Source organism: Salvia splendens, chromosome 16, assembly GCF_004379255.2.
Source record: "Salvia splendens isolate huo1 chromosome 16, SspV2, whole genome shotgun sequence".
NCBI classification, from domain to species: domain Eukaryota; kingdom Viridiplantae; phylum Streptophyta; class Magnoliopsida; order Lamiales; family Lamiaceae; genus Salvia; species Salvia splendens.
The window spans coordinates 13,949,514-14,219,859 of NC_056047.1; the positions used below are offsets into that span (position 1 = coordinate 13,949,514).

General features: G+C 39.4%; 27 protein-coding genes, 1 non-coding gene and 4 pseudogenes across 46 annotated transcripts; 19 read left to right on the plus strand and 13 right to left on the minus strand.

The window, feature by feature from the left end:
- Positions 1–23,470: 23,470 nt before the first annotated feature.
- Positions 23,471–27,419, plus strand: LOC121772073 (vesicle-associated protein 1-2-like). Of its 2 annotated transcripts, XR_006044266.1 has the most exons (11): positions 23,471–23,667; positions 23,785–23,855; positions 23,963–24,044; positions 24,162–24,274; positions 24,715–24,837; positions 24,917–24,958; positions 25,058–25,099; positions 25,204–25,245; positions 25,869–26,014; positions 26,722–27,085; positions 27,177–27,419. XR_006044266.1 is itself a non-coding variant. In XM_042169023.1 (10 exons), the coding sequence occupies exons 1-10, from the start codon at positions 23,616–23,618 to the stop codon at positions 26,867–26,869; spliced, it is 861 nt and encodes a 286-aa protein (XP_042024957.1). In that variant the 5' UTR covers positions 23,471–23,615; the 3' UTR covers positions 26,870–27,419. The 2 variants fall into 2 exon arrangements, 1 of the variants encoding a protein (XP_042024957.1); XM_042169023.1 differs by having other exon boundaries at positions 26,722–27,419.
- A 496-nt stretch (positions 27,420–27,915) lies between these two features.
- LOC121772661 (pyruvate dehydrogenase E1 component subunit beta-like) lies at positions 27,916–30,706 on the minus strand. Its single transcript, XM_042169850.1, has 4 exons — positions 30,343–30,706; positions 30,068–30,150; positions 29,907–29,947; positions 27,916–29,186 (listed from the first exon to the last, which is right to left on the minus strand). The coding sequence occupies exons 1-4, from the start codon at positions 30,422–30,424 to the stop codon at positions 28,214–28,216; spliced, it is 1,179 nt and encodes a 392-aa protein (XP_042025784.1). The 5' UTR covers positions 30,425–30,706; the 3' UTR covers positions 27,916–28,213.
- A 7,661-nt stretch (positions 30,707–38,367) lies between these two features.
- On the plus strand, positions 38,368–42,349 carry LOC121769853 (FAM10 family protein At4g22670-like). Its single transcript, XM_042166618.1, has 11 exons — positions 38,368–38,634; positions 38,825–38,867; positions 39,102–39,257; positions 39,351–39,438; positions 39,531–39,611; positions 39,702–39,766; positions 40,202–40,342; positions 40,425–40,541; positions 40,622–40,918; positions 41,094–41,151; positions 41,886–42,349. Exons 1-11 carry the CDS (start codon positions 38,525–38,527, stop codon positions 41,981–41,983), a joined length of 1,254 nt encoding a protein of 417 aa, XP_042022552.1. The 5' UTR covers positions 38,368–38,524; the 3' UTR covers positions 41,984–42,349.
- A 2,480-nt stretch (positions 42,350–44,829) lies between these two features.
- Positions 44,830–47,478, plus strand: LOC121770212 (annotated as a pseudogene).
- Positions 47,479–48,305: 827 nt separating this feature from the next.
- On the plus strand, positions 48,306–50,312 carry LOC121772340 (non-specific lipid transfer protein GPI-anchored 7-like). Its single transcript, XM_042169402.1, has 3 exons — positions 48,306–48,848; positions 49,126–49,167; positions 50,064–50,312. The coding sequence occupies exons 1-3, from the start codon at positions 48,317–48,319 to the stop codon at positions 50,159–50,161; spliced, it is 672 nt and encodes a 223-aa protein (XP_042025336.1). The 5' UTR covers positions 48,306–48,316; the 3' UTR covers positions 50,162–50,312.
- Positions 50,313–54,182: 3,870 nt separating this feature from the next.
- On the plus strand, positions 54,183–60,992 carry LOC121772202 (transaldolase-like). Of its 2 annotated transcripts, XM_042169211.1 has the most exons (13): positions 54,183–54,366; positions 54,471–54,585; positions 54,671–54,749; positions 54,888–54,963; positions 55,694–55,777; positions 55,892–55,996; positions 56,235–56,315; positions 56,442–56,506; positions 58,837–58,906; positions 58,986–59,063; positions 59,488–59,585; positions 59,657–59,792; positions 60,553–60,992. In XM_042169211.1, the coding sequence occupies exons 1-13, from the start codon at positions 54,205–54,207 to the stop codon at positions 60,697–60,699; spliced, it is 1,296 nt and encodes a 431-aa protein (XP_042025145.1). In that variant the 5' UTR covers positions 54,183–54,204; the 3' UTR covers positions 60,700–60,992. The 2 variants fall into 2 exon arrangements, with proteins under 2 accessions (XP_042025145.1, XP_042025146.1); XM_042169212.1 differs by lacking the exon at positions 56,235–56,315.
- Positions 60,993–65,062: 4,070 nt separating this feature from the next.
- Positions 65,063–71,621, plus strand: LOC121772433 (maspardin-like). 3 transcript variants are annotated; one of them, XM_042169547.1, is made up of 9 exons: positions 65,063–65,303; positions 66,335–66,460; positions 67,990–68,042; positions 68,146–68,244; positions 68,496–68,638; positions 69,383–69,486; positions 70,116–70,223; positions 70,834–70,974; positions 71,097–71,621. In XM_042169547.1, exons 1-9 carry the CDS (start codon positions 65,232–65,234, stop codon positions 71,367–71,369), a joined length of 1,119 nt encoding a protein of 372 aa, XP_042025481.1. In that variant the 5' UTR covers positions 65,063–65,231; the 3' UTR covers positions 71,370–71,621. The 3 variants fall into 3 exon arrangements, with proteins under 3 accessions (XP_042025481.1, XP_042025482.1, XP_042025483.1); XM_042169548.1 differs by lacking the exon at positions 67,990–68,042 and having other exon boundaries at positions 65,065–65,303; positions 69,378–69,486; XM_042169549.1 differs by lacking the exon at positions 67,990–68,042 and having other exon boundaries at positions 65,068–65,303.
- Positions 71,622–72,112: 491 nt separating this feature from the next.
- On the plus strand, positions 72,113–85,224 carry LOC121771806 (SNARE-interacting protein KEULE-like). 2 transcript variants are annotated; one of them, XM_042168690.1, is made up of 21 exons: positions 72,113–72,345; positions 74,646–74,704; positions 75,557–75,638; positions 76,563–76,641; positions 78,757–78,807; positions 78,958–79,054; positions 79,154–79,186; positions 79,245–79,370; positions 79,453–79,644; positions 79,732–79,815; positions 79,897–79,995; positions 80,084–80,157; positions 81,021–81,117; positions 81,477–81,602; positions 81,689–81,784; positions 82,980–83,099; positions 83,179–83,256; positions 83,827–84,023; positions 84,246–84,336; positions 84,410–84,499; positions 84,936–85,224. In XM_042168690.1, the coding sequence occupies exons 1-21, from the start codon at positions 72,273–72,275 to the stop codon at positions 84,987–84,989; spliced, it is 1,998 nt and encodes a 665-aa protein (XP_042024624.1). In that variant the 5' UTR covers positions 72,113–72,272; the 3' UTR covers positions 84,990–85,224. The 2 variants fall into 2 exon arrangements, with proteins under 2 accessions (XP_042024624.1, XP_042024626.1); XM_042168692.1 differs by having other exon boundaries at positions 72,267–72,345; positions 75,582–75,638.
- A 5,066-nt stretch (positions 85,225–90,290) lies between these two features.
- LOC121770859 (KHG/KDPG aldolase-like) lies at positions 90,291–92,323 on the plus strand. 5 transcript variants are annotated; one of them, XM_042167639.1, is made up of 9 exons: positions 90,291–90,540; positions 90,616–90,670; positions 90,853–90,888; positions 90,958–91,002; positions 91,181–91,264; positions 91,344–91,448; positions 91,565–91,664; positions 91,756–91,903; positions 91,969–92,323. In XM_042167639.1, exons 1-9 carry the CDS (start codon positions 90,374–90,376, stop codon positions 91,991–91,993), a joined length of 765 nt encoding a protein of 254 aa, XP_042023573.1. In that variant the 5' UTR covers positions 90,291–90,373; the 3' UTR covers positions 91,994–92,323. The 5 variants fall into 5 exon arrangements, with proteins under 5 accessions (XP_042023573.1, XP_042023572.1, XP_042023574.1 ...); XM_042167643.1 differs by having other exon boundaries at positions 90,405–90,540; positions 90,621–90,670; positions 90,837–90,888; XM_042167642.1 differs by having other exon boundaries at positions 90,405–90,540; positions 90,621–90,670.
- Positions 92,324–92,679: 356 nt separating this feature from the next.
- On the minus strand, positions 92,680–92,752 carry TRNAQ-CUG. The gene has a single exon. It is a non-coding gene; the product is annotated as a tRNA-Gln (tRNA).
- Positions 92,753–93,307: 555 nt separating this feature from the next.
- Positions 93,308–97,245, minus strand: LOC121770559 (phosphatidylinositol N-acetylglucosaminyltransferase subunit A-like). 2 transcript variants are annotated; one of them, XM_042167292.1, is made up of 10 exons: positions 97,018–97,245; positions 96,268–96,408; positions 95,583–96,155; positions 95,172–95,326; positions 94,621–94,711; positions 94,341–94,457; positions 93,990–94,093; positions 93,823–93,913; positions 93,639–93,750; positions 93,308–93,542 (listed from the first exon to the last, which is right to left on the minus strand). In XM_042167292.1, the coding sequence occupies exons 2-9, from the start codon at positions 96,385–96,387 to the stop codon at positions 93,652–93,654; spliced, it is 1,350 nt and encodes a 449-aa protein (XP_042023226.1). In that variant the 5' UTR covers positions 96,388–96,408; positions 97,018–97,245; the 3' UTR covers positions 93,308–93,542; positions 93,639–93,651. The 2 variants fall into 2 exon arrangements, with proteins under 2 accessions (XP_042023226.1, XP_042023225.1); XM_042167291.1 differs by having other exon boundaries at positions 93,308–93,750.
- Positions 97,246–99,500: 2,255 nt separating this feature from the next.
- LOC121770214 (zinc finger MYM-type protein 1-like) lies at positions 99,501–107,251 on the minus strand. The gene is made up of 3 exons (XM_042166985.1): positions 106,755–107,251; positions 99,619–101,849; positions 99,501–99,523 (listed from the first exon to the last, which is right to left on the minus strand). The coding sequence occupies exons 2-3, from the start codon at positions 101,843–101,845 to the stop codon at positions 99,501–99,503; spliced, it is 2,250 nt and encodes a 749-aa protein (XP_042022919.1). The 5' UTR covers positions 101,846–101,849; positions 106,755–107,251.
- A 2,474-nt stretch (positions 107,252–109,725) lies between these two features.
- On the minus strand, positions 109,726–113,417 carry LOC121772078. 5 transcript variants are annotated; one of them, XM_042169035.1, is made up of 2 exons: positions 110,818–113,417; positions 109,726–109,971 (listed from the first exon to the last, which is right to left on the minus strand). In XM_042169035.1, exons 1-2 carry the CDS (start codon positions 113,066–113,068, stop codon positions 109,958–109,960), a joined length of 2,265 nt encoding a protein of 754 aa, XP_042024969.1. In that variant the 5' UTR covers positions 113,069–113,417; the 3' UTR covers positions 109,726–109,957. The 5 variants fall into 5 exon arrangements, with proteins under 5 accessions (XP_042024969.1, XP_042024968.1, XP_042024966.1 ...); XM_042169034.1 differs by lacking the exon at positions 109,726–109,971 and adding an exon at positions 110,017–110,451; XM_042169032.1 differs by lacking the exon at positions 109,726–109,971 and adding an exon at positions 110,017–110,448 and having other exon boundaries at positions 110,772–113,417.
- Positions 113,418–118,593: 5,176 nt separating this feature from the next.
- On the minus strand, positions 118,594–122,346 carry LOC121770215. The gene has a single exon (XM_042166986.1). The coding sequence runs from the start codon at positions 122,344–122,346 to the stop codon at positions 118,594–118,596; it is 3,753 nt and encodes a 1,250-aa protein (XP_042022920.1).
- Positions 122,347–126,699: 4,353 nt separating this feature from the next.
- Positions 126,700–133,126, minus strand: LOC121771942 (AT-hook motif nuclear-localized protein 1-like). 2 transcript variants are annotated; one of them, XM_042168844.1, is made up of 5 exons: positions 132,078–133,122; positions 131,225–131,292; positions 130,821–130,952; positions 127,695–127,856; positions 126,700–127,362 (listed from the first exon to the last, which is right to left on the minus strand). In XM_042168844.1, the coding sequence occupies exons 1-5, from the start codon at positions 132,487–132,489 to the stop codon at positions 127,138–127,140; spliced, it is 999 nt and encodes a 332-aa protein (XP_042024778.1). In that variant the 5' UTR covers positions 132,490–133,122; the 3' UTR covers positions 126,700–127,137. The 2 variants fall into 2 exon arrangements, with proteins under 2 accessions (XP_042024778.1, XP_042024779.1); XM_042168845.1 differs by lacking the exon at positions 130,821–130,952 and having other exon boundaries at positions 132,078–133,126.
- A 13,158-nt stretch (positions 133,127–146,284) lies between these two features.
- LOC121770734 lies at positions 146,285–148,063 on the plus strand. Its single transcript, XM_042167500.1, has 5 exons — positions 146,285–146,418; positions 146,484–146,600; positions 146,682–146,749; positions 146,827–147,014; positions 147,787–148,063. The coding sequence occupies exons 1-5, from the start codon at positions 146,297–146,299 to the stop codon at positions 147,856–147,858; spliced, it is 567 nt and encodes a 188-aa protein (XP_042023434.1). The 5' UTR covers positions 146,285–146,296; the 3' UTR covers positions 147,859–148,063.
- A 401-nt stretch (positions 148,064–148,464) lies between these two features.
- On the minus strand, positions 148,465–151,996 carry LOC121772765 (transmembrane protein 64-like). Of its 2 annotated transcripts, XM_042169982.1 has the most exons (5): positions 151,260–151,996; positions 150,062–150,298; positions 149,751–149,968; positions 149,315–149,477; positions 148,465–148,818 (listed from the first exon to the last, which is right to left on the minus strand). In XM_042169982.1, exons 1-5 carry the CDS (start codon positions 151,494–151,496, stop codon positions 148,774–148,776), a joined length of 900 nt encoding a protein of 299 aa, XP_042025916.1. In that variant the 5' UTR covers positions 151,497–151,996; the 3' UTR covers positions 148,465–148,773. The 2 variants fall into 2 exon arrangements, with proteins under 2 accessions (XP_042025916.1, XP_042025917.1); XM_042169983.1 differs by lacking the exon at positions 148,465–148,818 and having other exon boundaries at positions 148,931–149,477; positions 151,260–151,995.
- An 8,310-nt stretch (positions 151,997–160,306) lies between these two features.
- On the plus strand, positions 160,307–163,851 carry LOC121770917 (probable LRR receptor-like serine/threonine-protein kinase At1g12460). Its single transcript, XM_042167694.1, has 2 exons — positions 160,307–162,067; positions 162,195–163,851. The coding sequence occupies exons 1-2, from the start codon at positions 160,899–160,901 to the stop codon at positions 163,678–163,680; spliced, it is 2,655 nt and encodes an 884-aa protein (XP_042023628.1). The 5' UTR covers positions 160,307–160,898; the 3' UTR covers positions 163,681–163,851.
- A 2,643-nt stretch (positions 163,852–166,494) lies between these two features.
- LOC121770216 (protein FAR-RED IMPAIRED RESPONSE 1-like) lies at positions 166,495–167,643 on the plus strand. Its single transcript, XM_042166987.1, has one exon. It carries the CDS (start codon positions 166,495–166,497, stop codon positions 167,641–167,643), a length of 1,149 nt encoding a protein of 382 aa, XP_042022921.1.
- A 3,449-nt stretch (positions 167,644–171,092) lies between these two features.
- LOC121770217 (extensin-3-like) lies at positions 171,093–171,779 on the plus strand. Its single transcript, XM_042166989.1, has one exon. The coding sequence runs from the start codon at positions 171,093–171,095 to the stop codon at positions 171,777–171,779; it is 687 nt and encodes a 228-aa protein (XP_042022923.1).
- Positions 171,780–176,912: 5,133 nt separating this feature from the next.
- LOC121770997 (guard cell S-type anion channel SLAC1-like) lies at positions 176,913–178,904 on the plus strand. Its single transcript, XM_042167793.1, has 2 exons — positions 176,913–177,458; positions 177,632–178,904. Exons 1-2 carry the CDS (start codon positions 176,922–176,924, stop codon positions 178,802–178,804), a joined length of 1,710 nt encoding a protein of 569 aa, XP_042023727.1. The 5' UTR covers positions 176,913–176,921; the 3' UTR covers positions 178,805–178,904.
- A 4,019-nt stretch (positions 178,905–182,923) lies between these two features.
- LOC121770218 (mavicyanin-like) lies at positions 182,924–183,479 on the plus strand. Its single transcript, XM_042166990.1, has 2 exons — positions 182,924–183,083; positions 183,172–183,479. Exons 1-2 carry the CDS (start codon positions 182,924–182,926, stop codon positions 183,477–183,479), a joined length of 468 nt encoding a protein of 155 aa, XP_042022924.1.
- An 8,582-nt stretch (positions 183,480–192,061) lies between these two features.
- LOC121772459 (probable sugar phosphate/phosphate translocator At1g12500) lies at positions 192,062–193,653 on the minus strand. The gene has a single exon (XM_042169577.1). It carries the CDS (start codon positions 193,396–193,398, stop codon positions 192,346–192,348), a length of 1,053 nt encoding a protein of 350 aa, XP_042025511.1. The 5' UTR covers positions 193,399–193,653; the 3' UTR covers positions 192,062–192,345.
- A 3,454-nt stretch (positions 193,654–197,107) lies between these two features.
- LOC121770683 (pentatricopeptide repeat-containing protein At1g74900, mitochondrial-like) lies at positions 197,108–200,173 on the plus strand. Of its 2 annotated transcripts, none has more exons than XM_042167449.1 (2): positions 197,108–197,205; positions 198,158–200,173. In XM_042167449.1, the coding sequence occupies exon 2, from the start codon at positions 198,208–198,210 to the stop codon at positions 199,651–199,653; it is 1,446 nt and encodes a 481-aa protein (XP_042023383.1). In that variant the 5' UTR covers positions 197,108–197,205; positions 198,158–198,207; the 3' UTR covers positions 199,654–200,173. The 2 variants fall into 2 exon arrangements, with proteins under 2 accessions (XP_042023383.1, XP_042023382.1); XM_042167448.1 differs by having other exon boundaries at positions 197,133–197,315.
- A 2,050-nt stretch (positions 200,174–202,223) lies between these two features.
- Positions 202,224–206,295, plus strand: LOC121769972 (syntaxin-81-like). Of its 2 annotated transcripts, none has more exons than XM_042166758.1 (8): positions 202,224–202,384; positions 202,662–202,777; positions 202,914–202,997; positions 203,114–203,218; positions 204,720–204,863; positions 205,301–205,564; positions 205,669–205,800; positions 206,025–206,295. In XM_042166758.1, the coding sequence occupies exons 2-8, from the start codon at positions 202,700–202,702 to the stop codon at positions 206,166–206,168; spliced, it is 951 nt and encodes a 316-aa protein (XP_042022692.1). In that variant the 5' UTR covers positions 202,224–202,384; positions 202,662–202,699; the 3' UTR covers positions 206,169–206,295. The 2 variants fall into 2 exon arrangements, with proteins under 2 accessions (XP_042022692.1, XP_042022693.1); XM_042166759.1 differs by having other exon boundaries at positions 202,241–202,357.
- Positions 206,296–209,300: 3,005 nt separating this feature from the next.
- On the plus strand, positions 209,301–211,691 carry LOC121770988 (annotated as a pseudogene).
- A 1,097-nt stretch (positions 211,692–212,788) lies between these two features.
- LOC121770219 lies at positions 212,789–222,005 on the minus strand (annotated as a pseudogene).
- Positions 222,006–225,702: 3,697 nt separating this feature from the next.
- On the plus strand, positions 225,703–226,230 carry LOC121770220 (secreted RxLR effector protein 161-like). Its single transcript, XM_042166991.1, has one exon. The coding sequence runs from the start codon at positions 225,703–225,705 to the stop codon at positions 226,228–226,230; it is 528 nt and encodes a 175-aa protein (XP_042022925.1).
- Positions 226,231–232,223: 5,993 nt separating this feature from the next.
- Positions 232,224–234,482, plus strand: LOC121771074 (annotated as a pseudogene).
- Positions 234,483–235,114: 632 nt separating this feature from the next.
- LOC121771997 lies at positions 235,115–239,164 on the minus strand. The gene is made up of 3 exons (XM_042168909.1): positions 238,828–239,164; positions 236,449–236,564; positions 235,115–236,305 (listed from the first exon to the last, which is right to left on the minus strand). The coding sequence occupies exons 1-3, from the start codon at positions 238,951–238,953 to the stop codon at positions 235,726–235,728; spliced, it is 822 nt and encodes a 273-aa protein (XP_042024843.1). The 5' UTR covers positions 238,954–239,164; the 3' UTR covers positions 235,115–235,725.
- Positions 239,165–240,269: 1,105 nt separating this feature from the next.
- On the minus strand, positions 240,270–241,951 carry LOC121771996 (leucoanthocyanidin dioxygenase-like). The gene is made up of 2 exons (XM_042168908.1): positions 241,378–241,951; positions 240,270–241,009 (listed from the first exon to the last, which is right to left on the minus strand). Exons 1-2 carry the CDS (start codon positions 241,887–241,889, stop codon positions 240,385–240,387), a joined length of 1,137 nt encoding a protein of 378 aa, XP_042024842.1. The 5' UTR covers positions 241,890–241,951; the 3' UTR covers positions 240,270–240,384.
- A 4,006-nt stretch (positions 241,952–245,957) lies between these two features.
- LOC121770221 (disease resistance RPP13-like protein 4) lies at positions 245,958–246,521 on the minus strand. The gene has a single exon (XM_042166992.1). The coding sequence runs from the start codon at positions 246,519–246,521 to the stop codon at positions 245,958–245,960; it is 564 nt and encodes a 187-aa protein (XP_042022926.1).
- Positions 246,522–270,346: the final 23,825 nt, after the last annotated feature.

Consider the following 270,346-nt stretch of genomic DNA (forward strand, 5'->3'; position numbering starts at 1 on the left):
TTTTAGGTTTACTGCTTAAAATGATAGTTTTGCTTCATAGAATGATATTCTGAGTTGATAAAATGATACTTTTGCCGATAGAATGATACTCTGAGTAGATAAAATGATACTTTTACCTTATAAATGTTAGGTTTAATGCATAAAATGATAGGTTTGCCGCATAGAATGATACTCTGAGATGATAAAATGATACTTTTGCCTATAAAATGATAGTCTAAGTTGATAAAATGATAGTTTTGCTTGATAGAATGCTACTCTGAGTAGATAAAATGATACTCTGAGTTGATAAAATGATACTTTTGTCGGATAGAATGATACTCTGAGCTGATAAAATGATACCCCTAAATATCGTAATAACCCTATAACCAAATCTGAACCACACATATTTTCTTATCTTGTGGTTGAGATTCAAACTTAGATTTACTTCATAAAAAAAAGCGCGGGAGTAAAACTGTCATTTCCCTCATTTAATTTCTGAATTTCGCCAAATATCACGTAAAATGATAAAATGATAGGTTTATTGCATAGAATGATAGTTTTGCCGGATAGAATGATACTCTAAGTTGATAAAATGATACTTTTGACTGACTGATAAAATGATAAAATGATATATGTTAGGTTTATTGCATAGAAAGATAGTTTTTCCGGATAGAATGATACTCTGAGTTGATAAAATGATACTTTTAGCTTATAAATGTTAGGTTTAGTGCATAAAATGATAGTTTTGCCGGATAGAATGATATTTTCAGCCGATAGAATGATAGTTTTGCCGGGTAGAATGATACTTTCAGCCGGTAGAATGATAGGTATTTTTGGTGTATAAAATTAGCGCTGGCAATTTTCGACACGACACGATAATCTTACACGAATCCGTACGAAATTATTGGGTTGGGTCAAGTCTTATTGGATCCGTGTCCTTATCGGGTTGACCCATTAAGAACCCGATAATTTCGGGTTGGGTTCAGGTCGGATGCGGGTCGGATACGGGTAACCCATTAAGAAATAATATTATTATTTTTATTATTATTTAAAAAAAATATATTACTTTAATTTTGTTATTTCTTATAAATTAGGTTTAAATAGTATAAAAAGAATTTTAATTGTGTAAATTAGGTTAAAAATTAAGGTTTAATCGTGTAATATTAGATTTTAATAGTGTAATATCAGGTTCGGGTTGTTATCGTGTCGTGTCAACCCATATTATATCGTGTCGATAACGGGTTCGTGTCGGGTGCGGGTCGTGTTCGGATTTGAAGGTAGCAGGTCGGGTTCGTGTTCGGATTTACAGTTTCCTTAACAGGTCGGGTTCAGGTTAGGCCTTATTGGGTTAGGTCATTATCAGGTTGACCTGATAACGACCCAATCCGCACGATTTGTCAGCCCTCTATAAAATGACATTTTTGTTTAATAAAATGATACTTTTACCTGATAAAATGATAATCTAAGCTGATAAAATGACAGTAACCTTATAAAATGATACTCTGAGTTGATAAAATGATACGTTTACTGCTTTATGATAAAATGATAGGTTTATTGCATAGAATGATAGTTTTGCCGGATAGAATGATACTCTGATTTGACTGACTGATAAAATGATAAAATGATAGTTTTGCCGGATAGAATGATACTTTCAGCCGATAGAATGATAGTTTTACCGGGTAGAATGATACTTTCAGCCGATAGAATGATAGGTATTTTTGGTGCATAAAATTACATTTTTGTTTAATAAAATGATACTTTTACCTGATAAAATGATAATCTAAGCGGATAAAATGACAGTAACCTTATAAAAATGATACTCTAAGTAGATAAAATGATACGTTTACTGCTTTGTGATAAAATGATAGGTTTATTTCATAGAATGATAGTTTTGCCGGATAGAATGATACTCTGAGTTGATAAAATGATACTTTTGACTGACTGATAAAATGATATATGTTAGGTTTATTGCATAGAATGATAGTTTTGCTGGATAGAATGATACTCTGAGTTGATAAAATGATACTTTTGACTGACTGATAAAATGATAAAATGAGCGAAATTTGGATACGTAAATTTTATCATGAGAGAAATGACATATTTACCCCCGTGTTTTTTTTTATCAAGTAAATCTAAGTTTGAATCTAGACCACGTGATTTTAAAAATGTGTGGTCCAGATTTAGTTATAGGGTTATTACGCAAATTGGGGTTATCATAATAATGCACCCCTATATATATATATATATATATATAAACGCAGAACAATATCATACGTAGGGCACTTTTAGGTCATAGTTAGTTAATTTTTAGGTCATGCTAACAAAGCATGACCTAAAATGATCTTAGCATGACATTAAACTCAAATATTATAATATGACCTAAAATTGCTTAATTATGACCTTCCGTTTTTTGGTTAATTATTGACCATTAGATCATTTAATCCCAGGGCCAAGATTTGGGCTGCATTTCTGGATTTAAATGCATTTTTATTTTGATCATCTCCCTATATATATATATATATAGGGGGTGCTGTTAGGTTGAGATTATTTAGCTAAATTGAGAAATGAGATGCAATCTCAGCCACTAATCCACAAGATTAACGAACTGTCAACAACTTAAAATCTCAATTGATCATGGACCTATATATAGGTGTATAAAAAGCGTTTAACTTTTAAAAGCTTATTTCCTTGCAAAGTGCATTGTAATATTAAAGTCGATTTTTGTACCACATGACAAATAGGTAACTTTCTTATAAATAAAAAAAATCATATTTTCGACTCTATTGAATTGCTTTGTTGTATCAATAATATTTATTTTTTTATAGAACTAATACATACCCTATTATTTGTTTTATCTTGTGAGTACATGACAACTCGTGACTAGCAAGTTGCGATTGTGGTTGTTGAAGGGCTACGGTCTGGTAGTAGTGTGGTTTCACACGGAGTAAGCAAGTGTGCACAGAGAAAACTAATGCAAGTGCTCGGTCAAGACACCACGCTCCTTAAATCTACTGGATCACCAGGTCCAGGAACTCAAGAGAACATAGAGTGTTTTTGTCGTTGGACACACTCGACTTCCCTTCATATATAAATCCCTCAACCCAAATACTATAAATTAGCATAGGGTCGATCCCACGAAGATGGATTCGTGAAGTAGTGCTTTGAGACTCTGGAAACAAGCGGTTGCTGCCACGCAAAAGGGTTGAGAATTTTAACTACCTCTAGATCTAGGCACGAAATGTAAATGCTACACCTAAGACACAGAAAATGTAATAGAATCAGACTTCAATACTGAGAGACACATTTTACTTCCTAGATTAAGTAAACGACTAACTAACTAAGACTAGACAGGGAAAATAAAACAGTAGGGACCATGACTCCAAATATAGCAAGTACGGCTAAAGCTGCAAATAACAAACTCATGCTCCAACTAACAACGACATGCAATTTCCTAACCGATTCAAGCACGCAAATGGAGAAAACAGAGCATATATCTAGATTCGAACAGAATATAAAGATTTGGATGCCGGAAACTTGCTATGAACCGGAAATACATCAGATCTACGTAAACTAGGCGAAATGAAATGAAAACACATAAACTAGGCATAAAATTAAATAAATCTTGCTCAGATTCACGTTGGGTGCTTAATCCACTCCGGATCCAAGCGATCTGAACCCAACAACAGACACAATCGACTCCATAACTCCGGTTTTCACAGATCTGCTCCGATCAACTCCGAATTCAAACAATCACAGACAACTCCACAACACCAGCGAACTCAACCCTCCGATTCATCCAGAAACAGACTCTGATCACCCAGATCCAACCACAAACCTGCATAAATTCAGAAAACAACTGCGAAACGCACCCAACTCGAACAATCCAACTCCAAAATTCCGAAAATCAACATAACAGAAGTAACAGTAAATCAAACTTCTATTAAAATAAGAGAATATTCGGCAAAAGCAAACAGAGGTCCGAGCTTCGAACAGCGAAGCTCGGCAAAATCAGCAAAGTATGAAAGCGGAAATTAAATTGTTTCTTCGCCCCCCACCGAAGGACGGTGTTACAACCTAATCAAAAATATATGAAAGCTCAAAGTAAACCCCAGTGCATGACCCCCCTGAATCTCCCCACGAAAAGAACCCAAGTGTGTGAAAAGTGAACTAAGCTACAGGCTGTTAGCGAGGCCTCCAACCCAGGAGATCCCTCCAGCGTGCATGCTTCTGCCTTTTATAGACGCGGACATAGCCTTCTAGAGTCTTCGTAGAAATCTCTATTCTACCCTTCAACTCCGAAGCTTCCTCTGTCAAGCAATTTTCAGCATAATGTCCATTCATTCGCCTATTTCCTAGGTCCACGCAACTGTCCTCCTACTTTCCTAGACCTGGCAAAAATCTTCACACACCTGGCTTAAAACGTGCGTTAGACCCAGAAATTTTACGAATTAAAACCCTAGACCTATACATGAAATTAGCCTTATCAAACTACTCACACTTAAACCATGCTTGTCCTCAAGTATGAAAGACAAGAAAAAGAAATAAGGCAAATTTCTATGCACGATTCCCAAGAACGACTCTACAAACAAGATACTAACACAAAAACAGACTCTTAAACCTAGACAACTACAGACTCAGAAAAGAAAAGAACACACAAAGAACACAAAACACAACAAATAAGCATGCACTAGTTTCAACTTTTAGGCGACTGTCCCCACAAGCTTAAGTTCTCTCTGATCGTCTACAGTCTTTAAATCCTCCTTCTTCCTTCGTCGACCTAAACGGTCTGTCAGTTTGTCAAGAAACCTATGGATTTCCTAGCGGTTAGGTTTGCTCGATCACTCATTCCTTACCAGGGATGTTAGGATCAAAACGCTCCAAAGTTAAAGTTACACCACTGATGCGTTGGGTTTTGAGAGTTTCTCCTTTCTATCATCTTCTTTTTCCCTATCCTCTTTTTTTTATTCTTGGGTCAGGTAATTTTTTACTTCCTGCCCTTAGGTAGTTAACCGTCTTTTTCTTTTCTTTTTCCCAATTTCCCCCTGGACTTCGTCCAGCTTATACCACCAGCTCCTGGACTTCGTCCAGTTTATACCTCCATAACCCATTTTTTCTCCTTTATACTCTATTCCCTAAGCATCAAGTGGTTGCCCATTTTTCACATGTTAGCTCAAAGCGTTTAGGCTTATAACTCACTTTTATAGTAGGGCTACACAGCTAGGTTATCTAAGGCATTTTCCATCGTCCTTACTTCATCCAGACCGCTTTTAGTTTATTAAGGAAAAAGGCATCAAAGTTGACGTGCATCCTTTCTTCAATTGCTCTTACTAAGGGAATTTTTGCCTTATTGTATCCACTAGCTCATGCAACACGCAACACACAGAAATAAAAAAAAAAACTGAAGACTCTAAGACTCTCATTCACAGAAAAAAAAAAACAAAACAAATACTGCACCTATTCCCTCCCCCTCCTACTTCACTCAAGCTTGTCCCCAAGCTATCCTAGTGAAGGGGGGGAATAGGGAAGTATAAACAACACAAAACAGACCACAAAACAAACAAACAACATTCTAAAAACAAAACAAACTTCCCACACTTAGACCGTACACCGGGCTAAGTGGGAGAAAACTCAACAACCAAAACCAAACATGCAAAAACAGCACAACCCCTTCTCACACTTAGACCAAAGATTGGGCTAAGTGTGGGAAGGTGCAACACATAGATACAGAACGAAGCATGCTGGCACAGATAATCATAAACAGAAAGCAATAAAAGATGAAAAGTAAAAGTTACTTGGGTTGGGGGAAATCAATTAAAAAAACAATCTTCCAAAAATATTTTCGGAAAACCAGACTCCTTAGGCATGATTTTGATACTGTCATACCCAAGACCCGGGGAGTCTGGCGTTTCATTTTTAGTTTGATGTTTTTTTTTTAATTTGTTTGGATTTTTTTCCTTGAATTAAAGAAAACAATTAAATATTTACAAATTGTGTTCAAGTGTTCTCAAGATTCCCTAGGTCAGGTCATGGTAAAACTTCTTGGTTACTGGACCTAGGAAATCTCTAAGAATACTCACTTCCCAGACCGATTAGACGATATCAGGGAATGCGCGTAGTGGCATTTCATCCACTACACACATCTCCGAGTTATCCCTAAATACCTTCACATGATGACCGTTGACAAGAAAAGAAGTCGAGTTTGAAGTACTTCCCTGGATCTCTACTGCTCCATTTGCACGAACACTCACAATAGTGTATGGTCCAGTCCATTTGGACTTCAGCTTACCAGGCATCAACTTTAGGCGGGATTGGAATAGGAGAACTTTTTGACCTACTCTCAATTCTTTGACCCCGTAGGTTCTTGTCATGCTAGAGTCTTGTTTTCTCTTTGTACCACATTGTCGATTCATATGACTCCAGCCTTAACTCCTCCAACTGCTGCAGCTGCAATTTTCTCTCTTCCTCATAGGACTCGGGTCTCATGTTAATCTCCTTGACCGCCCAATATGCTCGGTGTTCTAATCCCACGGGCAAGTGACACATTTTTCCGAACACAAGCCTATAAGGTGACATCCCAATAGGCATCTTGTACGCTGTCCTGTAAGCTCATAGTGCATCTCCAAGCCTCTTACTCCAGTCCTTCCTAGACGGATTAACCGTCTTCTCCAGTATCGCATTTATCTCCCTGTTGGAGATCTCTGCTTGCCCATTTGATTGAGGGTGGTATGGTGTGGAAAGGCTATGGTGAACTTTGTACTTTCTCATTAGAGCTTCAATAGTCCGGTTACGGAAATGCGTCCCATTGTCAGATATTATAGCTCTGGGCACTCCGTACCTATTAAAAATGTTAGCCCTAAGGAATTTCGCTACCTCTTTGGCTTCACAAGATGTGGTCGCCTTGGCCTCTATCCACTTTGAAACATAATCAACTGCCACAAGTATGTATGTGTTCCCGTATGAAGACGGAAATGGACCCATGAAGTCCATTCCCCAGACATCGAAGATCTCACACACAATCACTGGAACTTGTGGCATTTCGTCCCTCCTGGAGATTCCCTCGGTCTGTTGACACCTCTCACAGTTCTGACAAAACTCGAAAGCATCTTTATGCAATGTAGGCCAGAAAAAACCGCTATCTAACACCTTCCTTGCGGTCTTCCTAGGTCCAAAGTGACCTCCACAAGCTAGGGCATGGCAATGATTTAGTACATCCCTCTGTTCCCACTCCGGGATACACCTCCGGATTACTTGGGCAGCTCCCATTCTCCACAAATACGAATCGTCCCAGAAATAATACTTGGCTTCGCTTTTGAGCTTCTTCTCTGGGCCCGGGAGATTTCCTGCGAACTAGGCACATCTCCAGTGACCAAGTAATTTGCCAGGTCTGCGAACCATGGCTCATTGTTTAGATGACATTTACCTTTCTCAGAATCTCATGGACCTGTTAACGCCTTGATTTTTTCCCAATTGATAGGTCTAGGAAATTCCCCTAAATAATACAAATGTTCCTCGGGGAATGCATCTGGTATTGCTTCCTCGGTCTCCCCTTGAAAAATACGACTAAGGTGGTCAGCCACCTGGTTCTCAGTTCCTTTCTTATCCTTAACCTCCCAATCAAATTCTTGTAAAAGTAACACCCAACGGATTAATCTTGGTTTAGACTCCTTCTTCGCCAGCATGTACTTAATGGCCGCGTGGTCGGTGAAAACGATCACCTTCGACCCCAGCAAGTACGGGCGAAATTTCTCAAATGAATATACCACCGCCAGCATTTCTTATTCGATGGTGTCATAGTTCTTCTGGGCTTGATTTAGCGTCTTGGATGCAGAAAAAATCACGTAGCTATTCCCATCAACTCTTTGACCTAGCACCGCTCCCACGGCATAGTCGCTTGCGTCACACATGATTTCAAAAGGTAGATTCCAGTCGGACGCTCTAATAATGGGAGCAGAAACTAACCTATCCTTCAACAACTGAAAAGCTTTTTTGCACTCCTTATCGAAAACAAACTCCACATCGTTATGCAATAAGTGAGTGAGTGGTTGAGCGATCCTTGCGAAGTCCTTTATAAACCTCCTATAGAATCCTGCGTGCCCTAGGAATCCTCTCACCTCTTTCTGATTCGTCGGGTAAGGCAGTTTTGAGATAACATCAATTTTTGCTTAATCTACTTGTATGCCTCTTTCTGACACCACATGCCCTAGGACAATTCCCTCAGGGACAATAAAGTGGCATTTCTTGAAATTCAAAACCAAATGCTTCTCCTGGCACCTCCTCAGCACTATATCCAAACTTGCCAAACACGAGTCAAATGAATTCCCGTACACAGTGAAGTCGTCCATAAAAATCTCGATGCAATCTTCCAGGAGATCCGAGAAGATACTCATCATACACCGCTGAAAAGTACCTGGCGCATTGCACAGGCCAAATGGCATCCTTCTGTAAGCATACGTTCCAAAGGGACACGTGAAAGTTGTCTTCTCCTGATCCTCGGGATCCACATAGATTTGAAAATACCCACTATATCCATCCAGGAAACAAAAATATTGCTTGCCCGCCAACCTTTCCAACATCTGGTCAATGAAAGGTAATGGGAAGTGATCCTTCTTGGTAGCCTCGTTCAGCTTCCGGTAGTCAATACACATCCTCCACCCAGTAACAAGTCGAGTAGGGACCAACTCATTTTTATCATTCTTAACCACCTGTATTCCTGAGTTCTTTGGTACCATATGTACTGGACTAACCCATTCACTGTCTGGTATGGAATATATGATTCCTAGGGATAGCAACTTCAATACTTCCTTCAGCACTTCTTCCCTCATGTTTAGATTCAACTTGCGTTGTGGGTCCCTACAGGCTTTTGCTTCTTCTTCTAGGCGAATGTGATGCTTGCACAGATCTGGACTGATCCCAACCAAGTCAGAGAGTGTCCACCCAATAGCCTTCTTGTTTCTCCTGATTACATTCAGCAATTTCTCTTCTTGTCCCTCGGTCAAGCTGCTGTTAATAATCACCGGGAAATTTTCATTCTCCTCCAGATACGCATACTTGAGCCCAGGTGGAAGCGTTTTCAACTCTTTCTTGGGAACATCTTTTTCCTGGGGCAAGGGATTTTTCTCTGTCGACTCAGTTGTTATTCCCTTCTTAGACTCAGTAGAACTGTCCACGCTCGCCACATAAGGTGCCTTCCTTGATCTGGCTAGCTCCGGGTTCGTACAGAATTCTAGAATCGCTTCAGCTAGCTCATCATCTTATAACTCACTCGTGTTCATTGCTTGACACCAACTAGCTACTTCTCTATCAATGTCATGACTTATTTCAGAATTCTCGATCTGTTCCTGCATTAACTCTGTCTCAAGATATTCTTGGACTAAGGGGTTAATAACATCTATAGCATGCAAATTTTCAACGTCAAGAGGTTTTTTCATTGCCTCATCTATGCTGAATGTATATTTCTCCCCATTATAATCAAGGCAGATGGTACCATCAAAAACATCAATGATAGTCTTAGCGGTACGCAGGAAAGGTCTCCCTAAAAGTACTCCACCAGACTCTGTAGATTCATTATCACTCATTCTAATCACATGGAAATCTGCTGGGTACAAGAAGTCATGTACCTTTACTATCACGTTCTCAAGCACTCCTTCAGGACAAATGCATGACCTGTCTGCCAATTGGATCACAACTTTGGTGTCCACCATGCCTACCCCTACTAACTTCTTGTATATAGACAGTGGTAACACATTTATGGATGCACCTAAATCACACATAGCATGCTCGATTTTTACATCACCAATAGAGATGGGTAAGGTAAACATACCTGGATCATTGCATTTTCCCACTAGGTCTACCCTTCCCAGCTATAAATTCCTTGATGAACTTGCTAAACACCGGCAATTTCAAAACCTGTAAGAATGGTAGATTAATCTCCAATTTCCCAAAAATATCCATGAAATCCACCGGCTCTTCCTTCTTCTTCTTAGCTTCCCCCCGGCTTGGGAAAGGCTTCAGTCGCTTCCCTGCTCCGATAGAGCTTTCAGCTGAGAATTCTCCAGTTTCCTCCCTTACTGCCTCGTTTTCCAACTCCGGCTCTGGATCGAGGAAAAATGGTTCAGTTGACTTAGGCAGGGGTTTCTCCAAATCTCCTGTTTCAAGGTCATCCTTGACCAAGGAATTTTCTCCCTCCAAGTTCCTGGATCTAGGAATAGTATCCTCGTACTTCTTGTCTTCCTTGGAACCTGTCACTTCCTTCGTTCTTACCACTGGCCCTTCATATCCCTTCCCGGATCTCAAGGTAATCTGACTTATATTCGCTCTATCTGGTGGCCTTACTGAGGCGGGAATCTTTCTTTCCCCTCATATCACTCAAAGAAGTGGCTATCTGCGATAATTGCTTGGCCAGCATATCCATGGCCGCCTTTTGCTCCTGTTGAGCATCTTGAAGCTTGTGCACTACGTCATTGTTTGATTGCAGGTTGTTTTGCATATGTTGCTAAGAACTGACGAGATCGTGCACCATATCATCGATACTCTTTTGTGGCTTTGGTGGCTGACTGGGTCCTGGCCCTATATTCAGAGTCGGTCCACTCATCTGATTCTGACGAGCATTTCCTTGACCTCCTGAAGAGTTGTTGTATTGATTTCCTTGACCCTGGTAATTGTTCTGAAAATTCCTTTGGTGCGGTGGTACATAAGAGTTCCCTTGATTGTTCTGATTTCTGTTTCCCCAGCTCGAGTGGTCTCCTTGGTTCCGATTGATCCAGCTGCCCTGTCCCTCTTGATTCCTTCCTGACCAGTTACCTTGTCTTTCGGGCTGAGGTGCAAACTGCTGACTTTGTTGTGGTGCTGGCTGATTCTGCTCATTGTCAGTCCATCTGAAATTTGGATGGTTTCTCCAGGGCGCATCTCTCTGTCTCTCTGGATTCCAGCTCCCATCGGGATTCCAACTTCTCATTGCATTGACCTGGGCCTGATAATCTCCTTCCTGGGTCCCGTAATATTGCTGAATTTGATTATCTTCTGGACCAAGAGATTTCTCATTCCCTTGTGAAACTGGTGGATTTGTTTTTTCAATTGAGTTCAATAGAGCTTTCTCGAGCCTGTCAATCCTTGCTTCTACCTTATCATCTTCTTGCTCTCTCACAGCATGCACCGATTTTCTCCTCACTGCATTTCTAGGGTTATCGTACGCCTTCTTAGCGTCGATCAACTTCCCCAGGATTTCTCTTGCCTCACTTCCCCTCTTCCTTGTGAAATTCCCCCCACTCGAGGAGTTCATTAAGTCCTTTGACTCAGGAGTTGCCCCTTCGTAAAACAGAGAGTAGGTCTCTGCCTCTATCATTCGGTGATTCGGGCATGCATCCTACAATCCCTTGAATCTCGACCAATACTGACTCAAGGATTCATCGTAATCCTGCTTACACTCTAGTATTTCTTTTTTCAGTGCATTCGTCTTGTTGGATGGGAAGAAATAATCTAAGAATTCCAACTTGAAGTCCCTCCATGTGCGGATAGAATCCGGGGGCAACCTCAATAACCACGTATTAGCTTCCCCCTTCAAGGTAAACGGAATTGCCCGTAGGCGATAATCCTCCTCTGTTGCTTTATTCGGCCTCTTTTGAATACCACACAACTTACTGAATTCATTTAAGAACTCATACGGACACTCATTTCTGCGCCCAGAGAACATTGGCAAGATGTTGAGTACATTTGTCTTGATCTCAATAGTCCTCTGGCGCTGGTTCATTACTATGGCTTGGGCCGGCTCTCCATCTAAATGAGTTGTCAGCGACCCAATCTCTGGATCTGGATCTACCACTTGCGCCATGACTACTTCCTCTGCTTCCCCTGTTTCTGACTCTGTTTCTGATTCGGGTGGTGACTCTGGATCTTCACGTCCTGACGACGTCCAAGATTCGTTGCTAGTAAATTCACTCGGAAACGGATCTCCCGTGGTGAACCCTGATCTGGTGGTCACAGTAGAGACTGTATACTTAACCTGCCAATTAAACTGGTCATGCTTCCACCTAGATGAGTTGCTCCAGTGGGCAGATCTTGAGTCTCTGCTCATAAACTACAAATAAAAAAAGAAAGAAAATAAATCAAAACTATTTACACCACAGACTCTGAACACTAACACAAAGCACGCCATCCATCCCCGGCAACGGCGCCATTTGAAGAGCTACGGTCTGGTAGTAGTGTGGTTTCACACGGAGTAAGCAAGTGTGCACAGAGAAAACTAATGCAAGTGCTCGGTCAAGACACCACGCTCCTTAAATCCACTGGATCACCAGGTCCAGGAACTCAAGAGAACACAGAGCGTTTTTGTCGTTGGACACACTCGACTCCCCTTCAAAAATAAATCCCTCAGCCCGAATACTATAAATTAGCATAGGGAAACGGGGTCGATCCCACGAAGATGGATTCGTGAAGTAGTGCTTAGAGACTCTGGAAACAAGCGGCTGCTACCACGCAAAAGGGTTGAGAATTTTAACTACCTCTAGATCTAGGCACGAAATGAAAATGCTAGACCTAAGACACAGAAAATGTAATAGAATCAGACTTCAATACTGAGAGATACATTTTACTTCCTAGATTAAGTAAGTGACTAACTAACTAAGACTAGACAGGGAAAATAAAACAGTGGGGACCATGACTCCAAATATAGCAAGTACGGCTAAAGCTGCAAATAACAAACTCATGCTCCAACTAACAACGACATGCAATTTCCTAACCGATTCAAGCACGCAAATGGAGAAAACAGAGCATATATCTAGATTCGAACAAAATATAAAGATTTGGATGCCGAAAACTTGCTATGAACCGGAAATACATCAGATCTACGTAAACTAGGCAAAATGAAATGAAAACACGTAAACTAGGCATAAAATTAAATAAATCTTGCTCAGATTCACATTGGGTGCTTAATCCACTCCGGATCCAAGCGATCCGAACCCAACAACAGACACAATCGACTCCATAACTCCGGTTTTCACAGATCTGCTCCGATCAACTCCGAATTCAAACAATCACAGACAACTCCACAACACCAGCGAACTCAACCCTCCGATTCATCCACAAACAGACTCCGATCACCCAGATCCAACCTCAAACCTGCATAAATTCAGAAAACAACTGCGAAACGCACCCAACTCGAACAATCCAACTCCAAAATTCCGAAAATCAACATAACAGACGTAACAAAAAATCAAACTTGTATTAAAATAAGAGAATATTCGGCAAAAGGAAACAGAGGTCCAAGCTTCGAACAGCGAAGCTCGGCAAAATCAGCAAAGTATGAAAGCGGAAATTAAATTGTTTCTTCACCCCCACCGAAGGACGGTGTTACGACCCAATCGAAAATATATGAAAGCTCAAAGTAAACCCCAGAGCATGACCCCCCTAAATCTCCCCACGAAAAGAACCCAAGTGTGTGAAAAGTGAACTAAGCTACAGGCTGTTAGCGAGGCCTCCAACCCAGGAGATCCCTCCAGCGTGCATGCTTCTGCCTTTTATATACGCGGACATAGCCTTCTAGAGTCTTCGTAGAAATCTCTATTCTACCCTTCAACTCCGAGGCTTCCTCCGTCAAGCAATTTTCCACATAATGTCCATTCATTCGCCTATTTCCTAGGTCCACGCAACTGTCCTCCTCCTTTCTGGACCTGGCGAAAATCTTCACACACTTGGCTTAAAACGTGCGTTAGACCTAGAAATTTTACGAATTAAAACCCTAGACCTATGCATGAAATTAGCCTTATCAGTTATCAATCAAGCCAACATGCTAGCTATATTTTTGTAACGAGATACTTATATTCTCATCAAAATAATACTACTAAAAAACAAACCAATACACTTCTTACCCTTCCGGTGGATCTTTTATATCTTGAGGTACAAAATATTGCAATAATCAAGCTGGTATTCATATAACCAAGCAAGAATCAATTAGTATCTCACAAGAGAAAGAATTTAACAGTTGGATATAAATTGTCACTTGATCTCAGCTCACTTTGGTGCTGGCTTTTAGGTTGTGATTGCATGTACCTATCAACTAGCTTGCTGAGTGGTGGGGGACAATACAACACTTTTTGTCTTGGTGTCTCACACTTGTGTCTAGCGAGTGGGCAACACCTCGCGCTATGATTGGAGGAGAAGGGCGCCGCGAGCGCGTGGAGAGCTCGTTCACCCGCTTTTACTCTCTTTGGCGCGGTCTTGCTGCTCATTGTTGATGTGAGAATCCAACACTTAAATTAGTAGTACTATTATTCACTTTCGCTTGAATCTAAAATTTTGATAATCAAATTAGTTAGTGCATAAGTTTTCAATTTGTAAATACATTGATTGATTCTAACACTATATATGTTGGCAAGAATTATGACTTTTGGAAATTTTTGTACTGAATCTTTTTTAGTACTAGGTAATCAATGATCAATTACTCCACTTTTTCTAATAAAAAAGTTGTTTTAAATTACTTGAAAAGAAACTCAGCACAAAGGTTCTGATTGGACGGGAATCCATAGCTAGGGACCATCTATGCAAGAGTCAATTTTTGCTAAAGTAATTGCAAAAAATCTTGTTGAAAAGTGGTACCAACATTTAAGGCCACCCGCAACGCGTCACGCGGGTGGCCCGTAATCCGTCACGCCGGGACGAGACGGCGGCGTGACGCGTTGCAGCGCCCCGTCTCGTCCCCAGCCCGCCAAGAGTTCCGTTCCGCCGAGACGGATGGCGAGACGTCTCGCCACGCTCCGGCGCCATGCGTGACGCCCACTCGCCGGTCCGCGAGTAGGCATCGTCACGCTGACGCAATAAATCATTTTTAAAAAAATTGAATTAAAAAAAATTAAAATGAAAAACGGTAATATTACCATTTTTTATTATTTTTTTATTTTTTTACTCTATAAATACTTCTAATTCATCCCCATTTCACACACAAATACACATCTATTCTTCCCAAATCATCTCCATTTCCTCTCCAATTTTCATCTAACCTCTCATCATAAAATGTCCGGCGACGGAAACTCTAGCGGTGGCGGCTCCGGCGGGTTCGACATCAACGCGTTCGGGGACTGGGGGCATGTACAATGTCCTGGGTGGTGGTTCCGGTTCGTCGACGCTGGGGGGTACCAACCACCCTATTTTGATGTGGATGCATATGCCCGTCCCTCCGCCCCGAGGTATTCGCAGCGATTATCCCAGATTCGGGAGTATTATTCCGTTGAACCCACTCCGGAAGAAGGCCGAGGCGGTGGAGGAGGCCGAGGCGGTGGAAGCTCCAAGGCGGAGGCGGACGAGGAGGAGAAGGAGGATCTAGGCCGGCATCCGTACAACCCCAAAGAAACACTGGCGGTGTACAACGCCTGGATCAGCGTCTCGTACGATCCCATCGTCGGGAATCAACAATCCCGGAAGTGCTTCTGGGAAAAGGTCACCGAGGCCTACCACGAGATTAAGCCTAAGGGGTCCCGCCGCCGCACATATAAGATGCTCCGCGCTCACTTTGACCGAGTCGACAAAGAGGTCAAAAAATTCTGCTCCATCTACAAGAGTGAAGCGGCTCATTACCAAAGCGGAGACACGGGAGCCGACATTCTGAGGTCGGCTTTGCGAGTCTACTTCGACGACACCGCCAAACAATTCAAACATGTCGATGTTTGGGAGGTCGTCAAAGACGAGGAAAGGTGGGCCGGCGGTGTCCGGTCCAGCTCGGGCTCGACCTCGAAGCGCACGAAGCACACGGCGGGTGGCCTATACTCGTCTAGTGAGGACGGTTCAGGCAGCGCCGCACAAGAGTTTGCCTCGCAGGAGGTTGAGGGCACGATAGACGTTGCCGGGGGGTCCTCCCGTGGGCGCCGTTGGCCGCAAGGGAGAAATGCGGCGAAAGCAGCTAGAGGGAGGAGGGGCCGAGCCGAATCAAGCCAGGCAGGCTCGGGCTCGGGGGCACCCTCGAACTCCCTAATGTCCATGTACATGACCGCCACAATGGCGCACACTTCCGGCATAACGCTTCCCCAATACCAAGCCTATCTTGCCGGAATTGAGTTTATGGCAAGACAACTTGGTATTCTGCCTCCAGGTGGCTTCAGTGCACCTCCACCGCCTTCGGGGGGATGATTCGCCGGCGGAGTAGTTTTTTTTATTTTCTATAAAATTGTCTTTTAAGTTATGTAATTTTTATTTTTTTAGGATTTTAATTATGTATTTTTTTATTTTTTTGAATTTTAAGTTGTATTTTTATCTTATGTTGTAATTTTATTTTATTTAATGAAGTGTGTTTTTATTAATTGAATTTGGTTGGAAATAAAAATAAAAAATAAAATTGAATGAATAGTAATTTAAGAGACGCTTAAGGGACGGATAAGAGATTGAGGGTTGCAGGTTACGTCCCTTAGTTAAGAGATGGAGTAAAAAAGTACAGTGGGGCCCATGAATAGTAATTTAAGGGACGGTTAAGGGACGGATAAGAGACAACGATGCAGATGGCCTAAGAATAATGACACAAATTCGTGAAAATGAGTATAGTACTATAACCGATGGTTTCTTCATTGAAATGAATAATCACTAAATGGACATTTATTCTTTTTCCCTATCCATAAAAATAGACAACTTTTTTCATCCTACACAAAATTAATTACTTATAGTTATTATTCAACTAACCATAATTAAAGCACGTTAATTACAACATGAAAGTACTATAAATTAATCTCTCAGAACACGAGTTTCAATTTTATTTTTAGAATTTATACTTTTATTTTATAGTAATTAATAAGACATGGTAGCAGCATGGCGCTGGTATCATCTTTGGACATATCATATAGCTAGTATGATTCATTAAATAAGGAATCCTTTTTATATTTCATAGAATATGGGAAGAATGTGAATAGAATCACGTTTTTATGGATTGGACAAGTGGCAAAAGAAGAATCATATATTTCTCTTTTCGATTTAAGAAATCAACAATGTAGAAATTTGAGATGAATTTAGGAAATCAAAGAGGAAACGATAATCTATTTAAAAAATATTGGTACAGATACATACCACACAATGTGTAGCTGCCCAACTAAAGAATCAGTTTTCCAATGGTGTTGACTTGTGACAATAATTTATAAAGGTGAGGTGGATTCGAGTTCTGACTTTTTATTGGTCAGTAACACCAGGACCCAATAAATCATAATCTACCTTTCTGATTATGAATCAGTTTTTCATTAATTAACTTATTCTTAATTTCAATAACTTAAGCAAGAAAACCTTTTATGACTAATGCAAGGGTTAGTCTGTCTTATTCTTAATTTCAATAACTTAAGCAAGAAAACCTTTTATGACTAATGCAAGGGTTAGTTTGTCCATACCCAAAAAGATATTATCCATTTTGAGCTAAACTTTTACTGTTTGTTTTTTTGTTATTTTCTTAAACTAATGGTGTCAGGGTACCTTATATATATTGCTTGCAATTTTTACTTATTTTCTGAGTACATATGACTCGATCAAGACTTGCGATAGCATATGGCCTGTGTAGTATGATCTTAATTTGAGGTGAGGTTTGTTGGATTTCAAACCACATCTCACAATTCACATGGATAAATAAGTAAAGTTGAAAGAAATATATATGATCTACCACCAACTCCATTAGGATAAAGCCTTTTGGAATGCATCTCAAGAACAAAATCGTGAAGGCTTAGCCCATAAAAAACAATATCATACGAGTTCAGATATGCATCGACGAATCCGATTAAATTTACTACTAATTTATATGCCCACACTATAGGATAATTTCATCTATATATGATCCAATTAAAAGAGTTTAGGCCTAATAATATTGCCTTCATTTTAACGATGCCACGAATTTGATTTTTTATGTGTATAAAAGTTGAAAACTTATCCAAAATATATTTGGTTTTCAATAAGTTTAGTTCTACTTCTATGTATCACGGACCTTAGCATTAAAATAAAGCAGAAAAGAGTGGGTTATGGATACTTAGAATATTTTTGATGGAGGAGTGACTATTACGTGCATATTCTGCCCTTTCATGCAATGCTGGCCCTCAGCAGTATTTAATCCGGGGTTGAATAAATCATTTTAAATTCAAGGGTGACCATTTTTTTCTATATTGTTGAATATTTAAACTACAATGATTGGTGCAATGTCACATACTTAGATTCAAATTGGAGTAGAATATTATTTCTCCGCATGCCTTGAGGCTTGAGGATCTCCAAAAGCCAGCCTCTAGGCTGACGTGACAACTAGACTCTGCTTAAAATCTTTAAAAAAATCCCTTTGCTTTGGAGGATAATAGGATGATAATGTCATGTAAATTGGCCCTTTGATTTTCTATACCAATAAATATGTGTTATAATTGATGAGAGAGATTGAGAAAGTCTCTTATCCACCTTGTGAAGAAAAAAATAGATGTCGTGTTAGGCCACGTTAGACGTTCAAGAAACGTTGTCATCGTAGAAAGTGAGGTTATTAGTAAAGAAAGGACTACATATATAGTTACTTTTACTTAAATAAAGCTATAATACTTGTTTAATATAGTTAGCTAGGTTGTGTTTGTTTTGGTCATTTGATGTATTAATTTACTAGTAATTTATAATACTTGGATAAAATAAATTCCAAACTTACCGTATAGAACTCCGGTGATCACCTTTTTCCCTTTCTAAAGGCTAAAAAGGCACACAACACAATATATAGTGCCCCTTTCCTATTTCGCTTTTTCACCTTTTCATGAATAGCTAGGTCCCCATGATCTATCGCTTTATATATGAAAAAGGTTTTATGATTTTATATAGTTTAATATTTATTTTTGATATAATATAAAAATGAGAAGTATATTATTATTCAAATCATTATAAGATACTACTGTTGGTATACAACGCATCCCTCATGCAATAAAAGTTATAATTTGACTCATCGATCACTGGATTTAAAGGAAAAAAAGTTAAAAAGGTTACTAATAGAATATAAATCTCACTTTTATATTAGTCTTAAAATAAAATGCTAGCGAAGTGAATTAATAGAGTATGAGACTTATTTGCTATTTATAATAGAAAAGTGAAATGGAACTCTTGAAGTGAAATGAACCAAAATTGCAAAAGGGAGAGGGCTGTCAATTTTCGACATAACACGAAAACCTGACATTAACATGCATGAAGGTAATGAACTTGAATCGCACCTTATTTGGTTTGGGTCCCAACCGATGATTTCAAGTTGGATCAGGTTAGTTTCGGATTACCCGTTAAAAAAATAAAATTATTATTTTTAATTTTTTTTTATTATTTAAAAAATATTATACTTTAATTTTATTATTTAGATTTAAATCGTGATAAAATTTTAACCATTTTGTTATAATTTTAAATTTTGTAATATTAGATTTAATTGTATGATACCATGTTTAATCGTGTAATATCATTACTAGATCATTATTGGTGTCAAGCTAAAATGCATCACCCTAAAAAAGACTTAGGGTAGAGAATAATTAACTTTGTTGTAATCAGAATAAAATTTACTAGCATAAAGTATTTTAACTCATTGATAATTCATTAACTGATAGAAGATTGATCAGGGGCTATGTATGACTCAGTTTGATAACTTATAGTCTTATATAATGCTTAAATATTTTTCTAGGAAGCCATTACTTGAATTATCAACGTTAGGTAACTGAATAAATCAAATTGACAAGGGTCGTCTTACCAGTGGAATAAAAAATGCCATTTATTTTTAAAATCAATATGAAGCTTAGGGAATTGTCACATATATATTTATATCGGTCCACGTAATTCCTTATCGTTACAGATTATGACTCCTTAATTATAAAATGTAAGGTAGCATGCTAGCCATTAGAATGCAATTAAAAAATTCAGTAACTTGTATTTTTATTGTAAATAAAAGGCATTGTTAAATTAGCGAAAACAAAGCCATTCGATTTTGACTTACTCGGCTTCCTTTTTTTTGTTTTGTTTTGTTTTGAATTTTTTAGTAACTAATTTACTATGTAAATATACAACTAAACCACCAAATGAATTGGAGCCACAAGTCGGCCGTCAGGTCCAAAACATTGCAGGCCTAGAAAACCATACATATAACTAAAATAATTAAATGTTTGATTTGTTTATCTATGGCTAATATATTATGCTATGATTTTTCTAATCATTTTAGGATGAAATGTATTAACTGTCATTTAACTTTAAATGAAAATAAATAAACTCATTTTTCGCATTTTTGCGATGCACTATTTTTATTAGATTTAAAAATTGACTTCGAGTGAATATGCTAATAAAATGTAAGTGGAATAAGCTGGTGGAATGTAAGGCCTACTTATCATTTATGGTAAAAGTGATATACGACTTTTATTGTGGGACGTACCGAAATGACAAAATAGGACTCTTATTGTGAGACGGAGGGAGTTATTATAATATAGTTTAAAGGTAAAGTACGCGTACCGTATCAAAATAGATTATATGAGACTCTAAATAACGCTACTCGGATCTCTTACGCTATCTGGATAACGAATAAATAGGAGTTCTTATTACCTAATATTAACAAAATGATAAAAGATAATTGAGATGGAACACTTAAACAAAGAAATTATAGGATAAAGATTTCATTAATTTTCAATTACATAACCTATTAATTAAATGTCTAGTAACATCAAAAGTACTAGTTGATCACTTTCTTAGTTAAATGATAGACTATATCTTCCAACCGACGTTCCTGTCTTGATAACAAAATACACTTTCAAAAAGCATCTCATATCAATGCCCTTTAGGCTCTCAAGTCTTTGAGTGGGTCATCTGATCCCATCAAGTATCAACTATTGATCATGTAGCATTGTGTAGTAGTGTGTACATTCCATATCTACACATGCATGTTTAAACTAATATTCTATCTGCCCCAATAAATATGAAAACTACTAGCATTGTGTAGTAGTGTGTACATTCCATATCTACACATGCATGTTTAAACTAATATTCTATCTGCCCCAATAAATATGAAAACTACACATACATGTATAATACTCCATATGTCACAATAAATACGAAACATTTAGTTTTTGACACGTAATTTTGTAACTCCACAAACTCATTAATATATTGAATGGTTAAAATACTGGCAATAACAAAAAAAATATTGTAAACAAATTAAGTTAAATCTGACCCTTAAAAACACATAATTTACAAGTGAATAAGAGTGACATGTATTTTAAGCACTTTTTCCTTTTCTTTTTTAGAGCAACACATACAAAATCTTAAACCAACCAAGTCATGCATTGAATATTCACATTTATTATTCTCGACAACTGACGTGGTAAAACATAAATTACTCCCCACAACAACAAAAAATGGCTTCATTTGGAAGCACGCCAAAAACTGGAAGAACAAATGTTCCATTATGCTAATTTTGAAAATTGATGCATGTTTTCAGAACACGACATATGTTCCTAAAAACACAAATTCCTTTTCCAATTGACATGTTATATTTGTGATTTTTAATTTATCTAATAATACATTTACGTTTATCCGATGAAATTTTAGTGTTGAGAACATAGTTTATGGTTTACATGAACGCATGATTAATTTAGGGGTTTAAGGATACACAGTAGTGTGCATGACACACTAAGTTTATTAAGGTGGCGTTCGGTTGTCATAACTAATATCATGAGAATATCCATCTAGGATTAAGTTGTGGGATTATTTTAGTTGGAGAGGGGAGGCTATGACTAATTATCATGAGACTATCCATCTAGGATTAAGTTAGAAGGGTTCAATCTTATGAACCAAACATGATACATATTTAATCATGAGATTTAATCTTAACAACCGAACACCCCCTAAGTGTATGACCGTGCCCATCCTTGTCCGGTCGTATTCCACCTTTGGATTTCTGTATATTTTGAATTATTAGTATTTTGTGTTTGTGTATGTCTTGGACCAGCACGGGCAAAGTCGACGTTCCAACAGGGGCTTGGTCACTGATCAGTGTTGGACCACTGGCTCCACTAGAGTTTACAAGGGCACCATTCTGCAAAGTTAAGTGTCTAGGCTGGTTTATTCATATAAAATTAGTGGGCTGGTTTAATGTTCAGGCCCACTTTAAGATGAAAAGTTAATAATATTATGGGCTTCTACAAGATTCTAGATTAATAATGTCCAGTCCAGCATGTGAAAATTATCATATTTTGTTTCTGTTCTTTCTATATAAAAATCAAAATTTATTTTTCAGCTTGACATATAATATATGTATAAATCAATAAATAGACATGAAGGATGTAATCAAATGCAAACTCTGAATATTGTACAAACTGCAAACTATGATATGAACCGTTAGAAAATGTCAACAGATAACAAAATAATTGCAACGAAAAATGTCAATACAATGTCAACGGTTGATGTTGTGTTGACATTGTGTTGAAACTGTGTTGACATTTTTTGTTACTATTATTTTGTCATGTTGACATCTTCTAATAGCCCAAATCATAATTTAAAGTTTATACAATATATAGAATTTACATTTTTATCACTGCCCTAGAACATGACGTGTACTCATAGCTAGAATTTCATTTGAGGTTATTTTAAGTGTATACGGTTAGTGATTTGGACCCAATACAATAATAATTAAAAGCAAGCCCAAACCCATATCTGTAAACTTGGGCATCAGAACAATGAATCCATAATTTTCATTTCTAGAAGTTCAACTTGGTTAATTTTTCTCTCAGTCAGCAATTGCATATTTTATACTCCAATCCATTCGTCTCAAAGCACTCACTCCGTCCCCTAAATATTGTCTTACTTTGACTCGACACAGATTTTAAGAAATATAATAAAAAATGATTTTAAAAAAATTAATGGAACGTGGATCCTACTTTTATATATTAATTTTATAATAAAATGTGAGTAGAAATGGGTTAGTGTAATACGGGGTCCACTACAAAAAATGATAAAATGTGAAATGAGACAAATTTTGTGGGACGAACGAAAATGGAAAAATAGAATAAACTTTCAGGGACGGAGGGTGTATGAATTATTTCATTCTTAGTCCTTTTCTAAAAAACATTTTATTTTAAAAATTCAACTACACTGATAATAATGTGACCTCGCTCAATAACACTATTTCCACTATCCTTTCTTCATCTCTTTTACTTTTACTGATTATGCATCCAAACTCGTGGCTAAATAGATGTTAATGGAATAGTTATATTACATCTTAAAATCATTTTATACTAATAAAAACATAAATATGTAACTAATAGAGTAATATTGTTATACTACTTGATAACTAAAATTGATCCAGTTTAAATTTCTCAAAATATTAAATATTAGTGTGCACTAATGTATGTTATGTGATCATAATTATTAATTCGATGTTGAGTATTGGTAATTTTGTTCATTTAAAAATAAGCATAATATTAATTCTTGTGTATTGTTGACGTAGTCAAAATTTGATCTCAGAGTAAATTCGTTAACCTTGAATGTGATGATACTTATTTAGTGAATAAGCGATTAAAATATGTGCCACAATTTTGCGGTCGTCGTCAACATGGTTGCTTTGCTACTGCCTCGAATTCTTATTTCACCAAACTGAAAGAAACCTTTTTGTATGCAAAACCCTAATTCGATTAACAAGTAGATTGTGGAGAGAAATGAGCTCAGAGGTGTTGCTCAATTACGATCCTCCGGAGCTGAGTTTCCAATGTAAGTTTCATCTTTATCGCAGTTTGACCTTTTTTCGGTTTCGATTGTAGCTTCTTTCTTGGGTTTGATAATCTCATACTAACCGGTTGCTGTTATCGGGTTGTTGTGTTTGCTCAGTTGATCAGAACAGACAGCTATCATCTTCTGTCCGATTGTTGAATAAAACCGACAATTATGTTGCTTTCAAGGTGGGTTTATTTGTTCTTATTCCGATTAATTTTTCATGATGTGTGATGTTTCGTTTTTTGTGAAAATATGTAACATAGTTGCCTCTGTTTGTGGGCTATGTGTTCAGCTCAAGTCCACTAATCCGAGATATTATGTGGTTCGACCAAGAATTGGAATTCTGTTGCCTCAATCAACTTGTGAAATCAAAGGTTCTTATTTTATTGTTTTCCTAAAATGGATATAAGCATCAAGGAGCCATTTAGTTTGAGATTGTTCCTTTTATTCTTGCATCATTTTGAAAGAACTCAACTTGGCGCATTTTGTAGTGACAATGCGAGCCCTGAGGGAATCTCTGCACAGTGTGAGGTCCAAGGACAAGTTCATGATTGAAAGTGTAGCTGCAGCTCCTGATACAACCGTGGAAGATGCTCGGAAACTGGTAAATGCTTAGTCTGATGTTCGCCTTTCTGATGCTTGTATTTTAACGACTACATGCTTGGCCTGATTGTGATGAGTGCTTCCAAATATGTTGGTTAAAAATATGTACAATATTTAGAGATAGTTCCCTGCATTATCATTAGTTGTTAATCTTTGTTACTTGTTTATTTCGCATAGAAGTCTGCTAGTAGTTTATTTTAGATGGGGGTATGTTTCATTCTTTCAGAAATATATTGAGTTCAGCATTTGCTATTGGCCTTTTTTGGAGGAGGTTTATTTTGTATCGGTAGATATACTATTACTTTGATGATTTTGAATTTTGAATTAAAAAAAAAACCCCCCAAATTTCATTTATTAAAAAAATGCTTTTCGTGTTTATATGTTAGTTAACTTTCTGGTTCATTATTTTTGTAACTTTGTTGGTTTATATGGATTATGTAGTTTGATAAGGAGTCCGGACATCCTATTCCTATTCAAGAGTTCATACTACGAGTCAATTACAGTAGGCCAACAGAATCTTCACCCACATCTGTCATTGAAAGTACAGATGTATCTGCTCCTGAGGTTGGCTTATTAAAATTTAGAGATTTACTTGATTTTCAAAGCCAGGATAACCACTTCATCTTTTGGTTGGTTACTCCAGGTTACTAGACCTCATATGGAACCTGATGAGAATGGTTTACGGGTAAAAAATATGTTTCTCTCTTGCCGATTTATTTTCCACTCCATGGGCATGATCTGGTTAGCTGGGATAGTGACTTGTGCTTTTTTTTTGTTATTGCAGGTCGCTAGCTCTGTCACTGATTCTCATGACAATAATTTGCGGGTGAAAAGCCATTTTACTCTCGCATATTTGTTTTCTCCACTCACAAATATCAATACACAAAGTGGGGATGATGACAACTTCTTTTGGGTTTATGCATAATGCAGGTTATCAACAATGTTAACGAACTTCATAGCAATGGCAAACAGGTAGACTTTCATTTTCTTGCACCCCTTTCATTGATTCATAGTGAAAGCTTAATCTTCGATATTTCTCTTAGTTTAATCACGCCTTGTCTTAAGTTGAGTGGAATAAAAAGTGCGGGGGTCACATTTCAGCATGTTTAAGTATTGTAGTTGTTCCATTGAAGTCATGATGACTAACTTGCTTTTGAAGTGTTATGAGGTTTCAGAAAAGATGCAATGATTCAACAATCATCTGTTTAACCATTTTAACTTTTGGGATTTTTATTGCTGCAACTGTTAGGTTTCTTGAGTGATATATATAATCTTCCTAGTCTTTCAATGCTGTAGAATGAAAATTTATGTTTTTGTTCTTTTACCCATTTCTAATTATTCTGGTTTATTTATGAAAAAATAAAAACAGGACTGAAGATGCACTCTCAGTTATTTGTCTTTAAGAACCTTTCATGAATCTATCAACTACACATATCGAAATAAGTCCATACATTTCTTTATTTATATTGTATTTGACCAGCAATACCATGCACATGTCTGTGGTGTAGGATAGTGCTAGCAGTTAACTTCACATTATCATTCTTACTAAGTGTTGTCTGATCCTTCTGCAACACAATGTTCAATGTATCTTGCAGGAAAAGGATATCACTTGTAGTGGTGACTCAATTCTCAAGCGCTTTATCAGCAATTGCACTGGTGAATCAATTCTAAGGGAGGTCATTGGTAGCTTGCTGATTTTAGTCTTCTTATACCTCATGAAACAGACGATATCATGGATCTGGTATTCAACTCTAAGTCTATGTTTGCTTTGCATATATAACTGGGATACTATTTCCTTTATTCTCTAATATTTTGGACCTAGCTTGGCATTTCACCGAGGATTTTGCTTGGTTGGTTATTAGTCTAGGCCAGTGTTGAGTAATCCCCCGAAAGTGTTGAGCCCGTCTTCTTAGAGGGTGTTTGGCTGAGCTTGTAAGCTCCTTAAAACAACTTATAAACTGTTTAGGAGCTTATAAGATCTTGCAAAGTGTTTAGCAAAATAAGCTCCCCAAAACATAAATTCCCGAACCCCAATTTAAGGTTTCATATTCGTATAAGCAACAATTTTTCTGCAAAAGAAAATCTAACTATATACACTTTCAATTCCATTTATATTCTATTTTTACTCTTTAACTTAGTATTCACTTTGTACCTTATAAGTTCAATTATCCCGCCATTTTTACAACTTGTAAGCCCTCCAAACACCCCCTTAGTTCTGCAACAACAGTTCATCATCATTCACCTACAAACCTTTGCAAATGGCAAATTTGTTTCTTTTAGAAGATAGGTTACACTAAGCATGAACTTTATTAGTATTCTAAAAGGGACTTCTGTTGTCTCAGTCAAATTTGTTGGTTCTTAACATTCTCGGTCATGCTGGATAGATGGAAACTCTCTGCCCCTTCAACCATTATAAGTTGTAATCAGATTTGAGTTTTATGGTTACAGGAGTCTGGTAATGTTTGTGGCGATGGTGATTATAAAGATGATGAAGAAATTGGTGTCTGACTCTGTTGAAGACTGGATAGTGAAAACTCTTCTGCATATCGTCATGTATATTCTATTTGGGCGCAAGGAAAACACAGGCCTTACGTAGCACTCTGCCTTCTTGTGTCAATGTTATTGATAAACATGGTTATGAAAAGAAGTAAGCATTCCATGTCAAGCTATGCCTGCATGCAAATTAGAAGAATTTGGAGTTTTGTACATGTTTTCTTTTAGACAGCGTATATTATTACAATGGAATAGACTACAGATAGTGATGTCAAACATTTGCCACGCACGTAAATGAGAGCCACACCCACACTGAAAGGTGGTACTATTTTTGCCACCATGTTAATATGTTATTGATTCTTCACTTGAATCATTATCCTGAAAACATCATTTTGTTCGAGTTTGTGCAGTTTTGTTCATTCAAGCTCTTCCCCAATACGCAATGCCTGAAGTTGCATTTTCTCGAGCAGTGCAGACCAAATTGTTCGTTACTTAGTTTGTAATAGATTGAGAACCAAATTGTTTGTAATAGTATCATTGCTTCTTAAAATAGCCTTGAATTTGTGTTGTTTGTTCATTCAAAGCTTATTTGAAGCTTAACATCTGGAGTTGCATTTTTTTGCTTAATGTGCATAGCATACTTTTGACATAAACTCTTTTTTGATCTGTGTGATGTGAAAAGTAAAAACAAACTTCACTACGGTTCGTTCATTCAAACGCTGAATTGATGTGAGAGTATAAAATGAAAAAGAAAATTGAAAACATTGTGTTGAGATAAAAAAAAAACCATAGCTAATTCAAAGCAATACGCTTCGGCAGCATGTGTGACACACGCACCACGAGATTGGTCGAGACGGTAACATGGTATGCTGTGAGATAAATGGCACACCATTGCGTACTATCTCACCAAAACAGCCACCTCCCACTCGTCCCTTGCACCTTTCATCCGAGAACAACATGCTACTGAGGCAGCGTTGTTGATATCCTTAAGGTTCGAACCGATGGGTATCACCTGGCCCTAAGGCAGCACTACATGAGTCTAGTTCAACTTTAACGTAGTTTAATACAATTAAAAATCGCGATGCAAAAATTATTGACAAATGGTCGAACTAACCTATTCAAGGGGTTACAAATACATTCTTTATCAAGTTCAATTCGAAGAGAAGTAAAGTCCAGCATAGGAAAAATAACTAAAATAAACAAGTTCACAAAAAATTACTACCGATTTTCTCCAACGCATAGAGGCCATACAATCTTCTTCGAATAAGATAAGGCGCCTCATCTGGAGCAACACTTGACATAGAGAGACGTTCACAATAATTTAATTAACTGATCTAACAGCTAATAACAAGCACACTATTCAATAGGAAAAGGTTAACTCCATTGTGATGAAAAGCGATACTGCTGAAACAGTAGCAATGCAGAGGCAGAGAGAGGTCTTTAAAAGCTACCGGCAGAGCTGCTCAACAGCCGTTACAATCTGTCCAGGTTGGACAACAGTCCACTCCTCCAACGTCCCAGCATAAGGAGTAGGCACGTCCTGCGACGAGAGGCAAACAATTGGTGCGTCCAAATAGTCGTTGAAATTCTCATTTATTGCAGCGGTAAGGCTGGCCCCAATACCACCTGTTCTCATGCACTCCTCAACGATTAATACCTTGTGCGTTTTCTTAATGGAGTTTCCGATTGTGTAGAGATCAAAGGGCTTCAAAGATCTAATGTCGATCACTTCTGGGTCATAGCCTTTGTTAACCAGAGTCTTGGCAGCTTGCATGACATGGTATCGCATCCTAGAGTATGTTAAGATCGTAACATGCTCACCGGGCCTCACCATCTCTGCTTCTTCTAGTGACACTACATACTCTTCATCTGGAATTCTTTCCTTTAAGTTGTATAGGAGCACATGTTCGAACAGAACCACGGGGTTCTCACTGCGGATGGCAGCCTTCATCAGACCCTTGGCATTGTATGGGGTCGAACAGGCAACCATCTGTATTCCGGGGATTGACTGGAAGTAGGACTCGAGCCTCTGTGAATGCTCGGCCCCAAGTTGGCGTCCAACTCCTCCTGGCCCTCGGATGACAGTTGGAATCGTGAATTGCCCCCCTGAGGTGTAGTGCAACATGCCACAGTTGTCAGATATTTGGTTGAATGCCAAGAGAAGAAATCCCATGTTCATGCCCTCAACGACTGGCCTTAGACCTGTCATAGCTGCCCCAACGGCCATGCCAGTAAAAGAGTTTTCAGCAATGGGTGTATCAAGCACCCTCAGATCTCCATACTTGTCAGCAAGACCCTTGCTGACCTTGTATGAACCACCATAATGTCCCACATCTTCACCAAATATACAAACTCGGGGATCCCTCTCCATTTCTTCCTCCAGTCCTTCTCTAAGGGCTTCAAACAGCAGCACTTCATGCCTAGAAATATCGAAATCCAAAATTTGAATGACATATTTGAGGTATCACCCACAATGCATCATTCAAGGATTTGCGACCAGATCAACAGAGAATAATATGAAACACAATTGCAAATTAAAGAGATAAACATGATTGCATCACCATATATAAATGTCTCCAACACTGCAATAGCTTGAGTATAGAATCTCACATGTGTTCACACAATTCCACCAATTCATTTAAAATTATAATCAGAAATTTATACTTACATTGATTAGAAAGATCTTTAATGTGAACAAGAAAACATGCACTTCAAGGGAAAAATATTGCCACCCAAACTATGGCCATTTTTAAACTTTGCAAACTAAGTTGTTTTGTTGCAATATGCAGCCTGAACTTTGCAAAACGTAATACTTTACAGCCAGCAGCCAAAATATGCATTAGATGTCAGTTATTAACTCTATCTTTGTCTTGTTAGGAGTTAAAGCTAATTCTTATCACACACGAAGTGCTCACAGTTGATTAACACATGAAGTGCTCGCATTAGATGTCAGTTATTAGAATATGCTGGTTCTTAACGAAAAAAGGAGAAAGGTTTAGCCACTCCATAAAACATCATATGTTTAGAAGCCTATCGTTTGATTAACATGGGAACTTATAACTATAACCAGCACATGACTGACATTGTGCCAAAGAGACAAAACAGAAGCCATATGCAAAGTTAACAACGAAAAGCCTTACCCTGGTTTGGAAGCCGCTGATGCAGGATTTTCAGCCTGTGCCTGGATACCAAAAAATGAAACAATACATAGGTCGACCATGCCCAAGTACAAACCAAATAATTTACATTGAATGCAATAAAGAAATTGATGCAGCAACAAGCCTAACTACGCAATACTAACCGCAACTGCCTTAGTAGTGATTTTCCCAGCCTTGCGAGATTTATCAACTCGCCAGGAGATCGGCCTCGCCTCAGATCTGATGACTGTGAAACCAACAAAACGTGAACAGCGGAATACAACGTGGAATCCAATCATTTATAACAGTATTTAAATTATACATGAGCAAAACTAAGATTCAGCTATAAAAAATCTAGTAATTTCAGTTACTATATATTACTAGTATCTGAATTTTTACATGAGCAAAAATAAGATTCAGAGAAGGAGAGGTTATGTACATGGAAGAGAAGGGGGAGAGAGCGCAGGCGAATTGACGGCGTTGGCAGCTGCGGCCGATGAAACTCCAAATGAAGCTTCCATTGAAGCTTCTGTCTCTACAAATGTAGTATGCGTTTGAAGTTGTGAGGGTGGAGAGAGATCAGAAGCAGGGTGGTAAGGCGGAAAAAGTGGCTAGGGAGAGAGAAATTGGGGAGGCGGAGATGCAAACGCAAATAGGTGGCCAGATTTGAGCAAAGATTCAGGACATATAGCAATGACGATGATTCCAATGACGATCTATCTGTATTTTCTTGCTCTTTGATTTTTTTTTTGATAGCGGCATAGCGCTGTGTGAATGCCGAAAAAACTATAGGTCAAAATCAATGGTGGTGATCAAATTATTTTAAAAAATTCAATTGCTTACTTGCTATATATTGGTGATGTTTTACAATTAAAGAAGTCGTTTTTATTATAAATATATTACTCCTACGTCATTTAACTCATCAATAGAATCAATAAGATATAATTTTTCGATTGTCAATTTACATACAATTTCAAAAAGAAAATTAGTCGTAGAATACTAAAATAAAATCAAACTTCACAAAAACAAATTACTTTTTTTAGTTGCAGGACAATCAAAATTTAGTAAATTTTATTATTATTTTTTCAATAATATGCCCTTTTTTATATTTGGATATATATAAAAAATAGAATATTTTGATGGTATGCTTTTACAAAATGTTGTTAATATTTTAATTTTAAAAAATTCATAAAATTGAAGCTTAATTTATTATTTCTATCTGATTAATTGAAGGACAAATGAAGAAATCAAACTTTGATTTTTTATGACTTTTATAAAATTAAAAATGTTAATAACATTTTTTTATTATATTTGAATCTAACTAACTATATGTAAAAAACAACTTTAAACAAGTATCAAACGAGGATAATACTCACATAAAGTATGCATCATATTATTTTCCTACTTTTAGATACACATTTTGATTATTTTTTTTAGATTCATTGTAAATTTATAATGATATTTTGTTACGAATAGACATACTTCATATCCTTAAATTGCAGTTCAATAGTAGCTCACCTGTTATTTACCTAAGTTTTTCAAAATAATTATCCTTGTTCAATGACTTTTTCATATCACTAGATCTGACTCCTCAAATTTTATTCTTTTGGAGCTCGATTTTGATAAAATTGTATTCCAACAATAACACTAAGACAAAATTTTATGCGAAAAATCGATTTTAATTTACAAGAAAAAGGTAGGCTAATGACCTAAAAATGAATTTATCACAAGTTCATTTCAGCAAAATGGCTTGTAAACTGATCGATCAGCCCATCCAATTTATAACATTCTGATCCAAAAATTTCTATTACTACTCTATTTTTTATCTTAGTATTAATTATTTACTGCTTTAACTTATTGATGATTGCAAAATTTTCGCCATATATAAACCTGACATCTTCAATAGTGATAATTAATATCGAGATATACTAATAGTATTATTGCATTGAATTATGATAAAAGCTAAATGTATTAATGTATTAATCAATATAAACAACTAGTATGTTTGAGGTAAAACACATGCAAATAATTAATTGTTAGCAGCCTCTTATTGTTCATAAATTCGTAATGGTTGAGTGTTTATTATCAGCTAGTTTCACTCCCGTGCGATGCACGACACATTATATCTTCTTCTTTTCTTTTTTAGTTTGTCCTACTAAAGATGTCACATTTTATTTTTATAAAAAAGTTCTCTCACATTAATATAAAAAAAAGTATATTTTCCCTTTGCACTTCACCCACAAAATAAAGCCTCCTAAAACTTTGTAAGTATGATATCTTCTATGGAAGGGGGAGTATATAATATCAAATTATTATGCATAATGAATATTAATTAAAATCTTTTACATATCTATTACAAAAAGTGCAAACACACATCAACGACGTATAATTAAGAAATATATAATTCAATAGTGAAACAATATCACCAACGAATATAAAAATATAGTAATTAAGAATTCATCAACAAAATTACAAAATACTTCATTCATAAGTTTTGGAAGATATATGTTCAAAGAGATGTACTATATTTTAACTTGTAAAATATAGATACAGAGTGACACATATATTAATAAGGATTTACTTATTAATATTACATTTAATTTATAAACTTCATTTTAGTTTCATCAATAGTATACTCCACAAATTAATAATATTCTAAACAACAATTTGAAATAATTATTAAACTATACTAATATATTATAGTCCAAAACAATAATACTAATAAACTATGCCTTGAATGTATATGGCAAAAATACAATTAAGTGATCAATAACAACCAAGAAAAGCTGTCCTTTTTTAATAAAACTGTTTCTCTTTGAATGAAATTTGTTGGAGTTGTTCCATAGGAAGGGTAGTATTGAATTCTTGGCAAATTTGAAACTGTAGAATGCCATTACATGGAGTGATTCTACGTGGTGTGTAAGATTCTACATGGTGTGTAAAGGATGTGTTACAAAATGTGACAAATTAAGGTTGAGAATATGTTGACATATACATGTTGTCTGATCGAACTGCCTTGCCAAGGTATGATAATTTTGTTTGTATAATGGGAGTATGGACTCTATTTTTTCTCACAAAAAAAATTGAAAATAGAAACAATGGATCCCTCCCTAATTTGATCACGAAGCTTAATTTGTAAGGTGCCGAGACATGTTCCTTGAATCCTATTGGTCTGCATGGAAAAGGAATATAGTAACAATTAATGGTTTTAGATAAATAAAAAAATATTAATAAAATAAGAAATGACATACATAACTTACGATCATAGAAAATACATTCCAAGGAAACTACATTTGATTTGTCTACGTATTTAGCCATTTCAAAAATACGAGCACATTGGCGTTGTCTGATTTAGTTATTGCTAGGCTTTAGATCATGTAGGAATGTGAATTACATGACTTCAATTCTTTCCTCTGGTAAAATTACAATGTTAGTAACACACAGTGGCGGATCCACTTGAGAACAAAAGGGTACGAGTGTACCTCCAAAACAAATCACAGCAAGTGGTCCAGTGGTAGAAAGCTCTACTATGTTTAGTGGAGGCGCAGGTTCGAATCTGTCCCTGTGCAAGATTTCGTATAATTTAGCATTTAACTTCTCATTTTCATGTTTATGAGCAGTTATGGATTCTAAATCATTACTCCATTTCGTTTCTAAATCAATTATCTCTCCTCTAATTATTATACATTTACGGAGTACATCTATTTGTTTTGCTCTTCCAACCGTCTAATATATTTCATTCATGTAAACCCTTTTTAAATTTTTTTAATACAATTCATATTTTTTCATTTCTCAATTTCTCATGAATTAATTTAATTATCATCTAATACATTTAATTTCTTATCTGAGTTAGTAACTTTAAAATTTTAATCTTATAGAACCGTAAAAAGTGCTTTCAACTCCTAACACATTTATCTTTATGTAAGAGAATTTATTTTAAATAGTGGAAGGTAATAATACCAATAAGTAACTCACTTTTACATAGTGATAAATATTTTTAATAAAAAATGATATAGATTTTGGTTGAAAAAAATCTATTAGAAAGAATATAAAAGATTCGTCGAATTTTGAAACTTCAGATCACTAGGATTATTTATCGTATCCCCAACTAAAAATTCTGGATCCGCCACTGGTAACACATTAGTCACACAAAAAGAACACTTACATTTTAAATCATAAAAAGCAAGTTTTTTTTAATCATGGAAAATTAGTAGTTTAAGATTATCTCCTACTTAGCAATTAACAAAATTCAGTGAATCACAAGAATATAGGATCAATCAAATAAGAACACAGTGGCATGATTAACAAAAATTACTCCTCATTGAATTAATCGACCCTCTGATGAGATGATATTTTAGAAACTTCATATCATGAACGATAACATCGAATCGATAACTCTACGTTATTAACAAAAGCATAATTTGAACGCCATTCAAAAATTATTTGTTATTATTATCCAACAAACATAAAATGAAGCCCATCTATATCGATAACTCTACGTTATTAACAAAAGCATAATTTGAACACCATTCAAAAATTATTTGTTATTATTATCCAACAAACATAAAATGAAGCCCATCTATACTATTAACATGCAACAAATCCAAGCCCCCTAACTCAAGTGGTTGAGGGGCAATGATATCACGCCATTCTAGAGGTCACGTATTCGACCCCTGGGAGGCCCATCTTGGGGAATAATTTCCCCGGGGGTTCTTGAGTCCTGGTCTGGACCCAGGCGCTGAGGGAGATAGGTTAACTAGGTCCCCTTGATTGGGTTGATAGGTTAACTGGTCTGGACCCGTGCTTGGGTAAGGTTGGCTGACTCATTCCTTCCCATCCCGACAACGAAGCGCAACTCGGTGATAAAACGCTTCACCTCCGACAGTTAGGCCGGGGGTCCGAGTCACTTTGGGGGTAGATGGGGAACCATCGCCGATCCTCTTAAAAAAAAAAAAACAACAAACAAGTTATACAAAATGAAGCCCATCTATACTAGTAGTATTTATCCAAAATTGATACTTAAATGAAGCTTCTAGCCTCTAGGCCAGTCCATACTATTGTTGCATCACGGAGTAGTATTTATACTACACAAATAGTAATAAATTTTAAAAAATAAACAATAGGAGCAAAAAATGAAGCTTCTAGGTTCGTCTATACTAATTTGTTGCATCATACTTCCTTCTTCGTCCCTCTATTATTGAGATATTTTTTTAATACAAAAATAAATATAGTTAATTAAATAAATTAAGAATAATATAGATAAACAAGCTATAATAAAATTTAAAAGAGAATAAAATAGATAATAAAAAGAAAAATAGGCGAGAATAAAATAATAGAATTATTTCTGTTATGTTTGCTATAAAAGAATAATTCAAAGAAATTCAAAAAAGAATACGAGCCGATTATAAGAAGACGGATGAAGTATTTATATAAGATCACAACACATAATAAACTAAGGGCGTGTTCGTTTTGTCTTAGTCTGAAATCAAAGAAATGAAACTGGAAGGAAATGAAACTAGTATGGCCCACTTGTATACACATAATTGTATGCATTCGGTATAACATAAAGAGTGAACTACATAAAACATCCCTGACGTTTCTATTTGTTTCACTCCAGACTTCTGATTTTTAAAAATATCGCCACAAGACTCTGGCCTTTAACATAATCACGTATCAGGTTTTTCGGACTAAAAGACCATTCAGCCCTAAAAGGGCATTATGGTCATACCACAATGATTCTGCATGATGACTGCAACCACTGGCTTGATTTGACGGTCGCGCGTCAGCTGTCAGTTATGATGGGTGCGTCAGCGGCGGTTCAGTCGACATACCACACAATCACGCCACGTATTGAGGACTTCAGACGTGATTTATCAAAATAACTTTCAAAAATTTCATAAGCCTTTTTTCTTCTTATATTAAGCGTAATGCATTTTGAGAACATGTAAGTAAATTAGGTACACACATTCTTAAATCTGTAACCAATTAGTAAAATAGTGTGATCAGAATAAGATGTTATACTCTCTCGGTCTGAAACATAAATAAAATAAGATAACCCATTCAATAAAACATAAATAAAATAAGATGCCTCATTTCAATATAGCAGAATTTAAGGCAGCAATGGTTGCTGGGAAAGTGAAATCTGTAATGGGGCTGCAGAAACCAGCAGCGGCTCCAGCTAAGCAAAGGCCCGCCGCCGCCGCCAAACCGCCGTGGTCAACCACCGCCAAGCCGCCGCAGAAGGCCTCCGCCGCCCCTTTCTCGCGCTACTTCCCGCGCGCGTCGGTTCAGGTCCAGCCCTGCCCTCCCGACGCCGCCGAACTCCTCCGCCTCGTCGAGGAATTGCGAGAGAGCGAGTCGCGCTTGAAGACCCAAATTAGAGAGTCCGTGTCCATCGATATCTATATGTATAAATCTTTTTTTTGGAGTTTAGATGCGTCTGCAACAGTTATGCACCTTTTGTTCTTTATTGGCAATTAGTTTATAATTTCATAGTTGAATTTGAATCTTTTTTCTTATTTTAATTTTAAAAGCATACTTTCGTATTTTTCATTGTGATCATGATCCAATACAAAGTGCTCTTTTTTTTACTTTCTGCAATTTTTTTTAAATATGTGAGTGTAACAGATAGTGTGTTGTGAGTGTAGCAGACTATCAAACAAACTCAAGACACACACATAATTATGTGAGTATAAAATCTCATCACATAATTATTTTAAATCTTAGTGATTCTAATAAATTAAAAACTAACACTCCAAATGAACAATTAAAAATATAGACTTTAACCAACTTCTTCAATTTTCTAATTTTATTTCAAATTTATTACTAATAGTAATTTCACCAATAGACTAAATACAGCCACGTAACTTTATTTATTTGGAGTACATATAATATGATTAATAATTCTTTAAGGAACTGGGTATTAGAAGAAAAAAAATGAAGAATCAGTACTAGAATTAGACAATACTACTATATTTGAACTATATTTGATTGTTGACGGATTATATTGGCAGTACGTGGAACATCAATTTGAGTTGACAAAGGTACAACCCTATTTTCTGCAAAAGTGCCGCCTCCCTGCAGAGTAAGCCTGCAACAGGGTGCAAGATGACTGAAATACCCCTTCAAGGCGTAAGGGCCTTTTAGTCTGAAAAATGGCTACAAATACCTGATATGTGATTATGTTAAACGCCAGAGACTTGTGGCGATATTTTTAAACGTCAGGGGCCTGGAATGAAACAAATGCAAACGTCAGACACGGTTTATGTAGTTCACTCTAACATAAATAAGTTCCACAATTAAAAATGGGGTCACTGTCTCAATGCCAAAAAGACGAAATAAACCCCACACATTTTCAATATTCCAAGCCATATCCTTACATCTTCTCTTCTGGAGCGCCACACCAAATGAAAAAAATACCAAACGCCATTTCCCTGAAGAATTTTAGGTTTCTTGCTCTCTCTCCCCATTCCTCTAATTCGGCTCAAACGCTGCAATTTTGAAGTGTTTCAGAGTAAGGGCATGATTGAATTCTTTGCTCCACCGAGTTGTAGCAAACAAATCAGGAACTAGACAGTAAGTTCGTTTGTGATCTACTGTCGTAGCTCGGATCAACGACGACAACAACGACCGACTTGATTGGAAATTGGTGCTTCACCGCCAAATAGAGCCATTTCTGGCCAATCTGGTGTGAGATGAAGCAAAAAAAATTATTTGCATTTCGTGGAGCAGTGTCGCGCTGCTGCTGCTAGCTCTTTTCTTCTCCTACTGCTCCTCCGTTGAATCGTTGATGCTTCCACGGCTCACATCGGCAGCAATGGTGGTCCGCTCAACGACGCTCAAGTCCGCTACATCACGAAGCGGTAGCTGGTCTATTACTTACATGAGTTCGGCGACAGAGGCGGTCACCGTTGATCCGTCGGTTGTCTTAAAAAAACCCTCACCTCTGAAATGCCTACATAGCGTTGCAGACGTGGAAGAAGGCCATTCTCTCAGATCCCTACAAATCTTACCGCGGAAGATTTGAGCAGCAACTACAGATACCTTCGAGGCTAATGTGCATTGGCGAGAACATAGAGAGAGAAAGAATGCTTCAGCTTGATGCAAATGATTTTCGTTTTTGGGATTTGGGGGTGAGTCCATTCACAAGGGCAACGAAGTCATTGTGCATTCATTTCTTGGTGTGCTGTGTGAACACATAATTAAAAACCACGCTGGAGAAGATAATTAAAACAGTGAGCTATAGTACACTACAGTGCGGGCCCGCGGTGATATAGAGGGTCGTACAATAATAAATGCGGATGTTTTCTCCCCAATTATGCCCAATTAGCAAACACCGAACATGCCCTAATTGAATAAACTACATGAACTAAAAGAAATGAAAAAAATGTAATTTTCTTTTAATTTTATAAATTAAACGAATACTACTATGCTAACAAACAAGCCCCTAGTATTTATCCAAAACCCGAAACTTGTTAGAAGCTTCTAGACCCCCTTGGATAGAAAAGCATAGCTCAGTTTCTTTGCTCTCTTCAACAAGACTCGCATCCCCTCTCCATTTGTATACAAAGCTAGAATTTCCATTCAAGTAGCTGCGCAGAGGAGTTCAGTACCCGGCGACCATGGATTCATCAAAAGTAAATCAACTGAAGCAATTTATCGAACAGTGCAAGGCAAATCCGTCCATTCTCTCCGATCCATCTCTCTCTTTTTTCCGGGAATACGTTGAGAGGTAGTATTATTTATGAAGTAGAATTTTTTTGTGTGTTACCTCTTTCCTTTAGCAAAATTTGTTATTAAAAATGCTGTGGTTAATTCTGTTAAGGATTTGTAATTTAGTAGATGATTCGGCGTGTAGTTCCAATTTTATTTCGATTTTTTCGGTCTGTTGAATGTACTGTAATTGTTTTGATGGTTTTCAGTCTTGGAGGCGAGATTCCGTCGTCTGCAAGGGCTTCTGAAGCGGTATGTTCATGTTCACTCAGATTTTGTGTCTCGTCTTTTCAAATTTTGTTTCATTTCCTTTGGTCTTTTATTCGTACTGGTGAATATGGGCTGGATTAATATAGTGTAGAATCATTCAATGATGAGGAATAAATATCTGCAATTTTTCTTTGATTCCATATGTTGTGCACGTCTTTTTGTTTTTCATTGTTTAGAGATATGACTCGAGTATATTTTGTAAATGACGGACTACAGAAGTCTCATGTAGCACATGATAGTGATGAGGATATGGACAACACTGAGTATGAGACACAGCCACCTCAGGAAGAAGAGGAGCCTGAGATAGTTGAATCTGATATTGAACTCGATGATTCTGATGTTGTGGAGCCTGACAATGATCCTCCACAGAAGGTCTGCACAGCCCACATTTCCTCTTTTCTTTATTTCATCATTTCTGTGAAATTTTAGCAGTAAAATGAGTGTTTGAATGATAAAATTCTCTAGATGGGTGACCCCACTGTTGAGGTCACTGAGGAAAACAGAGATGCTTCTCAGGAGGCTAAAATGCAGGCAATGGAAGCAATTTCTGAAGGTACTTTGCTGCTATGAACATTATTTTTGGCAAGTATTACTAATCAGTAATCACTTTGTGCCATTTAATAATTTTTTCTTTTTATTAAATAGGCAAACATGATGAAGCTATCGAGAGTCTCACCAAGGCTATCATACTGAACCCTACTTCTGCAATTATGTATGCAACCCGAGGTGTATTGCCATATCCCTTTCTTTTGTATTCTTAAATGTGTTACATCATAAATGCTTAGCTAATATGTGTATTTCATTATTAACTTGCAGCTAGTGTCTATATTAAAATGAAAAAACCAAATGCTGCTATTCGGGATGCTACTGCGGCATTAGAGGTATATGTCTTACATTGTTTGAGATATGTAACAATTGTCATTCCACATTTTGTCAGTACATATTATTTTCTGCTGGTTCTATTAATTTAAGAATCTTACTTGATGATAACATGGTATCTTGCAACATAACTGCATTTGGCATTCATGGATTGCATTCAGCTACAACCATCCAAATTAGTAAATAAATATTGCATCAGGATAATGTGTTCTGTACAATAATTTCACATGTAATTTCTGTTGCTTGCATTCTTCCACACTGACATCTCTTTTAAATTAAGGATATCTGCTTGTGGTGGTTTAGATAGTTTTGAATCCTCGATGTTGCATTAACATTGTACCATCAGCATCTGTCTTTTCATATTACATTTTTTGGGAAATGTCTGTGTTACACCCTTCTGTGGCCGATGAAAGTCATACAGATAACTTCTACTGCAGATCAATCCAGACTCTGCCAAAGGGTACAAGTCACGCGGTATAGCACAGGCCATGCTTGGGAAATGGGAAGAAGCAGCCAAGGATCTTCACCTGGCCTCAAAACTTGACTATGATGAGGAAATCAGTGCTGTGCTAAAGAAGGTTGGCTTTTGTATCTTTTTCTGCAGTAAAGCTGTCATAGTATAATAGTAATAGCAACCTATTACTATTGAATGTTTGTTAGGTTGAGCCAAATGCTCATAAGATTGAGGAACATCGTAGAAAATATGATAGGCTTCGAAAAGAGAGAGAAGATAGGAAGAATGAACGCGAGAGACAACGGCGCCGAGCTGAAGCACAGGTGACTCATCTTTCATGTATCACTTGTGTTCTCTTTTACTCCCTAGGCATAAACCAATTTTCCATATTTCCTTTTTGAAGGCTGCATATGAAAAGGCCAAGAGACAAGAGGAATCATCATCAAGTAGAGGAGCTGGGGGCATGCCTGGTGGATTTCCTGGTGGAATGCCAGGAGGTTTTCCTGGGGGTATGCCTGGAGGTTTTCCTGGGGGCATGCCGGGAGGTTTTCCTGGCGGTATGCCCGGAATGGGGGGAGGTATGCCCGGTATGGGGGGAGGTATGCCCGGCATGGGGGGAGGTATGCCCGGTATGGGGGGAGGTATGCCCGGCATGGGGGGAGGTATGCCTGGGAATGTGGACTACAGCAAGATACTGAATGTGAGTTGTTTGTTCAGATCAGTTTTATTTTGTGGACATGGCTATTTAAGGGATACATGATAAATAATTTTTTTTAAAATTTTCATGACATCATCTGTGTTGTTTTCATCAGTTTCATTGTTTGCTATTTCAAAAGTCAGATTCTAACAGCTTGCAATTTATTGTAATGTGACAGGATCCTGAATTGATGTCAGCATTCAAAGATCCTGAAGTCATGGCTGCACTACAAGATGGTATATATTTTCTTGCTCAACTATACAATTTTAATTTTCTAATTTCGTGCTGGTTGATCTTCACATTTCATGCTTTCTACTTTTGCTTTTCAACATCTTTTTAGAAGATAGTTACTATGTTGGCTAATGTATCATTATGTGTTATTGAAAGTAACTTTGCTCAGTATCTTCTTATGGCTTTCTTTGTCGTTACGTATTCTTGTTTTTTGTTATTAACTTAAATTGATTTTTTGTAATGGATAACTTTAGTTACTTGTGCTTAACTATCAGATATCTGGAATTTAGGGATTTGACTAAAATTTCCAGCTGAATGATCACTTGTTTAGAGTTCCAAACTTTCAATGACTTCTCACAAAAAGTTCAACAGACAAAATGAAAAAAGGAATAAAGTTTTCATAGCCTTGCTTTTATCTGTTGGTTTTTATGTATTTAATGTTTGTCAGGTTAAATGTAGAGTGAACTATATATTATCACTTCAGTTGCTTAAGTGGAACATGACTATTGCTTTTAGCTCATTCACTGGTGTGCTATAGTTGCAATCTATGTAGTATTGAAAGTAAATTGATCCAACATTCACCTGCATGATTTGTTGTGTACGTTTATTGAGCTCTTTAATTTCGAATGGTATACCTTGCTTGTATTAAGAATAAGCTGTGTTTCTCATGTGGGCGTTATAGAGCTCAAGATTATGCTCTATATTTTCTAATTTTCTATTCTTGTTGGTTTTTGTTCAGTAATGAAGAACCCTGCTAACCTGGCCAAGCATCAATCGAACCCAAAGGTATCTCCAATTATAGCGAAAATGATGGGTAAATTTGCTGGTCCACAGTGAGTAGTGATTGCTGGCTCCCATTTTGGCTTTATTGGAGGTTTCTATTGTTTGAAGGGCGTCTACATGTTTTCGGATCATGCTTTAAAAACTCTGTTTTAGACAGGAAATGTGTCTTTACAATCTGAGTTCACATATGATATGATTCAATTTACCTCGGAATATGGCAACTTGTGAAGATCATGGATTTGTTGCGTATGTATCTTATAAGTGATCATTTGGGGATGCTAATTTGTTTTATGCCCTACAAACTTGAAGACTAATGCATCTCCCTTTGTTGACAATGTTGTTTGCTCTGGTAATGTAAAGAATTTCAACCTGTTGAAGAAACATTTCCAACTTAATGGTAGTGTTTTTACACGTTCAAAACAGTGCCATGTAAAGCAATACCTATTGGTATTGGAGATGGTGAATTGTTCCACAATATTAAGGCCATCAATGATACTCCTATAATGGAATATAGGAAGAAAGGAATCATGTTTTCTACCTCTATTTTATTCATTTCTCATAGTATTATTTTTTCAAGGGAACGGATTCAAAAATCCCTAACATTTCGGGTTGTGACACCATAGGTCTTTAACAAAAAAACAAAATCGTTAGAGGACCATAACGTTAAATATACTCACAAATCATGTTTTTTTACGAAAATGCCCAAATGGCTTGAAGGGCATTTTCGATAATCCCTAAATTTGCTGACATATGAATTCTGTCACATTTCTGTTAGCAACTTCTTATGTGATTTCCTAATAAGTTCTAGTACTTCATACGTGATTAAAGTTTTGTCAATATTTGTACAAAAAAACTTCTTATATTCCTCTATTTCTAGTTAGTGGTAACAATATACTAGTAATATCAAGTAACAAATTCATTGAGAAACCACAAAAAATATGGAAAAGTGAAGTTATTTATTTATGAAATAATACATAGAAAAAAATATATTTCACATGTAATATTGTAATTATTTTCTTGAAAACACTGATATTTAAACTATTATTTCATTGTATATCATCGAACTAATTTGTAAATTTAAGCCTAACTTTAAGACGATTTAATATTTATTGATAATTTATTAAGAATTTTAATTTAGCTCAAACTGAAATTTTTAACATCATATGAAATTTAGTCTTTATATATAAATTTGCATAGTTTCTTGTCATTCATGATAAAATTGAAACATGAGTAATATTTTTGAAAATATTCAAGCATGTGACATTAGATATTTAATCATTGGAGGTTTTTTTATTAATAATAGTATTTGAAATTAAGATAATGTAAATTTATAAATTAATACTGCAAAATTTGGGTACTTTCATAATAAATAAAATCGATCGATAAACCAAGGTAAAAAAACAAATAAAAATTAGGGGAAATAGAAACATCGAAAAATACCAGAAAATGAGTTTTATAAGGAAGAAAGCATCTCATTTTATTATTTTCATATTAATTAATGCATATAATGATAAATATGTATATTATAAAAAAAATAGAAAGTGTAAATAATGACAATTTTAATTATGTATTAAGTACCATAGCTGATTAGAAAATTAAGTAACAAGTTGTTGAAAAAAATGTGGCAGAAATCACATGTCAACAATATAATGGAGTGACAAAAATACCCTTTTAGGGCATGAGGGTGTTTTGGTCTGAAAAAACATGATTCGTGATTATATTTAACTCTAGGATCCTCTGACGATATTTTTTTTGGTTAGGGACCTGCGGTGTCACAACCCGAAAAGTTAAGGACTTTTGATGCAGTTCACTCTATTTTTTCTTAGTCACGATTTCTATCTCCATTGGAATATTAATTTCTTTCATATACTATTATTGTATTATCCATTTCATTCTATTTTTATTTCTTATCATTTTAGGTTTTGACGAAATTACACATACATTCCCCTCTATCCCATATTACCTGCACATTTCTATTTCATCTCGTTCCAATCCACTTATATTATTGCTATTTATATAAGAATTAGGATAATATATTAGAATTAATTAAGTATTTTCTTGTTTGTGATATCTCATTATACTTAAAATATTAATTAATTTACACTAAAAATTAATTTAAAATTTATGACCTAAAATAAATGGTACTGAGTAACATTGGTTGGAGGAAGTATTATATTGGTGGCTAGGGCTATAAGACCATGTTTATTGGTGTGGGTGCTCGACCCCTGCCTCAGATTTATGTTTATAGAAAAAATTAAAAAAATTAAATTCACGGTCTCTCTTTCACATAGACCATGATCCCATTGACACCCACCTCAAATCGCTTGGTCTTCATATATTTTATTTCAAGTGGCACAATCATTTTTCATAAAATTTATATATCTTTTATATATTTTATTAAAAATTATAAAAATTATACTAAAATTTGTAATTTTTCATTCTCTATTAATAGAGGTCAAATTGGCTATAGTTTTGCACATAAAAAAATCTCATATATTCTCTTCCTATAATTATATATATATAATTTCATATTTTCTAGTTATGGTTAAGTACAAACTTATAAAAAAATATGTGATTGGGTTAGATGAATATGGATAGTGTGAAAGATGGTGTTAATTAAGTATTAAAAAAGTTGATAATTAGATTAGGTTGGATAATTTGTAATAAACATGGTCTAAGGATCAATAAATAAAATCGAATTGATTCTTATTTAGTTTTTTTTTATACCAAAGTGTCACAATTAATTGAACGCCATCACCTGAATAAGGAGGAGTATATAAATTGAGGAGTTGAATAAATAGAGAGACATCATGAAGTCGCCTGAAAGTAAATTAAAAAAAGGCGAGAGATGACGGGTGAGCAGTGGGCCCACCCGCTGCAGCTGGCACAGGTGTCGCTGCATGCCGGAGCACGCCGCTTTTAATAAGACTACCAAACGCCTACGGCACTTCATTTGTGCATTTCTGGATGGCTTTTGCTTGGATTTTTGTGCTGTTCATGTTTATGGCGGCGGCGCTGCCTCTTCAAGGCGTGTGGGATCCCATAATCCGGCTGCCCACGGAGGAGAATGCCACCAGGTGGCGGGTTCTAATGGCTTTGGAAATTACCGTCATCAGGTTTATTTATTTACTAAACTTATTTATTACTATGCACTTGCTATCATCACTCGAGAGTTGTTTTTTATTTATTTGACTATAAGAAATACTCCTTCCGACTTCCGACACATAAAAATAAGAACTATGGGGACATTTATAAGTTTTGATTATAAAATTTGTAAAGTAGGAAAGAGATGGAAAGAAAAAGGGACTGAAGTGGAAGAGGATTAATGCAGGCTGATGTTTGCCATGCATACCAAATACTCAAAAAAGGAGGCATCAAAGATGAGAACATTATAGTTTTCATGTATGATGACATTGCAATGACTGATCTAAATCCTCGAAAAGGAATTTTGATCAATCACCCAACAGGCGACGACGTGTATGCTGGTGTTCCAAAGGTAACTCTAATTGTGACATTTACTAATGTCAAGATTATTCCCTGAAATAATCATTTCAATCTCGAAGCCTCTAATGGTGAGGGACTTGACAGTTTGATTATTTTGGCATCTATGTTAGAATTAACTTGACATGATGGTTTCTAGATATATTTTAAACCTGCTTTATTGATTTCATATTGAAGGACTATACCAGTGAGCAAGTCAGAACGGAGAATTTCTACGCTGTAATCCTAGGCAACACAAGTGCTGTAACAGGTGGAAGTGGTAAAGTTGTTGACAGTAAACCAAGTGACACGATATTTATTTACTATTCTGTGGTGAGTAAATAGTATCCTGTGGACATTCTCTGAATTGAACGTCCGTTTAGCATTGTAACACAGCCCATGACTTAAGTCTCTGTTGTAATCCTCAGGGATGCCGAATATGCCATATCTGTATGGAAAAGATTTCATTGATGTTCTAAAGAAGAAGCATGAATCCGGCACCTACAAAGAAATGGTTCTTAATACAGTTTTGAAGGCCTTGTGAGTTGTTTTTGGTGCCTGACGTCGTCTGTGGTTGGTTCATGCAGGTGATATATATTGAAGCATGTGAGAGTGGAAGTGTATTCGAAGGTATGATGCCGGATGATCTGGATGTCTATGTGACCACAGCATCAAATGCTGAAGAGAGTAGCTGGGGAACTTACTGTCCTGGGATGGATCCCCCGCCTCCTCCCGAGTACATGACATGTTTGGGAGATTTGTATAGCGTTGCTTGGATGGAAGACAGGTACTTCTGACTATGCTACTGAACTATTAGTCCTACACATTCTGTTCTTATGTGGTGCATTTGAAATTACGACGTGCCTAGCTGACATACGAGCTCCTGAGCTGTACGATTTTGATTTTTTTTTTTCGAATCTCAAGCATGACATGCATGTTTCCCATCCTTTTCCTTTCAAACTGAAATTTTGAAACATTATGTTTCAAGTGTGACGTATTTTCCATCGCTATCTTGTAAACTGGAATGTGCCATTAATTGCCAGGATTATATGAATCCTCGTTAATTTGATCATAGCTACATTTAAACATTGGTTTCATCTTCTCTGCTTCTGCTTTTGGATGGGCTTGCTGATGCTTATAGTGTATGCTTGTCTTTCGAGTGCAGCGAGTCCCACAACCTCAAACGAGAAACAGTACAGCAACAATACGACCAGGTATAAATCCGACTGATGGCTTGTAAGGTGGATGGCTAGTTTGAATTTGCTGCACATTTGCAACTTATTGTAGGTCAAGGGACGAACATCTAACTACAGCACATACATGCTGGATCTCATGTTATGGAATACGGGAACAAAAGCATCAAAAGTGAGAAGTTGTATCTGTTCCAAGGATTTGATCTGGCGCCTGAGAACCTTCCACCCAATCAATTCAATGCCAAAGCTAACATGGGTGTTGTCAACCAGAGGGATGCCGATATTCTGTCTCTGTGGGAAATGGTAAGTCGATGCATCGTGCAGAGTTTTCTCGTGGTCCCTCTTATGGAACTTGGATTCCATTCTGTGTCTGATGCAGTACAACAGATTGAATGATGGCACAGAAAAGAAGGCACAACTGCTGAAGCAGATTACGAGCACGATGCTGCACCGGAAGCATCTTGATGGTAGCTTGGACATTATCGGCGTTATCTTATTCGGCCCAGCAAAGTCTCCTAATGTCCTTAAATCAAGAAGAGGAGGTGGTTTGCCCCTTGTGGATGACTGGGAATGTTTGAAATCAATGGTTTGTTTTCTTAATTGTGTGTTTATCATGTGTGTGTCGGCCAAGCTGTTTATGTCTGAAGCCAAAGGTTGAAATAGCTACTTTTGAAATTTTTTATGTTTTCGACATATATGACCGATGAACAGGTTCGTGTTTTTGAAGCTCAGTGCGGCCCATTGGCGCAGTATGGGATGAAACACATGCGATCATTTGCGAATATTTGTAACGCTGCGGTATCTGTAAGAAGAATGGAGGAAGCATGTTTGGCGGCTTGTGGTGCTACATCGACCCCTCTGCTGCCTGCTGCGTAAATATGTACCAACTGTGGAAGTTACTATCAATGTTGTGCAATGTGGTGTGTTTAGATTGTGTTTGTTGCATGATACAGAGCGATGATCAATGAATAACAATTTATAGATATGCTAATGAATCATCAACGGTTGATACATGAGGAGAAATGTGTTTTAAGTGGATCTCAAATTTGTAAAAGTTCATACATTGGGATAGATAAATGGATCAACAAGACAGCAAATACTAAAAACAGTATTTATAGGCCTTTTTCGAAGGAGGAAGAGAGGAGACAAGGGAGAATTTCTAGGCTGGAATGGATATAGTGGAGCAGTGGACATAAAATGCTAATCTTTCTACTATGCATGCCAATAATTTCTTTTACAAATTAGTTCGTATAGATGGATATTTTTAGATGAAACAAAGTGGTAGCTTTAATTTGTTATATAGTGGAGTATTTAATTTCATAATACTCTTCCAAAATGATAAGACCTCTAACGAAATGGATATGATCTGAGATTAAATTGGGATAATTTATCATCTATATATAAGGTGTTTTACTTAAATTGTGACTGAAATTAGACTAGTTTTACTTAAAAATGGAAATGGTCTTATTTTGATGGATGTTCCCCTCGCTAAAATTCGTACTGGTTAATGCCTAAATTGATATTGTGTGATCAATATTTCTGAAAGTCACACAAAAATTTAATATTTAAAAAGGAAATTCATACCAAACATACAGAATTAAATGATGGTATCTCTTACTAAAGCAATTTTAAAAATTTCCAACTAAATTGAAAACACAAGTCAATATGAAAATAATTAGTCAAATGTATTCATTAAAAACAACAAAGGATCTAGATGCTAGACTCGCCTTCCTTCCACACCATTTCATATGTAATGTTACTTCCATGGGAATACTATTCTATTCTATTCTATTTTTTACTAATTCAACATCCCATTTTCTCACATACACACGCTATCAAATTCAATAAATACGATACGAGTCCTCAACTCTCAACAACCCCACTCTCCAATCCCAATTCCAAACCCACCACCAAAAAAAGGTTAATTTTCGGATCTATCAATTCAATGGCGATTAGGTCCTCGACGATCGCGGCGGTGATGACGGTGGTGGTCCTGTTGGCCGCTGGAAGAGTGGCGGAGGGGCAGTCGTCGGACTGCGCCTCTAAGCTGGTGCCCTGCGCGGAGTACTTGAACTCGACGAAACCCTCAGCGGAGTGCTGCGACGCCATGAAAACTGTCATAACAACTCAGCTTCCTTGCCTCTGCGGATTGATCAGAAACCCAGGCGTTCTCCCCGTTAATATCACTCAAGCTCTTGAGCTCCCTAAGCATTGCAACCTCCCTAGCAATACCAGTGCTTGCAACGGTATGTGCACATTAATTCTCTCTCTCAACCTCACTTTTTGGATAATTATTTGCTTTTAAGCTTGCTCCATCCAGAGCCAATCATTTTGTTGGTGTGAACATTAGAAGGGTATGTGTGACTCAGCGAGTTGACGACTCGTTAAATATTCGGGATTAAATATTTACTGATAATATAAAAAATTGAATTGTAAAAGTAAAACAGTGGAAAATAGAAATACACATGTTGTCTATATGAATGGCCACCTAATACACATGTTGAATTTGGTTTCTGTCAACAGCTCTTGCTGACGCTCCAGGCTCCTCATCTCTCCCACCTCCAGGTAACTTAATTAAATTATGCCTCTTCTTTTACTAATTACTAACACTCCCCTCACCCAAGTTTAACTAAATAATTTAAGTAGTTCTACTAATTGTCAAATTAAATACATAAAAACTCATTATATCCCCAGACTCAATCGTTGTTACATTAATATATGTAACACTCCCCTCTCCCATGTTACATTTTTTTTAGTAATATTACACATAATTGATAGCAAATATTAATAGACACACGACATATGGCACATGACACATGAATATTACTACAAATTAATCATGCTCGTTATTTTATTGGGGTATTAAATTTATGATTGTTCACAACAATACTGCCTAAAAATTCTGACTAGCTCAAAATACAAGGCTAGCTTTCGCCATCACCTTAATGTTGATTCGTAACATTTGTCAGTTGAAGTTTACATATTATTAAATATTGAATTACTACAAGCTCTCTAAGATGACCCAATTTATGTAGTACTATGGTAATCTAAAGGTTGTGTTGTGTATTTGGAATTAAACAAAGAAAAAGAAGAAGAATCTTTTAGTAATTAATTAGTACAGCGATTACCAAATCAAATAGAGAGACTATTATAAGGTCAAAGATTTGACCAGTACACTACAGTGACCATTTTAACGCTGTTTCCGAGCTGTTAAATGTTGACCCTCGTGGCCGACCAACTATTCAAACATACACCTAATAGTTTGTCCAAATTGAATTGCATCTGTTTGTTTGTTTTCAATTTTCATTATATTGTAAGAAAATCTCTACAATAATGGTCTGAAAATCATCTTAGCAATGGTTCCAAACATTTATGGGTGTTTGAGAGTACAATATTTTTTTTTATCTCTGTTTATTTATAGTAAGTTTGACATGTAACTTACACACTGTGTGTTTAAATAGCGACACCCGGTGGCAACGGCGGGAACGGTGCTGGTGCACTCACACAGATGGGGATGCCGGCTCTCCTTCTGGCCTCAGCTTTCACCTTCTTTTATTAGTTGGAGAAATCGACATATATAATACCCATTTCTATGTATGATTTATTTTGTTTTGATGGTAGAGATTAATAAGTTTGGATGTTGCTACTACTACTACTACACTGCGTGATTTTTATTTATCTCATGGGTTAATAATTATATTGGCATATCATTTCCGCTTTGGATCCCGAATTGCGATTTCTATTTTCAGTTGTGAGTGTAGTCAAGATTAATCTAATTATTATGAAAAGAATACTATGTATGCATCATTGATTAACAAATTATTAATCTTATCACTTCCACGTGTCACTCCGCCACATACGTTTTGAACAATGTTACTATCATCGATAAATTCGGAGAATTACAACACATATAGGACTAAGTTTAATGACAGTGATTGTGATTACTCCCTGTCAGTGTCATTGTGACCCTATCACATAACTTAAATTATTAGTTATATAGTAGTACTATGATAGAATAACTATTTCCATTAATGACACTTTATTAAAATAAATTAAACTTTTGCTTACGTCAAAGTGATGCAATGATACCATTCAAGTCATATTTTTATTAAAGGAAAACGAGACATTTTGTTAGAATAAATGAATACTCACCCTCCATACCAATTTAATGGTCTTGTTTTGCCATTTCCGTCCATCTCAACTTAAGAGTCATATTTCACTTTTACCATTAATGTTAAGTAATCCCACATTCCATCAATTTATTCCATTCATATTTTATTATAAAAGTAATACTTCCATTGACTTATTTAATCCACTTTTCTTTACATTTCTTAAAACTCGTGTCCTAATTAATTAGGACTCTTAAATTTGGGACGGAAGGGAGTATAAAAGTAAATATTTTGAATGATCCAATCACAAAGATAGGATCATTCGGCTGTAAAAAATTGTCCGGACAGGCAGGCCGAACCTAATAGCCCAAGTATAAAGTGGAATAAGCCCAAAAGTTATAGCCCAAAATTTAAAAAGTTCAATTAGCCTGAACCCAAAATATCCCGAAACTAACAGGGGTTTGCCTAGATACCAAATGGATTGTTCTAATTAACCAAAATTGACCTTATTGCTTTATTCTTCAATATTTGTGATAAGATTACTATATTTTATGATGTATGTGTGTCACTATTTTTTAAAAAATTAGAGTTTAAGTGTCCCAACGAAGTTGATACAAAACTTTTAGGGACAAAGATTAGGAAATTATGTTAAAAAGTAAGAGAGAAAGAATAAAATAGGAGAGATAAATAGAGAGTAAGAGCATCTCCAGTGGTTGGATGTCCCACTCGGACATCCACTAGGACATCCCAAAAACACCTCCTGCCACGTCACTAGGACTTCCCATCCCACTGCCACGTCACTAGGACATCCCCTTCACAATCCGCCCTTCCCATCGCCCTTTCCCACTAGGACTTCCCGCAATAAAAAAATCACAAATTCACAAATATACGTAACAGAATTATAATTTTGACACGGAATACGAGAAAATTGCAGATGCTTCATTAAAAAATTACATAAAAAAAGAAAAAAAATTACATAATAAAAAAGAAAAAATTACATAATAAAATTTTTGACTCGGCTCACTCCTCGTCGTCCGTGCCGCCCTCGCCGTCGCCCGTGCCGCCCCCGCCGTCGCCCGTGCCGCCGTCGCCCTTGCCGCCCCCGCCGTCGCCCGTGCCGCCCCCGCCGCTAATCTCGGCGCCATCATCTCCAATGGGTGGCATGCCCAAATCGCGCCGACATCCATCGATGACATCCTTCAACATCCTTTTGTACACAGGATCTGTCGTGCTATGCCACCTATGCATGGTCCGGACCAAGCTAGTCGTTAACTGCGCGCGGGCGAGTCGGTCGATATCTTCTGGGGGAGCAGGGGCCTCCGATTGGACCTCGAACGACCCGCTGCTGCTTCCCCTAGCCCTCCGCTGCGCAGCCTTTTGCCCAACCGGGTGACGACGACGACGAGAGTCTGATTGAGGTAGCGGGGACACTTCGTCGGCTTCTGGGAGCTCGTGCGAACTAACACTGCTGCTGTATTTACCAGAAGCGTTGATCTTCGTCCGCTTCGCCCAGCCCGATTCGACCCCCCCACAAAACTTTGGGGAATCCTTCACCACGAGAAAGGCCTCCCACTGATCGAATTGTTTGAACTTCAAGGCTCTGTCGGGGTACTGAGCAAAGGCACGGTTCCGGACATCCTCCTCGGACATAACGCTGCTTGCCTGGCGGAGATTGTTTTGGTAGAGGCCCGCAAATCGACTAAGCTTAGGCCTCAACAGCTCCCACTGTTTCCGACACTGTTCGGGAACGCGACGCTTCGCCCCAGCCGGTTTGTGTGTGTGGTAGGCTTCAGCGATGCGATACCACAATCTGTCAATATGTTGGTTGGCACCGACATATGGATCCTCGACTACTGAAACCCAAGCCTTCGCAAGCGCGACATTTTCCCACGGTCTCCATACCGTCCTCTTTCCCGTCTCATCCTCATCCTCCTCCTCTGCCACCGTTCGCGAGGAAGAGCTCGGGGCTTTCCCCTTGCCCTTGCCACGTCCCTTCCCCCTGCCTGGAGTCTCCCTGACTGGAGATAGCCCCAACTCCTCTAAAGAGAAAGTTTCCAAGCTGGTGAACTGAGTCTCCGGAACATAAGTGGAGGGGGTATCAGTCATATCGATAACTGGCCTGGGGTCATGCCCCCATCCCCGGCCCCGGCATCATCATATTTGGGGTCATGCCCCCCACCCTCATCCCCGCCATCATCCCCGGCATCATCATATTTGGGGTCATGCTCCCCATCCCCGCAGCCCTGGGCATCATACCACCCATCCCACCCATCCAAGTGTACATATAAGGGGACATCATCCCACCCATTCCACCCATCTCCGACATTGTCGGAACTGTTGTCGCATTTCCGCTAACGTTTCCCTCCAAGTCGATGGGAAACGCCGGAGTCTGCGACTCGCTCGTGGCAGGGGAGTTCCTATCGTTCTCCATTAAGTAGAAATGAAATATGTAGTAAAAGAATAGAGAAACTTGTTAACACAAGTGGTGCGAATGAAATGAAGTTCAACGAGCCGTATATATAGAGTTTAAAAAAAAATTAATTACCGGACGTCCGACCCGGACGTCCGACCCAGTCCACAGTGGCGGACGTCCGCCCGCCCGTCGCCCGCACGTCCGAGGACACGCGACGTCCTCACGGGACGTCCGTATCCGACCTTCGACGCCACAATGGCGGACGTCCTGGTCGCCCGTCGCGGACGTCCGACCGGACGTCCGCCATTGGAGATGCTCTAAAGTAGGTAGTGGAATGAAGTAAGATTGATTGAATGTTTTGTTTTTTGTCATAAAAGGAAATGATTTAACTTAGTTGGGACATCCCAAAAAGGAATACGACTCAACTTAGACGAAGGGAATACTTGCTTATATCTAATACCCAATCCGTCTTAACTCTTTAAGCTTGTAGAGATGATTTAAATAAAGAGAATAAAAAGTAAAGTGGATAGAGTACAAAAAGAAATAAAGTAAGACAAATGAAAATTGTTTTTTTGCTATAATGGTTTATTTTAACTTGGAACATCTAAGAAAAGAGTACAAAATTTAATGGTGTATTCATTAGCACGTTACTCGTCCATTTTTAATCAAATTGGTCATGAGATCAATCTCTATTTTGGATAAGTTACCTACTACTCTTTAAGGTGCCTACAAATTAGCACGTTAAAAAATATATAAGTCTACCGATATCCTTTAATCTTATAACCAAACGAAGACTATGAATCGACTAATTTGGAATGAAAAATAGAAAATTTTACTATTGCAATTTGAGAAAACACAACTTGAAAGAATAAATCCGATTGACCAAAGATAAAATAAACACTGTACCAAAATTAGATGGACTGATCAAACGCCAATCAGTTAACACGAGGGGTTGTTCATCCACGTGCAAATTTTATTTCAGTAGGTCCCACCTATAACAATTTATCGTAATCATATTTTGGATTTAAATTATCCAAATATTCTCCAGAATTACCAGCTCTTCCATTTTTTTTTCACACGATGCTAAAATCACTTTGCTTCGCTATCTCCATCCATAATTATCCAAATACATTCACCACACTGAGTCCGTTTCCCATTATTATCCATTCTCAACTCTCAATTATGTCATCTACTTTGCATTCTCCGCTATCCTCCACTCTCTCTCCAACTTCATCTCTCCAGGCAAATCCCAAACTCTCACTCACACCTTTCTCTGTGTTGTACGTGTTAATTATCTGGTGGCGATTGATATGTGTGTGTGTATGTATGTGTAATGTTCCCGGCAGGTGAAGAGACTGCGGATTCCTGCTCGCTCCGTGGATTCGGCTGTCGTTTTCAAGCCTCGGCGGTTTTACCCTTCGATTCGAGCTGCTGCTAACTTCTCTTCGTCGCTCGACACCGGTGCATTTTTTGTTTACTTATCTGTTTTGATTTTTTCTTTCTATTTTTGTTACATTTTATTAGTGGATTTCGGTCTTGGAATTAGGTTTGAGCACCGAATTGGATGCCGTTACGAGTTACAGCGAGATTGTTCCGGACACGGTCGTTTTTGATGATTTCGAGAGGTGGGGGTTTCAACATCGTGAAATGAATAGCTACACAAATCTCGATTTTACATTTATGTTTACGTGTAATGTGTGTATGTGGTGTTTCTTTTTTGTTATAGTGTTCCTAATTTACCGAGTATATCTTAAATTCTACAGGTTTCCTCCTACCGCTGCCACTGTTAGTTCCTCTTTACTCCTGGGTATTTGTAGCCTTCCCGATACTAAATTCAGGGTAATTATCCAGATTTTATTTCAGTAAAGTGATAAACTTACTTTTTATTACTTTGCCCATTACTTAACTTTTTCAGGTTATATAGGTAGATATAAACTCTTCTAGTTTGAATTTGAACTAAGAATTAGGTACAAGTCCACTGGCGGAAACCTTGCTTCCGTAACAATCTTGCTTTACTAAATTTAATTTTCAGTGAGGACTTCAGCTATCTCCTTGTATCCTCGATTCCTCGTTGCAATCACGTCGAGTATCCATTCTGTATCAGCTCCCATTTTAAGACTGTCCATTTGGTAAACCAGTTCCTGTATCAGCTCCCATTTAAAGACTCTTTACATTTAAGTACTCCATATAAAAGATAGTAGCTCTTTTCCCACCACTATATAATCATAAAAGAAAACTCAAAGAGTTAACAGTGGATTTGGCTAGGGTTAGGGATGAGTAGCATTACGTGTATATTTGTACCTAAAATAAACTTGAGTCACTTACTTGTAAGTTGTACCCTAGCAAAAAGGGTCACTTTACCCTATAATATGTGAGAACATAAGGAAGGAGATAACGAATGTGTTATGGTACATTTTAGTAAAGGATGCTCATACTTTTAAATTCCTTTTATGTTTTATTATATGTTATTTTATTTGAGAATCATATGAATTCTAAGACTAAGAAACACTTAAACTCTCATTGCTAACATAGGTGAAATTCAATTTTTTTTTTTGCTTTCATTTTATAGAGTGCTGTTGACACTGCATTGGCTGATTCAGAGTGTTATGCCTTTGAAAAATCTGATGATCGAGTATGTTGCTTCGTCAACAAGGTAGGTCCTGTAAATTGCACATGCAGTTAATAGCGTGAATTTTGTATGAGGTTATGAACATGTTACTGCATGCATTATTTGGGTGTGTATTTAGTCATTGTTGTGTTATAATAGGCTTTGGTGAATGTTGGAGGTGATCTTGCAAAGCTTGTGCCTGGTCGCGTTTCTACTGAAGTTGATGCTCGTCTTGCATATGACACTCAAGCCATTGTTCAAAAGGTTACATTTGATTGAATATTCATTTTACTCTTATGTCTTCTGCTTCTCTACTTGCTAAGCTAAAATGTAGCTCAACCATATAATAGTAGTTTAATAGCACTTTATTTACTGTTGCATAGTATAATATAGCACTTTATTTACTGTTGCCTAAATATATAATCTCATAAACCTTCTTTTATTTGCATACATGATCTTACCAGAAGGTTCGTTGATCAACAGTTTGAATTTGCTTTTTCAGGTACATGAACTTTCAAAATTATATAACAAGATTGGTGTATCTTCCGAGCGTTTGTTGTTCAAAATTCCTGCGACTTGGCAAGTTAGTGTTTCCAACTTTAATATACGGGTTTCACTTCTTAGAACAGCTGAATAGTCGAACTAAAATTGAGTTATATTTTCTTATCATCTCTACCTGTTTTATCACTTTGCTTTTATGCCTTTCTAGGGAATTGAAGCATCAAGGATATTGGAGTTGGAAGGCATTCAAACACATGTGACTTTTGTCTACAGGTATTGAGCATATCGCTACATAACTTTGAAACTATTGCATTTAAAAGATTCTAGAGAAAATAAACTATGGACACCTTAAAAGTTCTAGTGATGGACGAGTAGTTTATTAGGAGTATCAAATAAGAAAGGAAACCTCGAAAACCCCTTGTACATTCTCCCTAGCAACTGTACTGATTACAAGATTAATCGAAGCACTACCCTAATTTATAACTTCTGCCTATCTAATAGCAACATGCATTGATAACATCCCATCATATGACTGGCCCAAGAGGCACTTGAGGTAATTGAAACACCAAAATTAGATACTACATCGTCCTCTTGCTGTGTTAAACAATGTACTACACATGCTGATTATATTCTGCACTACGATGTCAATGATAAACTAGGATTGACAGATCATTATCTACACCATCCTTATGCGCGAAACAACTTTACTCTTAAGATAGAAATGTGGAAAGTGGCCTTAAAACTTCCAACGAAGTAGCCCTATCAACTTCTCAATCCCACAGCTTAATAAAGACTTGGACCACACGTTCATCCTCCCACGAAGCTTTTGTCTACATAACACACACTGACTCTTTTACCAGCAAATCTGATGACGACGAATACAGCGGACCCCATTATTCTCATCCAGTACCTTCAACTGGGAGACGTGGTAAAAATGTAAAATTAGACGAAGATGAGTCTACACAGGTAACTGAAACCGATAAGCTACAGCACTCACTCTGCCAATAACCTTAAAAGGACAAAAGTACTAGGAACAAGCTTGGTATTTATCTGCTGAAAATGTGACTTATCTTCTGGGGTGTTATTTCATAAAAACCTTACCTCATATTGAAATTGGATATTCCAACAGTGAATGTTGGCAGCCAACAAATGAATGTTTCAAGATTTTGTCCTTTATAAGTGATCACAGGTGGGAGTTTTAACTCAAATTTCCCCAGGAAAAAAATGAAGGATAGTCAGGTGAACAACCATACCCCACCTCAAATGTTTGTTGTCCCTGAGTGAAAACTCATATTAAAGCAACTTTGGCCCTTAAAAGCAAAGTACTCTATCACATCAGCCGTTTTGAAGAAAACCAAGACACATAAGCAATGTTAACTCATTTCTATGGTTAACTCATTCCTAAGGACCTCAAGGACTGCCAAACCTGATGACTGATTTCTGTTTTCTCTAGGTAGTACCTAAAACATGTGCCCCTCAAGGACAACCCCTACATTGAATGGCATGAGAGCCACTTGACAGTAAATCGAAAGTAACATATTTGATTAAAGTCCATCATCTTTCCATGCCAAAGACCAGTACTACGTAGGTGAAGTCGCCTGATGATGCTAAATTTGGAATTTTTAGATCTCTATTCATTTTTTTTTATGATTAAACTTTCAAATTCATAATATTGTATGTGATTCAAAAGTTACCCGTTTTATTTTTAATTTTTTTGAATTTATTTTCTTCTACTTGTACTAAAAGTATAAGGTTGAGTGTCGATTAAGGCTTCTGTGGATTTTTTAGTAACCAGTAACCACTTAAGAATTAAGTCAATAATAAAATTATACAACTGGGGAGGGGTCTCTATATATAGTTTCTGCTGGTATCTTATTTCTTTTAGCAGGGGCAGTCGTATGTACAAGTTCTTATTTGATCGCCTATTAGCCGTACTCAATCCCATCGAGGAGTTGCTATTTCTATGTTTCTCCAGAAAGGACTGCTGCCTAACGGCTACACCAGCACATTAGCCTCTCTTGTTCCTTGTAGCCAGAATGCATCTAAATCAGCCATGCCCCAGCTTCCTTCTATTTCCTTGATGCTGCTGCCTGCTTCTCTTGTTATAGATTTGCTTTGGTGGCTTCTACTCCTCTAGATGTTGTGGTTTCTCCTCTCCCTACAAAGGCCCCTACTCCTTCAAGCATTGCCCCTCTCTCGCCGAGCCCCCTGCGTCTTAAAGGATGGGAAGAGTGGATGTGGCTTCCCTCATCGAAATTGGAGGGAACTGACCGTGGAGTCCTTTAACAATATGGACTCAGAAAACTGAGGCTCACCTTGTAGCAAGGGGGTTGGGGAATATGGATTTGCTGGTCAATATATAACTTGAATTCAAACATTTGATCTCTTCAATATCAGGCAGCCACACAAAATGGCTCATGTCCGCAAGCAATGACTATGGCCTCCCTCCTAAAATGACAATGATGATTATGAAGTGACACATACAACAGAAATTATGGGTCCTGTTGAACTCCATATATATTATGTGCCCGCATTCTCCACTTACAACAGCATGCCTCTTTCTTGTAAAATATCTTACAACCGCATTTAATGTGTATCAACAGTTTTTGCCAGGCTGCTGCTGCAGCTCAAGCTGGAGCTTCCATCATTCAAATTTTTGTCGGTCGCCTTAGGGTAATTCATTCTCGAATTAATTTGTGCTCAATTGTAATTTATTTACTATGGTTGAATAAGCGACTATGTTCTTTATTAGGACTGGGCCCGTAACCATACTGGTGATTCTGAAGTAGATGCTGCTCTCAATAAAGGAGAAGATCCTGGGTTGACTTTGGTCAGTTTTTCCTGTTGCAAAACCTATACCAACTAGACTATCTTGAATTTTCTGAATTTGCTGCCAGTTTTTCCTAATCAATTAAGTTATTCCACATCTGGTCACAAGTTCCATTTTTGTAACTTGTAATATCATTTAATTAAACAGAGTTTGAGTTTTCTGTTAGAAATAGTGATATTTTTGTTCAAAATGTTTATAGTTGGAGAATATAATTACAATTCTGTATATATTGAAACATTTCTGTTAAAAGGTTAATAGTTTGGTAATCTTTTGGTGAAATTAAGAATCGTGCTGTTCATAGTCTTATCATCTCATGATTGCTGATTTGCTGTCTATAACTTCTACTTATTCTTAGTTCATTGTTGCATTTATTTAATATGAGAAGGGAAAGGTCGAACTTTTATAGGTACTATCATGATTTCAGGTTACAAAGACCTATAATTATATTCATAAATATGGACACAAGTCGAAATTGATGGCAGCCGCAATTCGTAATAAGCAGGACGTGTTTAATCTATTAGGGTAATATTCCTGTCACGAGCTTGTAGACTGTAGTTATCAAATAGTTGTATATGACGATTTCTCTTTTGCAGGGTTGATTACATTATCTGCCCATTGAAGATATTGCAGGTTCTCAAGGAATCAGTGACACCTCCTGATGAGAAATATTCTCTTATAAGGAGGCTATCTCCACAAACTGCAGCCTCCTATAATTTTAGCAATGAAGAGGTTTGCTTGCTCTAATTCTGTTATACTATAGATAGAGATACAACTATAAGAAAAGACTTGAACCTTGAAACTCAAAGGGGGCGTTTACTTTGAGTGCTATGATTAAATGTTAAAAAGACTTGAACCCTGAATGCATTTTACCCTACATGAGTTCCAATTCTTTAGGCAAACCTTGTTCCATCTTTGCTCATGTGTGAATTTTACAATTGTCATGGGGTATATCCTTGTTTTTAGACGTTAAAAAGCTTCATCTCTCCCTTCATAATAAAAATGTATCTAGAGGACATTCTTGACTAAATTTAAAATTGTTCCTCTGCCTCCCCCCTGCAGAATCTGGTCAAATGTAGGAGTATTTCTTTAGACTATCCTCTAGATCTGGTCATGGAACCATCAAACAAGAATTGGAATAAATGGTTTATGTTGGTATATATTTAGTGGAATAAATGGTCATGGAACCATCAAACAAGAATTGAAATTATAACATGGCCTGGAAATGCATGGGATCAATCTGTGACTATCTTTTGACGGAATGAGCTTTAGATCCTCGCACTCATTCTTATTGCTCTATTCAACGCACAGTTAACACAAATTTCAGAGCTTTCCAGTGGTAAAAATAATGCTGTTATAATTAGTTACTGTATTTCATATATTCTGGCCTTGTACATATGTTTCCTACCCTTTGAAAATTCCTTTTTATTGGGAGCTTTTTCTGTACCTGAAGATTAACCTAATCGTGATCAAATGACAAATCAATTTTCAGCTTGTCAACTGGGACGAGAATAGCTTTGCCTCTGCTTTGGGGCCTGCAGCGATGGGGCTTCTAACAGCAGGAATGGATGGGTATGCTAGCCAATCTACGCGGGTTGAAGAATTATTCGAAAAACTCTGGCCACCCCCTAATGTGTAAAGGTATCATGAAGTAGAAGATTTTCAGTGGTGGAATTAAGGTGGTGAAGAGAGTTTGCTGCGAGATCTTTTGTTATTACTCTGGTGAATTTGGCTGTGAAATTCCTCAAACTGTCTCTCCAATATCCGTTCTGGTGAATTTGGCTGTGAAATTCCTCGAACTGTCTCTCCAATATCCGTGGGAAATTTAACTAGTTTTGTGGATCGGTATCTGCAGTTCTTCTATTCGCATTAGCACATTCAAGGCTTGCTTGATACTCCCTCCGTCTCATAATACACGACACACTTGGATAATGACACGAGATTTTGGTAGATGTTTTTTTTTATGTTAAGTTGAGAGAGAAGATTATATAGTTATAAGAGAATTTTTTTCGAAAAAGAAAATATAATATTTTTTATGGGATAAATTAAAAAAGAAAGTGAGACATCTATTATGAGACAAATTGGTACTTTTCAGGTGCACATTTTTGGTAAGGAAGCAGTATAATCAACCGTATTTTGGAGTGAGAACAATTAACAACTTTACTAAGTACTCAGTGGTGAAAAGTATAATCAATTTTGGAGTAATGACAATTGACAACTTTACTTGGTACTCGGTGGTGAAATGTATAATAAGATTAAATTTTAAATTTTTTTAAATTTAAAATGTTAAAAATTAATTTGGTAAAAAAGATGGACACAATTCAAAAGAATGCAAGATGCCTCCACTATTTTTAAAAATATTTTATACTTTTTCATTTTGGATTGTTGTTCAAAATTAGTCTAGTTTTATTTTTGGAAATTTTTTACAATAAAATATTTTTAGACATTATTTAATTATAACTCATACTCTTCAATTAAACATAACTAAACAATATTAATGATACGGATTTCACTTCTAACTAATACTTTTTTTCCATTTTCTCTCTCCTAGCTATTAAATATAGCTAAGCACAATTAATGATTTGGATTTGACTTCTAACTAAAATTATATATAATGGTACACTAAAATTTAAAATAGAGAAGGCAATAAGTTCCAGTGATACTCCAAAACTAAGTTTATTTTTGGTTTTTGAATTAAAAAAAATACATATTTTTAGGTTTACACTCAAATAAATTAGTTTTTTTTAAAAAAATTATGAATAAAAAAGACATGTATTCTAGTTTTTTTAAAATTATGAATAAAAAAGACATGTATTCTTTTAATTTTGAGGTTAGTATAAATGGTTAGAGTAAAATCATTATTTGATGAGACATTTATATTAAAATGGTTTTGAGTTTAATATAAATGATTGGAGATGTTCTAATATTTTAACAATTTTTTTATTTTCTCTTTCCTAATTTTAGAGACCGATGGAGTTATAAATTTGAACAATGTATGTGCTTCAAATTTAAGTACTTGCACATATGTATGACGAGGTGTGATCAAATACTAACTTTTTATAGTAATAACTAATAACTAAATATCAATTTTGTATGTTAAAAATATCAACACAAAGACATAAATTTATTAATCTTCGTGTGTTGATAAACTTATGTCTTTGTGTTGATATTTAAATTTACATGTTGTATTGATATAATTATATCTTTGTGTTGATAATTTTAATACACATAATTGAAAGTTATTAGTTATTACTGTAAATTAGTTAGCACACTAACGCAACCCTATATACGACGATATAAATGAACAATGAACAATATAAGTGCTTTAAATTTAAATACTTATCCATGGGAATGATATGCGATATCTGTTATGTGAACTCCTTATTTGATCGTCACTCTCGTTTGACACACGTTTAGTATTTTTGGTTTCGATTTATATACTAGTTTGATTCAAATATATTAAAAAATGTTATTGAAATTTTTAGTTTCATAAAATTCATAAAAATCAAAGTTCAATTTGCACATTTTCTCTACAATTTCAAATAAATTAATCAAATGATAAATCAAGCTTTGATTTTTATGAATTTTATAAAATTAAAATTTTCAATAATATTTTTAATGTATTAGAATCAAACTAGATAACGCTAAATGTATGTCAAGCGATAGTGATGCTAACGTAAGAAGCTTACATAATGTATGTATCATATTATTCATTCTTAGACATGTATACTAAAATTACAAATGTTGGTAAATACGTAAATATAGTGTTTGCAAAAAAATTTCAAATTCAATTTCATACTTTATTTTACCTAGAATTTGAAATTGAATTAGTGAAAGAATTTAATATTTCAATTACATAAAATTCTCATTCTAACTCATTATATTCCATTTTTGTGTACAATGTTTAAGATTTTTTTTGCTCGGACCTCTCAGTGATTAAGTTTAGAGCATCTCCAAAAGAAATAGCTCCGTCATAGCTCAGTCATAGCCTAGCCACAAACTTCTCATGGTACATCAGCATCACTAAAAACTCCTCCTACCACATCATCAGGATAAGCAACTGGACAAGTAATAGGCCAACCATAGCCTAGCCACAATAAACAAAATTATAAAAATAAATAATTAACAATTACACAAAATACGGAATTAAATTTACGACTCAAATACGGGAAAACTCAATAATAATATTGAAATTTTAAAAAGTACATTAATTAAAAAAAAGTACATTAATTAAAAAAAACTCCTCCGCCACACACGAGCCCCCCGCCTCCGCCTCACTCCTCGCCGCCGCCGCCGCCGCTATCCGGGACCCCCAAATCTGCGGCATCTGAGCCCGCGTCTGAGCCCCCACCTGTGCCGCGGCGGGATTCAAATCAGCCCGCATACTTACGAGCATTGCGTGAAGAAAACTCTTCTCCTCGGGGTCAGTTGCCGCCCTCCATTCAGCTAAGATCTTGTACATCTGAGCTCGCGTTTGTTGATGCGCGAAGAAGAGGAGCTCGACTGTCGACCCGCCAACAGGGGGGATGCCGACTGGACCTCCTGGGAGGCCTGGCGAGCCCGTTGCGCCCGCCTTTGACCAACCAGGTGAGTGCGGCGAGCAAACGCGGGAGGGGATGGGAACTCCTGTACATCCTCGGGGAGGTCGTGGGAACCGCCGCTGTAATCACCAGTATAGTTCAGGCGCTGCTTCTTTGGCCAGCCAGCATCGACACCTGCCCGAAACTTCTCGGAGTCCATCAGCACCTTATAGCAGTTCCAGTAGGTGAACTCCTTATAAAGCCCGGGCACGGGGAAGGCTTTCTCCGCTGTCCTCCTGCACTCGTCCTCAGTTTGGCCACTGGTCTGCATGCGGAGGGCGTTGGTGTACAAGCCCGAAAATCGGGAAACCCCAGCCCTGATTCGGTCCCACCCATTCCGGGCACTCCTCCCCGCTGCGTGGCCTCCCCTCCGGGCAAAATGCCTTGTAGGCTGCTGCTATTTTAGCCCACAAGTTGACGATCCTCTGATTGTTCGGGGCGAGGGGATCATCGAAAACACTCACCTACGCCTTGGACAGCGCGACGTTTTCCGCGTCCGTCCACTTCCTCCGTGCCAGACTGTCGTCATCAGCCGGCTGCGACGACTCACCGACCACCCTCTTGCCCTTCCCCTTCTTCTTTGGCGCGTCCCGGCCTCGCCCTACTCCCACCGTTTGAATGGGGGTGTCCGCATCCCCGAGATCTATCTCCAACTCCTCTAAGGAGAAAGTATCACACCCAGTGAACTGCGTCTCCGATGGGGTCGATGTGTGCGAAGAAGCAGTCACAAAATCAAAACCGGGGCGATAGACGTTGTCCCCCCCGCCCTCCCCTGCATCCCGGGTTGCATCCCTCGTACCCCCTGCCCGCCCGGCATCGCCGGCCCGCCCTACATCGCCGGCCCCCCCGGCATCCCCTGCCATCCCGGCATACCACCCTCGGATGCCATCCCGGCATCATCTGCTGCCAAGGGTACATGTTGTAGTACCCGGCCATCGGACCCCATCCACCTCCCACGGGTACCGTGAGAGTTTGAGACCCGCTCGTCCCTGGAGTAGGCTCGTTGTTGTGCTCCATTTCGCGTTGTTGCTCTTGTACAGAAATTAAGATAGAGAGAATACTCGTTAAAACAAGTGGTGCAATAGTGTTTCGAAAATTTTAAAAAAAAATCCGCTGGCCGATGCGCTCGTCGATCGGGAGCCTGCAATGGCTGTCAGTCGATCGGCCAGCGCATCGGCCAGCGCTCGGGAATCGGCGTGGGCTCTCCGTTTTTCTCGCCAATTTGGCGCTTGCCTGCTGCAATGGTTCGGCGAGCGGACCGACAAGCGCTAGGGATCGGCTAGCCGGTCCACTCGCCGCCATTGTGGATGCTCTTAGTTGTTTCTGAATTCTTGATGTTTCAGGTTTCCCAATGCGTGCGCCAGCACAATGATGGGTCCCCCACCACCACGTGGACCGCCCATTTCGTTGTTTCTGCTCCTCGTCAAACCCAATGAATCGGAATTAACCAATTCTCTCCCTAAATCTTGCAAAGGCAAGAAAAAAAAAGAAGCAAACATCAAAATCACAAATCCCAAGCTAATTAAAGGTGCAATATTACTCTTAGAATCAATCGCATACAATAACAAAATTAGATGCGTTAATATCGGCAATGAAAGGCTCATTTTCAGTGCCCGGCGACTACATCTACTTCAAGTCTCAGGTTCCTTTACACAAAATCCCGGTAAGCTCTGGTTTCCTTCCTCCTTTTGGGGATATATATATAGATTCAGTATGAAACTGTATTCACTTATCCGTCTGATTTGCTTGATTGCTCAATTGGGGAATTTTTGGTTTCAGTTCTAATCTTAATTTTGGTGGTGAAGTAGTGTTTTGAATTTTTTGGATCGTCCATGATCACTGGTCTGAAGTTCTCTTTACGTGTTATTATTGAAGTTGAGATCTTTGCTTTCTTGATTGTCGTTTTGTCAATTTAGTCTTTCTCAATTTACATTGCATGTAATGGAATCAGGTACATGCTAGTAAGGATTGGTATTGTCCATATTTAAATAGAATTAGGGTTGTTCTCTTTCTGTGCGGATTTGTCATGAGCAAAGAAGGGATAAGAAAATGTGAACAAATTTTATCACATTTTGGTGGTTCCCATATTTTTATCTCATGCTCTCTAAGGTTGAAATCATGGGAAAAATATTATCACATCAACACCCCATGATAACGTTATCATGAATTGGAGTGAAAAGGTAGAAAGGGACTGTCCAAATTCTCTTTCCATCTATAGAACGTGCGAAAAGAGTGCCCTTTTCCATCAAAGAGAAAAAACCCTTAATGAGTAACAAAGGCGCTGTTGGGATGAAGCTTCATATGCAGTTGTTCTTCTCGGGATCTATTGTTTTATGGGAGGGGGGCACATTCAGCACAATCTTTATGATATTGGAATGTTAACAAAAGAAGTATAGGATAACCTTGCTTAAAAATCTTCCGCTATTTGGCAGTTTTTTATTTTCTAATTTCGTTAGTGATGTTGGGTAGTTATACAGCATGATGAAAAATGCTCCTATATGTGATATGGAGGCACATTCAACCGTGTCATTTTCCATAACTGATGAGCATCTGTGAAGGACTACTATCTTGTTACTTATTAAGGCTAGCATATGCTGTGATTTTCTGGTTTTCTTATAGCTGACATGATTCATGAGAAGAATGAACTTTGTATTGGGGCAACAGAATTTATAGTTTCTCAAATTTTCAATGTAGATTGGCTCAAAGCAATGGAGATATTACGATTTTGGTCCAAAATACGTGCCTCCTTTAATCTGCCTGCCTGGTATAGCTGGAACTGCAGATGTGTACTACAAACAAATCATGTCATTATCAAATAAGGTAATGAGCTCCAGATTACTCAAACATCAAACTAGTTTATGGTTGCTACTTGCTTGCGAACACTTGAAGTGTTTTATTGAACGGATGCTGGATTCGGAAAACTGTAACATAAGATGAGTGGCCGCAGTGCAATGAAGTAATTGTTAATCATTGCACTTCACATCTGTGCTATTTAGATAAAAGGACCCCCATACCTATGAGATTTTATTACAAATTATGAATCATTCTTCATCCATTATTTATTCATACATTATACATCTATGAGCATTTGCTTGGTGTTAACCTTTCTCTTGTTGGCTGTCTTCCAGTCACATAATATATATACAGTGTGACGCAGGCGCTTGACTTTCATTATAATATCCACTTTAAACTATGTGTTAAATGGTATTCTCTTCACAAGGTCCTATGCATACAGAAACTTCCCGATACCAATTTGCTTTCTCTTTCATGCGAACTGCACAGAATTTCCGTTGAATTTGCGTTTGCTGCTTATGTAGGTGTCTATTTACCATCTTTGTATTCAAAGCCATCTTTGTATCAAACAAATATCTCTTACTTTAACTGTTTATTATTCACTTATTTTCTACATAAAGAAAAGAAACATGGATTAGAATTTGGTAGGCAAGAAAAGTCAGAATCAAGAGCCATTTGGTAAAGAAAGCATGCCGTGCCCAATGGGCTCCCGTGGCTGGATATCTCTTTGTTACTCGATCGTCTTAGCTTACAAGTCTTTAAGTTGTGATTTCGAGAATGTTAGCAAAAATGATGAGACAAGTTGACGAATATTGTGCTAATTTTATTCCAAGATACACTTCAATGTTCAGATCTATAATTGTGAGATGGTCTTCCAATGCACTCCTGAAGCACACAATTTCAAACTACAACTATAATAGGATATCCAACACTTAAACCTGCATTATTAATTCTACATCTATTATTTTGAGATGTTTCTATCACTCCATGTTTATTTTTCGAAATGTCTAGAAGAAAGAATTAATACCGTAAGCTAATTCCCCCCCCCCTTCGGAAAACGCATCTAATTAGACAGCTGACATTCTGAAAACTGTTTCTTAAATACTAAAATTTCTATTGGCAAACAGTGCCCACTGCCCACAAAACTGGGGGAACCAATGCTAGATTCTTTTCCATCCTCACTAACTTATTGCACACTCTCTTCACTTGATTCAGAAGTTCAAACAATAAATAAAAATCTTCTGTTTTATACTTTTTGGTCAACACAGTGTTTGTCGAAGTATCTTGGACAATGCATTCAGATTATTCTATTATCTTTGTTTGAGGAAGACTATTTCTGTTACCTGTTTTAAGAACTTGATTAAAACCTCTATGCATGAACTGTTGGGAGTAATGTACTATTGTACTGCAGAGATTGTATACTGCATCATCAACGTGCATATTTAACTGTGTAATGCACAACTTTCCATCCCAGCTCCAGCTTAATTCCCGCATTTATTCTGTTTAACTTCTGAGCAGAGAGATGTTATGCCTGTTTTTTCCCATTGTTGATGCAGTTGCCTCTCCTTTTGAATTCTGTTGTGGGGTATTTACTTATTGGAATTTGGAGGTGATATTCATTTGATATGGTTTCTACGATGTTCTTTCACTTAGCTTAAATTAAAATAACTTGTTCTTGGTAAGGCCATTGATTTGATTTTCTAATGTCTCAGGATTATCGAGTCATATCAGTTGATATTCCCCTTGTATGGAATAATCAAGAATGGATCCAAGCATTTGAGAAGTTTTTGGATGTTATTGATGTCCATCATGTAAGATGTCTTTAAACATTGCACTCAATGGGCATTCGCATCCTTATGTTAATGTAGATGAAAGAACAGAGATTCTGTCATACTTATATTTAGGTTGCAAGCCTATATTTTATGCTATACTTGTGTGTTGAATATCATTTTGTACTTAAATGAGTAGTTGGCTAGAGTATTTCTCCTCTGGTTTCTTGTTTGCTTTCCCTACTTTATTTTTCGCTCATCATGGAGGGAAGAGTTTTCTTCTTGATCTCCAGATACATCTGTATGGCACATCTCTTGGAGGGTTCCTGGCTCAACTTTTTGCTCAGCATCGTCCACGGAGAGTTAAATCATTGGTACTCTCAAACACATTCTTGGAGACAAGTAATTTCTCGGCAGCCATGCCTTGGGCTCCCATGTATGTCATTAATGATGCTTTGATGCTTTTCGCTAGACAACCTAGATCTAATACTATAATATTTTTTTTGTTTTATGTTGCATTACTCCTTAATATTTCTATGTTTCTATCTGAATTCTGAACTGGGTCTGTAAAATCTGGGCCTTAGAAGACCATTGTTATCTACACAAATCTAGATTAGGTGTTTTAATGTTTTTGGCTGTGGGGTAAGGTTGGGGATAATACTATCAACCATTATATTAATAAGTACCAGTTTTGACATTTTATCAAATGAGGCACATTAATAGGTGTCAGTTGAAATGCTAATCCTGTAATTAGATTGTGACCTTTGCCTAGTACTCCCTCCATCCCATAAAAATATGGGTATTGGGTATGGCACGAGAATTAAGACAAAATTGGTAAAGTAAGAGAGAAGAGGAGAATGGTATGATAAAGTAAGAGAGAGGAGGAGAATGGTAGTTAAACTAGAGTTAATGGATAGTGGGACCTACATTATTTAAATGATATAACTTTCCAAAAATGGAATGCACATATTTTTGTGGGACGGACAAAAATGGAAAGTGCACATATTTTTATGGGACGGAGGGAGTATACCTTTTCTATCAATTTGCTTTATTTGCACTCCCACTTGGTGAAACTGCTGTATTGTCATTGTCACTACACATGCTTCTTCATCTTCCATGTGTTGTCTGATGTCTGTAACCTTATTATAATTTATGGAAAAATTAATTTTTGACAGTGTAGGCTGGGCCCCTTCGTTTTTACTGAAACGGTATGTCCTTACTGGAATCCGTGATGGTCCTCATGAACCTTTCATTGCAGATTCAGTGGATTTTGTTGTTGCACAGGTGAATTATTTTTAAAAGAATATGACAAATCACATTGTCTTTCTACTTGTAGCTTCAACTGTTGCTCTAATTTGTACTACCTCCGTCCCACATTATCTGTCACATTTACTTTTTTGCACTCATTTTGTAAAAATGATAATAAATAGTTAAAGTGGAAAAATAGTAAAGTAAGAGAGAGAATAATGTAAAGAAGTATCATTTTTATAAAACGAGTGCAGAAAAACAAATGTGATAGTTGATGCGGGACAGGGGTAGTGACTTCTTATGCAAAAACTGTATGTGCCAGTTTCTGTTTGTGTTTGTTTTGGCACATATTCTTTGATGATTATGTATGTCCAGATGTTATAGATGTATTTTTTGATAATTTGTTGGCCTTTTCTCCCTCACACTAATTTTACTCAAATAGTTCCTTTGACTTATGTTGAAAAATTGGCTATCAAATAGTAATTGGGTTACTAGGCATTCCTAGAATAATAAATACACTTCATCTTAATGGACAACCAACCTTGATAAAGGGAATATGTGAACAAGAATACCAAAGATTCAGGATTTGGTCGCCTTAATCTTTATCAACCAGGCATATGAACAGAAAATTCTTTACTAAGGTGCATACATTGACTTCCATGCAGGTTGAGACCCTTTCTAAAGATGACTTGGCCTCAAGGTTGAGTTTAACTGTTGATTCAGCATCAGTTGGGCCGCTTCGGCTTTCAGATACTTTTATAACAATAATGGATGTAAGTATACTGTCATTTGGTGTGTATAGTGATGAGGACAAGCATGTGGTTGATTTTCAAAGATGGTTCTTTATCCATAGAAATCTTATTAACAAATAAATTCTGATGGAAAACTTGTCTAATCTTACCAATCCCAATCCTATTATTACACGGAAGAGGAGGCAATTCTTTTTTATCTCTTCTAAACAGATGTAGCAAATTTACCAATCCCATTCCTATTAGTATTATATTTACTGTTTGGAATTACATGCTTTTAGAAGTTGTATTTTCATATTTCCCCTTCATAATGATTCATGAAATTAGGCAAGCATTCTTTAAATGTAGAGTATCATAAAAAATTTGAACCAAGTTTGTTATTTACTTGTGTGTCCATGACAATCGGTGTGTCCATCCCAAGCGAGTGTCACCCAGCTCTGCTGCTTGTAACGCCAGCTGATTCAGTGTGGCTGCAGCATAGAGTTGGCAAACACTGAAAATCCAACATAAGATGCAATAAATTGCAGTTTTATAGCTTTCGCTGTATCGGATCACGAATCAACTTGTGCTTGTGTACACCATGAAAAAAGACTACTTTGACTGAAATCATTATTATTTCTTGTTTTTGTTGAAGACCAATGATTTTTGTGCGGTTCCTCAAGAACTCAAGGATCAAGTGATTGAACGATATCCTGGTGCCAGACTAGCGAATCTCAAGTCTGGTGGAGATTTTCCTTTTCTTTCACGGCCAGATGAAGTAAATCTTCATCTTCAGGTATATACTAGTTTTTGCTTATTCCATCCATTCCAAATCACGATTTTCGAGACTATTTTATACTGTGGCCATAGCGATTGCATCTTTCAAAACTAATCGAGCATTAACTTGATAAATCACAGCTACATCTGAGACGAGTTGGTGTTGAAGCCCAGCCTGAATATGTCCAAGGCACCAATAGGGATGGTGCTGGTGAGAGTTCAAGTAACCAAAACAATGAACGAGGTGGTGTGGACAATGAATCAAAAGACGAGATGAGGGACTACATTGGTGTCACAAATGAAAACAGTGTCGCCACAAATGAAAATGAATCATCTGTGGCTTTGGAAACTCCTTTTCTGGGTAATTTTGATAATGAGGTTCTCAGGAATGTGCATCTATCTATCGATGAGTGATCGATGCACATGACCACTTATGCTGAAAGCTATGACGACGAATCGAACCTTGCTTATGAATATACCATTCTTGAAATTGCTCCATTTTGCATAGAGTCTTGTACATTAATAGGATACCGGTGTTGGGAATTTAAGCATTATTTGATGTATTATTTTGTACATTAATATTGAAGTTTTCTGGATAGGGGATGTTTGTCTTGAATTTTAATAATCCATTTTCTGTGTGAGAAACCAACATTTTCCTTTGTATAATCGTAATGTGCTCCCCTGTAATTTTCTAAGTAAACATATTGCCATGATGAAAAACAATCCTCTCTCACACAATCCAAGTGACTGTGATGGTTTAATGAAGACCAATAGAGAGAAGTGGATTTATTATAAAAAATTCATAACCAAAATAATTGATTTAAATGTGTATATTTACTCGTGATTTGCATATATTTTGAATGCAATAAGTATTTCAAACAATCTTAATGGTTGATATTAGTACAAAATTTGACCTTGAAACAATGAAATGGAGCATAACAAAAGAAAATAAGAGTTTAGCGTAAAATCCACATTAATTGTAGATATTTATTTCATATTACTTCAACACTGATCCATTTTAATGTGTAGGTTGAAATGATCAAATTATAAAAATGAAAAATAAAGGAACCACGAAATTGAGAAAAAGCGCGACCCGCCCGACCCGGATATAAGAAAATTCATCAAATAGGGGTCGAACAGTCAAACCCACGCAAAACCCGAATTAAATGCCATTTCTGTCTTCCCTCCTATGAAAGCATCTGTTTCTCTCTCTCTCTCTCAACAATCAACAACCAGAAATCAGGATCAACAACGTTATTTCGGGACTCGGATTGATCTCTCTGAGAAGGAAGAGTCTCGCCGTTAGAAACTATCGCCATGTCGATGTCTGATTCTGATACGTCGTTGCTGGGGAGCGAGTACAAGAATTTTCGCCAAATTAGCCGAGATAGTGAGTCAATTTTGTATCGCTGTGCCTATTTTCTACGACCTGTATGTATTTTCCGGGGAGTTTGTTAAAATTAGCTGGTTTGTGCATGTGATTGGGTTGAGTGTGGTTCTTCTTTCGAGATTGATGCTTGTTAGCAAATCTTTCGGGAATTATTTTCAGTTTTCCTTCCGTGATTGTATTGGTACCTTTGATTTTGTGGTATTTGTTTTTGTGTATGACTTGATCTCAATGTAGTTGTATAGTTTGATGTTGAATTTAGTGATCGTGTAACATCACTTCAATTATTTGGAGGGCGATAATTTTTGTTGGATTTGAGGCTTAAAAACTGATTTAGATCGAGAAGAAAACTGTGGGCAAGTTTCCAGTGCTAATGCTTGATGGATATATTCCTAATATTCAATGTTATCAATCTCGTATGGCGGCTTATGGCGGTTCGCCTAAAAACCGCCACAGGGATATGCCGTATTAGTATGGCGGATATGGCGGTCAATAATTAAATAAATAAAATAATACTTATATATTTATATATAATTCAGAAATTAGAAAATAATTAAATATAACATTTAAAACACTTTAAACAATTAATAAAGTATAAAATACAACTCTAACCTCCATGTTTCTTGCAGAATGCCCCATTCCTAAATACAGTACACATGCAATGTTGTCAAAAGTTGGATATGGCGGTACTATGGCAGCGACATGGTGCTATGGCGTTTCCACCACTGAACGCCATGCCATGGCGCCGCCATATCCGCTATTTGATAACATTGCTAATATTACAATTAGCTTTATAATTCTGCTTGGAGTTCACTTGAGTCGGCGTGTTAAGGGCCCCAAATTTCCTTTCAGTTTCTTTAAAATATGTGGTCGTTTTCAGTTACTACTAGAAATGGCTCTGTGATACTTATCGTAAACAGTCTTAGCACGGCTCTATTGTTAATTATCTTTTATACCACCGTAATGCTTGACAAATGAGTTAGGATCTAATATGCTATAGCTATGCTGTATCATTGGCAATCTTTCTTGTATTGTCAGCAAATTTAATACTCTTGATCATGAAGATTGAAGATACCTTGATAAGGAATGCAGGTCCAAAATTAGTTCACAACTTTTATAATAGAGTTATGTCTCACCTTTAGACAATTAACTGAGACTTTGAGAGTTTTCTAGTATATTGATAGTTTTTAGATGTCAGCATCTCCAATTATTCAAGATCATTACTTTTTGACACAGAAGGATATATTCTAGTTCATCAAATTTTATTTTTTGTCCAATACTCTTCTAGGATCAGAAAGAGTGTAAATTGATTATGGAAGGCATGGAAACCAAATAACCACTTGACATGGTAGAGCAGGATCTTTCCTGTAGCATAACATAGTAGGAGTATATTAGAAAAGCACCTTTCTCAGAAAAAAAAAACGTATCGACAGGAGAGGAGGCCTTTCCGGAAGAAATCCTGAATAACCTATTCAATAGCACATTTAATTCCTTATATTTCATAATCCAGTCTGAATCAGTTTTTTTATTTTGTGCTGGTCACTTGTAGGAACTGGTGGGTTGCTATGCAAATTCTGATTAAACGCCACTAGTAAAATGGCCAACTGAGCCGCTCTATGGTTTTAGTGTGTGTTGATAGTATTTTAGAATTGAAACTAGGACTTGAATGCCTTCCAAGCTTCAATCTGTTTTAATTTTTTTACTGATTACTTGTAACAGCTGTTGATACTATAAAATTCCTGTTTAGCACCACTTTTAAGAGCCAATTCAAGCACCATTTCTTTTTGCATGTCTGTTGATGCATTGGTTAAAGAATATCATTAAGCACCAGAAGTTAAAAAGCTTCTGAAGCTCCAGTCTGTATCAATTTATTTCTACTATCTACTTTTAGAAACAGTTGATTGCTAAAATTTCCTGTTAAAACAACCAATAAGGTTGGAAACTTGGAATTCAATCTTCCAATAGATCTAACATCTATTGATGCATACATTGATGACTATCATTGAGCTTCAGTCTATATCAGTTTTCTTAGAACTGGTACACATTAACTGAATAAAGTAGTTTAGACTATTTTGTAGTTCATAATATCTGGTCCAACAGTCAATTTTCTAATCTCCTTTATCAGTTTCTTGTGACTGGTGTTGTGCTTGCTGATGCCATGGTGTGGGTCGTAGTTTCTTCTCTGCAAATCTTTCTTAGTGGTGGTTATTTTTTAAGGATTGCATTTATATATATATATATATATATATATTTTACCTCTGTAGGTTCTCTAAAATTGCTAATTTCTGCTATGCCATTTACAGGATTGTTATATGAAATGCTCCGATCAGCCAAAACAGGGGACTCAAAGTCGAGTTGGAAGGTAGAAAAGAAAATATATTTCTTTTATATTAAAAAAATTGATTAAATTTTAGGTGTGGGTAGTTGGGTTGGGGAATTGCTAGGACTTCTCTTCTTCTGTTCTCCATCAATCCCTTATATCTTGCATAGATGTATATTGCCTAAGGCCTCAAGTTTTTTAATTATAGAAATCACATAATCTTGTGAAATTATTTCGATATGTATCTGTGCAAGTACCGCGCGCTCCATTTAAGGGAATCATTTGACAGATTAAATAGACATTTTTTTACCAATATGTCATATGTGACAAAAATACAAGTATCCTATTTTTCTGGGACAAACATGAACAAAGAAAAGTATGTAATAGAAGGCACAAGGTGCATTGAAGCCAATACAAGCGTATTACTGATTTTTGCCTTCTGTTTATTTCACTGACATTTCCCCCCTCATATACCTCTCTCGTCTGTGCTCAATATCAGTTTAAATCTTTGGATACTAGTCAAATTTTGTTGGCAAAAACCCTTTCGACTGAAAGCATTCATCCTCAATCACATTGGATGAAACATTAACTTTATTGATCCTATTTTGTACACAATCTCTTGAGATGTGTTAATTCTGTTGCACCATTATCTCTAACTCTAGTCTCTAGTGCAGGAAATGGTTTTCTGCCAAATATTTATAATACCAGGAGAAGAACAAAGTCCTGTTTGACATTTGAAAATAACAATCAGGCACAAACTATGATAACATGTTGTTGATGAGAAAACATATTTTTGCTTTTTGTTTTTTTACTTTGATCTATCATGTGATGCCCCTTTATCTCTAATTTTCTACAAGTTTTGTCACCTCCATGTTCTGATACATTGACATGTAGGTACTCATTATGGACAAAATAACAGTTAAAATAATGTCTTACGCGTGCAAGATGGCAGATATCACAGAGGAAGGAGTTTCATGTAAGAAATAGAAGGCCAATCTTTCAGAGAAATTGTATCTTTCTTCTTTAAATACCCAACGCTTTTGTTTTCTTGTTGCTCTCATACATCTATGCCATGATCTTATCTTTGTACATGACATGGTGCTGTTCATAGTGGATTTATTAACGTGAGCACTTGTAAGTTGCTTGCAAAATGCTTCAATAATATGCATGTCACACTTGTATAAAACTCAGTGCGAGACCAATATTTGATACTTTGATAATTTAATAATCTAACAACAACAACTACATTAATACTACTATTATTTCAGCCAATGATTTGAACAGTTATTTTGTAAACTCTCATTGGAAAGATGGCGAATATAAATATTGATTATGATAGTCACAGAACACAACCTGTTGAAACTTACCTTCTTATGAAAGCAACTTCAAATCCTTATTTTTTACTGTTTAATCGTCTAACCAAATATTTCAGGTACTAAATGTCTCTTTGTGCTAGCTATTTGGTGAGTTACTTTGTTGTTTGCCCTTTATAATTTACATGCCTGTCAGCCTGTACCATCCTTATACCGTTATGTAGTTTCTCTAGTTTGTCCATTTAATACCTATTTATAAGAACATATTTTATGGCTTGCTATGAAAACTGTCTGACGTATTATCTGCATGCTTAGACTAATAGAAACGCTTTGGATTTGTAGTGGTCCTTTGGTCCATGCAGTTGGTTTGTCTGGACTCCATGTCTAGTGTAATCTTTAACCTCATTTTTCTGGAAAGAAGAAACATGTATTTGATTGATTCCTAATTGCAATTCACTTCTTTTAGTATTTTTTATTGAACAAAAAGTAACATATGATTATCTAGTGTTTGAAAGATTCACTATGATACAAATGAATGCAATAAATTCTTGAGACAGAGGAGTAACAATTTCTCTGAACTGTTGCAGTGGTGGAAGATATACACAAACGAAGGCAACCTTTGCCCTCCATGGATGCCATATATTTCATCCAACCAACCAAAGAAAAGTACGCGATTTCACTTTTTTATCATCTGACTTCGGTTTTGGCTTCATCCTGATAGTTACCGGACTTAAATCATCCTTAAATGAATGTTACCAAGACTCCAATGAAGCAAGTCTGTTGACTGACTCAGAAGTTATCCATCATATATCAACTATCCTATTTTTCATTTTCTTCTTCTAACTATTATCCATACTACTGAGTGACGAATAATTAACGTGTAGATTTATGACATTTTGTAGCTTTGTAGTGCTTGATTTTGTTAGCAGTAATTATAGAATTGGTGATCTAAAAGAAGGCCGTTTGATGCCACTGTGGCATGCGGTGGTCGTCTTTGTAGCGTTGATCATACTTCAGTATATTTCAGAGAAATCTATTAATTTCTTGCATTTTGTCTTGCCTCTGATCATAATGCATTTCTGCTGCCTTCAGTTAGGATAGCAAGTATGAAAGTTACGGTTGTGAGCGAGCAGCATCATAATATCTTGTTTATTTGATGATAGTATTGAATTCTAGATGCAGTAGTTTTAAAGATATGGAAGTAGCAGCACTTTGGCGGCCTTCTAATACCACTTGTCTGATATAGTAGTTACTCATATTTGGAAGATAAATGTTGGAGTACTAGATAACATTATCTTTTACCATATGATAAGTGTTGCATATTAAAGCAGGAAGGGTTAGGTTACTGAACTTAATCTAGTGTTATGACTATGAGTCATGACTTATGCGAGATATCATGCTACCTGCTGGGGTAAAAAACGAAAGCAACTAAGAAAATTATCGTAAATTGTAGGTGCACCATGCAATTTGAACTAGCTAAATTGTAAAGAACAAAATCTAGGTGGACATTTTGATTTTTGAGTGCATAAGACATGCAACCTTAGGCCCCTTGACGCGGTAAAAATGCAAAAATCTTGTGTATCCTAAACAAGCTTCAGGCCTTTCATTCTTCCCACTAAGATGTGATATTCTTTTGTATTTTTTTTGTAATATGACCTATATACAAAGAGCTGAGAGGTTGCATTTTCTAATTTCTGCCCACTAATATTATTTTAGTAGGTTTTGCTCTACCTTTACCAATATTTATTGCCCAATGTGGTAGTTATCAGCACTGCATTGTTGTTTACACATGAAACGAGTTTTTTAGTTTTTACATAGGCTATTTGGAGGTTGCCCAAGCCGGAAGATCATAACTACATCGAGAACTTTTTGAGCAGACACATGAATAGGAAACTTTTTATTCCTTGCTTGGCCCTTCACAAATAGCTCTCTTTTTCCTCGTTGAATTTGGATAACTAATGTACTTTATATGGTCTCTTGAGCACCTCACCTTGTTCGAAATGGGCGGATGCCTCGGACCCGCTGAGGCACACCTGCATTCTTCTTTCTGGTTTTGAAGGGTGAAAATTGAATGGCCTTTTCTGTTGCCTCAATTGGTAGTGGACTATTAAAAACAGCCTCAATAAACAAATTAAATGTAAAAAGGAAGTTCCGGAATGCTGAACCTAAAGAAAACGAGGGAACTGGGAAGAAATCTCTTTCTCTCTGCATCGTGGACATTTGATTATGGCTAATAATTATTTAACTTTTAAGATTTTGAAGCATTAGTAGTTATGAGCTTATACGTTTTATTGTTTTTCTCATACATTTGCTATACTTTTAGTTTTACGTGTTCTATTATATTAGGCATAATTTTCATGTGTATTATGATTTCTGCCTTGGTCTTACACTTTAGACTGCCTCGAGGCTTATGCCTCGCGGGGCCATTGGAAAATGTCTGGGGGCTTAAAACCTTGGTACTTTGGCTATATAGATAGGAAACACTCAAGTGTTTTTATTTGTTTGCATTTTGTGGTTGAATGCTGTGTGTGCTTTGTATACCAAAGCTCTGCAGTTCAAGCATGGGGAGGGTTGTTAATTACTCGCTCTTTGGAATTTCAGACTTCTGATGCTAATTACACAGTAAATGTTGTGGCTGCTAGCATAATCCATACAGTTCCCTCCTAATTTTTTTTAATGTTTCAGCTTACAAAGTTCTTCTAGATAACTTTTAGTTAATGTTTTCTTTTCTTTATATGCCTCTAGTTCTTGCTCTTATCCTTCATTTTCTTGATGGTGCAGCATCGTCATCTTCCTGTCTGATATGTCTGGAAAATCACCATTGTACAGAAAGTATGTCAAATGTTCCAATTTTATTTCATTAGGCGTTCCTCTACTGTTTAATGGATTCCATTTGTGGAGTTATCTGCGTCTATTGCTATAGAAAAAATAATTGGGCTCATCATCTCTCTGTTTTATGTAATTTATTTTTTTCTGCATTAGGGCATTTGTCTTCTTCAGTTCACCTGTTTCCCGGGAATTGGTTGCCGAAATAAAGAAGGATGGAAGTGTTTTACCTCGCATTGGTGCCTTAAGAGAGGTTACCCGATTTTCGTCCTTCTCTTTTCTCTCTCTGTGTCCATACATATTACGAATGGTAGATCTAGTATTTATTCTTATTTGAATCTGAAATGTACAGATGAACTTGGAATATTTCGCTATAGACAGCCAGGTATATAATCATTTATACTTTTGTGTTAGTTCTTGTAAAATAAGTCACGCTATATCAGGGTTTCATCACTGACAATGAGAGAGCCGTTGAGGATATTTTTGGGGATGAAGAAAGCTCTCGCAGAGGTGATGCATGTTTGAATGTGATGGGGTCACGAATAGCTACAGTATTTGCTTCTTTGAGGGTACGTCATCTGAAACCTAAATATTGGCCCACTTCATTACCAATTTCAGAGTGAAGACCTCTATTATATTGTGATGTGACAGGAGTTTCCATATGTGCGTTACCGTGCTGCTAAATCCCTCGACCCTAATACAATGATCACTTTTCGTGATCTAATTCCGACAAAGCTTGCTGCTTCTGTTTGGAATAATCTGATGAAATATAAAGCCAATCTTCCTAACTTTCCCCAGTTAGAGACATGCGAGCTGCTCATCTTAGATAGATCAATAGACCAGGTTTGTAGCTATCTATTTATTTCCCCAATATCTCAAATACTCCCGAGTTCCAGTTTTCATGTATGACATGATTATGATTCTGTTCAGATTGCTCCTATTATACATGAATGGACATATGATGCCATGTGCCATGATTTACTAAATATGGATGGAAATAAATACATCCATGAGGTAGTGTTTCTGAGGTCTTACCAGTCTGTTATATTAAAATTCGGAAGTTCCTCAGCCATGTTAAGTAATCATATTGATCAGGTTCCAAGCAAGACAGGTGGTCGCCCTGAGAAGAAGGAGGTTCTTTTGGAGGATCATGACCCTATCTGGTTAGAGCTCCGACATGCACACATAGCTGATGTATGTATGGATAATCCTCCTATATATTTAATGATAAGTTTTGCAGAGATTTGTCTCACTTGCTATATGTACTTTTATCAATTATCAGGCAAGTGAGCGGCTGCATGAGAAAATGACAAACTTCGTGTCTAAAAATAAGGCTGCACAAATTCATGGTTCAAGGTTGGTCAATATATATTTCGGCTGCTTTCTGAAAAATTTGGTCCATCGAACCAATGCCAACTTTTAATTTGAAATAGTCATAGATCACAGACAATTAACTTGTTGGGGAGTTAGATATTTAATCTGTCAACTTATCATTAAATATATTAGATATCTTACTACTTTACTAGGGACTTTTATCCTACATCTATTTTTCTGCTGCCTGTTTCTGGATTTATCTTTTTGATGTTGTAAAGATATATGGCTATACTTGGGTCTGGGTAGCTATTTCAATGTGAATATCTAAGACTATTGCTATTTTTCAGTTGATTAGCTAGGATTCGCTTAAACATTACATGGCTTTCAATGATGTTGTCTTATGTCAACTGGAACTTTTAGCCTAGGTCTCCTTGTACCCCCCCCCCTTCTCTTTCCTTATGATTTGAATGTGGATTAAAATTGTCTTGGAGTTCGTGAGTTGAGTTAAAGAGCTGAGGGTTTTGCATATCATTATTTTTCCTATTTAAAGTTATGTGCTGTTGTATGAGTTTGTCATGTTACCACTTAAAGTTGTGCCAATGTGTAGCAGGACAGGACATAGCACTGCTCTGAGACTTTGAACTATCCAAGTATAGAACATGTGAAAATGTTATGATTATAAATTTGGAATGCCGAAGTCTTAACAAAATGTCATTTGTAGGGGCTTAGTTTCCTAGTGTACACATTCAGTTATGTGGCTATATTTACATTTACCTAACAACCTTAATAATCCTAAAAGTTATTGTCTTACTTTTTCATTCTTCTGTATTGTAGTAATGATATAAAAATATATATATGTCCTGCCGTAGTATTATGTATATCTATTATGCGAGTTAAATATGCAGATCTGGTGGTGAATTGTCTACTCGGGACTTGCAAAAGATGGTTCAAGCTTTGCCTCAATATAGTGAACAAATTGAAAAGCTCTCCCTCCATGTTGATGTGAGTCACAATGTATTCCTGGCAGATACTTTTTAATGCTTTTACTTGACCAAGTTGTCACATGAGAGGTGTCTGACCATCTCCTAAGATCTTATCTTGAAAGATAGTTGTGATATATATATTTTATCATCTTCTGTCATCGTCACTCAAGCTAATGAGTACTGGTTAAAGCTAAATGGCATATGTTTGGTCGTTTTGATTGCATTTTGAAGCTTGACAAAGAAAATAAGTAATCCGATTCTTTGAGAAGCAAATAAGTTACAGAAAAATTACTTGTATAGTTCTATTTTTGTTTCTGGATTAAATCAAAATACTTCTGTTTTTGTTTCTGGGTTGACTAGTTTTGTATGTTTCTTCAGATTGCAGGAAAAATTAACAAAATTATCAGGGAATCTGGGCTTAAAGATGTTGGTCAACTAGAGCAGGATCTTGTTTTTGGAGATGCAGGAACCAAGGATATTATTAATTTTCTTAGAACAAAAGAGGTGAGTTGCATTTTTTTACTTTCTGCTGAAAATGTGAACCTTATCTGTTGTTGACGGATGTAATTTATATTGGTCAATTGTTGCAGGATGTATCGCGTGAATATAAATTGCGATTATTGATGATTTATGCTGCTGTATATCCTGAGAAGTTTGATGATGATAAAATCTCAAAACTAATGGAGGTTAGTGCTAAGTTTGAATTTTCGTTTCAACAGTCCAGGGGCTGTGACATGTGCCTTAATAGCCTTGTGGATGTGAACTCTTACTTGTTAATCTTAGATTCTTAGCTGCAGCAGATGGTATCACAGTCCAGTGGTTTATATTCTTTCGTGTAATATTCTTCATCTTTTCTAAATTGTATTCATCAAAAAACACTTGCACATATTAAGTTTATTTTCACATGATTGAGTTACACGGGTAACATCTTCTATCGAATTTATGTTCATGAATCACTTGCATGTTTACACAATTTGGATCACCGGTGTGTTCATATTTGCATGAGAAATATTGCATGTTTTACGTAAACATACATTTTCTTGACATGAAAAAAGAAGTTTGGTGACCCTAAAATCCCAGGGACATGCCTTGACAACATAGTTCGCCTTCCCAACCAAAGATGATTATTTGATGTTTCTTAATAAGGATCTTTAAGACCTTCAGCCAAAAATGGCTAAAAAGTTTACCTTTAATATATAACCTTGATAAATGTAATGCCTTAGCCTTAAATAATTTTCTGATAAGGAACCTAGAATCATGATACAACTATAGAAACAACTACTGTCTCAAAAATTATCTATACTTTCTCAATATTCACATCATCAAGAATTACTCTCGAAAAACTCATGCTGTTACTTTGAGAGACCTACTTTTAGGTCACCTTGTTTCAACTGTTGAAAAACATTATGAAGTCTGAATTAGTGCTGCTTCAAATCCTCCCTTTAGCATAAGATACTCCTCCCTCCGTTCCGCGGTAGTTGAGTCATTTCATTTTTTGCACTCATTTTGGAAAAATGATAATAATAGTTAAAATGGAAAGAGAGTAAAGTAAGAGATAGAATAATGTAGATAAGATTACTTTTTCTCCACTTTAAATATTTATTACTATCATTTTTCTAAAACGAGTGCAGAAAATGAAATGACTCAACTACCGCAGATCGGAGGGCGTATAAAAATTTCTGGACTTGACTTTGTATTTTGTTTAATTGTCAGATTCTTGCCGCTCACTCTTATTTTATTCTTTATTTTATTTTGTTATATACAAGCAGCTGTATGTTTTTAAGTCTATGTGTTCCTTGAAGTGGTTCTTGTGGCTGAAGCTATTAAGAAATTTGGTAAAGCTTTAATATGAAAACTAATATCATGTTACACAAAATGCAGCTGGCTAAACTACCACCAGATGATGCGACTGCTGTTTATAATATGAGATTGCTAGAATCATCTTCAGATCCCAAAAAGAGCTCACTTGCACCATTTTCTCTTAAGTTTGATGTCCACAAGGTAGTGAATACAAAAGTGGTTGTGCTTTAGTATCCATGCATATCATATGAAGGTAATTTTCGTGTTTCCTTGTTTGCAGAAGAAGCATGCTGCCCGAAAAGATAGAGCTGGTGAAGAAGTAACATGGCAATTATCACGTTTTTACCCAGTTATAGAGGTAAAATTACAATTTATGAATGCCACTGTTTTCTGCGAACAAGCTAATTAATAAAACAATTATAAGAACCTATCTCTCGTTTGAGCCTTCTATTGGTAGAATGGACCATCATTGTGGTAACTCGATGACTTGCCTCAGCCAGTTTATACTGCTTACTTAATAAGCTTCAGAATTCCATGAATTCTTATAGCAACCTGCTTGTTAGAATGGATTTCAAATGTACTTATCTCAGACTAGTATTATGAATTGGTTTAAATTTCAATAACAATATGAAGAGTATATGTATTCAGGGCCATAATTGGTTGATTTATTTTCTCATAATTATGATTAAAGTTTGCAAAAAATAAGGACCTGACCCTGCCATGCTCGGGTAGCTTAAATTAAAAATTTCAATCAAGTTGATAGCAAACTATTTTGCCCATAAAATTTTCACTTTTCACTTTACGGTTAGGTTTGTGTATGCATTATAAGGTGTCTGGTGATGAATACTAGTGGTAATACATGTTGGACTGCCATGTGAAGTTTATTGTAAGCATATTGTCTGACTAATTCATTCCCGATGCCGTGCAGGAGCTTGTAGAAAAACTTAGTAAAGGCGAACTACCTAGGAATGATTTTCCGTGTATGAATGAACCTAGTCCTACTATTCATGGATCCTCTCATGCTGTAACAGCAAGGTCAGATAGCATGCCAACACCTCATTCAAAGAGATCAAGAAGAACAGCTACATGGGCTCGTCCACGAAACTCTGATGATGGGTATTCAAGGTATCATTGGAGTCTTGCTTTTGTTAATTGACTCAGTTTGTCTCTTGTGGTTTTTGTAATATAAAATTTGACTTTATTGGTTTCTGAAAATGTCTAGTGCTGTATTTTAAAGTTCAAAAAACCTGCGCACTTTGCCTTTCAACTTTTTTTGCTCTACCTGATGCTTCCCATCATTTCACCTTGAAATTATATTGTTTGACGTGCCCTTTTTTTTCCTTGTAGTGATTCAATCTTGAGGCATGCTTCTAGTGATTTCAGGAAGATGGGTCAGCGGATTTTTGTGTTTATTGCAGGTGGGGCAACACGTTCTGAGGTAATATATAAGTTGTGCTCTGTGTGTGTGTGTTTCTGGGTCTCTCTCTTGATTCTGAAATTTGTTTCTGCAGTTACGAGCTTGTCACAAATTATCAGCAAAGTTGCAGAGAGAAATTGTTCTAGGATCATCCAGTCTCGATGATCCCCCGCAATTTATCACGGTAAAAGACTTCATTCTTTTCTACTATGCATTCATCTCCTTTTTTTTGTGTTACTGCATTCACTGGGAATGTGCATTGAATTCGTGAGACAATGAATCTACTCCTAGGTCTTGTGTCTGATTCTTAGATGAGTCCTTTTCTAGCATGTTTTGTTTGTAGAATTGAATAGTCGATATGCTAGGAATATGCATGGGATTGAATTCACAATATAAGTTGCGCTGAAGTTGATGATTGTATGAGTTCCTTATTCACAATTTCTCTTTCAGTAGACTGACTAATTATTTACGAACAGACTTTGCGTTCTGCATTCGCTTTGGTTGTTAAAACCTTTTGAAATGATTGCAACTGTGTATTAGAAGAGTGCGGATTTACTATATGAATCAACATGATTGGTAACCTGAAGTAGAATGCCCTAATTCCATTCTCTCTTATACAGAAGCTAAAGTTGCTGAATGCAAATGAGTTGTCGTTGGACGATCTCGAGATCTAGATATTTACGGGTGGTGAAGCTGGATATGCTATTTTAAGCTGACCTGCTTTTCAATTGTAATCATATAAGAAAGTACTATCATGCTGCGTTCCACAATTCTTCTATTTTACTCTCACCGTGTACAAAATAGGTCTATGGCAGTTGTGTTGTAATTTATTTTGAGGCTTTCTGGAAATCCATGGTGTGAGACAGCGTAAGTATACATTCTTTTCGCGATACAGTGGCGAATTTCGCAGTTTCTGATTGCCTTTGCATGTCACTCTTTTTCTCTAGCTAATTATTTGCTTCACATGTAGATCAGATCTATCATGGGACAATGATCTTTTTCCATCATTTTCTAAAACAGAGACTTTAACTTTTTTATTCCTTATTTTCACTCTGTTAAGTGATATTATTATCACATCAATACCTGCCTCGTGATAATATTATTCCTAGTTGAAGTGAAGATGAGGGATAAAAAATGGTGAAATTATTTTTTATAGAAATTCAAACATCCCTTATTACAATGTTCACATACGATTGAATATTATCTATCCATAATCAATTATCTCTAAGAAATTGAGAACTAATTCTATTGTTCATTTTTAATTATTTTATTGTAATCTCTAATTAAATTTACAAATAAACAGAAAGTACTAATTTTTTCATTAAATAAGTACTTTTATAGGTAAAAGATAAAACTTCATAATTAGTCTGCAAACTCTACGTTTGCATAATCATTGGTTCAGGCGGTAAACCGATCGAATTTGAAATTTGATTTTTTTTATTTCTTCCAATTTTACTCCTATAAATACCCCACTTCCCTCGTCATTTTTACTCACCCCATTCTTGTGTTAACAAGGGTTTCCTTCTCAATCTTCATTTCTCTATTCTCTCCTCATTCTCTCTAATTTCTCAAGTTGTTTACTAGTTACTACTTACTACTATATTTGTTGTTGTGTTCTTAATTTACCATTTATTCAATACTCCATATTCCATCCATACTACTTTCATTTATCACTATGTCTTCTTCTCGTGGTGATCGGGGCAAAGGAATTGCCTAAGATCAAAGTAGTCGTCCCTCAAAATCAAGGTGACCTAGTCGTCAAGAAGTTATGGAAGAGGTTTCCCGAGTGGCGGCTGAACGCATGCAAGTTAGTTCTAAAAAATTATTTTTACAATTCATAATTTCATAAGATTGAGTTTTTAATTTTTTTTTGTTCCTACTTATAACTTCAACTTATACAATATTTATAGATAGAAGAAGATCATAGGGTGGGGGGAGGAGCTGTGGTAGTTCCCAACAACAAGATGACGAGTATGACGTGTCTATATCGTCGGACTCGGACAACAATGATGATAGATCTCATTCTCGTATTCCGTCTAGCACCGGCGGAAATGAGGAGATGCATCCTCCCCCTCCACCCACTAACACTAAAAAAGCTTTGAAATCTGATATTTTTGTTAAACACTACAAGAAGGTCCCGGTGGTGATTCCAAGTCCTCATGATCCGCATTCTCAAGAAGAGACATCGGCGTTTCATGCATATTGTAACTATTGTGATAAAATCTACAAATTTGCGAGTGGTGGGGGATATGACACCCTCCGTCGTCATTTGGTGACAAAGCATCCGGTAGAATGTGACACTACCTCTACCCAAACCCAACTAAACTTCTAACCCGGTGGCTCAGGTTCGTCAGGTACCTCTCTTTTTAAATATGATCAAAAAACTTTTGCTAGCGTTATGACTAGATGGGCTGCAATGAAGCATTTTCCTTTTAATGTTTATGATGATAAAAAAATTTGAGGTTACTACGCAAAATGGTTTAAACGTAGCTATCAAAAGAGTAGGTTGAATGACCGTTCAACGATATACCGTTAGACAATGTTTAGAGAAAAAAAGTTGAATTATCACGTTATTTACTTAACTTGGGCCACAAAGTGAACATTTGCTCAGATGTATGGACTGATTGTTTTAACCGGCATTCATACATGGGCATTACGGTTCACTTTGTGGACAATAGTTTGAACAAGCGTTTAATTGATTTTAGAGAATTTGCGACACTGCACCCGAAATTGCTTCTTTAATTATTCGAGTTTTGAATGAGTTTCAATTATGCAATAAGATATTTTCTGTTGGTTTTGATAATGCAACTGCAAACACTGCAAGTATTAATGATTTGATTGCGGCTTGTGCTCCGGTTATTGGAGGTAAGTATTTTCATCAAAGATGCATATGTCATATATTAAATTTATGTGTACAAGATGCGCTTGAATTATGGCAAAAGCATGTTAATACTATTAGAACTGCAGTTAGATTAATCCATCAAAAGCCAGCTATTGACAAAGCTTGGAACAAATATTGCCATCAAAAGAATGTAAGATATACAAATTTACTATGGATGTGTCTCATAGATGGAATTCGACATATGATTGTTTGAATTCTACTTTGACGCATAAAGATTCTTTATGTGATTTTTTTAGAACCTATCCCGTTCATGATTTATATCTTTCGCATAGTTGTTGGGAACATAGCGCAGCTTTATTTAAATTGTTCAAATATTTCAAAAATGCAACTGTTGAATTATCGGGTGTTTATTATTGCACTGTTGTTCGTGTTTTAGAGCATTGCATGTATATATCACTTGGTTTTAAAACTGCAATGAAAAATGCTTACTCTTCACCTGAATTGATGTGTGTTTTATATTATATGATTGCGAAATGGCTTAAGTATTTCAGTGAGATTTCAACGGTGTTTTTGATTGCAAAGGTCTTGGATTCAAAATGGAAATTAGCCAGTACCTCCAAGATTTTAGATTTTTATTATAACAATTTGAGTTCTATTGATCTTGGTCCACTTAAAGCATTGCAATCGGATACCAGTGACGAATTCAGAGTAGACCTCTCAGAAACATTTCAAATAAACCTCCCTAACCGGTCAATTATCTAACAAACCTTCGAGTTTAACTTGCGTGCTCTCTACACCGAATATGAAACCAAGTATGAAAGTACCCACCAAGTCAGAAGACCTCCCCATCCTCAACAACATAACTTTGGCTTCACATTTCAAGCCGATTATGATGACCCCGACGCGCAATCCCAATTAGCCGACCTATACAGCTACAGCACCGGCGGAAGGTCCTCAGGTATGGTAAGTGGGTTAGATTTATATTTCGATTCACTCTTTTCCATTGGTGATGAAGGTCTTACTCCTCCCGCCCAAATCGACGTCCTCGATTGGTGGGGAACACACGAGAAAGATTTTCCCATACTTGCGTCAATGGTCAAGGAGATTTTTTCTGTTCTGGCTTCCACTGTCGCCGTCGAGTCCGCTTTTAGTGTTGGCTCGCGTGTGTTGGATGAATCAAGAAGTAAGCTCTCCGCGAAAAATATGGAAGCAGTGATGTTACTTGATGATTGGGCCAAAACTGACGTCAGAGAACAAGAAAATGATTGGGATAAGGAAGGATCACAAGAAGAATTCACCGAGGATGAATCGTAGGCCAACCGTCAACCGCCGGCCAAGCCAAATAGGTAAGTAAGGTAAGAGAACTGCGTGGGCTTTGATTCCCTAATGCAAATGAGCATTGGGGATACGTAGGCACCTCAACTTAAATTTTAAATTTAAGTTGAGCTCAAGTCCCTTTTCCTTTATTTCTTTTTTTCCCATTTGTTTCTACTTTAAAAATATGCAAATACAATTAATTAATTGTATTTGTATATACTCTAGTCGATGAAATATATTTCTCTATAAGGCTAAATCCGGGAAACTTTTGACAATTCTACTATAATTGTTGATTGTTAGACTAAACTCAACATTTAAAGTTGAATTGCTAAATGTATCCTCAATTTAGTTATGTAGAAAGACCTCCTTCACCTACTAAGAGTATATATACTTATAAAATTATTGTTCAGAACTTCTAAGTCTTTTTTGTAATTTGTAATTAGCTTCGTTGTTGACTAGTAGTCTCGTTGTATTTAAATTTTTGTTTAAGACTTCAAGACCTCAAGCTTTTATGATTTGTAATTGTTGTAACTTGTAATCTCAATAAAATTGCAACTTAATTTTATTTACGCATATTTTAAACAAAAAATAAAAAAAAATTGACGAACCGCCGAACCGGCCCAGAACCGACGGTTCAGGCAAAAAACCGACGGTTTTGAACCGCCCCGTAAACCGGCAGTTTTTTGAACCAGAACCGCCGGGACCCTTGGCGGGCCGGTTCTGGTTCATGGGGATGATGAACCGTGAACCGTCGGTTCATGAACCGACGGTTTCGACCCGTGTGCATGCCTACCTAGTCTACTCCGTTTCTCAGGACCAACAATGGATAGTAAAGGAATTAGGGATGTCAATCTAGCTCGAAATTCGCGGGTCGGCCCGAATAACCCGGTAAAATCATAGGATTAGGGTCGGAAAATCGCAACCCAAATGCAAAATAGGGCTACACGGGTTGACCCGTTCGGGTCGGTGGGTTGAGGGTTAGCCCATGGGTTGAGCATTTAAAATAAAAATTTAACTAAAATTTTATGTAATATACTTACATGAAGTATATATGGTAATTATGTCTTCTATCTCAAATTGAAAGTTAAGGTTATATGGAATATAGATGTTATTAATATGTACTCATATTAAACACCGCATTACGTGGTTACGTCTTTCCTCTTGAAGACAATGATTCGGTTGAAACTTCAAAAGTTATTGATGTTGAAGAATGGCATTCAACTCCTTTGAAATGCTTGGTTTCCATTTAATTTTAGTCAGATTCCTGATTGCTACTAATTAGTGATATGTTTACGTATTTTTTTTTTATTTTCAGTCGCTATTATTTTCTTTCTCTTGATCACTTCGATAGTACTTTACTATTTGCGACAATCTGTTTTTATAAGTTAGAATATTGGATTGGATAGAGAGTAACACATAAGATCACTTTTGACCCGAATAGCCCGTGGGTTAGCTCGAAATCCGAAGATTTAGGGTTAGGGTTGAAAACTTATAACCCGAAAAATTCACAACCCAAATAACCCGCACCCTAATAGCCCGACAACCCGAGTGAATTGGCCCGAACCCGAGCGGGTTAGCCCAATTGACATCCCTAAAAGGAATATTCCAAATTAGCACCATGTTTCTTTCCTATTTTGAAGTTTTCTCACCAATGTTTACTTACTCAAATCGACGTTCTCACTTCCGCTTCGTGCACCACAGATGCGGCGGCATTGCGGACGGCCTTAGTCAAAGAATTAGTAATAATTTCATTTTTGCATGAAAAAAATTATAATTGAAAAAGTAAGATAAAAAACATTATCTGAAATCACGTAAATATCCAAACCATCTTGGTGTGCGTAATGCAACCAACCATCTAAACATATTTGGTGCGCAAATGGTTCAGGTTGATTTGTAAAGATGATTGCAAACAAGGTTGGAATTGTTTCGACGAGGATAGATACTTGCCGCAGCTCTCTCTTCTGCAGCAAGAATTCCTCCGTCTCTCTTCATCCCACTAACGCTGCTGACAGAGTGTTGATGGATATTCAAAATTCCGGCATTATTGCTTGCCTCCGCGCCAAAAGGTCCACCATTCTTTTTTTTAAATTAGGGTTTGGAGTTTCATACTTACATACACCTCGATTTCTCTTTCTTTTTAGTGCAGAGTTAGCAGTGGAGGCTGCGCGTGCAGCACTCCGGGGTGGAATTTCCGTTGTAAGTTGTCGCCATGCCTCAAATTCTCTACTTTCAGTCTTTAACTTTTGAATTTCATGCAATTAGAAAAGATACAATTATAGTGAGAAATGATAATTTTTCTGCTGATTTAGTTTGTAGAAGTATCGAATCTGTTGGTTATATTCTTAAAAAAAACTTATCTCAGATCAATTGTGTTTCAGTTGGAAATCACAATGTCAACTCCGGGTGTTTTTGAGGTAAATGTTGAATTCAAACTACACCTTGTTTGCAGCTCCATTACGAAATCTTGTGTTTTTTTCCCACAGGCGTTGCAGTGCCTGGTTCAAGAATACCCTTCAACATCAATAGGAGTAAGTGCCATTTGGTAGAATATTTTAAATTCTTGGTCACTCATTTGGTCTTTGACAAGGATGTCTAAACGATATCAGTAATATGAAAAGCTGTTTTATGCTTATTATGTCCATGGTTTGTGTTTTTTGAGGGTTTAAATGAGAATAATTTTCACTAGCCTTACTTTTTGAATTGCAGATTGGAACCGTTTTAGATAGACGAGAGGCAAAAGAAGCAGTAGATCTTGGAGCTAAGTTTCTTATGAGTCCTGCAATGGTGAAGGTATCATTCATATTAGGGGCCTCAAATTTGTATGAAAAGAAATCTATGTATTCAGATTGTTTCTATTTGGTGGTATCAGGGAATTCTAAGCGATGTTGCAGAGGGCCAAGCTCTGTATATACCAGGAGCAGCAACCCCTACCGAGGTATTATCTGCATCGACTGATGGTGCTAAAATCGTCAAGGTGAGCGAGCCCTTTTCACCGCTTTTTGTACTTGAGAGATCAAGCATATGCTACACTGAGTCTGTTCTTGATTTGTTATCAAAATATGCACTACACTCATATATTTATTATTGTAGGTGTATCCAGTCTCTGTCTTAGGTGGAGTTGAGTATTTAGCAGCATTAAAGAAGCCATTCCCCCATATCCCACTGGTTGCATCACAAGGCATGACATTAGGTCAGAATATATTTTTTCTTAACCACATAGAATCAAACAAAACAAAACAAAAGAAGACATTATTAACCATGCCTGCAGTTAACTGATACAGATTCAGTTGGAGCATATATATGTGAGGGAGCATCAGCTGTTGTTCTATCAGATGCCATATTTGACAAAAAGGCAATAGCCGAAAGAAATTTTCTTCGAATACATCACTTGGCATGCTCTGCTGCAGCCAGGGGGAATCAAGCTGTGAGGTTAGAACATCTCTCTCTCTCTGTCTCTCATGTCAGCTTGCCTAAACACCTTAATTAATGTGCAGGAAAATTAAGTGTATGGATGAATGAAATTGTTATGGTGCATTTTTGGAGATATAAGGAAGCAACTATGGTTCTTGAATTCCATCTTTGTTCTTGGAAAATGTTGAAGCAACATACAAGACTTTCTTGGTTGTGGGCTTGCAACTTCATATGTAGAAGATGACAATGTTTTGTAGTAGTCCTAGTCTCGTAGTTGTAGACAATGCCTCGATGTGTTGCAGTTGGGACTTTCAACTAATTCAGCAACCACATGATGTAAGCATATAGGAGGTAGTAAACTTCCTTTTATTCCTATCATGAGTGTAGTTTGAATCCACATAACTGCACAATTTTGTTTTTATCATTACACTTGAATCATAGTAGGCAGTATGTTTTAGGTACCTCTGTAACCATTTTAAATCTTCAAACATGAAATGTCGGGGCTGCATATATATCTGCTTAAATAAGATACACTGTAAGCAATATCATGTCTAGTTACTGACCATTGGAGTGCATCATAAAAAGCCAATGGTATTTGAGTAAGGAACAATTTTTATCTGAGTTAGTTCATGTTCAGTTTTAGGGGATTGTTCTTTCTTCATAATAGGATCCTTTTGCCTTGGGTCATTGAAAATGTCCTAATGATTTTTGGTCATTGAAATTTTTTGTCAAACATATGATAATTTGGTATTTATAAAAGTAAAATAGAAAATAGAAATTTTGTAAAGAAAATAAGGTCCCACCGAGACTTGAAACTCGGGTTACTGGATTCAGAGTCCAATGTCCTAACCACTAGACCATGGGACCATTTCATTCTTAAACAACATCCGTGTTTATTCATATTATTTCAAGTTAATGCTTTCCTTTCCAAACCATAAAACCTTTCTTACTGGCCAACGCCACGACGTGGCAATATTTTAGTTGTTTAATTAATTGTTGACTCCAAATTCAAGTACGTATAACTTAATCTTCCTTTTGGAATAGGTGTATTCTTTTTTGGCTTTATCTTTTTTTTTAGTTGAGAGAGAATTTTGTTTTGCCTATAAATCGCCCTTTGCGTTGTATATAGTTTTTAGGAAGCCCTATTTCTATCCAACTTATCAAACGATCCTAATTTACAACCCATTTTGTAAAGCCATTCCACCCTTTGATATTGAATTTGCTTGTTGGGTTGAAAAGGCTCATGCATTCATTCTTGTCTACAGTTTTTCGAGGATCAATACATTGGAACGTCAGTTTCAACCCTTTTAGCGGTTCGGTGCGTCCCGTCCCGGGCAACTTTCTAACAGCATTGTGGAGTCGCAAGCAAGGATCGTATCAGTGGTACCACAGTCACAGTGATATTAAAAGAACTAATCGCAATTTTCCTTAAAATACTTATTAATTTTTGGAAGATTAAAACAAATAAATAAATTGAGTGTGCCATTTACAGCTACATATTAATACGTAAAAATTTTGATAAGAGATAATTAAAAAAATATCACTGCAATAATAATAAAATTTAAAAAAAAAGAGCTGAACAAAATTTTGATCTTCTTTCATACGTAGCCTAGTTCCACTAAAACTCCTCAAGGCTCAACATATATTGCAATCGTACCTAGTAGGGATACAAAGTTTATTTACGAAAGTTAATCTTCTTAAGAAAAATATGAAATTTAAAAAGAGCAGAATGTGCCTATTAATTGTTTCTTACCAATAACTACTGCTTATATCTCATTCTCATCTGCACCCAAATTCCACTTTTCTTCTCCGCCGTGAGGACTTGTGAGATTAATGTCGGGCACAACCTCAACGTTCCTGTCAGGCTTTTTAACACCCGATGATGACCATTAAATCGAGGTTGCAATACAATTAATGTTGCAATAAGAGACGAGTACCTGCCACAGCTGGAGCAGTCGCCATAACAGAAAATCGATTATCATGACCATGCAGAAGAGCTTTCCTGCCCATGCGCCGCAGGATAGGTACCTAGAAAATAAAGTTATCTACAGCTCTCCTCTTTCCAATTGCGCAATCAAAACTTGAAGTCTTTGTGAGAGCATACCTGGGTAAACGATCTATGAGAGACTGATTGGAGCATTTGAGAGCACGATCGTACACAATCTCCGTCCTTTTGGCAACATCGTGCCAACTGTATAGTTTTTTAATCTGCATTCAAATGAGTTGGGAAGGTCAATTACGTGGTGCTTATTTGTCAAGCATCAACTTAATGGAAACCATATTTGACACAGTTCATAAATTCCTACGAATGAACTTTTGTTATATCTGTTGTGCCTAGCTTTGAGGTGTAAATAAATGACAAAAAAGAATTGGAGCTTCTGGCCATGGTTTTATAGCGACTCCATTGCTCACATTGTAGTGCAAATGAAGTTCATGTATGTCAGAGAACACTCACACGGTTGTGCATTTCTTCTGGATCAATCTGGGGAAGCAAATCTATTGCTTTTGTGATAGCCATTACCATGTCATTTGGATCTGGCTCTGCAAGAACAATAATGTCATCTGGAAGAACCTAGAAAATAAAGGTGAGCTATCAGAAACCCGAATATAAACTACACATTTGTAAAAATGTTCAAGGCAGTGATGCTGGAAATCTCATCCCTATTTAATGTTAGCAAGAAAGGCTGATCTCATCAAATTTAGCAAATGTAAGTGAGAACGTTAAATGACCATGCCTCTGGGACACCACCGACTCGTGTACTGACAGTCAGCAATCCACAACTAGCTGCTTCCAATATTGCTATACAGAATGCTTCTGTTAAGGAACTGTTGAAATGCACATTTATCATGTCAATAAGATTGATACAGAGTTGTGGTGGCACAAGAACAGCCCACCATAGGCTTCGATCTTTGGTCAGATGCTAAAAGTTTAAAATTTACACTCAATGCATATTGCCTATGCTGTAATTATTTATAGCCTGGATGAGATGATAAATTGGCTTTACAGGGTCAATTGAAGATGATTTTATGGTCATGCTAAGTGGTCTTCCAGTCTTTCGGTTATCTGTTTCACTGATTTTCTTTCACAAACGGCCTATTCTAGTTTCCAAGGCATATATTCATTCTAGAACTTAACCAAATGATGCAGTTAATGATCTGTGATTACATACATTGTCAAGGGAATTTCAGATCCTTAAACATAGCAATGTATAGTTCTCTGCTGAAAGTACTTTAAGGTTTATGATGAAAGAATGTCAATCTCAATTTAGGAGGTGAATTATAGTACCTATTTAAGAAGATATGTCCTGTAACCAGAACAGACTGTACTTTAGCATGTGGGACAGCACCCAACATATCAACCCGATCTTGAAGAGAGTGCTTTTCCCTCATCTCTTCCAGCCGCACTCTTTTAGGTCCATCGCCACCGACTATGAACCTTACCTGAAGGAATGCTCCAACAAGATATCAGTAAAGAAAGTAACACAGACAGTGATGGAATAAACAAGCTTACATAGCAGCTTCAAATCTATTCAACACCCTAACAACGACATTTGCAGCAATAGAATTAAAAGAGTATCTAGTATGCAATAATACTTTTTTGGCGAATAACAAATATAGATAGCCACAGTATTATTTTATTTACCTTTTATAAATGCAAAAGTTAGATACATAGGAAATATTGTAACTGAGTGCTCACATTTTGATGCAAACGACAAACTTCAGGGATGACTTCAACAAGTAGATCAGCCCCTTTTCGGTAGACCAACCGACTTATCACAACGATAACAATTTCATGATTGCTGAGTCGCACTGGAGCAGGCTTAAACATTGCCGTATCCACAGCATTTGGAATAACAAAAACCCTTTCAGGTGGCAGTCCAGACCTCAACACTGTATTTTCCTTACTCGTATGTGATACACATATAGCCTGGCTGACATCGGCTAGAGTAAATTGTAAAACCTTGTTCATATGAATACTTCCCACATCAGCAAAGCCATAAAGGGAGTGATCAGTAAATACAACTCTGTATCCCATTGTGCGTGCGTGCATCAGAGCTTCATGACATAGAGTTGAAAAGGCTTGGTGTCCATGCACTAATGTTATTCTCTCTCGAATCAGTATTGTTCTTATGATTGGAAGTGTTCCATAAAATGTAGGCAATGTATTCTGCATTATAAATGGCTTCCACGGCACGTAATAAACTTTCAAACCACCAGTCATGTATCGCACTCCAGAACGATTTCCATAGGCATGGGTCATAACTATCACCTAGAAGATGGATCAATCCACGGTTATTCTATTTGTAATATCTAAGGTTGATTCAGTTACAGAAACAAACAGAACCATAATTGAGATTACGTAATTTCAACAGTAGACAAACCTTGTGGCCAAGTTTCATCAAACACTGAGATAGATAATAGATGTGATTCTCTACTCCACCGAAGTTGGGGTAGAAAAAGTCAGATACCATTAAGATTCTATGTTTTCCTTGGCGGCTCATTTTATCTTCAGGTCTCCCAGCCTACAACCATGAAAAGAATGTGACTTCAAAACTCTTGTAACGAACATATGTGCAAAAAAGTATGGAAAAGCTCTAACTCAGCAGTAAACATCATACTGCCCTAATACACATTTTCCATCAAGACAGGCTCATACAAACAGCCATAAACACTAAATTCAAATTCACATCGTTTCTCATTAAGAAAATTAACAAATTATGCAAAAAAAAAATCCACCCAATATAATGATCAGCACATACTAACATGCTTATTAGTCCACTTCTGATATTTCTCATCTTCCTTATCAGAAAATCAATCTATTCAACAAATAAATCCAGCTGCATTTCCGGGAAATAGCGGCAGGAGATGAGCGATCATTTGGAGGTCACTATCAAGAAATCAATTTGGATAATTTTCCTCACAAGCACAATAGTGCAACACCATTTTAGAACCCTCTTTCTCTATGATAAACCTAAAACTTCATTTTTTATTTGAGATTATTTTACGGATTAAAAAAAACAAGCTGGGATAAGAGGATGCTTAGGGATCAGATCATCAGAAAGAGGGGAAACCAACATACTCTAGCTAATGTACTTAGAATCAAGATTAAAGAGCTCATCGAAGAATCTAACCTCGAATTACAACTATTTTGGATGTTGGGTTGATGTGGGTTTGAAATCGAATTTCTGAAATGGAGAGAAACTAATGGGGATTGAGACTTGGGGTAAGATGCGTGGGCTTCCGGCGACTTCGCTGGCAAGTTCAGGCCGGCGGCGTGCAGCTGAACGGAGAGAGAGCGGGGTGGCGCCGTGGCGGTGGAGATTACATAGACAGATGGGCTAAATTCCACAAATGGACGTTGCGGGGAAAGTTATCCACCATTTGTACCCGGAAAAAAAAACATTTCCCATCATGGGAAAGACGCAATAGCCTCTCGCGTGTTTAGTAAACACGCATCAGCCTCTCGCGTGTTTTATTTAAACACGCTACTCCCTCTCGCGTGTTTGCCTTGAATTCTAAATACGAGGCAGAAGCCCTCTTTCTTCAGCTTCTGCCTCGCACAGAACGCGAAAACTGCTTCAGCTTCGTCGCCCCATTCATCCCAACCAGCAAAAATCGAACCATAATCCGACATTTAGCTGCTCCCATTCCAATTTGAAGTGTTGTTAGGTAACTTTCTACCCTTAGTTTCGATTATTATTGGTATATTTTAGTTGGGTATAAGATTTAGGGTTCATGGTGTTAAATTTTTTTTGTTGAATTTGGTTGAATTTAGAGTATATGATGTTTATCGTACTTATTTTGCAGGTTTGATGGTGTTTGTGAGTTTATATTGGGATGGGAAAATTATGCAGCTCCCAGATTTGGGTGTTGCTTATGATCCCCCTCGTGCAAAATCATTTATTATATTGAATGAAAAGATATCTTATTATCAGCTACTTTCAATGATATGTGAAAAAATTGGAATTGATTTGGATGCACATACGTTGGATTTAACGTGGAGGCATCCTGTGGTTTTTAGTGGAGTGGTGAATTATATAGCTACCCCAGTGGATGATAATTTGTGGAGTATATGTTTGCTGAAAATCCACGTCAAATTGAACTTTTTATTGAATATACACTTGTTACTACTGCGTTGCAATTTGAACCACCTATCACTCATCATGATGTTGGAACGTCTAGGAGAGATGATTATCATAGTTTTGATGTCAGGACATCTAGGAGGGATGATGAATATCATAGTATTGAATTCAACAAAATAACACCAAATTCAACAAAGTAACACCTTATTCGACCGTATTCAACACTTCAACAAAACATCAACCAAATTGAATAATTCAACATCAAATACAACCAATTTCAAGATAAAATCAACCAAATTGAATAATTCAATACCAAATTCAACCAAATTCAACAAAATACTTTCTACCCCATGAACCCTAACTATTATACCCACCTAAAATATACCAATAAAAATCGAAAGTAAGGGTTGAAAGTTACCTAACAACACTTCAAATTGGAATAGGAGAGCTAAATATCGGATTAGACTTCGAATTTCGCTGGCTGGGAAGAATTTCGCCGATTTTCGCTGCTGCTTCGCGTTTTGTGGTATGTTCTGCCTTCTGGACGGATTTTGTGAAGCAAGGGAGACACGCGAGAGCGTGTCGCGTCTTTGCTTTAAACACGCGAGAGGAAGACGCGTCTCTCCTTTAATACACGCGAGAGGAATATGCGTGTTTTATTTAAACACGCATTAGGCTGATGCGTCTATACTTTTAAAACACGCGAGAGCTTCTTGCGTCTTTTCTATGTCTGGAAACATCTTTTTTCAGAGTACAAATGGCGGATACATTTTGCCATGATGTCCTTTCTTGGAATTTTGCCCAGACAGATGTGGTTTTGTTGATTCATTTGCTGCTTCAATTAAAGAAGAATTTTACACAAATAAGTTAAAAATTTACTACATTTATTAATTAATTTTTTTTTTATTATTGGTATATAGATATCATAAATTTTGATTTCTATATAATAAATATATGATAAATTAATGGTACGTGCATCGTGCAGGCGTGAAACTAATTCTAACATTTAATTATTTGGGATTTAACAACTTTCCCACACTTAGAGCATCCGCAATGGTACATATCCCGCGCGGACACCCGACGAACTTCTCAAAAACACATCTTGTCACGTCATAAGGATATCCCACTGCACTGCCACATCATAAGGACATACTACTGCACAATAACGGACATCCCGGCGGACATCTATAATAAAAAAATCACAAATTCACTAAATTAAACAATTTACGGAAATAGAATTTCGACATAAATACGGACAGAGAAAGTGCAATGATAATTTCATTAAATAAAAAAATGAAAAAAGTACACGTCAACAAAAAAAATTTAAACAAATTACATTATAAAATATCAACGTGCGCCCCTCCGCATCCATAGTTCTTCAATTATATCGTTCGGGAGTCGAATATGCAGTGGCGGAGCCAGAGATTTCATAATGGGGGGTCCAAAATTAAACTTCAAAAAAAATTACATAAATTAAATTATAAGGTTCAAAATGTAAAAGTCAAATGCAATCACATCATAACATTTGTCTTCTATTCTTCATCTTCTGAAACCGCTGCATAATAGTTTCATTGGTAACTTTAACAAACACATCCTTTTCGATGTAAGGAACTAAGCAATCATTCAATAGTTGGTCTCCCATGCTATTACGTAGAGAAGTCTTGATGATCTTCATTGCTGAAAAGGCTCTTTCTACTGATACAGTGGCAACTGGTAAGATCAATGACAACTTAACTAATGAATAAACCATTGGAAAAACTTCATGTTTCCTTGTAGAAACCATCTTTTGAGCAAGACCACTGATTCCTGATATTTGTGAAAACTTTTCATCTATGCGCACATCGAAAATAAAGTTCTCAAGTTGACTTTTAAGCTCGGACAAAGCAACTTCAGAAAATTCAGAAGGATAATACCGTGCAAGAAGAAGCAGCTTCTCCAAATCAAATGCAGAAAATAAATCCCTAGGATCAAAACATGACATGCATAAAACTAAGTCTGTGTTGACTTCATCAAAACGTTGATTCAACTCTTGAGCTTGCAAGTCAATAACAGAACAAAAGAGCTCAACTCGATAATAGTGGAGATTCTTTATTTTCTCAGCTCTACGTCTTCCTTTTTTTCGAGCTACAAACTCATCTTCCATGTCAAGCACATCCAGTTCATATTTGCTACAAAACTTAGAAACATCAGCAAGCAATACATCCCAATCTTTTTCCCTCATTATTTGCAGACGTGATTTTGCTACCTTGACAAGATTCATCGCATTAACAATGTCTTGATCTTTCTTTTGTAGCACTTGGGAGAGTTCATGTGTGATTCCCAAGATTTGCTTCATAAGATGTAACACAAAGACAAACTCAAAACTATTTATAATTTCTAGCACATCATCAGCTTCAGCCCTTATTGAATCGTCATGACCATTCTCCCCAACATACTCAAGAACATCAACAATAGAAGAATATAAATGTATCAAGTTGACAAGAGTATCGTAATGTGAACTCCAACGAGTATCTCCAGGTCGCTTCAATGACATTTCTTGATTTAGTCCTCTTCCTGTGCTTATTTCATCACTTGTAATCTCTTTAATAATATTCTCTCTCTGTTTCTCCCGAAGTATATCTCTGCGCTTACAAGAACCTCCAACATTATTACACAAACGAGAGATAGAATTATAAAAAGATCCGACAATTTTATGTTTTTTAGCAACAACAACAATCGTGAGCTGAAGCTGATGAGCAAAGCAATGTACATAATAAGCACTGGAATTTCTCTTGAGTATCAAACTCTTCAACCCATTGAATTCTCCTCTCATGTTGCTTGCGCCATCATATCCTTGACCTCTCAAACTAGATATACTTAAATCATAAGTAGATAACAAATAATCAAGTGCTTTCTCAAGTGAGGTTGTAGTTGTATCACTAACATGAACAACACCAAGAAAACGTTCTATAACACATCCATTCTTGTCCACATATCGCACCACAACACCCATTTGCTCTTTGACAGATACATCTCGACACTCATCAACTAATATGGAGAAAAATTCACTTCTCATATCATGTACAATAACTTTCGTTGTCTCAACAGCAAATGCATTTATAATATCTCTCTGAATATCTGGTGATGTAAGTTTGAGATTGTCTGGAGCATTTTTTAGCACAACACTAGCTATCTCTTCATTGCAAGAAGAAATAACTTTCAAGAACTCAAGAAAATTACCTTGATTTAATGATTCTTCTGACTCATCATGACCGCGGAAAGGCAATCCTTGCATTATAAGATAACGAAGAGAAATAATCGTTGCATTTAATCGCAGGCGGTAGTCAAGCTTAGACTGTGTTGACTGGTTTGCCAAAGAGACCTCAATGTGTTGGGCTTGATTCATCAAATCCTCACATGCTAATCTGCACCTGTTATGAGCACTTTTATGGTTTCCAACATGATCTCTTAATCTTTCTTTCTTGCGCCAGACCTTAAATCCCCCTGATACAAAAGCATCTTCTCCATTTCCGTGGAGTCTTGAAAAAAGATAGCAATATAAACAAAAAGCTGCTTCCTTTGTAACACTATATTCCAACCAATCCTTAAATTCATCAAACCAATGTGAGACAAATTTACGTTTTCGATTTCCATCTACTGTAGGACGAAAATCATGATTACGTGGTTGACATGGACCTTTAAGTAAGTAAGCTCTGCGAACTTGTTCTATTAAATTTGGTGGATAACTCATTATATCAGGTCGTTCTCCTGGATCACTTGGAAGATTCTCTAAATCAACCTTACTTTTATCTTCATTCGATAATTCTTGAGGTTGAAGAAGTGAAGGTTCAACTGATAAAGAATCAACGGAAGAAAGTTTCTTGAAATAACGATCCATATACCTACAAAAATAGTCAACACTGATTAAGTTCAAAATATTTGATATTTTTTGTATGCAAAACTATTAACACACACATCAAATAAAGAATTGGAGTTATAAAATTCCAACTACAGAACCACCGTAGTCCGTAGCCATTGAATTACATAAGCTATCTTCTTTCTCCCCCTTTGAATTATTATTGCAGCCAAACAAAAAAACAACCTATGTAGAAAAATTAATTGAATTATATTTGAGTTTTGAATATACCTAGTTCTAGTTTACCAGATTTCAGACTTGGAACGGCAGAATGAATACGCTAAATTCAGACTTGGATTGGAACGACAGAATGAATACGCTAAATTAAGAGGCACGATTCATATATATTTTGCTGAAACCTATCTCTAATATTATATTTATTATAAATTATAATTATTGTAAAATTACTAAAATGCCCCTAAGTTTTTTAAGAATTAGTGGGGGGACCATGGGCCCCCCTGGCCCCACCCTCCCTCCGCCCCTGCGAATATGAGCTTGTTTTTGGCGCATGTCGGCAAATGCACGGACCCGATCGGCAGCTCCATAGGGTATCCCCATACGCATATTGGCGGTGGCCACGCCGTGGTTTGGACCGGCAGCATGAACATCATCATTGGCCCAATCAGTCAGTGCTGAACCTTCATCTTCGACAATCATGTTGCGCACGATAATACATGCGTACATGACATTAGCGATGCTGTCAATATACCACAGCCGTGATGGACCCTTCACTGCCGCCCATCGAGCCTGGAGCACACCAAATGCCCACTCCGCATTCTTGCGCGTTGCCTCCTGACGTCCCGCAAAATAGATCTTCTTTTCGTCTGATGGGCATCTGATCGTCTTCACAAAGACGGGCCACATAGGGTATATCCCATCCGCCAAATAGTAGCCCATATCGTGTTGGTTGCCGTTGGTGATGAAACTGACGGCCGGACCAACGCTCATGCACTGCTCGTTGAAAAGGGACGACAAATTTAGGACGTTGATATCGTTGTTCAGCCCGGATTACTCCAAAATACGCATGCCAAATCCATAGCTGGTAGTCAGCTACGGCTTCGAGGATCATCATTGGATTCTTGCTTTTGAAGTTGGCCATGTACAACCTTTTCCAAGCTGCGGGGCAGTTCTTCCACTCCAAATGCATACAATCTATGCTGCCCAACAATCCCAGAAACCCGTGCTGATTCCCATGCATATCCATCAGAGCCTAGCAGTCTTCGGGGGTAGGCTTCGAAGATACATTTCCCAGTTTATCTCAATAACGCCATGACAAAAATACTTCAGACACTCGCGGGCAGTCGTCTCGCCGATGTGGAGGTACTCGTCAAACATGTCGGTCGCGCCTCCGTAAGCCAGCTGCCTGATTGCGGCAATGCACTTCTGCATAGGCGTGTGACAGGGTCTACCACTCGCATCCTCCCTGAACCTGAAATACATATACCGACGCTCTAAAGGGTTTACGATACTCATAAATAGCGGCCGGTGCATCCTAAAACGCCGCCGGAAAAAGTTCTTCCCAAACCGCGGCTCCTCCGCAAAGTAGTCCTCAAACAACCGGCGATGTGCAGCGATGAGGTCCCGGGGTACTACAGCTCGACGATGGATGGGGCAAGGTATCACTGGCTGCAGCCGCGCTGCAGGTGCTCTTGTACCCGATGATTTATCTCGGCAGACGTATAAGCCCGCAACCGTTCATTAATTTGCTGCCTTGTGTCAGCAGCATCCCCACCACTACCACTACCACCTGCACCACTACCATTACCACCACCACTAGTCATTTTGGATCTATCAATAGAAACGTAGAGAGAAAGAAGCGAAACTCGTTAATACAAGTGGTGCAAATGAAATTAGGGGTTTGCATTCGGTTTTCGGTTCGGTTTTTGGCCAAAATCGAACCGAAAAACTGAATTTTTCCTAAAATGAAAACCGAACCGAACCGAACTTACCGAAAAACCGAAAACCAAACTATAAAAACTGAATTAAACCGAAAAACCGAAATTATATAAAATATGTATAAAAAAACTAAAAATGTATAAAATATTTTAAAAAAAACAAAGCCTACAAATGTATACACAAAGCCACGCTAATTTGCTAACATTACTGTAATCTATATTTAAATAAAGGCCTAAACTCTTAATTTATATAGTATAACACAACAAACTGTATAAAAATAATTCAAATGACCTAAATTTAAAAAAATTACAAATGAATGGAAGAGAAAGAAATATTAAAAGATCTAAATCCACAAATTTTTTATGGAAAATCTCCTTTCAATTTTCACGTGATATGCATTAGGGTTAGGTTTTATAAGTTAAATATATACAATATATATATATATATAATATTTAAAAAAATTTGATTTTTCGGTTATTCGGTTTTTTTTCTCTTCCGAACCGAACCGAAAAACCGAACAAACCGAACCGAATTTTAAATTTTTGGTTTGGATCGGTTCGAATATTCGGTTTTCTGGTTTTTTGGTCACCCCTAAATAAAATTAAGTTCAACGAGCCGTATATATAGAGTTTTTTTTAAATTGAAAATTTGGGACGTTCGTGCACACCCGCGGACGACCTCTCGTCCGCAAGGGACGTCCGCGTCCGCCTCTTACGACGCAATAGCGGACGTCTGCTATTGCAGATGCTCTTAGAAAATTTCTTCCCTAAAATTGATATATGAATCGAATTGGTAGAGGTATTTCAATCACGTTTTCGACTCTCGAGTAGCCTTTTCTACTTTATGACTTTACCACATACTCTGGAAAGTGATACGAATAATTTTTTAAAAAAATTTTGAGTTCCTTGACCCATCTCGCTAAAATTTGAATTGATTCTTCTTCGTGTTTGAAGTTCGGATGTATATTCAGTCTGGATAATATGAGAAGAATGTGACACAAATCTCCTCAACATTGAAACATAGAGCACATTATGTATCTTTTATAACTAAGGTGGTAATGCGAGTTGGTACGCCACCAGACTAACACACTCCAAAATCACATAAAGGTAAATAAGTTTTGGACTCAACTTACCCTCCTTGCCAAATCGAAGTACTTTCTTCCGGAGATATGTTTTTAAAAACACTTTCTTTATAATACAGAATTCAATGTCTTTTCTCTTCAAATTTGCATAACTTATTTGTGTTTCTGCTGCTTCTTTCAATTGGTTTTATAGTAATCGGTTCTTTTCTTCTGTCTCTTGTATATAAGTATGGGTTCACTGTCTTCCTTTCACTCAGCTCTATCCAGCATAGCGGTGTTCGACATTCACGGCTATATAATGCTTCATATGGAGCTATCTGAATATTGAAATTGTAACTGTTGTTATAAGCGAATTCCACTAACGGTAAATACATTTCCCAACTGTCTTCAAAGTTGATAAAAGAACTTCTCAACATATCTTCTAGAATCTGTATTACTGACTTATCATTTGGGTGAAAACTAAGATGTACTTGAGAACTCAAGGCTTATTGAAACTTCTTCTAAAATCTTGAAGTAATTGTGGATGTGTGACGAAAATTATGGAGCTAGATACTACATGTTAGTCGCAAAATTTCATATATAAGTCAATTAGTGAAATAGATTTCAAAAATATGTTAATTATTTCTTTTAATTCTTCCGATTTTTTATATCTTTAATTTTCATAGTTGTTTATTTATTATAACTATAGCTAGGGTTATTAAAAATATATTAATTATTATTCATAGATTTGAGCTCGATTAGCACAATAGACTAGCTCAAAATCAAAATGTTTAAACTTTAAAGTTAGGGTTGAAATTTTTTGAGTCTTATAAATTACTATAACATAATTAACGTGCACTGGATGGCCTGCAATCCGAGTAAAGTGGGCTGAAATCCAATGGGCTGATCGGCCTTATTGACACCCTATTATATAAAGAATTTGACTAACCTTGCAAATTTTTGATTGAATAAGGGCAATTGTAGCAAGTAGGAAACTGCTAAATACAATTGTGACAAAGTGACAAATATTAAATACCTTAAAAGAGGACATAAAGACAGAAGACTTTAACAAGAAGTTGAAAGGAAGACCAAACTTCTGCCAATGCTTCACAGCCCACGAAAACAGAAAAATATTCCAGTAAATAATATGTGAACCATGTGAATCAACAGTATATTAATCTAACATCTCCCTTTCCCACTTCTTAATAAACAATGCTCCTAATATGCAGTAAGTATTCAATAATTAAATACGTAGGGAATGTCACATATTTATTGTTTATATCTAAAGTCTTCGCTATTTAATTTCCAATTACCTTAATTTGTGTCTCCTTTTTGCACTCAAGTAGTAGTACTACTAGTCAATAATACATTTGGACCACTGCTATAAGTAGTCTACATATTCTGCTGATAATTCTGAAAAGGAGTGTTACAAGGACCAAACTATAAATACGTATAGCTAAATAATTCTATTCGAAAATTACCTATTAGCCCTTTCCTTTTATGATTTGACATGTTTAACTTTAATTCTTATATTGATTTAAAGTTTAAACCATAGAAATTTAATTTTAGTACCAAAGTTTACTTACTGATATAATGAAATTGAGTTGTGGTACAATTGACAGAGGATAGTTGTCCTATCAGTATGATCAATTATGCTGAAAACACGAGACAACTATAATTATGAAGATTGTACATGACAACTACCCATTAACTCTAATACTTACCTAAAAAGAATAATAGCTTTATCTCAGCCAATCATAAAAAACGTCATATAATGATTGAATTAATATAGTAGTATAAATAATTAAATATACAAATAAAAAGGTAAGGGTACAACTAACTATACATACCCGAAAAATTGGGTAAGTTACAAACAGAGAAAGTAGAGTGAATTAATGCAGCTCTGTTTTTAATATTAGGAGTAGCATTATTTACCTTGGAGGAAAATCTTGAACATAGGAAGGGGAAAGATTCTTGTAGAAAGATTGTCGTCCTACATTAATGATTATACCCACTTTATCTTTTTTGTCAGAGCTTAGAGAGGGAGAGAAGCATATTTATGTATGTATACTGGTGAAATTGTACAAACCTCTAGAAAAAGTAGAAGTGTGTAATTTGGAGTAGGTGAGCAGTCGGTATTACTAAGCTCTTTTCCTGTTTGAAAAACAATGTAACTAATCGCTGCCGACAAGAATTTGTGTCTCTCCACTAATTCTGTAATTAGATGACATAAAAGCCAAAGCTACCATAATACTCTACTCCATTAATTTATTCTACTTTTCTACTCTCTCTCACTAGCACCCAACCAAAAAGTTAACCAATAATTGATTTCTCTGTTTTCTCACCCTCCACTCCCCTTCTTGGTGGGTAGATAGATGAATCTCTAGTGAAATTCCATCATTTCACTAATTATGCATACAATACATACATGTATGTGTCAATGAGTACATTAGACAGTGAGAGTTGACGACTGCTTCACCAATATCATCTTTCTAGTTATTTCATAAATCTAGTAGTATTACATTTTTTTGTGACATAGATAAGAAACTATCTATTATTGGAAATGTTGAATATCCCCCTTCCTCATATTGCACCGCTTCAATAATCTTAGGGCATTAGCAATGGGGCGCTCTAAGGCGCGCCATGTCAGCAGTTTTATCCTCCTACCTCCCCACCTGCAGTGGGGCGCCCTAAGGCGCGCCATATGGCGCGCCACGTCATCATTTTTTTAATATTTACAAAATCCATACGAATTTAAAAAAAAATAATACATTAAAATACGAATTTTAAAAACTTCATTTCATTTAATAAAAATTAATACATTACAATGCGAATTAAAAAAAACGCAAACTCAGCGACGGCGGTTACGAGCCCACACTTCTTCAATCATGTCGCTCATGAGCTGCGCATGCTCCTGTTGGTTGCGCATTGAGGCCTGTCTAGATAGAACCTCTTCGAAGCCTAACGGTAACCCTCTATCGGGTGTGTCGGTCGATGTGCCGGAAGAGCTAGATGCACGGTCGTCTTCATTCCAATCGGTGATGCTTCCGCCTTCACTCTTGACTATCATGTTGTGCATGATTATGCACGCATATATGACATCGACGATGACTTCCTTGTACCAGAAACGAGCCGGCCCTTTCACAATTGCCCACCGTGATTGGAGCACCTCAAATGCCCGCTCGACATCCTTCCGCGCCGCCTCCTGCTTTTGCCCAAATAAAACCCTCTTCTCACCAATTGGGCAGCTGACCGTCTTTAGGAAAACTGGCCACCGTGGGTAGATGTCATCGGCCAAGTAGTACCCCATATGGTATTGGCGTCTGTTGGCAGTGAACTCGATGGCCGGGCCGTTGCCGTTACATTGGTCGGTGAAGAGGGTGGACGAGTTGAGGACGTTGATGTCGTTGTTCGACCCGGCTACGCCGAAGTAAGCATGCCAGATCCAGAGCCGATGATCAGCGACGGCTTCGAGGATCATCGTCGGGTGGCTGCCCTTGTATCCACTTGTGAATTGGCCTCTCCACGCCGTCGGACAATTCTTCCACTCCCAATGTATACAGTCGATGCTCCCGAGCATCCCGGGAAACCCGTGCGCCCTCTCGTGCATCTGCATCAGACCCTGGCAATTAGTGGCTGTCGGCTTGCGCAAATATGTGTCGCCATAGGCTTCTACTATCCCCCGACAAAAGCTCTTCAGACACTCGCGGCCTGTAGTCTCCCCACAGTGGAGGTACTCGTAAAAAAGGTCCGCCGTGGTGCCGTATGCCAACTGACGAATAGCAGTCGTGCACTTTTGCAATGGTGTAAGGCCGGGTTTCCCGATGCCGTCTTCCCGAAACGTGAAGTATTCATCACGTGAAGACAATGTACGAACAATGCTGAGAAAAAGGTACCTCGACATTCTAAACCGGCGGCGGAAAATAGTCGGGCCCCATCGCGGTTGATCGGCAAAATAGTCTTCAACCAGACGTCTGTGAGCTTCCTGGTGGTCGCGTCGGACATACGACCTATGTCGAATAGGCCAATGGACTTGCTCAGCCGTCGCTGCCGCCGCCTCCTTCTCGCGCTGCATTTGCGCATAGCATGCCGCCATGGCCTCTTCAACGGCTGCATCTAATGCTTCGTCAAGCGAACCACCGGATTCAGACGAACTAGAACTATTGGTGTCGCCGAGATTCATTTTGGTTGGATGTAGAGAGAATATGTAAAGAGATAGTCGATATGTTCGTATGCACAACTGAATGAGAAACGAGATTTAAATAGAAAATCAAAACCGCGTGCCATCGTCCGCGTCGATCGTCCGCAACCTCCACAATGGGGCGGATGATGGCGCGGACGATGGCCATCGTCCGCGCTATCCTCCGCGACCGAAGTATAGGGCGCGGCTATCGTCCACGCCCTATGGCACGCACCTGCAATGAGTGCGGACAATGGATGGCGCGGACGATGCGCGCCATCGGGCGTGCCATCGTCCGCCCATTGCGGATGCTCTTAATTCTTGTTTACTCCTTTAATTTGAAATACTCATAATTCTTGTTTAGTCCATTATTTATTCTTCCAAAAACATGATTTGACGCCTAAAATAAAATACTGTCTCCACTACTACTAGTACTATGGTTTTAACAATTCTATTACTACTATGGTTAATTTACAATTCTTGATGATTTCAACTAGTATGACTGTAAAATGAAGATCAGTGGACTTAAGTGTAGATGATATTTTTAATTAATGTAAATTCGGGTTTAAAATAGGTTATACTTCATTTTAACTTTGCAGTACTCAAACTCCATTTCGATTTATCTTTTTTTATATATCTAATAAACTACCTGTTATGTATTTCGACGAGGCCAATATTTATCTTAAATAGACAAATAAACTAATAAGAGCATGATATAAAAATTGTGTCAACTATACTTTTTCATATTCACAATACATAGCATTTATTTATTTATTTATTTATTTATTACATACTGTAGTACTTTTTCATTACGCATGAAATATGAAAAATAAGGATAGAATATTGAGTCTCATAATAAACTCACCTCGTCAATTAAAGCATTTCCTCGTATGTATGTCTTCTTAGTTTGGTCCTCGTGTAATTCTTGGCAATAGATTTGCTTCACAAACAAGAACACTCATCTTGATGTGCCTAGTTGACAACCAACATAATAGTGGAGTACATAATAATGGTAAATTAAAGGAAAAACAAGATACTACTACAATATTAAAACTTGATTTCTAACAATACATTGATGGTGTAATCAAATGAAATGAGAAAGTGGAAGAATAATAATTCATGAATAAGCAAAGCAAACCCAAAAAAAAAGTAGAGAAGCACATGAAAAATGGTGGATAATGATAAGTTTGCATCTATAATTAGTCAAATCTTGGTTATGCAATCACTGTCGACAATTTTGATCAACTTTGGGTCCCCTTTATGCGATGATGGGGGGCATCACCCAACGAATCTGCATGAACATCACCACCTTTCCAATGTTTAAAACTTAACCATGATTCCAATAAAGCCTTCTCTCCAACAACCAAAATTTGGAGTAGACTCCCACTTTGCTTTGCTCTTGGTGGGCCATCCTCACATTCACCCTTGCTCTCTTCAGTCAACTAGATGCTTCTGCCATAACTATTCCATCAGTTGCAATTCTCTTCCAATTCTAAGTATATAATTCTCCAATAACAGTCATGCTTTTCTAGCCTAGAAATTTGATATCATGAAAACAAGTGTGGTTTGTGAGATCATTCTAATTGCACATAAAAGGGCCATCAAGTGAACCAACTTCTCATTTCATTCACTAATTCTAAAACCAAAAAATGCTCTCCTTTTCAACCAATACACTAACCACAAGAATTCAAACAAAACTCAAATAAAATAACGAAAAAAACCAGCAAAACTATAATACAAAGATGTTAATAAAAAAAAAGGGGAAATCTTACACAGAGGAAGTATCAACAAAAACCTCATTGAGCACATCGTCCTCACCATTTGCCAATCCGAAAAGCTCGTTCTCCTTGTAGTCGCCGTCATCGCCAAACTCCCGCTTCGAATGTGCAGATATGAACATCAACTTGTGAGCCCTGTCCATCCCTACCCTCGAATGCGAATGAGCACTCACCCATCTCAGCAACGACGAGTTGCGTTTGTAGCCAGACGACGACGTGGCATGGAGGAAGATAAGCCTAACCGCGACCTTCCCCAACGACTTGAGCTCCGTTAGATGCGCCTCCCACACAAGCCTACTACTCTGCGGGTTGGCAATCCTCATCTTCCCCGTGCTCGGATCCCTCTGCTTCAGCTGCACAGCTTGCGCGTAAACTGGATCCAGCCCTTCCGTCCGCCACTTCATCAGCTCCATGAGAGCAATGTGCGCCTCCTCCCTTGACACGAGCCGCATTATAAGCTTGTCCACGTCCTTCTCCTGCTCGTGGCTCAAGCATTTGAATGGGGGCAAGTATTTCCCGCTAGCATCCCTTATCAAGTAGAGCGGGTCGAGGATGAACGCAGCCGCCCATGCCGGATGGTAGTTCTTCTTGAACCTCGATTCCATCACCTTCTCCACCGGTGCTACCATAATGTTGAACTTGGAGCACCAGTCCTTCACTTTGAGCTTAAGCTCCTCCCATAAAGGCAGGCATTGCCCGATCCGCGGTTTCTCTGTCTCGATGTCTTGAGCCATTGCCTTGATCAGCTTCACTAAAGAGTGCACGGCTTCTAACTCGTTCCAGAAGTGAGGATTCCTCATCGTCTCCGCGACCTCCCTCGCGATCGGCTCTTCTATTTTGTAGGACTCATCTGACAGCACCAAATGCAGGGCACGAGCAGAGCTCAGAATATCCTCAACGAGCGCGTAAACAGCCCAGAAATCCGAGGCATCGAACGGAACCCTCAGCAAGCCAGCGTGGCCGTATTCCTGCAACTGGAACTTCTGGAAGCTGTGGCGAATTTGGGATTTGTTGTTGACGAAAGCCGCGAGCTTCATGCAGTTATTTGCTACGTTCTTGAACAGGACAAGCTCTTTCCCTAAATCCTTGATCAAACTAGTGAAGCCTTGATACTGACAGCAGAGGTTCACCATCCAGGGATGCTGACTCTCGAGATTCGCCAATGCTTTGGCCTTGAACTTGTCGGAAACGACTCCCACGCATTGGCGCACATTAGAATCGCAAATGTCGGTTATGGTATCCCAGAGGACCTCCTCGGCGTACTTGGAGTGGACGTAGCCGGTGGTGAAGACGGCCCTCCTGAAGACGCTGGTGCCGTTGGGGAGATTGACGGCTAAATTCACCAAATTGCCGTCCCTGCTGAAGTCGTGCGGCTTCCACCCGTCGGAGGCGATTTGGAAGAACATGGCGTCGCGGATTTTGGCCTCGCATTTGGACTTGACCTCCTCGTACTTGGCGTCTAATCGGGAGCCGGCGAAGTCTGGCTTGGAGATGGCGGGGAGGCCTACTTGATTGAGGAAGGCTTTGAATTTGGGGTGGTCGAGGCTGGAGAAGGAGACGGAGCCGCAGCATTCGTAGACCCAATCGGCGAGGGAGTCGAGGGCGGAATCGACCTGGGCTTTGGTCAATGCCGGCGGCGGAGAGGCTTTGGGGCTCTTGAGGCGCTTCACGCTGTCTTCCAGCACTGCTAGAGCGCCCAGATCCTCTTTTCCGCCGGAGAGGACTAATTGCTGCTGGTGGCCATACAGAGCGGAGGGGCTCGCGCCGCCGGAGGTGACAATCAGGCTCGTGCTCGGCGGCGGGTAGGCTAAATCGACTGTAAATCTCGAGGGGTCCACGATTGCTAGGGGGGGAATACGGCCGGAGGTGCCGTTGCCGCCGGCGGAGGAGGAGGAGGAGGGGCGTTTGCGGTGGTTGTGAGGGGGGGAGGTGGGAGAGAGGGTGGCGGAGGCGGAGGAAGGGGGGAGGGAGGAGATGGGCTTGGGGGCGGAGGCGAAGTTGGGGCAGGTGCCGCGCTTGAGGTGCTCGGAGGCGGTGCGGGAGGGGTTGGAGGCGGAGAAGACGGCGTCGCAGAGGGAGCAGCGGAGCTTGACGGCTTTGGGGAGGCCGGTGTCGGAGTTGTTGACGAGAATGGGCTCGAGGTGGGCCCAGTACCAAGCGCCCTTCCCTTTAATCGCCTTGGTCCGCACCATCACCAGCCCCTCGTACCGCTTGCTCACCGCCTTCGCCGCCGACTCGTCGGAGGTCGACTCCAGCGGCGGCGTCGCGGCGGCGGCATTAGTGGCGGCCATTGTGTGTGGGAAAACTGTGCTTTAACACGTTGAGGCACAAGGCGAAATTAATTAGGTAGTGTGATTTATTATATGATGAGGAGGATTTTGATGGTGTTGAACGTGGAGTTGACTAGGTCGTGACGGCGGTCGTAGGTGCATTATCGGCGGAGGGAGGGAGGCGCCGGTGGCGGAAAGGAAGGAGGAGGGTGGAGAATGTGGGCGGAGGGCGGTGAGGGGGGGTTTGGGAATGTATTGAAGGGAGGAGAAAAGAGAGAGCAAATGAGCAATGGAGTTAGTGCAGTGAGAGAGAGAAGAGAGAAGGGAGATAGCCAAATAGGAATATGATGTAGTTGAAATGAGTTTGGCTGCTAAGAGCAGAACTGTTACTTCAAACGCGCGCGTGTCTACTGTTGATGAATAGAAGCTTCTAAGACCTCCGTCACATCGTCAAACCTTTACATTCATATGATATTTTAACTAGTCCATTTCTTTATTATATAATAATACTAATAATTAAATATTCTTAGACATATGAGGCATCCGTTATAAGGCGGACACTCAAAGAGCATGCGCAGCGGTGGCGTCCGTCGCCACCGCCGTCCGCGCCGCTGGCACGGCGCTGCTCGATGTATCGAGCATGTCCGTGCCAGCGGACGCACACGTGGCGCGCTCTCATTCGTCAACGACATAGCCGTTGTGTTTAAACAGTTTTTATTTTTATTTATTAAAAAAATAGGTTTTTTATTAAAAAAACCGAAAAAAAAAAATTCACTTCCCCAAAAAAATTTTTATTAAAAAATCGGGAACGATCGAGCGCAACGAGAGTATGGTGCGCAACTGCATCGGCCGAGCCAACGAAGAAATTGGCAAGTTCAACGGCTGTTTCATCCAGGAGTCCCGGAATGCCGGGAGCGGCCGAAGCGAGGTCGACATCAACGGCTAATTATGTATTTTTTAATTTTATTTATAATTTGTAATATTTATTGTGGTTTTTAAATGGATTTTAATATTATAGAAATGTTTTTGTTTAATTGAATTTTATATTAATTGTGCTCGTCCTTACGGAAGAGCACAGTTGTGGGTGTTGTGCTCTTGCCAGAGAGCAGACATGAATAGTACCGCCTTGGCCCACAACCGTGCTGCTGGCAAGAGCACGGTTGTGGATGCTCTAATAGTTCTGCCCCTTTTTGTTCACAGCCCCAGTTTATTTATCAGCGCCAAAAAAAGGTGTTCGCAGCTTTAAGATGGACATTTCCAATAGCCCCAAAATTTTTAGCCACTTTTCATTTTATTTTATTTTTTTTTTATTTTAAATCAATTATAATTAAAATTATCGAAATGTAAATAATTAGAAAACGAGGTAATTGAAACCGAATATTCATTGTATTGGAAACGGTAAAATTATACAACGAACATTTAAAAACAATACAAATAAAAACGCTGCCATCGTCTACTTGGTGGCGGAGTCGGATTCCTCCTCCTCTTCTCCGCCGCCTCCCCCGTTGCCGCCGGCCGCCCCTGCCAAATCCTCATCAGACAAGCCTAGCCGGCGCTGGATCCGACTTATGAGTTTCAGTATATACCCTTGATGACCGGGTCGGTTGCGGTCTCGTAGAAACGGCAGTTTTCCTGCAGTTGTTTCATCAACTGCACATCTAGGTTCTCCCTCAAGACCTCGTGGGGACCAAGGGCCATGGGTTGCGGTATAGGGGCGGTCTGCGGGATGCGCGATCCAGACGCGACCGACGATATGCGGGAGGAACTTCCAGCCACTCTAGCGCTTCGGAAAGAGGCATGTTGTCCCGGAGGGCGTGGGCGCCTAGAGTGTGTAGCGGAGGGCTCTTCGGTTTGCTCGTCGTTGAGGTCGAATGATTGCGAGCCGCTGCCGCTGCTGTAGTCCCCGGCTATGTTGTGTCTAGTACGCTTCGCCCCAGGAGCTCCTGGCCGCTCTTGCGCACAGATAGCCTTGAATTTCAGACAGTGCTCGAGAACAAGATACTCCTCCCACATGGTGAACTTCGGCCAGCCTTCCGTGTTGAATTGGGTCATAGACAACGCCTTCACGTCGGCTTCGCTTTGGCCACTCTCAGCACTGGGCAAGTTGTTCTCGTATATGCCCATGAACCGCTTGGTGGCATGCAGAATCCTAGACCACTTTTTGCGGAGCTGTTCTCCATCACGCGGTTTGGCGCCTCGAGGTTTGAACTCGTTGTATGCCAACAAGACGCGCTTCCAAAAGCTCCCCTTGGTCTGATCGGTGCCAACTATGGGGTCCGATGTGACGGCATCCCATGCTCGCTGCACAACAATGGACTCCGCTTTGGTGTAGTGCGTGGGCCGTCCACCGCCGGCTGCCGGCGTCGCTGCCTCGCTGCCACTGCCGCTGCCACTGCCGCTGCCTTCACCGCCATCGCCGCTGCTGCCTCGCTGCCACTGCCGCTGCCTTCACCGCCATCGCCGCTGCTGCCGACGCCGCTACCCGCGCCGCTGCCCGAGCCGCCACCGCCACCGCCACTGCCGGCGCAGCTGCCACCGCGGCTGCCGCCTCTTCCGCCGCCACTGCTTCCACCCTCCCCACCGGACCCGCCCACTCTCGTCGGAACGAGCGTATCCACGCGTGCTGTCGGCGTATCCGGTACGCCCGGACTGAGCAGACCCATCATCGTCTCCATTGCGTCTCGATCTGCATCGGTGAAAGGAGATTGGCTGGAATGGAAAGGGGTCTCCGGCCGCGAATGGTTAAGCGCGTCCAGGTTGGGTGTGTAATCTCCAAACGCCGAGCGGTTCAAATTCCTCTGAAAAGTTTGGGGCGTCGGACTCGACCTCCACGGCTGAGATGGAGGAGGAGTTGGACTCGATCCCCACGGAGGGGGAGTTTGACTCCAACCCCACGGCTGGGAAGGATAGCCGTCATATCCCGATTCGTCAGTGTCGGGTGATTCGTCGTCTCCACCGTGCATTTTTTTAGAGTGAAAGTGTAGAGAGTGAATTAATGGAGAGTGTTTGAAAATGGTGTGAAATGGGTGGTGGAGGAGTGGTATTTATAATGCAATTTTTGAAAATAAAATATAAACAAAAATAATTTTCGGGGGGCTGCCGGCGCGCCGATGACCGGCGCACTATAGGCGCGGCGAGGCGTGACCGGCGCGTCCTCGCACTCTTCTCGCCGGAGGGCCTTCCGCCCCAGAAATGGCGTCCGCCTCGGGCCGGATGCTGCATGCACTATAGGCCGGCGGGGCGACGGCGGAATGGGGGCGGGCGGCGAGCCCTCCCCTATAGTGGATGCCCTTAGGACTACAACCAGGAACACTATAGGAGTAGTATTGAAGAATTTTACATTTTTTTATCACTTAATACTCACAATGTCATTTACTAAAAAAATTTCGGAAGGTATCATTATTTATGTACCATCTCTTTTTATTTTTATTTAATATAATTGTAGTTTAGTATATTTATATATCATAATTAAATTGATACGAGAACAATAAAAACAAATTACAATAATAAAATAAAAACTGATAGTATAATTTAAAAAATTACAATCGTTGTCTTTACAATTGTTCCTCATCAGTGTTTTTGTTGTATGCTTTGTAATATAAATTCTCAATGCTGACTTTTGTTTTGTGAAGTACAGTATGGATAGCGTGAAGATTGCTGGTTGTCGCATTGCTCTTGTTTGTTGCCTTCCATTACATTTACGCGTTGCATTGATTCAGTTTTCGTCTAATTAGGCGACTCCTACTCTACAACACACCAACGCTCTCACCTGCTTTGTCGCTTAGAATATGGCTGATATGATATCCCATATGGTGGTGAACTGGCTGTTGGAGTGTGCTCCATTTTCTTTATTGGGGTTGATTCAGAAAACATGCTTCAAGCTATTTGTAACCATATTTTCTAGTTACATGAAAATAAATTATTTTTATTACATTGTTTTTGTTCTTATAATTAGAAGAGTCCAATTATTTTGCATTATAATGTAAGAGGTGATTAGGTATCACCGAAGATTGTAGCGTCGTCTAGCCTTATGTATCCTAACATTGACATTACGAATGACTCTGAAAATTACTGCAATGAGATAAGTTTTCTTTTTGATTTTTGAATGACAAGATTTTAGTGATTATTATTTCTTGATCATGTATATGACATTGAGCATACATCATAAACTATTTATTTCTTTGACTTGTCAATAAATGAGGATTTTTCTTAAATAAAATAAATTCCGATATCTTATTAGTACTTAAATGTCTGGACCATTAGGAAACGTGTCCTCCCCCGACGCTGCAGCATTTCGCGTAGGTTCCACTGCTATCGCCGGCGGTATCGTCGGCGCTGGTCTTACCGCGACCGGCTCTGACCCGGGGTCCGTATCAACTCCCCCCTCCATAGCAACCTCCTTGTCCTCAAGGAGCACATTTGGAAATTTCCGCTGTACTAGTTCAAGAGGTTCCCAAGTAGGAGAATCGGTTCCATCGGACCAGCGAACCAAAACATGCTCCACGGGTCTATCGTCGTGCCACAAAACCCGTTTATCCAATACCCGGACCGGATAAACCACCGGCATGTCCCCACAGAACTCCGTCGGCAGCGCTAATCCCGCGGTGCTGTCTGCCACGAACTCGCGAAGGAGGCTTACGTGGAATACGTTATGAATCCTACTCCCTTCTGGTAAACGCAAGCGATACGCGACCGGTCCAATCCGCTCCAACACCTCAAACGGCCCATAGTAACGTCGCGCCAGCTTGGCTGATTGAGGACGAGCCACCGAATGCTGCCTATAAGGTTGGAGTTTCAAAAGAACCAAGTCACCCACCTCGAACTCAACATGACGACGGTGTTTGTTGGCTGACTCGCGCATCCGCTGCTGGGCGCGCTCTAAATTCCGCCGCAATTCCACCAACAGCTCCCCCCGTTGGCGGATCAAATCTGCCGCATCCGGAGGCGTTGCCCGTGAAGGGGCCGAAAAAATCAAGTTTGGCGGCTCCCGACCATAGAGCGCTTTGTAGGGAGACATTCCCAAGCCTGCGTGATGAAAATAATTGAGAGCAAGCTCAGCCCAAGGAAGAAAATTCGCCCATTTGGATGGCCTATCGGCCGTGAATGCGCGCAAGTACTGTTCCAATCCTCTATTTCGGACTTCCGTCTGACAGTCCGACTGGGGATGGTAAGCTGTCGAGAAATTCAATTTCGTGCCACTGAGCCGCATCAATTCCTTCCAACACAGGTTTAAGAATACCGAATCCCTGTCGGAGACCAAGGTTTTTGGAAAACCGTGGTGGCGCACGACTGTATTGATGAACAATTGAGCCACTCGTAACGCATCAAACCTCGTTGGCAATGGCGCAAAATGTGCGTATTTTGACAAACAGTCTACAACCACCATTATTACCGTGTAGCCCCGCGAGTGAGGTAAGCCCGTAATAAAGTCCATGGACACGTCTTCCCACACTTGGGACGGAATTGGCAGGGGCTGTAGCAACCCGGCCGGCTTTTGGGTCGAGTACTTCGTCGTCTGGCACACGATGCACGCTTCCACAAACCTCTTAACTTCTTTCTTCATGTTGGGCCAGTAAAAATCGGCAGTCACGCGGCGCAACGTACGCTCGAACCCGGGGTGACCCGCCGATTGTGAACAATGATATTCCGTCAATATCGGCATCCTTGCTGACGATCGTGAGCTCACAAATAAGCGCCGGTTGTAGAACACAAGGCCGTCTACGAAGGTCAAATGAGGTGGGGCCCGCCCCTCCTTGATCTCGACCACGATCTCTCGCATTTGCGGGGACGTCGCGGTTTCTCGCCGAAGTAACTCCAGCAGCTGCGGGATAGGGTGTGCCGCGGCGGCCAGAATTTCGCCGCTGCGCTCTGCTCCGGGCCCCTCGTCGTCTTCCGGGTGATCTACCGTGCGCTCGTCGTCGGAAGGCTCGTCTACCTCGCGCCGTGACAGGCGCGTCGGCTGCTAGGTTCGTGATCCCCTTCTTATACTCGATAACGAACTTATACCCCATGAGCTTACGCACATATAGCTGCTGCTCCGGCGTCTGTACTATCTGCTGGAGCAGCTCTTTCAAGCTCTTTTGATCACTCCTAATGACGAACTCTCTCCCAAGGAGGTATTGACGCCATTTTTGTACCGCCTCGACAATCGCGTATAATTCTTTGTGATAAGTGGAAGCGACTCGGCGGCGAGGCCCAAGTTTCTTGCTAAAGAAAGCAATCAGGTGCGTGTCCTGTAGTAATACCGCGCCAATGCCCGTATCCGAGGCGTCCGTCTCGACGCAGAAAGTCTTCTCAAAATCAGGTAGACGAAGCACCGGGGCTGTCGTCATGGCTCCCTTCAGATCTAAGAAACTAGATTCCGCCTCTGGGGTCCATACAAATGCGTCCTTTTTCAACATATCGGTCAAGGGTGACGCAATCAGCGCGTATCCCGCCACGAAACGACGGTAATAACCGGTTAGCCCTAAAAACCCTCGGAGTTGCTTAACATTCTTTGGCTTCGGCCAAGCCGTCATCGCACTAATTTTATTGGGGTTGGCCATAAGAGAACCATTGCTGATCAAGTGTCCCAAATATTCCACGGTGGAACTGCAGAAAGAGCACTTGGATAACTTGACGAAGAAACTATTTTCTTGTAGAACTTTCAATACAGCGGCCAAATGCTCCCCATGATCCTCCAGAGTCGGGCTGTAAACCAGTATGTCATCGAAGAAAACAATGACGAACCTCCGTAACATTGGTTGAAAAATAGCGTTCATTGCTGCCTGGAAGGTCGATGGGGCATTTGTCAACCCAAAAGGCATCACCAAGAACTCGAAATGGCCGTCATGTGTTCGAAAGGCCGTTTTAAAGACATCCTCCTCTTGCATCCTGATCTGGTGGTACCCTGACCGCAAATCTAGCTTCGTAAACACCCGGGCTTTTCCCAATTTGTCAAAAAGCTCATCCGCCGTGGGTATTGGAAAATGGTCCGGTACAGTGGCGGTGTTCAGCGCACGATAATCAATGCAGAAGCGAAAAGATCCATCTTTCTTACGAATCAGCAGCACTGGTGAAGAGAATGCACTGTTGCTTCTTTGAATAATCCCTTGATCCAACATGTCCTTGACCTGCCGCTCTATCTCGTTTTTTTGAAAATAGGGGTAGCGGTACGGCCTGACATTGATCGGTTTCGTGCCCGGCAGCAGATGTATGCGGTGATCATAAGGACGCGATGGTGGCATCCCGGACGGCCTGCTAAAAACCGGTCTGTAAGTCTCCAGAACCGCAGCTATGGGTGGCGCCAGATCCGCCGGGAACTCCTCTTGGATCTCGGACGTGGTAGTGGTCGGTTCCGGATCCAGGAGCATGATCTCATATACTTCCAAACCTCCCGAAGGGGACATCATAGCCGCCAATGAGACTCCATCTATCTTGCGGGCGGGCGGCGTAACCCCCGTCAACTTAATACGGCTCTCTCCGTGCACGAATTCCAATGTTTTTCCCACAAAATCTGCGGTCACCTTCCCCAACGATTCCAGCCAGTCCATTCCTAGAATCACATCTGGCCCGTGAATAGGTAGAATATGGAGATCCACCATAAAAACCGAGCCCTGCACCTCTAATTTTGTCTGTCTGGAGACGCGTGTGCAAAGAAGGGCTGCCCCGTTACCCACAATCACCTTGAATGGGCGAATAGGCGATAGCGGCAAGTGCAATGATTCCGCAATCTTTAGGTGGAGAAAATCTTGGTCGCTCCCTGTGTCTATTAAGACACACACCTCACGATCGTGTATAACCCCCACGACCTTAATCGGCCGAGATCGACGACCCCCATCCATTGCGTGAACATGCGACACGTCCGTCGGCACCGTCTCCTCACCCGAAAATTCGTCCGCCTCCTTATCCTCGTCTGCTTCGTCCTCGGCGTAGCATAGCAGTCTTTGTTTGCACACATGTCCGACGATCCACTTTTCGGGGCAATAGTAACACAAACCCAAACGGCCGCGCTCTGTCTTTTCGGCTTGGGACACTCGAATTGCGCCGGTTCGCGGTCTTTCCCCACCGCGGCTAACCGGGCCCGCTGTCTGGCCCGTCATGGCTGAGCCCGATGCTGCCGTTGGGCCCGCCGGGGTAATAGGCTGCCCTCGGCCCTCACGGTTCTGCCAAGGCCGACGTTGTGTGGCCGAAAAGGCCGGCTGTGTCCCGCGCTCATACGGAGCATCTGTCCACTCCAAAACCAAGGCCACTGCGGCTGATAGGGACCCTGGTCTGTGCAACCTTACGCGCTCCTGCACGTCCGGCTTGAGGCCCGCTACAAACAAAGTGAACAACTCTGATTCCGGGACCCCTTGGACCCGATTCAAGTATTTTTCGAACGTATTGTGATATTCCAACAGTGGTCCTGTTTGTGTGAGTTTTGCCAATAGACCAAAATAATTCTGAGTGCTCCTTCTATCGAAGCGATGGCGAACATCCTCCAGAAAGTCGTCCCACGTGACGAACTCATTGTTTGCACAATAATTAAACACCCATTCTGCTGCCGGTTGGTCAAATAACATCACGGCATAATGTAATCGTTGAGCTTCGGGCATCATAAGGTGATTAAAGTAATATTGGATTCTAGAAATCCAATTGTTCGCATCCGACCCGTCGAATCGCGGGGGATCCATCCTCACCCCTTGCTGCCTCTCGAAACCTTGGGCACTACCCTGATATCTCTGTGGAGGGTCCCAACATGTTGGTGGCCGATTAAAAGAACGATCGAACCCCCCAGATGATTGCCTCGGATTGCGGTTGCCTTGTGTTGTCCATTCGGGCCCATTACGACTGATGGTATCGCGTCGTGCCCTAGCGTCCTGCGGACCCTCGTGAAAACCCCAATTAGGGTTTCGTCCGCCAGCAGCCCGATCGCCCGATCTCATGCGACGCGTCTCGTCGTACCCCCAGTCACCTCCGACATCAAAACCCGAAGGTTGTTCCGTCTCCCGTGACCAAGAATGGTCAAGATTGTCGACACGACGGGCTGAATCATCTCTCTCTGTCTCGAATTTACCCAATCTCTCCAACCTCTCCAATCTTTCTAACACAAGATCGAGGGTTGCGGGGCTGGTTTCCTCCATTCGCGGCTCCTCCGGTTGGCGACTCTCGCCCTCACCGTCATCCCCATGTGGACCCCGGAGGCCGCCACCTTCGCGGCGGTTTGCTCGCGGCGGTCTGCCCCCGAATCGCGTCGCCGGGTAGGCGTCGGGGCGGCCGGAGCTCCAAACGGCTTTGCCGTTGTTGTAATTATAGTTGTTGTTTTCAAAACGTGGCATGAGTACTGGATGAAAGCACCAGATGTTAAGGACTCACTCCTCAACGATGATCGGCGGCTCGATGGCTCGTCGATCCACTATTCTCCCGGCGTCCCGTGATAAGGATCGGCGGTGAAGCTAGCGGCGGCTGTGCGCGGAGGCGCTCCGTCGGGCAGCGGCAAGCTAGGTTTTAAGGAAGACATTTAAGTACTAATAAGTACTTAAATGCCCAGGTTGCGGTTGCCTTGTGTTGTCCATTCGGGCCCATTACGACTGATGGTATCACGTCGTGCCCTAGCGTCCTGCGGACCCTCGTGAAAACCCCAATTAGGGTTTCGTCTGCCAGCGGCCCGATCGCCCGATCTCATGCGACGCGTCTCGTCGTACCCCCAGTCACCTCCGACACCAAAACCCGAAGGTTGTTCCGTCTCCCGTGACCAAGAATGGTCAAGATTGTCGACACGACGGGCTGAATCATCTCTCTCTGTCTCGAATTTACCCAATCTCTCCAACCTCTCCAATCTTTCCAACACAAGATCGAGGGTTGCGGGGCTGGTTTCCTCCATTCGCGGCTCCTCCGGTTGGCGACTCTCGCCCTCGCCGTCGTCCCCATGTGGACCCCGGAGGCCGCCACCTTCGCGGCGGTTTGCTCGCGGCGGTCTGCCCCCGAATCGCGTCGCCGGGTAGGCGTCGGGGCGGCCGGAGCTCCAAACGGCTTTGCCGTTGTTGTAATTATAGTTGTTGTTTTCAAAACGTGGCGAGAGCTCTCAATGAAAGCACCAGATGTTAAGGACTCACTCCTCAACGATGATCGGCGGCTCGATGGCTCGTCGATCCACTATTCTCCCGGCGTCCCGTGATAAGGATCGGCGGTGAAGCTAGCGGCGGCTGTGCGCGGAGGCGCTCCGTCGGGCAGCGGCAAGCTAGGTTTGAAGGAAGACTCTTTCCTTGTGGGCAAAAATACGTAAATTTTATTCCTCCATGAATTAATGAACATAGCCCTATTTATAGACTAAGGACCCTAGGGTTGGTTCGACTCCTAATCCTAACGTATCTCGGGAAAGAACCAACAAAGAAAACCCGAAATAAATAATTAACAAAAATAAACTAATAACCAAAAATAAGAGATAAATAAAAGGAAATAAATACTCCTAACTACTTCGGGACGTAATCCCCGAACAATACGGGCGGACGTCGGTTCCTCCTTGCCTTGGTCGTTGCGATAGACGTGTGCATGCCCTTCTCCCCCGACGCTGCGGCATTTCGCGTAGGTTCCACTGCTATCGCCGGCGGTATCGTCGGCGCTGGTCTTACCGCGACCGGCTCTGACCCGGGGTCCATATCAAGGTGTTATTGTTATTTCATTTCAACGTGTCTGGATAAAAGTCATATTGACTAATTATGAAGTCTTTAAGATACTACATGTTTTATTTTATGTAAACTTTGGCCAATTGGAATTTAATTCCACTGTAATAAATAATTAAGTGTTTTATAAAAAACACAACTCTTAGAAAAATAACTTAATGGTATCAAATAGCAAAGAGTTTAATTGATATTAGATATTTAAATACGATGAAATAATTAATTGAAGAGTTTAACTCATTTTGGGCCAATCATGTGACATTAATCAGGTCAATCCCGACAGGCTATTCCATTTAGGGTAATGCGAATTATTTTTTCGGGTTATAAATTTTAACCTTAACTACTCATATTTAATTTTAGGTCAACTCCGTCGAATTAGGGGCTTTTTGATTTAGAGTCATGCGAATGATTTTTTTTCAGATTACAAATTTAAACCTTAATCTTATCAAATAATCGGGCCATTTGAATCAACCCGCATGTTTCATTATAAACTGACGTCCCGACTCCCTCATAGAATTTTACTAATACTTTACTAAACACATAGTATTACTAATACTTTACTAAACACATAAAGTATTAGTGAATCAACCCGCATGTTTCATTATCCCACCTCGATATCTAGCTATAATGTTTCACTATTAAGAATAAAGTAAATACTATGATTCTTCCCCGATCCTATAAAAGCGTGATAAAGTTAAATTTTCGATAAAGAAAACCCTCAATATCTAGTAAGGGCATCAGGTGTTGCGTCCTAAAGCCCGCCCTATGCATCGCCACGTCAGCATTTTATCCTTCTACCCTTCCACATGCAGTGGGGCGCCCTAAGGCGCACCCTATAGGTTTTGCTATTGTTTTGTTAATTATTTTAAATATTTTCAAATATATAAATGCAAACTAATTAAAAAACACAACGATTAAATGAAAAACGTCAAATACTACATTGATTAAAAAAAAGTTACACGGGTTAGAAATAAAAAAAAAAGTTCTACTCTACAAAATTCCCATCTTCCGTTGCAGCTCATCGATCAACCCCTGGAGGTACTCGACTCTGACCGGATCCGTAAACTTCATGAGGGTGTTGTGCGTGTCCAACAACGTCTGCGCCATCGAGGTCGTTGCCAACTTCGAGTAGGCAAGTGCCGCTAGGGTCGGGATCGGCGATGGGGAGGTGGCTTGCGAGGAGGATGTAGCCTTCGCCTTCGCCTTCCCCTTCCCCTTGTTCTTCGCAGCATTGACGCCTATGGGACGCCGGGAGGACATCGGTGTGCCGGAACTCTCTTCCTCCATGTAAGTCCGGTTGAGATCCACCGGACGAGTTCCGCTTTCGCTGCTCGTGTAACCACCAGCGTCGGTGGTCTTCGTCCTCTTCATCGCACCAGTGTGCAGAATCCCGCCTTGGAACTTCTGCTTGTCCCTCAAGAGCGCCCAAATGCTGAAATGCTTGAAGTCGTAGTACAGGGACTGGTACGACAACAGTGCTCTATCGCGCACATCGCTCTATCGCGCACATCGCTCAAGCTCTCGCCGCTTCCCTGCTCCCTCGAGCACTTCTCGTACTCCGCCGCGAACAGGTTGACTTGCTTCTTCACCTGATCCCAGTGCTTGCGGAGCTGCTCCCTATGGCGCTTATACGAGGTCGGCGGCTTCGCCTCATTGTAGCGCTCGGCGATGCGCTCCCAGTACGCGAGCTGCTTTTGTTTGTTCGCGAATATCGGATCCTACAATATATCAACCCAACACCTCGCCAAGACGAGGGTTTCATCCGGTTGGTAGTTCGTACGTCTAGGGGCGTACTCTTCATTCGTTGCCGGAGATGGCAACTTGTACGCCATGTACTTGGTCCGCTTCTTTCTAGCGGAGGGGGCGGCGGCAGACGGCGCAGCGGCGGAGCGGGCGGCGGCTGAGGCGCGACGGGAAGGGGCGGCAGGGCGAGTTGGAGACGGCTCCATGTCAGAGAGACCGTACGAATCCGTACTGAAATCAGGATCGTACTGCGTGTTGGGGTCGAACGACCTATATTCGTTAGGTTGTGTACCCGGCCAACGTGCACGGTCTCCAAACATTTGGCTATTGGGACTTGAGTATTCACAGGTATCCATTTTATAGCGTAAGTTGAGAATGGAAAACTGAATCGAAAGGTTACAAATGAAATGTGGGGTAGGGGTATTTATATAAACACAATTTTCGAATTTAAAAAAAAAAAAAAAAAACGGGTTGCATCGTCCTCGCCATCATTCGCGTCGCCCACAGTGGGCGGCCGATGGCGCGGACGATGCTCTATCGTCCGCGGACTAAGCTTAGGGCGAGGACGACGCATCGTCCATCGTCCGCGCACCCACAGTGGCGGACGATGGCGCGCCCGAGGAATCGGACGACCTATCGTCCGCCCCACTGTGGATGCCCTAAACCTCTCATAAAATTAAAAATACTTATGATATTGGAATTTATTCACATGACTCACAACTCGGTAATAAATTAGAATTCGAATTATATCCATGCATCGCGTGACGCATTTCAATGGTAATTTTTGATAATGTGACATGGGTCCACGGTCCAATCATCCAATTATGGGCCAAATTAAAAATTGACTACAAATAAAAATGGGCCGAATTAGTAATATGCTTGGTAGAATGTCTACCATTAGATTCAGGTGAAATTCAAATGAGCCTCACAATTAGGGAAAGGAGTCTGACAATTTTTATTCGGCCCACACATTTATCTTCCACATATAGTATATTGATTGATACCTATGTAACAATATAATGACACTATACTGCAATCAGTATACCGAATTCAGTATAGGTGTGCATTTAAATTGTTATATTTATAGTACTATAACTCTATATCACAACCAATACAAATGCAACTTCTGACATACCATCAATATTGGAGTCTCTTCATATATTTGTTTCAATGTAAACTGATTTTTAGCCAAAATATCATAGATGAATCACCACTAGCTAACTAGATCAGAAAAATCAATATTGAAGTACTACATAGTAACACTAGCAATTTCATCCCAAACCAAATTACTTGAAGAAAAGTAGTACTACAAGAAAAAAAATTACCTTGTGACTAAGTGAACAATATAAACCAAAGGTAAAAATTTGTGTTGAGGCAATCACTTGCCCCAAACAATCAACCTTTTTTTCTCACCTAACAAATTCCAAGACAATGGCAACTACAGACTAAAAAGAAGAGATTCTAGACCAACACTACAACAAAAGATACATGAGTTCAACTCAAAGGATAAATTGTAGTATGAAGATACAATACATGAGAAAAAAACAAGCGCAGCTAATGCACTAATTCGAAACATGAACCTTGCTCTGGAATTGGCGCAGATTATGTGTGGTTTAAGGCGAGCGTTTAAGAGACAAGATTCCTCAAATAGGAGCCTCCTTAGAAAGGAATACTATGCAGATGAGGTCAGTAAGAAATCAGAATCTTCTAACCGGGCAAAGTCACATTGATGTCAGTAGGCTTGTTCCTTGATTCTTGGGGCATCGAAGACCAACTATCCCCACGAAACGATGGGGATGTATGGTAAGTGTCTTCCATCCCTGCACTGGAGATGGGTATGGCAGCAGTAGGTATGATAGCCAAGGAGTCGGGTTTTTGTTTCTTAGTTGTCTGCTCGAGCTGGTTGCCTGCGAGAAAGCTTCCCACCACAATCTATTGCAAAGCACGAGAAAATCAAGTCATGGTTACATGAACAAAAATTTACGTAGCTGCTAAGAAAAAGATTACAAGGTAAGTGCGCGTTTCTTTTCATAATTGGTAAGATACATGATTTCTCCTATCCTAACCTTTGAATGGTATATGAATCAAACAAAATTAGCTCAAACGACAGATATTATCGAGGGAAATTCTATAGTTCCAATCCATCTTAGTGAAAAATGGACTAGTCTACACTATTCATATCTATCTAAAGCTAATGGTCAAAGAGTAAACGCTGCCTAATGGAAATGTGAATACTATAGATTCCCTTTTCGAGCTGCTCATACCTGTACAGGACTTGCGGCTACTAATAAGCCAGCAACTCCACCTCCAACGACACGCCCATCAGGACTAGCCAAAGAAACACTCATGCCACCAGATCTGTTTCTCATTCCTCCAGTCTCCGAGGGCATGAATGAGCCAGTCAACGACAGTATCTCAAAGCGACCCTGGTCAGCATAACAAGTAATGATAAAAATATCAATATCAAAACTTGTCAAGCTACGCTCTTGTGAAATACTATAAACATTTAAAGTGTCAGTTCTAGACATTGCCTGAAGAAAACCCATTTAACGGTGATTTCAGCATCCTATAAATAGTATTTTGTTTTTTCAACAGAACAGAAACAACTAAAGGCTACTTCAAGGTCAAGAAATAAAAGAATTTATACAGCACACAGAATGCATGACAAGGGAAATAAGGAAAAAAGTCAGATTCAAACCTTTAACTCGACAGACATGGAAGAACTGCTTCGATATTAGTAAAAAGAAATTTTATGTATGGGAATGTTGAACCCTATCAATTTAGCACACAGATATTATGTAATAAATGCATTAAGGATATGAAAGACAAAATCAATACTCAATAAACAAGTTTTAACAGACAAGGCTAGTTCAAGATAACATATCAAGGCATTCCCATCTAACATAACATAAGAATGAAATGGCAAACAGAAGTTATCAGAAAATATATCTCCTTATCTTGAAACATGTCAATATGTGATTAAAAACAGGATGTGCTAATATTTTCTCCTGATAAAAGCCTAATATGAAGTCATTAAAACCATTAATAATTTATAGCAATTCTATTCCTCAAAATTAAACAACAAAACATCATACTGAGTTCCATGATCTTTCTAGTTCAAAAATTAAAATCAGAACCGACTTCCATAGAGATGGTGTCCAAGAATCACAAGTAAAATATTCAAAATAAAAATATGTTTGGAAGAAAACACTTCACCAGTAACACTCCACGTATTAGAAATGGTTAATGCATGGATAGTTTTGAAAGAGATATTTCTGATAGTGGCGTAAATTAAGAGTGTCCACTATAAGGCGGACACCCCAATAGCCCCGCCCCAGTTTTTGTCCACAGCCCCAAAAATTTGTTTCCGCCACTATGGTGGACACTTCCAATAGCCCCCAAACTTTATAATCAATTTTCATTTTAAAATATTTTTAGTTTCAATCAGGTATAATTAAAATCATCGCAATGTAAATAAATAGAAAACGAGGTAATTGAGACCGAATATTCGTTGTATTGAAAATTATAAAATTATACAATGAATATTTAAAATAAAATACAAATAAAAACTCCGCCACCGTCTACTCGGTGTCGGAGTCGGCTTCCTCGTCTTCTTCTTCTTCTCCTCCTCCTCCTCCTCCTCCTCCCTCGCTGCTGCCGGCCGCGGTTGCCTCAGGAGCATCATCAGCCAACCCTAGACGACGCTCAATCCGAGTGATGAGCTTCTGGTATATATTCCTGATGTACGGGTCATCGGTGGCTAGGTATTTGCTGCAGACGTCGAGGTTCTCCCTCAAGACCTCGTGGGGACCAGGAACCATGGGCTGTGCGAATGGGGAGGGCTGCGGGATGCGCGATCCAGACGCGGCCGACGATGGGCGGGAGGCACTTCTAGCCCCTCTGGCGCTGCGGATAGAGGCATGTTGTCCCAGGGGCCGTCTTCGCCTAGTGTGTGTAGCGGCGGGCTCTTCGACTTGCTCGTCGTTCTGCTCGAACGAGTGCGAGCTGCTTCCGCTACTGTAGTCCCCGGCAAGGTTGTGTCTTATACGCTTTGGCCCAAGAGCTCCAGTGACCTCTTGCGCGCAGATGTCCTTGAATTTCGGACAATCCGCGAGGACTAGATACTCATCCCACATTGTAAACTTCGGCCAGCCCTCCGTGTTGTATTGGCCCATCGACAGGGCCTTCACGTCTGCTTCGAGTCGGCCACCCTCAGCGTGGAGAAGGTTGTTCTGGTATATGCTTGCGAACTGCTTGGTAGCCGGCAGAATCCTAGATCACTTTTTGCGGATCTGTTCTGGGTCGCGCTCTCGAGCGCCGGCAGATTTGAACTCGTTGTATGTCATCAGGACTCGCCTCCAAAAGCTCCCCTCAGTCTGATCGGTGCCCACTATGGGGTCCGATGTGATGGCATCCCACGCTCTCGCCACGGCAATGGACTCCGTTTTGGTGTAGAGCTTGCTTCGTTTGGAGCCCTCGCCACCGCCACTGCCGACGCCGCTGCCCTCGCCACTGCCACTGTCACTGCCACTGCCGACGCCCGAGCCACCGCCACCGCCCCCGGCACTGCTTCGGGTCGGAACGAGCGTTTCCACCCGTGCTGCAGGCGTATCCGAGATGTCGGAACTGAGCAGACCCATCATTGTCTCCAAAGCGTCTTGATCTGCTTCGGTGTAAGGAAATTGGCTGGATAGGAAAGGGGACTCCGGACGCGGCTGGTTAAGTGCGTCGAGGTTGAGTCTGTAATCTTCAAACGCCGAGCGACTTAGATTCCGCTAAAAAGGTTGGGGTGTTGGAGAAGACCTCCACGACTGAGATGGAGGAAGGTTTGGACACGATGCCCATGGCGGGGGAGATTGACTCCAAATCCACGACTGGGACGGAGACCCTCCATATCCCGACGGCTGAGAAGAATAGCCGCCATATCCAGACGGCTGAGAAGGATAGCCGCCATATCCTGACGGCTGTGAAGGATAGCCGCCCGACGGCTGTGAAGGATTGCCGTCATAGCCCGATTCCTGCGAGTCGGGTGATTCATCGTCTCCACCGTGCATTTTTATAGAGTGAAAGTGTAGATAGTGAATGAAGGGAGAGTGTGTGAAAATGGTGAAAAAATGGGTGGTGGAGGAGTGGTATTTATAGAGTTAATTTTTAAAAAAATTAAAAATTAAAAATTCGAGGGGCGTCGGCCCGCCTATAGGCGCGGCGAAAGGCCGACATGCGCGTCCTCGCCCCGGTTTCGTCGAATGGCCGTCCGCCCCCAGTTTCTCGTCCGCCCCGGGGCGGACGTCGCCTACACTATAATCAGCCCCGGGATCGCCCCCGCCGGGGCTATAGGCGCGGCGGTCCCATAGTGGATACCCTAAGGAAAGTTTAAACTATTGTAGTACCTCATACGTCAATGTACCACCAGAAGAATCAGGTTGACGAAGAGTTACACTTGAAATTACACCATTAGCCGAGAGAATGCAAATTGCTCGGGGACCTTGCTGAGAGAACGATATGACCTTCATAGTGACATCCTGTAAACCATAAAGATACAAATGGATTGTTTGAAAATAAGCTAGTATAAAAAGCAGGAATAGGTAGACAAGACATGCAAACTTATCGCTATTTGAACAACGATCAAACTTTGGTTAAACATAAGAACATCGAAAGTAAAGAATCACAAGCAGGCACATGTGTACTCTAGAGAGTCATGAGAGGTAATTTGATCAATATGAACATAAAATGTCAAGGAAAACATGATGACAAAGTATAAATCTACTAAATAAGAGTATTTAATCCCTTTTACCTCTCCAGCATTGACCGTGATAATATGAGGTGTAAAATTAGCACCAACTGAACATGAAACCCATTCACCTACAAATTAAAGATAGCATCAATCAGCAACTAAGATCTCTAGAATGTGTGCTGTCTGTAATCAATTTCCTTGCACCAGCAAAACCACCAAAATCAAATACCATCACTTAATTTTTATTTTTATTTTGCACCTTCTTCAGCTCAAGGCAAGTGAATGATGAATGAGTTTCATATAGATAACTACCATCAGCAGAATTTTAGAGAAAAATGGCAACTAAGTACCATTAATTGTTCTCATTTTCCACTAGACAAACCAATTCAGTTACAACATCCAGTCCCTCAAAAAAGGGCACATGGAGTCCCTTAAATATCATGTTTTTCCAAAAGACAACATTATTATACACCCACATTGAAGCTTCTAATAACGAATTTCAACAAATAAGATCAATTACATTGCAACAAAAAGCAACCCTATTCCAGAAAAGTAAAAAATATATAAAAAATCCATTAATTAAGTCCCGCTCACCAAATGAACGCAACTGTCAATTAATTCAAGAAGCAACTCCAAAAGGGAAAGAAAGGGATAGGGGCTCTCCCAGTAACTTCCATTATTTCAAGATTCCCTTTTTCCCCACACTTTGAAAACCTGCCATTTTTCCTCCAAACCCATCACACTTGGATCAATCCATCAACAGGCCCCACACACTTAAATTCCAAATCATCATGTGCTTATAGATTTCCAGTGTCGGATTCCGACAACACAGCACACAACATAAGCCTCACAGATCGCTGCATAAAACCCAACTCCACCAACATGCATGCATCACACACACACACGCACTCACCCATACTCTCAGCCTCCATTACTGGCATCTGAACCTTGGCAGCGGAGGTGATAGTAGACCGGACTTTCCCGCGCTTTGCGACGGCCGAGAAGTCGATAACCGGAGGCGGAGCAGAGGAAGAAATCGGCTTCGGAGAGAGAGCCCCAGCAACTGACCCATCAGGGCCATACTTCCTCGGCCTTCCCCTCTTCTTCTTCAAGAATGTAACAGTCCCAGCCACGGCCGCTGCTGCCGGAGGCGGCGGAGGAGGAGGAGTTGCAGAAGCTGGCGGCGGCGGAGTCACGGCGGCGGGTGGCGGCGCTGATACAGGGGGGGTTTCGGAGGCGGTCCTGGGGGCCACGTGGTAGTCCGACGGAGCATCTGATCCCACCACTGTAACTCCGCTGCCACTCAAAGTATCACTCACTTCCATTACTAAGCAAGTTGGTATCAGATTTTTTTTTCTTCAAAATCTCATTATTTCTAAACAAGCTTTTTCTGGAGTCTGATATGCTATTTAGAGAGAGAGGGAAATTGAAAAAAAATTAAAAATAAAAATTGGTTATGAGGGAGAAAATTGTTGAAGATGAAGAAGGATTTTCAGGGAGAAAGATTGGATTTTTGGAGGAAAAAACAGAGATTAAATGGGAAAAATGGGAAAAATGAGGTTTAGGAAGTTAAAAAAAAGCCAATTTAGGTTCTCTAACTTTTCTCAGATTGTCCGAATTGCAAATTAAAAATTGTAAGGAAAACATTAAATATTGGGGACATTAATTGTTAATTATTTGAAGCAAGGAAATTATGTATTTTGGTTAATAAAATGGTTTGGAGTCCGGTTGGGGGAAAATTAAAATAAACAAAAAAGAGAGAAATTAAATAAAGTAATTGTAGTTGGGAAAAGTGAAATTAGGTTGCCAAGGCATGAAGACAACCAACACTCTCTTTTAAATAAAGCGAAAAATAAGGATTATATACATTATCAATGGCTAATTTAATTATAATACTAATGGGAACCAAATGAAGACAAAAAAAGGAATATGAAAAGAAGACAAATAGGAAATATTGAAATAACTAAAACCCCAGTTGCTAATAGTCATCAATTTTAAATCTCAGCCATATTCCAACTCTTTTACTTCTTTAATTTGAGTCATTGTTAATTAACATATTTTTCCTTAATTAATAAGAGGATGAAATTATAAAAAGAAAAGAGAAAGTCAAATTGAGTTTATAAATGGGAATCATTCGCTAGATTGGTCTGGTCTCTCATTCGCCAATAGTAAAAAAAGGATGCTTTATATATTTACAATGTACTAACGAGCACTTTACTTATCATTATTCATTTAATTTTAATTCTTTTATTTTATATTCTTTGTTATTTTCCAATAATTATATAGTAATATAGTAAAAATTTACAAATAATATGACATTACCAATTTATTAATTTTTTAAAATTACAGAAATAAAATATTCTAATTATGAACCATTGCAAAAAATCGAATACCATAGTCCGTAGGTGGTAATTTTTTATAACTTGATTAGCACTTTAGTCGAAAAATTACGTTATATTTATCAAACTGGAAAGAGAATTTCAAAAAAAATTCAATTTAAAAAACATTGTCAAGATAAAGAAAATTTATATACACTAATTAAAAAGTGAAAAATAGAAATAGATAGAAAATGAATGGAAAAAATAAAAAAAATGGCAGAAAATAATGAACAAAATGCCAAAAAGAAAAAGTAGGGAAGAAATTTTGAACTATACTATGATATTGAGGGAGAAGTGTCCGTTAGCGTGTGTATTTGTGTATTTTACTAGTAAGTGCGCATACTGTCAGCATGGGGTGTATTACAAGTTTGTGCGCACATATTATTTTGTGTCGTTATACAACGTGTTAATGCTCTTATAGATTCTTTAATTTTCACGTGATAGTTTGAACATATAGTTAAGTTAGGAATATGCTAAGTGTATTTTGTATTTTTGTTAGAACCTATATAAATTTATACTGCTAATTTCTTCACAAAAACTCACCATAAATTAGTTTAGGCATAAAAAATTTGTATGAAGTTTTTAAAATACAATTTGGATAACATTATAGGATACTAAGATCTTCTCTAAAAGTACCTAAAACCTATCTCATTTTTAGATTTTTAAGTAAAATACTAAAATGTACTCATTTTTTGGTTTACATTATAATAAATTCAAATCATGTTTTCATATTTTGTGAGTTAAAAAGGTAAAGTGGATAGAAAATACTTATTCTTTAAGTTTGAATTTAGTATAAATGATTAGAATAAAATCACTAATTGATGTGATATTTACACTAAAATAAATATAAATTTAGTATAAATAATTGAAGATGCTCTTATATTTGAACTATCGTGACATTATTAGTTTTAGAGTGTTGATGTTATTTCATATCCCCAACTTTTAGTATTTTTAGAAGATATCCTTAATTTTTATTTTCTACTCAAAATATTTTAATTATAATTTTCATAAAATATCCGGCTTTAGAAAATCAGAGATGAAAATTTGATTTTTTTTTTCACTAAGTTCGAGGTTACTTTTTTAGCATGTTTTACAGTTCATCATAGTGGTGAATTTGAATTTCTAATTAGTTTAACTATTTTGTTATACTGTACTCCTATTGCGTAAATTGAAGAGTTAATTTTATTATTGTTGTAATGTTATTTATTTTATCAAAATCTTTATTATTAAGTATCAAATTACTCATTTTGTCTCATTCTAAATGACATTATTTTTTAAAGATATCTCATTTTAAATAACACATTTTTAAAATAAACATATTAAGTACTACTACTACTTTATTCTCTTACTACTTAGCCTACAAAATAAAATATCATGTCAAATAAGAATGCTCCCCTTAAAATGATATGGAGAGAGTAGTTGTCAAACATGATCAATCCATAGAGATATGAGTCAATCTTATTTGGAACAATCTTAACTACACTAAAATTTTATCAGATTAATTTTTTTTAAATCTAAATAGGAATGTCAATCAAGCTAATCTATCAGATTTTTGGCCTAATTGAGTGTGCATGAGTTGAGATTCTATTTTGCTTGACATTTTTAATTACAATCCTCTAAATTTAACGGGTTATTCAAATCGAACAACATGTCATTGGCTATGTTGACATTAACACATGAGCTTCGGACTATATTAACATTTTTTACTTTTTTGCATTTGTCCAAATAGAATAGATCATTAAATAAATGAGCGGGACTTTACTATTTCGCCGAAAACTACAAATAGATCATATTTACAATTTTCTAATAACAATAAATGTAAATCGTCTGGAATTTGCTCATTTATTTCAGAACATGCGACCTTAGTTAAACTCAATTAAGGATCATGCTTATGTGGAACAGTGGAAGTAGGTGTTATTTTGATTTTGCACAAAAATTTAATCTAGTTCATATCTAAACAAAATATGGAATTATACTTCTATTTCTTTTCTTAGTTTAAGAAAGGGAAAATGATGAAATTTGTTCTCGACAACTCTTTGTTACAAAGCATGAGATCACATTATTTATTATTCCTAAAGACATATATACTTTTACCTTTTATTTCCACTTAATATGTACGTTATTTTGGTCTAAATATTGAAATCTTTACTCCCATATTTCATTTCAATGATTTTGAAATTTCATTGAATTGTATGACTTATATTTTCTTGACGAAATTTTCACAACCAAGAATCCTTTTTTCACAATAAAAATTCAATTATAAGATAACGAAATGGCATTTTAAAATTTGTGCTGGCCTCGACCTTAGACTTTTATGCAACTAATAATTAACACATCAAATAATGGAGCAAACCAAGCAAAAATCTAAATTGGCGTGCAAATAAAATATTAACTTTTAATCTTTTGCTTTATTAATAGCAGTAAGATGCAAGCAACAATTTTAAATTTTATTTAAAGCTCATAATTAAGCAAAGTAGTACTACCATCTTAGAAAAGCAGTAGTTTTCAAGTTTTCCCAATTATATTAAATTATTTCCATCTTACAAAAGCAGTAGTTTTCAAGCTTTCCTAATTATATTATATAAGTATTATTTTAAATGTGCAAGGTTTGTAGGGGACCACGCGTATTGACCAAGGCAGAGTGTGTATGGAACCCATATGCAACTCCATAAGTATGATGACACCTATATAAATAAAATAGTTAGTCATCTCAATTAATTTATTTTATGCAACTTCTCATAAAATAAAAAAAATAAATAAAATATAGTACTATATAGTAAAGTAGTTTTAGATAAGAACGATGCATCCTTTTTCAGAATTATTTACTGATAAAAAATTAATTTAATGAGGGTGATAGAAAATTAATTTAATGAGGGTGAGTTGCATCCACATAAATTATTTTAATATATTTCGGAACAGTCTTTCATTTATATTAATGTTATTTTAATGTTTACATCTTGTTTTTTGTTGTAGCATCTCGAAAAAATTGAACCACCAACCCACCTTCCAAATTGTATAATCATCCGAATTGAATAAAATTTGAATTATACTTTATGCCGAATGGACGTCTAATTTCAAATTAAATTGGTATCGATGCTTCAAATGAAACAGAGATTTATAGAGCTCTCAGTCCTCAGATACATTATGGGCCTTGAATTATGATATGTATCCAGGCCCAATAAACTGATTTTAGCAAGGAGTAATAGAAAAACATATTGATGTTTATACATGAAAACAAAATAATAATACTACAGGAACTGCTGCCTAGAGCATGGAATGTTGCAAATCATGTACTAATATTCTAAATTATTAGTTAATTACTTAATTGAGTCCTTGTAAACTTTAACGGCTGACTTTAATGGATGAATGAATAAGAAAATACATGAGACTTTATCCATATAAAACAGAATAAAGATGAGCACACTCAACACCCATTAAAAGAAGGAATCACTTCATTTCACTATGTCAAAGACCTCTTTAGAGCATCCGCAATGGCGCCCGTCTCGGCGGACGTCCGACCGGCGTGCCGGACGTCCGCGCGGGACGTCCACCATTGTGCAAAGGTGACCCGGATATGGATGTCTACTGCGGACACCGGAGTTCCGCGGCGTTCCTGGGACGTCCGTCGCGACGTCCTTGCGGACGTCTGTCATTGCGTTGACCCCACGAACGTCCGCACGGACGCCCCGATTAGTTTATATTTTTCGAAAATTCTATAAATACGGCTCGTTGAATTTCATTTCATCCGCACTAGTTTTATTAACGAGTATCTATTTCTCTACGTTTCTTTTATATATCTAGAATGGCTGGTAGTGGTAGTGGTTTTGGTGCGGGCAGTAGTGGTACGGGGTATGATGACATTATGAGGCAAATTCATGCACGTGTGCGGGAGGCAGCGGAGAGGGAGATACAGGTGGCCTTGGCGCCGACGATACCTCGACCCATCCATCGTCGATCTATAGTACCCCGGGACCACCTCGTTGCACACCGTCGGTTGTATGAGGACTACTTCGCTCCGAAGCCACGATTTGGGGAGAACGTATTCCGGAGACGTTTTAGGATGCATCGTCCGCTCTTTCTGCGTATCGTGGGCGCTTTAGACCGTCGATACGGGTATTTCAGGGTGCGGGAGGATGCTGCTGGTAAACCCGACCACACGCCAATTCAGAAGTGCACTGCCGCAATAAGGCAGCTGACATATGGAGGCACGATCGACATGTTCGATGAGTACCTCCACATCGGCGAGACGACTGCCCGCGATTGCCTTAAGTATTTTTGTCAGGGCGTTAGGGAGATATTCGGGGATAGGTATCTTCGGAAGCCTACCCCGGAAGATTGTCAGGCCCTGCTGGATATGCACGAGACTCAGCACGGGTTTCCAGGGATGCTAGACAGCATAGATTGTATGCATTGAGAGTGGAAGAACTGCCCCGTTGCCTGGAAAAGGGTGTACACTACGAGTTTCAAGGGCAAGAATCCCACGATGGTTCTTGAAGCGGTAGCTGACTACCGGCTATGGATTTGGCATGCCTATTTTGGAGTACCCGGGTCGAACATCAACGTCCTCCAGTCGTAGCCCCTTTTCAACGACCAGTGCATGGGCGTCTGTCCGGCCGTCAATTTTGTCGCCAACGGCAACCAACACAACATGCGCTATTATTTGGCTGATGGGATATACCCTATGTGGCCCGTCTTTGTGAAGACGATCAGATGCCGAACAGAAGAAAGGAAGGTATATTTTGCGGGTTGTCGAGAGTCGATGGGCGGCAGTGAAGGGTTCATCACGACTGTGGTATGCTGAGAGCATCGCCGATATCATGTACACATGTATTATCATGCATAACATGATTGTCGAAGATGAAGGTCCAGCACTGACAGATTGGACCAATGATGATGCTGATGTTGCGGGTCCAAGCCACGGCGTTGCCACCGGCAATGTACGTATGGGTATACCCATGACGAGGTCGAGCGAGTCCGTGCATTTGCCGACACGCGCAAAAAACAAGCACATATTCGACTCCCGAATGATAAAATTGAAGAAGTATGGCAGCGAAGGGGTCGTCGTGGATGAAATTTTTATTTGTTGAAATGTATTTTTTTTAGTTTTTTTTTAAAATGTACCTTTCTTTTTTTTATTTAATGAAATTTTTATTCCGTAATCGTTCCATAAATTTTAATTCCGTAAATTATTTAATTCCGTAAATTATTTAATTTGGTGAATTTGTGAATTTTTATTAATGTGGGAAGCCCGTCGGGATGTCCTTGGGGATGTCCGCCACTGTGCAGTGGGAAGTCCTTATGATGTGGCAGTGCAGTGGGAAGTCCTTATGACGTGGCAGGGGGTGTTTTTGGGATGTTCGCGGGGATGTCCGCCGGGACATCCGCACCATTGTGGATGCCCTTAAGGTCAATACGCAGTGAGATGGTCAATCTCACAACAATATACGGAATACAAAAAATACTACTCCATTCGTCCGCAAATTGTTGTCCATATTTAACTCGTCACATGTTTTAAGAAATGTGAAGAAAAGTGAGTGAAATGTAGGTCCCACATTTATATATTAGTTTTATAATAGATTATGAAGGTAATGTGTTAGTGGAGTGTGAGTACATTTACCAAAAATGGAATAAAAGTAAAGTAGGGAGTAATTAAAACTATATTTACAAATATAATCTAAACAAGAATATAACAAATATTTACAAATCGAGGTGATTCAATAATATCGCATAGACATACAGAAAATCTCAATGGAAGAGATCGTATAACTCAACATAGAGTTAGAGGTTACAACACACCGCCAAGACCAATGTCACCACAATCCACAGACCGAATCACACTGAAGAACTCTATGAACACTCATAGAAACTACAGTGGAAGCATAATAACCACATATATAGTTATGATTCAACATACTACACACTCAGTCCGGAAACCCAATGGACAACATCGATTCACGGTTCAAAGTCACGTAGGAAGAGAAAGAGCTGATCGAAGAGAAATTTCTAGACAGAAGCAAGAGCGTTTCTCAAATAGAGAGACAAACATAATATAATGTGTTAGAGAGCGAGAGAGGGAGGTCGTTAAAATGACTCATGAGTAACAGTCTCGCTAATCAACGGTCAAGACTCACGATCCGAGTGGAGCCACAGATGGTGACTCTTTTCCTTGTAAGTATTTCTCCATCTACCTCCAATTCCTTTCTCCACCTCTTCATCGTCTCAGCTATAAATTCTTCAATTCTGCTCTCTAGATTTTCATCACCATCTCCTTTTTCATCATCAGCTGACTCCTCTATTGCTACTGAGCTATCTGATTCTTCTGCGTAATCATCATCACTATCAGTATTGCTCCTTTCCTCAATATCTATCGTTGCCGCTTCTTCTTCATCATAAACCAAGCCATTAAAAGCCATAATCTCATAAAAATATTGCGCAGATTCCTTCTCACATTTCATGATTGTGAATGAAATAATAATGTTAAGCACTGAAAATACGAAAATTGGGCTACAAGAAAATCCATTAAAGCTGCCATACAAATGCAGTGAGATGCAGAAAATTAAGAAAAACAGAAATATGAGAAGCCACCCAAATTTCATAACCAGGTTACGTTCTTGCACTACACGCAAATTAAAGAAAGCTTTATGTTTTGGTGAAGGAGTTTATGTCCCTATTTTATAGATTACAGTTTGATAACTTTGATTAGTCACCAAGCACTATTAGTAAATTTTCCAAGAAATTTAATTGCTTATTTTATTAATTGTAACACATCAGTTTTGGATGTAATCCACGCAATAGGATATTTCTTTTGGCTTTATAAATTGAGGGAATTAAATTTCGTGGAATGTCCGAATGGTCTGTATTGTCAAAAAGTGCGTTAAAGGATTAATTAACTTAATTAGATGACGTAACTATGTAGGCGTCACAAGACTTAGCTTCTTGGTTGACATTTCAAATTAATAAAAATTTACTTGTTTTGTTTAGTTTGTTTGATTTATATTTATATCTTGAATCCGGATGTTTGATTATTTGATAGTTAAATATTTTATGTAAAATTACAACGAATTGTATTAAATTTTAAATTTAGTTATATCCCGTCTAGTCTAAAATAAAGATCACCATACAGAATAAATTTGGTAGAATGTCAAATCTCAAGTTGGCCTAATTAAATAGTTTTAATTTAAAATTTAAAGGACGTTCTCGTAGATAGTGTGTTATTGACAAGCCTTAATGGGCCATATATAATCAGATAAAAACTAATGGGCCAAATTATCGGAAAGCGGAGACTTCTTTCCTCAACAAATCCCGAGTTTGAATTCCATTATCCACGTTTTTGTGTTTTACTAGTTTTTTATGCCCTATAACAAAATACATGAAAAATGCTACAAATGAGATTCAAAACCCAAGTCAATATACAATGTAGAAGCACATAATGACATAAGTCTACCACTTTCACCCTTTCAGCAATCAAACTATATGTATATTGTTTTCTAAGTAATGCGTCTTTCATAGACACACAAAACTGAAACGCCTCTCGCAACTTTAGACACACGAAACAAAAACGCGTCTCACCCATATTCAAAAAAGAAAAAATAAACGAATATTTTCTTATTTTTGTCTACTTCAAGAAAAATACCAAACACCCCAACAATCCATAAAACACTTCAAATCATTGGCGGACCTAAGTGGTGTTATGGGGTTCCTTGGAACCCCCAACTATTTTCATTTTTACTATGTATAATACTTCATCCGTCCCCAAAGAATATGGTCTTTAGGGTCGGCACGAGTTATAATGTAAAATATGGAAAAGTAAGAGAGAGGTAGAAAGAAAAAGTAAATAAAATATTGTTAGTGGATAATGGGTCCCACATCATTAGAGCATCAGTAATGGAGGCGTCAAAACCGCGACGCCGATTTTTCACCGACGCCGGTTCTGACGCCGAACCATTGCGACCGGCGTCGGCAAAATCGGCGTCAATTTCGGCGTACCCATGCCGATTCGTGTGGTGACGCCGGTTCTAACGCCGATCCTCACGGCGCCATTGTAGGCCCCGGATCGGCGTCAGAATTTAATTTTATTTTTTTTTCGAAAACACTATATATACGCGCTTTGGACGTCATTTTCATTCGCACCACTTGTTTTAACGAGTACTCTCTCTATCTTTCTTTCTGTACAAGATCAATTTAAGAAATGAGTAATGCCGGTGGTAGTGGTGGTGGTAGTGATGGGGATACTGATGAGTACGAGCGTATGCTGAACGAAGAGCTAGATGTCTATACGAGTCGTGAGGTTGATCGATGGATGCAGAGTTATATGTAGCCGCCGGTACCTCGCCCACGACCAGTTGTCCGCCGTCGACAAGTGGTTGATCGTGATCATGTAGCTGCACATCAGCGTCTGTTCACAGATTACTTCGCAAAGGAGCCGCGTTTTAACGCCAACCATTTCAGGCGTCGTTTTAGGATGAGGCGGGACTTGTTTATGCGTATTGTTAATGGTTTGGAGCAGCGATATCTGTATTTCCGCTTCAGGCACGATGCGGCTGGCAAACCCGGCCACACCCCTATTCAAAAGTGCACTGCGGCAATCAGGCAGTTGGCCTACGGCACTTCGGCAGACATGTGGAACGAATACCTCCACATCGGTGAGACGACTGCCCTCGAATGTATGAAGTATTTCTGTCAGGGCGTGATTGAAGTATTCGGTGATCAGTATCTCCGAAAGCCTACCCCCGAAGATTGCCAGGATCTGCTGCGGATGCACGGGGAGCAGCATGGGTTCTCGGGAATATTAGGCAGCATAGATTATATGCATTGGGAGTGGAAGAACTGTCCCGCTGCCTGGAAGGGGTTCTACGCGACCGGCTACAAGGGAAAGAATCCCACGATGATCCTCGAGGCCATAGCTGATTACCGGCTGTGGATTTGACATGCGTATTTTGGGATAGCCGGTTCAAACAACGACCTAAACGTCCTCAACTCGTCGCCCCTTTTCAACGAGCAGTGCCAGGGCGTCGGTCCGGCCATCAGTTTTGTCGCTGACGGCAACCAGCATGATATGGGCTACTACTTGGCGGATGGGATATACCCTAGGTGGCCCGTCTTTGTGAAGACGATCCGTGCGCATCAGATGCGAAGAAGGCCTACTTTGTGACGCGGCAGGAGTCGGCGCGAAAGGACGTCGAGCGCGCATTTGGTGTGCTTCAGGCGCGATGGGCTGCAGTTAAGGGACCAACGCGTTTGTGGCATGTCGACTGCATTGCTGATATAATGTACGCTTGTATTATCATGCACAACATGATTGTCAAAGATGAAGGTGTACAACTGACTGATTGGGCCAATGACGATGATGAAGCCGGTCCAAGCCACGGCGTCGCCGCCGCCAACGTACGAGATGGGGTACCTCACGATGAAGAAGCCCTCCTCCAAGCACATGCCGACATGCGTCAGACGGAGGCTCATATTCGACTCCAAAATGATTTAATTGAAGAGTTGTGGGCGCGGAGGATTGGATGGCATTAGTTTTTATTTAAATTTATGTAATTTTTTTTAATGTGTTTTTTTAAAATTATTGTACTATTTGAAATTTTAATAGTATTATTCAATTTTCCTGTATTTATCTCGTAAATTAAATTCTGTATGTTGCTACAATTGTAAATTAAATTTATATAATTGTTATTAGTGATGTGGATAAGCTATGTGAGGGCTATTTGATGTCCAGTTGCATGTCCAGATGATGTGGCAGGAGGTTTAGTGCTGGATGATGTGGCAGTGGGAAGACTATGTGAGGACTATGGGAGGTCCTAGACCATTGTGGATGCTCTTAGAGAGAAAAAACTTTTTAAAATCAGAAAATGCATATTCTTGTTGGACGGACTAAAAAATAAAGAGTGCATATTCTTGAGGGACGGATGTAGTATATTCATAGAAGAAAATACCAACATATGATGTAGTAGAGTTGGTTGGCAACTGTGTCTTGAAACTTGTGGTCAGGTGTTCGAATAACAGAGCTAGGCAATTGTGAGAGGTTTCCATGCTTTAACAGTTATATATCCCTCTGTTCCATACTAATAGAGTCATTTTGTTATTTTAGTACGCTTCATAGTAATAGAGTCATTTCCCTTTTTAGTAAAAGTCAATACATTTTTCCACACCTACATTACTTTCTCTTACTTTTTTCTCTCTTCATCTCTCTACATTTTTCATTTTCCACTTTATTCTCTCTTTATTTAATTCACTTAACACAATTTTTCTTAATCTCCATATCGAAAAGAAACGCCTCCATTACTATGGAACAGAGGGAGTAGTTAGTTTATTTTATATTTTTTCACTTTAGTAATTTTTTTTACTTCTTCATTTGTATAAATTGAGTAATGATAATTAGAGCATCCGCAGCGGCGAGCAGCGGTTCGTCCGTCCATCCGTGCCAGCGACGCGGCACAGCCTGCTCGCCTCCATTACTATGTCACTGTGAATACCCTCGCCTCTCCTCCTCGACCAACTAGATCAACTCGCCGCTACATCCATCGTGACCAGGAGGGAGCCAACGAAAGGCTCGTTGCCGACTATTTTTCTTACCAGCCGCAGTTTCCGGAAGATTACTTTCGGTGCCGTTTTCGCATGTCAAAACGCTTGTTTATGCGTATTGTCAACACATTATCCGCCCGTGTTGAATACTTTCAAACAAGTACAGACGCAACCGGTCAGCAAAGTCTCTCGGCGGTGTAGAAGTGTACGTGTGCCATCCGACAACTTGCTACTGGGCAAACGACTGACCTCTTCGACGAGTATTTGCATGTCGGTGAGTCAACTGGAATCTTTTGCCTTAAAAATTTTTGCGACGGCGTTCGTTCAGCTTTCGGTGAGGAATTCCTTCGGGCACCCACCACCGATGATTGCCAACGGTTGCTTCGTCTTCACGAAACAGTCCATGGTTTTCCTGGTATGCTTGGCAGCATTGACTGCATGCATTGGAGATGGAAGAATTGCCCGACTGCTTGGAGGGGGCAACACTTAAGCGGCCACAAAGGCGGCGACCCAACACTTATCCTTGAAGCGGTCGCCGACTACCGCCTATGGATTTGGCATGCATATTTTTGGTATTACTGGATCCAACAACGGCTTGAACGTGCTCTATTCTTCACCACTCTTCAATGATGTTTTGAATTGTGTAGCACCGGCGATCGACTTCACCGTCAACGGAAATGCATACCACATGGGTTACTATCTCGCCAATGGTATCTACCCAAGGTGGTCGACTTTCGTGAAGACGCTCAGCAACCCGCAAGACCCGAGCCGGGTTCTTTTTGCGCAGCGTCATGAGTCTGCTCGGAAAGACGTCGAAAGAGCTTTTGGGGTCCTTCAAGCCCGATTCAACACTGTGAAGGCCCCGTCTCGTCTGTGGTACGTGAAAAATATCGCCGACATCATGTACACGTGTATTATCTTGCACAACATGATTATAGCTGACGAAGGACCGATGGCGGCTAGCTTTTACGACGAGGATGAAGCCGGAAGCTCAACCGCGAGGTCTCCCCCTCGACGAGGTGTGCATACGACGGTGGGCGAGAGGATCGAAACAAGGAACACAATGCGCGATACCCGAGCCCACATTGAGCTACAAGAAGACCTAATCAAACACATTTGGGCGAAATTCGGCCATGTGTAGTGGATTTTTTAATTTTATGAATTTAATTATGTAATTTTTAATTTTTAGGATTTTAATTATGTAATTTTTAATTTTTTTGTAATTTGTAATAGTATTCCAGATATTTTAATGCATTTTAATTTTGTGGAAATATTTTTATTTAAATTGAATAATAGAATGATGGGACCCTTGAGCTTGTCCTTGCGGAAGAGCACGGATGTGGGTATTGTGCTCTTGCCTAAGAGCAGGGAGTAAAAGTGGGTCCGGACCCACATCCGTGCTCGTTGGCAAGAGCACGAATGAGGATGCTCTTATAACTTAAAATAAAAATAGTACTCCTTATATTTCATGTAGAGTAATAGTATTCTTTTTGGACGTTCTGACATAGTAATAAAGTCATTTCTATATTTGATAAAAAAAAGCAATACACTAATCTCTTTTACTTTATTTTCTCTTCATTTCTCTACTTTATTCTCCTCACTTCACATATTAAATATTTATTTCTTAATCTATGTGCCGCAAAGATATGTCTCTATTAATATGGAATGGTGGGAGTAATTCTTTACGGTTCATATATTAATATTAGAAAATTTAATTTGAAAGTTATATTTTTTATTTAAAATAAATATATATCTTAATTATTTCGGTGACGCCAATAATACCATATACAATAATTGTTAACCATAGTCTGGACCCTCAATAGAAAAATTTTGTGTCTGCCACTGCTTCAAATAACAACTTAATGTATAACAAAAAAAATTCAATCTTTTAATGTAGCCATATTTAATTTTCCCAAATACACATGTAGTATCATATTTATACTTCATACTATTGGGAGTAATAGAACGTAATTAATAAAACCAATTACAAGAAACTGAATTATAAAAAATAAATTAACGCATGAAAAAATGGAATTACAAGTATATTTGGGAAAAAAATGAACCAAGGAATCATAATAGACAATGGATTAATGTAAACTATTTTTATTTACTCATATTCGTAAATAAACTTTATTGGATAAGTCAGTTAATAAAATAAATTTGACTCAGATTCAATGATTCCACTATATAAATCATTTATGGACTATGAGTACAAAATTATTTAGATTTTATGGCCACTTCATTTCGCTCTTGCCTTAGCAACAATACCTCTCTCAGAAATGGCGGAAAATGCTCATTTCTTCGCAGCAAAACCGATTTGCAGCTTCTCCACAGATCTCCCAACAAAAAAAGGTACTTGTGTTTTTAACCCTCTCGATTTCATTTTTTAGCTGATCATTAAGTCGATCATCGCGCAGGAATTTTATTGTTGCGAATATTGCTACGCCGGAAGCAGCTGCAGATCTAGTTTCCTCTTCAGATCTTCTCTCTTCCTTCTCTCTCCCCGCCGTCCAAGGCATCTCTGACAATCCATGGTCAGCTGATTAAATTTATTTCACCATCGATTGGATAAATTTTAATTAATTAGATGGAGTATTATTTGAATCCTTTGGCAGGGTTGCTGGGATAGCGGGATTGATGGTGGGAGTGCCTTTTCTGATCCAGTGGCTTGTAACAGTGTCAAGTATGTTCAATTATAGTTGTAGTGTTTAAGTAATTAATCTTTGATTAGGTGCTTAATATATTTTGTTATTTATCCAGAGGAGGTTGGAGTGGTGGCGGAGACGGTGGAGGAAATAGCTGACGCGGTGGGTAAAGTGGACAGAGCGGCGGAGGACTTGGCGGAGTCGCTGCCGGAGGGAAGGCTGAAGCAGATTGTGAGCTTTGTTGAGGATTTGGCTGAAGAAACGGCCAAGGACGCTCAAATGGTTGAGGAGTTGATGGACAAGGTGTGCATTTCTTATTTCTTTTTTTCAAATTCAATGCCATGGGAATGGCAATTTAGTAGTACATGACATCAAATGGCAATAATTGAAATATCATGATAAATATAGTATATAAACCAATAAATATGGTAGTTGGGGTTGTGGGACTCGCACCTGTCACACCCTTCAATATTTGATATGCTTTCATATTAAAACTTGAATAAATATGATAATACTAATTCAAGCTATTTATTTTGATAAATGGATTAATTTTAAACTTCTTGTCGCTAAATGAATGCTATATTTAATTAATTATTATTTCACTCAAAATAAATGTTTATTCATTGGAAATGATTATTTTAACTTGTAGTATCTCCTCAACTAAGTAGAGGGTAACACCAGACGTGAGTTGATGTTCATTTCAATTTTCTTTCTTTATAAGGAAAACCATTTCGAAGTGTTTTTTAAGTGCACCCTTAGATTCACTAAAAGTACTCTCTCCGTCATTTAAAAATCAAGACTTTTGGGACGACATGAGTTTTAATGTACAATTAGTAAAATAAGAAAGATACAAAGAAAAAATAATTGGAATATTATTAGTGGAGAACGCAGCTCAATTCATTCTAGAGAAAGAAGTTACTAAAAATATAAGTGAATTATTTTTATGGAATGGATGGCGTATGATTTTTTAAGAAGCTGTGATTTTATAAATTTTATTGCATTATTTGTCCATCCATAAAAATATGGTAAATCTGTTTTAGTAGATAATCCCACCATATTTTTTGGGGTTGGATAGGTGGAAGAATTGGACGAGAAGTTGGAAAAAATATTGGAGAAAGAATCCAAAAAAGGCATTGAAAAAGAATGATCGATTATTGATCGTTGGAAGGGATATATAGTGCAACATGATGCTGCACTTCAAACGCAACAAATAAAACGTGAAGATTATACTCGAGTAAGTAAAAGCTCTTGGAGCTTAATCGGTTTACCTATGTACTATCTCTCTTTTAATTTATTCTTTTGGTTTTCGGATTCCAAATATTCACAATAATAATATAAATCTCTCTTCTTCATTTTTTTTATCTATGTTTCAATTTTTGCAATTGCGACACCCGTGATAACTTGGGTCAAAATGCGCCCATGAATTAGTTATCTAACCTGCCAAATATATAGGAAAAAAAACTTACACTTACTCACGTAAGTGCACATAATAAAATAATAGTGTTGGCCAAATTGCATAGCCAATCAGATACGTGCCAAACGTCAATAGTAAAGAGATCTCTATTGCATGGGTTTCAGTTGAGTTGCAGAACAATTGATAGAGAGAGAGTTGGAAGGAAGGAAGGAAGGTGCCAGCACTCCCCACGCGTCGATTCTGCAATTGTTTGTTCTACTTAATTAATTTTCATTTCGATTATTCACATTCCTCACCCACACAAAAAAATAAAAAAAATGTATACAAATAAAAAACAATCCGGACGAGGGTCGCTTAAATTATTTATATCACAAAACGTCAGGAACAGTATATATAGTTCACACCATCAAAAGACACCCGAAAGAAAAACAAACTAAATCCACCCCTATTTAATGAGGAATCAAAGGGACCATTTTTCTTTTTTCCTTATTTAGTTCCATCCTCATTTTTTTTTCCTTTTTTTGGTTCTCTTTTTAAAGTCAGGCCTTCTAAGCTTTCAGAGGTAGAGAGACAAACTGGACAGCATCGGTGGCCTCGAAACGAATTCTACAAGGTTTATTAGCCGGAGGGTCCATAACTCGTAAGCCCCTACGTTAGCTGGAGGTTCTCATTTCTCAGCGACGGTGATGATACCTTGCACAATATATCATATCCTCTTCTCAGAAAAAAACAAAACAAAACAAAACACATAATGCACCTACTCTTCCACTCCAAGCATTTCTATTCAACAAATTAAGGCATGGAATTACATGAACAGAGTCGTTTAATGAATTTAAACTTATGGCAAAGTGTCAATACTGACTTATAGTATTAAGTGAAGCCAAGGTAATAATAGCTTGGATGGCTTCTTGTAACATAAACTTAAAAAAAGCCGAGAACGCGGACTATATATATACAGATCATGATGGGGAGGGTAAGGAAGGAAGCAAGAATCGATATCATCAGTTGTGGTGCCCAACCAAATCACTTTCCCCCTCCTGGCAGATGAGTCTCAAAAGAATGAGGAGCCAACTTTTAAACTCACCAGATGATGAGACAGTTCGTTAATATGCTACGGGTGGTATATAATTGCAATAGAAAGCAATAATCTTGCCACATGTAATGTGAGGTGTTACTGCAAGACAAGCACCTCTTCCATCTGCAGTTCCTTCAGTCGCCTTTTCGCATACAATGTTACTAGCACTGTCGCTGCCGCGGTGATGGAAAAGCCAGCAATGTTGAACAGAATCTGAGGACCTGACATAGTTTGCCGATCATCCGCAGCATCAGCTATAGTTTGTATTATAATTCCACTGCATTTAAAGTAAGAACACATTAGTCTCAAGCAATGAGAGAACAGAAAAGAAAGATGCCAATAAAAGAAAATTGCTTGTGTAATTTTCCATCCAAGCAACACTTCATACAAGTAAAAAGAATTGAAAAAAGACGAATCAAATATAAGATATATGCATCGTTGCAAGCAAGAGGGGTACATCCCAAATATTATTAACAGCACCCAGAAGATTAACAGAGAGACAAGGAGCCAGAGAGAGACAAAAGGAGGGAGAGGGAGGGAGTGAACTAACGTGTAAAGTGTAAGAAATATTTCTGGCACCATCCCAACAAGTGTCCCAAAGAAGTAAGGACCAAATTTCACATCTGTAGCTACGGCACAGTAGTTATATATGATGTAAGGGAAAGGAGAAATCCTAATGAGTGCTACGGCTCTGAACTGATTAAACAGACTTCCCTCGCCAGCCAATCTTATCACAGAAGCTCGCTTAGGATATTGCTCTAGCCACACCTACAAGTGAGGAAAAAGGATCATTAAGTTTGTAATGTGTTTATGAGTATGAAACAGTAAAGAATGACACATGATACAAATATTCATCAATACCTGGATTTTGTAGTAAAAAAGTGAACCAATGAAATATGGAAGAGAGACACCAAATATGACTCCTCCAACAACCAGCAAAAATCCATAACCATATCCGAATGTCATCCCAGCAAGCCACATAGACGGTGAAGAAGGTAAAAGGATGGATGGGAATATTGCCAGAGAACAAAAGATTAAAACTCCTAGCTGCTTTGTGCTGAACGATTTTCTCTCCCAATTAATTAACGGGATGATCTCCTGGAAAAGTATAGATAACACTTAGTTAAAATTGGAGCTAGAAAAGAATGAAATGACAAACAGATGCAAGGCAGTGAAAACAGTCTAGTTAGATCCAGACTTCACACTTTATCTTAGGCACAGATATTACAAGAATAATGACAATTTGAATTGCTTATTTGAACAAATGGATTGATACACTACAATGCATCAGCTCTAACTGATACACCGCGCTAAGTTAAAACTGGAATTACTAAGAATGAAATGATAAGCAGATGCTAAAACCATGAAAACAGTCGAGTTATGTATAGACTTCTCACTTGAGCTTAGCCTCTTAGGCACATATAGTACATGCATAATGGCAATTTGAATTGCATATTAGAAGATTATCGGAGACAGAATACAATAGAAGGATCACCCCCAGCTTAACATCATCCTCTACTTGTGAATTCCATTGTAGTAAATTGTAAGAAAAAGCAGAGAACCATCATCACGTCTTCGAATTGAATGAATGTAAGTTAAGATGTAATAAGAAACCAAAAATGCAATGGTACACAACAATGCATCAACATTAACCAGCACAGGAAATGGGTAAAAGTAAAGAAGAGACAAGATGGATTACACCAAATACATACACTAGCACATCCAGTTTTTTCTAACAACCAATCATCATTTCTTATCACCACCAATAAGCTTAATAATTGTATATACAAGTTAGCCTCTCCAATGATCAAAGAATAAAGGCGCAATTCTTAGACAAAAGCACCTGAATCTTCAGAGTTTATGTTCCAAATTGGTACAAAGAGCTCACAAGCACATAAACATAAATTGGGTACAAATGCTTGCAATTTCTTAATGTATTTACCCAGAAATCACGGCAAAATATAGACCTAACTTATATTTGAGAAAGAAACAAATGTATGCATTCATTTGCACATAAATCCCCAAAATAGAAACAGACCCAAATTAAGAGAAACCTAACCTTCTCCATGACGAAGGGTCCGATCCATTTCAAGAAAACCGCAAGCAAAATCCCAATAAACAAAGCCACCAGTAGAAGCTTCGCCCACCACCACAGCCACGACCAACAATGGCCTCCTCCGCCGCAAGAAGGCGATGCCTCATTCAGGCACTGGGCCCCACCCCCCGCGCCAACCGCCAATTTCACGTAATCCACATCCATCCTAAGATCGCCGTGGCCGGCATTATTGTAAGTCATCACAAACCCGAATCAAAAACCAGTTGTGATTTTGATCAATTGGATAGAACCTAAACAGTCCCAATTATTCAGCAATGAAAAAGATGAGAATTTGGGGGCCCCACCGATAGAGGGGGGCATTCAGGGTTTCGCAACAATAGTCAAAATATAGCCGTTTATGAACCTTTTTTCATCTTTTGGGTTAATATAAATTGAGTAACAAAGATGAATGAATGTATTTCTGCGGTGATGGAGCAAGAGAAACAGAGGGAAAATCGGAGATTAAGTGGCAAGCTTTCCTGTGTATAGTTGCTGACTTGCTGGTTTAGAATCATGACGAAACAAGTGACCGTTTCGGTAGATGATATGAAACTTTCACCTTTTACTTTGATTCTATATTGCTTTTATTTTACTTTGTACTGTTACATGATTTTTTCCTTCTTCATTTCCTCTTCAATTTTCATCTAATCTCATCACAAAATGTCCGGCGACGAAAACTCCGGCGGTGGCGGCCCCGGCGCGTGGGATCTCAACGCATTCGGCGACTGGGGAAGCATGTACAACACATTGGGTGGTTCCGGTTCGTCGACGCCGGGCACCCAGGGTTCGTCGACGCCAGGGGGTACCAACCACCCAATTTTGACGTGGATGCATACGCCCGTCCCTCTGCCCCGCTGTATTCGCAGGGATTATCCCAGATTCGGGAGGATTATTTAGTTGAACCCACTCCGGGAGGAGGCCGAGGCGGTGGAAGCTCCAGGGCAGAGGCAGAGGCCGGCATCCGTACAGCAGCAAAGAATCGATGGCGGTGTACAACGCCTGGATCCGTGTTTCATACGATCCCATCGTCGGGAATCAACAAAGCCGGAAGTGTTTCTGGGAAAAGGTCTCCAAGGCCTACCACCGGATTAAGCCAAAGGGGTCCCGCCGCCGCACATATAAGATGCTTCGCGCTCACTTTGACCGAGTCGACAGAGAGGTCAAAAGATTCAGCGGCATCTACACGAACTAAACTGCTCAGTACCAAAGCGGATCCACGGGCGTCGACATTCTGAGGTCAGCTTTGCGCTTCTACCACGACGACACCGGCAAATAATTCAAAGTTGTTGTTGTTTGGCAGGTCGTCAAGGACGAGGAAAGGTGGGCCGGCGGTGTCCGCTCCAGCTCGGGATCAACCTCCTAGCGCACAAAGCACATGGCGAGTGGCCAATACTCGTTTGGTGATGCCGGTGAGGGCAACGGCGCACAAGAGGGTGCCTCGCAGGAGATTGAGGGCACGGCCGGCGATGCCGAGGGATCCTCCCATGGGCGCCGTCGGCCGCAAGGGACCAAGGCGGCGAAGGCGGGTAGAGCGAGGAAGGGCCGAGGCAAATCAAGCCAGGCTAGCTCGGGCTCGGGGGAGGCTCGAACTCCCTTATGGCCATGTACATGACCGCCACAATGGCGGACACTTCCTGCTTTACGCCCGCCCAATACCAAGCCTAGTGGAACGTAATTGTCTTTATGGCAGCCCAACTTGGCCTTCCGCCTCCTACCGCCTTTAGTGAACCTCCACCGCCTTCGGAGGATGATTCGCCGGCAGAGTAGTTTTTTTATTTTCTATAAAATTATATTTTAAATTATGCCACGTTTATTTTTTTAGGATTTTAATTGTGTGTTTTTTTAATTTTTTAACTTTTAAGTTGTATTTTTATTTTATGTTGTAATTTTATTTTATTGTTAATGAAGTGTGTTTTTTATTAATTGAATTTGTTGGAAAAAAATAAAAAATGAAATTGAATGAATAGTAATTTAAGGGACGGTTAAGGGACGGAGGGTTGCAGGTAGGGCTGACAATTTTCGACACGACACGATAATCCGACACGAATCCGCACGAAATTATTGGGTTGGGGTCAAGTCTTATTGGATCCGTGTCCTTATCGGGTTGACCCATTAAGAACCCGATAATTTCGGGTTGGGTTCGGATTGGATGCGGGTCGGATACGGGTAACCCATTAAGAAATAATATTATTATTTTTATTATTATTTTAAAAAATATATATTACTTTAATGTTTTAATTTCTTATAAATTAGGTTTAAATAGTATAAAACGAATTTTAATTGTGTAAATTAGGTTAAAAATTAAGGTTTAATCGTGTAATATTAGGTTTTAATCGTGTAATATCAGGTTCGGGTTGTTATCGTGTCGTGTCAACCCATATTATATCGTGTCGATAATGGGTTCGTGTCGGGTGCGGGTCGTGCTCAGATTTGAAGGTAGCAGGTCGGGTTCGTGTTTGGATTTACAGTTTCCTTAAAAGGTCGGGTTCAGGTTAGGCCTTATTGGGTTGGGTCATTATCAGGTTGACCCGATAACGACCCAATCCGCACGACTTGCCAGCCCTAGTTGCAGGTTCCGTCCCTTAGTTAAGGGATGGAGTAAAAAAGTACAGTGGGGCCCGTAAATAGTGTTTTAAGGGACGGTATAGTGACAGCGTTGTGGATAGCCTAAGGCCATCCACAACGTTGTTCCTATACCGTTCCTATACCGTTCCTTAAACCACTATTTGAGGGCCCCACTGTACTTTTTTACTCCATTCCTTAACTAAGGAACAGAACCTGCAACCCTTCGTTCCTTAACCGTTCCTTAAATTACTATTCATTCAATTTCATTTTTTTTTATTTCCAACCCAATTCAATTTAAATAAACACACTTTAATAAAAAACAAACACACTTTATTAAAAAACACACAACATTAAAAAAAAATTCAACTTAAACTTAAAAAAAATAAAAAAAAGCACACAATTAAAATCCTAAAAACATAAAAAACACAAAATAAAAAACACACAATTAAACGTGGGAAAATAAAAAAACTACTCCGCCGGCGAATCATCCTCCGGAGGCGGTCGAGGTTGAGGGGGAGTCGGAAGGCCAAGTTGTGATGCCATATACACAATTCCGTTCCACCAGGCCGTGAATTGGGCGTACGAGAAGCGGGAAGTGTCCGCCATTGTGGCGGTCATGTACGCCACCATAAGTGTGTCCGAGCCTCCCCGCGAGCCCGATCCCGAGGCCGACTGGCTTGATTCGCCTCGGCCCTTCCTCGCTCTAGCCGTCTTCGCCGCCTTCGTCCCTTGCGGCCGACGGCGCCCACTGCTGGATCCCCCGTATTCGTCGGGCATTGGATCCCCCGTACCCCCAAACACCTGCGGTGTACCCTCGCTGGCCTCACCGGTGTCACCAGACGAGTAGCGGCCGCTCGCCGTGTGCTTCGTGCGCTTTGAGGTTGAGCCCGAGCTCGAGCGGACACCGCCGGCCCACCTTTCCTCGTCCTTGACGAGCTGCCAAATATCAACATATTTGAACTGTAGGCCGGTGTCCTGGTAGAAGACGCGCAAAGCCGCCCTCAGAATGTCGGCGCCCGAAGCTCCGCTTTGGTAGTTCGCCGCTTCGGCCGCGTAGATGCCGCAAAATTTTTTGACCTGTGCGTCGACTCGGCCAAAGTGAGCACGGAGCATTGTATATTTGCGCTTCCAGGCCCCTTTCGGCTTAGTCTGGTGGTAGACATCATAGACCTTTTCCCAGAAGCACTTGGCGGCTTGTTGGTTCCCGACGATGGGATCGTACGAGACGGTGAGCCAGGCGGTGTACACCGCCTTAGTTTCTTCGTTGTTGTACGGATGCCGGCCCAGATCCTCCAGTTCCTCCTCCTCCTCCTCCTCGGGTGCCTCAGACGCAGCCCTAGAGCTTCCACCGCCTCGGCTTCCTCCTTGGGTGGGTTCTACGGGGATATCCTCCCGAATCTGGGACAAACCCTGAGAAAGCCGCGAGCCGGGTGGTCGAGCGTAGGCATCCACATCTAAAGTGGGTGGTTGGTACCCACCCGGCGTCGCCGACCCCTGGGTGCCCGGCGTCGACGACCCGGAACCACCTAGTGTGTTGTACATGGTCTCCCAATCGCCGAACGCGTTGAGATCCCACCCACAGGAGCCGCCACCGCCGTAATTCCCGTCGCCGGACATTTTGTGAAGGAGATTGAAATAGAAAATTGGAGAGGAATTGATGTTGGTTTAGGAAGAGTAGATGTGTAGTTGTGTGTGAAATGTAATAAATTAGGTGTATTTATAGAATAAGAAAATAAAAATAAAAATTAAAAAAATTAAAAAAAATAAAAAAAGTTAAAAAAACGGTAATATGACCGTTTAAAAAAAATTTATAAAAAAATATTTTTTAAAAAAAAATTAATTATTGCGTCATCGCTGACGTGTCCCACTCGCGGGCCGGCGAGTGGGAAGCACGCACAAAGCGTGGAGCGCCACGTCGCCCGAGCGCGTGGCGGCACAAGCCGTGCCGCGTTCCGTGCCATCGGCACGCAGAACAGAATGGGAACGGAATGGGAGCGGAACGGTGCGCCGCAACGCGTTCCGCGGCGAAACCGTTCCGGCGGAACGGCACGCGGAACGCCGGCGGCACGCGTTGCGGGTGCCCTAATATCTTCACCTTAGACCCGATCTACCGTCCACTGTCCATAGCCTTTGTCCTAGCGGCAATGAGCTTAGACATTATTGTATGAGGTGCCTTAGCTTTCTCAAGAAAAAAACATCAACGAAATGAATTGAAAAAAAAACATAGAAAAAAAATGAAATGGGAATAGGGTATTTTATAGAAACAAAAAAACGGCTAGCCGATCACACGTCCTAGCTCTAGGGCGTTGTTTTTCCGTCCTCTCGACTAGCATATCACAGTAGTGGACTAGCCGAGTGCCCCAGCCGAGCGCCGGTGGCTAGGGCGCCGGCTAGTCCAACATTGTAGATGCTCTTTTGTGTGATTTTTATTTAATTGTAAATTACTACTTCCAAATTTTACACTTAACCACAAATACTCAGCAGAAGTCAGCCACAGATTTATAGTCATTCAGTTTGTTCCTTAGAAGATTTTTTTTTCCGATTTGTGGTCCCTTAAAGATTTTTTTTTCCTTTTTTTTGTTACAAATGTTTTTCCGGAATTTTGGTTATGATATTTTTGGTTCCTTGAAGATATTTTTCCGGAATTGTGGTTCATTGATTTTTTTTTCAGAATTTGATTATAATCGATTTGCTTCTTAAACTAAATCTAACTGAAAATTAAAGTTCATATATGCATATTTTATAATTTGATGTATTATTTTGTAATCGTAATTTAGTAGCCCCAACAAAATTCCCCTGATAGAGAACTCAAGTTTGTCGGAGTAATGTCTCAAGTACTCACGCACTCACCTCACTAGAACAAGACAGATAACACAAGATAACAAAAATAGGAAAATCAATCATTTAATTGCTTAAGCTCACAAAATATCGGAAGTGATCACCTCATGCATTGTATACTACGTTTCATAATGCACCATTAAAAAATTGACAAGTGGATCTTATTTTATGGAAAAAAAGCTATTTCCAATATAACCTTTCCACTTAAGGAAAGAAATTTAAACTACACTAAAAATAAAAAACGTATTTATTCAAATCAATTTCAGTTAATTATGCTCAATTCTAATAAAAAAATGTAATGGTGGATCACATTTCAATCAATTTTATTATCATGATGTTGTGTTTTTTCTAGAATTCAAACATGATCGTTTGATACAAGCATATTATATGTAGAAGCTATATTTATAATAAATAAATTATGAACCCTTAAAATTTTGAATATTAACTATTTTCTTACTTTTTAATACTACTATTTTCTTTCTTGTTACTTGAAGTTTTTCCAATATTTTTTTCTTTTTGTGATTGATTTTGATTTTAATATCCCTGTTATGTATTTGTACTTATTTCATGATACAAAAATACTAATATATGGAGTAATGTTGCTAATATGATGTTTTTTACTATACAATACAAAAAAATTAATCTACATATATATATTATTGATATAGCAGCTAACAAAATTACGAGGAGATAACTTTTGAAAAGAAATAAGATTAGTAATTAAAATATGTTGAGAATTAGTGAAACTGAAAGATGTGTAGAAACGAGAAAGTGCAAGAAAGATTATTTGAAATAAATTTCCTTTTTATAAAATGTGATCCACCATTACTTTTTTTCATTAGAATTGAGCATAATTAACTGAAATTGATTTGAATAAATACGTTTTTGATATGTAGTGTAGTTTAAATTTCTGTACTTAAAGTGGAGAGGTTATATTGGAAATAACTTTTTTTTTCTATAGAATAAGATCCACTTGTCAAGTTTTTAATGGTGTATTATGAAATGTATTACCTCCGTCCCACATTAGGTGTCCACATTTGACTCGGCACAGATTTTAAGAAATGTAAAGGAAAATTAGTTGAAAAAGTTAGAGTAATGAGTCTCACTTTATATATTAGTTTTATAATAAAATGTGTGTGTAATGAGTTAGTGGAATGTGAGGTTTACTTACTATTTATAGTAAAAGTGAAAGTCGACTTATTGTGGGATGGACTAAAATGACAAAAATGGAATCTTATTGTGGGACGGAGGCAGTAGTATACAATGCATGAGGTGATCCCTTCCAACAAAATATGTACTATAATACAAATTACAAAAATTAATGCTAGCTTTCGCAAACGCAAGTTACATTTCAACTAACCATTTATTCAACTAATTTCTCAACCAACTTCTGAACTATATTAGTACTCCATATTTCTTTCCAAAAGAAACCGAGTTTTAGAAAGATGAAAAAGAGGGTGCCTAAATCATTTGGTTAGATGATGTTGTAACATGTATGTAATGATACGAATATGATTCGGTGGCAATTGTATATGAACACGTGGCAGTTGGAAGGCCAACTGTCCTAACTCATTAGTCATTACTTATATGATTTTCCAACTGCCCTAACTCATTAGTTATTACTAATACGAAATCAATTGTAAATAAGAAAATTTCTTGATTTTCTGAAACCAGAAAATATAGATTCAATTTTCACTTCTATTCATCAAGTTGATGGGCTCACTTAATTTAGTTTATGTTATATATCTCATATGCATATCTACCTACTTCGAAACTGCTATAGCTAAGATCTATAATGATGACGGTTGTGAACCTTGTCTTTAATTTTAACAAAGATTGTCTAAAATGTAAACTCTAAATCAAAATGACATATGAAATCTACTATTGCCTAATTGATATATTGAATATACTCCGTTCATTCTCTATTATATACTTATATCAGTTTTTATTTTTATCTGGTCCTTATTAATGATCTAATTTCATTTTTACTATTTTTGATAGTGAGCTATATTCTAATATGTTATTTTACTTATATTTTATTAATTTATTCTTTTTTTAATATTTGTGTCAAATTAAAATAGAACGTATATTAAAAAAATGGGAAATAATGCAATCTATAATCATATTATAAAAATAGTACTACTAGTACTATATCTTTATATCTGATTTCATGGGCTTCAATCCACAGTACAAATGCTCAATATTAAGTTTGGCCCATTATACTATTGACAAATCTTTGTCGAGTTTGTTTTGTTTGCCTTTTATTTATTTAAAAAGTAATACTCCATCTGTTTATCATTTTAAAAACTATTTAATTCGACATGAATTTTAAAAAAATAATTTATAAAATTAAATAAATAAAAAGAGTATACAATTAATTTTATAAAAAATAAATAAATAAATAAAATATATGTGAGATCTATTTTAGTAGTCTATCCGTTCCATGTTAATAGAGTCATTTTTCTATTTTAAGAAGTTCAAAGTTAATTGGGTAATTTCTATTTTTGGCAAAAAATAATTCTCTCTTCTACTTTATTTTCTCTTCATCTCTCTTACTTTATTCTCTCTTACTTTATTCACCAACAATATAACACACTATTCTTAAACTCCGTGCCGAAAAGAAATGCATCTATTAATATGTAATCGAGGGAGTATTGGTTTTATAAAAAATTGTGAATATAAAAAATTAATAGAATATAAGATCTGCCTATAAAAATGAAAAAAATAAGTAAATATTTATTTAAATCATGAACAATTTAGAATGACAAAATAGTATTTTAAATGGTTGACAGAAATACTAGTAGTACTTTTGTCAAGATAGTCATATTTTCTATTTTAGACTACCCATCAAAATTAATCTATTAGCACTATTTATGATGAATAATTTTTCTCTATATTTTTCACTAAAAATATTATATATATTTTTATTTCTCATATTTTACCATTTATTTAAAACTAGTATAGCTCTGGCTATTTTATATAGACAGACTAATATTAATAGTAGTATATAAGAAAAACATATAGCCATCGACATATGAGCATTTCAATGTAATCAAGTGGTTATTACAAATTGAGTTCGTTACAATGGGCAAAAGTGATATTCGAATAGCATTTATAATTAAACTAATAGTAATATGATAGCATTCACATTTTCTTTGATTGAATTGATAAGCTCTCTACTAATTATGAATTTATGATGTTAACTCACTTCTGATCATTTTTCGAATTATTATGAATATCTAGTCTAATTAAAATTTTGACATTGATTCATTTTATTTAGTTTCCAGCTGACAACGTGTTTGTTTAAATTGATTAGTAATTCTTTTTTTTTAATCAGTAATTCTTCAACTGGCTAATATTCTTCTTAAATCTTAATACATAAATAAGGAGTATATTACTCATTTTTCCATTCACAATAAATATGGATTTTAACATTTATTCCATTTTTATTCTAGTACAAATTGTTTTAATGGACACCAATCCATTCAATCTGTATTTACTAGCCCCATTATTATGTAGATTGATGGTTGTGGCTTGGTTGTTGCAAGGAATAAATGCTTCTCCACTGTACTGAAACGGACCTTACAAGTAAAAGCACAGCAATAGTCAAACATTAGAGCTGTCAGACAGAATGGCTTCATCCCTTGTTTGTGAATGCTAATTCCAATTCAATTCAATTTGAAGGGGGATAGGAAGATGAAGATGGAGATGGAGATGGAGATGGAGATGGAGATGGAGTCTGCAGTCTTATTACACCGTATACCACGTGGAGGCATTCCTCTAATCTCACTCAGTTTTCACTTTTCTACGCTATTTGGTCACATGGATTTATTGTTAATAAATTGCCCAAATGCGTCTCTTTCCAGCCAGGCTTGGCAGTTTTCCCATTCACAGACCAACTCTCATCCCAGCTCCCCCATCCTTCAACTTTCTTGAAATTGTAAAAAATTAAATATTTTGACACTAACCCGCACACACAATCTGCCCAGAGCAGAGATCCCACTTTTCTATTCAGTGGTGAAGATTCCCCCAAACAATACCATAAAAGACAAAAAATTTGCATCCACCCCCTTCTCATTTGCAGCAAAATTTTGAATTTTGGAAAACAGAAAGATGGGATTTTGGTGTATGAGCAGAGGAGGCACAGAATCTGGAACTAGATCCAGTAAACTAGTATAATGCTGGGGTTATGATGGGAACATGAGAATGCGAGGTACAACACTCCACTGCGTTGTGTTCCTGTGTGCATTTTGTCTGCTTGAATTTGTGGTAGTTTTAGTGTCTCCCATTACGGAGAAGGAGATTTTGCTTCAATTTAGGGGCAACATTTCTAGCGACCCTTTTGATAGTTTGAGTTCTTGGATTCCTAGTAGTAGCCCTTGCCAAGATTACCAAGGGGTGTTCTGTAATTCTGATGGAAATGTGGCAAAAATTGTGCTTTGGAACACTAATCTTTCTGGAGTTTTGTCACCTTCTCTGTCAGGATTGAAATCACTTAGGATTATAACCTTGTTTGGTAATAAGTTAACTGGTAATATCCCTTCTGAGTATGGAGAGATCAGTACTTTGTGGAAGATAAACTTGAGCTCTAATGCTCTTTCAGGATCAATCCCAGAATTTCTTGGAGATTTGCCAAACATTAGATTTCTTGATTTGTCTAGAAATGGGTATAGTGGTGATATTCCTTCAGCATTGTTCAAGAACTGTTACAAGACTAGATTTGTTTCCTTGGCTCATAACAATCTATCAGGGCCACTCCCTGCTTCAGTTGGTAACTGTTTGGATCTAGAAGGGATTGATGTATCTTTCAACGGTCTCAGTGGGGCGTTGCCGTCACAAATTTGCAGCCCTCCAAGGATGATGTACTTTTCTGTGATGAGTAATATGCTATCAGGGAGTGTTGAGAAGCAACTTTCACAATGTAGAAGCTTGAGTCTTTTGGATCTTGGTAGCAATATGTTTTCTGGGGCAGCCCCATTTGGGGTTATTGGATTGGAAAATCTAACGTATTACAATGCTTCATGGAATATGTTTGAAGGGGAGATTCCAGATATGGTTTCTTGCGCAAAATTGGAAGTGTTTGATGTTTCTGGGAATGCTTTGTATGGAGAGGTTCCATCAAGCATTACTAAGTGCAGTGGCCTTAAATATTTAGATTTGGGTTTTAATAGGCTTGATGGAAGTATGCCAGATGGAATATCTGGCTTGAGAAATCTGGTGCTGCTTCGGTTGTCAAGTAACTCGATAGATGGGATGATTCCTGCAGAGATCGGTAGTATAGAATGGCTTGAAGTTCTTGATTTAGACAATCTCAGACTTCATGGTGAAATTCCTAACGAGATCACTCAATGCCGGTTTCTTCTTGAACTGTAAGTCTAATCTTCTCATTTTCGTTGTGCCAATGTGAATATTGAATAAGGTATCAAATGATTGATCATGGCTGCAATCTATTTCTGCTAATCCATTTATTGATTAGTTTCTCAAACATATGTGCAGGAACGTCTCCGGGAACTCTTTAGTGGGAGAGATTCCACAAAACCTTGATAACATGACGCATCTTGTAATTCTCGACCTCCATCACAACCAGCTCAACGGAAGCATACCAATAACCATCGGAAAATTTTCTAACCTCTATTATTTGGATTTATCCGACAACTTACTCTCTGGTCCAATTCCTTCTGCACTTGGAAATATCAACAATCTATCTCTATTCAACCTCTCTTATAACAACCTTTCTGGTGCTATCCCTCCAATCGAAAGCATCAAGCAGTTTGGATACTACGCGTTTTTCCACAATGCAGGCCTGTGTGGTGCTCCTTTAGTAAACTCCTGCTCAGGCAGTGCTTCCACTCCGGCTGCGAGGAAACCAAGGCTGAGCGCTTCTGCAATTGTTGCCATAGTGGCTGCTGCCTTGATTGTTGCTGGTGTTCTCATCATCACAGTGATCAACATGAGGGCTCGTCGTGGGAGGAGAACTGAAGACGAGACCATGATTGTAGAAAGCACTCCACTTGCTTCTTCAACAGAATCAAATGTCATCATTGGAAAACTGGTCCTCTTCAGCAAAAGCTTACCCTCAAAGTATGAGGATTGGGAAATCGGAACAAAGGCTTTGCTAGACAAAGAATGTTTAGTAGGTGGAGGCTCAATCGGAATTGTCTACAAGAGTACCTTCGAAGGTGGGATTGCCATAGCAGTGAAGAAACTCGAGACACTGGGGAGGATCAGGAGCCAGGATGAGTTCGAGCAGGAAATAAGCCGCCTTGGAAGCCTTCATCATAGCCATCTGGTTGCTGTCCAAGGTTACTATTGGTCATCTAGCATGCAACTAATTCTGTCAGAATTCGTATCAAGAGGAAATCTGTATGATAATCTCCATGGCATTGGCTATCCTGGCACAAGCACTGGCTCTGGTAATCCGGAACTGAATTGGTCTAGAAGGTTCAACATTGCAGTCGGGACTGCCAGGGCTCTAGCCTACCTTCACCACGACTGCAAGCCTCCGGTTCTACACCTCAACGTTAAGTCCACTAACATACTCCTTGATGACAACTACACAGCAAAGCTGTCTGATTTCGGGTTGGGGAAGCTGCTTCCTCTGCTTGACAGCTATGGCCACCAAAAAATTCACAATGCAGTTGGATACATTGCTCCAGAGCTTGCTGAGAGTTCAAGAATTAGTGATAAATGCGACGTTTATAGCTTCGGGGTCATCCTTTTGGAGCTAGTAACCGGAAGGAAGCCAGTAGGGAGCCCATCAGCGAATGAAGTGATGATTCTATGTGAATACGTTAGGGGTCTGATCGAGCAGGGCAACGCCTCAGACTGTTTCGACAGAAGCTTGAGAGGGTTTGTGGAAAACGAGCTCATCCAGGTGATGAAGCTGGGGTTGATTTGTACTTCTGAAACACCGTCGAGGAGACCAAGCATGGCTGAGGTTGTTCAAGTTCTTGAATCTATAAGGAATGGTTCGGAATCATAACTAAATGTGTAACTAGACGTGTTGTGTTCTTCACTTGGTACAGGGAGGCCCTAGTGATTCTTTTGGGTTCATTGGAATATTTATGACAATCAATTGTTTGCTAGTTGGTAATAATGTTGTTTATTCTATTCTTTTGTATCTTAAGAATAATTAACGTTTAAGCATTCTGAAGTAGGAGTATTAGATTTGTTCATGTTGGCTTTGTTTGCTATAAGGCTCCATATTTCCAGTTGAAATACAACATTAAGCATGCTTCCTGAAATTTGATACTACTTGCCATTGAATGTACAGGTTTGCTAGTTAATTGATTCACTATGTTTAATTATTGAGTTGCTTTATCTTTGGCGGTAAATTTATGGAGGAAGGAAAAAGAAAATTACTTCCCTTTAAAATCCTCACTTCTTTTCTATCGATATCAAAAGATATTATTTCATCATTTTTGTTTCTAGAATAACTCCTAATTTATAATCTTAGCGTGATTCTAGACTAATCCCTAAAAATTATTTCATCATTTTTATTTCTAGAATAACTCCTAATTTATAATTTCTAGAATTATCCCTCTATATATACAGATATGAGTACATAGGAGTGATCAAAGTCTAACTAATTTTAAGTATATAACTAGAGAACAAATCTCAGTCACACAAATAAATACAATAAATATTATTTATTTTAATAATGTAAAATAGGCCAAGGGTATTTTTGAAAATTACTTTATGAAATTCATAAGATGCGCGATTTTCATTCCAAATCTGATTTCATTCCAAATATGATCAATTTCCTTGCAAATCTGATCGATTCCATTCAATTCATAAGAGGCGATTCTCCCTCATCGTGATTCAATTCATTCGACGCGATTCAATTCAATTCATTGCAGTTCATTGTGATTCCATTATTCTCCAATTCATCAATCACGCAAAAGAGAAATCAATGGATTCAATTCTGAGGTCGGACGAAGATTATTTCGATTCCAACTCATCATCGTCGGGAGAGGAAGCTGAGACTTCTAAAGGTAATCATTATACGTTGGACTTCTATAACAATTACACTCGATCATGTTTAGAGTGACGAAGATGAAGTTTGCGTGTTTGTTCTCATCATGATTAGAGTGTGTATGATGTGAAAAGACGTTAGAGTGATGTAATTATATGTTAAAGTGATGTATACAGGCTTTAATTGAAGCGTGTGTATTTTGTGAATTGAAGAGTGCACTGTTTTTTTCATCACAGTGAAGTAAAAACATGCTTAGAGTGATGCATTCCATGGTTATAGTGATGTTTCTGTGATATTTGGTTATAGTGATCTATTTTGTTCACATCAGGGAAGTAAAGACATGCTTAGAGTGATGTGTTCCAAGGTTAGAATGATGTTTCTGTGATATTTTCTTAGAGTGATCTATTCTTTCGATATCAGTGAAGTAACAACATGCTAAGAGTGATGTATTTTTTTCATCACAGTGTAGTGAAGTATATAGAGCATATAGTGAACTATTATATGCTTATAGTGAAGTATATTATGCATTTTAGTGAACTATTATATGTTCACAGTGATGTATATTCTTCTTACAATGGTTTACGTACCAAAATGCCCCAATGATTTGAAACCAAAAATTCGACAAAGTTTCATGACCCTTGATCGTGCATTGGACTTCTACAACAATTATGCTCGATATGTTGGGTTTGACACCCGTAAAAAGGGATCGAAAACGGAAAAAAGATGTCATTACTTGGATTTACGTGGTGTGTAGCCGAGAAGGTACAAAGCAAAGAAAGAGTGAACAATCTGAGATGAAACGCAAGCGTTCTTCTATTAAGTGCTATTGTAATGCTAAAGTGTCTTGGAAGTTTTTTATGGGTGTTGGTTATGTTATACAAAGTTTCGTTGAAGAACATAATCACGAGATGGTTGAGGAACGCCATAAGCGTTTTATGAAGTTGAACCGCAATTTGGATTTAGTCCATTAGAAATTCATCCTTGATTGCGCTAATGCAAACATTGGTCCAACTTTAAGTTTTAGCTTACTTAAGGAAGTGCTTGGTGGATTAGATTATGTAGGGTGTACTGTTTTAGAAGTGCGCAACTACAAACGTGACCTTAGAGTATATGTGGAAGGAGCTGATGCGCAAATGCTATTAAATGAGATGCGCAGGAAGAAGGAACTTTGTGGTGCATTTACATATGAATATGAGGTCAACTCAAAAGATATACTGACACGTTTGTTTTGGTGTGATCCTACTGCCAAGAGAAACTATCATTTGTATGGTGATATTGTTTCTTTTGATACGACATACTCAACAAATAGGTATGTGCACACTAATTACTATTTTTCACTTCAGTGAAGTATATTGTGCATTATAGGGATGTATATTGTGCATTACAGTGATGTATATTTCTGCATTCTTATAGTGCATCGTTTTTCAGTTTAGGGAAGTATATTGAGCAATTAGTGAACTACAATATGCTTACAGTGAAGTGTATTGAACATGCCTTGACATGGAGTATATTGAGCATATAGTGATGTATATTGTACATTACAGTGATGTATATTGTGAATTACAGTGATGTATATTTCTGCATGCTTATAGTGAATTGTTTTTCATTTTAGGGAAGTATATTGATCATATAGTGAAGTATATTTTGCATGCCTTATAGTGATTTTAATATGTAGGTACTGTATGATATTTGCTCCTTTTACGGGCAAGGATAATCATGGTCGCCCTGTGACATTTGCTGCTGGCCTTTTGTCCAAGGAAAATGCCAACTCATTTTCATGGTTATTTAACCAAACTCATCGTAACCAACCAAGACTTAGGAATGAAAGTTGCTATTGAGGAGGTCCTTGTCAATACAAGACACCGGTGGTGTATGTGGCTCGTTATGAATAAAGTTGCTGATAAATTGTCAAAGAACATGCTTGGTAGTGAAGAACTAAAGAAGGAACTAAATGCATGTGTATGGTCGGAGTTGATGGAACCTGATGCATTTGAAGAAACTTGGCATGCTATAATGGAAAGATATGGGCTAGCCAATAATGACTGGTTTTCATCAATGTTTGCATCCAGAAAGTTTTGGGTTCCAGCCTTTTTCCGTGATTTTCCGATGAGTTCGTTGATAAAGACAACTTCTTTGTCTGAATCACAGAATAGCTTCTTTAAAATGTACTCAAACTCTCGGGTTAACCTTATGCTATTTTATATGAACTATAACCATGCTTTGGAGACTCAAAGAAGTAATAACGCAAACCTTGAATACTATGATTCAACAAAAGTGCCTATTTTGCGAGCAGAATTGGAAATCGAGAAACATGCATCAACGATATATAGTGGTAGTGCTTATAATGCAATTCAAGAAGAGATAGTTTATGCATGTTTCTCTTTGTCTTGTGCAACTCTAGGTGTGTCTACCAATAGAGAGATTGAAGTATATAACGTAAATGACAAAGATTCAAACTCATGGACAGTGACTTACTCCATTGGTGATGACACCTATTTGTGTGGATGCAAAAAGTTTGAGAGACTTGGTCTGTTGGGCAGTCATATATTTTGTGTGTTGAAATATAAGTTTGTTAAGTTGATACCCGAGAAGTTGCATGGAGGGAGATGGTTGAAGTCACAGTTTGTGAAGCCAATGCATGAAGATTTTTGTGATGATCAAGAAATACACCTTGTTGTGGATAAGAAGAAGATTGCATTTAAAAACTTGTATGCATTATTCGTTGAAACAACACAAAGTATTGAAGGGAACATTGATCAAATCAATGCATTTTCTGCAATTATTGAAGAAGGTAAGAAGCAACTTCTCAGAGAAGGTGTTGTTCTGTCTTCGACAGAGAAGAGAGCATTGATTGAGAACTTCTATGGCTCACAAGTTCCGAACTTTATTGAAGTTCATCCTCCTGATGTTGTTAGCACAAAGGGAAGTGAAAGTAGGAAGAAATCGAAGAAGGAGTCAACAATAAAGTAAGCAATGAAGTTAATTTTGTCTTTCCTACTTGTTATAGGAGTTGATTTGTAATTTCCTCCTTCATATATATGATATAAATATATGAAGTTAATTTAAAAAAAAAAAAGTTAGCAATGAAACCAGGTCGAAAGTGTGGAAACTGTCATGAGATTGGACACCATGATTCTAGGAACTGCAAAAAGGTTAATGAGAAGGCAAATCAGAGGCAATGAGGATTTGGACAGAAATAGTTCACTTTGTAGCCTTTTTAGATGTAGCACCCCAAATTTTTGCGACTTATTTTGTTTTATTAATGGGGATGTTGATTTGAAAAAATTCATTTTTGAAATTTGTTTTCTATGTGATTGAGTTAACAATGTGAAATTAGTTGTTGTGAATTATGTGGAATAATGTGATTTATTTTCCAATGTGTAAATTAAATTAAATGGGATCATGCATATTTGTTCTAGCCATTTCATGGAAATTTTCTGCCCTCCTATTTATTGGTAATAATATTTTCTCTCTTAGATTTAATTAATTGTTTTGGGATATTTATCCGAATTAAATTTAAACCAAATTATCCCTAAATTATTCTACATGATTTTCGACCTTTGCCCCATTCCTTGAAATTTTCGAAATCCCCCTATTATTTTATGAGAGGAATTATTTTGTAGATTTAATTGGTACTTTATTTATTTCCTTCCTTGAATTAAAATCCAATTAAATCTCTTCATATCCTATTTTAATTAGGATTTGACTCTTTGCTTCTTTGAGACCTTATTATTTTCGACCCCTCCTTTTTTTAAAGGAATTAATAGTTTGTTCCTATTTTGTGGGATCCCTCCTATCCAAATAAATATCAAATTAATTCCTATGCCTAATTCATTGGGGATTTGAATATTTTTCTTTTATTTCTCCCCATATTACACGCCCCCTCCCCCCCTTCCTACTTGGAGATTTTTTATTTGTCTTGTTACCTTATTTATGGGATACTCAATATCTTTTTACCTATTTTGTGAGTATATTTCTCTCTAAGTAAATACCAAATCAATTTCTATGCTAATTAAATAACTAAATTTTTGAAAATCCCCCCCACACTACACGCCTATTTTTATTAATTGTGGAACTTATTAATTGACTTCTATTTTATTCTCCCACAATTTTAATTATTTTATTTAAGTGTGAGATTAATCCTAGAATATAAAAAGGAAAACCCTAACCCTAGCCCCCATTTCACACGCCTCCCTCCCTCTCCCTCTCCTCCCACACGCCTCTTCTCCCTCTCACTCAATCCTCCACCAATTCTTCGTTCTTGCTACGTTTTGGAGTTGGAAACTCAAAGATCCATCGAAGAATCAACCAATTGTCATTTCTACCGATTGTTTCCAAGAAAAAGGTATAATTTTTTATCCACCTTTCCCCTTCTTATCATTGAATCCATGATTCTTGAACCCCTCATGCACATAGTTGAGTGGAGAATAGTAAACCTAATAATTAATTGGTTGGGAAGGATGGTTGCACAAGAATATGTGTGTGTGTGCGTGTATGTATGTGTGTGTGTAAGTACGTGGATGAATCTTTGTGAATGTTATGTGTGATTAGGAAAGCATGGTTGTAATTTCGTTTTTGAAGCATAAATATGTATGTGTGAATGTATGATAAACAAACGAGAGTTTGTGAAGGTTGAACATGAAAACTGTGGTGTACGGACAGTAGGTTCCGACGAGTTTTTGGCCAATCAAACGGTCTCTTTTTTATGCGAATTTTTAACCGGATGAAGCTTTAGGTGTATTATGTGTTGTGTCAAAATTTCAGCTTCAATTGATGACAGACGAATTTTTAATGAATTTTTCATTTGAACTGCACAGTTCTGCCAGAATATGTGTTCCGTCCAGTGAATTTCGTTTTCGTTTTCATTTTGACTGATCAAAATACACGATTTTGGTGTGAAACTTTAACTGGATGAACCTTTATGTGTCTACTGCGTGGTGACCAAATTTTAGCTTCAAATAGATCGGATGGAATTTTAATGATTTTTACAAAAAGACTGCGTTGTTCTATCAGATTCTGTTTTGTTGAAATACTCTTCGTTGACAACTTTTGAATGAAGAACATGACACATGTGTGAGTAAGGAACCTATCCTATCATGTGATTATGTTATTTGTTGCACGTTGATGTATGCTAAAGGAAACGTTTCGGTTATGATGGTAAACGATTAGGATGGACAATGTGAGAAAACAATGAAAGGAACGATATGGCATGCATGATTAATACGTTGATAGAAAACTGATTGTATTATGTGTTATGATGTTGACAAGGGTTGTTGTGCGTACGTGGATACAAAGAGCAAGGGTTGCATTTAAGTTGTGAACTGTGTGGTATAAGCAAGCAGGGTGGGCTTTCTTTTACTAAACTCTTTTACGCTATCAAAAGTATGATTATGGTGGAATAAGGGTGGTTTAAAGTGTTATGTCATGCCTTGTTTGTTTTGATGATGAGATTGTTGCATGATGCCTAGTTTGTTGAGCTTGCTCCATTAGGGTATAGGGCTATGTTAGACGAATTCGGGTCTGAGTAGGGCCGCAAACCCTATCAGGCTAGTCGGCCGGTCTCGTGGGTGAAAAGTGTGGCCACACTTTCGTCGCACTATGGTAAGAGGATGTGAATGATTGGTTGTTGAGAAAGTGAGGAGATTGTTTTGCCTGGCCAGGCTATGAAACTGTTTTTGTGATACTCGATGATATTTCTTTTCTAAATGTAAAACTCGACTTCACTATGGTATGATGACATAACTTTTATCAAATGTTTTCGGCATGAGGCCACTGAGTGTATTAAGTACTCAACCCTGCATGTGTTTTCCCTATGTGCAGGTTGCACGGGATGTTGCGGCGGATGTTGAGTCGGGCTTTAAGAATTTATGGATGCGTCGTGTCTGCATACATGGGCGTCATCCAATGACTCTCTTTAGATAACTTATTTCCGCTGCCTTGTTTGAAATTATTTTTCTAAAAGTCTTTCGTTTTACTTCATACTGTTTTATGACTTTAAGTACCTTGAGACATTATGATACGAGTATATCACTAGGAATATCCCCACATATCTTTTATTTAGTTTGGTATTGATTTAGCATATCTTTCCCATATATTATTAGGATTTTTATTTTCTTGCTCATTAAGTTAGGCTAATCTTATAAATAGGAGTATTTGTATACATTCTCAATCAATCAGAAATACAATCATCCTATTTTATTTTTACGTTTTTATATCAATTCGGTATTGTTCTTGGTTTGATCGACGGGCAAAGCTCCCGCGACTACCTCCACTACCTTTTATTCCTCCGACAATCGCAATCGCGGCGCCGGAATCTTGTTAAGGGAAATTATCCCTTAATAATTGGTGCTTTCATCTTCGTATTCATGGCTCGTCATACCAATGAAGAAATCTATATATCTTATCTATGTGACCAGATAATGGTTGCCTGCAACAGAATAAACAGGAAGTTGGACGCGATGGACGAACGTGAGCAGCCCGAATATCAACATTACAACCACCATCAGCCACCGCCAGCAGCATATGAACAGCCGCCATATGCGAGCTTCAATTCCGGAGTTAACAACACTGGCTGGCCACCACCACCATCTGCCCATGTGCCACTGCAATATCCGGCGCCGGCCTACGTCACGCCATGGCAAACAACGGTTGATCCCTACTTCGACAATCAGCCACAACCCTACTTCCACAACAATGACCCCTACAGGCAGCCGACGTCCCAGACCTACACCGATTCAAGGCAGCAGAAGCAGCTCGTCTACAGACCGCCGCCACCATCACCGCAGCACTACTTCCATACTCAGCCGCCGCCGTCGCACGACTACCACCAGCCGCCAAAACTTTCCTCCCAGCAGCCGCTGCTAACAGCAGCCCTACCCCACCAAAATTACTCGTGTGTGCCTCCTCCAAAAACCTACCAGCCGCCGCCACCGCCGCCGTTGATTCTTGATTGTGATCAAGTTGAGGAAGGCTTTGCTGATTCTAACAAGAAGATTCCCGATTCTTCAGCTGGTTTTGGTGGAGTTGAAAAGGTTGAGAAGATGGAGAAGTCTAGTCGGGATTCCGCGCGCAAAGAGAAACCGGTTCAAGGTTGCGTAGAGATTTAGTGCTCGCGACGATTGAATGCTTCTCGAATCAAGATTCTCCAAGCCCGGATTGATTTGGGTGATTCCATTGTGGACAACGCATTTGTAGCACCCTGGAAAATTGTGAATTTTTTTTATTATTTTTATTTGATGGCTTATTTTATTTTAAATAATGTGGATGTTGAATGAGAATATCTTTTGTGGAAATTGAGTCTCTATGTGTTTGAGTTAATTATGTGAAATTAGTTGTTGTGAGTTATGTGAGTTAATGTGATTAAGCTTCCAATGTGTGAATTAACTTAAATGGGATAATGCATAATCATTCTAGCAATTTTATTTGAAATTTTCGGCCCTCCTATTTATTGGAAATAATACTTTCTTTCTTGGATTTAATTAATTGTTTTGGGATATTTATCCAAATTAAATCCAAACCAAATTATCCACATGCTATTCTACATGATTTTCGACCCCTTGGCCATCCCTTGAGATTTTCGAAATCTCCTATTAATTAGGAGAGGGAATTATTTTTGTAGATTTAATCGGTATCTTGTTTATCTCTTTCCTTGAATTAAAGTCCAATTAAATCTTACCATATCTTGCCAAATCTCTCCATATCCTATGTTAATTAGGATTTGATTCTTTCTTTCCCTAAAACCTCATAATTTTCTCCCATATGACCTCCAATTACTTGTGGGATTAATTTATTTGTTACATATTTTGTGGGAGTCTTTTCCTACAAGAAATTACCAAATTTAAATCCTATTCCTATTTGATTTGAGGATTTAAGTATTTGTCCTTGATTTTTCCAATTATACACGCCCCTTTTTATTTCCCCACTTGGAGATGCTTGAATTATTTTGTTACCTTATTTATGAGATACTCAATATCTTTTTACCTATTTTGTGAGAATCTTTCTCTCCAAGTAAATACCAAATAAATATCTATGCTAATTAAATAGCAATTTTTGAAAATTACTCCCCCACATACTACACGCCTATTTTCCTTTTAATGGTGGGATTTATTCATTGACCTCTATTTTATTCTTCCACAATTTTAATTGCTTTATTGTGGGATTTATCCTAGACTATAAATTAGAAGAACCCTAACCATAGCCCTCATATTTTCATCTCCCTATTCTCTCCATACCACACATCTCTCTCTTCCTCTCCTTCTCCACCAATCCTTCACCAATTCCTTGTTCTTGCATCATTGTGGAGTTGGAAATTCAAGATTCATCGAAGAATCACATCATTCGTCATTCCTACCGATTGTTTTTCAAGGGAAGGTATACTTTGATTCATCTTTCTCCTTCTTACCATTGAATCCATGTTTCTTGATCCCCTCATGCATATAGCGAGTATAGAAATCGTAGATCTAAAAATTAATCGGTTGGGAATGATGTTTGCATGAGAAAGTATGTGTATGTGCGTGTATGTGTGTGTGTGTGAGTTTGTGGATGATTCATTGGTGAATGCTATGTGTAAATAGGAGAACATGGTTGTGATGTCGTTTTTGAAGCAGGAATATGTGTTGAAAGCATGAATATGTATGTGTGAATGAATGATAGACAAACCCTAGTTTGTAAATGTTGAGCATGAAGACTGTGGTGTTCGGACAGTAGGTTCCGACGAGTGTTTGGCCGACCAAAAAATCTTATTTTGGCACGAATTTTTAACTGAGTGAAATTTTAAGTGTCTTCTGTGTTGTGTCAAAATTTCAGCCTCTTTTTAAGAAAGATGAATGTTTAACGAATTTTTCAATTGAACTGCGCAGTCTTGTCAGAATTTGTATTCTCGTCCGGTGAGTTTCGTTTTTGTTTTTGACCGACCTAAAGATGTGATTTGTTTTTAACTGGATGAACCTTGATGTGTCTACTGTGTGGTGACCAAATTTTAGCTTCAAATGATATCGGATGTATTTTTAATAATTTTTACAAAACGACTACGCTGTTCTGCCAGATTCATGTCTTGATTGAAATAGTCTTGTTGGCAAGTTTTGAATGAAATACATGATACATGTGTGAGTAAGAACTTATCCTATGATGTGATTATGCGTTGCACGTTGATGTATGCCAAAGGTTTCGTATCGTTTATGATGGTGAACGTTGGGATGGGCAATATGAGAAAACGATGAAAGGAACGATAGGGCATGCATGAGTAATGTGTTTATAGAAAACTGATTGTATTGTATTATGTGGTTATGATGTTGATAAGAGTTGTTGTGCGTACGTGGGTACGAAGAGCAAGGATTTCAATAAAGTTGTGAACCGTGTTTGTAAGCATGGAAATGAGAGAATGTAGATGAGAATGAAAATGAGAGAATGTAGATGAGAATGGAAATGAGCGAATGTAGATGAGAATTGTGTAGTGTGGTGTGAATTTTTGGGTGTGAAAGTGGGGGTATTTATAGATGAAAATGTGTATTTTTGGGAGAAAAATGAAAAAAAAATTAAAAAACGGGTAGAAAACGAATATATTTTTTTTGAAAAGTGGGAAAATATTTTTAATTTTTAATCATTTTTTAATTAAAAACTGATTTTAAAAAAAAAACAAAATTGCCAACGGCTAAGCCGTTGGCCAATCTGCGCCTGCCACGTCACCTGCTTGCTGGCACGGGCGTGCTCGATGCATCGAGCAGCGCCGTGCCAGCGGCGCGAGCGCAGCGGCGGACAGCGTCTCCGTGCCGCTGGCACGAACGGACGGACGCCGTCCTGCTCACCGTTGTGCATGCTCTTAGATCGCATGCATTTACTTTATCAATATCAAACAAGCAACCGTCAAAATAGAATTGGATAAAAAACTCAAAGAGGAGTAGCTCTAAAACATTCATCAAATCTGATTACAAATAACCCTAAAAGGGATGGGAAATTGGAATGAATGACACCATACATAGATGCAGTGGCGGATCTAGGACCCGAAAATGGCGGGGGAACTTATATTTAAATATTAAATATTTAATTTAATATTATTTTTAATAATAAAATAAATAAATATTATATTAATATTTAAGTAGCACTACTGCACTAGCTTCATTAATAAAATATAAACATGCTTCAGCTTGCAAATATGTATTATTCATTTTAAAATAAAAAATTATATAAATATAAACATGCTTTAGCTTGCAAATATGTATTATTCATTTTAAAATATAAAATTAGTGTAAATATATGTACATTTAATCACTGTAAATATTATATACAAAAGTGATATAAGTAGAACACTAAATATTTATATTTCAAAAATATTTAAAATGTTTATTTTGTTACATAGAGAATAATTAAGATGCATGGATCAAATTATAAGTACTTTAGGATAAAAAAGACTTTAACACAAAATTAAAAATGATTTTAACTAAAGAATAAATATAACAACATAATATATGCAACTTAGTAGTATTTAAAGGTATTATTTTGATAATAAGAAGAAATATGAATTGATAAAATAAAAAATGAAAGATGAAAATAAATATGTTTTTGTTGAGGATTGAACCCTAGACATCTTAGTTAAAAATCCAACAACCAAACCATTGGACTACTACATTTTATATGAAATTTATTGAAAACAAAAATATTTCTACACCATACGGAGGGGGCGGATATCCTATTTTCGGGATTCAATGAAAAATTTAGGCTCTCCGAACGGTCGGGTAGGGGCGACCGCCCCCACTGCCCCCTGGATCCGCCACTGCATAGATGTACATACGAAAAATTGATAAACTATATTTTTTGGAATTAAAAATTTGGTTCATGGAAAAAATATACCCGATTCAAATTTTTTTCCCAAATTGAATTAAGCCACAAAACCGATTGTTTTTGAAAAATAAAATCGATTCGAACTGAATTTATCGAAAAACTTGTATTCCCTCCATCCACCAAACAAAGACTCACTTTTACTCAGCGCGGAATTTAAAAATAGTTTGACTTATAAAGAAAATGAGTAATTTAAAAAGTTAATGGAATGTGAGTCTTATTTTTATATATTACTATTAATTTTATAGTAAAATGTGAGTATTATGTGTTAGTGGACTACGTGACTCACTTACCAAAACTGGAAAAAAATGTGTCTTTAAATGACAGACACCCAAAATGACAAAATGTGTCTTTAAATGACAGACACCCAAAATGACAAAATGTGTCAGGTTTTGGACGGAGGGAGTACAAACCAAAATCAAACCATGAAAATTGATCCAAACCAAAAAATTGTATTCCACAAATATATCCTAAAAAAATATAAAATATAAAACAAATTTCAAAAATTCTTTTCTTGAATTTACGTAAAAAAAATATGTACATGTTGTATCAACCAATTAATACTCCTTCCGTCCCTATGTAGTAGAGGCGTTTCTTTTCAGCACGAGATTTAAGAAAAGTTGTGTTAAGTGAGTTAAGTAAACGAATAATAAAGTAGAAAAAAGAAAAATGTAGAGAGATGAAGAGAGGATAAAGTAAGAGAGAGTAAAGTAAGAGATAAGAAACGTTGCTGCTTTTTGACAAAAAAAGAAACGACTCAACTATAGTGAAACAACCCAAAAAGGATACGACTCGGCTACAGAGGGACGGGGGAGTATATCTCAATAATATTAATAAAATCTGAATATCATAACATCCATTAATATAAACCATGATCATATGTTTCATTAATATGAGTAGGAGTATATATTTTAAGACGGGTAAGTGTATTTTATTTTTGTAATTGAAATAAGATAATCATTAAAAATCTAAAAAAATGATGAAATTAGGGGGATCTTGATTTCGAAATACGAAGCCTTTTAAATCAAATTATTCTAGAGTGTTGACTTTAGAGTTTGTCAAGCTCTTTTTCATACCCGTGATATTCTCAGAAAACACTTTTCCTAAACTTTAGGAGAAAATGAATTACATGCCTTGAAAAGTTGTACAGTTGTCCAAGACCTATACACACTTTTCCGTGTATTTGAGCCACAAATTGCTGCAATGCAAGATCCACCTCTCACGAGTGAAAATAACCCTTCAAATATTTAAGTTCACTAAATCAAACCAACCACATTAATGAAACTGCATTCTCGTGACCCTTTTCAAAGGTGGCATTACATGTGAAGCAATGTAGAAATGCATTACGTTATAACCTAAATACAATCAAGCCTTCTTTCTTGTAAAAAAATATTAGTGGCCAACTTACAAACAAAATGGAGATGAAAGAAACCAAAAGAACATCTCCAAATGGATTATCACACTTCGTGGATATCCATGAAGTGCCCGAAGAAGAAGAGGAGGAGGAAGAAGACGAAGATGAACGCAAGCGAAACAAGCCCGCGAAAGCAGCTGATCATAAAGAAAAACGCATGAGTAACAAGCCTATGAAACTCCATGAAGTGAAGAGGCAGAACCAGAACTTTGGCAGGCAGGTTTCGCTGGAAACCGGGTTTTCTGTGATCAACGGAGATAAAAAGGAGAAGACGGCGCTGCCCCGAAGTGGGAACAGCTTCGGAGGGTTTGGCTCTGCCGATAGAAGAGAAGCGGAAACAAGGAAAGGCGATTTCAACATATTCAGGACCAAGTCCAGTCTTGTGAAGCAGAATTCTTTGCTTCCATTTAGAAAGGAAAGTGGGATTGATTCTCAATATAATGATGCCTCTTGTGGGCTTGATGACTCCATCAACAAAAGTGTTCCTGCTGGAAGATACTTTGCTGCTCTCACCGGCCCCGAACTCGATCAAGTCAAGGTACATAACATATCGTCAACTCTACATTAGTTTGATATTGTCTGCTTTAAACCAATTTGTTTTTGGAATATTCTCAAAAGGCCTCAAACTAATTGAAATTGAACAACAGTTATAAGTACTTGGGTTTGCAGCCCAACAGAAACAACTACTTAGTGATCAATCCTTTTTTGCAGGACTCTGAGGACATACTTCTACCAAAGGACAAGAAATGGCCATTCCTCCTCCGTTTCCCAATCGGTTGCTTCGGAATATGTCTCGGCCTCAGCAGCCAAGCCATCCTGTGGCGGGCGCTGGCGTCGAGCCCAGCCACCCGATTCCTCCACATACCACCAATAATCAACCTCTCAATCTGGCTGCTCGCCCTATCCGTCCTCGTGGCAGTCTCCATTACCTACACCCTCAAATGCGCCTTCTACTTGGAGGCCGTGAAGCGAGAGTACTTCCACCCTGTGAGGGTGAACTTCTTCTTCGCCCCCTCCGTCGTGTGCATGTTCCTCGCCATTGGCGTGCCACCCCGCATCGCCCCGGGGAACCTCCACCCGGCCGTGTGGTGCGTGTTCATGGCGCCCATCATGTTCCTCAACCTCAAAGTCTACGGCCAGTGGCTCTCCGGAGGGAAGAGGCGCCTCTGCAAAGTGGCGAACCCCTCTTCCCATCTCTCCGTGGTCGGGAACTTCGTTGGAGCGATTTTGGCGGCGAAGGTCGGGTGGATGGAGGCCGGGAAGTTCTTATGGGCGATCGGGTTCGCGCATTATCTCGTTGTGTTCGTAACATTGTATCAGCGGCTGCCTACAAGTGAGGCGCTGCCGAAGGAGTTGCACCCGGTGTACTCCATGTTCATCGCGACCCCGGCCGCGGCGAGCATTGCTTGGGGAGCTATTTACGGGGAGTTTGACGGATTGGCGAGGACCTGCTTCTTCATCGCCTTGTTCCTCTACTGCTCCTTGATCGTGCGGATCAACTTCTTCCGTGGATTCCAGTTTTCGGTGGCGTGGTGGTCCTACACGTTTCCAATGACGACGGCATCGATAGCCACCATAAAGTACGCGGAGCAGGTGCCGTGCGTGATAAGTAAAGGGCTGGCGCTGTCGCTGTCGCTCATGTCTTCGACGATGGTTTCGGTGCTGTTTGTGTCCACGCTTCTCCATGCGTTCTGGTGGCAGACGCTGTTCCCGAACGACCTCGCCATCGCGATAACGAAGAGGAGGCAAGGGGGGAAGGAGAAGAAGCCGATCAAGAAGGCTTACGACATACGGCGTTGGACTAAGCAGTCGCCGTTGTCGCTGGTTTCGGGCATGAGAAAGCAAAATTCGGCAGAGAAAGATGGTGATGAAGTTGACAAATAAGGATGAAAAACTATATATGCAGTTCTAAATATATTTCTTTTTACAACTATGCACTCGAGTGAGTTTTATTGTTACGTGTCATTCCAAATAGTTCAATTGATTTATCACACCTTTATTACATAAATTATTTGATCATATTCAATTACTTTGATTGCATTAAATATATTCTTGAATTGATTGTAGCCATCATTCACTATATGCATTGACTGGAAAGAAAATCGGCCGGGAAATGAATGTAGCCAATATAGTCCATGGCATGTTGGCTACAACCATTTTGACTTCCCAGATGTTAATGAGTTTTATATAATGAAATGAACAAATAAAACCAAAAAGCGTCATAAGCCTCTAAAAATTATTGTAGCGGCCGGCTAATAGCATTCCCAACGTATCTTATAGAGAGGCTTTGCCATGTAGGCGGAGGAGAAGACCTTCTAAATGTGTTTAGGGGAAGGTGGTCATCATTAGGGGTGAGCATTCGGTTTTTGGTTCAATTTTTTGGCCAAACTGAACTGATCAACTATAAAACCAAATTTTTGTGAAAATGAAAATCGAACCCTACCAAATTACTCGAAAAACTGAAATTATAAAAACTGATCTGAACTGAAATTTGAAATTTTATAATTATTATACAAAAAAATCCGAAAAACTAAAATCCAAACAACAAAAATCAAAGCCGAAAAACCAAAATTGCACGATATATCCAAAAAAATTCAAGAACTAATTTTCTATAATTAACAAAAATTTATATCGAATCAATCAATTAACATATCCTAACCGTCACATTCTCTATAAAATCTAAATATTGTTAATAGAATGACCAAACTAAACCCAAAAATTGATTACCCTTCGATAAATCAGTCAACAACGGCTATAGTCGCAGTAGTCCATGTCTTTAAAGTTTCTCTCCTTCTCCAGCTCTTTCTCCACTGATTTTACATTTCAGCATTTTAACCTAATTTTGTGAGGGTCACCTCTAATCACGAGTAAAAATTTCGTGATCTAGACTCACCAGGTGACAAATACGTCCTTGTCCTTCGAGATTTGATTTTCTTTCAAACCTTGGACTAACTATGATTTCCGGTACACATGCGCACGGGGCACATGTTTGACTTTTTTATATATCCATTACATTTAAAAGGCAAAGAATACTAGTACTCAATTATCAAACTACTATTTAATCTAACATAGAGTTACAATAATTTTATAGATCTGGTTATTTCACTCAAACAAGTTATCAATGTGAGTATTTTCAAATTTGAGGCATAATAAAAACATTCAATTCATCTCCAATTTAGAAGGCGTAATATATATATATATATATATATATAATACAAAACTTGATCTCAATACAAAATCCAGACCAAATCCTGACCATGAGATTTGACAATCCAATGGTCAATAATTAAACAAAAACACGGAGGGTCATTGTAAAGCAGTTTTAGGTCATATTATAAACTTTGGATTTGAGATCATGTTAAGACCATTTCATGTCATCCTTACTATAACGACGTAAAAATAAGCTTACAATGACCTAAAAATGACTTTTGTATGCTTGGTTCTGCATTTTTGTATTAAGAATGCTTTTGCATGGATCAAAACCCTATATATATATATATATATATATATATATATATATATATATATATATATATATATATATATATATAGTAGTGATCTAGGGCAAGAGCCCCTTAAACCTATAACTAGAGAACAAATCACAGCCACAAGATCAAGAAAATCAATGGCTATTATTAATACATGTAATTTTTGAATTTAAGGAGAAATTAGTTCCCTCAATCACAAATTTACTCCATAATAACAAGGAGGGGGTATAATGGTCATTGCATAGCCAAAAATAGGTTACGTCGGCAAATTGAATTCATCTCCTCTTCTCCTCTTCTTCATCTCCTCTTCTCCTCTTCTCCATCTTCATCGCCGCCTTGTACCCGCCGTCGTCGCAGCGGCGGCGGGAGATCGGATCGATGCAGTCGATCAGAGCGGGGTGGCCGAAAGCGTAGAGCTTCTGCGCCGGGGACTGCACCAGAATCGTGGCTTCCGCACCGCAGAGGATGGAGAGTTCGGTGGCTTAGCGGAAGAGCCCGCCGCGGCGCTAATTTGTTTACAAACCAATTTGGTGTTCATGACAGATGGCTTTGCCCGCGGCGCTAGAAATGGAAGAGAGAAGATAATTTTAAATCTTTTTTTGGAACTTGAAATAGAGTTTTTTAAATGTTATTCGACCCATTAATTAATCTGGACAACTAGAAATAGTGGTTTGTTTGGAATTATGAGTCATCTTTCCCGCATCATCAGAAAACACATAGTAGTAGTAGTATTTAACAGTACATCTGGTGAAGCAATAACACAATAGCCATGGCAAATCTGCAGTGGAAACCTGACTAAATCAAAGACCTCTAAACCAAAAGATGCACCAGCTTTGGACACGGCTTCTTTCTTCTTAATTTCTGCAACTGCTCTCCCCGATTCATGCTAAGAGTGATGTGTTTTGTAAACAAGGGTGAAGTAAAATCATAATAAGAGTGATGTGTTTTGTAAACAAGAGTGAAGTAAAATCATGCTAAGAGTGATGTGTTTTGTAAACAAGAGTGAAGTAAAATCATAATAAGAGTGATGTGTTTTGTAAACAAGAGTGAAGTAAAATCATGCTAAGAGTGATGTGTTTTGTAAACAAGAGTGAAGTAAAATCATGCTAAGAGTGATGTGTTTTGTAAACAAGAGTGAAGTAAAATCATGCTAAGAGTGATGTGTTTTGTAAACAATAGTGAAGTAAAATCATAATAAGAGTAATGTGTTTTGTAAACAAGAGCGAAGTAAATTCATGCTAAGATTGATGTGTTTTGTAAACAAGAGTGAAGTAAAATCATGCTAAGAGTGATGTGTTTTGTAAACAAGAGTGAAGTAAAATCATGCTAAGAGTGATGTGTTTTGTAAACAAGAGTGAAGTAAAATCATAATAAGAGTGATGTGTTTTATTAACAACAGTGAAGTAAAATCATGCTAAGAGTGATGTGTTTTATTAACAACAGTGAAGTAAAATCATACTCATACACTATATTCTTAATTCTTATTACTTGGTCGCAATCATCGATGTAACAAGAATGGAATCTTAATAAAAAAAAACACAACATAAAATGATTATAAATGACGTAAAGCGAAATTACACGCAATAGATACTACTCTATAAATTATTAAATATGATCAAGTGAGATCAAGGATGTCATTAATAATAGAGGTCATTATCGTGAGTTACCATCGATAACAAAATAAAAAATGTATAGCTTAGGTGTCTGCATTTGGGTAAGAGGCATAAGCTTCCTAGCTAAGGCGCCCCCTGGAGGGCTGATCGCGCTGTGCCGACTCTGGTCCCGGTGAGTCCGATGTAGAGGTATAGCCACCGACGGACTATGCATACAATGTCGAAGCCGAAGAAGTCGACGAGATCACCACCGACGGCGGCGGTGCAGCCGCCGGAGCCGTCTGAGAAGGCGTCGGAGTGGGCGGCGGTGGGGAGGCGGAGGGTCACAACCGAGCCCGACAGTCACTTGGCATATTCACATTCATGTATTGAGTTCCCAAAATGCCTTTGGACAAGTTTTTTTTCATAAAAATATGAAAGTTTCTTTAAGCCATAGGATTAATTTAGAGTATTAAGATGTGTGGCTGAGATTTGTTCTCTAGTTATACACTTAAGATTAGTTATATCTTGATCACTAACCTCTATATATATATATATATATATATATATAATTATTCTTTAGTTTCACGAAACAACCTCGATCTAACCGATTGATTATCTTGTTAAACCCTTTGAATATACTTCGTTAAAGCCGAAACCATACAGTACCTATGTTTTGGATTTATCTAACCTAGGCATATCTATTACAGCCTTGACATTTGCATTGTTAGGGGGAATTACCAAGACTATGTATTCTGCTGCTCTTAGCCGGCAAATGTTCTAATTTTACTTCTCCAATCGAATTATACCATTTCACAATCCATATATATATATATATATGCCATTCCAACTATCTTAATTATTATCTCCAACAAAACATCCAAATAACTAATAACTCTGATTAACAAAGCTTCCAAAGAGATATGGCAACAAAAGCTTTGTTGATCACTCTCCTGATCGCTGCCGCCATGGCTCCGGCTTTGGCCGTGGACTATATGGTTGGAGAGGGTGAAGGTTGGAAGTTAAAGGTTAACTACACTGAATGGGCAGCCGGGAAAACCTTCGTAGTTGGAGACAATCTAAGTATGTTTAATCTCCTTTTTTGCGTTCTACTATCTCTTTTTTGAATGTTGATAAGAGAGAATGTAAATACTAATTGTGTTGGTTGTAGTTTTCATGTATCCTGCAGAAGATCACAATGTAATTCAGGTAAGTGGAGCTGATTTCAAAGCGTGCAACAAGTCGGGTGCACTAAGAGGCCCTTACAACAGCGGAAATGACAAGATTGCCCTTGACGCGCCAGGGAAGAGGTGGTACATTTGCGGCAAGGAAGGTCACTGTGACGGTGGGATGAAGCTCGTCGTCTCTGTTGAGGCGGGAGCCCCGGCCCCCGCCCCATCGAGTGCACCGGCTACCGGCTCGTTGGTGTGGATGGCTGCTTCTGTAGCGGCTGCCTTCTCCATGGTCATGGCTTTTTAAGTCATCTTTATTTGCTACCATCATCCACAGCTGCTGTCATTCTTCTTTTCTTCTTTTTTTTCGGTTTCTATTTTGGTGCTCACTGCCAAAACATAAAGTTTGTTATTGCTTAATAAAACATGTTTCAAGTGATTATTTTACTGTGGGACATATTTTATTTGCCTGCGAATAATTGTCTCATATTTTTTTATTCATTTGTTTGCAAATAATTCTCTTGGTAATGGTCTTTACAATCATTTACAAATAAAAGTATGAATCACATTTCACTAATTTTTTCCACTAACTTAATACGGAGTATTACATCTCTTAAAATTAAAATCTCATGAGAGTGAAATTAAGATAATTAATCACGAACTGAAGGAGTATTATTCAATGAGTATGTCTTGAAATTTAATTAACTGAGTTTTCTTTTTTAGTATTTTTAACACCTCTCTCCAAATGTCGCATTAAATTTAAAAATCATACATAAGCATATTCAACTAGAGATATTTAGTTTCAGTTAAGAGTAAAGGCCAAAATTGGTCCTAAACATATGTCCATTTTATCATTTTGGTCCTAAACTTTATCTTTTGAATTTTTTGGTCCTGGATATTTCAAATCGGATCACAATTGGTCCTCCGTCAACAACTCCGTTAATATTTAACGGTCAACGATTTTAATCACAATTTTGACCAACTTAAACAATTTTTAATTATTTAATCATCAAAATTATTTTTTTAAATAAAATCATAAATTATTTATTAGAAATAATTAAATAATTTTTAAATAATTAAATTATTTATTCCAACTTAAACAATTTTTAAATAACAAAATTATTTATGATTTTATTTAAAAAAATAATTTTGATGATTAAATAATTAAAAATTATTTAAGTTGGTCAAATTTGTGTTTATCATAAAAAATCATAAATTATTTATTACAATTAAACATTTTTTAAATAATTAAATTATTTATGATTTTATTTAAAAATAATAATTTTGATGATTAAAAATTGTTTAAGTTGGTCAAAATTGTGTTTATCAAAAAATCATAAATTATTTATTACAACTTAAACAATTTTTAAATAATCAAATTATTTATGATTTTATTTAAATAAAATTTTGATGATTAAATAATTAAAAATTGTTTAAGTTGGTCAAAATTGTGATTAAAATCGTTAACCGTTAAATATTAACGGAATTGTTAACGGAGGACCAATTGTGATCCGATTTGAAATGTCCAGGACCAAAAAATTCAAAAGATAATGTTTAGGATCAAAATGATAAAATGGGCATATGTTCAGGACCAATTTTGGTCTTTACTCTTCAGTTAAATTAACCATTTTACCATTAAAGCTACTACATTGTTAAGGCCCACTAAACTTGATGAACAACTTATACGAACCAGGCCCATGACCAGAGCAAGTCGGATTGAGTCTCAGATGGACTTTGGTAGAATATGCTACTTTTTGCGGCATTTTCATTTTAATCAAAACAATTATTATTTCTGCTATCACTTACTTCATCTCTCTCTAAAATTTTATCACATTTTTTCATTTTTGTCGTCTCACAAAATTTATCATTTTTAATTTTTTACTATTTTTTATAATGAACCACACATTTCACTAACTTATTATCACTCACATTTTATTATAAAACTAATATTTTAAAAGTAGGATCCACCTCCAACCAATTTTTTAAATCTATTTTTTATTACATTTCTTAAAATATGTGCCCGATCAAATTGTGATAGTAATATTTAAGGGACGGAGGGAGTAGTATTGTTGATTATTACTATTAACGAAGTAGATTTCTAATCCCTTTTGTTTTACTGTAACTTTTATTTCAGCAATAAGTATTTGGTCTTGTATACAAAGCCTTCGGAACATTCTACATGAATATTCATGTGTAGTCTATATAGTTATCAAGATAAGTCTCATTTCTATTTAGCCTAATAACAAACTTATAAAAAATCAGAATTAGTATATTTTAAAAAAAGAGTGTAAGGGTATTGTTAGGTAATAATGCAAGATTGCAAGTCCATTGTCCACCTCAAATTTGTATCACGTATAACTATGTATTTTTATTTAATCTTCGTTACAACTTATGCATAATTCGAATATGATATTACCTCCGAACATAAAATATCTCGCCGCCTGCTATTACATGTGTAATTTTATGGATCTTAATATTTTATATTTTGCAGTATTATCCTGTCCGCTCATATAGAAATCACAAACATAACCAAATAATAAGATGGCAATTAATATATGGGCGTTGGAAATGGGGTTGAAGTTTTTATTGATGACTATGATAATTACAGCAGCTTTGGGCGTCGATCATATTGTTGGAGACAACAACGGCTGGAATACAGGCATTGCATACACAGCTTGGGTGGACGCTCGATATTTTCATGTCGGTGACTCCATCAGTATGTACTTTTTTCATTTCTGCATTTCTTTTCAAAGAATTTACCGAATACACTAATTATATGCAAAATAAATAAATAAATAAATAAGTTGGGCTTGAGTTTATGAATAACTTGTGAAATTAATAACAACTTATGAGATATAGACTCAAAATAAATGTATAACATACTTACAATAACACTCCTTCCGTGTACACTTTTCATTTTCGTCTGTCCCACAAAAATATGTGCATTCAATTTTTAGAAAGTTACTTCAATTTAATACTATAGGTTTCACTATCCACTAACACTACTTTAACTAAGTATCATTCTCTCCCTCTCGCTTACTTTATCATACTATTCTCCTCTCTCACTCTTACTTTACCAATTTTATCTTAATGCTCGTGTCATATCTATTGCCATATTTTTATGGGACGAGGGAGTAATATTTAAAGTAAACCATATGGTCATATAAAAATTAACTGATTTTAAGGCTAAATATGCGGTTGTTTTACCCTTAATTCACATCACAAGAGTCTTTGTAGATTGGATTGTCGTTCACAATTAAAAAAAGCTTTCCAGATGCAAATTTTAGGCAAAATGTAATAAATTTATCATTAAGCATTTTTGTCGTTAATTATTAGCTTTCTAGATGCAAATTGTAGGCAAAATGTAATAAATTTACCATTAAAGCATTTTGGTCATCATTCGATTCCACTAATAGGTTTTATGATTGTCATTATATTAATTAAAAAGACAAAAAGGAAAAAGTGTTATTTTTATTTATTTAACTAAGTAGCTCTTTTTGTTTTTACTCCTACAAAATATATACATTTAATTTATTACTCCTATTACTCCATAATTTATCTTTTAATAATTATCCAAGTAGTGTAACATTTAATGTTGATTGCAGCCTTCATGTATACACCGCAAGAGCACAACGTTATAAAGGTGAATGGAAGTGAGTTCCAACGTTGTATATATTCGAGTGCAGCAGAAAACACATTATCGAGCGGATTCGACGTCGTTCCACTAACATCCCTAGGTACGCAGTGGTATATTAGCGGCATGTATAAAGATTGCTCTGAGGGGATGAGGCTCGCCCTCACCGTGACGTCCCCGGCCGATGGACCAGCCCCGCCCCCCGTGTCCGGATCTTCTGCCTCGCGTCCGAGTGCTTCGGCTGCTGCTGAAGTCTCTCCGCCCATGAAATATTTACTCTGGCTAATATCCATGAAATATTTGGTCAAAGATCCATTGTAGGGCTAAATGTCAAATAATGCACAACTTTTTATAGCAAATTCGTTATCCCTTTTATTTTTTGCAATTGTTTCGTAGTGTTTAGCTATAGAAATTTAGTGACTTCATGGGCACAGAACTAAATCAAGTTTTAGAAATTCTTTAACTTCTCGGTATAGAGGTTATCCGATTTGGGCCTTTCATAGTTCCTCCAAATATTCCAACAAATTTTAATATAAATGTAATGTATGTTTCTAATAAATGAAACATGCATTAGTTTTCCAGTATTTTTTTTCACCTTTATCTAAGAGTTTTATCTATTCATAGAAAAATAAACTACATCAAATACAAGTGAAAATATAGTTAACATAAAGCAAATTATATAAACTCTCGTGAAGAATTCTAACGAATTCAATCTTCCTTGATTCCTTGTCTTACTTTGCTTGATCGATTTAGAGCTCTCGGATGGTGTATGGATGTGTTGTATGATGTATCGTGTGTATGACTTGTACTATACATGTTTTTTGCATCTCTTGTATTCCTTGTAATTTGTCTGTTCCAGTAAGACTAACCATCTCACAAGATCGTTGGCAAAAGAGGTCTCGGTAATACAGTGGAGTAAATCCTTGCAGCCCTAAGCCATAGAATTTTGTACTCCCTCCATCTTATAATAAGAGTCATGTTTTGTCATTTTGGTACATCACGCAATAAGAGTCATATTTCACTTTTACTATAAATGATAAGTAGGTCATACATTCCACCAACTTATTCCACTCACATTTTGTTATAAAACTACTCCCTTCATTCCGCTTAAAATGACATGTTTTCCTATTTAGTTTGTCCCAACTAAGATGACACATTTCCTTTTTTGGAAACTTTCTCTTTCCAATTAATATACCAACAATTTTTTTCACTCATATTCAAATATTCATCTTTCTTTCTCTCTCTATTTTAATACTCTCACCCACCTTTCTTCTCTTCAATTAAACACTATAACCAATAACTCCTAAAATCACGTGCCGGCCAAGGAATGTGTCATCTTAGCCGGGACGGGGGGAGTAATATATATAAGTGGAACTCATAATCAACTAACTTATTCTACTCATTTTTCTTTACATTTCTTAAAATCTGTGTCATAACTTAAAATGACTCCTATTTCGGGACGAAGGGAGTATATCTTTGGTCTATAGTTTAAGCTCCAACTTGACTACGCCACTTAGTGTTGCCCACGGTTCACGAACCGGCGGTTCCGGTTCGGAACCGCCGGTTCCGGTTCGGTCGAAGGCGGAACCGGAACCGAACCGTGAGGCTATTTCACGGTTCCGGTTCCGGTTCCGGTTCGAAAACCGGCGGTTCCGGTTCCGGTTCGGAACCGCCGGTTTTTCCGGCGGTTTAGGCGGTTCCGGTTCGGAACCGGCGGTTTCGCGGTTCGGTTGTATTTTTTTTAAAATTTGAAATTTGGATTTATACAACAAATTGGAACAAGACAATGTATACTTCAAATAGAAATACGGCGAATAAGGAAGAAATGATATCTATTTTATTGAGTTTGAGTTGTAACGGACAACGATACATTACAATTTACAATATGTATACAAGTATACAACATACAATAATGTAATATAAATTTAAAATTTGGACTTATACAATAAATTGGAACAAGATAATGGATAATTTAAATTGAAATAAGACGAATATGATGAAAATGATATCAATTTTATTAAATTTGAGTTGTAACGGACAACGATACATTACAATTTACAATACATATACAAGTATACAACATACAATAATGTAATATAAATTTGAAATTTGGACTTATACAATAAATTGGAACAAGAGTACAAGACAATGGATAATTTAAATTGAAATAAGACGAAGAAGGTGAAAATGATATCAATTTTATTGAATTTGAGTTGTAACGGACAACGATACATTACAATTTACAATACATATACAAGTATACAACATACAATAATGTAATATAAATTTGAAATTTAGACTTATACAATAAATTGGAACAAGAGTACAAGACAATGGATAATTTAAATTGAAATAAGACGAAGAAGGTGAAAATGATATCAATTTTATTGAATTTGAGTTGTAACGGACAACGATACATTACAATTTACAATACATATACAAGTATACAACATACAATAATGTAATATAAATTTGAAATTTGGACTTATACAATAAATTGGAACAAGACAATGGATAATTTAAATTGAAATAAGACGAATAAGATGAAAATGATATCAATTTTATTGAATTTGTGTTGTAACGGACAACGATACATTACAATTTACAATACATATACAAGTATACAACATACAACAATGTAATATAATTTACAAATAAAAAAACATGAAATGGAGGGAAAAATGGAAGAACTACGGGAACAAGTATAAGTGTATAACAATGCGTAATAAGAGTAGCACTTGAGTAATTAAATGGAAGCACAATAGCACAAATGAGAAATTGGAGACAAAGAGAGAGAATTGAGAGATTGAAGAGAGAAACTCTTATTAACATAAGAGTGTGGTGAATGTAAATGAGAATATAGGGGGGTATTTATAGATTAAAAAATGGGGGGAAATGGAAGAATTTAATTTCAAATTTATATTACATTATTGTATGTTGTATACTTGTATATGTATTGTAAATTGTAATGTATCGTTGTCCGTTACAACTCAAATTCAATAAAATTGATATCATTTTCACCTTCTTCGTCTTATTTCAATTTAAATTATACATTGTCTTGTACTCTTGTTCCAATTTATTGTATAAGTCCAAATTTCAAATTTATATTACATTATTGTATGTTGTATACTTGTATATGTATTGTAAATTGTAATGTATCGTTGTCCGTTACAACTCAAATTCAATAAAATTGATATCATTTTCATCATATTCGTCTTATTTCAATTTAAATTATCCATTATCTTGTTCCAATTTATTGTATAAGTCCAAATTTCAAATTTATATTACATTATTGTATGTTGTATACTTGTATACATATTGTAAATTGTAATGTATCGTTGTCCGTTACAACTTACAACTCAAACACAATAAAATAGATATCATTTCTTCCTTATTCGCCGTATTTCTATTTGAATTATACATTGTCTTGTTCCAATTTGTTGTATAAATCCAAATTTCAAATTAAAAAAAAATACAACCGAACCGCGAAACCGCCGGTTCCGAACCGGAACCGCCTAAACCGCCGGAAAAACCGGCGGTTTTGGCGGAAAACCGCCGGAACCGCCGGTTTTCACGGTTAACCGCCGGTTTCCGGTCCAAAAACCGCCGAAACCGGCCGGTTTTGCCGCTGAAAAGCTGCCGCCGTCAGCCCCATCCCTGACGCCTTGATTTACGCGCCCGAACCGGCGGTTCCGCCGGTTAACCGGCGGTTCCGAACCGTCCCGAACCGCCGGTTCGGTGACGGTTCCGGTTCGAAAAATCATGAACCTGAACCGGACCGCGACCCGAATTGCGACGGTTCCGGTTCGGAAAAATTGCCACGGTTCCGGTTCGCCGGTTAACCGCCGGAACCGGAACCGGTGGGCATCTCTAACGCCACTAAACAACATTGTAGGGAAACCACAGCGGCATGCTTAGGCAAGCATATGGGTGAGCCGGTTTGTTCCGTTTAGTGTTGGAATATAAAATGTTTTATTATGTACTATCTCTGTTCAAAAAAATAGATTAATTTTTTATCATTTTGGGGTGTCCATTAAAATTAGAGCAATTCTAAATATGAAAAGTTATAGTAAAAAAAATACTAACCCTATACATCATTCTAAAGGTGGATCCCACAATCCACTAGCACTACTTCCATCAACTTTTCTCTCTCTTTTATTTTATCAATTACACATTAAAACTCATGTCATCTACTAACTTTATCTATATTTTGTGGATGGAAGTAGTATTTTCCGTTTTTTATTAATGAAGTTTTGATTTTTCCATTACACTCACAATCTCACAATTCAAAACTAATTAACAGTGAAAAGACAAAATTCGAGTGTTTAAAATTGAACTAATTATGGAAACATAGATGCGGACGGTAAGATTAAATGTGAACAATGCTAATGTTTAAGATTCAAATTTTTATCAAATCTCATTGCCCTTAGTATGCCAACATTTCAAAAATTTCCCCCCTTCTTCATTTAGCTAGTTTTGTTAATGCTATGTAGTACTCTCCATCACAAAGCAAACCCGAAGTGACATTGTACTTGCGACAAACCTATTAATAAGAGAAGAGTTGGTCACTCTCTTTCTCTTATAAATCTCATAATTTGTTGAATATCAACCGTAACCAGAAATATGCAAACTAAAGAAAATAACAATATAATTGAGCAATGTCCCAACAGTTGAATAAAGACTCAACCACCTCATAATTGACAAGGAAGTTTCCTTTAATATCATTTCCCAAATGGATGTGGTCACATAGTCCCACTTCTACATTAGATAAACATGAATCCAACAGTAGGCCCCCAATAAGTAACTCAAAATTAACAAAAGTACTAAACCTAATCTTGGAAGGCTTTCTTAGAGTGGAATCCAACCATTTAAACTAATTTAGAGTTTAGGTCCACTTGCTAGTAACTAACATTTTATATGATTAATCCAAATCTTTACCAACTACATCAAGTACCCGACCACGATCGATGTGATAATTTAAGCTGTATGTAGTTTTGATACACAAGAGAACAATAAAATGAGCTTTCAAAACTCATTTTTTATGAACATTATGATCAAACAACATTTTTGCCTATTTTGTAGCTCTCATTCTTGTTATAGTACGTACTACATTTCAAGCAATGCATATTTTCTTTACTACCATCCATTTTCGTAGTATCTCAGTTTCGTCATCTGTAGTAAACTATGCATTCTACAAAATCTTAGTAACAAAAGAAGAAACTCGAAAACTAAATTGACAATAAATACTAAAGGAATGGCTGACTCAATGTGGTGGAATTACTAATTTTCCGCAAAGAAGATACAAATTGATAGCAAAGGGAAAAGTAAAAGAGACATATTTATTCTCTCATCCCCTCGCCATTTTCATTATACTATAAATCAGTATACAAAAAAACGGAATTCTTTTCCTATACAACAACAATAAATAACCAAACCCAACGACGATTGATTCAATCTAATGTAGTAATTCAAAAAAAAAAAGAATTGAAAAAGTAAGCATGCCATTATAATGAATCTCATCCCTTCTAATTTACAGCTGTCAATGAGCTGTAATTTTGGATCTCTTCCTTGCCTCGCTGTAAAGAATCACCCCCATTATCGTGATTGCGAATCCCATCATCCCCATCACCGTCACCGGATTCCTAAAAATCAGCACCGACACGACGGCGGCCACGGCCGCCTTGGCGTTCCCGAGCACCTGCAGCGTGAGCGCGCTGGTGTATTTGGTGACCAAGAAATTGGTCAAATTGACTAAATAGGCGACGGTGGCATTGGCGATGAGGAGGAAGACCATGAATCCGTCTTGTCTCCCCTTTTGTATGGTGAGGGCGAGCACATTCCCTTCTATGTACAATGTGAAGGGGAGCAAAATCGCGGCGGCCATGGGGGCCATGTAGAGGAGCAGATTCATGGAGTGGAGCTTTTCTCCTTCGGAAGTGAGGAGGAGGCCTTGGACGACCGATTTGAGGGCTCGGCCGGCGGTGGAGCCGATGCACATGAGGAAGCCGAAGAGGTGGAAGAGGGGCTCGCTGTTGCTGGCGAGGACGATGCCGAGGACGACGGGGACGAGGGCGAGGTAGACCTCGGCGGACTCTTTGTGGCAGGTGATGAGGAAGGCGAAGATGGCGGTGAAGAAGGGGGTGGTGGCGCCGATGGCCTGGTTGAAGGAGACGGGGAGGTATCGTAAGGAGGTGTTGCCGCAGACGACGGAGAAGGAGAAGATGGCGGAGAGGGCGAGGATTTTGAGGAACTGGCGGCGGCTGTGGATGTGCTGGAAGGGGACGAGGTGGAGCCACTTGATGGCGAGGAGGCTGTAGGCGGCGCAGGAGAGCATGTGGAGCATGGTGAGGAAGATGGGGTAGCGGAAGCCGTGGAAGCTGAGGAGGTACTTGTTGAGGAGGAGGACGCCGATGTTGGAGAGGTACCAGGCGGCCACGGCGGAGGCGGTGATCAGGGAGGGGGAGATGAGGTACTGCTGCTGCCGGATCTCGGCGGTCGGGGTGGTGGGGATGTTGACGACTAGGTCGGGGGTGGGGGGCTCGAAGCGGGGGTTGCTGCCCCTGCGAGTCGTCCACGACTGCGCCTCCACCATTTCAATTTTGGAAAAACAAATGTATCTATTGTTTGCCAATCAGGGGCGGGGATAAGGTAGTGGTAGTGGTAGTGTGTGTAGGAGTAGAGGAGGGGTTGCTTGGATTGGATCTGAGTGGAAGGTGGGGATTTAGATTTGTGGGGAAGGAGGAGGGAGAGCGGTTGGATGGAGGGTAGGTGGGGCCTAGAGAGTGTCGGTACGATAATCCATACGAGTTGAGCTGAGCTGAGTTGAGTTGATTGGGATTCTATATTCAAGAATCACAGTGTGGGTGTGCTGCTGCCTGATATAAGAGCATCTTCAATAAGCACGGACGTCAAATAGCCATCAAATAGCCTTCACACTGCCACATCATCAGCACTACAATTCTCCTGCCACATCAGCTTGCCACATTAACTGGACATCAAATAGCCCTCACATAGCCTTCACACTACATATCCACATCAACATACGGAATTTAATTTACGAGACAAATAGGGAAAATTCGAATAATAATATTAAAATTTAAAAAGTACATTACTTTAAAAAAAAAGTACAATAATATAAAAAAAGTACAAAAATTAAAAAGTACATTAATTTAAAAAAGTAAAACAAAATCACTCATCGCCGCCGTCCTCGTCTCCGTCGTCGCCCAGCGCTTCTTCACCGTCGTCGCCGCCGCCTCCGTCGCCACCTACGCCGCGGCTATTCCCGCCGGTGTCCCTCCTCATCGCCTCCAATTCTTCACGCTGGCTCTGGAGCAATACACGAAGAAAATCCTTCACCTCGGGGTCCACCGCCGCTTGGAAGTCGGCTAAGGTCTTCACCATTTGAGCGCGCGTTTGTTGGCGCGCGAAGAATTTGAGCTCCTCGGTAGACCTGCCGAGGGGGATGCCGAATGGACGTCCTGGGAACTCGGGGTGCCCCCCCTCGCAACCTGCTGCGCCCGCCTTTGCCCAACCGGGCGAGGTCGGCGACCGAACGACCGAGGTTCAACGCGCGTATACATAGTGTTTTCGAAAAACAAAAAAAAAATTTTAATTCGACGCCGGTTTGGCGCCGATCCGGGACGCACAATGGCGCCCGTGAGGATCGGTGTCGGAACCGGCGTCAGCGCGGGAATCGGCATGGCGACGCCGATTTTGACGCCGATTTCGCCCACGCCGGTTCCAATGGTTCGGCGTCAAACCAGCGTGGGCGAAAAATCGGCGTCGCGGTGGTGACGCCGGTTATTGGAGATGCTCTAATAAGGCCATCCACCATAGGAATAGCCCAGCAATAGCTCAGCCATAGCCTAGCCACTGCCACATCATCAGCACTAAAAATCCTCCTGCCACATCATAAATAGCCCAGCCATAGCCTAGGCACATCATAAATAGCGCAGCCACATCAATAGCCACATCACTAATAACAATTATATAAAATGACATAATTAACAATCACACAATATACAGAATTTAATTTACGAGACATATACGGGAAACATTAATAATACTATTAAAAATTTAAAAAGTACAATAATTTAAAAATATTACAATAATTAAAAAAAGTACAATAATTAAAAAAAAGTACAATAATTCACTCCTCGTCGCCATCGTCGTCTCCTCCGTCGCTGTCGCCACCATCACCTCCGCCACCATCGCCGTCGCCTCTACTCCCGGCAGCTTCCCTCCGTGCCGCCTCCAAATCCTCCTGTATGCTCAGGAGCAATGTTTGAAGCAAACTCTTCTCCACGGGGTCCACCGCCGCCCGCCATTCGGCCATCGCCTTGACCATCTGAGCGCGCGTTTGTTGACGCGCGAAAAATTTGAGATCCGCTGTGGATTGGCCAAGGGGGATGCCGACTGGACCTCTTGTGAACCCCCGGCAACCCCCCTCGCCTCCCGTTGAGCCCGCCTGTGCCTAACCGGGCGAGTACGGCGAGCAAACGAACTAGAGGTCGGGACCTCCTGGGCCGTCTCAGGGAGGTCGTGGGAACCACCGCTACTGCCGCTGAAATCACCAGAATAGTTCAGCCGTTGCTTCTTCGGCCAGCCAGAGTCGACACATACTCGGAACTTCTCGGAGTCGTTCAGCACAAGATAGCAGTTCCAGTAGGTGAAGTCCTTGTACACCCCCTTCATGGGGAAGGCTTTCTCCGCTATCCTCCTGCAGTCGTCCTCAGTTTGCCCACTGCTCATCATGCGGAGGGCGTTGGTGTACAAGCCCGAAAATCAGGAGACTGCAACCCTGATTCGGTCCCATGCCTTCCGGCAATCCTCCCCATTGCGTGGCCTCCCCTCCGGGCAAAACCTCTGGTAGGCTGCTGCTATCTTGCCCCACAAGTTGACGATCCTCTGGTTGTTCGAAACGAGAGGATCGTCGCAAACACTCACCCACGCCTTGGACAGTGCGACGTTCTCCGCGTCCGTCCACCTCCTCCGTACCGAGTTGTCGTCCTCACCCGGCTGCGAGGACTCGCCGACCCTTTTCCCCTTGCCTTTCTTCTTTGGGGCGCCCCGACCCCGCTCTGCACCCCCCGTTTGAACGGGAGCATCCGGAACACCGGAAAGATCTAACCCCAACTCATCGAAGGAGAAAGTGTCAAACTGGGCCGGAGGCGCAGCCTCCGTTGGCGTCGATGTGTGCGACGAACCAGTCGAAAAATCAATATTGGGGCGATAGATGTCCCCCGGCGTCTCCTGTGTCGCGGGCGTCCCCTGCGTCGCCGGTACCCCCTCGGGCATCATCTGCATGCCGGGTGCCCACCCCTGCATCTGGACACTGGGTGCCCACCCCGACGTCGCCGGAAACGCCCCCGGCGGACTCCCCCCCGCTGCCATCCCGGGCATCATCTGCTGCCACGGGTACATGTTGTAGTATGGGGGCATCTGACTCCATCCACCTCCCACGGGGATCGGGGGAGTTTGAGACGCGCTACTCCCTGAAGTTGGCTCGTTGTTGAGATCCATTTACCGTTGTTGATCTTGTATAGAAATTTTGATAGAGAGAGTACTCGTTAATACAAGTGGTGCGAATGAAAATGACAGGCAAGTCGCGTATATATAGTGTTTTGGAAAAATAAAAAAATAAAAATTCGCGCTAGGCGGTGCGCTAGGCGATCCGGACTCTGCAATAGCGCCTAGCGGATCGCCTAGCGCCGCGGAACCGCCGAGCGCTAGGCGGTTTTTTATCGCGAAATCCGCTAGGCGGTTGCAATAGATCGCCTAGCGCACCGCCTAGCGCCGGCGCTCGGCTAGGCGGTGCGCTAGGCGCTATTGTGGATGCTCTAATAACAAATAAGAATGGAATGTGGGTTTCAACTCTCAACACGGCGTACACCAACGCGGACGCTGATTATTCAACAATTTCCCACAAAATTGAAATTTGATATTACTTATTTTTGTAAAATTTAAACAACACAAACGGCATACGAGTACTTATTTTATGCCACTCTGCATTACTCGGATATTAAATACTCCTCATTCACATGCAAATTATAATCTTAAATAAAGAAAAACTTGACATTTATAATCGTTTTTTAATACTGCGTGTTTCATTTTTACTGTATTTTAATACACATTTTTTAAATTAATTACTTTATATTTTATTATAAAATATACTGTAATACTCTCACTCCTATCTCATAAAACTAGTCACATCCATTTATATAAAAAAATTCTTTAAAAAAATGAAGTTCATTTTCTAAAAATAGTTCGTTTACTTTTTCATTTATGTTTGTTAGATTTTTTATTGTTATTTTCTTTTACAGCACATTTTTAAAACTTTCCGACTTCGCCTCTTTCCAATCTCAGTCGCTCTCCGCCTCGCCTCCTCCGACAGTAGAAGGTAAGCATATACCACGCCTCTTCTCTCTCTGTACCAGCTGTTCGAACTTGATTCCAAATTTGTTGTCGCCGGATTCCGGCAACTCTATGCATGTCGTGCCCCCAAATTATGTAAGCAACTATCCTATACCCATATTGCCTTCAATTTCTGCTTCAATTGTAGAACTGGGTTTATCCCCAATTTTAGATTCAATAATTTTGAGCAAGAATTGATCTTGTTCGTGATTAAATCATCTCTTAGGCTTGTGTTATGAATAAATAGAATGGAAGTTCAGATTTTGTGATTGTTTTGGTTTAAAAAAACGAGAAATTCCTTTATGTAGGCTAAGAGATGTTATGCTATTGCTTTCTTTGGTTTGATATTAATCTTTAAAGCATGAAATATGAAAATCCTTGAATTGTGAAATGGAGAAGAGAAAAAGAAATGAGGCAGCCTATAATTTCAGTTACAGTTTAGCTTAAAGTTGATATTTGAGCTCTATCTTTTCCAACTAGATTTAGAATGATTTCTTTATATGGAGTACTCAATACATGAAGCTCATTTTTGCATAAATTTACTGGTCCACGACTCCACGGGCTAGCCCCAAAACTGAACGTTTTTATGTTAGGGCAGATTGCAGAAGAAAATCTAGACGTGTTAATTTTCCTTGCATTTGTTTTGTTTGGCTGATAGTTATGTTTGAATACATTTTCATCCATTGAAGTTCATCACTATTTTTATGTTGTGCACCTTAATTATTCCTTTTGGGAAGGTTTAATACTTCACTTGTATCTTTTCCAGTTTTCCTTGTGCACATCTCTCTCACTTAAATATTGGCACTCTATCCTTTTCTCTTGTTTTCTTTCCTGATTTCTATTCTCTCTTTCATTGTCATTTCATTTACTATTTTGAATTTTCCTCTTTCCCAACCATTGTTTACTCATCCTTGACCTTGATGTGTTATTATTGACAGGTGATCCCTTTTCAACCAATGTATATGGACTTTTATCTTCAAACCAAATAATGTCCCTACCCAACATAGCTTCCAAAGTCCATAACATTAAAACTCTGAATACCCCATCCAGCAACTTTCCGTTCCTGGTGCCAGACCCTGTCACCATCACTAATCTATTACTCCAATCAAACAATCCAGAGTCACTAGCACAATGCATCAACAGTGTTTCTCCGTGGACTCCAGGTTTAGTCCAAGCAATTCTTAAACGCCTCTGGAACCATGGCCCTAAAGCCCTTCAATTCTTTAAACTTGTTGAAGACCACCCATCTTATGCACACTCAGCTATTGCTTTTGACCATGCTATTGACATCTCTGCACGAATACGAGACTACAAAACCATGTGGACCCTTGAATGCAAGATGAGATCCATGAGATTGGGTCCATCCCCTAAAACCTTTGCTATCATGATGGAGCGCTATGTCTCTGCTGGAAAGGCTGATAAGGCTGTGAAGATATTTCTGTCTATGCATGAACATGGCTGCCAGCAAGATTTGAAGTCATTTAATGCATTGCTTGATGTATTGTGCAAGTCGAAACGGGCAGAGATGGCATATGGGCTTTTAAAAGTATTCAGGGGAAGGTTTAGAGCTGATGTGGTCTGTTACAATATTATTGCAAATGGGTTTTGTGTAAAGAAGCAAACTCCACGAGCCTTAGAAGTTATGAGGGAGATGGTTGAAAGGGGCGTGGAACCAACATTGACCACATATAATATACTCCTTAAAGGTTATTTTAGAGCTGGGCAGATTAAGGAAGGGTGGGAGTTTTTCTTGGAAATGAAGAAAAGGAAAATTGAGATTGATGTTGTGACCTACACAACAGTCATTCATGGGTTTGGTGTGGCAGGTGAGGTTGAGAAGTCGAGGAAAGTATTTGATGAGATGATTGGAGCTGGTGTGCTACCTTCAGTCGCAACTTATACTGCCCTAATCCAAGTTTTGTGCAAGAAGGATTCTGTTGAAAAGGCCATTGTAGTATTCGAGGATATGTTGATGAAAGGTTATGTGCCAAGTGCAACTACCTACAATGTGATTATTAGAGGATTGTGCCACGCTGAAAAAATTGATATGGCTATTGAGTATATGCATAAAATGAAAGATGATTGCGAACCAACAATTCAAACATATAATGTTGTCATTAGGTATTGTTGTGAGGATGGTAAACTTGAAAGGGCATTAGAGATTTTTGGCAAGATGAATGGTGGTTCTTGTTTGCCTAATTTGGATACATACAATATCTTGATTGGCTCAATGTTTGTACGGAAGAAGTCTGATGACTTGTTGGTTGCTGGGAAGCTGTTGATAGAAATGGTTGATCGAGGATTCATGCCACGAAGGCTTACCTTCAATCGTGTTCTGAATGGACTGATGCTGACTGGTAATCAAGGATTTGCACAAGAGATTTTGAGGCTGCAGAGTACATGTGGTCGTCTTCCTCGTCATTTTAGATTGTGAATGCTTCTTTTTTATTTGCACTTGCTATCTAGAATCTGGGCCTGATTATGAGTGAAGTTATTACTTCTCAAACAATTTCTGCTTTACAAAGTTATTGGATGAATGCGACTCGAATTCAATTCTGGGATGTTATGGAGTGGCGTATTCTTGTCAAGGATAAATTGTGCCTTCGATTATCTTGTGGAGAAAGCAATACAGCCCCACACTCGCCACAATAGCCGAGGGGAGTGGGGGGAACGCAATTGGAAAGAAAGCAAATGCAACATCATTTGGGTTACCATCCTACAAAAGATGATCTTGATGAGGAAGAGATGGACGATTAGACGATGATGGAAGAAGTAGACCCGGGAGGGCAAGCCACCGAAATACATTGAAGCCTCCTCAGTTGTAGTGATGCGGTACGAGAGGTTGTGCTATTCCGAACCCATGGGAGTTGGAAGAACAGATGTAGCCCCACTGTTGTTGATTTTAAACATAATTTGAGGATATATAGTAGTAATTGATTATTTAAATTAAGTAATCTAAGGTCTCGTTCGGTTTCCCAGACAAACATAATTTAATCCTATCTTCTCCAATAATCAGATGTTCGGCTACCACTTTCCACCTAATCTTGGCCCGCAACTATTGATCTGGGCCCGTCTCCGCCCATCTCGACTGACTCCTTTTCTCCCTAATCTCGTGACTATCCATCTGAGTCCACCTCCTACGACTAAATTATCCACCTCTCTCTCCTCTCTCAACCAATGCTCTTGTTCGAAGGAGAGATATGATCTGGGTTGGAGAAGAAGACACCCATTTTTATTTATGAGTGAACTATAATAATAGTCCATGATCTTGTCGAAAAATGAACCAATGGTCCCTAAAAAATTTTATATCTTTTTTGGTCCCTAGAAATTACATTTTTGGTATCTGTCGGTCTTTTATATCCCTCTACATTCGAAAAATCTCCTAAATGCCATGGAGGGCATTTTTGGTATTTAGAAATTACAATATTGGTATCTCTTCAATCATGCAATTTTTTTTACATACATAAAAACACATTTTCGGATAGAAAATATTTACATTTCTGATATTAGTCCATTTTATATCTTTACAAGATAAAACAATTTCTTTTGAATTATTTCACCTAAATATTTTAAATAATTACTTGAATAACGTAGATTAAGCTTTATAATAAAAAAATTACTATAGTTTACTTTAATATTTTTGGTAAAAAAATGTTACTTGCAATAGTTCACTTTAATTTACATTAGATATAGTTCACTTAAATTTTAATTATTATACTTAAAAATATTTTTCACTATACTTTATTTTAATTAATGTATTTAAAATATTTATTTTTCACTTAAGTATAATAACATTAAAAAATACTATAATTCACTATAATATTTTTTCTTCTCAAATTTTAAAAAATTAAGTAAAATTTTTAAGTAAAATAAATTTCACAAAGAATTTTTTGTAGTTCACTTTAATATTTTTATTAAAAAATGTTATTATTAGAGTTAATTTTTTCTTCGCAAACATAGAGATCGAGCTGTATAATAAATAATATTATTTAATTTTAAAAATAATTAAAGCATAATTAAAATATTTTATTTCTTATTTAAAATTATGAAATTATAAAGCATTAAATATTATTTAAATGAAAGTATAATTGAGTTTCTAAAAGAAAATGGTGATGGAAGAAAAAATTAAAAAAATTAAAGGGAAAGTTGCAAGGTCTAAAATGCCCTCAAACTATAAATATTTATACTAATGGTGCCTAGTGTTATTTTAGTCTTATCGTACCAAAAGCGATATAAAATTTTTTTAGGGACCATTAGTGCATTTTTCGACAAGATCAAGGACTATTATGGTAGTTCACTCTTTATTTATTAATTTATACTTCGTAAATTTACTTTTAATATAACACACTTGTCATTTCTTTGGAATCCACATACATTAATTGAGTGTACAGGTAAAAAACATAAAAATAAAAGGGACGATGAAGTGTCTATTGTTGCATTATAATTTTTTTTTTCACTTGCAATTATTTAATAAATGAACTAAACAACCAATTGATTATTCATTTAACTAGTTAACATTTGATAGACGAATTAATTGAATTTTGATGCACGATTATTAAAAACTTTGTGTTGCTAATAAATTTAATTTTTCAGTCGGTTAATAATTTTATATTTATTAAATTAATTAATTGTACCAAATTTATTTGTAAATAAGCTTATTTTTAGTCTTATGTGCCAAACATTTTAGCAAGATGATAGAAGATATAATCTTACTAACCAAACACTAAAATGAAATCCAATAATAATCTAAACCAATACAAAATTCATCCCAATTTATCTTATATTGTATCTTGGTATTATTTTGTCTATCAAAGAACACACACTAAGTTTAGTTGTTATGATAAATTGAGATATTAATCAGTGAACTTAATAATTTGAAAATTAAATTAATATATTCCAAAAACAAAATACACAAATTACCAAAGCTAATTAAGACGTATTTTTACGCAAAAACAATGAAACCCCAATTCTTATAATGAACTTTAAATTTAATTTGCAAAAAACAATCAAACCCCATTCCTGTAATGAACTTTAAGTTTAATTTATTCAGGAAGAATGAAGCACACATACTTAGTATATTAGCTGCGAATTATCGATCTCTTCCCACAGATCGTTCTCTCTAGAAGTGCTGTTTCGAGGTTCATTTCTCTCTCCGATTCGAAAAGGTTATGGTTGTTCGTGTCTGTTTAAGCTATTCTGCTGTGTAGATTGCTATCTGTTGAGAAATCGCAAACTCGATTGCGGTTTTACCATTAATTTTCAAAGATAGTGGAATTTTCGTTGGGTTGATTATGAATCTGCGGAATCATAGATGCTTATCATGTCAGTGTGCTTTACATTTATGTGATGTTTCCCTAAGTCTTTCCCCCAATTATTCTTTTGATTGGTTTACTTTGTTGGTGGCGATTGTAAAATCTAATAGCAACATTTCCCCCCAATCAGACGGCCACTCTGCTCCCGCTAAATAAGGAGTTGAAGGCATGGCAAAAGCCAGAGATAGAACTGAGGATTTTAAGGATGCTGCGCGACGAGCAGCAATCAATTTGGAATATGATGAGGTTCTTCGCCTTTCTGAACTTTGTTAATTTTCATTTCATCATGGTTTACCAAATTGTTGTAGTACATCTTTATGCCGAGTCTCTTTTTTCTTGATGGTTGCTCAATCTTTCTCTGACTTGTCAATTCTTTTGGCAGTCCAAAATTGCAGCGATAATGGCATCTTTTATTATGCATAAATCTTTGGAAAGGTCACTGTTCACCAAAGCTGCACTTAAAACGGTACATTTGTGTCACATAGCTGGGAAGATTGTTGAATTTAGTGTTGGTGATACTGGCATGTTTTATGAGGATGTATAATCTTTTTCTGAGTTGATGTGTCGATCGTTTTTTGCCAGCTTGAAAGTATTAGAGCATTAGAGCAGTTCCTCTCGAAGCATAAAAAGGATTATGTAGATGTACACCGAATTACTGAAAAAGAGAGGGATAGCATCGAGCATGAGGTGAGATATACATTTACTCCCTAGTTTATAACACTGTGTCTTTTTCCTTCAAGAAGGATTGTTAAGGATTTGTGTTTAAGTTTAAGATTTCTTATAAGTTTATAACATTTGGCCTGTCTACATGAAGTTAGTTTTCTATCTAGAGATCCCTTTCGTTTTGCATTTTGGGGCCTGTTTTTTCCTTATAGAATGATTGTTAAGGTTTTGTGTTTTAAGTTTAGGATTACTATTGACCTTTGGCATTTTGGCCCAGGTTTTAAAATGGCCCTACCTTCAAAAACTGCAAAAAAACCCCAACCATTCACCAAATCTCCAAAAAGGCATGTGATCGTATTTTCACTACCGTACAGCTGGCTTGGCACGCCGGAAAAGTAAATAGACATAGTAGAGAAAGTAGTAGTGTATTTGGTGTATTTTATTACTCAACACAGGCCACATATATATAGTACAAGAGACTAAGCTAGGCTATGTCACATCTCAGATGTGGGACAGAATACTAATGTTCTTAACACTAATAATATTCTTAACACTATCGATTCAGTTTCTATAGAAATTGGGTTATCTATTTGCATGTTTCTACTACAGATATATTATTATTATTATTATTATTATTATTATTATTATTATTATTATTATTATTATTATTATTATTATTATTATTACACTGTATGATGATTTCATGTATTCACATCGTTTGGATAGATTGCTTATAGTTTCCATAACCTACCAATTTTCATTTGATTAGAATAGTATATTATAGGATAGATGGTCAAATCTGTCCCTAAGTATCACCATCATAGAGAATAATTGCATTCTTTAAAAGGCTAAACTGCCACTTGTTGCTACTATTAATTTTCTGATATTTTGATGGATAATGTATCGGTTTGGTTGTTTGACAATTGATATAGCTAGAAAAATATGTTACCAATGTATATCTTCCATGTCATTCTTCAGCGTAATTTTATGTTTGGATTTTTATCTTAAAGTATACGCAATCTGCTTTGGTGGTGGAGGAATCTTACCAACCTTTGTTTCATTTCAACTGTACATACTGCATATGCTAAGTAGCAATATACTATCTTTTAAACATCTTGTATCCTTTTTTTTATCTTTAATGGATCCGTGTCTGGTACATACTTTATTCGTATTTCTCATGTGTTTACTGTCCCATGAGCAGTTTCTTGTCAATTTTAAATTGGATTAGAGTCTCTAATTTTGTAACTGAATATCCCATGCACCACATGTCTAACTTTTCCTATCCTCTTGAAATACCCAACCCCTTATCATTGTCTGTGCTGCCATTTGAATCTTAATTATTTTGGGACCTTATGATTTTGGAACTAGTAGACTATCTTTAAAATGCTCAGTGTGATTTTACTATTACAAAGAGTTTGTCTTAATTACTTTGTATCTGTTTAGTTTCTCTGATTAAGAGGTTTTATGCTCCATATAGCAAATTTCATGGAGTTACCTACATCTTGACAAAATCTACATTTTGCAGGTTACAGTTTTCATCAAAACCTGCAAAGAGCAAATAGATGTTCTCAAGAATAGCATAAATGACGAGGAAGCCAATTCAAAGGGATGGCTTGGTATAAGGAGTGACAGTTCAAATGCCGATACCATAGCTCACAAACATGGAGTGGTATGGCTTGTATATCTGCATTGTTTTGATATCAAGTCCTTGTTTTATAGTTGCGGCTGTGGTTATTATTTAGATTTCTCTGGTTATTCACTCGAACTGTTCAATAATACGTAGCACTAGGTTTTGGACTCTTTTAATGCTTTCTACAATGAAACAAAAGAGGGACATTGCTTTTGTTATCAGTTGTGGCAGTCCTCAATCCGAGATTGTAGTGCAAAATTCATTTGTTTTTTAGTACAGAATATTGTGCCATAACCATTGATTTGTTAGTAGGCCAACTTAAGGTAAAAAAACATTTATAGTACTATTATTTACTACTATTACTTTTAGCATCTCTAGGAAGCACAGAGACTCATATCCATGTAATATAAAAGCTGAAGTATTATCATTTCTCAATATGACTTTTTGCTTAGCGAAATTATTTTTTGTAATTGTAGGTATTGATCTTAAGTGAAAAGCTTCACTCAGTAACATCCCAATTTGATCAGCTTCGAGCTGTACGCTTTCGAGACGCCATCAATCGGGTGACACCAAGAAGAAAACTCAAGCCGAAAGGCCCTACTATTGCAGAGAGCTCAACTTCTGGAAACATTGACCCCAGGGAAGTAAGCAATACTGGAATCAGGCAGACAGATGATGCTCAAGCACAGCCAATTAGATTCCAGCAACAGCTCTTAGATGATGAAACACACGCTCTTCAGGTAATTGACTGGTGACTAGTAGAAGCTTCTGTATTTGTGGCATAAGCTAGTCAAGCCATAGTTTCTCTAATTTGATTTTCTGAGTTCGTGTAATGTTGATGCAGGTGGAGTTAGCTACCATGTTAGACGCTGTTCAAGATACAGAGACAAAGATGGTGGAAATGTCTGCCCTGAACCACCTCATGTCTACTCATGTTTTGCAACAGGCTCAACAGATAGAATTTCTGTACGAGCAGGTTAATGAACTTTATGCACTTCTCCAAGCTGATTTACAATCACTATGTTTTCATGTGGAAATTGTAATTTATGATATAGCTCGTTTTTAACTTTTTGCTTGGTTCACATCCATAAAAAAGCCTTAGAACACTTGTTTACTAGTACTACTTTAATTAGATAAATAAATGTGCCATTTTTTTAGAAATGCTGAAGTTTATTATTCCTTTGTTTTTGGATTGAACAGGCAGTTGAGGCTACAAATAATGTGGTGCTTGGTAATAAGGAGCTGTCGCAAGCCATCCAAAGGAATAGCAGTAGCAGAACATTTCTTTTGCTCTTTTTATTTGTCCTTACCTTTTCAGTTCTCTTTCTTGATTGGTATAGCTGATTTAGATTTTTTTTCTTATTTTTTTATATTTCAAATGGTATGGCTGAATTAGACACTATTAATTGTCCATGTTATACGAAATTGTACTGGGGTAGGGCTTAAATTTAAGTACAGTACTTTATATGAATTTGCACTGTATCCATGTTTCTTAGAGCATCCCCAACGGTGCTTGATGAGAAGGACGGCGTCCGTGCCGACGGCGCGACACAACCTCGTCCGCCGCTGCACTTTTGCCGTCGCACGGCGCTGCTCGATACATCGAGCATGTCCGTGCCGCGGAGCAGGGTGACGTGGCAGCTCCCAATTGGCCAACGGCTCAGCTGTTGGCATTTTTCATTTTTTTTAAATCGATTTTTAATTTAAAAATAGTTTTAAAAAAATATTTTCCCACTTCCCAATATAATATATCCGTTTTCTTACCACTTTTAATTTAGTTTTCAATTTTTTTCCCAAAATTCACATTTTTCATCTATAAATACCCTCATTTCCACACAAAAAAGTTTACATCATACTATACAATTATCATCTAAATTCTCTCATCAATTCTCAATCTTTCACTTTACTCTTGCAAAAAAAAATGCCCGGCTCCGGCGATCACCCCTCCGGCTCCCGTGGTTGGAACCACAATTGGTTCCCTAGCCCGGAAACGGAATTCTCGCCCCCTCCTCTAACCCAAGGTTCTCAAATTCCGGGTGGCTACTGTCCTTACCCGGTGGACGAGCAAGATGTCCTCGATGGGCGATACGGGTGGGCACCCGAACAAGGATCGGGAGGGAGTGGCGGCTCCCAAACTCCTCATCCTCGTAGCACTCGTGTTCAGGGTCGTGGTGGCGATCCTCATGTCCGCACCCCGTACACTCTGAGGGAGATGGATATGATGTTCAAAGCCTATATGGAAGTCTCCGAAGATCCGAAGGTTGGCACGAACCAAACCGGGGATGGGTTTTGGTTTTGTGTCTCTCGCCGGTACAATGCCTTTCGACCGGAGGGAACCATCGAGCGTAATGAGAGTATGGTGCGCAATGCCATCTTCAGAGCCAACGAAGAAATCCAAAAGGTCCAGGGGATTTACCTCCAGGAACAGGAGTCGGCGGGGAGCGGCAAGAGCGAGCTCGACATCATCAGTGCCTCCATGGCGACCTACCAATCTTATTATTACAAAGCATTCAGGTACCTCAGCGCATGGCAGGAGGTGCGTACGCATCCGAAGTATAAGTGAGACTTATCATCCTCCTCCAGCTCATCCAACAAACGGTTGAGGTCGTTTTCCGACGCCGGCTCAGACGATGTGGCTACCCAGCTTACCGCAGCTAACTTGGGTAGCCCCGACGCCGGCCCGAGTAGTTCCCAACGCCGGCCGCAAGGAAGGAAACAAGCGGCGGCCAACCGCCGTCGTGCCGCTCCCGCTCCCGCTCCCTTTGTGCCATCTCAACCGCCCACCAACTCGTTGTGGACCCTTTTGGCTCAACTCAATATGGCCAATACGTCGCACATGTCTCCCGAGCAACTTGATGCACATTATGCAATGATACGAGTTCTCCGAAAAACATTGGGGATAGAATAGTCTTCCACAAAGGTATTTTAAGTATGTAATTTTAATAGGATTTTAATTATGTAATTTTTATTTTTTTGGAATTTAAGTATGTAATTTTTATTTTTTAAGATTTTAATTATGTAATTTTTATTGTAGAAATTTTTTTAGTAATTGAAGTATTTAAATTAAATAATGGAATGATGAGACCGTTGAGCATGTTCTTGCGAAAAAGCATGGATGTGGGTGTTGTGCTCTTGAGGAAGAGCTGAGAGTAAAAAATTAATAAATGTGGGGCTAGACCCACAACCATATTCTTTGGCAAGAACATGGTTGGAGATGCTCTTACGTTGCGTGAGCATTGGTGTAACAAAGAATAATATTTGAATCCAATTGGTCGACGGTATTTCTAATTTGGATGATGAAGTAGATCTTATCGGATTTGGTACTACATACTTCTCATCCGCTCTAAGATAGTTGATTTGTTTCTTTTTGGATACCAAGGAGTCAATGTAGCTTAATTGGGCAAACGAAGAGACGATTGATTCCTTAACTGGAAGTGACCTCCCTGCTCAAGGTGATCCTTCGGATTTTTGAGCGTATGTAGCTCGCCATGAGTCGACATGTGATAAGAGCAACAGGGCTGACTCCAACAAGATCTACTAGAAGTAATTTGGGCACACTTCGACCAATGCGAAGAATTAGGGAGTATTTTAATTTTATTAATGTATTTTTATCTTAGATTTTTAATTTTACTTTATCAACTAATATAAATTTTAGTACTATAATATATAAAAGAAACATAGCCGATTCCAATAAGATCTAGTTGAAAAAGAATTTGGGCACACTCTGGTCAGTGGTCACATTATAGTTTTAGGAGTATTTAATCATGTACGTACTTTTTTTTAGTTTACTATTATTAATTTTATTTTAAGCACTTTAATTAATTATGTACTTGGATAATGGAGATAAGATAAGCATTCATACAACTAAGGGGGTGTTCGGTTGACAAGATTAAATCTCATGATTAAATATGTATCATGTTTGGTTCATAAGATTGAACCCTTAACTTAATCCTAGATGGATAGTCTCATGATAATTAGTCATAGCCTCTCCCTCCAACTAAAATAATCCCACAACTTAATCCTAGATGAGATAGTCTCATGATATTAGTCATGGCAACAGAACGCCACCTAAATGTATAAGATTGAAGAGATTTTTTGACTATTGAGCCGTATGGATGCCATATTGCCTCAGGTTATTGAAAATGTCCATAATCCGTTTTTGTATTTTATATACTGGAGTATGTGATAATGACATAATGATGATGATAGTAATAAGGTTTATGTATTAACAAATCTGGACTCTATATAGTACTACTATGACATATCAAAATATTTTATATATTTACTTTATTCTTTTCTTTTTTTGTACTTTCCTCAAAACAAATGATAGTAGTAATATTTATTGATGAATCTACAAATCATGAAACTGCATAGTGTATATTCAAGAGTCAAACTTAGCTTTTACGCATATCCAATATATAAAGAAGATCATATAACATTTACTAAAGATCTCATTTAATCTTTACTAGTGGGAAATATTACAAAAACGGGTGCATCGTACTGAATAAATAATGGTCATCGTCAACTTTTATGTTTCATCTCTTCTTCCACTGAAATAATAGTTGCAAGCAGTTTACAAGTATGAGATTCCCCTGTTTTCTACTTGTGATCTGCATCTGCTTATTCAATTTTGTAAAAGCAGAAGAAACTCTAGAGACGTACATCGTCCACATCGATCCACAAATCAGCAATATTAATCAATATTCACTTTTCGCAGCCAATGAACCACGTCTTCTCCATCGCTATAACAACGTTTTCTCTGGTTTCTCGGCAAGACTATCAGCTGCTGAAGTGAAAGCCATGGAAAATACAGAGGGCTTCGTGTTGGTGCGCCGCGAAAAAGTTTACGAGCTCCACACAACCCACACTCCCAACTTCTTGGGACTGAACCAGAATGCCGGTTTCTGGAATTCTTCCAATTACGGAAAGGGCGTCATAATCGGTGTCATGGACACCGGGATCACACCGGGCCACCCCTCATTCAGCGACAAGGGGGTCTCGCCCCCTCCCGCCAAATGGAAGGGCCAGTGTGATTTCAAATCCTGTAACAACAAGCTCATCGGAGCGAGAAGCTTCCTCTCCGAAAGCCCGAGCCCGGCAGATGAGCAAGGCCACGGCACGCACACTTCCAGCACGGCCGGCGGGAATTTCGTGAGAGGCGCCAGTGTTTTTGGCAGCGCAAACGGCACGGCGTCTGGAGTCGCGCCGCTGGCTCATGTGGCTCTGTACAAAGTCTGCGGAGTCCAGGGCTGCCCCGAGAGCGCATTGCTCGCGGGGATAGACGCTGCCATTGGAGACGGCGTGGACATAATCTCAATGTCGCTGGGTGTTGCGTCGGTCCCTTTTTACAGCGACAGCGTCGCATTAGGCGCGTTCCGGGCGGTGGAGAAGGTGTTTTTGTCAGCTGCTCCGGCGGGAATAGGGGGCCTTCCGTTGGTTCCGTCTCCAACGCTGTTCCGTGGGTCCTCACTGTCGGCGCTAGCACCGTTGATAGAAGATTGGGGGCCACGGTAGTGCTCGGAGACGGCCAGAAATTGAGCGGGGAAGCGGTGTTCCAGCCGCGTAACTTCTCCTCTGCCGATTTGGCATTGGTTTTTCCTGGCGCCAGAGATAATTCCTCTTCCAAATGTAGTCCGGGCATGTTGGACAAAGCCGAGGTTAGTTATAAAAATCCATAGGATGAAATTTCATCCTAAAATTAGACTAATAATTATTTCAGTTCTCTTTTTTTTACACCTACTCTGTTTATTTTTCTCTTGTTGGCATGCCAACAGGTAGCTGGAAAAATTGTCATGTGTGAAAGGAGCGGCGGATCAATCGCTGCACCTGCCGAATCGGTGAAAAACGCCGGTGGCGCAGCCATGATTTTGATGAACGGAGAATCCGCAGGCTACAGTTTAAACTTAGTAGCAAATCAAACTCTCCCCATGTCGCAGCTCACCTTGGAAGACGCAAATAAAATCAAAACCTACCTAAAAAACACTTTCACTCCAACCGCCAAAATCGTGTTCGAAGGAACTCAGATAGGCGACCCCCACACCCCATACGTAGCATCATTTTCGTCACGAGGCCCGAACAAACAAAGCCGTGGAATCCTCAAACCCGACATCATCGGACCAGGAAGCAATGTTCTCGCAGCTTGGATCGGAGGTCAATTCAACATCATCTCGGGCACCTCCATGGCGTGCCCCCATCTCAGCGGCATCGCGGCGCTGCTGAAAAGCGCGCACCCGGACTGGTCGCCAGCTGCAGTTAGGTCCGCCATCATGACCACCGCGTACCGCGTCAACCTCAGTGGCAAACCGATTGAAGATCATAACCTCCTTGCTGCTGACCCTTACTCAATAGGCACTGGCCATGTCAATCCTGCGAAAGCGAATAACCCCGGCCTGGCCGGAGAGCTACATTCCCTACTTGTGTGGCTTGAATTACACCGACCAGCAAGTCGGCATCATCGTTCAGCAAAAGGTGAATTGCTCGATTGTGACACCTATTGCCGATGCAGAACTCAACTATCCATCGTTTTCAATCAATCTTGGATCGTCGGCTAAATCGGTGGCGTATACAAGGACGGTTACAGATGTTGGGGGAGCGAATTCGTCGTACCATGTTGATATCGTTTCGCCAGGAAAGGTGAATGTGAGAGTGAAGCCAAGGAAACTGATATTCTGTGAAGTGGGACAGAAACTGAGGTATAAAGTGAGATTCACCCGCTTATCTCTTCCGGCCGTGGAAACTGTTTCTCAAGGATTGCTTAGCTGGATTTCTGCGGATCACTTGGTCGCATCTCCGATTGCAGTTACATATGAGCATCGTTAACCTCTTTCTTCAACTTCAAGCATGCACTATAATAAAATTTGTTGTTATTGGAAGTGTCGAATACTTATCAAAGATACACTGGTAATTTAAGTTTAAATACATTTTCATAAATGGATATGGATCCTCTGCTGTGCAATTTTGCACAGCAGCTCCTGCTGTTGCTCACAAAGCAATAAAAAAATTAAATAAATTAAATAAATAAATAAAATAAATATATATTATTTTATTTGTGTATTAGAAACAGCAGGAGCTGCTGTGCAAAATTGCACAGCAGAGGATCCATATCCTTCATAAATAAGTAGTCGTGTGTTGAATATATTCCCAGTTTACTGGTAAATTTTTTCATATGGGAAAATGCTCTCTAGAGAAGTGCAACAATCATTTAAATTAAAGATAAAAGAAAATAGCTGGTGCAGGTGCAGGTGCACTATAACAATATCTGAAGGCCTCGCCTAGACTGTTGTTGAAACTGGTGATGAATAAAAAATCATCTTCCTTTCTTAGGGATAGATTTGGAGTGGTAAAATTTACAAAGGGGTGCCCGGTTTGCAAGATTGTATCTCGTGACTAAATAAGTAATGTGTTTGGTTCATGAAATTCAATCTCACAACTCAATCCTATGCATAATCATGTGATAATTCGTTATAGCTAACCCCTTATGACTAAAATAATCTCACGACTCAATCCTAGATTATATGTTGGTATATTTTATCTAGGAAACCGAACACCACCTATGTGTACATATAATTTAAAATTATACTCCCGCCGTCCCACAAGAATAGGCACTCTTTCCTTTTTAGTCCGTCCCACAAGAATATGTACTTTTGAATTTTAGAAACCCATTTATCTCTAATGAAGTGAGACTCATTATCTACTAACAATACTTTAATTACTTTTTCTCTCTCTTACTTTACCAATTTTGCATTAAAATCCATACCGATCCCAAAGTGCATATTTTTTAGGGACGGAGGGAGTAAGAAACTACTGAAAAAATTACTACTAGTAAATTTGGTAATATATTCAACACACGAATACTAATTTATGAAAATGTATTTAAAATTAGAATTAGAGTATGCATATCTATTTCAGTAACTAGAAATTTTATTATAGTGCCCGTTTGAGAATGCTTGAAGTTGAAGAAGTGGTTAATGATGTTGATATGTAACTGCGATCGGAGAGGCGACCAAGTGATCGGCAGAAATAGATAAGCGGGTGAAGCTCACTTTAGAGAATAAAGTTGGCGTTGGCTCCACGCTCACACTCACCTTTGGTGGCGCAACAATCTCCACATGATATGCGGAATTCGATCCACCAACACTTGTAACCGTCCTTGTATACGCGATGATCCAAGATTGATTGAAAACGATGGATAGTTCAGTTCTGCATCTTCAATAGACTTCACATTTGAGCAATTCACCCTCGATGATGCTGACTTGCGGTCGGTGTAATTCATGCCACACAAGTAGAGGGAATATAGGTCTTTGGTTTTGTTGGTTTCAGTATGGTATGATAGCCGAGTCGAGGAGGCCTCTTCCCGCAAGACGAGATATGCCCCGGTAGTGCTCTCGGTTTGGCGTGTCGTCCCCAAAGGTAAAACGGCTACGTCTCTTTTGATGCAACACCGCAATTAGCAGAGCTCCGGCGAACTGGATAGAGGAGAGGGCAGAGCTTCGACAGAAGGACAATGCAGAGAGAGGGAGAGAGCTTATGCAGAGAATGCTTGTATGTGTATCCTAATGCAGTGGTATGACTAGCCTATTTATAGGCCAAGCAACCATGCAGGGTCAACCAAGCCATGAAGGCTCATCATGGCAGATTCGTAACCGCCGGCGGTTACGAGCGTGTGGCAGGAGTGTGCCTTTCGCGTGTGGAGCGTGTGGATTTCTTATGTGGCAGCCGTGACTGTGCCTCGCTTGACGACGTGTCAAGCCACTTGGACTGCTGACTCGGTGGTGGTCTAAAAAGATTAGTTTGGGCCAAGCACCAAGCCCAAAGACCAATTGCCAAGATCCAAGTCCAAGTCTAAGTCCAAGATCAAGATCGAGATCGGGATCGGAATCGGGCCCGGGCCCGGGCCAGAGGCCCGCGGCCCGTGACCGCGACCGCGAGCACGGGCACGAACACGGGCTCAGGCTCGGGCGGGCGGGCGGCGGCGGCGGCGCGCGCGTGTGGGCTCTTTCACCCATCTTGATCCACTATAATTATTAAGTAACATAAAGGCACTTAATTTAAGCACATTAAAAGATGTGTTAATCCTCCAATGTGGGATAATTAACACTAATTATTTATTCCCTAAGCTCCAACTCCAAGCTTTAATTAAAAGCTAATTATGCCCAACTTTAATCCACTATTTCTCACTCACCGGAAATCGGATTTGAGAAAGTGAATATACTACATTTATCTACGTAAAATGTAGATCAACGCTATGTCATTTAATTTCACAAAATTAACTGTCTCGTCACATTTATTATTTGGTCAAAATCCATTGACCAGGCATATTTAATCCATGATTTTTACAATCCCCCACATGAGTGGAAATAGCCAAATGCATATGCATGCAGACACAAGCTCAACCCTCGAGAGGTATATAAGCATAGGGATAGGTAGTTGTTGGCTTTGAACCCTCCATAGTCGACACCATTGGATACACAGGCGGCTTAGTAGCGCGATGCTTTGAACTAATCCCCCACGGCGTGCACCGAGATAATGGTGTTAACGCTTAAACACCTCAACCTCATCCGTTCTCACGTTTTGTGTCCATTGCGGTCTTGGACACCACTTTGGATTCATAAGTGTGTTTTATGAAGCGACCACACTTCGCACTTACATAGGTGATTCTTAGTCAAGTATCTTGCCATACTTGGTCTCTTTGAGAACTCCATCTCTTTGAGATTCTTAAGAACCATTAGAAGTCATAGACTTGGCCTTTACCACTAGGCAAGTTCTCCAACACTCTGTTGCTCTCTAGGGAATGGATATAGTTGAGTGTTTCTCATGAACTCTCATAGCTTAGTTGTCCCTTTGAACCAAGTTCTTGGGATCTCCAGTCATCATGGTTGGGTTACCACTATGATAATTCTTTAGTTTGTGGATTTCAAACCCATTCCCTCTAGCAACTTATTCATTTGATCACGGTTTAACCCTTTGGTTAGCGGATCCGCTAGATTATCTATTGACTTCACATAGTCAATTGTAATCACGCCAGTTGTGATCAAATGTCTCACGGTGTTATGTCGTCGACGTATATGTCGAGACTTACCGTTATAGAAGCCATTGTTTGCCCTTCCAATCGCCGCTTGGCTATCGCAGTGGATTAGCACTGGTGGCACTGGCTTAGACCAACATGGAATGTCTTCAAGGAAGTTCTTAAGCCACTCGGCTTCCTCACCAGCCTTATCTAAGGCAATGAACTCTGATTCCATTGTTGATCGGGCTATACATGTCTGTTTTGTGGATTTCCACGATACAACTCCACCCCCAATAGTAAAGACGTATCCACTTGTTGAAAGTGAGTCTCTATTATCGGATATCCAATTGGCATCACAGTACCCTTCAAGTACCGGGGGGTATCTCGAGAAGTGTAGCCCAAGATTTTGAGTATGTTTTAAATATCTCAAAACCCTCACAAGAGCTCTCCAATGCTCTTTGCTTGGATTGCTCGTGTAACGACTCAACTTGTTCACGGCACAAGCAATGTCAGGTCGAGTGCAATTAGTCAAGTACATAATGCACCCGATGACCCGTGCATACTCTTCTTGTGCAACGGGCTCGCCTTTGTTTTTGCTCAAGTGAACGTCGAGTTCAATTGGAGTCTTAACCGGCGCGCCATCATAGACTTTGAATTTATTCAATCTCTTCTCAACATAATGTGATTGTGTTAAGATGATTCCATCAGACGTTCTTAGAATCTTCATTCCAAGAATTACATCGGCTAGACCCATGTCTTTCATGTCAAAGTTTCTCTTTAACATGACCTTTGTATCGTTAATTACTTAAGTGTTACTACCCAAGATTAACATATCATCAACGTATAAACACACTATAACATGGCCGTTATTAGTGCTCTTGATGTAGACACATTTGTCACACTCGTTGATTTTAAACCCATTTGATAACATCACATTATCAAACTTCAAGTGCCACTGCAATGACGCTTGTTTCAATCCATATTGAGACTTTACGAGCTTGTATACCTTTTTCTCTTGTCCAGGTACTACAAACCCTTCGGGTTGCTCCATATATATTTCATCTTCTAATTCACCATTTAGAAACGCGGTCTTTACATCCATTTGATGAATCTCAAGATTGTGCAATGCAGCAATAGCGAGAAGCACTCGGATAGATGTAATCCTTGTTACAGGTGAATATGTATCGAAGAAGTCATGTCCTTCCTTTTGTTTAAAACCCTTTACTACTAATCGGGCTTTATACTTATCTACTGTTCCATCGGCCTTAAACTTTCTTTTAAGGACCCATTTGCATCCTAAAGGTTTAGCACCTTCGGGCAAATCAACCAACACCCAAGTGTGGTTTAGCAAAATTGAATCAATTTCGCTTTGAACAGCTTCTCTCCAATGTAACCCGTCTGGGCCATCGAATGCTACTTTTATAGATGTCGGTTCTTCATCTAACATAAAAGCAATGTAGTCAGGACCAAATGTTTTTGGTGTTCTGACCCCTATTACCACGTCTTAGTATTGTATCATTCGGATCGGACCTTGCACGCTTGCGCGATTTAGGTTCCTCATCCGCTGATTTAGAACTAGTGACTTCTTCTTCCACTGGTTTAGAACTAGTGGCTTCTTCTTCAATTCTTGTCTCAGAATTGGTTACGACCTTTTCTTTGTCTTTGCAAGGAAATGTATTTTCGAGAAATACGACATTCCTTGACTCAATTGTTGTCCCTACTGTTATAGTCGATATTTCGGACTTGTGAACAACAAATCGATATGCACTACTATTAAGTGCATATCCAATGAAGATGCAATCAACCGTCTTAGGTCCGATTGTAACTTCTTTGGGCGGAGGAACCATCACCTTTGCCAAACACCCCCACACTTTGAGGTATTTGTAGGATGGCTTCATTCCTTTCTACAGCTCATAAGGAGTAACATCTTTTCCTTTGAGAGGGATCTTATTCAAGATATAGTTGGCTGTCAAAACAGCTTCCCCCACATGTTATGTGGTAATCCTGATGTTAGAAGCAGTGCATTCATCATCTCTTTTAGAGTTCGATTTTTGCGTTCTGCAACACCATTAGATTGTGGTGAATATGGTGCAGTCGTTTGATGGATTATACCACTTTAGTTGCATAATTCCTCAAACTGGGCTACATATTCGCCTCCTCTATCGCTTCGAATCGTTTTGATTTTACAACCAAGTTGATTCTCAACTTCGTTCTTATAACTTTTGAACGCTTCTATTGCTTCATCTTTACTTCTTAAAAGATAAATGTAGCAATACCTTGTGCAATCATCTATGAAAGTGATAAAGTACTTTTTACCACCTCTAGTTTGCACCATCTTTAAATCACATACGTCCGTGTGAATTAATTCAAGGGGTTTTGTGCTTCGTTCAACCGAGTGAAACGGCAACTTAGTCATTTTTGCTTCAAGACAAATTTCACATTTATCTTGGATATCCAATTCATTAGCCTTTAGTAAATCTAAATTTACTAATCTTTTAATGGCTTTTGAATTTACATGTCCCAATCTACAATGCCACAAATTTGAACACTCAGTCAAGTAAGGGGAAGTAGATGCTTTATTTTTATTAGCCAAAGGCTTTGCAACACTGCGAGTTGCCACACTAAGCTTGAAAAGCCCATCGGTTACATAACCTTTTCCGAGGGATTTTCCAAACTTATACAAAGTAAACCTATCAGACTCAAATACAAGTTTAAACCCCTTATAACTAGTATTGATCCTGACACTAGGTTCTTGCGGATGTCCGGGACATGCAGCACATCCTTCAAAGTGATCGTGACGCCAGACGTCATCATGAGAATCACGTTACCAACGCCGAGGACTTCGGACGATGCTTTATTCCCCATGTTGATCTTCCTCCCTTCAGCAGCAGTGTAGGAGGCAAACTTGCTCCTATCTGAGCAGACATGAGCAGTAGCGCCGGTGTCGATGTACCAGCCACCCTTGTTATCCACAAGGTTAACCTCTTCGGTGACCACAGCAATGAGGTCGTTTTCATCCCAGTCCTTGAACTCCTTCTCAACGACGTGGGCAGCCGGCTTCTTCTTCTTGCTGCGGCAGTCTTTAGCAAAGTGGCCTTGTTTGCCACATTTGTAGCAGTCGCCTTCAAACTTCTTTGAAGGCTGCTTTCCCTTCCCTTTGTCGCTTGGACGGTTGGGGCGAGGGCGTTTGTTGGAGGGACCGCCCCGTTCCAACAGATTGGCTTTGGCTTCAAGTGGGGTGAAGCCCTTAGCCTTTTGGTCGCTTTTGCGCACATCAGCCTCAATGCGCAACTTCACGATCAAGTCTTCAAGGGTCATCTGTTTTCGCTTGTGCTTAAGATAGCTCTTGAAGTCCTTCCAGCTGGGAGGAAGCTTGTCAATGATCGTGCACTTTAGGAATTTATCGGGCAAGGTCATCCCTTCAGCCACTAATGCGTGGATGATCATTTGGAGCTCTTGGACTTGCTCCATGATGGGTCGAGAGTCGACCATCTTGTAGTCCATAAATTTGGATGCTACAACTTGTTCAGTCCCTGCAGCATTATCTATGCTATATTTCTTTTCTAGGCTTTCCCACATTTGTTTAGATGTGGTTACATTGGAGTATACATTGTACAAACTATCATCTAAAGCACTTAGAATGAAATTTTTACAAAGATAATCTCCTTTCCTCCAAGCCTCATAGTCCGCCATAACTTCGAGCCTCGTCTCTTGGTCACTTGGCACGGGCGGCTCGTTCTCCGTGAGGAAGTTGGCGACGCCCAATGTTGTCAAGTAGAACAACATCTTTTGGTACCACCTCTTGAAGTCAGATCCTCCAAACTTGGGTGGTTTCTCGGCAGGTGGCATCATTCTTGGTGCCAAAGGTGCCGAACTTGGTCCATGGAAGGAACCAATTCCGTTGCCCCCGAAGGAGCCAACAACATGGTTGGGCATAGAGCCCCCACCATTCATGTTGGGCACAGAGCCTGCCATGGTCGCACTATCCCCGAAGGGACTAGCACCCGCATGAGACCCGAAGGCCCCAGCATTCGTGTGAGACCCGAAGGCCCCAGCACTCGATCCATTAAAGGATCCGAAGGAACCACTAAAAGTGGAACCAACCAATCCACTCGAGGTGGATCCACCAGTGAGCCCATGGGTGTTAACATACACCCAAGGGGTTGTTGATGAAGATGGATAGAACCCAGGGGTTGGCATCATCGACGGAATCGATGAAGTGTCGACAGGTCCAGTGGTCGCCATGGAGGAGGAAATGGCGGTGGTGGTGGTGGCAGCAGCGGTGTTGGATTCAGTCGTCATCTCCAGCAAAGGTGTTTAAAGTTTCGAAAGTTTTAGTTCAGTTTAGTGGTCCAAATTGCTTCAAAGGCAGTTATATCTCGTCTTGCGATTGTTGGTTTCAGTATGGTATGATAGCCGAGTCGAGGAGGCCTCTTCCCGCAAGACGAGATACGCCCCGGTAGTGCTCTCGGTTTGGCGTGTCGTCCCCAAAGGTAAAACGGCTACGTCTCTTTTGATGCAGCACCGCAATCAGCAGAGCTCCGGCGAACTGGATAGAGGAGAGGGCAGAGCTTCGACAGAAGGACAATGCAGAGAGAGGGAGAGAGCTTATGCAGAGAATGCTTGTATGTGTATCCTAATGCAGTGGTATGGCTAGCCTATTTATAGGCCAAGCCACCATGCAGGGTCAACCAAGCCATGAAGGCTCATCATGGCAGATTCGTAACCGCCGGCGGTTACGAGCGTGTGGCAGGAGTGTGCCTTTCGCGTGTGGAGCGTGTGGATTTCTTATGTGGCAGCCGTGACTGTGCCTCGCTTGACGACGTGTCAAACCACTTGGACTGCTGACTCGGCGGTGGTCTAAAAAGATTAGTTTGGGCCAAGCACCAAGCCTAAAGACCACCCAAAGACCAATTGCCAAGTCCAAGTCCAAGTCCAAGTCCAAGATCAAGATCAAGATCAAGATCGAGATCGGGATCGGGCCCGGGCCCAGGCCCGCGGCCCGCGACCGCAACCGCGAGCACGGGCACGGGCACGGGCTCAGGCTCGGGCGGGCGGGCGGCGGCGGCGGCGCGCGCGTGTGCGCGCGTGTGGGCTCTTTCACCCATCTTGGTCCACTATAATTATTAAGTAACATAAAGGCACTTAATTTAAGCACATTAAAAGATGTGTTAATCCTCCAATGTGGGATAATTAACACTAGTTAATTATTCCCTAAGCTCCAACTCCAAGCTTTAATTAAAAGCTAATTATGTCCAACTTTAATCCACTATTTCTCACTCACCGGAAATCGGATTTGAGAAAGTGAATATACTACATTTATCTACGTAAAATGTAGATCAACGCTATGTCATTTAATTTCACAAAATTAAATGTCTCGTCACATTTATTATTTGGTCAAAATCCATTGACCGGGCATATTTAATCCATGATTTTTACAGGTTTAAGGTCGTAAACCAGACCAGGATTATTGACATGGCCACTGCCTATTGAGTAAGGGTCAGCAGCAAGGTGGTTTTGATCTTCAATTGGTTGGCCACCGCGGTTGACGCGGTCCGCGGTGGTCATGATGACGGACTTCACTGCAGCTGGCGACCAGTCTGGGTGCGTGCTCTTCAGCAGCGCCGCCACACCGCTGAGATGAGGGCACGATATGGAGGTGCCCGAGGTGATGTTGTATTGGCCAGCGTTTCTAATCCAAGCTGCGAGAATGTTGCTTCCGAGTTCATTGATGTCGGGTTTTAGGATTCCACGGTTTTGTTTGTTCGGGCCTCGTGACGAAAAGGATGCTACGAATGGGGCATGGTGATCGAACATGATTTTGGCGGTTGGAGCGGAAATCCTTTTTATGTAGGTTTTGATTTTGTCTGCATCTTTGAAGCTGGGCTGCAACATGGGGAGAGTTTGATTGGCTACTAAATTAAAACTGTAGCCTGCGGATACTCCGTTCATCAAAATCATGGCTGCACCATCGGCTTTCTTCTCGTATTTAGCAGCTGTGGCAATTGGTCCGCCCCTTTCACACATGACAATCTTTCCGGCAACCTGTTGGCAAATGAAAAAAAATTAAATATAATCACATCGTGTAAAAAGAGAACTGAAATTATTATACTATAAGTTTAATTCGTCACTCCAATTGGCCAATTGATTTTAGGACAAAAATTTTGCATGAATAACCTCGCCTTTCGGAAGAAGTAGTATTTGTGGCGCCAGGAAAAACCAATGCCAAATCAGCGGATGAGAAGTTAGGCGGCTGGGACACCGCTTCCCACCCAATTTCTGGCCGTCTCCGAGCACTACCGTCGCCGCCAATTTCCTATCAATAGTGCTAGCACCGACAGTGAGGACCCACGGTGCAGAGTTGGAGACGGTATAAGAGGAAGGTCCCCTGTTCCCGGCGCTCGCGGGGCAGTCCCTGTCTCCGCAGACTCTGTACATGGCCACATGAGCTAGCGGCGCGACTCCAAACACCGAGCTGTTCCCTCTGACGAAATTCCCACCGGCCGTGCTGGAAATGTGCGTGCCGTGGCCGTGTTCATCGGCAGGGTCGGGCTCTCGGCGAGGAAGCTTCGCACTCCGATGAGCTTGTTGTTACAGGCCGAGGATTTGAAGTGACACTGCCCCTTCCATTTGGCGGGAGGGGGCGGGACCCCCTCGTCGCTGAATGAGGGATGGCCCGGTGTGATCCCGGAGTCTAGGATGCCGATTATGACACCCTTTCCGTAATTGGAAGAATTCCAGAAACCGGCGTTGTGGTTCAGTCCCAAGAAGTTAGGAGTGCGGATGGTGTCGAGCTCGTAAACTTTTTCACGGCGCACCGACACGAAGCCTTCTGTATTTTCCATGGCTTTCACTTCGGCTGCTGATAGTCTTGCTGAGAAACCTGAGAAAACGTGGTTATAGCTATGGATAACACGTGGCTCGAGCTCGTCATTAATATTGTTGATTTGGGGATGGATGTGGACTATGTACGTATCTAGAGTTTCTTCTGCTTTAGAAATGAAGGAAGATATGCAAAGATTATGAAATCAATTAAGAGTGATTCTTTCCTGATTTATAGCTAGGGTAAATCATAGTAAATCATACCATATGTAGATATTTCTATGCCTATTTAGGCGTATAATTCCCTTCTCTGTAATATACTTGGATGAATATATGAAAGCTTTCTTCAACATGGTATCAGAGCAAAATAATCAAAGGCTCAGAAGATAAATTCATCATCGCCATATACCTGTCCCGACCAGAAGGCGGACAACCGGACCTGAAAAATGTCAGAAGAAGAAGATGTTAAAACCGACGACATCAGACTCAAAGCAAGCAAGAATGTTACAGTAGCATTCAAGCTAAATGGAAACTATCCACTATGGGCTCGGCTGATACGAGGGGCCATCGGAAGCAGGAGGGCATTGCGGCACATCACCGGAGTGCCGGAACCCCCAAAACCAACCGATAAAGAGTATCTGGAGTGGGAGGAGACCGATTTAGTGGTCTTCTCCTGGATCGTGGACAATAAGGAGATCGAGATTGTCGGAGATTTCGCACACAACCAAAGTACAAAGGCGATTTGGGAAAGCCTGGCCGTGACGTACCAGAGTACGTCGGATGCGTATATGATATACGATTTGGAGGATAAGGCCACCCGGATTGTCCAAGGGGACATGGATCTGGAAACCTACTGGAGAACCTTGCACGGAGTATGGATCGAAATTGATCGATGCCAAACCAAGACCATCACCAGCTGCGATAAAGAAATCGGTGAGTATCGAAACATCATCAATCAAAGGAGATTATACAAGTTCTTGGCGGGATTAAACCCCCAATTCGAAGGAACCAGAAGAGGATCCTCAAAGAAAGCCCAACGCCTCCAGTAGATGTTGCATACGGCTGGGTGAAACGGGAAGCCACACGGCTAAAAATCATGTCGTCGGCAGGCGCCGCTCCGTCCTGGACAACACCTCGCCGCCACCAACAGCCGCCGCGGAGCAACCAAACCGGACAAAACCAAGCTATGGTGCTCAAACTGCGGGATGAACAAACACACCCGGGAAACTTGCTTCAAACTGGTCGGATTCCCGGAATGGTGGGATGAGAGTCAAAAAGGGAAGGCCAAATTAGCCATCGGAGTGGAGGAAATCGGCGGAGTAGAGAGCGTCGCCCGTGGGCGGAGTGCTGAAGGTGGAACTCTAAGCAGTGGCGGCGGCAGACGAGGAGAGGAGGTGGGGCAGGCGGTGTTCGCTGGACGGGTCGGAGGGACAGAGAGCGGCGGAATCGGTGAAGGAGGTAATGGGCTAGGGTTTTGCAAACCCTACCCATTTTATGATTTTCCGCCTAATCCTCACTTTGTCCATAAATTGCATAATACACCCCATGCATTGCAGTCTGCCCCTCATATTTTGACTAATCCGAAAAATGACCCCATATTATGTGATGATAGATTAGTCGGTCTCAATAGCTTTGAAATATTGCATGAACTGCCTATTGCATGTACTGTGCAACATAAGTCTAGAGAAAAAGATAAAAGGTGGATTTTTTATTGTGGAGCGACTGACACAATGACACATGATAAAAAATGATTTTGTAAATTTTTGTGGTACTATGAAAAATTAGATACAAACTGCAGATGGGGAATTAACTTCGGTAGAGGGGAGTGGAACAATTGAGATTTCACCAACGTTAAAATTGTCAAATTGTCTCTGTGTTCCCAAATTATCACACAAGTTGATGTCTATTAGCCACGTGACGAAGGAATTGAATTGTACAGTACTAATGCATCCCAATTTCTGTGTATTACAGGATATTAGGATGAGGAGGATAATTAGGCGTGGCACTGAGCGTCAAGGCCTCTACTATGTTGATGAGATGGCTTACCAAGGCAGTGCCGCAATGCTGGCTCACGGATCTGCGGCTCGAGACGCTTGGTTGTGTTGTGGCACAGACGTTTAGGTCACCCATCTCTTAGTTATTTTAAACTGCTTTTTCCTAATTTTTCTCATCTTAAGGATTTTGAGTGCGAATCTTGTGCTTGGGCGAAAATCCATAGACAATCTTTTAAGTCTACTGAAACTTGTGTTAAGAGTCTTTTTTCCTTAGTACATGCTGATGTTTGCGGCCCTGCGCCCGTTACTGATGATCATGATTTTAGATATTTCTTGTTATTTGTGGATGATTGTTCGAGAATGACATGGGTATATTTTTTAAAACACAAATCTGAGGTTTATGAAAAATTTGTCTTATTTTACACGCTAATCCAAACTCAATTTCAGACAACCATCAAAGTCCTTAGGCCTGACAATGGGAGGGAGTTCGTCAATCGGGAAATGTCAAATTTTTTCATGGATAAAGGGTTAGTTCACCAAAACTCGTGCCCATATACCCCCGAAGAAAATGGAGTAGCCGAAAAGAAAAATAGAATAATTATGGAAATCACTTGTGCCTTGTTTTTTGACTCTAATGTTCCGAAATTTCTTTGGCCTGAGGCAATTGCTACATCTGTTTATTTGGTGAACCGTCTTCCTACAACAATCTTGAAAATGAAAACGCCGTTACAACTGTTATCCTCACTAGCCGACATACCCAAACCTCTTACCCTACCTCTTAAAATATTTGGGTGTTCTGTGTATGTTCATGTTCCCAAACACGAGAGAACAAAATTTTCCGCGTGCGCCATAAAATGTGTTTTTTTGGATATGGGATCAATCAAAAGGGTTATAGGTGCTTTGATCCGTCGTGTAGGAAGATAATAACGACCATGAACTGCAATTTTTTGGAGTGTGAGTATTACTATATCAGCCTTAGTGGTCATGGGGAGAGTAGAACTATTGATAGGTCAAGTGGACCCCTTAGCTGGTTTATGTCATTACCAAGCGACTCTGCCGTGGAACCAATAGAGACAGTTAGTACTGCCGCTGAGCCTGTCTCGTCACCGGCAGAGCCTCCTCAATCGCCGTCACCTAACAGTCCTCCTCCAGTGATATCTGAGGTAATTACTGAAACTAGAATCAATAGTACAAATATTCCTGATGACTCTGCCGCAGAGCCAACAGAGAATGTTGTGATCGACGGGGATACTTGACAATACACACTTCCATATCGAAGCACAAGGGGTGTTCCACCCGAGCAGTACAGTCCAGAACGTATCTCGAAGAAAAGTATATATTCTGTGGCAAATTTGGCTAAAGCAAATCTGACAGAAATGGCAGGGGCCTTTATGGCGGCCCTGTATGAGGAAGAAGAGATTCCCAGATCGGCGGAGGAAGCAATGAAAATTCAACATTGGAGGGAGGCAATGCTTGTAGAAATGAATGCACTGATGAAAAACAAGACGCGAGAAGTATGTGTGAGACCATAGGGGTCTGGACTAGTGGGATGCCGCTGGGTGTTCACAATCAAGAGGAGACCAGATGGGTCTATTGAACGCTACAAAGCAAGGTTAATAGCAAAAGGCTATACTCAAACCTATGGAGTCGATTATGCAGAGACTTTCTCACCAGTAGCTAAGATGAATACTATTCGTGTATTGTTCTCTATTGCTGCAACAAAATACTGGCCACTGCATCAATTTGATGTAACTAACGCCTTCTTGCATGGCATTAGTTACATCAATTTTTATATGCATTTAGGATCTAGAGTTTCTTCTGCTTTAGAAATGAAGGAAGATATGCAAAGATTATGAAATCAATTAAGAGTGATTCTTTCCTGATTTATAGCTAGGGTAAATCATAGTAAATCATACCATATGTAGATATTTCTATGCCTATTTAGGCGTGTAATTCTCTTCTTTGTAATGTACTTGGATGAATATACGAAAGCTTTCTTCAACATACTTTCATAAGCCAACGAAAGTATGTTTTGGATCTCCTGACGGAAATAGGAATGCTAGATTGCAAGCCTGCAGAAACCCCCATGATGCAGAACCATGGTCTTCGACTGACTGAAGGGGCTGAACTTACGCACCAAACGAGATATCAACGCCTGGTGGGTAAGCTTATCTATCTCTCTCATACCAGACCAGATATTGCATATGCCGTGGGAGTAGTTAGTCAGTTTATGCATAAACCTCAAGCCGACCACTGGGAAGCGGCCTTGAGAATTGTGCGCTACTTGAAGGGGACAACAGGATACGAGATTTTATTCGAGAACCATGGAAACTTGGAGGTGCATGGGTTCACCGATGCAGATTGGGCGGGGAATCCAAATGACCGAAAGTCGACTGCAGGGTACTTTACCTTCGTGGGAGGTAATCTTGTGACTTGGCGGAGTAAGAAGCAAAAGGTGGTAGCCTTATCAAGTGCAGAAACAGAATTTTGTAGGATCAAGAGTGGATTGACAGAGATCCTATGGCTGAAGAAGTTAATGACAGAACTTGGCTTGATGTCAAAAGAGCCGTGCAAACTCTTTTGAGACAATAAAGCAGCGATCAGTATATCTGAAATTCCAGTACAACACGATCGAACGAAGCATATTGAAGTAGACCGCCACTTCATCAAGGAGAATATAGAAGCAAGGGTGATAGACCTTACGTTTGTTCGTTCAAAAGACCAGTTAGCAGATATTCTCACGAAAGCTGTGGATGCAAGAAGCTTCTGTGAAGTATTGGGCAAGTTGAAAATGGGAGATCCCATTCTTCAACTTGAGGGGGAGTGTTAGAAATCAAGGAAGATATGCAAAGATTATGAAATCAATTAAGAGTGATTCTTTCTTGATTTATAGCTAGGGTAAATCATAGCAAATCATACCATATGTAGCTATTTCTATGCCTATTTAGGCGTGTAATTCCCTTCTTTGTAATATACTTGAATGAATATATGAAAGTTTTCTTCAACATTCTGCTTTTACAAAATTGAATATGCAGATGCAGATCACAAGTAGAAAACAACGGAAACTCATACTTGCAACTGTTATTTCAATGGAAGAAGATGAATGCTGGTGAAGAGCATAATTTATACAGAACAGTGCACAGAATTCATTCCATATCATAGCTATCAAACATACTAATTAGAGAAATTACTAGAGAAATTTACCGTATAAGTAGAGAATTGCGAAGGAAAGGATATGTAATTGAGTACTCCTTACATCCCTCAAATATTGTCACGGTTTGATCGACCACGAGTTTTAAGAAATGTAATAGAAAATGAGCTGAAAAAGTTGATAGGACGTGGGTCCTACTTTTAAAGTATTAGTTTTATAATAAAATATGAGTGAGAATAAGTTAGTGGAATGTGGGTCCATTACAAAAAATGGTAAAAAGTAAAATCTGACAAATTTTGTGGAACATATGAAAATGAAAATATATGACAAAATTTCTGGGACGGAAGGAGTAGTAGATTTTTCAAATTCATTCAGAATCTGTAATTATAAAATAAATTGTTGTTATCGGCTTGAGAAAATCATAAAATACTTTTAATATTCATATTGCTGTTACTCTTAAAAACTCTTTCCTTTTTTAGTCATTTCCTAAAAATATTTTACGAAATTTATTTCTTTATATGATGAGGCTCATTTTTCACTAACACACTTTATTATTCTATCGAACTATTATTTTACTAATTTTATATTAAAATTAATATTGTTTTATAAAAAAAATTTAGAATACGGGTGGAATATTAATTAGACCGTTCAAACTTTATAAAAAAATAATAGTAATAACTAAGTTCCAATACAAAGCATATAACTTTTAATTTTATATATTATAATGATCAATATAATGGCATAACTTTATCAAATAAGGTGTAAAGTTGAATATGCCATAAGTATATCAATATAAGACAATTGATAAAGTTATGTCATAGCCATTTAAATCGTCAAGTTTGGTCAAACTTTGGTCTATCCCACAAAGTTTGAAACCACTAATTAAATCGCGAAGTTTCAAATTTTCTAGTTTATCGATTGGGTTGAATTTTAGATGGAATCTTTGCATCTCCACATTGAAATCCACCTTGAAATCTCAATCCAAGTTTAAGTTCAAGCTATTTGTGATTACACTTTGGATTAGGCACGCATCTTTTTAGCGATTTAAATCTCAATACATCTTGAAATCTCAATTCACGTCAACAAAGATTACACCTAAAATTCAACTCTGACATGAGTTTAAAGAAATGTTAAGAAAGATGCGTGGAAAAAGTTAGTAGAATAATGAATTAGTGGATTGTTAGTCATCTTTACCATTTATATTTATGGTAATTATGAACTGAGACTATTATTCACGGACGAACTAAAATAGAAAAACTGTGTTCGAGAATGACTGAGCAATTTTCGCCCAACGTGGCTTCACAATTTTTATCAGATTTTGCAAATCTGGTTCGGTTATAACTCAATTAGACACCAATGGCACTATTACATACATTCTCGCCCTTGAAGATATATGAATTGCTTTAGTAGAAGGAGGTTCAATCAGTGGCGGACGCAGAAAATATTATTAGTAGGGGCTGCATTATACCCTATATATATACTATACTCAATAAATTAATATATAAATAAATAAATGAATAAATATAATAAAAATTAATACTCTATTTAAAAAATAAAAAATACAACTATAAAAGTGGATAAACATTTTATACAAAAAATTATTCTAATGCATAAGTCAAATATTACTACGTCGTAAATATATATAAAAAAAGAGAGAGAGAATATATGAATCTAATTTGAACTATGTCGTAAATATAAAAACAAAGAGAGAGAGAGACAATGTATGAATCTAATTTGAACTTAACTCTGAATTCAAAAAAAATCTCCAATTCTAACATCTTAAACTCAGATCAAATAATAGTCAGCCAATTTACCTAAAAAAATAATAAATTAAATGTACATTATTATAAATAGACTTATCATTTTTTGTAAATTATTGTGAATATAGTGGAAAATAAATAATGAAATGTTCTGTTATATACAAAATTATACTCCTTCCGTCCCATAAAAATATGTGCATTTTCCATTTTCATCAGCCCCACAAAAATATGTGCATTCATTTTTTGGAAAATTATATCAATTTAATAATGTAGGTCTCACTGTCCATTAACATTACTTTAACTACCGTTCTCATCCCCTCTCTTATTTACCATACAATTCTCCTCATCGTTCTTACTTAATCAATTTTATCTTAACTTATGTGTCATATCCATTGCCCATATTTTTATAGGACGGAGGGAGTACGATATTCAATAGAGCAAATATCAATTACTAGTAAATTACTTATAACCTCTCATTCATGTAGGCTAGCTATTAACAACAAAGATTTGATACCTACTAAATTTATAATTTGGTACTACATTATATACTTTCAGAATGATTAATGGAAAAGTACTAAATTAAAAACTATATTATCAACTTAGTATTTTTACACTCCCTACATGAAAATTGAACACGTTATTATTATAAAGAAAATATTTTGACAATTAAAATTTTTAAATTGATTGCACTTTTAATTTGAATGCATCTATTGACATTAAGGGCATGAATAACCCCGTCCCCATTTCCGGCCCCAAGTCCCCTCCACGTCATCATTCCTCTACAATTGAGGCCCAGGCCCCAACTCCTCTAACCCTGCAGGCCGAAACTCGGGCCGCAACTAATAAATAACACTATTCACAACTCCAACCTATTTTAAACGTAAAATAAAAAACGCCAGAAATTTATAACACGGAAAATTTAATTTCGCCGAATACTGCAAAAGTACAACATAGAAATTTTAAAACTGAAAATAAAAAAAAAATATCGTCAATGCTGGAAAACGTTGGTGCGAGTCCAAATTTCTTCGATTAGATCAGCTTGGAGGCGAGTTTGTTGTTCCTCTTGGCGCATCGCAGCTGAACGGGCCATGACATTGCGGATGTCGGGAGGAAGGCCCTGCACGGGCGGCTCGGTGACAACGTAGTCACTCCCGGTGCTGGCGAGCGGATCGTCACTCCACAAAGTGACGTTATCTTGCTCGTCCTCAACGATCATGTTATGCATTATGATATATGCATACATGATGTCGGCGATGTGTGACTGCTGCCAACCACGGACCGCTCCCTTCACGATAGTCCACCGTGATTGGAGGACTCTGAATGCACGCTCGACATCTTTCCGAGCCGCCTCTTGCCTTTGGGTAAACATTGCCCTCCGATCGGTTGTCTGAGCTGTGATAGTCTTCACGAACACGGGCCATCGAGGGTAGATCCCGTCTGCCAGATAATACCCCATACTATACCGACGGGGGTTGGCCGTGAACTCTACGTTCGGTGCTCGCCCGGCACACAAGTCGTTGAACAATGGAGACTCTTTCAACACATTGAGGTCGTTGTTGGACCCTGCGACACCAAAGTAGGCATGTCAGATCCACAATCTGCAATCGGCAACGGCCTCCAACACAATCGTGGGATGCGTGCCCTTGTGCTCGCTAGTGTATTGTCCTCTCCAAGCCGTTGGATAATTCTTCCACTGCCAGTGCATACAGTCGATGCTTCCAAGCATCCCCGGGAAGCCGTGGGCCCGCTCGTGCATGTCGACCAACTTCCTAACGTCGTCGGTCGTTGGCTTTCTCAAGTACGTATCCTTGAATGCTTCGATGACTGCCCGACAGAATCTAGCGAGACACTCCCGTCCAGTAGGCTCGCTTACATGGAGATACTCATCGAACATATCTGATGTAGTTCCGTAAGCGAGTTGACGAATGGCAGACGTGCATTTCTGCAACGTCGATATACTTTGCCGGCCCACAGCATCGGTAGTTTGGCTGAAATACATGTCATGAGCTACAATTGTGTTGACGATGCGTAGGAACAAAGGCATCCGCATCCGGAACCGGCAACGGAACATCTGATCACTGCATCGCGGATCTCTAGAGAAATAATCCGTGAAAAGCCGCAAGGCAGCTTGTTCACGGTCTCGGTGAATATACATTCGGGTATGTGGCACCCGGGTTTGTTGTTCGTTCCAAGCTTGAATAGCAGCTTGGTAGCATTCAACTTCGTTGTTGATTTCTTCTTGGATTGCCGGTAGCGCCTCTGCTAACACCCAAGACATTTTATCTTCGAATATTCTTCGACGAGGAGGCATTTTTTCGAATTATAGGAAGAGATTTGAAGTTGAATGTGAAGTTGAATGTGTATGAAAATGAAGTAGTATTTTATAAAAAAAATTCGAATTTTAAAAAAATCTGTTGCGGCCCGGCCCGAACACAAATAACCCTGGGCCGGGCCGCGTTGCGTCACGTCCCGAGCCGCATAACCCCGTCCCAGGCCGGGCCGCGGGACGGTCACCAGGCCGGGAACGCGGCCCCAGGCCGTGCCGCTCATTCGTCTAACGCGTGGGACGGGCCGGGACTCACGATTTGCGGCCCGGCCCGTAGCGTTATTCATGCTCTAATGATCAACTAGCCCACATATTCTGCACCATTCACGAGGAAGCTTTTTTGAATAAAATAATATTAGGCGTCTACTTCTTCCTTCAAACAAGTAGGCCATTTTTATCTCTATGATTTCACCTCTGCAATTTTTTTGATTCCAAGTTAATTTGAAAAAATTTCATAAACACTCTTTAGCCCTTCCCAAGTTAATATCATTGAAGAGTAAATCATCAGAATTGGAAGGGCTAAGAGTGTTTACGAAATTTTTGGGAGGGGCTTATGCCCTTCCTTCCTCCCTCCTTATTGTGTCGGTCACTGGGTTCAATCATATTTCATTGCAATTGCTTGTTTCCGCTTGCCAATCGATAGGAAAAGTTGCAAATTGCATTCAATTCTCGCTTCAATAAGTTCAAAGGAATTATGTTGCAGAGTAGAATTGAAGAAATAATTAACTGCACGATTACTTAATCTCTAAAATGTGGGAGAAAGATGAGCTTGGGGAAAAATGACGTGGTAAGACGCTGAGTGGCGCTTATTTTTGGTGCTCATCTCCCATATCAATCTTCCATTAACTTCATATTCCACTTACTAATTATTTTTATATTTTATTATTAAATTACTTTATCTGTTGCGCCTAAAATGATAGTAGTACATTTCTTAGTGGACACCAGTAGTTATTAGTTAATTTAATTAATTGAAGAGAGAAAGAATAAGTGCAAGTATTTAATGGAGGAAAAAAAAAGTGAAAATTTAAATGAAAAAAGAAAAGAGTAATAAAATGTACTCCTACTACTATTAATTGAACAATTATTAGGGGAGCAGATGGAATATCTGTTTTATTCTTTTCCATCTGTACTTTCCTCAAAACAAAATGATGGTGGTAACTGTTGCAAATAGTATTAATTTATAATCAAAAGTCAAACTTACTTATGCATATCCAATACGAAGAAGATCATACCACATTTACTAAAGAATTCATTTAATACAAAAAAAGTGTGCATCGTACTGTATAATTAAATGGTCATCATCAGCTTCTATACATTCTTCCACTGAAATAATAGTTGCAAGCAGTTTACGAGTATGAGATTCCCATGTTTCCTACTTGTGATCTGCATCTGCTTATTCAATTTTGTAAAAGCAGAAGAAACTCTAGAGACGTACATCGTCCACATCGACCCACAAATCAACAATATTAATCAATATTCATTTTTGGCAGCCAATGGCGAGCTCCAGCCACGTCTTCTCCATCGCTACAACCACGTTTTCTCAGGTTTCTCAGCAAGACTATCGGCAGCCGAAGTGAAAGCCATGGAAAATACAGAGGGCTTCGTGTCGGCATGGCGCGAAAATGTTTACAAGCTCCACACAACCCACACTCCAATTATGGAAACTCTTCCAATTATGGAAAGGCCGTCATAATCGGCATCCTAGACTCCGGGATCACACCTGGCCACCCCTCATTCAGCGACGAGGGGGTCCCACCCCCTCCCGCCAAATGGAAGGGTCAGTGTGACTTCAAATCCTCAGGCTGTAACAACAAGCTCATCGGAGCGACAAGCTTCCTTACCGAAAGCCCGAGCCCGGTCGATAAGCAAGGACACGGCACGCACACTTCCAGCACGGCGGGCGGGAATTTCGTGACAGGCGCCAGTGTTTTTGGCAGCGCATACGGCACGGCGTCTGGAGTTGCGCCGCTGGCTCACGTGGCCATGTACAAAGTCTGCGGAGCCAGCGACTGCTCCGAGAGCGTCGTGCTTGCAGGAATGGACGCCGCTATCGGAGACGGCGTGGACATAATCTCAATGTCGCTGGGTCGTCCATCGTCCCCTTTTTACGGCGACAGCATAGCGGTAGGCGCGTTCCGGGCGGTGGAGAAGGGGGTCTTCGTCAGCTGCTCCGCTGGGAATACTGGACCTTCCTCTGGTTCCGTCTCCAACGCTGCGCCATGGATCCTCACTGTCGGCGCTAGCACCGTTGATAGAAGATTGGCGGCCACGGTAGTGCTCGGAGACGGCCAGAAATTGAGCGGGGAAGCGGTGTACCAGCCACGTAACTTCTCCTCTGCCGGTTTGGCATTGGTTTTTCCTGGCGCCAGAAGTGCTACTTCTTCCGAATGCCATCCGGGCACGTTGGATAAAGCCGAGGTTGTGATAGAAATCCGCACAAGTGTTCCATTCTAAAACTAATTAACTTCTGCGGTTTCAGTTCTCTTTTTACACTGATATTTATTTAAATTTTTTTTTTTCATTTGGCAACAGGTTGCTGGAAAGATTGTCATGTGTGAAAAAGGCATACCAGTCGCCACAGCTGCCGAAACCGTGAAAAACGCCGGTGGCATTGCCATGATTTTGATGAACAAAGGACCCGCAGGCTACAGTATAAACTTAAGATCCGATCAAACACTTCCCATGTCGCAGCTCCCCTTCAAAGACGCCGTCAAAATCAAAACCTACCTAAAAAAACACTTCCGCTCCAACCGCCAAAATAGTGTTCCAAGGAACTCAGATAGGCGACCCCCACGCCCCATTAGTAGCATCATTTTCGTCAAGAAAGTCATGGAGTCCTCAAACCCGACATCATTGGACCCGGAAGCAACATTCTCGCAGCTTGGATCGGAGGTCAATTCAACATCATCTCGGGCACCTCCATGTCGTGCCCCCATCTCAGCGGCGTGGCAGCGCTGCTGAAAAGCGCGCACCCGGACTGGTCGCCAGCCGCAGTTAAGTCCGCCATGATGACTACCGCGGACCGTGTCAACCTCAGTGACAAACCAATAGAAGATCAAAACTACCTCACTGCTAACCCTTACTCAACAGGTAGTGGCCAAGTCAATCCTACGAAAGCGAATAATCCCGGCCTGGTTTACGAGCTTCAACCGGAGAGCTACATTCCCTACTTGTGTGGCTTGAATTACACCGACTGGCAAGTCGGCCTCATCGTTCAGCGAAAGGTGAATTGCTTGAGTGTGAAACCTATTGCCGATGCAGAATTCAACTACCCAGCGTTTTCAATCAATCTTGGATCATCGGCTAAGTCATACAAGGACGGTTACAAATGTTGGTGAATCGAATTCGGTGTACCATGTTGAGATCGTAGCGCCACAAAAGGTGAGTGTGAGCGTGGAGCCAACGCAACTGATATTTTCAAAAGTGGGACAAAAACTGAGTTATACAGTCAACTTCACCCGCTTATCTAATCCGACTCCGACCGTGGAAACTGTTTCTCAAGGATTGCTTAGCTGGATTTCTGCCAACCATGTGGTCGCCTCTCCGATCGGACTTACATATGAACATCGTTAACTTGTCTTCAAATTCAAGTATCCTGAAACGGGCACTATAATAAAATTTGTTGTTATTGAAAGTCTCGATTACTTATGGCATACTTTAATTTTAGGTGCATTTTCATAAATAAGTATTCATGCGTTTAATATATTCCCAAATTCACTAATCTCTTCGAAATTTAATTGTCTGTACACATAATTATTATTATGTGTATACTGAAACTATTCCCCATCTGAAATAATTCACATAAACTTGAAAAATCATGAAGCAAATTAAAGGTCTGAAGGCTGAACAACAAGTTAACATAAAGAAGCATCCACAATGGTGGACAATTGTCCGGACAATCTCCCAAGATCGTCCTCTTCCGACGATCGTCCGCCCATTGCAGAGGGAAGGACGATCGGGCGACCGATCTTGCAGAGGGTTTCTCTATTTATTTAAACAGACAAAAAAAGATTCGATATAAAGCGACTGATAAAAAAAATAGGAAAGTCCAAAAGCCATTAACGGGAGCGCAGAGTTGTATTCAGGAAAAAAATTCTCCGCAGGTGGTGAAGAAAGCTCATATATATTAGAATAGTTGTCTAAACGAGAGTACACAAATATTGCGACGCCAATTAGCAAACTGCAAATCTTGAATTTCTTGCATGCTACTAAGCGAAAAAACAGCCATAGCTGACAACTGAATGAGAATATTTATAATTTATAATTTTCAAATTTTCCACACAAGCAGAATTCCCTTGAATCCTTTCTTCCATCTTAGGAAGTACTTAACACATACAAAGAGGGCTGGGCTTTCAAGCAGAAATCCGGTCAACAAATGAGGGGATATACCTACAAGCGAATTAGAGCATGCAACTCACATGTGCTTCCCATCATATAACAACATCATGGGACTTTGCTTGTAAACAGTTCCCAAGTGCTTTTATACGTACAAGTACACCTATCAATCAGTCATGATCAAGAAATTTCCTCAAACAAGATTTGTCCAAGCCATGAGATCAGCTCGAAAGATCTTAGTCCAGCTGATATAAAACTAAGAAATGAAGGAAGATTAGCCAATCCTTGGGTTTGGTTTCTAGGTAAAGCCTAAGTTTCATAACCTAGTCGGCATTGTTAAAATATATGCAAAATTAGTACTTACCCTGGCCTCTAACTGGATGCTTCATGCACCCAATCAAAATAACTTGCTTTTGGATTCAAGATTAGATCCCCTCACAGAATTGAATCTTTCCCATGTCAAAAAGTGTCATAAAATAGTGCTGAAACATAGAGCTGCATGGTTACTCATCCAAATCCAGGAGGCACATCAGGATCTTCATCGCTAGCATCTCCTGAATGCTTATGCTTGAGCACAGAAGAAAATCCAGGTGGAGCATCGTAATCCAGATTGTCAGGCTCTTCTAAATCATCCAACTGCCAGCTTTCCCCCACTTTTGCTTTAATTGCTTTTCGCTTATGACGATTTGGCCTATCAACATTGTTCATTTGGTTCTTCTTCTTGTTCCGCCTAAGAGCAAATCCTATTGGTTCATTTAAGCCTTCATCTGAAAGTGTATCACTTGGCCTATCAACATTGTTCATTTGATTCTTCTTGCTCCTCTTAAGAGCAAATCCTATTGGTTCATTTAAGTCTTCATCTGAAAGTGTATCACTAGCCGCAAAAGCGCCTGTAGCATCACGAGATTCTAGCTTATTGACTGGTGATGAATCCTTTCTTGAAGAGGACTCGCCATTGTCCTTGCCTCCAGGATTTGATAGTTTATCATATACCGACTGTACAGTTTCTTTTATTTCAGACTGCATGCCATCAGCAGATTTAATTATATTCCACAAACTATCAGATACTTGGTTCATCAGCTTGTCCCTGAAATATAGAGGATTCAAATGAAAATTCAAGAACCGTGCATTTTGTAGAAACTCTGACAGAGTATCAAACTCCCCATGCAAGTTTTTGACACAACTATAATTTATATTTGTGTCAGCAGCAAATCTGAAGAGTTATCTTACCCAATTTCTTGGTGTATTGCATCAGAAAGCTGATGTGGTTTCATAGACTCCGCTCCTGGACGACTTAGTGATGCTGATTGTTTAACCATCGATATAATATTGCTTCGCAATTCTTCCTGTTGATAATTACAGAACGACTGTTATATATCAGAATACAGGAACAGATAATAGTGGGAGGCAGGGAAAAGATAATTTTATAGTTCATTCACGGTATCAGTTCTAAAATTATATTCCTCTCCTCCAATGATTTTTTTTCACAAAAAATAAAATAAAATTCATTGTTATGGTTCAGTATAATAAAATGCCTATATACTTATCCTACCTACTCATATTGCAGTTGCAGTTGCAGTTGCAGCAAAGTCACGGCGTGGAATCTAACAGGAACTAGGCCAAAATATTCATTCCCAATGTATATTTGCCTTTATATGGTACGACAATATTGGAACCAACTCCAACGATACTTTTATAGCAAAACTAACATTTAAAGTTATGGTTCGGTATGCTGAAATGGTCTTATACGTATCCACACTTCAACGTGTCCCAATTTCAATAAAGTCATGAAACTGAATCTGACAGAAATTAGCCAAATAATCTCTTCATGTATATTTTAATTCATATTTTGAGTTCTCTTTCCATCGCAAATTGGCAATACAATAATTATGAAACCAACTCAAATGAGTTTTCACCAAAAATTAATATTCACACAGTTTTCAATCTGTGATATCCCCAATTAGCCTAGCCTATTTCTATGGGACAGAGGGAGTATATAGTACTCCTATCTAAGAAAAAAATGTAACATGCATCTGCAAATATTTAGGGAATCCTTTATTAAAAATAGTTTTGATTATGATGAGTGCTCTTCTTGGACCACCTACAAAAAGTACAAATACTATTCTAGAGTTTCGACTTAAAGCTTCTAGTCTTTTCTTACATACAGTGGTGACAAGGTACACTGACTATCCTACTCTACTTAAATATATATACAATATAGGTGAAATTACAGTTAAGTAACCTCTTGATCCTTAAGAAAACAATTTTAACAATTCACTTTGCAACTTTCAGTCCTTCACCCAACCCTTTAGCTGAATTTAAAATAGGTGTACATTGACCATACAGTGAGTCACAGAGGTATTTTTATATATTGATAAAATACCAATAAGTGGTCTTTACGCTGCTACCATGATTTTGGCCCTGTAACAATCTGGTTCAGAACTCTCCTACCAGCATAGATGTCAACTTGTCAAGTACTTATATCAGATTCAACACAAATACCCATTTTTGAAGGTTTTCTCTGCAAGTACACTTTCTTACTTAACACAAGCTCTATTTTTACAAACTTTGAAAGAAGGACAAGACAATTAGTCTTGCATTTCAAAGTGTATAAAAGAGTGGAGTATAATGAATCTCATACATCAAGGTAGCAAGGGGACTAACGCCATCCAACAAAGGTTAGATGTTTCTTATATCAATGCCATCCATGATTTGGCAACCTGTTTATCTCAACTCTCCATCTCTAGATTGTTTTATAGCACTATATATTGAATTATCTGTTTCACAACAGAGTTCATTCATCAAGTTTTCCATACGCCTTGAAAATCTGTATAAGTTCTGAAGTTCATTTTTTTCCTTCTGAACCACACAAGACTAGGAACAGGAGAAAATGGGTGGAAATTGTTCTGTTCCATTCATGGCAATCACTGACATGGTGAATGTAAAGCCACTGCTACTTGTAAATTCCAAGCATTTGGGTCATTAAATACACATGCCATTGCTTAAACCTTACCGTGCATTTATAATGTTGCAGTATTAGGTGTATGTAATACTGTCAAGAACTAAAGGATCCAACCAAAACATAAACCTTTTACATTGCACCAGACATCAAAAAGCTTATCTCAAAATATAAAGTAAATAAACTGTAAAGCAAATTTCAACCAAACTATTATGAACTTAGACATCACTACACTGCATTCTGCAGTTACCCACAAAATAAAAGATTACGTACAATCTTTGGAGGAAAATTCCTCAACAAGAGTCCAATAACAGACCGTTTGGCAGAGTTAACTTAGTTTAGTGAACAAGAAAATACTAACAAAAATACAAAATTCAAATTTCATTTTGCTTATTCAGGTTTAAATTTACCACGCTAGGAAAACACCAGCAATTCATCCTTATCCAACAAAGTAAATAAGGCCAAATCTATTAAGGAGGAAGCACCAGTTTCAAGGTTGCAACTATTGGCGAGAAAACTATTTAAGTTCACCATAGCACATATGCACCGGACAGTAAATACAGCAGCTAATTCAATAAAGCACAGCAAAGTAGGTGTGTACAAAGCCTAACAAAATTCGCCAATTAAATGCCGTGAGGCAGAAAACTCACATTGTCCTTGAGTTTACGGATGATTTTTCGGCGAAGGCGATCAAAATCGCCGTCGTCTTTGAGGGTCGAAATGACATCTTCGGGTTTGACACGGCCGCCGCTGCCGTTGGAGGCCGTGTCTACCATCGGACCCAATTTGTCGAACTTGCGAATTGGTGATTTTCTACTCGAAAGAAAAGGGAAGATAGAAAAGGGAATAATTGAAAGAATAAAAGAATTGCAATTTTTGGACGGAATTTCAGTGATTTTGTTTATAATAATGAATCAATTGCAAAGCGTCTGGGGAGAGTGGAGGCCGAGCTGAACGGTTCGTTGACACAAAAGGAAGGTTGGTATATTTAAAAGTGAAGACACGATGGTATGTTACATAGACTTCCGAAGTAGGTTTATGTGCGCTCAGGCACGTGATGAAACGAGCCTATTGTGTGGCCAGGCCACTCATATAATTTTGTATTTTAAATAAAAAAATATATTTTAAAGATTTTATTAAATTATTTTTTCATTACTAATATTCTAGATTCATGGAGAAAATTAAATGAAGTAAAAAATATATTCATTTCAAACTACTCCATGGTTAAAATACGTTTGTCCTCAAGATTGAAATTAGAAAGCAACATTCATCTCCATCACCATCACCATCGTCATCATCATCAATGGTGTGTGCCTTACGTGGTACTAGGACGTCCTTGACTCCTTGTTCATATTATGTATTAGTGCATCATAATTCACAACATTATTATTATAGACGAATGAACAAATGTTGCTAATTTGGCATTCGAAGAGTTTGCAGTTCCTTGACTGCAAGTGACTATCATGCCTCAAGGCGCTCCGCCAAATCTTCGAGCATACGCAACTCGTCGTGAGTTGACACATGATAGAGAGCAACGGTTCGACCACGTTGATGATAGTAAATTATGAAAAAATAAGTGTTAATTATAGTTTAGATTATAAATGATACTTCTTCCGTTCGTAAATGAGTCTCATTTTTTTTTCTGGCACTGGTTTTAAGACATGTTAAGAAAATGGATGAAAGAAAATTAGTAGAATATAAGTTTATGTCAAATTAGTATATTTTAGTTTTAAATGATATGTAAGTGAAATGAGTTAGTAAAATATGAGGTCTTTTATCATTTATAGTAATAATAAACCGGGACTCCTATTCCAGAATGAAAGAAGTAATTAACAAAAGATTTAATATCAAGATTCTACACTACAAAACATTTACATAATAACATTCAATCTACTTAATAGAAATGACTTCAGATTCATGATGTGGGGAAACTTCAAATTAAGTTAATTAACGTTCACACTTCACCCACCATATCAAATTACTTCCTCCGCCCCTTATTAATTGTTCACTGTCATTTTTTTATTATAAATAATAAGTAGGTCTCACATTACATTAACTCATTTTAATCACATTTTACTATAAAACTAATATATATATAAAAGAGATACTCTATTCCTTTAATTTTTTCAACTCACTTCAAACTAAACACATAAACGTGATCATGCAATAACTCAAACAAGAAATACAACATATACATATAATTAAAATCAATTACTTGACTTATTCCCATCCATATTCTTCTCATCAACACCATCACCATCACCATCACCATCACCATCACCATCACTGTCGGTCTTCCTAAAGAGCTCCCCCTTGAGATGCTGAGCAAACGTGCGAGGCGTGAAGCGCGGCGGCTCAGCCTCGGAGACAGTCTCCGGCAGCGGCTGGAGGACGATCTTGTCCTTGTCCGGCTCACAGAAAACAGCCCAAGAAATCCGGACCTTGTCCTTGTTGACGAGTCCGCGGTGCAGGATGCTCTTGTACCTTCCGTTGCTCAGGATCTCGATCGTGTCTCCGATGTGCATGATTATGGAATTCGGCACGCATTTTGCGGTCACCCATTTGCCCTCGTAGAACACCTGGAGCCCCGGGACCATGTTGTGCAGGATGAAGGTGAGCGCGCTGACATCCGTGTGCGCCTCGACGCCAAGGGCCAGCTCCGGCTGGGGGCATTTCGGGTAGAAGTTTATCTTCATTTGGAGGATTAGATCCTCCGTACCACACACTTCTTTTTCTAGCCTGTCTTGTTCGAGCCCTAGCCCTATTGATAGCACCGATAGTATCTTCGTTGCTAGCCCTCGCACCTGCTTTGCATACTCGCTTGTAGCCGCTCTACACACACAAACAAAGGGTTCAGCGATGCTCACCCAAACTCAAATTAGTATGATATTAGTAGTACTATGTTTTGCTTTTAGGGACACTCCCCCCAAAAGGCCTTGTTCGGACTGTAGACTGTAACAGTAGTTTGATATTGTCAGCTTTGGGTCAAGCCTGCACGGATTTGTTTTTGGATCACTTTCAAAATGATTCAACTAATTGGGATTGGACAGGAATTATATACACCTTCCAACTTCCCCCAACACCCGACGTGGGATGGATTTGTACTCATCAGGCCTCGTACCGTTGGAGTATGAGTTGCACATTTTCTAATTATCTGGAGAAGTTAATATAATACACTAGTACTATTGAAGTGGACTTACATATAATCAGGAGGGTAATTGGGCCAAATAGACATGTCCCTTTTGTCCTCAGGCAGCACACAATGGAAAAAGTAGTCCTCCCACTCGAGCTGCCCACTGGCGTTGTTCGCCAGCTTGCTTCCGTAGCCCTGCACGTTCCCGGACGCCTGATCGTTGGCGTACTTCTCCTTCTCCTCCACCGGTAGCTCGAAAAACTCCTTCCCGGCAGCCTTGACACGGCTCGTCAGCTCCTCAGGTATACCGTGGTTCACCAGATGCATCACGCCCCATTCCATCGCCGCCTTCTTCACCTCCTCGTGGCACTTCTTCCGCGTCTCCTCGTCACTCGAATCGATCTTCTCCAGGTCAATCGTGGGCAGCTGCGGCCCCTCGTCGATGCTTTTTTCTTCGTCGAAAATGTCGCGGATGCTTTTGAGCTCTTCTTGGGGCCGGACGTAGTCTTTGGGGATCGTCTCCAGCTCGCTTCGGGCGAGTTCCTCCACCCGCGGCATTGGAGCCGTTGTAGCAACCATTCTTTTTGAAAGAGTTGGTTTTGTAGATGAAGGTTATGAAATGGAAGTATGTTGAGTGTAATTGCATGAGAGACGTGTGTCTATTAATAGGTAGGAAAGAGACGAGCAAAATGGCAAGTATTGTTGACTGGGGGGTGGAGGCATATGACATGAGATAAGTTTGGTGATGAAAAGTAATTTTTATTTTTAAATAAATACTTATAAAATAGTCTAATTATTAGTGGGATATAAGCAACAGAGGATCCCATTAGTGGTGGTGGTAAGTTCAATTGGTTGGTTAAGGTTTTTGGTATATCTCTGTTTGTAATAGTATGATATTAGAATGAATCCATATTACACAGTTTAGCAACATGCATGCCCACTATTATATAACACCGACAAAAACTCTGACGTGAACATTCATATGAGGCTCTTTTCTATTAAATCATCTTTCTATAACTAATATACAGTTAATTAAGTAATTTATGTGCTACATTAGTGGCATGGCTATTTATTGTCCACAACGACCAGAACCCCTAGTTTGAGAGTTGGTTATACCTAACAAATAAATCCTGATGGTGCAATTCGACTATCTATTAGTGTAACTTATAACCGAAATAATATATATATATATATATATATATATATATATATATATATATATATATATATATATATATATATATAGGGAGATGATCAAAATAAGTATGTGTTTAAATCCAGAAATACAGACCAAATCTTGGCCCTAGGATTAGATGATCTAATGGTCAATAATTAACCAAAAACACGGAAGGTCATAATTAAGCAATTTTAGGTCATATTATAATATTTGGGTTTAATGTCATGCTAAGATCGTTTTAGGTCATGCTTTGTTAGCATGACCTAAAAATTACCTAATTATGACCTAAAAGTGACCTAATTATGATATTGTTCTGCGTTTCTGTATTTAAATCTAGTTTTGCATAGATCAAAACCCTATATATATATATATATATATATATATATGTATTTGATCAAAACAAGTATTGGCTTAAACCAAGAAATGCAGACGGTTTTCTGTCCATTGGATTAGCCAATCTAATCTTAAGATTACATTAATTAACGGCTAGATTTATTGGGTAGATATTAATATTTTAATTACCTATAATCTTAAAAGGTTAATTATGTAAATTGCATTATGTCGTTAGTTATAGTATTTCCTATAATTTTGCTCCGTCATCTAATGTTCCTTTTATATGATCATGACCTATATTTTCATCTATTATGACATATTAGAATAAATTAAATTTTTGTGGTATAAAACATAATCCCTGTGTTATGACTTGAATGTAATTATATTTTGACCCTATTTTACCATGTTTTTTATTATGACACATAACATTAATTAGTATGACCTAATGATATGTCTATATTTTTGGGTAATTTTTTTTGTCGTGCTTGAATTGTAAAGGCGTTTTTAGTATGGTTATGCCATAAAATCCCTGTGTTATGACTTGAATGTAATTATATTTTGACCCTATTTTACCATATTTTTTATTATGACACATAACATTAATTAGTATGACCCAAAGATATGTCTATATTTTTGGGGAATTGTTTTTTGTCGTGCTTGAATTGTAAAGGCGTTTTTAGTATGGTTATGCCATATAATCCCTGTGTTATGACTTGAATGTAATTATATTTTGACCCTATTTTACCATATTTTTTATTATGACACATAACATAAATTAGTATGACCCAAAGATATGTCTATATTTTTGGGTAATTTTTTTTATCGTGCTTGAATTGTAAAGGCGTTTTTAGTATGGTTATGCCATGAGTAAAAACGGAACGTCAGTTTATATTTTTGAGTAATGATCCCATGATTTCCGCGAAGAAAAAACGAAACATCAGTTTATATTTTTTTTAGTTCCCATATTACCCTTTTATGCCTCAATTTGTTATTATTATGACCTAATAAAATGGTTGACAAGACTAAATCGTGGCCGTTCATAATCAGATCCTCCGTTCCAGATTTGGTATGTATTTTTGTACTTAAGGGCGTATTTTGATAGATTAAGATCCTATATATATATATATATGTCCATGATCAATTGAGATTTTTTAGGCTAATTGAGAAATGAGATGCAACATCAGCCACTCATTTTTATTAAATGAGTGGTCCAGATTTTGCCACACAAAAATATTTTTAAATTAATTTATTATGAAAGGGCAGAATGGTAATTCACATCCCCCTCTCTTCTTCCCAAAAATCCTTTTTTTCCCAAATCACTACCGCTAATCGGCCCTCCATCTTCATCTTCATCCCTCCAATTTCATCGACGACAATGGCAATTGCCGCCGCCATATCGCTGCTGCTGATCGCCGTCAAACATCCTCTTCGACTCGCAATCTCTCCTGCTCCTCCTTGGCTTGAATACGCCGCTGCTCCTCGGGATCATTGAGGAGAACCTCCTCCTCTCAGCGCGCGATCTCCGCCAATTATTTTCTGTTGTTCTTCCTCTTTCTCCTTCTTCGCAGCCTTCCTTGAATAATATTGCGATTCTCTTCCTCGAGATCGCTGATTTTTTGATGGAGATCTGGGATCTCATCGGAATCTGCATTGTTAGCTTCAACGAATTCGTTGCCGGAGGTTGAATTCGCGGATGTGTTCGATTCCCCTCTCAATTTGATCAGCGAGAGGTTCAATTCATCAAATCTTCAATTTGTTGGAGTTTATCAAATCTTCAATTCAGCAAATTCGTTGCCGAGAGGTTCAATTTGTTTTAAAATCTTCAAATATTGTTGTTTTATTTTTTGGATAATAACTTGTTGGAGTTAATTGAATATTTGGTTGGAATCAATTGTCATTCGTCAGCTTTTCGCCGAAGTCATTCACACATGATATTTTTTTCCAGTGAGATTTGTGCGTGTTGCTTCTTCTATACAGAGTACTTTTTTGGTTGCTGCAAATGTGACTCTGAACAAAATTTTGCTTAGTTTTGTTATTCTTATGCTTGGAGAGCAAAGACGAACTATCGAATTCCTCCGATATATCGATCGCAGCTGGAGTAAAAATGCAATAATGAAATTTTGGCACAGTTTGTTGTTTTTGTGTTTTGACCGGGATAAAATCGATGAGGTTCGTGAATTCACAAAGAAAATCATGATAGAGAAGGAATCGACGTGTTATTTTTTAGTTGATGACATTTTAATACGAGTTGTTGAAATTTGATATTCTTGCTATTGATATGTGAATTACAAGTGTTATTTTTTAGTTGTTGACATTTTAATAGAGTTGTTGACATTTGATATTCTCGCTATTGATATGTGAATTATAAGTGTTATTTTTTAGTTGTTGACATTTTAATAGAGTTGTTGACATTTGATATTCTCACTATTGATATTGTTTTTGAGTTTTTGACACTTTATACAAGTCGTTGACAAGCTGTTGACATTTTATATACAGGCTATTAACATGCTGTTGACATTTTGCTATAAGTTGTTGACATTTGATATGCATGCTATTGACATATATTGTATGAACATGGTGCCAGAACTTGTGTCAATTAAAAAAAATTAAGATAAAATAGTTGTTATTTTTTAATTACAAGAATTATTTTTGAGTTGTTGACACTATATACAAGTTGTTGACATTTTGCTATAAGTTGTTAACATTTGATATGCAGGCTATTGACATGTGTTGTATGATTATGATGCCAAAACTTGTGTCAAATAAAAATTGAAGATAAAATAGTTGTTATTTTTAAATTACAAGAATTGTTTTTGAGTTGTTGACACTATATACAAATTGTTGTCAAGTTGTTGACATTTGATATACAAGCTGTTGATATTTTTATATAAGTTGTTGATATTTGATACGAAAGCTATTGAGATGTATTGCATGATCATGGTACCAGAACTTGTTTCAAATAAAAAAATTAAGACAAAATAGTTGTTCTTTTTTAATTATAAGAATTGTTGTTGAACTGATTGATATTTCAATACAAGTTGTTGAACTGATTGACATTTCATATATATTACATACTGCTAAGTTCAAAAATCAGAAACCACAATAGTTGTCCATGGTTTGTGTGGGTAGTGCAGGTTTTAGGAAGAAGCCTTCACCAACCCAAAGTTTGACGAGTTTAGAGGCACGTATCTCACAATCTTCTGGGATTTTGCAGCAGCATCAGCAGTATCTTCTTCTATCCTTTTCCAGAAATCAATCTTTTCTGTCTCTTGAATGAGAAGACCACCAACCACAACCAGTGACAGAGGAAGACCTTTACATTTCTCGGCGATTGATCTTCCAATTTCCTTCAAGTGGGGAGGGCAGAGCAATGTAACATCATCATTATCATTTTTCAGCTTATCACCGAAGGTAAGATAACAGAGGAACTGCCAGCTGTGCTCCAGCCCGAGCGGCTGCATCTCATGAAGTAAACTAGATTTTTCAGAATTTTTATTAGTGACCTCCCGAAGCCTAGTGATGAGAAGAATCCAGCTGTCGTTCTCCTTATCTGGCAAGGCGTGCGCGATCCGATCCCAAGCATTATCATCCACGACGATTAGAAACTTGAGATTGTAAAGCTCTTGATGCAGACGCTGGAGCAACGTCTGCTCATCGCCCTGAGTGGCATAGTGGCTTGCTTGGTAGTTCTTGCTCTCCATGATTACTAGCAGTTCATGACCTAACCTATAATTTATTTACTACTATTAAATATCAAATGAACTCTGTAAATTTGTTAAATTTAGTCATGCATCAAAAACATTATTCTGATATTTCATACTAAGAAACATGTTTTTACAAGCAGGACGAAATTAATTGATATCAAAATCATAAAAATAAAAAAATAAAAACACTTTGACGAACTTTCAGTAGCCAACTTCATTTAGAACTTTCATCAAACAGTTGGCAGAAAGATGCAGCACTTACATACCGGCGCATAATTCGTGACGCTCTTCACACCTCCAGAACCACCGCGGCCAGCGCGATGGAACTCATCCTCAACGTACAAGCTGATCGGCGCAGTCCCTTCCTGCAAACCACAACAATTAAACCTTATCAACAAACTCCTTAATACCCCCTTGATTCAATCGAATTAAAATTCAAAACGTAAACACAACCTTGAAATAGTTTCCAACTGGAGAAGCATACACCAAAAATGTGTACTCGGAAGACGGCGCCAGCCCCAAAACTAGCCCGCTCCCTATCAGCAGAGGCTGAATGTCAATTTGACTATATCAACAACGATTCTAATAAGTATACCCTATGTCAATAACAAGTATATCTTGTTTAAAGCAAGCACAATTATCTTTTTTACTTTTATATCAATTGTTAAAGTTTATAATGTCAACAACAATCCAAACAAGCATACACTATGTCACAGTATACAAAATTATCTCAATGACAAGTATATGCCGTTTATAGAAAACACAAGTATATTATCATAGTTCAATAACTATTGTATGAAATGTCAATAATCTTAAAAATTTAAACATATCCTTAACTGGAAGAAGATGCTTGTTCTCTTCCGTTTTTTCCAGCAGCATTGTTCATTTCCATCTCTTCCGATTCTACCATCGCTAATCAACAAAAAAATAGCAGAAATCGAATTCATAAGAAAACAAATCCAGATGTGTTTTAATACACTAAAATCGAAGCAATATACTTAAAATTTGAATCAATTTCTTAAGCAGAAGAAGTCGCTTCAACGACCGCCGATTTGGAATGCCTTTTTCTGGCTACAATCGGCGCTTCAGCTTCAACAATTTCTTCGATCCTCATTTTTGGAAATTAATTGATGTAGAAAACTGAACGAAGTCTAGATTAGAAGAGAAGATGCAGAATTGTATAAAAACTTAGGAGAGAAACGTTCGAGAGTTTTACAGAGGTTTTTGAATATAATTTACATTTTAGAACTGAAATGACAAAAATACCCCCTTGTTGACATAAACTACACGTTGTTGACATCGCACGAAAATTGTGAATGAGTGGCTGAGATTGCATCTCAATTCTCAGTTAGGCCCAAAAATCTCAACCTAACAGGACTCTATATTTATATATATATATATATATATATATATATATATATATATATATATATGTATATAGAGAGAGAGAGAGTCTCATTATTCACAAATCCACTCTTAAAGACCGAACTAGAGACCAAATTAGGGCCCTTAAATCTAGGGCTTAATGGATGAGATTAGACCATGCTATATTAATTTCGCTCCTTCATTAGGTAGACAATTTACTTCAATGCAGGGGTATTTCGGTCAAAACATATATGAGCTCATCTCCTACCCCATCTCATCTTCTCTTATTTCCTCCGTCTAAATCTCTCCTCCATCCATCTCTCTCTCTCTAAACAAAATTGAAATCCCTAGAACTCGTCGTCCTTAACGCATTTGGCCCTCCTTCGCGGTACCGTTGCCATCGCCGGAGTGAGACGGCATGTGCTGCCGTCACTCTCACGGCTGTCACGCCCTTTCAGCGTCGTCACCTCACCATAGTGGCAGATCTGTCGTACCAGCCACCATCCATAATTGAACAGATGTAATGTAAGGTTTGATCTCTCTTGGTTTGTGGAGTATGTTTTTGCTCCATAATCATATGTCCTTGAAGCTAGTCGTTGATTCGCGATATATATATGACTATGATAGGCGATGTATGATTGGTATTGTATTGTTCGACATGGTTGCAGAATTTCTTGTACGATTCATTTCAGGTGAAGGATCTTGTGGAGGCTTCAAAATCAGTATCTGTGCTGCCAGTAATGATAGATAACGATGTTAGATCTGATTGCGTGCGCACGATCAGGAGTAACACGAGAAATCTTTTGAGAATGAAGCGTACACTTGATATGATGAAGATATTTGATAAGTCGTATTCTAGGCCTCGGTTACTGGTCAGTATGACAGGTTTAAATGATTATATTTGCAAAGCAGTTGCTCAAAGTGTGCAGGATAAGTGTTCTGGCCAGTAGGGAAGTTCCGGAGTGTTCGGGTAGAAAAAGCGCCAGCATGGTCTCATACTGATCCGTATACGTGCTAAAACGGCTTGAGATGAAGAAGACGGATAGCTGGGACGGATTACCCACAATTAAGGGCAAAGAAGTCAAATTGCAGTGAGGATTTACCCTAAAATCAAGGGTAGCCTCCCTATAAAAGGTAGCCAAGTTGGAGAGAAAAGGGAAGGAAGAATTCACCATCATCTTTAGGTAGAGAGTTCTCTCGGTAATTTCAGTCTTTCAGCCGTGTCCACTTCTTGCCTCGCCGAGCCATGATCACCTGACGTTCAGAATGTTCCCGAGTTCCAGTCATCGTCCGTTCCAGTTAGCTAGATCGTAGTTCCAGTCAGAGATTTTATCGCCCGGAGTGGCAAACAATCTTTTAATTGCTTTCGTAGTTTAATTAGTTCTCCGTCTTTACGTTGGATTTCTGTTACATTTTGGGATTTTGTTGTTTTGAAATGCTTGCTTTGGATATCCGAATGTGTTAATGCTATGAAGTTGATTTCCGTTTCGTTCATTGTAGTGTTCTTTTCTTTCCTTGTCTAGTTAGCTTAGATCTAAGATTTCTCGGTGTTTTAAGTGCTAAATCTCTAAATTCTGTTACGTAACAAATTTCTTTAGGATAGGTAAACATGTACTATTTGATCTGGAAGTAGATCGTTGCATGCAAGGCTTCGTTTTATTTTCTGAATCGATCTTTCATGTTGACCAGCATGCAGAAGTCCAGTTTCAGCGTTTGATTTCAGATTTGATTTCTTAGTTTTAGATCTGTGTTCGCGAGTTGTTAATCTGCGTTTGCCGGGTTGGATCTGGAATTGTTATCTGAGTTTAAGTTGTGTTGTTGGAGAAGACGATGTCTACATCCAGATTGGGGACCACCTTACTTTTATTTACTTTTGCTTTCTTTTGTCCTTCACCTCTGGTTGTACCTGCAGATCTGTCAGCCTAGTCACCACCACCTCCACTACACTCTGAATATTCTGTTTAGCCAAAAATAGAAATACCGTCCTTTCCAAACAATTTCTGTTACACCATGTCCCCTCATTTCCACGTACACAGTTGCATTCCATGATCTGCTCCCCCATCCTAGTCAGTAGGACGCCACTCTTTAATTACTCGCCTAGGTAGAAACTCAACCCGAGCGTGGTAGCTAACCAACCCTCCAAAACATCATCGCAGTAGTTTAAACGCACCATCTCTGTGGGATTCGACCCTTACCTCCACTATACTGATCAGTAGAAGTGGGTTGAGGAATCTTTGAAGACGAGGTCTAGGCTTAGTTAGGATCTTTATCCTGCCAGTAGGATATACCCTCACTTGAACGACACCTACGCACCTCGTAACCTCTTCAAATGGCGCCGTTGCCGGGGATGGATGGCGTTTTATATACTATTGTGTGTGATACTTTGGCGTACATATTGTGTATAATTTTTTCTCTTTTTCTTTTGTTTCAGTTTATGAGAAGCAGTTCGGATCCTAATCCGTGGAAACCGAAGATACTTCAGCGAGGATCCATACTTGTGACCACTTGTTCTGGCCTGTCAACAACTCTGTCTGACCTAGACACGAGTAGCGACGAAGAACAGGACACCATAGAAGGACCAATTCCCGTGGAGTTACCACTGTTGGAAGGCAATCCAGGAATGGCTGCCAACATGGACGAAGATCCAGAGATCGGTACGCTGAATGCGCATACCGAAGGAGAACCACCGCAAGCTATCGTGGTCACCCCGGGACAGACTGCTTGTGACGTGAAGCCTCATGTCATAGCGATTCTACCTACATACTGCGGGAAAAGCTATGAAGGGCCGTATGAGTTCCTTCACGAATTTTGTAAGATTTGTAGAGCGCAGAGAAGACCAGCAGGAGCGACTGAAGATGATTATAGGCTGAAAGCTCTGCCATTTGTGCTCAAGGGGGAAGCGAACACCTGGTTCATGCGCTTGCCCCCTGACTCTATTGAGACTTGGGCCGACTTCAAGTCAGCATTCCTGGGCGAGTTTTTTCCGTCATCTAAGACAAGCGCACTGAAGAGAGAAATAACGAATGTGAAGCAAGGATATGACGAGCCCTTGAGCGACTATTGGGCAAGATACATGGGTCTTTTGGAATCGTGTCCCAACCATCGCATGGCGGACATTGAAGTACATCATACTTTCTACGAGGGCATGAACGCGGTAACCAAAGACCTGGCCAATTCATCTTCGGGAGGAAGCTTCACGCAATTACGGGTCAGCGAAGCAAAGAGAGTCCTAAGGAAGCTACTGAATGCAAAGAAAGAGTATGACCATTCAAGGGAAGGATACAACCGAGAGCGGGCTGCTGTTGCATCGACTACTGATCAGGAGAACAAGCTGGAGCAGAAAATGGACTTGAAGATGGATGAACTGAAGAAGTCACTTTTGAGTGCCATCGAGAAGAGCACTCCACCACCTCTCCCAACTGGGAACTACAAGGGTGCAGAGCAGGGGAATCAAGGGGCCCAATACGAGCATCCGAATGACTTGATCAGTACGGAGCAAGCTAATGCTGCTGGGTATTTTAACCAGAATGGGAATTGGATCCAGGGGAGACAACGGGACGCACCATGGAGGGACCACCCGAATTTTCGATGGGGAGAAGGGAACCAAAACCAGAACCAAGGTCAAGGCCAGAACCAATATAACCCTCACCCGAACCAAAACCCTAACCGTGGACCAGCAAACCCAGACTTCCAGCCCAACTGGTCAGGAAGAAACCAACAAGCCCAAAACTATAACCCACAAAGCTCAAACTCGAACCCTGTTTACGTGCCACCCCATCAGAGAAATTTCCAAAACTACCAAAATCAACCAAACCAAACATCCCAACACCATCAGAACCAGAATCAATTCCAAGCCCAGCACCAGAATCAATATCCTCAAGATCAGTACACTCCTCCTGCCCAATATAACCAATACCCGCCTAATCAAGGACAGCAAACCTTCCAGAACTATCAACACCAAGGGCCGGGTCATTTCCAAAACTCGAACAGGCCGAGGAGATCCGTTGAGGACATGATGAGTGAAATGCTAGCATCACAACAGAACATCAAAGGAGAATTGCAAGCCCATAATGAGGTCGTGCAGGGGATGCAAAATGCCCAGAAAGAACATAAGGCGAACATGGATATGATGAATAGGCAGTTAGCTCAACTGGCCAGTTCGATGGGTGATTTGAAGGGAAATGCAGGAAAACTCCCATCTACAGTCCAAATGCCCGAGAAGGCAAATGTGAGTAAGGTCACGTTGAGGTCAGGAACTACTTATGATGCACCTCAACCGAAACAGCCGAGTGAAGGATCGAATGGAACGAAGATAGGAGGCGAGACAATTTCAGCTGAGGAAATAGGGAATTTCATGCCTCGAATGCAGGATCCATTCTTCCTGGATGATACACCAAGTATAAGAGGTGAACCCGATGCCTTACTGACCAGGAAGGAACCTCCTCAAGAGAAAAATCCCAGAATGGAGGCTCGGACCCAAGAGCTACCAAAGAAAGTTGCTGAGGAACCCGTAGAAGAGAAAAAAGGGGAGAAACCATTCCCATTCCGATTTGTTACAAAGAGGAAGAAAGAGAACCCGGTCGACTACTTGTCGATTTTTGGAAGGTTGGACGTCACCATACCATTCCTCCAAGCCGTGAAACTACCCCCGCTCGGAAAATTCATTAAGGATTTCATAGCCGGGAAAGCTCAAAAAGATGGACAAATCATGGTGGAAGGGATCGCATCCGCAATTGTGCAAGAGAAACTGCCGCCCAAAAGGGCCGATCCAGGTATGTTCACTTTACCCATAACTATAGGGGATGTGAAGGTTGAACATGCGATGTGTGATCTTGGAGCTTCCATTAATGTCATGCCATTATCAATCTATAACCGACTGAAAGGAGTGAGGCTGTCAAACACTAGGGTGTTGATCCAGCTGGCTGATAGGTCGTGCATAAGCCCTGAGGGAGTTTTAGAGAACGTGTTGGTTAGAGTACAGGAGTTCACATACCCTGCTGATTTTTATGTGATCAAAATGAGTGAGCATGAAGCGAGAGAGTCTAGTGGAGTCTTGTTAGGGAGACCTTTTTTGAGAACGGCTAAGACAATAGTGGATATGGCCGAGGGGACTATTTGCATTGATTTTAATGGTGAGAAGTTTACTTTTGATATAAATGATGCCATGAAGAAACCCATTGATTCTGAAAATCTATGCTTTGTTGATGTGATTGACCCTCTAGTCCAAGATTTTCTTGAGACCGAACTATTACAGGAAAAACTCCAGGCTTTAGATGCTTGTGATCAGGCCGACGAAGAAGCTGCTGCGTGGTGTGAGTTGATCAGTAGCCAGGGGTTGACCGACGAAGAAATAGAAGGAGCGATCAAGGAATTCTGTCAAAAGTCGGCGTTCATTGGAGCCGCAGGGGCCAAGCTTCCAGTCAGTACGGAAGAACCTTCAGGGGAAGACTTAAAGAAAGACGGGGAGGCCCAGAAAAACCCTCTACCCGAAGACACACTTCCACCCCAAGTCGAGCTAAAAAAGTTACCATCGAACTTGAAGTATGCCTACCTCGGGGAGGAGAACTCATATCCCGTAATCATCAACAGCAGTCTCACAAAAGAACAAGAAGCGCGGCTACTGACTGTGTTGAATAGGAATAAGAAGGCAATCGGATGGAGCCTTACAGATCTAGTAGGGATAAGCCCCGACGTTTGCATGCACCACATCAGGCTAGAAGAGGGAGCGAAGGCTCATCGAGATGCTCAAAGGAAGGTAAACCCTAACATGCGAGAGGAAATTTTAAAGGAAATCTTGAAGTTGTTGTCGCTAGGGATTATCTATTCAGTGCCGGACAGTGAGTGGGTCAGCCCGATCCACATGGTTCCAAAGAAATCCGGGATCCAAGTTGTCAAGAATGAGAGGAACGAGCTGATTCCAACAAGGCTGGTCACGGGTTGGCGAATGTGCATCGACTACCGGAAGCTGAACAACGCAACAAGGAAGGACCATTTTCCTTTGCCTTTCATCGACCAGATATTAGAGAGATTAGCTGGGAAAAAATTTTTCTGCTTCCTAGATGGGTACAGCGGGTACTTCCAAATTCACGTGGATCCTGAGGACCAGGACAAAACCACTTTTACTTGCCCGTTTGGAACCTATGCATACCGTCGCATGCCTTTCGGTTTATGCAACGCTCCAGGTACGTTTCAACGATGCATGATGAGCATATTTTCCGATTTGATTGAGGAGTGCATAGAAATATTTATGGATGACTTCACGGTTTACGGAGACTCGTTCGACTCTTGCCTTCATCATTTGGACATAGTTTTGGAAATGTGTCAAGCAAAGAGTCTGGTTTTGAACTTCGAGAAGTGCCATTTTATGGTCACCGAAGGGATAGTCCTAGGACACGTAGTCTCAGAAAGAGGTATCCAGGTGGATCGAGCCAAGGTGGATGTCATATCCAAATTACCATTCCCTACTGATCAGAAGGGAATAAGGGGTTTCCTGGGACATGCTGGATTTTATCGAAGATTTATAAAGGATTTCTCCAAAATCGCCCAACCCCTTACCAGACTGCTTCAAAATGATGTGGAGTTCGTTTTTGATGAGCAATGCAAGGCAGCTTTCGATCTTCTCAAAGAAAAATTAGTATCCGCACCTATCATACGAGCTCCTGATTGGAACCATCCTTTCGAAGTAATGTGCGACGCCAGCGACTTTGCGGTAGGGGCCGTGCTGGGTCAGAAGATCGATGGGAGGAGGCACGTAATTTTTTATGCGTCCAAGACTCTAAATCAGGCCCAGCGGAATTACGATACCACCGAAAAGGAGATGCTGGCAGTGGTGTTTTCTTTCGAGAAGTTCCGGCCATATTTGCTGGGATCTAAGGTCGTAGTATACACTGACCATGCAGCCCTTAAGTATCTAGTTACCAAGAGAGAATCAAAACCACGCTTGATCCGATGGGTACTCTTGTTGCAAGAATTTGATTGGGAGGTGGAAGATAAGAGAGGAGTCGAAAACAAGGTGGCAGACCATTTGAGCAGAATAGTGCAAGAAGGAAACAGCGAGGAGGTGCACGACCAGTTTCCAGAGGAACACTTATGTGAGGTGATTTTTGCACCCAGAAAAATTGATTGGGAAGAAGTGTACAAACTTACTGGTCAGAATGATGCAGCAAAAGGAAAAGAGAAGGTAGGGCAGGAGCCATGGTATGCGGACCTGGCCAACTACCTAGTAACTGGAGAACTTCCAGAGGTACCAAGTGTTACCAAAGCCCAACGAATGAAGATCAAGAGTGAGGCAAAATATTATTTTTGGGACGACCCTTACCTATGGAGGGTAGGATCCGATCAAGTGATAAGAAGGTGCATTCCTGACTGGGAACAGCGGGATGTGTTGACCCACTGCCATTCGTTAGCATGTGGAGGGCACTTCGGATCCAAGAAGACGGCAAGGAAGATTCTGGATAGCGGCTTTTACTGGCCAACTCTCAACAAAGATGCATACGAGTTCTGCCGGAGCTGTGAGCGTTGCCAACTGACCGGTGGAATATCTGCCCAAGATGAGATGCCGCAAGTACCGATTATTGTTTGTGAATTATTCGACATATGGGGAATGGATTTCATGGGGCCTTTTCCCTCGTCCTATGGCAATTTGTATATCCTAGTCGCGGTGGATTACGTCTCCAAATGGGTAGAAGCGACGGCCACAAGTACGTGTGAAGCAAAGGAGGTGGCCAAATTCTTAAAGAGTCACATTTTCAGCCGTTTCGGAGTCCCAAGGGCGATCATCTCTGATCAAGGTACACACTTTTGTAATCGTACAATTGAAGCTTTAATGAAAAAGTACGGTGTGCACCATAGACTTTCAAGCCCCTACCACCCGCAAGCTAACGGCCAAGCCGAGATCTCTAATCGAGAGATAAAGAAGATTTTGGAGAAAACTGTAAATCCTTCTCGGAAGGATTGGAGCGTGAGATTAGAGGATGCTCTCTGGGCATATCGAACAGCCTACAAGACCCCCATTGGTATGTCCCCTTACCGAATAGTTTTTGGAAAAATGTGCCACTTACCTGTAGGGATCGAGCACCGAGCATACTGGGCAGTACAGAAAGTGAATATGGATGCTACAGCCTGTGAGGAGGAAAGGAAGCTGCAATTACAGGAGCTTGAAGAACTTAGATTGGAATCTTTCGACTCGGCCATGTGGTACAAGGAGCGAACGAAATTATGGCATGATAGAAATCTGAGAACCAAGGAGCTCCATGTTGGCCAGAAAGTACTACTCTTCCAGTCGAGATTGAAGTTAATGCCCGGGAAACTCAAATCTAAGTGGACAGGACCGTACATCGTAACAGCCCTCCGAGCTAATGGAGCGGTGGAGATTTCAGGGAGTCTTTCTAACTCTGAGCCTTTTGTTGTGAATGGACATAGGTTGAAAATCTTTAGGGATAATAGTGAGGTGGGGGTAGTGGATGAAATTCCACTACTACCACATACTAAGGTCACATACTGATTAGTAAGATAGGAATTTGGAATTCCACGTGGCTAGTTTCATTTTGATAATATTCTGCATATACTGGCCAGGTAGGATTCCAAATTACCTAAGGAGAATGTAAATACTGTATATACGTAATTAATTTTTGCATGCTTGAAAATTTTCTAAAAATCCAAAAATATATTTTCGGGCCTTAAATTTAGGTTGGGGTACACTTTGACCAAGAGATTACCTATTTAGTGTCACTCCAATTTGTATTTAAGTGCCATTTTGAATTATTTTCCGTAATAGGTAAGTATAGAGGGAAATTGTGGATAGGGCGTAAATTTGAATTAAGCGTGTGCAGCTTTTGCAGGGTGGCAGTGCTGGAATGGTGTGGAGCAGAGAGAGTACACACGCTAGCCAATCAGGAACCAACACCTGTCGCCCAACCACTTTTCACATGAAGCGGCATGACCGGTAACCACTGATAGCCGGTTGAAATCACCTGCAACTGCCATTTCTAATCCGAACTAAACCAACCGACCCTCCCTTTCTCCCTCAAAAACCCTCATTTCCAAAATACCTTTCAAGAAATTCTCCTCTATCCCTCTCACAGAACCATCGTTCTCAAACCAAACCCTAATTTCTACCGTCAAATCACAAATTACAGTCATGGGTAAGAAAGCTATCGCGAGGAAAATCAAGCCCCGTCGTGCGAACACCCAAGATACGCAGCCGCTGCGAGAAGATACCCCGGAGGCCCAACCACAGTCGAACCAACCACCCGCACCGACTGCTCAACCGCCGGCCACTATTTCTTTGGATGCCGTAATGGTATTCCTTCGCCAACAAGACCCGACTAGGGACTGGACGGCGGCATTGACCAATTTCGGCCACACGGGGGGCATAGGAACCGCACCCAGTGAAATTCCTCATGCACAGGTCAGACACGCAGAACTACAGTCGGAGGAAGGATCTCCCTCAGCCACCGCGGCATCGGAACCCTCGGTACCAGATTCGGCAGACCTGGAAGCTATCGCCGCGTTTTACAGCTCCGACTCTGAGGAGCGAAAGAAAAGGTCCAGCCAAGTAAGGGAAACCCAGGGAGAGAGTGGCGGAGCAAAAATGACGCCCGAGAAGGACCCAGTATTTCAAGAAGTAAGACGGCCAGAGATAGATCTGAACGAATCAGCCAGGAAACAGGGCCTCATGACGGACGAGGAGTTTGACTCGATAATGAACAGGGTAAGCCGAAGAGAGGAGACAACTGACTTGGTGGCTGAGGGTCTGGACCTCGCACCAAGATCAGTAGGAGAGAATGAACAAGCTTTTAGAGAACCCATACCGAAGGATAAGACATCCCAGTCAGAAGGAGAAGAGGAGAGGGAAAAGCAGAGTGAAGCCAAGGAAGCAGGAACAGAGACAACAGAACCAGAGGTAGAGGCATCCACCCCAGGGGCACCTCCGGTAGTTAAACCGATCCCCGTCAGAAGGAAACTGGTAGTGAAGACAGGCTCCAAGGCAGGGCCACCCAAACCGCAGAGGAAATCGCAACGTTGTTTGGGTAAGTGGGCACCCAACAGGGCGGAACCGAACACGGCGGAGGATCCCCTAGAGATCGTGAGTGACGACGAACCCTGTCCGGCGCAAGAGGATCAGGGTGTGGAAGCCGAGCGGGTGGCTGAGGGACTGGACCTCGCACCCGAGTCAGTGAGCCCCGAACAATTGGAGAAGGAAGATGCCAAGAAAGAGTGTAGCTCCACTACCCAGGAGACGCCACCAACCGAGGCGGAAGAGGAAGCTAGATACCAAGTAGAAAGGAAAAGAAAGGGCAAGACCGTTGTGGAGAAAAAATCAAAAACCAAAAGAATGCGTACCCCGAACACAGGCATAGTGATCACTGAGACTGCCCGGAGGACCCCATCAAACCGGCAGACACAGAGCGATAGTGAGTACGAGGCCAGTGAAGAATCTGAATCAGATAGCGACACAACCATGGAAGAGGAGGAATACAAGGAGCGGGAACTCCCCAACGATCATTGAGAACTGTTGCATCCACCTGCCGAACCACTCCGGTATAAGCGTTGGACGGTGGAACTCACGGATGACGTTGTGGAAGAGATGAAGTTGTTTGACGACAAGAAGCTCCAGTCAGTTTACCGCACAAAGAACGCAAAAGGCAAGAAGGTTAAGTGTGGAAAGGTAATTCATCTCCCATCCTTAGATGAGATGCAAATTAGTGAATCGTTTCTAGCCCTTTTGCATGAGTTGGGTTTTGAATGGTTGTTGAGGAATGAGAAGTTAAGTGTCCCGGTCGATTTGGCCAAGGAGTTTTTCGCAACTTTTCGATTCGAAGTCACAACTGATTTGGATATAGAGTGTGTTAGCTTTAGGGTATTTGGAGGAGAAATTAGGATGAATCTGATTGAGTGGACTGTGAGGTTGGGTATATGCAGTTTGGAGGAGGCAATGGGACTTGAATGGAGAAACAGGGAGCGGGGGATTCCCCGCCGGCATGTGGAATTTGAGCCCCAGTCGGCTTGGGAGGAACTTACTCACCCCGGAGCAGGGCAGTTCCAATCCACGATCTCCCGATCGATCCACCTTAGCGACCCCGTTTTACGCCTGGTTCAACTTTTTTTAGACTACAATCTTTTGGGGCAGTCTAATTCGGCAGTCCGGACATCAATGACGGAGTTGTACCTTATATGGTGTGCAAAAAAGGGCAAGAAGCTGCACTTAGGGTTCTGGACTGCATACACATGTCACCTCGTCGCAACTCACCCAGCACGGAATATTTCCCTCTGCCATATATTGGGAATCTTCATGAGGAACAACATCACCGTTTCGGAGGACGAAGACCTAACCCCACTCACGATGGTGAGCGCCCCAGGATTGTTCGACATCCCTCTGTTCGTCCGAACGAACACGGTGTACATGAGGCAGGGCGTGCCCTACTTTTATGCGATGGGAGAAGAGGCAATACCCACTGCTCGGATAACAACAGCTCAGGAAGCACCAGGACATGACCAGAGGCGAGACAGAATTGAACAATCTGTGGAAAAGATGGCTGAGGAAAATAGACAGATGAGGGAAGAGATGATTCGTTTAGCGTCAGAAATGGAACAGGTATTGAAGGAGTCTGCGGAGCAGAGAATACTGACTCAGAAGCAAGCCGCTCTAGAAAGGACAGTCACTGATATGGCAGAGGAGAATCAGCAATTGAAGGCAGAGGTGATCAAGCTGGCAGGAGTTGTGGAAAGGATGTTGAAGGGCTCTGCAGAGCAGGATATGATGCATCAGAGGCAGGCGGCCATGGAAGCTATCGTATCAGATCTCGGGGAGGAAAACTCCAAGATGCAAAAAGCAATGAACAGAATGTTAACCAGTATGGATAACATCTTAGAAGAAATGACCTACCTGAGGAAGGAGCAAGCTGCAGGACCGAGTGGCCATGGTGGCCGGACTGATGAACCACATATCCAAGAGACCGGAGTAGAAGATGAGCAAGAGACAGCGGACGCCGAGGTGCCGGCAAGAGCCGAGGAGCCGGCGAAGGAAAATGAAACTGGAACGGAAGAGGACAACCCGAAGGAACAACCTGCACCACCTGCCCCACGAAGGAGCAGGCGACTTCGATAGACCCCCCTACTGACCAAGTTAGTTTTTTTTTAAGCTTTTTTAACTTTTCGTATTTTTGTTATGTTGTGGTATTCGGTTAGGTAGTATAATCTGTGTTTGCGAGCAAACCCCACTTCATAACACTTAGCCTATTCCATAGTCTAAGTGTGAGAAGTTAGGGTTTGTTTCTTGGTAGCATGTTTTCTGTGTTTCTTTTGTATATACGTGTTTCTTTGTTTAGTGGATTTTGTCCGGTGTTCAAACCTCTCCCACTTAGCCTATTCCATAGCCTAAGTGTGAGAAGTTTCTGTTTGAGTTGTTATTTTTGTTTGTTATTTTGTTGTCTGTGCGTCTACCATACTGGCCAGTACTTTTTCTACTTCACAGCCTTATCTGGGGCAGACACTTGTGAAGTAGGAGGAGGGACGTAATGGCCAGTATGATGTATATATGTGTGTTCTGTGTTTGTGCTCGTTTTGTGTTTTTTAGGTCTAGTTTTTTTTATGTTGTGTGCTGATTTGGGCTTAAACTCAACCGTCCTGAGCTGGAGGTGAGGGGAATTGAGGGAGATAAGACAAGCTGGAAAACCGAAACCACTCTCCTTAGTACCTCCTGACCAGTATGGATGATGTGAGTATGAGAGAAAAGCCCACACTTAGAGCCAAACACGAAAGCCCTCTAAAATGTGAGTTATAAGCCTTAAAGTGGAACCACTTTCCACATACACTTAAAGAAAAGAGAGGCTGCCACAATTTGCCTAGGGTGAAGTGATCACGGGTAGCAAATACTGAAGGCAGTAGGAACCCCCCCTTAAAAACGAAGCCTTGCATGCAACGATCTACTTCCAGATCAAATAGTACATGTTTACCTATCCTAAAGAAATTTGTTACGTAACAGAATTTAGAGATTTAGCACTTAAAACACCGAGAAATCTTAGATCTAAGCTAACTAGACAAGGAAAGAAAAGAACACTACAATGAACGAAACGGAAATCAACTTCATAGCATTAACACATTCGGATATCCAAAGCAAGCATTTCAAAACAACAAAATCCCAAAATGTAACAGAAATCCAACGTAAAGACGGAGAACTAATTAAACTACGAAAGCAATTAAAAGATTGTTTGCCACTCCGGGCGATAAAATCTCTGACTGGAACTACGATCTAGCTAACTGGAACGGACGATGACTGGAACTCGGGAACATTCTGAACGTCAGGTGATCATGGCTCGGCGAGGCAAGAAGTGGACACGGCTGAAAGACTGAAATTACCGAGAGAACTCTCTACCTAAAGATGATGGTGAATTCTTCCTTCCCTTTTCTCTCCAACTTGGCTACCTTTTATAGGGAGGCTACCCTTGATTTTAGGGTAAATCCTCGCTGCAATTTGACTTCTTTGCCCTTAATTGTGGGTAATCCGTCCCAGCTATCCGTCTTCTTCATCTCAAGCCGTTTTAGCACGTATACGGATCAGTATGAGACCATGCTGGCGCTTTTTCTACCCGAACACTCCGGAACTTCCCTACTGGCCAGAACACTTATCCTGCACACTTTGAGCAACTGCTTTGCAAATATAATCATTTAAACCTAGTCAGTAGCTGCACGTGAGATCTAAGTCCAAAGCAATTGTGGTTGAGCATGATGAGAGAATTCAGTCCTAACGTTCCTGGTGAGGTGCGAGAGACTGAGTGAACCTAGTGGTTGACCGAGAGTGTGGGCGATCTTGACAAGCAGATGTACTGACTGGGAGAGAAAGAGGGGGGCGGCAGAAGTTCAAGGCTGTCTAAGGCCGGATTGCACCTAATCCCGAGGGGAGGGATGGTTGAAAATGTAGCCCAATCTGTTAGTGTTTTATGTATTTCTGTGTTTAAATGATTATATTTGCAAAGCAGTTGCTCAAAGTGTGCAGGATAAGTGTTCTGGCCAGTAGGGAAGTTCCGGAGTGTTTGGGTAGAAAAAGCGCCAGCATGGTCTCATACTGATCCGTATACGTGCTAAAACGGCTTGAGATGAAGAAGACGGATAGCTGGGACGGATTACCCACAATTAAGGGCAAAGAAATCAAATTGCAGCGAGGATTTACCCTAAAATCAAGGGTAGCCTCCCTATAAAAGGTAGCCAAGTTGGAGAGAAAAGAGAAGGAAGAATTCACCATCATCTTTAGGTAGAGAGTTCTCTCGGTAATTTCAGTCTTTCAGCCGTGTCCACTTCTTGCCTCGCCGAGCCATGATCACCTGACGTTCAGAATGTTCCCGAGTTCCAGTCATCGTCCGTTCCAGTTAGCTAGATCGTAGTTCCAGTCAGAGATTTTATCGCCCGGAGTGGCAAACAATCTTTTAATTGCTTTCGTAGTTTAATTAGTTCTCCGTCTTTACGTTGGATTTCTGTTACATTTTGGGATTTTGTTGTTTTGAAATGCTTGCTTTGGATATCCGAATGTGTTAATGCTATGAAGTTGATTTCCGTTTCGTTCATTGTAGTGTTCTTTTCTTTCCTTGTCTAGTTAGCTTAGATCTAAGATTTCTCGGTGTTTTAAGTGCTAAATCTCTAAATTCTGTTACGTAACAAATTTCTTTAGGATAGGTAAACATGTACTATTTGATCTGGAAGTAGATCGTTGCATGCAAGGCTTCGTTTTATTTTCTGAATCGATCTTTCATGTTGACCAGCATGCAGAAGTCCAGTTTCAGCGTTTGATTTCAGATTTGATTTCTTAGTTTTAGATCTGTGTTCGCGAGTTGTTAATCTGCGTTTGCCGGGTTGGATCTGGAATTGTTATCTGAGTTTAAGTTGTGTTGTTGGAGAAGACGATGTCTACATCCAGATTGGGGACCACCTTACTTTTATTTACTTTTGCTTTCTTTTGTCCTTCACCTCTGGTTGTACCTGCAGATCTGTCAGCCTAGTCACCACCACCTCCACTACACTCTGAATATTCTGTTTAGCCAAAAATAGAAATACCGTCCTTTCCAAACAATTTCTGTTACACCATGTCCCCTCATTTCCACGTACACAGTTGCATTCCATGATCTGCTCCCCCATCCTAGTCAGTAGGACGCCACTCTTTAATTACTCGCCTAGGTAGAAACTCAACCCGAGCGTGGTAGCTAACCAACCCTCCAAAACATCATCGCAGTAGTTTAAACGCACCATCTCTGTGGGATTCGACCCTTACCTCCACTATACTGATCAGTAGAAGTGGGTTGAGGAATCTTTGAAGACGAGGTCTAGGCTTAGTTAGGATCTTTATCCTGCCAGTAGGATATACCCTCACTTGAACGACACCTACGCACCTCGTAACCTCTTCAAATGGCGCCGTTGCCGGGGATGGATGGCGTTTTATATACTATTGTGTGTGATACTTTGGCGTACATATTGTGTATAATTTTTTCTCTTTTTCTTTTGTTTCAGTTTATGAGAAGCAGTTCGGATCCTAATCCGTGGAAACCGAAGATACTTCAGCGAGGATCCATACTTGTGACCACTTGTTCTGGCCTGTCAACAACTCTGTCTGACCTAGACACGAGTAGCGACGAAGAACAGGACACCATAGAAGGACCAATTCCCGTGGAGTTACCACTGTTGGAAGGCAATCCAGGAATGGCTGCCAACATGGACGAAGATCCAGAGATCGGTACGCTGAATGCGCATACCGAAGGAGAACCACCGCAAGCTATCGTGGTCACCCCGGGACAGACTGCTTGTGACGTGAAGCCTCATGTCATAGCGATTCTACCTACATACTGCGGGAAAAGCTATGAAGGGCCGTATGAGTTCCTTCACGAATTTTGTAAGATTTGTAGAGCGCAGAGAAGACCAGCAGGAGCGACTGAAGATGATTATAGGCTGAAAGCTCTGCCATTTGTGCTCAAGGGGGAAGCGAACACCTGGTTCATGCGCTTGCCCCCTGACTCTATTGAGACTTGGGCCGACTTCAAGTCAGCATTCCTGGGCGAGTTTTTTCCGTCATCTAAGACAAGCGCACTGAAGAGAGAAATAACGAATGTGAAGCAAGGATATGACGAGCCCTTGAGCGACTATTGGGCAAGATACATGGGTCTTTTGGAATCGTGTCCCAACCATCGCATGGCGGACATTGAAGTACATCATACTTTCTACGAGGGCATGAACGCGGTAACCAAAGACCTGGCCAATTCATCTTCGGGAGGAAGCTTCACGCAATTACGGGTCAGCGAAGCAAAGAGAGTCCTAAGGAAGCTACTGAATGCAAAGAAAGAGTATGACCATTCAAGGGAAGGATACAACCGAGAGCGGGCTGCTGTTGCATCGACTACTGATCAGGAGAACAAGCTGGAGCAGAAAATGGACTTGAAGATGGATGAACTGAAGAAGTCACTTTTGAGTGCCATCGAGAAGAGCACTCCACCACCTCTCCCAACTGGGAACTACAAGGGTGCAGAGCAGGGGAATCAAGGGGCCCAATACGAGCATCCGAATGACTTGATCAGTACGGAGCAAGCTAATGCTGCTGGGTATTTTAACCAGAATGGGAATTGGATCCAGGGGAGACAACGGGACGCACCATGGAGGGACCACCCGAATTTTCGATGGGGAGAAGGGAACCAAAACCAGAACCAAGGTCAAGGCCAGAACCAATATAACCCTCACCCGAACCAAAACCCTAACCGTGGACCAGCAAACCCAGACTTCCAGCCCAACTGGTCAGGATGAAACCAACAAGCCCAAAACTATAACCCACAAAGCTCGAACTCGAACCCTGTTTACGTGCCACCCCATCAGAGAAATTTCCAAAACTACCAAAATCAACCAAACCAAACATCCCAACACCATCAGAACCAGAATCAATTCCAAGCCCAGCACCAGAATCAATATCCTCAAGATCAGTACACTCCTCCTGCCCAATATAACCAATACCCGCCTAATCAAGGACAGCAAACCTTCCAGAACTATCAACACCAAGGGCCGGGTCATTTCCAAAACTCGAACAGGCCGAGGAGATCCGTTGAGGACATGATGAGTGAAATGCTAGCATCACAACAGAACATCAAAGGAGAATTGCAAGCCCATAATGAGGTCGTGCAGGGGATGCAAAATGCCCAGAAAGAACATAAGGCGAACATGGATATGATGAATAGGCAGTTAGCTCAACTGGCCAGTTCGATGGGTGATTTGAAGGGAAATGCAGGAAAACTCCCATCTACAGTCCAAATGCCCGAGAAGGCAAATGTGAGTAAGGTCACGTTGAGGTCAGGAACTACTTATGATGCACCTCAACCGAAACAGCCGAGTGAAGGATCGAATGGAACGAAGATAGGAGGCGAGACAATTTCAGCTGAGGAAATAGGGAATTTCATGCCTCGAATGCAGGATCCATTCTTCCTGGATGATACACCAAGTATAAGAGGTGAACCCGATGCCTTACTGACCAGGAAGGAACCTCCTCAAGAGAAAAATCCCAGAATGGAGGCTCGGACCCAAGAGCTACCAAAGAAAGTTGCTGAGGAACCCGTAGAAGAGAAAAAAGGGGAGAAACCATTCCCATTCCGATTTGTTACAAAGAGGAAGAAAGAGAACCCGGTCGACTACTTGTCGATTTTTGGAAGGTTGGACGTCACCATACCATTCCTCCAAGCCGTGAAACTACCCCCCGCTCGGAAAATTCATTAAGGATTTCATAGCCGGGAAAGCTCAAAAAGATGGACAAATCATGGTGGAAGGGATCGCATCCGCAATTGTGCAAGAGAAACTGCCGCCCAAAAGGGCCGATCCAGGTATGTTCACTTTACCCATAACTATAGGGGATGTGAAGGTTGAACATGCGATGTGTGATCTTGGAGCTTCCATTAATGTCATGCCATTATCAATCTATAACCGACTGAAAGGAGTGAGGCTGTCAAACACTAGGGTGTTGATCCAGCTGGCTGATAGGTCGTGCATAAGCCCTGAGGGAGTTTTAGAGAACGTGTTGGTTAGAGTACAGGAGTTCACATACCCTGCTGATTTTTATGTGATCAAAATGAGTGAGCATGAAGCGAGAGAGTCTAGTGGAGTCTTGTTAGGGAGACCTTTTTTGAGAACGGCTAAGACAATAGTGGATATGGCCGAGGGGACTATTTGCATTGATTTTAATGGTGAGAAGTTTACTTTTGATATAAATGATGCCATGAAGAAACCCATTGATTCTGAAAATCTATGCTTTGTTGATGTGATTGACCCTCTAGTCCAAGATTTTCTTGAGACCGAACTATTACAGGAAAAACTCCAGGCTTTAGATGCTTGTGATCAGGCCGACGAAGAAGCTGCTGCGTGGTGTGAGTTGATCAGTAGCCAGGGGTTGACCGACGAAGAAATAGAAGGAGCGATCAAGGAATTCTGTCAAAAGTCGGCGTTCATTGGAGCCGCAGGGGCCAAGCTTCCAGTCAGTACGGAAGAACCTTCAGGGGAAGACTTAAAGAAAGACGGGGAGGCCCAGAAAAACCCTCTACCCGAAGACACACTTCCACCCCAAGTCGAGCTAAAAAAGTTACCATCGAACTTGAAGTATGCCTACCTCGGGGAGGAGAACTCATATCCCGTAATCATCAACAGCAGTCTCACAAAAGAACAAGAAGCGCGGCTACTGACTGTGTTGAATAGGAATAAGAAGGCAATCGGATGGAGCCTTACAGATCTAGTAGGGATAAGCCCCGACGTTTGCATGCACCACATCAGGCTAGAAGAGGGAGCGAAGGCTCATCGAGATGCTCAAAGGAAGGTAAACCCTAACATGCGAGAGGAAATTTTAAAGGAAATCTTGAAGTTGTTGTCGCTAGGGATTATCTATTCAGTGCCGGACAGTGAGTGGGTCAGCCCGATCCACATGGTTCCAAAGAAATCCGGGATCCAAGTTGTCAAGAATGAGAGGAACGAGCTGATTCCAACAAGGCTGGTCACGGGTTGGCGAATGTGCATCGACTACCGGAAGCTGAACAACGCAACAAGGAAGGACCATTTTCCTTTGCCTTTCATCGACCAGATATTAGAGAGATTAGCTGGGAAAAAATTTTTCTGCTTCCTAGATGGGTACAGCGGGTACTTCCAAATTCACGTGGATCCTGAGGACCAGGACAAAACCACTTTTACTTGCCCGTTTGGAACCTATGCATACCGTCGCATGCCTTTCGGTTTATGCAACGCTCCAGGTACGTTTCAACGATGCATGATGAGCATATTTTCCGATTTGATTGAGGAGTGCATAGAAATATTTATGGATGACTTCACGGTTTACGGAGACTCGTTCGACTCTTGCCTTCATCATTTGGACATAGTTTTGGAAAGGTGTCAAGCAAAGAGTCTGGTTTTGAACTTCGAGAAGTGCCATTTTATGGTCACCGAAGGGATAGTCCTAGGACACGTAGTCTCAGAAAGAGGTATCCAGGTGGATCGAGCCAAGGTGGATGTCATATCCAAATTACCATTCCCTACTGATCAGAAGGGAATAAGGGGTTTCCTGGGACATGCTGGATTTTATCGAAGATTTATAAAGGATTTCTCCAAAATCGCCCAACCCCTTACCAGACTGCTTCAAAATGATGTGGAGTTCGTTTTTGATGAGCAATGCAAGGCAGCTTTCGATCTTCTCAAAGAAAAATTAGTATCCGCACCTATCATACGAGCTCCTGATTGGAACCATCCTTTCGAAGTAATGTGCGACGCCAGCGACTTTGCGGTAGGGGCCGTGCTGGGTCAGAAGATCGATGGGAGGAGGCACGTAATTTTTTATGCGTCCAAGACTCTAAATCAAGGCCCAGCGGAATTACGATACCACCGAAAAGGAGATGCTGGCAGTGGTGTTTTCTTTCGAGAAGTTCCGGCCATATTTGCTGGGATCTAAGGTCGTAGTATACACTGACCATGCAGCCCTTAAGTATCTAGTTACCAAGAGAGAATCAAAACCACGCTTGATCCGATGGGTACTCTTGTTGCAAGAATTTGATTGGGAGGTGGAAGATAAGAGAGGAGTCGAAAACAAGGTGGCAGACCATTTGAGCAGAATAGTGCAAGAAGGAAACAGCGAGGAGGTGCACGACCAGTTTCCAGAGGAACACTTATGTGAGGTGATTTTTGCACCCAGAAAAATTGATTGGGAAGAAGTGTACAAACTTACTGGTCAGAATGATGCAGCAAAAGGAAAAGAGAAGGTAGGGCAGGAGCCATGGTATGCGGACCTGGCCAACTACCTAGTAACTGGAGAACTTCCAGAGGTACCAAGTGTTACCAAAGCCCAACGAATGAAGATCAAGAGTGAGGCAAAATATTATTTTTGGGACGACCCTTACCTATGGAGGGTAGGATCCGATCAAGTGATAAGAAGGTGCATTCCTGACTGGGAACAGCGGGATGTGTTGACCCACTGCCATTCGTTAGCATGTGGAGGGCACTTCGGATCCAAGAAGACGGCAAGGAAGATTCTGGATAGCGGCTTTTACTGGCCAACTCTCAACAAAGATGCATACGAGTTCTGCCGGAGCTGTGAGCGTTGCCAACTGACCGGTGGAATATCTGCCCAAGATGAGATGCCGCAAGTACCGATTATTGTTTGTGAATTATTCGACATATGGGGAATGGATTTCATGGGGCCTTTTCCCTCGTCCTATGGCAATCTTGTATATCCTAGTCGCGGTGGATTACGTCTCCAAATGGGTAGAAGCGACGGCCACAAGTACGTGTGAAGCAAAGGAGGTGGCCAAATTCTTAAAGAGTCACATTTTCAGCCGTTTCGGAGTCCCAAGGGCGATCATCTCTGATCAAGGTACACACTTTTGTAATCGTACAATTGAAGCTTTAATGAAAAAGTACGGTGTGCACCATAGACTTTCAAGCCCCTACCACCCGCAAGCTAACGGCCAAGCCGAGATCTCTAATCGAGAGATAAAGAAGATTTTGGAGAAAACTGTAAATCCTTCTCGGAAGGATTGGAGCGTGAGATTAGAGGATGCTCTCTGGGCATATCGAACAGCCTACAAGACCCCCATTGGTATGTCCCCTTACCGAATAGTTTTTGGAAAAATGTGCCACTTACCTGTAGGGATCGAGCACCGAGCATACTGGGCAGTACAGAAAGTGAATATGGATGCTACAGCCTGTGAGGAGGAAAGGAAGCTGCAATTACAGGAGCTTGAAGAACTTAGATTGGAATCTTTCGACTCGGCCATGTGGTACAAGGAGCGAACGAAATTATGGCATGATAGAAATCTGAGAACCAAGGAGCTCCATGTTGGCCAGAAAGTACTACTCTTCCAGTCGAGATTGAAGTTAATGCCCGGGAAACTCAAATCTAAGTGGACAGGACCGTACATCGTAACAGCCCTCCGAGCTAATGGAGCGGTGGAGATTTCAGGGAGTCTTTCTAACTCTGAGCCTTTTGTTGTGAATGGACATAGGTTGAAAATCTTTAGGGATAATAGTGAGGTGGGGGTAGTGGATGAAATTCCACTACTACCACATACTAAGGTCACATACTGATTAGTAAGATAGGAATTTGGAATTCCACGTGGCTAGTTTCATTTTGATAATATTCTGCATATACTGGCCAGGTAGGATTCCAAATTACCTAAGGAGAATGTAAATACTGTATATACGTAATTAATTTTTGCATGCTTGAAAATTTTCTAAAAATCCAAAAAATATATTTTCGGGCCTTAAATTTAGGTTGGGGTACACTTTGACCAAGAGATTACCTATTTAGTGTCACTCCAATTTGTATTTAAGTGCCATTTTGAATTATTTTCCGTAATAGGTAAGTATAGAGGGAAATTGTGGATAGGACGTAAATTTGAATTAAGCGTGTGCAGCTTTTGCAGGGTGGCAGTGCTGGAATGGTGTGGAGCAGAGAGAGTACACACGCTAGCCAATCAGGAACCAACGCCTGTCGCCCAACCACTTTTCACATGAAGTGGCATGACCGGTAACCACTGATAGCCGGTTGAAACCACCTGCAACTGCCATTTCTAATCCGAACTAAACCAACCGACCCTCCCTTTCTCCCTCAAAAACCCTCATTTCCAAAATACCTTTCAAGAAATTCTCCTCTATCCCTCTCACAGAACCATCGTTCTCAAACCAAACCCTAATTTCTACCGTCAAATCACAAATTACAGTCATGGGTAAGAAAGCTATCGCGAGGAAAATCAAGCCCCGTCGTGCGAACACCCAAGATACGCAGCCGCTGCGAGAAGATACCCCGGAGGCCCAACCACAGTCGAACCAACCACCCGCACCGACTGCTCAACCGCCGGCCACTATTTCTTTGGATGCCGTAATGGTATTCCTTCGCCAACAAGACCCGACTAGGGACTGGACGGCGGCATTGACCAATTTCGGCCACACGGGGGGCATAGGAACCGCAC

Excerpts from the sequence above, each read along its gene's own strand:
- LOC121772073 (XM_042169023.1), top strand. The coding sequence starts at position 23,616 with ATGAGCTCAGAGGTGTTGCTCAATTACGATCCTCCGGAGCTGAGTTTC. Across the intron at positions 24,045-24,161 it reads ATCAACTTGTGAAATCAAAG|TGACAATGCGAGCCCTGAGG; the intron begins GTTCTTATTTTA and ends CGCATTTTGTAG. Across the intron at positions 25,100-25,203 it reads CTCATGACAATAATTTGCGG|GTTATCAACAATGTTAACGA; the intron begins GTGAAAAGCCAT and ends TGCATAATGCAG.
- LOC121772661 (XM_042169850.1), bottom strand. The coding sequence starts at position 30,424 with ATGGAAGCTTCATTTGGAGTTTCATCGGCCGCAGCTGCCAACGCCGTC. Across the intron at positions 30,151-30,342 it reads CTCTCCCCCTTCTCTTCCAT|TCATCAGATCTGAGGCGAGG; the intron begins GTACATAACCTC and ends TTGGTTTCACAG. Across the intron at positions 29,187-29,906 it reads TCAGCGGCTTCCAAACCAGG|GCATGAAGTGCTGCTGTTTG; the intron begins GTAAGGCTTTTC and ends CGATATTTCTAG.
- LOC121769853 (XM_042166618.1), top strand. The coding sequence starts at position 38,525 with ATGGATTCATCAAAAGTAAATCAACTGAAGCAATTTATCGAACAGTGC. Across the intron at positions 38,868-39,101 it reads CTGCAAGGGCTTCTGAAGCG|AAGTCTCATGTAGCACATGA; the intron begins GTATGTTCATGT and ends GACGGACTACAG. Across the intron at positions 39,767-40,201 it reads ATGCTACTGCGGCATTAGAG|ATCAATCCAGACTCTGCCAA; the intron begins GTATATGTCTTA and ends CTTCTACTGCAG.
- LOC121772340 (XM_042169402.1), top strand. The coding sequence starts at position 48,317 with ATGCTAGACTCGCCTTCCTTCCACACCATTTCATATGTAATGTTACTT. Across the intron at positions 48,849-49,125 it reads CAATACCAGTGCTTGCAACG|CTCTTGCTGACGCTCCAGGC; the intron begins GTATGTGCACAT and ends TTCTGTCAACAG. Across the intron at positions 49,168-50,063 it reads CTCATCTCTCCCACCTCCAG|CGACACCCGGTGGCAACGGC; the intron begins GTAACTTAATTA and ends GTGTTTAAATAG.
- LOC121772202 (XM_042169211.1), top strand. The coding sequence starts at position 54,205 with ATGCTAAAATCACTTTGCTTCGCTATCTCCATCCATAATTATCCAAAT. Across the intron at positions 58,907-58,985 it reads TTTTTGTCGGTCGCCTTAGG|GACTGGGCCCGTAACCATAC; the intron begins GTAATTCATTCT and ends GTTCTTTATTAG. Across the intron at positions 59,586-59,656 it reads GACGTGTTTAATCTATTAGG|GGTTGATTACATTATCTGCC; the intron begins GTAATATTCCTG and ends TCTCTTTTGCAG.
- LOC121772433 (XM_042169547.1), top strand. The coding sequence starts at position 65,232 with ATGAAAGGCTCATTTTCAGTGCCCGGCGACTACATCTACTTCAAGTCT. Across the intron at positions 66,461-67,989 it reads TCATGTCATTATCAAATAAG|TTGCCTCTCCTTTTGAATTC; the intron begins GTAATGAGCTCC and ends TTGTTGATGCAG. Across the intron at positions 68,043-68,145 it reads TTACTTATTGGAATTTGGAG|GATTATCGAGTCATATCAGT; the intron begins GTGATATTCATT and ends CTAATGTCTCAG.
- LOC121771806 (XM_042168690.1), top strand. The coding sequence starts at position 72,273 with ATGTCGATGTCTGATTCTGATACGTCGTTGCTGGGGAGCGAGTACAAG. Across the intron at positions 79,187-79,244 it reads ATTTCGCTATAGACAGCCAG|GGTTTCATCACTGACAATGA; the intron begins GTATATAATCAT and ends ACGCTATATCAG. Across the intron at positions 81,118-81,476 it reads AGCTCTCCCTCCATGTTGAT|ATTGCAGGAAAAATTAACAA; the intron begins GTGAGTCACAAT and ends ATGTTTCTTCAG.
- LOC121770859 (XM_042167638.1), top strand. The coding sequence starts at position 90,374 with ATGATTGCAAACAAGGTTGGAATTGTTTCGACGAGGATAGATACTTGC. Across the intron at positions 91,003-91,180 it reads ACCCTTCAACATCAATAGGA|ATTGGAACCGTTTTAGATAG; the intron begins GTAAGTGCCATT and ends TTTGAATTGCAG. Across the intron at positions 91,265-91,343 it reads TGAGTCCTGCAATGGTGAAG|GGAATTCTAAGCGATGTTGC; the intron begins GTATCATTCATA and ends TGGTGGTATCAG.
- LOC121770559 (XM_042167292.1), bottom strand. The coding sequence starts at position 96,387 with ATGAGCCGCCAAGGAAAACATAGAATCTTAATGGTATCTGACTTTTTC. Across the intron at positions 95,327-95,582 it reads TTTGTCGTTTGCATCAAAAT|GTAAGGTTCATAGTCGGTGG; the intron begins GTGAGCACTCAG and ends GCATTCCTTCAG. Across the intron at positions 94,458-94,620 it reads GAGTCGGTGGTGTCCCAGAG|GTTCTTCCAGATGACATTAT; the intron begins GCATGGTCATTT and ends TTTATTTTCTAG.
- LOC121770214 (XM_042166985.1), bottom strand. The coding sequence starts at position 101,845 with ATGGATCGTTATTTCAAGAAACTTTCTTCCGTTGATTCTTTATCAGTT. Across the intron at positions 99,524-99,618 it reads GATCATCAAGACTTCTCTAC|CGGTTTCAGAAGATGAAGAA; the intron begins GTAATAGCATGG and ends ACTATTATGCAG.
- LOC121772078 (XM_042169031.1), bottom strand. The coding sequence starts at position 113,068 with ATGGCCGCCACTAATGCCGCCGCCGCGACGCCGCCGCTGGAGTCGACC.
- LOC121770215 (XM_042166986.1), bottom strand. The coding sequence starts at position 122,346 with ATGCCACGTTTTGAAAACAACAACTATAATTACAACAACGGCAAAGCC.
- LOC121771942 (XM_042168844.1), bottom strand. The coding sequence starts at position 132,489 with ATGGAAGTGAGTGATACTTTGAGTGGCAGCGGAGTTACAGTGGTGGGA. Across the intron at positions 131,293-132,077 it reads AATGGAGGCTGAGAGTATGG|GTGAATGGGTTTCATGTTCA; the intron begins GTGAGTGCGTGT and ends TTTAATTTGTAG. Across the intron at positions 130,953-131,224 it reads TCACGGTCAATGCTGGAGAG|GATGTCACTATGAAGGTCAT; the intron begins GTAAAAGGGATT and ends TATGGTTTACAG.
- LOC121770734 (XM_042167500.1), top strand. The coding sequence starts at position 146,297 with ATGGCCACTTCATTTCGCTCTTGCCTTAGCAACAATACCTCTCTCAGA. Across the intron at positions 146,419-146,483 it reads AGATCTCCCAACAAAAAAAG|GAATTTTATTGTTGCGAATA; the intron begins GTACTTGTGTTT and ends ATCATCGCGCAG. Across the intron at positions 146,601-146,681 it reads GGCATCTCTGACAATCCATG|GGTTGCTGGGATAGCGGGAT; the intron begins GTCAGCTGATTA and ends ATCCTTTGGCAG.
- LOC121772765 (XM_042169982.1), bottom strand. The coding sequence starts at position 151,496 with ATGACTTACAATAATGCCGGCCACGGCGATCTTAGGATGGATGTGGAT. Across the intron at positions 149,969-150,061 it reads TTTTTTACTACAAAATCCAG|GTGTGGCTAGAGCAATATCC; the intron begins GTATTGATGAAT and ends CCTCACTTGTAG. Across the intron at positions 148,819-149,314 it reads AGGAACTGCAGATGGAAGAG|GTATCATCACCGTCGCTGAG; the intron begins GTGCTTGTCTTG and ends ATATTGTGCAAG.
- LOC121770917 (XM_042167694.1), top strand. The coding sequence starts at position 160,899 with ATGAGAATGCGAGGTACAACACTCCACTGCGTTGTGTTCCTGTGTGCA. Across the intron at positions 162,068-162,194 it reads TGCCGGTTTCTTCTTGAACT|GAACGTCTCCGGGAACTCTT; the intron begins GTAAGTCTAATC and ends ACATATGTGCAG.
- LOC121770216 (XM_042166987.1), top strand. The coding sequence starts at position 166,495 with ATGAAAGTTGCTATTGAGGAGGTCCTTGTCAATACAAGACACCGGTGG.
- LOC121770217 (XM_042166989.1), top strand. The coding sequence starts at position 171,093 with ATGGTTGCCTGCAACAGAATAAACAGGAAGTTGGACGCGATGGACGAA.
- LOC121770997 (XM_042167793.1), top strand. The coding sequence starts at position 176,922 with ATGGAGATGAAAGAAACCAAAAGAACATCTCCAAATGGATTATCACAC. Across the intron at positions 177,459-177,631 it reads CCGAACTCGATCAAGTCAAG|GACTCTGAGGACATACTTCT; the intron begins GTACATAACATA and ends CCTTTTTTGCAG.
- LOC121770218 (XM_042166990.1), top strand. The coding sequence starts at position 182,924 with ATGGCAACAAAAGCTTTGTTGATCACTCTCCTGATCGCTGCCGCCATG. Across the intron at positions 183,084-183,171 it reads CGTAGTTGGAGACAATCTAA|TTTTCATGTATCCTGCAGAA; the intron begins GTATGTTTAATC and ends TGTTGGTTGTAG.
- LOC121772459 (XM_042169577.1), bottom strand. The coding sequence starts at position 193,398 with ATGGTGGAGGCGCAGTCGTGGACGACTCGCAGGGGCAGCAACCCCCGC.
- LOC121770683 (XM_042167449.1), top strand. The coding sequence starts at position 198,208 with ATGTCCCTACCCAACATAGCTTCCAAAGTCCATAACATTAAAACTCTG.
- LOC121769972 (XM_042166758.1), top strand. The coding sequence starts at position 202,700 with ATGGCAAAAGCCAGAGATAGAACTGAGGATTTTAAGGATGCTGCGCGA. Across the intron at positions 202,998-203,113 it reads CCAAAGCTGCACTTAAAACG|CTTGAAAGTATTAGAGCATT; the intron begins GTACATTTGTGT and ends GTTTTTTGCCAG. Across the intron at positions 205,565-205,668 it reads ATGAAACACACGCTCTTCAG|GTGGAGTTAGCTACCATGTT; the intron begins GTAATTGACTGG and ends ATGTTGATGCAG.
- LOC121770220 (XM_042166991.1), top strand. The coding sequence starts at position 225,703 with ATGCTAGATTGCAAGCCTGCAGAAACCCCCATGATGCAGAACCATGGT.
- LOC121771997 (XM_042168909.1), bottom strand. The coding sequence starts at position 238,953 with ATGGTAGACACGGCCTCCAACGGCAGCGGCGGCCGTGTCAAACCCGAA. Across the intron at positions 236,565-238,827 it reads TCCGTAAACTCAAGGACAAT|GAAGAATTGCGAAGCAATAT; the intron begins GTGAGTTTTCTG and ends AATTATCAACAG. Across the intron at positions 236,306-236,448 it reads GCAATACACCAAGAAATTGG|GGACAAGCTGATGAACCAAG; the intron begins GTAAGATAACTC and ends TCTATATTTCAG.
- LOC121771996 (XM_042168908.1), bottom strand. The coding sequence starts at position 241,889 with ATGGTTGCTACAACGGCTCCAATGCCGCGGGTGGAGGAACTCGCCCGA. Across the intron at positions 241,010-241,377 it reads AATTACCCTCCTGATTATAT|AGCGGCTACAAGCGAGTATG; the intron begins GTAAGTCCACTT and ends TTGTGTGTGTAG.
- LOC121770221 (XM_042166992.1), bottom strand. The coding sequence starts at position 246,521 with ATGGAGAGCAAGAACTACCAAGCAAGCCACTATGCCACTCAGGGCGAT.